The sequence below is a fragment of the Danio aesculapii genome, chromosome 3 (genome assembly GCF_903798145.1).
Source record: "Danio aesculapii chromosome 3, fDanAes4.1, whole genome shotgun sequence".
NCBI classification, from domain to species: domain Eukaryota; kingdom Metazoa; phylum Chordata; class Actinopteri; order Cypriniformes; family Danionidae; genus Danio; species Danio aesculapii.
Genome location: NC_079437.1, coordinates 6,596,527 through 6,846,526, shown reverse-complemented (window position 1 = coordinate 6,846,526; position 250,000 = coordinate 6,596,527). Strand labels below are relative to the sequence as shown.

The 250,000-nt window shown below is 38.5% G+C and overlaps 6 protein-coding genes across 6 annotated transcripts; all 6 read right to left on the bottom strand.

Annotated features, from left to right (window-relative positions):
• Positions 1–3,970: 3,970 nt before the first annotated feature.
• On the bottom strand, positions 3,971–14,750 carry LOC130216935 (GTPase IMAP family member 8-like). The gene is made up of 5 exons (XM_056448875.1): positions 14,747–14,750; positions 10,894–11,625; positions 9,897–9,938; positions 9,130–9,801; positions 3,971–5,939 (listed from the first exon to the last, which is right to left on the bottom strand). The coding sequence occupies exons 1-5, from the start codon at positions 14,748–14,750 to the stop codon at positions 3,994–3,996; spliced, it is 3,396 nt and encodes a 1,131-aa protein (XP_056304850.1). The 3' UTR covers positions 3,971–3,993.
• A 9,437-nt stretch (positions 14,751–24,187) lies between these two features.
• LOC130216927 (uncharacterized) lies at positions 24,188–104,472 on the bottom strand. Its single transcript, XM_056448866.1, has 6 exons — positions 104,124–104,472; positions 84,554–84,925; positions 47,839–48,387; positions 38,342–39,013; positions 36,472–37,140; positions 24,188–26,385 (listed from the first exon to the last, which is right to left on the bottom strand). Exons 1-6 carry the CDS (start codon positions 104,470–104,472, stop codon positions 24,188–24,190), a joined length of 4,809 nt encoding a protein of 1,602 aa, XP_056304841.1.
• Positions 104,473–107,781: 3,309 nt separating this feature from the next.
• LOC130216920 (calponin homology domain-containing protein DDB_G0272472-like) lies at positions 107,782–136,085 on the bottom strand. The gene is made up of 6 exons (XM_056448855.1): positions 136,046–136,085; positions 133,627–133,686; positions 129,567–130,235; positions 111,917–112,585; positions 108,720–110,919; positions 107,782–108,568 (listed from the first exon to the last, which is right to left on the bottom strand). The coding sequence occupies exons 1-5, from the start codon at positions 136,083–136,085 to the stop codon at positions 108,734–108,736; spliced, it is 3,624 nt and encodes a 1,207-aa protein (XP_056304830.1). The 3' UTR covers positions 107,782–108,568; positions 108,720–108,733.
• A 6,866-nt stretch (positions 136,086–142,951) lies between these two features.
• On the bottom strand, positions 142,952–153,626 carry LOC130216913 (GTPase IMAP family member 8-like). Its single transcript, XM_056448841.1, has 5 exons — positions 153,623–153,626; positions 149,795–150,489; positions 148,848–148,857; positions 147,979–148,650; positions 142,952–144,897 (listed from the first exon to the last, which is right to left on the bottom strand). The coding sequence occupies exons 1-5, from the start codon at positions 153,624–153,626 to the stop codon at positions 142,952–142,954; spliced, it is 3,327 nt and encodes a 1,108-aa protein (XP_056304816.1).
• A 16,696-nt stretch (positions 153,627–170,322) lies between these two features.
• On the bottom strand, positions 170,323–180,264 carry LOC130220815 (GTPase IMAP family member 8-like). Its single transcript, XM_056453060.1, has 4 exons — positions 180,222–180,264; positions 179,177–179,872; positions 177,668–178,339; positions 170,323–172,849 (listed from the first exon to the last, which is right to left on the bottom strand). Coding segments are annotated over exons 1-4 (3,306 nt in total). The 5' UTR covers positions 180,223–180,264; the 3' UTR covers positions 170,323–170,912.
• A 48,683-nt stretch (positions 180,265–228,947) lies between these two features.
• Positions 228,948–239,184, bottom strand: LOC130216908 (GTPase IMAP family member 8). Its single transcript, XM_056448828.1, has 4 exons — positions 238,479–239,184; positions 237,251–237,292; positions 236,476–237,138; positions 228,948–231,325 (listed from the first exon to the last, which is right to left on the bottom strand). Exons 1-4 carry the CDS (start codon positions 239,155–239,157, stop codon positions 229,383–229,385), a joined length of 3,327 nt encoding a protein of 1,108 aa, XP_056304803.1. The 5' UTR covers positions 239,158–239,184; the 3' UTR covers positions 228,948–229,382.
• Between the last annotated feature and the right edge of the window lie 10,816 nt (positions 239,185–250,000).

Genomic DNA, 250,000 nt, shown 5'->3' with positions numbered 1-250,000 from the left:
TTGTGTATGATCAAAGCACTTCACAATCATAAAGGGGATCTCTGCACACCACCACCAGTGTGCAGCACCCCCTTGGATGACGTGACGGCAGCCACCGGACAACGCCGCCAGTGCACTCACCACACACCAGCTATAGGTGGAGTGGAGAGACAGTGGTAGAGCCAATTCAGTGGATGAGTATGATTGGGAGGCCATGATGGGTAAAGACAGAGAGAGAATTTAACCAGGACATTGAGGTTACACCCCAACTCTTTATGAGAAGTGCCATAGGATTTTTAATAACTATGGAGAGTCAGGACCTCGGTTTAACATCTCACCAAAAGATGGTGCCCACTGATAGTATAGTTTTGTCTTCACTTTTTTCTGGGGCAATACGTCCCACACAGACTGCAGGTTGAGCGCCCCCTGCTGGCCTCACTAACACCACTTTCAACAGCAACCTAGTTTTCCCATGTGGTCTCCCATCTAGGTACTGACCAAGCTCAGTCCTGCTTAGCTTCAGTGAGTAACTGGTCTTGAGCTGCAGGGTGATATGGCTGTGTTTTTTCCCTCCTCTTTCATGATCAACAGATATATGGTGATAATTTATAATGCATATATCACAATCAGGTAACTACAGGGGTTGGACAATTAAACTGAAAAACCTGGTTTTAGACCACAAAAATTATCAGTATGGTGTAGGGCCTCCTTTTGAGGCCAATACAGCATCAGTTCGTCTTGGGAATGGCAAATACAAGTCCTGCAAAGTGACTAGAGGGATTGCGATCCATTCCTTTGTCAAAATACAGTTCAGGTCACTATGTGATGCTGCTGAAGGAAAACATTTCCTGACTTACTCCTCCAAAACACCGTAAAGTGTCTCAATATTTAGATCTGGCAACTGTGACATGGGAAATGTTCAATGTCACTTTCATGTTCATCAAATCACTCTGTCACCAGTTTTGCTGTGTGTGTTGGTGCACTATCCTGATACATGGGACTGCTTATAGGATACAATATTTGACCCAGTGGGTGCACATGGTCCTCCAGAATGGTTCAGTCACCCTTAGCAGTGACGCACAAATCTAACACAAGTATTGGGCCTAGGAAATGCCATGTTATAACAGCACAAACCATCACTGATTTATTCCCACGCTTCACTCTGGGCATGCAGTAGTCTGGGTGGTATGCTTCTTTGGTGCTTCTCTACACCATAACTCTCCTGGATGTGGGAAAGACGGTGAAGGTGGACTCATCAGAGAACAATACATGTTTTAGATTGTCCACAGCCCGAAATCTTTCACTGCTGGCACCACTAAAAGCGTTTGGCATTGACATCAGTGACCAAAGGTTTGGCTATATCAGAAGGCCATATATATTGAACCTCTAGAGCTGCAAATTAAGAGTTTTAGTGGAAACAGGAGAGTTAAGGAGCACATTTAATTCGGCAGTGAGTTGAGCATCCGAAAGACGGCGCCCACTGACAGTATAGTGTCCCATTCACTATACTGGGGCATTAGGACTCACACAGACCACAGGTTGAGCACCCCCTGCTGGCCTCACTAACACCACTTCCAACAGCAAATTAGTTTTCCCATGTGGTCTCCCATCCATGTACTGACCAGGCTCAGCCCTGCTTAGCTACACTGAGTAACTGGTCTTGAGCTGCAGGGTGATATGGCTTTGGCAGTTTAGCATGACCATTTCTCTTCTGGCCAAACTTCTTGAGCAGAGCTGCAGTCTAAGCAACAGAAGCTGAAGAACCCTGGACATCCATCGTGGAGAAGCTGCAGGTGTGAGTAGGTCACCGGGGTGTACAGTCTGGACCACGAGATCAATGCGGACTTGTCTTTCACTGGGGTCTTTCAGGAATCAGTCCCATTCTCTACACTCCAAGGTTCAATTCATCTCTTCACAGATCTTGGATTACATTAATGGTGCTGCACAATCTATAGAAGTCTTGGGATGAGGATCCCCAGGTGGAAATAGAGAAGAGAAGATTAACAGAAGTCTATAAGAAGTCTGAGTGAGTAGTCTAACAAGATGTCTAAAAGAAGTCTGAGCAAGTAGACTAACAAGTCTAAAACCTGGCACACACTGTGATTTTCAATAATGCTAAATGATTGTAGAATGTCAAACTGCATGAACATGTCTCCCATGTCACACAAGATCTCAGCTGTCATAATGTCAGACTGAATGACAATAAAAACACATCAAGGGAGGAAGAAAACTCTCCAGGAGATTGATGTTGTTCATCCATGACACTTTCACTATTCTGCATTCTGAAATGATACCTCACAGCAAACATAAATAATGTGTAGCTGCACACAGTGTACCTCAGTAATCAAACCAGGAAGAAAAAAAAAACAGTTTGAACAGTTGAACAAGTTTAAAGTTCTCATGCAGATTCAGTGATCCTATAGGTCCTTGTTAGATGCTGTTGTTACATTGCAAGGCAGTGTCTGAAATTTTCAGACACTTCCAGAACTTAATTTAAGGAAAAATCTAACTGCAACAACCATTAAATGGCTTTATATGAACATGTCAAACCAATGATCACAGATTTGAGCCTAAGATTTCAGGAAATGTTTAGGGTTTCCCAAATTTGTCTCAGATAACCAAATCGAGGCTGAAATCCCACAGTGTGAGAAGGGCTTTAGAAAAGTCTATGAAAAGTCTAAGTGAAGTCTTAGAAAAGTTTATCAAGTGCGGTGTTACCCTGTATATTATGAGAAGTTTATTCATAAACTAATGTTGAGAGGTCCCGCATTAACTAACACACGACTCTCCAATCAGATGATTCTTAACCATAAATATGAATTTCTTATCTCAGAGGGTGGTCTTGAAAACCACCACCCCACCCTTACTCCTGCCGTTTCTAGATAGGACATCATGGTGGCCCAGTCGTTAGCACTGTTCACAGCAAGAACGTCACTGGTTCAGGACCTTACTAGGCCAGTTTACATTTCTGTGCAGACTTCACATGTTCGCCCCCTGCTCGTGTGGGTTTCCCCCGGGTTCCCCAGTTTCCTCCCACAGTTCAAAGACATGCAACATAAGTGGATTGACCAAACGAAATTGGCATCATAGATGAGCTCTTAGTCAGCAGTATATCTCTCTATTGCAATCTCTAATTTTCCATTAGCCATAATAAGCCAGGGAAGTTCTCAAGATCTACTTAAGCTCAAACTCCCCTCTCACCTGCAAACAGGAGGGAGCCCCAGGATTGAGGATCTTGTGAGCTCAGGGCTTTCTCTCAGGACAGTATGTCAAACATGATTTGTAATCAATCACCAGCTAAGTGTGAACTTCTGAAATTTATTTTAAGGGCTTGTGATACATAGAGGTGGAGACAAATCTTAAAGCATGCAAACAAAGTATAGGACTGAGTCATGATCTCAGCAGCATAACAGAACCAATTCAAATGCATGGGTGCTGCTAAACCAATCAGCCTGGCATTATTGTCCTGAACTTCATAGAGACAACGGCAGTCAGTGGGACCTTGCCAATGGTCCGGAAGTTCATGAAGTCAAAATTTTAATGTCTCAGACAGTTGGCCTGTTAGACTCAAACTTTGCTTAGAATGTCATCATATTTACCTCAAAAAGTAAAATACCATTTACATAACTTTTCAGTTAAACACTTACATTGAAACTTTTGATTCCACAACATACACAGGTTACAAAAAAACACTGAGGCAAATCCCAAATTAATCTACCAAAGCATTTTATTCAAAAGCAACTTTTGTTAGTTTTTGGAAGTAAACTCATTTGAAGCAGGGGTGTTAAGGGTTATTAATTATTTTATTAAAATCTATAAATCACTGTGTAGTATATGTGTTACGGTATTGTGTAGTATATCAGATGTGATTATTGTTATTTGTAAAAATACAACAGCATGTCTCAGGACTAATATCCTATTTAAAAAGGAAGGACAATCAGATGGGGAGATATTTTAAGCAGCACACAACAGAAATCTGATTTGTCATTACTAATAGAAAGGTGGTGGTGACCATCACAGAATGTTACAGCTGGATTTATTCTTCATTCTCTCAACTTCTCGTAGTAGGTCTTTGATTTCTTCTTCTTTCTGTTCTTGCAGATGTTGATAAATTTTCTCCAGTATTTGATGTTGATGTTGACGTTCTTCCAGCATCTGCTGAAGCTCCTGAATGAGCTGCTCTTTTTTCTCTCTGAAATCATTCAGTTCTTCTGCTTGTTTTCTGGCTTCATCTTCATGTTTCTTCTTTATCTGTTTTATTTCCTCTTCATGTTTCTGTTTCATTTCATCTCTCTCTTTCTCTTCTCTCTTTTGTCTGTCTTTCTCTTCGGCTTCTCTCCTACCTTTCTCATCTTCTTGCTCTCTTTTGAGATCTTCAATCATTTTCCTCCATCTCTTTCTCTCTTCTTCTCGTCTCTCTTCATCTTCTTGTTTTCTTCTCTCCCACTCCTCTTTTCTTTCTCGTTCCAGTCGTTCATAATGTCTCTTTGTCTCCTGTCTCTTTTCCTCATATTCACTCTCTTTTTCTTCTCTTTCTCTTCTCTGTTTCTGTTTCTCCTCCTCCATCTTCTGTCGCTCTTCTTCTCTTTCTCTTTCAAATCTCTTCCTCAATTTCTCCAGCTCTTCTTGTTTTTCTCTCAGTTGTTCCTCGTGTTTCTCTTTTCTTTTTCTTTCTTCTTCCTCTCGTTCTCTCAACCTTCGTTTCTTCTCATCCTCCCATTCTCTCTGCTGTCGTTTAATATCTTCTTGAATCTCTTTTCTGTCATTTTCAGCTTCTTTTATTCTTCTTTCCCATCTCTGTCTCTCCTCCTCTTCTTCCTTGTTCCTCTTTTGATTATCATATTCTTTCTTCTTTATTTCCTCCTTTTGTTTCTTCTGTACCTCTGCTATAATTCGCTCTTGTTCACTTTTCATCTTGTCTTGGTCTTGTCTGTATTTCTCTTCTCTCTTTCTGTCTTCTTCTTCTCTTTCTTTCTGCTGTTGTTCATACTGTGATCTCTGGCTTTCTATCTCTCTCATCATTTCTTCTATTCTCTGATGATATTCAGCTCTCTGCTGTTTTTCCTCTTCTAATCGTTTCTGGTGTTGAATCTCTTGCTTGATCTGATCTGTTTTCTCCTTCTCTTCAAACTCTTTTCTGAGGTTTTGCTCTTTTTCTCTGAATTTATTCTCCATTTTCATCTTCTCCTCTTCTGCTCTTTGTTTCTCTTCCTCGAGTCTCTTCATAACATTTTTCATTTCAATTTCATATTTGGCCTTTAATGCCTCATTTTGAGCCTGCATCTCTCTTTCTCTCTCTTTCAGTATTTCTTCCATCTTCTTCTTAATGGACATCTCTGCCTCCTCAAACATGCTGTTTGTGAAGTATCCACTCTGATTATTAGTTTTCACCTCTTCTATCATCTTTAACAGCTCAATCACTTGACTTTTGTCTTGTTTTTCTCTGTTATTGAATGCCAGGAATCTGTTTCCACAATCTCTGATCAGTTTTTGGAGCTCTGCACAATTATATTTGCTTACATAATCCTTTATAGGCTCATTGAGATCATCTCCTCTAGTGAACAGAACGATGCTGAACTGAGCAGATTTTGTACCAAATATCTTCTTGATCAGGTCTACAGTGTCTGTTTCCTCTTTGGTGAATCTTCCCAAACTCAACACAATGACAAACACATGAGGTCCAGGAGCTGACAGTGAAACACACTTCACTATTTCTTCCACCACTTGATCATTTGTTAGTGTCGTGTCAAAGAGCCCTGGAGTATCAACAACAGCTACGGATCGACCATCAACTTCTCCGACTCCTTTCTCACAGACATTCGTCACTGAATCTGGCCTTAATTGGCTGCAAAACTCCTCTCTTCCAAGAATAGTGTTTCCTGTTGCACTCTTTCCACTTCCAGTTCTCCCAATTAGCACAATCCTCAGACATTCATGATTGTCTGTTTCATCTGCGGAACCTGATAAAAATCATGCATTAACATTTGGTTAGATTTTTTTATTAAACATTTTGAAATGGCAAAACAAAAAAATTCTAAAGAGTGTTATTTACATCTACAAATACAGCAGAGATCAAAAATAGAGAACCTACAATATACCTAATCTACTCACGTCTATTTTGAGGCACGGTATAAAAAAACTCAAATCAGATTTAAAAAAGCACATGGCATAGTCAAAAGATAAAAATTAGATCTCACTTTCATATTTATCCAATTTATTAGTGTTAATCTGACACATGGTGGTAATTTATATCTGACAAACATTAATTTACTGACAAAAGTTGGTCATTGCAAATATGTGATTTCTAAATTATTGCATCTTTAGAATGTCCCTAAATCATTCAAGTCCTGCAGTAGTTTGAACTTTTTACAGCTATATAGAAGAGTGAATGCAAATGAACATCAGAAGCTCCTTTGGCAACATGTTCCTTCACTGTGCTTATTATCCAACGAACCTGCAGCATTTTTGCAGTACAATACCTCCTATCACACAACAACATGGGTAAAGCATTTTCTTGCAGCTAAAAATATTGAAATAGCGTATGTAAGGGAAACACCTAGAAATGTCTGCTTTGAACTAAACAAAACTCAGCCATGTGCTTGCATTTGTTTGTAGCTTAAATTGTGACTTTAGAATACTCTGGAGTAGAATCAAAGACTGGAATGAGCTTTGGAACAAAGTCAGAAACTGGAGCAGGCCCTGGTATAGAGGTAAGGACTGAAGCAGACTCTGGAGCAGAATCGGTAACCTAGGATTACTCTGGAGAACAGTCAGGGACTGGAACAGTGTTGGGAAATGGGACAGACTCTGGAGCAGACTCTGGAAGATGACATGCAGATGATCTGTTTGCCCTCCAAAATCTGACAATTCTGAATGAATGAATTCGTGGACTGTAGCAAGCTCTGAAACAAAGTCAAAGACTACAGTGGGCTCTGGAGCAAAATCTAGAAAGGAAGTGAGCTCTAGAACAGAGCAGAGTGACAGACTGGTCTATTTTTGGACAAAACTAGTCAAAGAATAGAGCACACTCCAAAAAATTGTCAGGGACTAGAGCAGACTTTAGAGAAAAGTCAGGGACTGGAACAAAGTCAGGGACTAGGGCAGACTTTGATGAAGAGTCGGGACTGGGGCAGACTCTGAAGAAGAGTCAGGGACTGGATCACATTCTGGAAAAGAGTCAGAAACTGGGTCAGACTCTGTAGAAGATTAATGGACTAGAGCAAACTCTGTTGGTGTCACTGACTATTCTCCAGAACCTGTTCAAATTCTTGTCCCTTAATCTTCTAGAGTCTGACCCAGTACGTTCCAGAGTCTGCTCGACTCCCTAAATCTTCTCCAGAGTCTGTCCCATTCCCTGACTGTTTCAGTGCTTGAATCTTCTCCAGAATCTGGTCCAATTTGCAACTATGCTCTGGGTTCAGGGACTGGGGCAGACTCTGCAAAAGATTTGGGGACTGAAGCAGAGCAGAGTCCGGGACTGGAAAAGACTGTGGAGTAGAGTCAGGAAATACAGTAGGCTCTGGAATATCACCTGCCGAGGATCTGTTTGCACCCCAGAATCTGAGAATTCATTGACTGTATCAAGCTCTGAAACAAAGTCAGAGACTGCAGTCAGCTCTGGAGCTAAATCCAGAACGGAAGAGAGCTCCGGAACAGAGCAGAGTCACAGACTAAAATGGGCTTCAGAACAAAGTCGGAAACTGGAACATGCTCTGGAGCAGATTCAAGGACTGGAGAAGACTCCAGAGAAATGTCAGGGACTGGAGCAGACTACGTAGAAAAGTCAAGGACTGGAGCAAACTCTGGAGCCAAGTCGTTGACTGGAGCAGACTTTAAATAATAGTCAGGGACTGGATCAGACTCTGAAGAAGAGTCAGGGACTGAAGACTCTGGAACAGAATCAGGCACTAGGGTGACTCTGTAGAAGATTAAGGGACTAGAGCAAACTCTGTTCCAGTCCCTGAGTCTTCTCCAGAATCTGCTCAAATTCGCAAATCTGCTCTAGAGTTTGCTTTAGTCCCTCAGTCTTCTACAGCAGGGGTCACCAATCTCATTCCTGGAGGTCCGGTGCCCTGCAGGGTTTAGACCAACTTGCCTCAACACACCTGCCTGTGTGTTTCAAGTATACCTAGTAAGACCTTGATAAGCTTGTTCAGGTGTGTTTTATGATTAGGGTTGGAGCTAAAATCTGCAGGACATTGGACCTCTAAGAACAAATCTGGTGACCCCTGTTCTACAAAGTCTGTCTCAGTACCTTATTCTCTTCCATAGTCTGCTCTAGTCCCTAAATCTTCTCAAGAGTCTATCCCATTCCATGACTCTGTTTCAGTCCCTGACTCTTCTCCAGAATTCTGCACCTCAGAAACCGCACGGTTCAAGGACTGTAGCAAGCAGTAGCTCTGGAGAAAAGTCAGAGACCAGAGCAGACTTTAGAGCAGAATTAGAGAGTGGAGCAGGAGAATGAACCACTTTTCTGGAGAAAATTGGTACAAGGTCAGTGATTAAAGCAATATCTGGAGGAGAGTCAGGGAGTGGAATGGAGTAAGGGACTAGAGAGTGAGCTCAGGAATGGTATCAGGAAATACTGAAGGCTTTATGATGGGAGTAGGCTTTGAAATGTCTCACTATCTCTAAAAATACTGCCTTTTTACTTTTACTCAATACTTTCTTTGTGTATAAAAATTATATATAGGGTCTTTATTTGGTCCTCTGCTTGGTTTTCTCTAGATTCTGCCTTCATCTGCCTACATATTGTTTTACAAAGGAGACAAACAGGCAAACTACTGAGATTGTATTGTACACAGATGTTCACTTAAACAGTAATGTCTAAAGTTAATGTAAACAGTTGGGGAAATATACGAGTATGATGTGTATCAGTGTATTGTATTTGTGTATTGGTATTAAAGTGACAGCTGATTGATAATTGTCGCTATTTCAGAAAAAAAAAGGATAAAATAGAGCCCAATCCTGTCATGGATTATCACGCAATGATAGGATGGCCAAGCATATTCCCATATTATGCCCATATAGATAATGCCTTTTAATTATAACGATAATGCCTTTACAACATTTTGTTGACTAAAACCAAAACAGAATTTAGTGTTTGCAATAAAAAAACAATAATGAATGCAAATGAGCTGTTCACCCTACCTTCAGTCTGAATCCTCTGTTGCAAGTCTTTGATTTTCTTTTCCATTTCACTCATTTTTTCCTCCAGTTCACCTCTGACTCTGTTCTGATGAGCTGTCATGTACATCTGAAGTGAATATGGTTTAGTTTTCAAGTTCTCTATGTAATTCAACAGCTCTAGGATCTTTTTTGCATTTTCAAGTTCCTTTAACCCCATCACTTTGTATCTGCCACCATACTGACTGCACAATCGTTTAGAATCTTCGTGGACTTTAACAAAATCTCCCACAGGTCCTTCAGCAGTCTGTTTTGTCATGAACATTAGTATGAATTGCTCACAAGAGTCAAATGTTCTTTTAATTGTCTCTATTTCTGCTTTATCTTCATCAGTCAGAGGACCAACAGGAATAATGAGGAGGAAAGCATGAACTTCAGAATCACAGAGAGAGACACAGTGGAGAGTCTGACGCATCACTTCATCTTCTGAGAGACGATTGAGAGCTGGAAGCTCCAGCAGACTGATCTGACGACCATGAATCTTCTCTTTCTTCACGCGTATTTCACTACTTGCCTCCCGACTTGTTGTTTTTGACTTTTTTCCACGTAAAAGTTTTGACACAGAGACTTTAAGTGATCCATTACTTCCACAGAGCACCACATTCAGCTTCTGTCTCCCAGTGAGGGTTGCAGACACTTAAAGGCAAAGAAATATATGAGCATAATGTTCAGTCACACTATCCCAGAACACATTCATAACTCCAATAACTGTGTGTTTAATAACTACTTACAATTGGCAATTGTAATCGCTGTTGGACTATGTCCGGTATAATCTGTAAAAATATATACACATATTTAAGTTAATTGACTTAGCGGATGCTTTTACCCAAAGTGACTGTTACATGCCTAGGGTCAGGGAAAACACACAACCACAACAAAACAAAACGGACAACAAAAGAAAACATCACCCCCACCCCCGCCGCTTTTCAATTATAATTATAACTTCATATGGCCCCCTATAACTGCCCCCCTTTGTCAACAATGTCACTTCCTCCCTTACCTTGCCCCCCCCTCCACATCGTTTTTCAACTACATCACGCACACTCCCTATTGAACAATGTCATGGCCGCCCTACACCACCCCCTCCACCACTTTTCAACTACATGGCATGACCTCCTTCCACCCCCCCCCCCCCTTTCAACTGTCACATCCCCCTACCGCTTTTCAACGTGGTGGCACTTTTTAAACTATGTTGAGCAAAACTAATGCTTCTTAAAACTGGGCAAAGACACTGCTCCATGTGTAGAGTTATTTGTGCTAATAATAGTTGTACACTTCCACATTTACATCATGGATATCTACTAGAATCTGTAACCGTTTCTGCTTTTGCTTTCTGTTCTCCTTTCCATCCAATGTGTTCCTCTGCTACTACTTGAATAACCTTAATATTACCGTAGTGACTAGTGGTTTCTTTGAACTCTGAGATTGACGTTAAATATTAAAGACTGCATTTAAAATGTCTGTAACTTTTTTTATTCCAAAGTTTGATGATAACAAAGTGTCGTTTAGACTATAAGACACACAATTATTCTGTTTCATCAAACTTCATTAGATTAGACACGCTGTAAGCATAGTATATCAGTTTAGTGTATACTATTATATATCATATGTATACTATTTTTGGCATTGAGAGCTCATTTGAAAGCCTCATTGCTTAAAGACTTGCTGAATTGCATTTAGTTGAAACTGTCGTTCATAAATCTTAAAATATTAATTCTGAAAACTTACCAGAGAGTCTCCCTTCTTCACTTCTCAGTTTCTGTGCCTCTTTGGGTTTTCCATCATCACTGTGGCGAGGGCTCTTCTCATTTTTATCCTCTAAACTGGCTGGCTCTTCATCCACAGAAGTTCCCATAACCTCACTATATGTGTCACATGTGAGATACACTTCCTGATTTTCCTGCAGAATCTTATCGATCAGTTGAAATATATCTGCTTTATTTCCCTCATCCAGCTGCAGATGTCCTCTTCCACACTCCTTCATTAACTGATGAATAGTTTGCACCGCAGCAGAGCCTCCAGTCTGTTGTGCTGTAAGGCTGAATAAAGCACTTAACATTGATCTGGGTGTCTCTTTATCAGTGGTGAGAGCAATGGTGTGTTTAAGTGCATCTTCACTGAATGTGTTGAGCACATATTTGACTCTTCTCATGTCGTCCTCTGTGAAGTCTTTGTACTGTAGTACAAGTATGAACACATGAGGTCCTGGGTCAGACATTTCTACACACTCTTTGACTGTCTGTGTGATCTGATGATCTGTAGTGTCTGGATTCAGCAGATGAAGAGTGTTAATGACCCTCACATGTCTGCCTTTCACTCTTCCAGCCATCTGCGTCACATTGTGCCTCAAAATGGCTGCCGGATCTTCATTATCACATGGATCTTTTCCCAGGATTAAATTTCTGATTCGAATGTTTTCTGATACACTTTTTCCAAGAAGAACGATTCTTAGATCACACACTGAAAACACAACAACATAATGTAAAGAAAACCCTAGGAATATGCAGCAATTCCACAGTAACCATAACACACAATTATGTTAATGGCAACAGTTTCCCATAGTTTGGGATTGTTTACATTTGTTTAATATTTCTTTATTCTTCCAAACTGCATGATCAATATCTGCTCCTGGTTTAACTTCAAATTTAAACTGACTTTGCATATTTTTAGAGTATTAAAACAAATTCAAGAGTTCACCCTTAGCTGATGATTGATTATAAAGCTTGCTTGGCATGCTGTCTCGGGAGAGAGCCCTGAGCTCATAAGATCCTCAAGCCCAGGGCTCCCTCCCGTTGCAGGGCGAGAGGGGAGTTTGAGCTCAAGTCGATCTGGAGAACTCCCCTGCTGTATTAGCTAGATAGAACATATAGTGATTGCTCTTAAGAGATGACTACTTACTAGGAGCATGTCTATGGTGCCGATTTGGATTAGTCAATTAACTTAAGTTGCATGTTTTTGGACAGCGGGAGGAAACCAGGAAGAACCCACATGAGCGTGTAAGGGAGAACGTGTAAACTCTGCATTGAAATGTGGGTAAGGGCTAGAACCAGTGACGTTCTTGCTGTGAGGCAACAGTGCTAAGCACTGGGCCACCGTGCCACCTATTTAGGAAAGGAGGAGTAGGGGTGGAAGGGGGGATTCTTCAAAATGAAGATGGCTGTGATGTGGAATTTAGGGTATTTAAAGTGGCTTAGGAATCATCTGATTGGTTAATCATGAATTGGCGCAGGACCAGCTGTGATCAATCATAAGCAAGTGATCCTCCTGAAATTAGTTTATGAATAAACTTCACTTGTTTGTGTTGATCATATAAAGCGCAGTACAACAAATGATTGATGAGCTGTCAGAAGTTTTACAGCTTTATGCCTTTACATTATAACCTAGACCAGTGGTTCTCAAAGTGGGGGTCGGAACCCCCTGGGGGGTCGTGGGACAATGACAAGGGGTCGTTTGGTGATTTCCAAAGCTCAAATAAATTTCATTAAACTATTAGAATTACCATATTTTATTCATAACCCACAAAACATAGTTAATAGTTGTGTTAAAGAAAGAACAACAAACAAACAAATAAAAATCAGTCATCAGACTTTAATTTCTATATTAAAATGTGATTAAATTAATAAATGACTATAAAAAATGATATGGTTAATAGACTGTTGCAGTTTTGTGTTGTCAATATACTCATGTTTATATTTGCCTATAGTTGTGTGTGCAGCATTTGCATATTTACAATATAACCACCTTGAAAAGTGGGGGTCGCGAGTCACTGACATTGTTATTTGGGGGGTTGCAGGCTGAAAAGTTTGGGAACCCCTGACCTAAACCACACATTCATCAGAACTACTAAATGTGTCAAATCACAGCAAAAGGTAAAGAGAGAAATCAAGTTCATATAATGGCCTTGGCTGGATCAGTGTGGAGTTTGCATGTTCTCCCCGTGTTGGCGTGGGTTTCCTCTGGGTGCTCTGGAGTCCAAATACATGCTGTACAGGTGAATTGGGTAAGCTAAATTGTCATTGAACTGTGGTGACCCCTGATTAGTAAAGGGACTAATCCGAAAAGAAAATGAATGAATGAAAGTTCCTATGATGCAAAATATCAACAAATGTAAAACAGCCTTGAATGACAAACTACAGGAAGCTGTTAATTAAGCGTGTGCTTCATTAAAATCAATTGTTACTTTTGAGTTTACATATGAAGATGTTTTGTTATGATGACATGTATCTGTGTTTGAAGAGTTGTTGTTAAGACTGGATTATACTGTTCAAAATTAATTCATCAATCAAAATAAATTAGTTCAACACATACATTTAGTATAAATATTGGACAAGGATGTTGTGTAAAATGCAATACATTGATTGTGGACGTTTGAATTAGACATTACACCCCACGTGTAGTAGGAAATTGTTATTATTTTAACTATTTTACACATGAATCTCAAAGATGTTCTAATAATATACAGTGGTATTTACAATATAACTGGCTTACTTTTAGGACGATCACCACTTGTACTCCACCGCCTTTCACTCTCTGAGAATAAAATCAACCATTCAGTATGATAAGTGATGAATTTAATAAATCAAACCTTTAATCAAGCATTGGCGCATCAGGTATATGACGCTTGTATTACAATAACTGAAATGACCTTCACAATTACTTTAGCAACTGAACAAATAGGTAATACTACTGATTAAACTAATTATATAATGTTAAAAAAAAGGGTTTGAAGCTTACGTTTGTCGAACTCTCCGTCTACAAACGATGCGAGTGAATCTAGACAAAACCAAAGTATAGGAGTAAATAAAGACCCAATATGTATTTTTCTTAGAAAAGGAACGCTTCATTTCCAAACAACAAACCCCACTGTAAAGATAATCCACAACTGTACAACTGCACTGTATTTACCCCATTTATTTCTGCTGTTAAACTGCATTATAACATCTTGATTTTTTTCCTCCAACAACTTTTAGCCTTGAAAAGTTGTAAAAAGAGACTTTTATGACAGTTTTAACAGTCTGCAGTGCTATATTGTCTGTGTTGGTGTTGTATATTATGCTACAGAAACCTTGTAATAAACTGCCAGTACATTTTCTGTCATTTTACAGGCTTATTTCTCTAGATATTATTTATTATACATCATATTATTATTTAAAATGACTAAAATGTCAATAAAAGTCAGTTAAAGTTAAAGTGGACAGAGCAGATAATGCAATTCACCACCGCAAATAAACGGGAAACACTCGTGTATCACATAATAAGGAAATAAGGAAAATGTGAATAAGGAAATTAACAGATTTTTTACAGTGTATATTTTCCCCTCCATATATTTAATACTTTATTGATTAATTACATTGACTTCATTAACTTTTCAACATTCATTTAATTTACTTTCATTTAACAGATGGATGTATTCAAAGCGGCTGAAGAGTGATATAATAAGGGATTCTTTAAATAACACAACTTTTCCGTCAACACAGCCACATTCAAAAATACAACGAGCAGTGTCCTACTCCACATACATGAACATTACAGTAATATTTCAGCCTGTATCATCTACTTTATGAACTGATTTATTGCCTACCCATTGTGCCCGTTATTTCTCCATCGCCAGTTGCTCGCGCTCCTCTCAGATTCTTCCTCCTGTCGCGTGCACGAGCTTTGGTTAACGCACAGCAGATTATTTTGTTTATTTATTTATTTGACTCATTGTTTTCACGAGTATAACCACTTAAGGTAGCGTAGAGGGGTGACGAATGAGTAAATAAACAAATGTGATTTAATTCTGATGAAGGTGAAGTAACGGAAGCAAAAACCTCGTGATCTGTTCAAAGTGAAACCGAAACCAAGAAGTGGCTTCAACATTTATTATGAATATTGGGCAATCCGACACTGCTCTTTGTTGAAGCTGTTGAAAAGGTAAATTCGTCACCTGTATTTATTCACCTCAAGGCAATGGGCAATGGTTTAAATCTGTATACATTAGTGTAATCATGCACATATATAAATCCTTGTCACAATAATAGCTCGAAGTACAAACAATTACTAGTAAGACCTAAATTGGAAATTTAGGAGGCATTGTAACTAGTTAGAATTTTAATCTTAGTAATAAACCCGCATTTAGGACATCAAACACTGGGAACGAGTTAAGGTGAAACGACCTGCCATAAAAGCGCTCAAATGACGAAACGTGCACGCGCAGAATAAACTCACCTGCGCGCCCTTGTGAAGGGAGGAAGACGAGCACAGATTCCGCATTTTGCATTAGAGCAACAGCTGTTTATTCTGTTTTACTGCAATATATTATAAAATGTTCGTATTAAATCATATATACATTACTACAATTACAATACAAACATATGACAAATATCTTACAGGAAAAGTAACTGTAAAATGTTAAAAGAAGAAAAAAATGCAAGTGTTTATGTAAGTCTATTTGTATTTTTCTCTTTCTTGTAATTTATTGATTGTATTATTTTATTAATGCATTACCCCTGGAATTTAAGCATATATGTACCCTTGATTGTATAGTATGTAAATAAAACTAAATATAATAAATTAAGAAGTAATTAAATTTATTGAACATAAAATAAATGAAAAATAACACCAATGAAGTCAATTATGCAAACTGGACTCAGACAGCTGTATTCAAACATCTGTGGTTTAATCTCACTCATCTACACATGTTTCATTTACTCCAAGAAACACTGAATTAAATAGATCTATCAGAACAGCAAGAAAATAAAAACACAAACCAAACTGCTAGATTCAGTATATTTACCATGGTGAAATTTCAGTCATAAACTAGATGCTCCTGTTTTAGTAACGTAAAGAAATCTCTGTTACCTTTCTGTCAGCATCCCAGATATAAGTCACAGGAGCTAAGACTGTCAACGTCTTCAGCACAGCATGACTACAATAAAATAAGAGCAAACAACCCAAGAATAGAAAATAAGAGGGAAAAAGGTCACACATATATTCAGCCACATATAACCCTGGTGTACATTTTTAATAACCAACAAATACATATACGGGTATGGGTATGTATTGCTACATTTATTGCTGTCTAAAACTTAATGATACAGGGCGACACCGCTGACCACTTACTAGAGATGTATAAAGTACTAGAGGCTCAGACTTAAGTAAAAGTACAAGTGCTCTATCAAAAAGTGACCTGAGTAGAAGTAAAAGTGCTCTTTAAGCACCATAGTTAAGTGGAAGTACTAAAGTATTCAACATTTTTTGTACTTAAGTATTGCAAGTAGTTTATTTCTAAATTTATTACTCCAGTACTGAAAGTAAAAGTACAAGTATTGTGTAATGTAGTTATTAAAGAATGCAGTCAAAAGACATCATATTGTTTTGTTTATTTTAAATATCTTTTTTTGGGGCACGTCATTAAGCAGATTGAAAAGAAACATGACTTACAATACTGTTTTTCTCTCACGCTTGAACCACAGATCTGACAGATTATAACAGCTTTAACACCTTTCAAAGTTGTGTGTCACAAAAACACTCCATAATCCACTCAAAACGCTATTGAAACCCATTTTCGGAGCGCAAGTTACCGTTGTAAATGCTGTAAACGGAAGTTCTAAACATTCTACCAGAAGACGCTGGTCACTATGGCACCCTCCATGCAGCAGCCAAGAAAAAGGTCTATAATTGTGACAAATAGGAGTGTGAATCTACACTGGTCTCACGGTTTGGTTACGATTATCATGCCATTGATTCAGTTCAATTCGATATCTCTGTGCATCTCGGTGCATTAGCGATGCTATCCATACATAATTACATTTTTTCTTCACAACACAAGAATTTTTTTAATTAAAATCTATAAATATATTAATATATGTATATATTATTGTAATACAATGTAGTTCTTTAATACAGCAGTCATATATATGAACTGTACCCCTAACTTGACCCACTCAAAGAAAACACTCTTTCTGAATGTATCAAACAAAACTCCAGTACATGCACAGAACAGCATGAGCATTTATAGCAAATAAACTAATGTAAATATTATCTCGCTTGCTGTTTAAACGCTGACAGGCGAGGTCTTACACCCCTTTGATTGGTTATTGTCTTCACCTGCTCAACAGAAAGGGCTGCTATCGGCTTTAGAAATGAAAGCGTTGTTCACCGATGGCAGGAAGAACAGCCGCGGTTACAGTATATGCACATAATACGCGGTTATCACGGGTAACCCATAATAGACACAGTGGAGAAAACTATCACCACACTCATGTCTGGATCCACAAGTATTGCTTTAACAGCCAAGAGGAGACTAAATGTTACCTCACAAACACGCCAGCGGGTCACATGTCCAAACTGAGAGAGAGAGAAGCAGAGATGGAGTTTTACAGCATTTCTCCATAGTAGTAAAAATAGCGGCTCGTGTGCTGTGCCGCCTTCATTGTAGTAAGAGCGTTATTTACTCGCCCTCGTCTCCGCCATAGTATCGTGCGTACATGCGTAACCGGTTATGATCAATTACTGAACTGATATTAATAATTTTGACACGCCTAGTAACAAGTAACGATGCAGCACATGAAAAATCTATCGGAGTAAAAGTATTAAACTCATTGAAAATATGTACTTAAGTAAAAGTGGAAGTAGGAGAAAAAAACAATACTCCAGTAAAGGACAGATACTGCCTTTTAGTACTTAAGTACAGTAGTGAAGTAGTTCTACTGCGTTACTATACATCTCTGCCACTTACCTCCGGCTTGTCTGACGTGACCGGTTTGCTCAGTAGCTCGCTACATATAGCACCAGACTTGGGAGCAGTAGACAGGGGTTCGAGCAAAATGAATGATGGTTCCTCAATCTCAGTAAAATGAAACATCCTAAAAAAAGCATATGAGGTCACGGTAGAAGCATGCGGCCACCATAGCTTTTCTCTTCTGGTTCACTTTTGAAAATACTGTCAGTTGGGTTTAGGGAAGGTGTGTTGGTCAGTCAATATCAAGCTGATACATTATGCACAGGCTGATCACTTTCTCTCACAGACGCACACAAGAAAGACGTTAATATTTGCAGTATTGTATATGGCACTCTCTGGTGAACCTACGAGAAATGACACTTATGAGAAAATGTACCACAGTAAAATATTTGAGATTGTCAAAAATGCACGTGGTGTGCCCTCTAGTGGATTCATGAAAACAAAAACTGCAGAAAAGCGTTTTCCAACAGTAGGTGAGAATTCAACGTGACCATTACCACCGCAAGATGTACCGTCGCTGCTCTAAAGAAAAAAATATGTTTTTAGGTATGGCCGCAGTTTGCGACTGTGCCGCCAGGTGGCACAAAAGGACGGGATGCAAACAGATAGAAATTACCTATACATTTGCAGGGGCAGTGTCATAAACTCAACAAATAGGCAACTGGTGATTTAATGTAGGCTGCAACCAACAAACCAACCTTTTTCCATTTGGAAAATTACAGTTATTAATATTTCTTATATAATACACATTTTTAAATAGTCTACATAGCCTAATATACGAATCAAACTAATCCAAAAGTTTTTCTTGATGTTTGCATAATGATAACTTTGCTCCAAACTAAGGCTTTCATTATACAGCTTATAAAACATGTGTGCAAATTAATGCAATCTCATATGTAAATAACAAAATTATTATATGCTATGTAGTAGCCTATACTTTACAAAAAGTCAACATATTTCTGTTTTTCTATGCTGCTGGAAACACTGCAGGTGCGTGAAGATGCTCTGTTATGTTCTGTATGCTGTTCGCATGTTAAAATAAATCAGTATTTTAAAATGCAATATTTAATGTGTCACACAATATAGGCACGTCAACTAGTATTTTTTAAATTAAATAATATTTTAATATTGATCTGTTAAAGGGTAACTGTTAATATCCGGTTAATGAGCGGCGATTGGCCATTGGCAAAATTAACCGAAATGAGAATCCCTAATTCTGATCCAACTGCGCAGCCTCCTCGCATAGAACCGCTATATCATTCAAGGTGTTCTAAACTATTTTTTGTGAATAATTCACTTTATTTAGACTAATTATTATTTTATTTAACAAACCAGTTCATGTTTTGGCATTGAAGCATATAGCGGACTGGTATACTATAGTATATAAGTTTAGTTTTTACATATAGTATGGCATCAGCTTGCATAGACGTTAAATAGTTTTTATAGGCCTAAAATGAACGCATTGATTGAGTTATTATTTAAAACATAAACCTGCATTTTAATGACGGATGTGACTTTTTAAATCAATGTTTTTGTATTATTATTATTTAATGTGAAAAACACTTAATACAAATTTTAATGTATTTATTTCACCACCTTATTAGAAAAACTGTGTCAATTACAGTGTTTCCCGCAGGTTTGAAACATACTTGGGGTGGTAGCCGGATTGAAACACACCATTTACCCATATCACATAAATAGTTTATATGCGATAAACAAAACATAATTTCATTTTTAATAACAATTGTATTTATAATGACAGTTTTCTTTTTAATAGGTTAAAGTAAAGACTGAAATAAAAAGAAATGCTATTCAGGAGCAATGTTCCAACACTGACAGGTCAAATCTGCTTCTCTCTCTCTCTTTTTTAAGGTCAAAGCAAATTTGAATGCCAAAGGATTTTAGATATCTATATACAATAGCCTATGTAATATATTAACATCATCAAATTAATAAAATATTAAGCAAATGAGAAATAAATGAAAGAAAAGTTTATAAAAACAGACATTCTATCTGAAAATTATCATAATTGTAAGAATAAAACTAGTAGATTTTTTAAATAAGGCAAATGCGTTGATTAACTATTAATGGTGTTTATATTTTGCAGCCAGTTTAGATGTCATTTCGTTCTCTCTGAGTAGGCTATATAGCCAAAGTCTAGATTAACTGACTTGAGTTGCTCACTCACTGGTAACACATGCGCTGATTCACTGGATAATCTTGTTGTTCAGTTTGCCAGTGAAGGACTGACAGCATCAGAATGATCAAATTTCTCAAGCGCAATGCATGGATAGAGATCTGCAACTTTGGCATTTCTTCTAAATAACGGCACATCTCTATTGGTTTGTTTACTTCACGTCAAGTGATCTTTACATTGTTTTGTATACGCTGCTAAGCAACGCAAGGCACCGAATGGCGATGTATAGCACATTGTGCGAGCCTCATAGAAATCGTTTACAATTCGGCCATCATGGCATATCGTGGTACATCCAGTGTGATACCAAATTCAACACCAGCGCTTCCCACACATAAGACTTTACCTCAGCGGCCTGGTTCTGTGTGAGTGAGGAACTGAGAGTGCTCCTCCACAGACTCGCATGCTCTGCTGCTGCAGACCCACAGAGACGCGCTGGACATCTGTTCTGACTTTAGTAGTAGCATTGAGAAGTAGAAAATTATAGAAAATGAAAGCAGAATCCGGGACATGTTAGGGAATTTAGAAATCCTGACTGAATGCATTTTTAAGTCCCATAGAGGACATGTTTGGGAAAAAGAGGATGTATTGTCACCCTAAATAATGAGCTGGATCAGTCTATTTAGTAAAAGGCTTTTCTTCTCCGCGTGTCCTCGGGCTCTTCTCAAAGCTACTACCAAAGTCAGAACAGATGTCCAGCGCGTCTATGTGGATCTGCTGCAGCAGAGCATGTGAGACTGTGGCTGACTATTCTGAGGAGTATTATTTTGGACTGATATCGGACCTACTTCCGATATCAATATCGGATCGGGACATCCCTATCGGGACATCCCTACCATGCACCTCTACCCCGAGGAGCACCCATGTAACACGTTAAGTCTAAATATAAGGGTTATAAATATAAGGGTTGTGTTTTTCAGCCATCTCACCGTCAAAATTGCAGTCAGAAAAAAAAACTGACCACAAATAAACAATTACAGTAACAGTATTAAATATGGCACTATTTGCAAAGACATTTGAATATAACTGTAGTCAAGCTAATGTTTAAAAAAGTTTCATATGTCCATGCGTTGTGTTACATTCGCTTGCAGATGTATTATGGATATGTGTGTGCGTTTGTTTGTATGTTGGTGTGTAGTTTTATGTGTGTGTTACAGGTAAGAATGGCATTGGAGGATCCGCCTTTCGTGCTGATGACGTTGGCCGCTGACGCTTTGTTTGCGCCACCAATTGCTGGTTGGCGTAGCGTTTAAAAGCCGAGCCCAAACTGCAATGGCGATCTTACTCTCTTTCTATCTCCATCCATCTCTCGCTCCTTCTCGCTCTCACTCTTTCTGTGGGTCTCTGTGAGGACAGTCTCTTTTGCGAGGGCTAGTCAGAGAATGTGTTTTGCGTGTGTTTAATGCTCTTGTCTAAAGTTTTGAGATCTGAATGTGTTTGCTTGTGAACTTGTCCAGTTAACTGATGTATTTGAGTGATACCTCGGAGAGGTTGTAGGAGTGAGTAAATCGTGCGATATACATATACAACACCGAGATTTATCTTTTGTATTAGTTCTTTAGGTTCAGGAGAGTGTGCAGCTTTGTGTATGTTTTGTTTTTAGTTAGAGTAGTTTAGTTAAGACGTTTGGTACGTTGAAGATGTTTCTTTTCATGCTTTCTTTTCATATTTAGTTTAGTTTGTTGAAAACAGTTACTGAGTATTGTTATATTTATTTCTTTGATTTAAGCACATCTAACTACTTCCTCTCCCCTTAGGTAATTCATCATTTATTTATTGTAAATATTTTTCTTTCACTGTATAATATATTTTCACTGGTTTCACTGGAAGTATGGGCAATAAACAATTGCAGTGATATTTGGTTCTTCAATCGTTTCTTTCTCCATCCATTTGTTACACACAAACTCAACTATTATATGTTATGTCAAATACCCTTGTTGAAACACGTGTTGAACTGATCGGGGAATCCAAAAGAGTCACGCTATATTCCATATTTTAATTAAGACTAGTTTTATTTAATTTTAAGTTAGAATAGTTTGTATAAATAAATACAATATTGAATTAAATTACACTTAAATTAAAACAAATATATTTTAGTCAACTAAATATAGAGTCGATTTATAGTTGACTAAAATCTTTTGAAATTTAGCCGACTAAAACTAAAATGATTCAAAAGATTAAAATATGACTAAAACTAAAATGATTCAAAAGATTAAAATATGACTAAAACTAAAATGGAAATTTAGTCTATGACTACGACTAAAACTAAATCAAAATTTGCTTTCAAAATGAACACTATATATATATATAATCTGTTTCATCAGACTGGAGGGCTGCTAGATGCTGTTTTCCTTAATGTACCTATAAATACAAATATTATTGACAAACATTGTGACTTGTGAGGAATGTTTTTTAACCACAGCAGTTCGAACTGTAGTTTTGCTGAATAACTAAAAAGGTTATCAGTATGATGGTGAAAACTGTACATTTCTAGTCAAACCATTCTTCTGCAATCTTATACCAAAAGCAGAAATAAGGGCAGTATTAATAGCTATAAATGTGGGAGAGCGTTGATATTATGTGATTGTATTGTATTGCAATATGGAACAATTAAATGTTGATGTTAAATCAGAAGTAATTCACAAACACTTGATAATGAGATGATTTAATGACAATAATAATGACAATACGAAATAACTGTATAGAAGGATCAAACATGAAATGATTAAAACATGATGCTGATTGTACCCAGCTTAAATGTAAAATAAAATTACCTGAAAGAGAAAGACCAGAGTGTAGACCTCAGAGAGCCTGAAAGCAGTAGAGTCAGAGAAGATAGAGTCCAGAGCAGGAGAGGAGCAGAGCAAAGTTTACTTTATTCTGTCTTTTTCTTGACCATGTGACCAAAGCCCAAATAATGAGACATACAAACTAACCAATCAACATGTGACCACATCGTAAAACCCCCAAAGTCCACACACATATAAAGCTGGATTTATACTTTCGCCTGGCTGTGCGCACACCTCACGAAAAGGACGAGGCTTTTATACTTGACGTGTTCACCGTTGTGATATTCTTTAAAACGACAGCGGGCGGTCAAAAGAAACCCACCGTAATAAACAGAGAAAGTTTCCGGAACTACGTCATATCATTAATATGATTCAGTATTTTTAAACAAATTATTTGTATTGTTTTTATCAATGATTCTAATGATTATAAGGATTTTTAGAACCATTCAAGATTTTTTTTTTATCAAACTTTGATGCTTCACTTGCTTTTGTTCATATCTCAGACAGTTTTACCTATTAAAGTTTATTCAAATATTAATGACCACAGAACATGAGTTGCTCTACAAATATATTTTATTATGGCAAGAATAAAAGCAAAAAAAGCACACTTACTAAAAAATACTGTGTTTTTTAGATTTAGTTCACTCCACAATTCACACATTACCGTCTGGCTAGTTTCTGTCCTCTACTTATTTTTTTCCAAACCCTTAAGCAAAAACTTTCCTTCATTCCCACGGCTTTTGTAATTTCTAGCCAAGAATTATTGATCATCAGGTTATCTCTATGATCAGGGATCATAAAGATGTGTGTACAGTCGTTCTGTTTCACACAAAATCTCTTCAAAGCGTTTCATATTTAACTCAAATCAAACGTGGTGCTGCGTGTACTGTTCGCTTGAGTCTAAAAAAAACATGCGGTCCGCCCTGCGTGCACCGAAAGCGGACTTCTGCAGACACTGCCACGACGTCAAATTTGCTGCGTGCACTCAAGCGAACTAGCGGACTCGGCGAGTATAAACCAGGCTTAAACCAGGCCCTGATCTAATTAGTATCTGCTTTTGGAGTCAGTATGGACCTTCTTGGTGAAAAGACATGTTTTGCCATATAAACAAATGCATATGATCATTTACATTCCTACAATATTGTTATATTATAAAATAAAATATTATATTTTATATTAATAAAAGTTTATTAAATCTATTTGGTGCTCATTCTTAGCAAAGGGGGTGCAACACTAGAAGCCAAAAGACACATTCCAACTGAATAGAAATGATGATTATAATGTTTCTTATTTAGTTTTTACATACAGTATGAATCACATAATGACACATCTTGAGCCAAATTTGTTTTTCTTGTCAGCTTCTTCTTGGAGCTTCTTAAGATGCTCTTCTTTCTTGTCTTTCAGGCTTTGGCAGAGTTTATCTGCTTCATCTTGTATTTGCTTTATTTTGTCTCCTTTTTGATCTTGCAGGCTTTGGCAGAATCTTTTGACTTCTGTTTGCAGAGCTTCTATTTTCTCTCCTTTCTGGTTTTTCAGGAGGTCATTGACCGCTTCAGCTTGTTTTTTAAACTCATTTATTTCTTTTTCTTTCTGGAGCTGTAGACTTTTAACAAGTTGATCCATTTCTTTCTCCAACTCTTTTATTTCCTTTTCTTTCTGTTTTCTGAGCTGTTGATGGAGAGTTTTCAGCAGTTCATGTTCTTTCTGATCTTCTTTCAGTTTCTGTTGGAGCTGCTCTTTTCCCTCTTTGGTATCATTCAACTCTTCTGCTTGTTTTCTGGCTTCATCTTCATGTTTCTGCTTTATCTCTTTCATCTCCTCTTCATGTTTCTGTTTCATTTCATTTAGTTCTCTCTCTTTGTCTTTTCTCTGCATTTGCTCTTTTTGTCTTCTCTTGATCTCCTCTTCTTGCTCTCGTTTCAGATCTTCAATCTTTTTATTCCATTTAGTTTTTTCTTCTTCTCGTCTCTCTTCATCTTCGTGTTTTCTTCTCTCCCACTCCTCTTTTCTTTCTCGTTCCAGTCGTTCATAATGTCTCTTTGTCTCCTGTCTCTTTTCCTCATATTCTCTCTCCTTTTCTTCTCTTTCTCTCTTCTGTTTCTGTCTCTCCTCCTCCATCTTCTGTCGTTCTTCTTCTCTTTCTCTTTTAAATCTCTTGCTCAGTTTCTCCAGCTCTTCTTGTTTTTCTCTCAGTTGTTCCTCGTGTTTCTCTTTTCTTTTTCTTTCTTCTTCCTCTCTTTGTTTCATCTGTTGTTTCTTTTTATCCTCCCATTCTTTCTGCTGTCGTTTAACTTCCTCTTGAATCTCTTTTCTGTCATTTTCAGCCTCTTTTATTTTTATCCTCCATCTCTCTCTCTCCTCCTCCTCTTCTTGATTTCTTCTTTTCTCTTTCATAAATCTCTCTTTAGTTTCTTCTTCTTGTTTCGTCTTTAATTCTTCTATAATTCGCTCTTGTTCACTTTTCATCTTGTCTTGGTCTTGTCTGTATTTCTCTTCTCTCTTTCTGTCTTCTTCTTCTCTTTCTTTCTGCTGTTGTTCATACTGTGTTCTCTGGTTGTCTATCTCTCTCTTCATCTCCTCAATTTCTCGATCATATGCTGCTTTTTTCTGTTTTTCCTCTTCTAATAGTTTCTGTTTCTCCATCTCTTGTTTCTGTTGTTCTGCTTTGTGTTTCTCTTCAAACTCTTTGATGAGTTTTTCCTCTTTTTGTCTAAACTCATTCTCTCTCTGTTGTTTTTCCTCATCTGCTTTTCTTTTCTCTTCTTCCAGTCTTTCCTTTAGTGTCTTCATCTCCATCTCATATTTGGCCTGTAACTCTTCTTTCTGTTTCTGAATCTCTCTTTCTCTCTCTTTCAGTATTTCTTCCATCTTCTTCTTAATGGACATCTCTGCCTCCTCAAACATGTCATTTGTAAAGTATCGACCCTGATTGTTAGTTTTCACCTCTTCTATCATCTTTAACAGCTTCATCACTTGAGTTTTGTCTTGTTTTTCTTTGTTATTGAACACCAGAAATCTGTTTCCACAATCTCTGATCAGTTTCTGCAGTTCTGCAGATTTGCTTCTCTTCACATAATCCTCTATAGATTGATTCTCAAGATCATCTCCTCTGGTGAAGAGAACGATGCTGAACTGAGCAGATTTTGGACCAAATATCTTCTTGATCAGGTCTACAGTGTCCGTCTCCTCTTTAGTTATTCTTCCCAAACTCACCACAATGACAAACACATGAGGTCCAGGAGCTGACAGTGAAACACACTTCACTATTTCTTCCACCACTTGATCATTTGTTAGTGTCGTGTCGAAGAGTCCTGGAGTATCAACGACAGCTACTGATCGACCAGCAACTTCTCCAACTCTCTTCTCACACACCGTCGTCACTGAATCTGTGTTTAATTGGCTGAGAAACTCATTTCTTCCTAGAATAGTGTTTCCTGTTGCGCTCTTTCCATTTCCTGTCCTTCCAATCAACACAATCCTCAGACACTCGAGATCTTCTGGATTTTCAGCAGCTGAAAAGTCATATTTCAAAAATAATGAATATTTGTGCATTTTTTAATTCAGCAATTTATAGAACTTTCAAACATAAGCATAAAGCATAAACAGCACAGCTTTTTACATTGAACTGGTTGGTTAAATGATGACTATATAAAAAAAAAACTAAATATTGAAGGGCACATAGGTTACCCCTTTTTTCATATTTAATATGAATCTTTAATATAAGTCTTTTGTGTCCCCAGAATGTGTCTGTAAAGTTTCAGCTCAAAACACCCATTAGATTATTTATTAGAGCTGTCTGAAGTGTCTATATTATAGCTGGAAAAAAGGTTTTGCTGTTTTTTTTGTACTGGCCCTTTAAGGCTAGTCCTCCCCGCCCACCGTTCCCACGTGCCTGTCAGCAATCGCCGCCCTCGGCTGCCTCAGGAAGCAGATCTCACATAACATGTGTGAGAAATACTACAGTAAGAACTTTAACAATCAGTATTTGATGCATTTTTGTGAGTTGCAACAATGAGTCACACACAATATCATTACAAAGTTCACGCACAGACACATAGCGAGGACACACACACATAGCGCAGACACATACACACACACACACATAGCGCAGACATACACACACACACACACACATAGCGCAGCAGACACACACACACACACATAGCGCAGCAGACACACATACACACACATAGCGCAGCAGACACACACACACACACATAGCGCAGCAGACACACACAGAGAGAGAGAGAGAGAGAGAGAGAGAGAGAGAGAGAGAGAGTGCGTTAAGCTTTGCACTCTTTTTGCACGCAAATGTGACAGGATACAGGTTAATCTCCACTGCTGTATGAATATCTGTTATGTTAATGTATAAAATAAACCTGATTTAACGTCCACAAACCGCAATTGAAGCATCTTACTTTATAATTGTTTTGACACGTGGCTGTGCTGATGAAGTAAAGCTAAGCTAAATCGCTGTAATTCATTACACACGTGCTCTGTTTTAAAACATTTTAAACATGTGAAACTCACTCTTGATCACGTTTGATGATGATTGATGATCTTAGCGAACTGAACACACCTTTTATTTCCGGCTGCTATGCGCTCGTCCTGTCTTGTTGATATGATCATACACGTAACTACTGGACATGTTAATGCGCGCCTGTCAATCAATATTGGTGGGCGGGGGGACCGCAGGTGTGTTTATTTCACCTCAATATGACAGTTTATACACTATACTTACACACATTTCTGTCCAAACAGCTTGAAAAAGGTCAACTGAACCTTTTAAAGGTCAACTGAAGTGGCTTAAAATGTGCAGCTTAGCATAATGCCACTTTCAACTGAAACATGAAGTTGCAACATCCAGAAAGGATAACATATTGAGAAGTAGAGGATGGGTGTAAATAAATGTTTTGTCCAGAGGAGAAATGGTTGTGTTCAGCTGAGCCGGGTATTTCTTCCTTCACTTATGTCAATTAGTGGCTTCAAATTTGTTCCTCGCCACTGTCGCCGCTGGCTTGCTTGGTTTGGGACTTGAGAAACTGTGCATTGATGGATTTGCTCAGTGTTTCAGATTTCAACGGTGACAATTACATAACACTGAACTGAACTAAGCTGAACTCCAACTCTGAAAACTGGACAGTTTCAATTTACTAGAACTTCTGTGTTAAGCTGCTTTGACACAATCTACATTGTAAAAAGCTAAAGAAATAAAGATGTATTTATTTAACAACCACACACTAGCTTGCATCCTTGTCTTCTCAAAGACAGAAGTGCCAAAACTTGTCCAATACAGTTACCTTACTACCTGTCAACTAGACCCTATGCCGTCTAATCTTCAAGCTGTCTCATCTTCCGTTGTTCCCTCACTTACTTACTCTAACTCTTGGAAATAGTTAAAAGATTGAAAATTCAGCCGTCAGTGGACCACTCCAAGCAAGAGGGACAAATATGTTTTCAAGGCTTCTTGGCCTAAATTTATGGCTACAGGAATTTCAGACTACTTCAATCTCTTTTGTTTATAAAAATGGTAGCACTAAAGATCACTTTGTCAGTAACCTACCTGATCTTACAAATTTTTCATAGCATTCCAGGCAGCCCAGAAGTGCATGACACTGCAACTGAAACTTTTGAGTCTGTCCTTTCTAGCACGTTAGACATTGTTCCTTGTTACACTTTAAAAAGATTAGGAAAAAAATCACAATGAGCACACTACCGACCGGTATCCCTGCTTCCATTCATGGCCAAGATTTTGGAGAAAGTAGTGTTCAATCAAGTCCTAGACTTTCTTACTCAAAACAACCTCATGGACAACAAGCAATCTGGCTTTAGGAAAGGCCACTCAACTGAGACTGCCCTGCTCTCGGTCGTGGAGGACCTCAGACTGGCTAAAGCAGACTCTAAATCATCTGTCCTCATCTTGCTGGATTTATCAGCTGCTTTTGACACTGTAAACCACCAGATCCTGCTATCTACGCTTGAGTCACTGGGCGTCACAGGCACTGTTATTCAATGGTTCAGTTCCTACCTCTCGGACAGGTCATTCAGGGTGTCGTGGAGGGGAGAGGTGTCCAACCTACAGCATCTATACACTGGGGTACCTCAGGGCTCTGTGCTTGGACCACTTCTCTTCTCTATCTACACGGCATCTTTAGGAACAGTCATCCAGAAACATGGTTTTTCCTACCACTGCTATGCTGATGACACCCAGCTATACCTCTCTTTCCACCCTGATGATCCCTCGGTTCCAGCTCGCATTTCAGCCTGCCTGTCAGACATTTCACTCTGGATGAAAGATCATCATCTCCAGCTTAACCTCATGAAAACGGAAATGCTTGAAGTTTCTGCCAACCCGACTCTTCACCATAACTTTTCAATCCAGATGGATGGAGCAACCATCACTGCATCCAAAATGGTAAAAAGCCTTGGAGTTACGATTGATGACCAACTGAACTTCTCTGACCACATTTCTAGAACTGCTCGATCTTGCAGATTCGCACTCTATAACATCAGAAAGGTCCGACCCTTCCTATCTGAACATACAGCTCAACTCATTGTTCAAGCTCTTGTCCTCTCCAAACTGGACTATTGCAACTCTCTGCTAGCCGGGCTACCAGGTAGTTCTATCAAACCTCTTCAGCTGCTTCAGAACGCAGCTGCACGAGTGGTCTTTGATGAACCCAAAAGAGCACATGTCACTCCGCTACTCACCCGTTTGCACTGGCTTCCAGTTGCTGCCCGCATCAAATTCAAAGCTCTGATGTTTGCTTACAAAGTGACCTCTAGCTGTGCTCCTTCGTATCTGCTCTCACTTCTGCAGATATATGTGCCCTCCAGAAACTTGCGTTCTGTGAATGAACGTCGCCTCGTTGTTCCATCCCAAAGAGGGAAGAAATCACTTTCCCGAACTCTCACATTCAATCTGCCCAGTTGGTGGAATGAACTCCCTAACTACATCAGAACAGCAGAGTCACTTGCTGTCTTCAAGAAACGACTAAAAACGCAACTGTTTAGTCTCCACTTTTCCTCCTAATCTGCAATTGCCTCTCTGGCTATACCACTAACTGAGCCCTCTTTCTCTCTCTCTCTCTCTCTAAAAAAAAAAAAAAAAAAAAAAAAATTTCTACTAATGTTTTGCTTCTTAGACTTTTACACGCCTGAAACTTGTCTATAGCGCTTGTTCACTGCTGCTCTTATAGTTGTGTAAATTGCTTCCTTGTCCTCATTTGTAAGTCGCTTTGGATAAAAGCGTCTGCTAAATGACTAAATGTAAATGTAAATGTAAACATGCCTTAAAGAAAGCAGCCCGGAAAATGGAAACGAGGTTTTTTGTCTGGCCTGGAAAGAAAGTACACCAGATCTGCTTATTTTTCAACTTTAATAGAAGAAAATAAACACAACCCTAGGGTACACAGTAGCAAATCTAACTAATGATAAAGCATCAACAAGCATCAATCTGCCTCCAACAGCATCGTCCAAATTAGAGAACTGTAGACTGATAATGGATAAACTTCAAATTTTGTAGGTGAGGAAGAACTGTCTAAACTAATAAATTCGTCCAAATCAACAACGTCTATGCTAGATCCTATACTGACTAAATAATTAAAACAATTGTTTTCAGAAGTTTCTGAAGCTGTTCTTAATGTTTTGAATTCATCCCTAATTTTAAGATATGCTCCTAAAACTTTTAAACTAGCTGCCATTTATCCTCTTATTAAAAAAACACAGCTTAATCCCAAAAAAACTAGTAAATTATCGACCCATTTCGAACCTGCCTTTTCTATCAAAGATACTAGAAAACTGTGTTCCTTCCTACAAAGAAATTTTTGTTTATGAAAAATTTATGGATTTTTGGACTTGCATTTCATAGCACAGAGACAGCACTCCTAAAAGTTACAAATGACATCCTTCTGTCATCCGATCGTGGTTGCATTTCTCTTTTAGTGTTATAGGACCTCAGTGCTGCATTTGATACAATCCATCATAATATTCTCCTTGATAGGCTTGAAAATGATGTTTGTATTACAGGAACTGCATTTGCCTGGTTCAGTTACCTATCTGAATGTTATCAATTTGTATCAGTTAATGAAGAGGCATCATACAGATCAACAGTACACTGTGGGGTACAACAAGGCTCAGTTCTTGGTCTCTTACTGATCACACTATATACGCTAGCGCTAGGTGATATAATTAAAAAAAACGCAGAGTTAGCTTCCACTGTTATGCTGATGATACACAACTTTATATCTCCTCTCAACCTGATAACTTGTATGAATTTATGAAAATAACACATTGTATAGCTGATTAAAAATTGAATGACAAATAACTTCTTATTACTAAATTCAGATAAAACTGAGGTCTTGCTTATTGGACCCAAAAACCTCACACGCAAAAACCTAGAACACACTTTTTAACCCTTGATGGATTCTTAGTTCAGTCCTCATCTTCAGTTAAATATTTGGGGGTGATTTTTGATGGCAGCCTGTCATTTGAAGGCCAGTTTTCAAGCATCTGCAAAACTGAGTTTTTTCATCTTAAAAATGTTGCCAAACTTCAACATCTGCCATCAATGTCTGATGCGGAAAAGCTTATTCATGCTTTCATGACCTCTCCATTAGATTACTGTAATGTGTTACTAGGCGGATGTCCTGCTAGCCTTATTAACAAACTTCAGCTGGTTCAAAATGCAGCTGCTAGAGTGATTTCTAGAACAAAGAAATATGATCATATTTTTTCATCATTGCATTGGCTCCCCATTAAATCCCGTATAGATTTTAACATTTTATTTACTACCTACAAAGCCCTGAACAGCTTAGCTCCCCAGTATTTGAGGGAGCTCCTGGTGTATTATAGTCCCTCATGTCCACTATGCTCAATTAATTCTGGACAACTGCTTATTCCCAGAATATCAGCATCAACTGTGGGTGGGTAGATCTTTCCCATATCTGGCACCTAAACTCTAGAACAGCCTTTCTAGCACAGTTCAGGAAGCAGACACACTCTCAGTTTAAAACTAGATTAATGACACATCTCTTTGCATTAGCATACACATAACACGCAAAAGCTGTTGAAATTCAAATCATCTAAAGGATTGTTAGTCTGCATAACAGCCGACGCACTTTGCTAAAGACATTATAATTTGAACAGCATCTGCGCTTATGTTAGTCTTTTTTTTATTATTCCAGAGGTTTTCATAATCCTGGACCAGACCATATCCTGAGCAGCTGCTGTGGAGAGCAAGAGACTGATCCTTGTAAGACCCCAGTGACAGACGAGTCCTCACATTGAAGGGCCAGTCTGTACACCAGCCGGTGACCTCTCCCACCTGCAGCTTCTCCATGATGGGCATCCAGTGCTCTCCAGCCTCCAGCGCCTAGACTGCAGCTCTGCTCAAGAGGTTTGGCCAGAGGAGAAATGGTCGTGCACAGCTGAGCCTGGTTTCTCTCCAGGTTTTTTATCCTTCACTTTCACCAATTGGTGACGTTTTTTCCTCGCCGATGCCGCCCCTGGCTTGCATGGTTTAGCACCCGTGGAGCTGCGCATCGATGGATTTGCTCTTCAGTGTTAAAATTAAACCACACTGAACTGAGCTAAACTGAACTGAACTTAAACTCTGAAAACTAAACTGATACTGATTTAATTTACTATGATCTTCTATGTGAAGCTGCTTTGACACAATCTACATTGTAAAAGCGCTTACAAATAAAGGTGAATTGACTTGAATTCTGGAATCAAAGACAGCTGTTTACATCAGACGGCCTTCATCCAAACAAACTTGGTACAAGTGATAAAGGACAACATATACAGCTGATGGATGATAGAGGGAGAAGTATGTGCCACTGAACTCAACTCAAATGGCACACACACCCCTGATAAGTGTCTGAATGACCACAGCACTTGAGTGGACTTGTGGCTGATGCATCTCACAAGGACAGTGACAACGCCATGCAGCCAAAACAACCACTGCTCATGGACACAGTCACCTGCACACTTAGCTCTGCACAGATAGACTGTGATGAATCAGAACACCAATAAGCCTCAGCACTGGTGATCTCCAAGAGAACAGCGAGGACAAACATATTTTAATAGCCAGTGATCCCACAGCTTCTGTCACCAGACACACTCTCCATCTCACCTGACTCGCCTCTTTTGAGCTTCTTAAAGATGGAGGAACTAGTGTTTGCTGGAACTAACTGGTGCTTGCTGGTACTCTCACACTCCATTGCTGCAAGCCCCCAATTAGCAACCAAAAAGTGGTGAGCTCCACACCCGCCTTGTCCTCCACCTATGAGAGTCCTCCGGCCTCTGCCACAGCACCAAGGCCTTAACAATTCACCGTTGTGGGAATATAAATTTATATATTCTAGTCCAAATTAACAAAAATCTATATATAACTGAAAAGTTATATTCTTTGGTTTTTAATTAGCTCATTTCATTCAAAACTCTAGCTAGGGTGTGAGAAACATTAAAAACCTTTTGCTTTCCTGAGCACTGGCTGTGCCAAAGTGATGCAAAGTCTATGGGCAGGGTCTCAACAACTCTTCTTTTGTCTTCAGGTGATACTTTTAGGGCAAAAAACCCTTTTGTTGATTTACTTGTGTGGTCATTAGCTGGGCAGGTTTCTAACACCCATATGAGATCAGGGCTGGGCAAGTTTTAACCTTGGTGACCCCAGTACTTCATTTGATTACTGCATGCTACTATTTTGTTGATAAGGGCTGGGGAAATGTCGTTTACCTTGCTGACCCCAGTACTTCATGCTTTGTTTAGCCATCTCCACCTAGCCACTACTAAAAACACTTTATAGACAAGATTTATTTTAGACATACTACAGACTTGTGATAAACTTGCAGACTGCAGACTTCTCAACCAACACATCTCAATAAATCAATTCTGCTTGTTCGAGTCTCCTGGACAGAGTTCTTTCTTCTCATTTTTTTTTTACAACACCGTCTTCAGTTGGTGAACATAACAGCTCTCAGTTATGTCTGTATGGTGCGTGCTTAGATAACAGTATCTTTATTAAATGTTTACAGGGCAAGCTGGAACCCAGTGTGCCTAAAGCTATGTTTTATTATGTGACAGAAAGTCTAAGACCTTAAGTGGTATAGCAAATCATTCAGATCTGGTGTCAATTAAATCTGAGAGTACTGAATGAAAAGTAAGTAAAACTGTTAGGTTAGCACTTTTAATCATCCGATTACTTAACAATAAGTCACTTCTAGTCAACAATTTTATCAACACAAATTGTCTGGATTTTTTTTTTTTTTAAATAAACCTTGGTTAGATGACAGAAGATCTAAATTAAGCAGCCCCTCCTAGAGTTGGAGGCATTGCTGCTCTGTTTAAAGATGTCTACTAGTATAAGCAAGTGTCATTTGGTGACTATTGGCCTATTGAATACTTGAGCACTAAAGCACAATACTCCACAAAAATATATCTGGTAGATTAAGTGGAGTCTGTGCTACCATTATGTTGTGACATGATTGAGTCATAAATCGCTTAAATTCTACAGGTGTCCAGAGACAGGCTCTACAATGGTTTAAGTCATACTTTGCTGACCGTTACCAGTTTGTGAATATTAATGGACAGCCTTCACAAATCAGCCCAGTGAAGTATGGGGTGCCTCAAGGATCAGTTTTAGGCCCTTTGCTGTTTACAATATACATGCTACCCCTGGGAGACATTATTAGAAGACATGGGATCAGCTTTCACTGCTATGCAGATGATACTCAATTATATATTTCAACTAAACCTGACGAGACGCCTAAACTGTCCAGGCTAACTGAGTGTATTAAAGATGTTAAAGACTGGATGACCAACAATTATCTTCTCTTAAACTCAGACAAAACAGAATTATTACTTATTGGGCCAAAATCCTGTACACAGCAGATCTCACAACTCCACCTACAACTAGAGGGATACAAAGTTAGCGTTAGCTCTACTATAAAAGATCTGGGTGTCAAATTAGACAGCAATTTAACTTTTAAAAATCATATATCCCATGTCACAAAACTAATGTTACGAATCTATGATCTATGTGGTGCTACCCATCTCAGATGCAGAAAAGCTAGTCCATGCTTTTATGACTTCTAGGCTGGACCACTGTAATGCTCTGTTTGCTGGCTGCCCAGCATCCTCTATTAACAAACTTCAATTAGTACAAAATGCAGCTGCCAGAGTTCTTACCAGGTCTAGAAAATTTGATCACATCACCCCAATTTTATCCTCCTTACGCTGGCTGCCTGTTAAGTTTCGTATTGAATTTAAAATATTGCTTCTTACATATAAAGCTTTAAATAATCTAGCTCCTGTCTATCTAACCAATCTTCTGTCTTGCTACAATCCAACTCGCTCTTTAAGATCTCAAAACTCAGGGCTTCTGGTAGTACCTAGAATAGCAAAGTCGAGTAAAGGAGGTCGAGCCTTCTCATTTATAGCTCCTAAACTCTGGAATAGCCTTCCTGATAATGTCCAAGGCTCAGACACACTCTCGCAGTTCAAAACTCGATTAAAGACCTATCTTTTTAGTAAAGCATACACTCAGGGCATCACTTAGCGGTATGATAGATGAATGTACTCCACAAAGGTTTCTGCATCTCGTTTATGTACACTATGAACTGCAGCTACGCTAATTATTTTCTTTATTCTCTATTTCCACCTGGGGATACTCTTCCCGAGGCCCTCAGACTTTGCAGCGCTACTGATTCGATCCAAGACCAGCGACGAGATGATCCCAAGGTTTCCATAATCCTGGACCAGGCCGTATCCTGAGCAGCTACTGTGGTGGTCTTGAAGGAGTGGAGAGCATGAGACTGATTCCTGTGACACTCCAGAGACAGACGAGTCTTCACTAAGATTCAGCTTCCAGCCTCCGGCGCCTTGACTGCAGCTCTGCACAAGAGGTTTGGCCAGCGGAGAAATGGTCGTGTCCATCTGAGCCTGCTCGGGGTCGGGATCTGTAGAGCTGCGCATCGTTGGATTTGCTCTTCAGTGTTTGGACTCTCAGTAGTGATTATTAAACCACACTGAACTGAACTAAACTGAACTGAACTTAAACACTACAAACTGAACTACACTGTTCCAATTTACTATGATCTTCTATGTGAAGCTGTTTTGACACAATCTACATTGTAAAAACGCTATACAAATAAAGGTGAATTGAATTGAATCAAATGATGAGTGAGATCTGTTCTTACAATTATACAGTCTAAATTTGACGGTCACTCAAAATTGGAGTCAGATTAAATTCAAAGCTATAAAACCAATATAAATAAATTCTAACAAATAACAAAATTCTTTTCAGAATCACACGCATTTAACCTTCGACCATGCTTTTAGTTTTATCATTGGGCTAATTGATGGACTTCTACAGTGCAAACAAAGCCGGTGACTCTTTTCTAGCTTAATAGATGAGATGCTTCTAATACTAAAGAAATTTTGATTTGTTTGTGCTTGTAAGTGTACTTATTCCAAATGTTTTACATACATCTGATGAGAAGCTGAAGTGTACAAAACAATTATATTTAACTTTTTTTGACCCATATTAAAATAAAGTGTTACTAAAAAATGAAAGCACAGCACAAAATAAAACTCACCATCTGACTGAATCTTGTCCTCCAGCTCTTTGATTTTACTTTTCATTTCACTCAATTCTTTCTTATGTTGTTCATCCAGTTCACATCTGGCTCTGCTCTCTTGCACTTTCACAAACACTTGGGGTGAATATAGTTCAGTCTTTAACTTCTCTAAATACTCCAGCAGTTCTGGGATCTGTCTGGATTCTTCAGGTTCCTTTAACCCAATCACTCTGTACTGACCTCCACAATGGCTGATCAACCTCTGACATTCTGGATAGGTGTTGACAAAATCTGCTGCAAATCCATCATCAGTGAGCTCTGTTGTGAAGAGCAGAATGAAGTGATCTCTAGAGTCAAATATCTTCAGGATCTTCTCTATTTCAGCTTTATCTTCATCAGTCAGTGGTCCAACAGGAACAATGAGGAGGAAAGCATGAACTCCAGGATCACAGAGAGACACACAGCGGAGAGTCTGACGCATCACTTCCTCCTCTGAGAGCTGACCGAGAGCTGGAAGATTCACAAGACTGATCTGACGACCATGAATCTTCTGTTTCTTCACACTCACTCCACTGCTTTCTGTCTGACTGAAATGACTGAGAAGCTTTGACACCGAGACCGTACGTGTTTCATCACTTCCACACAGAATCAGATTTAGCTTCTGTTGTCCATATGCATCTGCTGACTCTGAAAAACACATCAAGCGACATAAGAGAACAATGTTGACACTCATGCTGTATCCTAGTTATTTAAAATTTTTAATTTTCATTGTTTAATTATCTTTACTTGCAGTTCATTCTAGAAATATAAATACATACATACATACATATATATAAATACATATATATATATATATATATATATATATATATATATATATATATATATATATATACATATATATATATATAAAAAAATACATATATATATATATATATATATATATATATATATATATATATATATATATAAATACATACATACATATATATACATATATAAATACATACATACATATATATACATATATATATATATATATATATATATATATATATATATATATATATATATATATATATATATTAGAGCTGTACGATTCTGGCTAAAATGAGAATCACGATTTTTTTGCCTAAAATAAAGATCACAATTTTCTCACAATTTTGTAGATATGACATTTTCATTTGCCATTCACTAACAGTCGGACAGGTTCATGCAGTACATCGAACTCCGTCTTTTAAAAGTACGTGCCTAAAGTATTCATTCAATGTCATTAGCTCATTTCTTGGTGGAAGTGGTGTTTAGCGGTATTTGCATCAGAACTCATTCATATGTATATATATAAGTTTTTAAGTAAGTTTTTACATTAGATCATTAGATCTTATGGTTCTGTAATAGGTGTATGTATAACTTAGCTTATTAATGCAATATAAGATAAATGCAAATATATATTGGGAAAGTCAAACTGAATATAAAAACCTCCCATTCAAGTTTTTGTGAGATCGCAGTTTTCAATGCATAGAAAGTATTGGAAGTGGTTGTGTATTGTGAAAAAGTGTGTTTATTACAGCCTGATCTCACGAGAAAACGTAAGTATTTTACGATTTGTCAGTTTAGTGGTTAATTCGTACGAATTCGTACGAGTTCAATCATACGAAATTGTACGATTTTAAAAAGGAGGCGTGGCCCCTAACCCCACCCCTAAACCCAACCGTCATTGGGGGATGAGCAAATCGTACAAAATTGTACGGATTAGATCGTACGAATTCATACAAATTAGCCACTAAAGCAAAAAGTTACGAATTGCCGTGAGATTGTGTTGGTTTATTATCATAGTCTTAGATGCTCAATTATAAAAACAATAATAATAAAAATGAAAAATAAAAACCTTCATTGCATCTCTCTTTAAGATCTCCATAATCGTTGTGACTCTTGTCATGTTCTTCCTCAGATCTGGTCTCCTCTTCATCGACTGATGTCCCTTTAACATCTTTATATCTCTCACAAGAGAGATATTGTTCCGCGTTTCCCTTCAGAATCTCCTCAAACCTCTTCAATGCGTCAGATTGCCATTCTTGTTTTCCTTCATACAGCTGCAGATGTCGTCCTCCACACTCCTTTATTAACAGATTTACTGCATCATTCTTGACTATAGAAGACAATATTGATCCATATGATTTTTCATCAGTCGTGAGCACTATGGTGCGTCTGATGGCTTCTTGACTGAACTCCTTCAGGACACTTTTCACTCTGTATCTGTCTTCTTCAGTGAAGTCTCCATACTGCAGTACGATCATGAAGACATGAGGTCCTGGATCAGATAGACGCACACACTCTCTGACAGTCTGTGTGATTTGATGAAGTGAAACATGAGGCTGGAGCAGCTGAGGACTGTTGATGAGCGTCACGTGTCTGTCCTTCAATTTTCCTCCAACTCTCTCCACATCTTGATAAACTTTACTATAAAGCCCCACATCTCCTAAGATGATATTTTCCACTCGACTGTTCACTGACTTGCATTTACCCAAAAGAACAATCCTTAAAGTTGTCACATCACTCACTGAAACACACAAAACAGAGACTCTGATCAGTTGACCCAATAATATCTGGATGCAGCCTTTATGATGCAAGCAGAGATTGCATCTCTCAGAGAAGCAATGTCAGACACAATGCACTCTGTAAGACTGGGTTTTAACCCCAGCGGTTTGAACTGTAGTTAGTATTATTAGCTATAAATGTGGGAGAGCGTTGATATTATGTGATTGTATTGTATTGCAATATGGAACAGTTAAGTGTTGATGTTAAATCAAAAGTAGTTCACAAATACTTGAAAATGAGATGATTTAATCACAATAATTCTCCATGGTTACAACTGAATTAATTACAAAATAACTATAAAATGATCAAATATGAAATTACAAAAACATGTGATAATAATTGTATCCAGCTTAAATGTAAAAATAACCTTACCTGAAAAAGAGAGACAGGGGGAGGGAGAGAGAGACAAAAGAGAGTAAGCAGGCCTCAAAGACAGCCTGTGAGCGGTAGAGCCAGAGAAGATAGACTCCAGATCAGGAGAGGAGTAGAGCAGGAAAGCACAGGCCAGGAAAAGAGCCAGAGCAGCGTTTTACCACCTATTTTGTATCTTTCTTGACCATGTGACCAAAGTCCGAATACTGAGACATTCAAACTGACCAATCAACATGTGACCACATCGTAAAACCCCCAAAGTCCACACACCAGGCCCTGATCTTATCAGTATCTGCCTTTGGAGTCAGTATGGACCTTCTTTGGTGAAAAAAGACATGTTTTGTCATATAAACAAATGCATATGATCATTTAGACTCTTGTAACTCAATGGAGCAAGTGATGTCACTGTGACGGGTAGGGTATGGCTTGGGGTTAGGTAAGCCCATTAAAAAGCATTGCATGCAGCTCAGATTGCATCTGCACCGAGTCTGTAGCCAGACCCCTTTTAGTTGACCAGCTGCTTTGAAAAACTCTTTCACATAATGCATAATGTTGTCTGTTCATCTCCCTGTAAGACTGGGTTGTTCTAAAACAAAGGACCTCTCAAAAACAGATAACATGCAATAAAACTCTCTAAACTGAAGAGAAGATGCCAGAAGTTTGTTTTTAGTGACAAAACTCATCAAGTTCATATGTTTTTAGAAATAAATGGATGGTACAAGATTGGAAATAAATTTGGTACAAGCCCCACCCAATTTTTTTGGATGTTGACTCAAATTTATAAGAATTTAAATTGAGATTCATCCAATTCAAGCTGATCACTTTATAGGTTGTGATTAGGTCTAATTTAATCCTTATTTTCAGTTAATGGTTCATCGTTTAACCGAAGTTGCTTAGAGTCAGTATGCTGGCCAGTTTCATCTGCTCACGGACACATCCTCGCCAGTTCTGGTACTTAGATAGAGGATATAACTGTAAACTAATTTCCTTTAAGTAATAATAGGCCTCCCCATGCTTGCTCATACTTAAAGAAAGTTTGATTTAGCCCCTAGATTATATCATACTAAGTCAGTAATTGTCAGAAATCAACAGGTCCATCAAAGTAAGGACCATCAAAGTGTGGCCAGCTTGGGTAGACTCCTCACTCCAGGACAGGTTTGAACACACAGACTTGAGTATGTTTGCTTCCCAGGCCACATGTGGCTCTCACACAGACATTGATAGTTACACTTCCTCTGTTCTGGAATATATCAACACCACCATAGACAGTGTTACAACCCAGAAACAGATCACCACATACCCAAATCAAAAGCCATGGATGAACAAGGAGGTGCGCCTCCTGCTGAAGGCACGCAACACTGCATTCAGATCAGGGGATACACAGGCCTACAGCACTTCCAGGGCTAATCTGAAGAGGGGCATCAAAAAGGCCAAGCACTGTTACAAGCTAAAGCTAGAGGAGCACTTTTCCAACTCTGATCCTCGGCGCATGTGGCAGGGCATCCAGGCCATCAGCAACTACAAACCCAGCCAGTCCACCCCCACAGCCACAAATGTCTCCTTCCTGAACGAGCTAAATGACTTTTATGCCCGCTTTGAAAGAGACAATACAGAACCCTACACCAGGAACACTACCTTAACCGACCACTCACCTATCACACTCACCTCCTCAGAAGTCTACACCGCACTGAGTCGGATCAATGTGCGTAAGGCTGCTGGACCAGACGGTATCCCTGGGCGCGTTCTCAAAGCATGTGCAGAACAGCTCGCTGGGGTATTCACAGACATTTTCAACCTGTCACTTAACCTAGCAACTGTGCCAACATGCTTCAAAACCACCTCTATTGTGCCAGTGCTTAAACACTCCAGCCCAACATGCCTGAATGACTACCGCCCTGTAGCACTCACACCCATCATCATGAAGTGCTTCGAGCGGTTGGTCCTGGCACATCTGAAAGACTCTCTGCCATCCACACTGGACCCACATCAGTTTGCCTACCGTGGCAACAGGAGCACACATGCCGTCTCCATAGCACTGCACTCTGTACTCACACACCTGGACAATAAAAACACTTATGCACGAATGCTGTTTGTTGACTTCAGCTCAGCATTCAACACTGTCATACCCTCTAAGTTACTGATCAAACTCAGAGACCTGGATATCAACGCGTCTCTCTGCAACTGGGTTATGGACTTTCTGACTAACAGACCTCAGAATGTTAGATCAGGCCACATCTGCTCCACCACCGTCACACTTAACACTGGTGTACCACAGGGCTGCGTGCTGAGCCCCTTCCTCTACTCCCTTTTTACCATCGACTGTAGGCCTGTGAACAGATCCAACACCATCATCAAATTTGCAGATGACACCACAGTGATTGGTCTAATCAGCTATAATGATGAGACTGCCTACAGGGAGGAGATACAGCATCTGGCCACCTGGTGCACCGACAATAATCTGCTCCTTAACACCAGCAAGACCAAGGAGCTCATTGTGGACTTCAGGAAGGGACGAACAGGCTCGCATGATCCCATCCACATTAATGGGATGGCCATTGAGCCTGTCTCATCCTTCAAGTTCCTGGGGACCCACATCTCTAGGGACCTTTCCTGGACCACCAACACCTCCAGCCTGGTCAAGAAGGCTCACCAGCGCCTATTCTTCTTTAGGCAACTAAAGAAAAACCAGCTTTCATCAGCCGTCTTGGTGAACTTCTACCGCTGCACAATAGAAAGCATCCTGACCAACTGCGTCACAGTCTGGTATGGAAGCTGCTCTGTTGCTGAGCGTAAGGCACTGCAGCGGGTGGTGAAAACTGCCCAACGCATCACAGGGGCCACACTGCCAGCCATAGAGGACATCCAGAAGAAACACTGTCTGCGCCGAGCACGCAGTATTCTTAAGGACACCTCTCACCCTGCTCACAGACTGTTTTCTCTCCTGCCTTCCGGCAGGCGCTTCAGGCTCCCCCGGACAAAAACCAGCAGACTGAGGAACAGCTTTTTCCCCAGAGCTGTCTCCCCTTTTGAACTCTGCCCCTCACTGACTCTTTTGCCCCCCCAATACACCCCCCACACTCCTCTAACTTATACTCCTCACAATCACTGCACTATTTAACATTTGCACATTTACAGTTTGCACATATTCATTGCACTGATTCATTTACTTGAACTGGACATACCCACTGCACATGGACATTTGTAATTATGTTTATCTGTCTGCACACTTCTGCTTTTAATAGTATCCTGTACATATATTCATTTATTGTAAATCTGTTCATAGCTAATACAACCTGTATATAATGTTGATAGTACATCCATCTGTAAATATCACCATAGTTTTTCTATAACTGCACTTTATAACTTATACCTGTATCCTGCACTTGCTGCTATTGCACTGCTGGTTACACCTAAACTGCATTTCGTTGCCTTGTACTTGTACATGTGTAATGACAATAAAGTTGAATCTAATCTAATCTAATCTAATCAGAAGAAATGGACAGCACCTAAGTTAAATATATGAGTGTAACAGTAAAGGGTCTAAATACTGAGGACCATGTGATATTTCAGGTTTTTTTGCAATCTGGAAAAATGTCAACAATTCTGTGTTTTTTTTTTTTTCTGTCAGTATGGGGTGCTGTGTGCACATTAATTAACATACATACAGGGGTTGGACAATGAAACTAAAACAGCTAAGTTTAGAGGTAGTATAACCCCAAATCAGAAATAGTTGGTTTGAATGGCTAAATTTCTCCATAATATCAGACCCTGAGAACTGTTATGAAATTCCATGAGGCAAGACATGAGAATTGTCAGGCACTAAAACAATAAACTTTCTAATCTGAGAAGAAGATCAGCTATGAAAACAGTTGTTCAACTGTCTGTCACCCGCCCCGAGCCCCCCTCTCTGCCCTTGAATTCACCTTCTCCACCAGTGCAGCTCACTAATATTATGTCCAAGCTCTCAATATGGTGTATCTTGTGGATCTATACTTTTTCCCTTTTTTAAGTATCATTTTTAGGTATCATTTTAAATGCCTCTGTGTGATGGGTAAAGTGGTCTCAATATCACAGTAATATTTCACAATTTAACTTCTTGTGAATCTGTTTATCTGCGTTTTGACTTTGATAAGATCTTCGACAGATGCTCCACTCCAGGGAAAATGCTCTTCACACCAACTCATAACACAACAAGCGTCCTTGTGAAGCTTTTATTGTCTTGAATTTATGGTTCTTTGTCTTAGTTGAGTATTTAAGGGAAAGGTGCAAAAATGTTATTGGGATCTTGTAGCGAAGATGCACCGTTTCAGCGAGTCTCTGAGCTTTTGCATAATAGACTTATTTACTGCAACATACTTCATCCATCTATGGATCTATCTTTGAGTAATTGAAGAGTTCAGATGCAAAAACCTCTAAATGCTGTCTGAAATTTTCCTCTAAAAGGAGTATTTTTATCAGGCTCCTGTGTGTATGTTTAGTAAAATCACTTTTATGGCAAAGAATAAGTCCTTTTCTTGGTCTATAAAGTAAAACATCTCAACATAAACAAAGGAGGTTGAGGAAAATGTTCATTTTCGATGGAAATTTCAGACGGCATTTAGAGGTTTTTGCATCTGAACACTTCAATTGATGTAGTACATTTCTGAATTGGCTTTTTATTCTTTGATTCTGTAATTGGCATGATGCACTTCAATCTGGAAAATAAAGTGTTAAGTTTTGATTCATTCTGAATTCTCCTGAAATCTTTTATATCTAGTAGATTAAGTGGAGTCTGGTGCAAACTTGATCTGTGTACATTTATTCATTTATTTTCCTTCGGCTTAGTCCGTTTGTTAATATGGGGTTGCCACAGCGAAATGAACCGCCAACTTATCCAGCATATGTTTAACACAGCGGATGACCTTCCAGCTGCAAGCCAGTACTGGGAAACCCTATACAATCTCAGACACACTCATATACCTGTACAGCATGTCTTTGGACTGTGGGAGAAAGTGGAGCACCAAGAAGAAAACCATGCAAACACGGAGAGAACATAATGCCAACTGAGCCAGTCGGGGCTCGAACCAGCAACCTTATTGCCGTGAGGTGACTGTGCTACCCACTCTGCCACCATGTCACCCATCTGTGTACATGATAAACTAATTCAAGGCTTATTTGACTGTACAGAGCAGTATGGCACAGCAGCATGAAGACCTTTTAATTTATTTTTAATCACTGAAATTACTCAAACTTCACTTTTAGTATGAGTGAGCAGGAGGCAACCAGCCTATTTGTGTATTAGTTAACCCTACATCCTCTGACTAATTTCAGAATGTTGAGAGCTCGGGGCTTGAAAACTGTGCATCATTGTGTCCCTATTAAGCATATAACTGAAAAATATGGAATCAGATATAGATTAAAACTCTAGATTGAATCGTAACCGATGAATGTGATCTGTTTTTACAATTAGAAACATAGTCTAAATTTGACAGTCACTGAAAATTAGAGTCAGATTAAACTCAAAGCTGAAAACAAATATAAATATAAATAACAGAATTCTTAGAAAAGGCTTACACGCATTTCACCTTCACCCATGCTGTTAGTTTCATCATTGGGCTAATAGATGAAATTATTTTAAAAAAGTAGTGATTTCTAATTTTACTTTGACTTGTATTTTATTGCAGACAAAACAAACAAACATGATTCAATGTTTTCCTCATGATTTTTTCTAAATAAACTAAATACGTATATAAAGTTTGGTTCTTACAACAGATTTAAAAAAAAGTTGTATCAGTAAAGCATTTACCACTTTGTAGCCTTGCCATTCCTTTTCACAACACTTAAAATATATTTAGGGACTGAAGACACCAAGTGTTTCAAGGGTAATTTTGTCCCATTCTTCCTGCAAAAAAGTCCTAAGGTGGCCAACAGTACCAAGTCTTCGTTGTCACATTTTGTGCTTCAAAATGTGAATGATGATGCCATGGCTGGCACCACATCAGCTCCGTATTTTGCAACAATCAGATGAATACTGATGCACTAAAAATATCAGTTTTCTGCTCCAGTTTTCTTCGTCTTGAAGAAGCTGCATCTGCCTTCGCTTTTACAAAGCTGCAGACTAAGCAATCTACCAACTTACCAGCCTACTTTAACATGGAAAACAACAACAGCAATAACATCAGCCACAACAACTATCCGCAACACAACCCACAAGACCACCCCACTCTGCTTGAGACATTTGCGGCTTCTCACCCTCACACAGCCACGCAAGGCTTCATACTCGAGCCCGAGGCCTCTACTAAAGGCCGAAGAATGACCTGCTCCACTTTCGCTAGTCTCCACCAAACTGGATCCCCATCTCCCTCCGCACCAAGACAACTAATAACTTCACCTACCTCATCATACGCATCAGCCACCTCCTTCATCCACCCGACAAAAAGGATCACAGTCGCAGAACTCCAGAAATGTCTCAGACCTCTGAGCATCCTTGCTCCATAACTCCTTAATAAACCAGAACTCCTAAAACTATATTTCAATGCCACATCAGACTCCCACCCCTGCCTCACATCACCAGCAAGAGCAACCACCAGTAAATCCAGCTTCCATCACACTCCATATCCTTCATAGGGGAAAATAAAAGACAAAACAAAACACGTCCCCTGCCGTACTCCAGCTAGACCATGCCCCCATGAACCCCAGGCTCCACAAACTACGTCACCCAACACCAACCTACTCCAACCAAATGGACTACAGTTCCCGCCCTTGTATTCCTCAACCTTTCTCTACCTCTCTTTCCTGGGCACCAGCCCCCTTTCTTGCTCTCCAAACAGCCCTAACCTTCCCTCCACTTCCTTCCTTCTAAAGGGCATCACACACCAGATGCGCCGCTCAGCGCCATGCCACAGTGTGCGCATGACAGTTGAAAGTATCACACACCAGATGCGCACATTCGCATGGTATTTAAAATAAAACTAATCAGATGGCGCTCTGTGGCGTGGCAGAAATATGAACAGTGTCCTGAGTCGTCGCTGGGTGCCGCCAACAACCGCCGACTTGCGGCACCGGTGTGTGTACCCTGATAGAAACCTATGTTTAGAATTCTGAAATGCATGGCGCTGCATGGCCCGACGCTGCACGTCGCCGAGCGGTGCTTCTGGTGTGCGACCTGCTTAACTCTATTGCTCCAGCCTTTTCCCAAACTCAAGCTCTTACTCTTCCTCCTCAACACTACGTTCCATTCCTTATTAATCTTTAACTTACCCAACCTAATCATCCTTCCTTCTTTCCCTCTTCTTTAGTACGCCCTGCACTCACCATCCATGCACAAGGTCCTATCAGAAATTTCAATTATTGGCTTCAGAAGCTGACCCTCATTCAACACCTGTCAATCCTTATTCAAAAATGATATTGCCATAAATCACCCTTTACATAAGCTCTGCCAAATTTCTATATCTCATATCTTACAAGCATTAGCCCCCAGAAACCTCCAGTCATATCTCACAGCATGGAATGCATTTAAACACTTCCACACACTATACAAAGCACCTTTCCCGATTTTTCCCTTTTCACCATCACTTCATTCATATCTTATCTACATGTTTTCAAAAACATACAAGCCAGCACCATTAGAAGCTACTTCCTGGGATCCAATTTTTCCATAAACTAATTCATGGATCCCTCTTAAATGCCATATCTAATTCTTAAACCACACTCCTCATTAAAGCCATTCAGAAATCCCTCCCACCCCCGGATTCCAGAAACCCATTACACTTTACATCCTCTCCAAATGTGCACACACACTACACAAAGGCTACCAGTCCATCCACACAGCTTGAACCCTCGACACCATGTTCATCCTAGCCTTTTTTGGCTTCCTCAGATCCTCAGAAATCACATCCAAATTCAACCCCACCACCCACCACACTATCTCTGATCTAACTTTGCAGGATATAGAAACCATTTCTTTTTCTTTTAGGAACATTGTCTTCAAACATTTCAATCATTCTCTCATGTATCTGTTGTCAAACTGGCGATCCTCAGCCCATCTTTGCTCCTAAAGGACTAGATCTTTCTTGGATGCTGCTTTTGTACCAAATTATAATTACAATCACCTGTTGACATCACATCATTATTTCACAAATTTAGCTAATTACTGCCATAAACTGCTCCTCTCACAACTTTTTTGAAATGTGTTGCAAAAACTAAAATTGGAATACACGTTTATTTTGAGAAAAAAATAAAACAATATAAATTGTCTGGAATGAAATACAAGTCAAAGTACATTACGAAATCACTACTTCATACACACACACACACACACACACACACACACACACACACACACACACACACACACACACACACACACACACACACACACACACACACAAATTTTCCCTCTCTCAGTAGCAATAGGTAAAGTAGCAGTAGACTTACTGTCCTCTTGATCCAGGGATGACTGCAGTTGTGTCTCATGACCACTATGAGTGATTATTTCATCCACTTTCTGAAGTATTTGAGAGCGCTGTGTGTTTAGTAGCTGAAGACGTCCTCCTGCACACTCTGCAGATAACTGCTGAATAAGCTTATTTTCTTTCACAGACTGCTGTTTACTGCTTTGTTTCTTGTCGTCAGTGGTCAGAATTATTGTGTGCTTCATCGTCTGCTCACCAAAGTAGATCAGCACTGAAGATATTCGATCTTTATGAAGCTGATTGAATTCATTGTTCTGCAGCACCAGAATGATCACATGAGGATTAAAATGAGACAGCTCCAATGCCTTCTGTGTTGCGTTTTTTAGTTTGAGCTTTGATCTGAGCAGGTCAGTGCTGATGACTGTGATGTTTGTGTCCTCAACTCTTCCACGGTGTTCTTCATCAGATGATGTTCTTTTTTTTCCAAACACACCTTTACCCAAGATTAGGTTTCCTACTCTGCTGTTTTCTGACATACTTGTCCCCAGCAGGGCAATCCTCAGATCACTCACTGAAACACACAAAAAAAAAAAACACAAACACCACCTTGGAGTCCATTTAAACCTGGCTGGACGGTTGTTCAGAGAGTATCCGATCACCCAGCTTGTTGTATTTTATCAGAGACATTGTTGAATTTGATGCTGAGTGGTGACTTTTAAACTATCAGACCAATGTACGTAGATGCATGTGGGGAGGAGGGTGCCTTTTTGATTTATTAAAGGAGTGGTCCACTACGATATCATATTTTAAACTTTAATTGATGTGTAATGTAGCTGTATGAACATAAACAACATCTCGGAATGTATGATACTCAATGTTCAATGCAATGGGAGACAAGGCTTCCGGTTACACGCATTAACCACACGTATACACAATGCAACGGGGCATGGCCAGAAACCCTGAAATGTTATAGGAGAGAAAGCTAAAATGCTGTCCGAACGCAGCTATTTTCACAGAGCCTGCTCTGTTTCTGTATTTGGGCTTCCAAAGGACTATACACAAAGAGAGAAGAGCTTACAGTTTATTTAATTATGTTTCAGAGAATTATAAAACATTTGACAAAGAAGAACTTCCAGAATCTGCTAGTTCAGGGCTGGCTTCAGCTAAAGCTCCTCCAACAAACGAAGCTGTGGACTGTGAGCCACAACCTGTAAGTGTTTTTATTGGTTAAAATTGATCAACTACATGCACAGTTTCTAGCGTTAATGGTATGTTGTAGCGAGGACGTAAACAAGGATGTAAACAATGTCAATTGCTGTAAACACCCACAATCTTCAGCAGCGCTGCAGTGTCTCTCTATGTGGACGATTTCCCTGCATAATGAACTCGCAAAAAATATGTGAACGTTGCATATTACTTACAAATGCTTATTCTGAATTAATGTGAAAGACACTTGTCAGATGTTATTTTAGAGAACAGGCGTGAGGTTCAGCTGTGTCCTCTTCATTTTCTGTCAGATTCCAGCACAAACTTCTGCGGCTAACAGCTGCTCAGACTAACAGTGTTTACACAGTGCCAAAGTGTGTGCATAAGGGCATGTGACCTTCCTAGTGGCGTGGTGCTGATCCGCGAATCACAGCACATTATGTTAGCTGACCAATCAGAGCCTCTTTAAGGCAGGCCTTTCAGAGCGGCTAGAAAATATGACAGTAGTTTTCATGTAAGCTGAATAGCTGTATATAATCAAAGTAGGATTTATGAAAAAATGTGATTTTCTGCAGGTGAAGCATAAGCACACGTTGCTTTGCATCTTATAAACACAACCAAGCTTTGAAATTACACTGTGGACCACCCCTTTAGATTTCCTCATGTTTTGTGGTTTGTAGGGTGGTAAATGAATGTTATTTAACTTGTTTACATTTTTGTGCAGGGCTTAAAAATGTGTTACTTGTTGAGCTATGTCTAGATATGTCAAATAAATGTGACTATATTATTATTCCAATGTTTTGGCAGGCTATTAGAAATGAGTTGTGAGTTATTTAGCATAAATAAAAGTTTATATTTTCAGTATTAGCTACAGTATAATGACTTGGTGGTGGAAGTAGATCACCCTCAGCAGAATCTGTCAAAATGATGGATGGGCTTCTGATTTTTCCGATACAAAAAAAAAATCTCAGAATAATCTATATTGGCCTAGACTATTTTAATCTCTAAAAAACAAAGAATCACAAACAACCAGCACAAACAAATGAGAATATTTTAGAATACCATACATGTGGGGTGTCTGGTGATGTCATTGTAAGGATGGCTATATCTCTCCATAATATTAAACCCTGAAAACTGTTATGGAATTTCACGAGACAAGACCACGAGAATGGTCAAGCACTAAAACAATAAACTTTCTAATCTGAGGAGAAGATCAGCTAGGAAACCAGTTGTTCGGGTTGTCTCGATCATGCATCCTGATCTCCCCTCTTTGCCCTGGACTTTACCTTCTCCACCAGAGCAGCTCCACACAGAATGTTTAAGTTTTTAATATGGTGTATCTTGTGGCTTTATATTCATGTTGGTGTCATTTTAAATGTCTCTGTGTGATTGGTAAAGTGGTCCTAATTTCACTGTAATATTTTTCAATCTCCCTTATATCAGTTAATTTGGGTATTGACTTTGATAAGAACTTTGCCAGATGCTCCACTCCAGGAAAAATGTCCAGGCAAGTGTCTCAGTGAAGCTTTTATTGTCTTGAATTTATGATGATTTGAGTATTTAGGCAAAGGGTGCAGAAGTGTCTGTGGGATCCTATAGCCAGGATACCCCATTGCAGTTTGTGAGTCTCTGAGCTCTGCATCGGGACTTATATGCTGCAATGTATTTCTACATGGTCTGGTATTAAGTATCCAACTCTTAAATGCATCTTTGAATAATTGATGTTGTACAATCTTGATTGGCTTATTTTGTTTAATTATGTGAACTGGAATGGAAAATCTTTGCCTGACAAATAAATGTACAATTCTTGTTTAACTCTAATATCTCCTGAAATCATTTAAATCTAGTTGATTGTTTAGGCTGATGTTTCCACAGCCTATGACCAGGATTGCTCATACATTCAGGCTCAATAAATGGAGCATAGGCACAGCATTAGAGACCTGATGATTTGTGACAATCACTGACTTAGTATGATATAATCTAGGGACCAAATCAAACTCTATGTATGAGCATGGGGCGGCCTAATATTACTTAAAAGAAATAGCTTACAGTAAATGATGAACCATTAACTGAAAAGAATTTATTAGGTTAATCGATCTAAATTAGACCAAATCACAACCTATAAAGTGATCAGATTGAATTGGATGAATTTCAATTTAGATTATTATAAATTGGAGTCAGATTAAAATTCGGAGTTGGAAACAATTAAAAATAAATTAACAAATAAAAATATTTCTTTTCACATGTGCTGAAAACACACATTTAACCTTTACCCATGCTGTTAGTTCAGCCATAGGACTAATAAATGAACCCTTAAAACATTGTCTTTAATTTAGTGTGTGATATTTTAATAATAGAAGCAGAACTAATGAAACTTTCATACAATCGAGCACAATTGAAACACACACAAGCAAGAATATTTTGGTAAATATGGAGCAACTGGGGCTGACAGACCGCTCTTAATGACCTAATATAATTTTATTAGGCTTACTAATAATAAAATAGCACCACAACCTTTTTTTTTTTTGCACAAATTGTACTCATTATCATCAGATATATTTTTGTGCATACATCTGATGTTTATTTCAATGGCACAAACCATCCCAAATCAAGCAAAAATGACAGCAATTTAGAGGAACTGGGCAGATCACGAGATTTTTTAGGTTATATCTAAACAAGGAAAACAGATGTTTTCCGTGCACTGATGAACTGTGCTGATTTGGAGTGATTTGAGCAACATGGGGTCAAAAGTGACATCTCAGACCTCAAACCAGCTCAAACGTTTGTTTTTGCCACACAAATCAGCAACTTCACGAAGGATTACCAAAACTGGCCTGGTTTACATTTTTCCTTTTTTTTGGATCACATTTTCCAGCTATGGGTACCACAAATTACACCCATCATGGTATAAATGAGTAGTGCCATAATAATTATGAATAGAGAAGTTAAACCAATCATTTTTGACTTACTGTTTGGATGATCACCAGTTGGACTTTGACTTCGATCACCAATTGGACTTCGACTTGTTTTTCTTCCTACACAGACAAACACACACAAATTTAAAATAAAAAGGGAGCAGTTATTAAGTACAGGCGTTGGACAATGAAACTAAAACGCCTGGTTTAAGACCAGTTAATTAGTATGACGTAGGGCCTCCTTTTATGGCCAATAAGGCATCAATTGGTCTTGTGTGCTTCAATAACAGACATAAACATGCTTAATGAATGTCAGTTTAAGAGTTAAATCTTTGAATTCTGATGTTGAGTTTTATATTGTTGCTCTAAATCTCATATTGCCTGCATACTGACTCAGATAATATAGGCGAATACTGAATCTGAATACCTGCTCAAGACAATTGTAAATACGTTACTACTGACTGAATTAACTGGCCATTAATAAACTTTGCTTATTTGAAGATTGTTGTGAGCTTGAAGGCTGAATCATCCATCCATACATTTATAGATTGCAAAAGTACACAGCTCACATTGTAGTGATACATTAATACAAAAGAGCTGACATTTCCAATTCTGTTAGCCAATGTAATCTATGTATAAAGCATGGGTGTACTGGGACATAAATATAAACTGAGCCCACTCCTATAAGTACCATTCTAGTTTTGTTAATAAAAGTTTGTGAAATGGCTTTGAACCAATGCATGGTTTATTAAACCTATTGTTTCAAAGCCGTTACACAGACCATGCACTTGTAATATGCTTTGTACAAATAAATGTGAATTAAACTGAATAAGCCTTTGCAATGTTGGTTACTTGTTGTCTCTATTTTTTCACAACAGGCTTATGGTATATCAACATACGTGTCTCTGTATCTGTATAAATATGTATAACTCTATAACATTTAGAAGACAGACCAATAAAAACAGTAATTGTGAAAATACAGTTGACTGGACCATTGTAGTGAATGCCCAGTTAAAGGTGAAATATCCCTATATTAATTATTTATTTATTGCAAGCTTGCCTTTTAGCAGTAGCATGGCTATTAAACACTGCTTGATTAAACATTTACAAAATAATCAGTTTAGAAAATAAATAGATTTTAGGTAATTGTGTAATCTAACAAAAAACACTGTTTACATTAAAGGTTAACTACATAAAATTCAATTGTCATGTGGAGTAATTTGATTCTTTCAAGTTTCAAAACAAAACAGAAACAATGTAAAACAATGTAAACCACCAAAAACCTGAGGAGAGACATCAGGGGTTGTTTAGTGCATTTAACACTAAATTAGACATCTTCAAAATGTCAAATAGTCATGAGGTAAACTCCAGCCATGCTAGTCAGCCAAAAACAATAGCTTAAAAATTCTTTAAAATGTATGCAAATGTATTCAAGAAAGTATTTAATGATTTATAACTTCTTACAAACTTAAGAAACATGTTAAGGTATAAAATATTAATTAGATTAATGACATTTTTAGACAGTAGCCTACACTTAGTTTGTCAAAACATGAAATCTTACCTAATCTGTGCGCCATTTTATGACCAACGCCTTGAAGAAAAAACTAAACTGAATTTAACAGACAGACACAGGCAGGAAGTCTTTATTCAAAACTGCATCATTGTGCTGTTGACTAAAACCACAGCACATTTGCAATCTTCAAGGCGTAGCTTTGCGTATACAAACCAACAGAGCCGGCCCAAGGCATAAGCGAACTAAGCGGCTGCTTAGGGCCCCGTGGCCACCAGGGGGCCCCCAAGAGTGCACGAAATGAATGAGTGACTTTCATTTTATGTTTGTTTGTTGGGTTATGGATAAGGGGTGGGACAAAACATATGCCCATTTATCATGTCATTTCCGGCCGCGATACATATTCTGGCGCCACGTATCGATACTTATCTAAATTTACAAAAGATATGAATTAATTAATTAGTCTTTCACAATGACTGCAACAGATTACCGCTTTAGATACAGTACACCCAGCCACCAGCCGCCCAGCCATGGGCGCTTCCCATAACAGCAGATCATCAGAGATACACCAGCGTCATGTAAACCGCTGACAGGTGAGCCATTGCAATGGTGGAAATCTCAGGCATATGGACATTCTTCTGTCCAAGCTGGACCAAGGTATTTGTGTTTCAGACATCCAGCTCCCCCGAATTTTCCGCTAGTTTCTTCCTCACAGACGCGCTTTCACTTCGCTATATCGCTCGCGCGTGCCCGCGGGCAGTGCTGTGACTTAAATGTGCTCAAACATTTTAATTCCGCCAAAATATGTATTAGATAAAGATATCAATAGGGGTGAACATATCATTTAAAAGGCCTTGCGTTTATTTAACCCTTACAGATTTTGGCAAAGTCTTGTAGATGGTATTTTGGCTAAAAATATTAGGGTAATTAAAAAATCTTTTTAAATAGATGAGTAAAAAACTGATGTTCTCCACTGCTGAAAACTTCATACGCGATCAGAGGAGGCTGTTCTCACCTCTCAGAGCATTCTGATCAGTTAAAGAAAAAATATTAATGCATTAAAAATATTACAAATATTTAATGCATGATTGTTTATTCAAAATAAACCAGAGCTAAGCATAAAAACTTTCCATGTTTTCATAAAATAAGTTGATCAAGTTGTAATAAGTGTTTTAAATTTACAGAAAACTAGAAAGCAATAATTGACTATTTTGACAGTGTTTTCTTAAATGCATATTCCACTAAATTGAGATTCTGCTGCTATGATAGAGATGATTGTGATTTTCAATCACAAACTGCTCTTTGCACATCAGCATTGTTAATTGTTTGACAGCTGTGCGCTTGTTTTTCATTGTTGCAATTTTAGAAACATGCTGTCATTAAAAGAAATGAATCAACCTTTTGATGCATTTTTTGCTTTTTGCATTTTTTTATAATTTTTTTTTCATTTTTGCTGCATTTTTTTCATGATATATTTGTGATTGCTTTTCTGTTGATTTATCGCAGAATCACTGATATCGTGATTGAAGCAACAGTGCACGGCACAGCAGCAAAACGCTTCATAAACTTGGTGATAAAAAATAAGCTTCTGATTTATACATTTGTTTCAAATTTCTTATTACACAGCCATTAACTATGGATGGTAAATACACTACAAAAATGATTTTCTTTCTTCTTTTTTTGTCCAGTCCAAATATCTAAAAAAGTTTAACCAATAAACATTTTCTAGACAGATTTTTAGTCAAAATTATGTGCATGTTTTTTTTCATAAAAAAAGCTCAATAATCTGCCAATTAGGGTAAATAAAAGAATATTGTTTTTGGTTTTAAGTAAGATTATTTTACTTATCTCATTGGCAGATTAATTTGTTCACTTTACAGAAAAAAAATTCACTTCATTTATAATTATTTATGAAAACTGAATTTTTTTTCTAGATATTTAGAAATATATTATATGCGAATACGTCTACAAAATGCTTCCTGATTTAATTTGAATTTGATGTAAATAGTTTTAAGCTGTTTGAACTACAAAATGCATTTTTTTTCAGTGTTAACATTTATCCATTTTTAAAAAATTATTTTTATTGTCACTATTTTTGACTGTTTGGCAGCGTTTTGTGACTGAATAATAATAATAATAATAATAATAATAATAATAATAATAATAATAATAATAATAATAATAATAAGTATGCTATTGGCTACTTCCAGCTGTATTTGTTTCTGTCAACATTAATTGCAGCTTAGATTAATGTTTAGTGTCTAATTGTTTAGTTTTGTGGCAAGTAGTCATATAAAAAGTGGGATCAATAGGCAGTTGATCAATAGGCAGTTGTTTCTGCAGTATAATATTTAGAATTGTCTTTAAACATATTTTATGATTTAAGTAACACAACTACAGCAAATAACATCGATAATGCATGTTTTAAATTTACAGTGTGCGAATAATCAAGGATCAACCATAATTTGTCACATTGTTTGCACCAAGGGGGCCCCAAATAAAATCCTGCTTAGGGCCCCCTGAAGGCTTGGGCCGGCCCTGCAAACCAAGAAGATTAAAATATTTGTAAGTCACAAAAAAAGATTAAAAAAGAAAATTAACGCAAACATAGGCTGTAATCCAGTCAGTTTCATATAATCTGAATAAAAGATTGATTGTCATGTTCACATTTTGTTGCTGACTGGATATTTTCTCCCTCAAAATTTGACAAAAACTTGAAGCCAAGTGCTTAAAATCTGCTTAAAATTAAATCACAAAATGTTTTAAAGGTTCCTCTCCAACACTTTCTTTTAAATGTCTCCCTTTTGTGATAGAGCTTCTGGTTTGTCTAAATTCAATAATTTTGACAAACAAGATTATCAGTATTTAGACAAACCCAATAAAAGCTCTTTCACAAGAGTGAGACATTTAAAAGAGACAAAGGTGTTGAAAAGGTGTTGAAAAGAGAAACCTTTAAATATTGATGCTGTCCGTTCCACCTTAAAAACTGCAATGCTTCCGCTTCTCAGCTTCACCATGCTTAATGTAGGGACCGTATTTATTTGTGCCAATTTTTGTAAAATGAAAAATTACAAAAAAATTATCTAAAATGACCCAGAAATGACCGAAAACAGGCTGCCAGCATGAAATTTAATTACATCATTCGATTAATTATTAATCGTGTCATTGAGTAGTATCTCTGTCTTTTCCAGAAATGTCATGACAGAGCTTTTGTTGGGTTCATCTTAAATAGAGTACCCTTTGAAATAAACAAAATAAAAATAAAGAAACAAAATTTTGAAGTTACATAATACATAACTTTTATTCCAGACTTTATTTATACTTAAGTTCTTAGTTCACCCCGAAATTTAAATTCTTTCATCATTTGCTCACCCTTCACAAATGTATTGATTTTTTTCCTTCAATTGATACTCAAAAGATATTTTGAATAATTTTGAAAACCTACAGCCATTGCCTACCATAACACTGTTTTTGTGGTTTAGTTCTTCTATGGATGTCAATGTTTACAGGTTCCCAACATTCTTCAAAATATCTACTTTTGTTCAACAGAAAAAAGAAACTCAAAGGCTTGGAACAATCAGTACAATACAAAACCTTTCTAGCAACAAGATATGAAAACACGCCACATCTACCTTTTCCAAGACCCTCAAATCCCACTAATGAATTATTTTTTTTAACTGTACATTATGTCTTCAATCCTCCTGGCAGGCTCTGTGAAGGAAGATTCAGGTGAAGAATTAGAAACCACGTAAATCACAAGAAACAGAATTATAAAACAGCTTCTGCCCACACCAATGTACATTATAGCAGTCCTGAAACCATCCTGTGCTACCAAGCAATTAAAGTGAAGCAAAGAAAGCCTAAGATGTTGCAATGTTATAGTCAAGTTTACTGTAAATGTACTGTGGCTAAAACAATTCAGTGGGCATTCTTAGTTATTCATGAACCAGTAAGTATGGTGAAAATTATGTTAGAATGGGGTGATACATTTTTGCAAACATCACCTGTTTGACAATTGTCACACTCACCCCGTGACAACAGCATTTTCACCATTTAATCAACCACCATTCAACCTGGTGGTATGGATCAGAAAGTCTCAGAAATGCTGTTTACCAAGTCAAGCCACCTTTATTTTTTATACAGTGTAGATAGTCGGAGCTGCTTTACATTAATAAACAGAAAAAGCATAAAAGGTCAGCTATATTTCATTTTTGCAGAACATATTCAGAATTTCAGGCAGGCAGGCAGTTTAGTTTACAATTGTCACTGTTAAAGGCTGACCTCCACCAGCCCCTAAAACAAGATAGAGGTGACTGTGACCAGCTCCCTTTTGGTCAAACATCCTGGATAGGTGGAGGGTACAGAAAATAGAACCCAGCATTTTTTTACAAAATATATTATCAGTCAGTTAAACTCAGTCCAATATTTACATAAAATCTGAGATGTGCCTGCAACTTGTCTCCTTTAAGGTGTGGTATAATGAAAAACCAACACAATCTCACGGCAATTCATAACTTTTTGATTTAGTTGCTAATTCGTATGAATTTGTACGATCTAATTCGTATGATTAAGTACGATTTGCTCATCCCCCAATGATGGTTGGGTTTAAGGGTGGGGTTAGGTGCCACGCCTCCTTTTTAAAATCGTACAATTTCGTACGACTGAACTGGACGTCACTGTCGCTGTCACTGGACGGTAGCTTCACTGCGTTTGTTTGGAGTTTAGATTCGCAATTTACATTTTTATCATAAAATAAAATACCTCCTTTATCATAAAACTCTTCACCTTGTACAATGTCGCTTGCGTGTCTGTCCTTGAGTGCAAGAGAAGCATCGATGGAGGCGCTGGAGCTGGAGCTGGAAGCAGTGGAGTCCCAGATTCGCTGCCTTGAGACGAAGTGAGCAGGGCTCAGGGCTAAGCTCTTAACCCGTACTCGCTCGTCTGAGGTAAGTGTTCGATACAACGACAATTCTCCTTCTTCCTCAACCCCGCGTGCTTCTCTGTCCAGGCCCAGCGCACCGAGGATGCAGTTCACCCGCGTAAGGGGCTTACCGGGTCCCGGGGCAGAACGTCTCCTTCTCCGGTGTACGAGATCCCCACGGAGAACCGCTTCGCCCCTCTCCGCGAGACGGGTCGCGATGTGGCCATTATTGGCGACTCAATCGTGCGTCACATCCGCTCCACTTCCTCCAAAGGTAACAAAGTACGCACTTTCTGCTTCCCTGGTGCCCGAGTTAAGAATATTTCTGCACAGATACCTACTATCCTGAGCGCTGCCGAGAGCCTCGGTGCCGTTGTCCTCCACGTGGGGACGAATGACACCGGGCTCCGGCAGACGGAGATCCTGAAGAAGGACTTCAGGAGCCTGATCGAGATGGTTCGACGCACCTCGCCCGCCACGCAGTTCATCGTTTCTGGACCGCTTCCTACCTACTGCCGAGGAAATGAAAGGTTCAGTAGACTTTTTGCTCTGAATGAATGGCTATTAACATGGTGTGAAGAACAGAAATTGCTCTTTGCCAATAACTGGAATCTTTTCTGGGAGCGTCCTAGGCTTTTCCGCGCTGACGGGCTGCACCTCAGTCGAGCTGGAGCTGAACTCCTGTCGGACAACATCACCAGAATACTTCGCTCTATCTGACTAGTAAGTAAAAACTCACAAAATTCACATTTTAGCCACACAGACTCCTATTCGTCCCACATAAATAACAGTAATGCATACCTAACTAACCACATAGAGACTGTGTCTGTTCCTCGTATTATTAGATCAAGAAACAAACGTACTGTGTGCTCCAGAAATAATCTATTAAGAATTAAACCAGAAAAAACACTAAAAAGTGAAAATACAAATTTCATGAAGCTTGGTCTCCTAAACATCAGGTCACTAGCACCTAAAGCACTTATCATAAATGAAATAATAACAGATAACAATCTTAATGCACTCTGTCTCACTGAAACCTGGCTGAAACTAAATGACTATATTAGTTTAAATGAGGCAACTCCTTCAGGATTCTTATATAAGCATGAGGCTCGTCAAACTGGTCGTGGTGGTGGAGTCGCGTCAATCTTTAGTGATATTCTTAATGTTAATCAGAGAAACTGACTTATGTTTAGCTCCTTTGAAGTATTAGCGCTTAATGTTGTCCTTCCAAACACTATGCAAAAACCTATGTTATCTCTCGCTCTAATCACCATATACAGACCTCCAGGACCCTATGTCAATTTTCTAAAAGAGTTTTCTGATTTTATCTCTGACTTACTAGTTAAAACTGATAAAATACTAATTGTAGGAGACTTTAACATCCACATAGATGACGCTAACGACACATTAGGGCTCGCGTTTACGGACTTGCTGGTCTCACTAGGAATAAAGCAAAATGTTATTGGTCCAACCCATCACCTAAAGCATACACTAGATCTAATTCTGTCTTATGGAATTGAGGTCATTGATGTAGACATTATACCACAAAGTGATGATATTACAGACCACTACCTCTTACTATATAAGCTGTGTTTACCTGAAATTAGCAGATCCGCTCCGATATATCGCCCTAGTAGAACTATTGTTCCGTCCACTAAAGATGAATTTATAAATAACTTACCTGATCTTTCTCTACTTCGAAATGCACCCGCAAACGCAAATGACCTTGATGTAGTAACCAGCAGTATGGATGCCATCTTTACTAGCACTCTAAATACTGTGGCACCCATCAAACTAAAAAAGACTAGAGAGAATAAAACTACACCGTGGTATAATAGTCATACCCGCGCTCTCAAAACAGCAACCCGTGCCCTGGAACGTAAATGGAAAAAAACTAATTTAGAAGTCTTTAGAATTGCATACAAAGACAGTATGTCCAGCTATAGGAGGGCTTTAAAATCTGCCAGGGCTGAGCACCTCCGCCAACTGATAGAAAATAATCATAACAATCCTAGATTCTTATTTAACACCATTGCTAAATTAACAAATAATCGGTCATCTTTGGAACAAAGCGTTCCACCGCAAATTAGTAGTGATGACTTCTAAAATAGAAGGCTTTAGACAGAAAATAGGAGATATTAAACTTTCTGCACCGCCTTATACTTCAGATCCAGTAAACACGCCTCTGAATCTAAATAACCTACAGTGCTTTAAAATCATAGAACAGGAAGAGCTAGACAAAATTATAAATAGCTCTAAATCAGCTACGTGTATATTGGACCCAATTCCAACAAAGTTACTGAAAGAATTGCTACCTGTTATAGGAGAACCTCTTCTTAACATTATCAACTCTTCTTTATCTTTAGGCCATGTTCCAAATCCTTACAAGTTAGCTGTTATTAAACCTATTATTAAGAAACCACAACTGGACCCCAGCAACTTAGCTAATTATAGGCCTATTTCAAATCTTCCATTTACAGATCTGGCTTGAACTAATGCGCGTTTTTTCCTGCACTGCCATGCAAATCGTCATGCATGGCCACGCAAGCTCCTGCAGTGGCTTTTTCCAGATTTTTTTAAACATTGCTGCGCTGCATACAATGACCACCAGGTGGCGCATGGAACAACATTCTGGGGTGCATTTCCCAAGCTCTTTGACCAACCATGGTTGCAGTTCCGTTGTTAGTTGTGTCACAGATATGGCAATATTTGATTACAAAGTTTATTTTAGTTTATTCTAGTTAATGTGTTAGTCGATGGAATATATAGTTTAATTTGTCCACTCGCGCTTGCTTTCTTTTTCTCGACACCAGTCACTTCAGGACAGGTTGCAAAAAGTTCATACAGAGGACCAGGATGAGAGAGAAAGCTTTATTATGAAAAGTTTTGTGTAGGCTATGCTAAACAAGCATAGAAAAAATACTCATTGGTTGTAGGCATGCACGATGGATGGACTAATGTTATAGGCTGTTTTAGGCTATAGTTTATAACCGATTGTGTAAAATATTGAATGAAATATTTACAGCTGCAGGTCCGATTTTCTAACAAATATTATACTCTTTTAGTTAAAGCTTAGATCAATATCAAGATTTTATTCTTGTTTTGCCGTCTGTAAAATAGTTTTAATAAGCATACAAGGGCAAGTGCCGGGTGCTGGAAATCTTTGAAAATGTTTTAATTTTAATGTTGGCTATAGTCTATTTTCAAGGTTTGAAAAGTGCTTAGATTTTGGATAAAGGGCTTGGAAATGAATTGTGTCGCTTTGATAGTTTATCTTTATAAATAGTTATTTAATGAATAAAATAAAAAAAACATATTTATGCTCTGAATGAAATGAAAACTCTGCTGTAGCCTTTGCATTTTGAGCAGTGGGAAAGACCAAATGCATGGAGGTTTTTCTGTAAAGCAATCTATTTGAGGTAGCCATTTAAGTGAAAAAGATCTAGAGCAGGATTTATTTTATTATTTTTGTTAGTTTATTATGTTTTTCTATGCTGCTAAAAAAAAAAACACTGCAGGTGCGTGAAGATGCTCGTTCTGTATGCTGTTCGCATGTTAAATAACCTAAATCAGTATTTTAAAATGCAATATTTAATGTGCACATCAATGTTTTTTTATTAAATAATATTTTTATATTAACCTGTTAACGGTTAATATTCGCTTAACCAGCGGTTGTTGGTTGGCAAAATGAGTCGAAACCAGCATTCCTAGTTTGGTATAAATTGTATCTTAACTATTTGATCTATTATTTGACGGTCAGTTAGCCTATCTATAAAATAAACAAGAAGTGCTTCAACACAAGGTGCTGCATCACCAAAACACCAACATTATGATTATGACAATATATTTTATGTTCTCTTTATTAAACATTTATTTCTGAAATGTTACTAAAGTGGTTTATAGTTAACTGAAATGTTCAGTTCTTGATATAACATATGGATGTTATGTAATGTAAGTTAATTTTAATGCAGCATCATAATGAACAAATATGCGCTAGTCATTGGCATATACTAAAGGGAGTTCAAAAATGATCACATCCGTAACGCAAAATCGTGGTTGTTTAGAGCAAAGACCTAAGATGAGTTTGCGATCATAATTAGCATGGACATATTTAACCCCTTTTTTGAAAGCACGAAATGTGGTTAGATGATAATGAAATTTACCATTGGCAATTCTCATATTTCATGCATAAACAAACCAATTTCCTTAAAAATTCAACACATCATAACAATAAAATATAGACCTTAATGAGTAAATTTAAATTTAGGTTTTGTTGTTTTGGTCAAAAGTTTATTTTTTCATGATTTGGTTGACATTTTCATGGAATTGCTTTAAAAAATGTTCTGATGCATATTTTTGATTGTAACAATAACATAGATTGATTGGTGCCAATGGTTAGGGGAACGAAGAGGGCATTAAACCCAACCCCCACCCTGCTATTCACAAACATTTCGCTTCCTCTGAACATTGACAAACCATTAGCCCACACCCCTGACTGATTCCTTAGCGAATAAAAACGGTCCGGCCACACGAAATGCCAGTCAAAATGACTAAGATCAACAAGCTGCATTCCAGGACCGATTGCAATATTCGAGGGAATAATGGACCGGACTTTTTTCGAAAATGAAATTATAAAAGAAACTGCTGCTCCATACATTAAGAAAAACTTCGGGGTACATCACCGTTTTTTTCAGGACAATGATCCAAAACACACTGCTGCAAGCAAGGTAATTTTTTCTGAGGGTATAAACTGGATTAAAACTCCCGCTGAGTCCCCGGACATGAATCCGATTGAGATGGTGTGGCATGCTCTCAAAGATTATATTCGGAAAGTAGCAAAACCAACAACAAAGTCTGACTTAGTTGCTGCCATAAGTAAATTCTGGTTTAAGGAACTTACAGCAACGGCATGCAACAATTATATAAACATTATATAAACAGACTTTGTAAAGTTCTTTCGACTGTGGTGGAGCGTCAGGGTGGTCACACTGGAATGTAGCATAGTCATTGTTTTTGTATAAATGAAAATATGCAATACATTTATTATTACTTATAAATAAATCATTTTGAGTAGAGTTTTGCTTCATTTGTTTCAGCAGAGTCACTCGGAACATGACGGTCATTGGCCGCAAAAGGACATTAATGGCTTTAACGAATCTTAAAAAAAATGTTTTGCGCTAAACTACATTCCACCTCAAGCGACTTAACAGATCAGCTTTACCACTTTTTTTTTTAGGTAAACAACAATATTGAACTATTGAACTATATCTATTAATTATTGCCAGTCATCTAAGCTAATATATGCTTTATTGTTCTGAAAAGCAGGAAGCCGTTCGTTTAGTTGAGTAAATTATAATTGCTATTACAGGGCCGTTTGCCAGATTTAGAACTACACATAACCAGTATGTTGTAAGCGCCCTTAAAAGTACGCTAAGCGTCCTTTCAAGTGGGACCCAGAAGTCGCAAGGTTATAATTAATTTTTAATTTCTCTAATAGTTTACCAAAAGAACTGAATAATCAAAAAAAAAAAAAAAAAAACGATTAGCTATTTTTAAAAATCGGTGTATATACAGTGTATTACTAAAATCGGTGTATGACAGGGAAAGCTGTCCTCATATTGAACACACACTCACATACACATAGGCCTATATTATTATTTTAAAAAAGTAATAGAAAAAGGGCACTTTCTCTCCAGAAGGAAAAAGGGCTCTTAATACAATTTGTGCCCCCTTCTCTCCGCACACCTCGTTGAGAACCACCGAACTACATTAAAGAGAATCGCTTTACTTACAGTGAATAAAATACCCCTTGAGACCGAGGTTAACTAGGCAGCCGCACACTTGACCCGTGTGAGATATTCTATAGTCTTTGGGTGAGATGAAGGGGAGACTTTTCACGTCTCCCTTACTTTTTACGCATGTGAAGTGCAAGGGGGACAGCGTCTTCAGTCGTTTCAGTGTGGATGGCAAGCTTTAGGAAAACTTTAGGAAAACGACTAAAACGATAGTGTGGAAGCGGTGCGTTTTAAACTGAAAACTCAGTTTTCAAATTTATCCGGACCAGTGTAAACGTAGCCTCAGTGGTTTTTAACAACGGGGAGATCGGAGGGTGTGCGACTGTTGTTTTCAAGAGCCAAATGGCCAATAAAGATTCACAAACTATCAGTAATAATAAAACTAAACTTTGTTTGATGGTTGTATACCAAGCCAGTTTCGAACCGGTGACCTATTGGTTGAGAGGCAGATGCTCTACCAAGGACGCCATTGAGCTGCGCTAGTCACCGCGCATTTGGCATAATTTGATTAACGATATGAAAACATATTAAAAGGCTTGAACTGTCATGGCTGAGAACCAGATGGAAAGGAGTCCCACACCGGCCCTGATTTTTACTGGAATATATGTATACCATATATATATATATATATGAAGTAGTGTTCTAGGTTATAACGATGCGTAAAGAATGCTCCGGCTTCAATACAGTGCGTTACAGTACACAACTGCCCCCTACTGTTCATGTCTTTGTTTGCTAGACCGTCTTTCCGTGCTACTGCACCATATGTCGTGGCCATGCAAGATCACTTTGTTTCATTCGCGCGTTAGTTCATGCCAGATCTGTACAATTAGGTTTGGCTGAGATGAACTTTTATACAACATTTAGTTCTTTTTGGTTTCCAAGCTTCTTTATTTTTTTGGTCAATAGTCTTGATGGGGCAACCATTACTGCATCCAAAATGGTAAAAAGCCTTGGAGTAACCATTGATGACCAACTAAACTTCTCTGAGCACATTTCTAGAACTGCTCGATCTTGCAGATTCGCACTCTATAACATTAGAAAGGTCCGACCCTTCCTATCTGAACATACAGCTCAACTCATTGTTCAAGCTCTTGTTCTCTCCAAACTGGACTATTGCAACTCTCTGCTAGCCGGGCTACCAGCTAATTCTATCAAACCTCTTCAGCTGCTTCAGAACGCAGCAGCACGAGTGGTCTATGATGAACCCAAAAGAGCACATGTCACTCCGCTACTCACCCGTTTGCACTGGCTGCCAGTTGCTGCTCGCATCAAATTCAAAGCTCTGATGTTTGCTTACAAAGCGACCTCTGGCTTTGCTCCTTCGTATCTGCTCTCACTTCTGCAGATATATGTACCCTCCAGAAACTTGCGTTCTGTGAATGAACGTCGCCTCGTGGTACCATCCCTAAGAGGGAAGAAATCACTTTCCCGAACTCTCACATTCAATCTGCCCAGTGGAATGGTGGAATGAACTCCCTAACTGCATCAGAACAGCAGAGTCACTTGCTGTCTTCAAGAAACGACTAAAAACTCAACTGTTTAGTCTCCACTTTCCTTCCTAATCTGTAACTGCCTCTCTGGCTATACCACTAACTGTAATTAAAAAATAATAATAATAATAAATAAATAAAATAAAAAACAACATTACTAATGCTTTGCTTCTTAGACTTTACACACCTGAAACTTGTCTATAGCACTTGTTCACTGCTGCTCTTATAGTTGTGTAAATTGCTTCCTTGTCCTCATTTGTAAGTCGCTTTGGATAAAAGCATCTGCTAAATGACTAAATGTAAATGCAGTCCAACTCTACACCTACCCCAACCATCGGTTATTAACTCTACACCTACCCCAACCATCGGTTATTAACTCTACACCTACCCCAACCATCAGAGTTATTAACTCTACACCTACCCCAACCATCAGAGTTATTAACTCTACAACTACCCCAACCATCAGAGTTATTAACTCTACACCTACCCCAACCATCAGAGTTATTAACTCTACACCTACCCCAACCATCAGAGTTATTAACTCTACACCTACCCCAACCATCGGTTATTAACTCTACACCTACCCCAACCATCAGTTATTAACTCTACACCTACCTCAACCATTACAGTTATTAACTCTACACCTACCCCAACCATCACAGTTATTAACGCTACACCTACCTCAACCATCACAGTTATTAACTCTACACCTACCTCAACCATCACAGTTATTAACTCTACACCCAACCCAACCATCAGTTATTAACTCTACACCTACCTCAACCATTACAGTTATTAACTCTACACCTACCTCAACCATTACAGTTATTAACTCTACACCTACCCCAACCATCACAGTTATTAACGCTACACCTACCCCAACCATTACAGTTATTAACGCTACACCTACCCCAACCATCACAGTTATTAACTCTACACCTACCCCAACTATCACAGTTATTAACGCTACACCTACCCCAACCATCACAGTTATTAATGCTACACCTACCCCAACCATTACAGTTATTAACTCTACACCTACCCCAACCATCACAGTTATTAACTCTACACCTACCCCAACCATCACAGTTATTAACGCTACACCTACCCCAACCATCACAGTTATTAATGCTACACCTACCCCAACCATTACAGTTATTAACTCTACACCTACCCCAACCATCACAGTTATTAACGCTACACCTACCCCAACCATCACAGTTATTAATGCTACACCTACCCCAACCATTACAGTTATTAACGCTACACCTACCCCAACCATTACAGTTATTAACGCTACACCTACCCCAACCATTACAGTTATTAACGCTACACCTACCCCAACCATTACAGTTATTAACGCTACACCTACCCCAACCATCACAGTTATTAATGCTACACCTACCCCAACCATTACAGTTATTAACTCTACACCTACCTCAACCATCAGTTATTAACTCTACACCTACCCCAACCATTACAGTTATTAACGCTACACCTACCCCAACCATCACAGTTATTAATGCTACACCTACCCCAACCATTACAGTTATTAACTCTACACCTACCCCAACCATCAGTTATTAACTCTACACCTACCTCAACCATCAGTTATTAACTCTACACCTACCCCAACCATCGGTTATTAACTCTACACCTACCTCAACCATCAGTTATTAACTCTACACCTACCCCAACCATTACAGTTATTAACTCTACACCTACCTCAACCATCAGTTATTAACTCTACACCTACCTCAACCATCAGTTATTAACTCTACACCTACCCCAACCATCAGTTATTAACTCTACACCTACCCCAATCATCAGTTATTAACTCTACACCTACCTCAACCATCAGTTATTAACTCTACACCTACCCCAACCATCAGTTATTAACTCTACACCTACCTCAACCATCAGTTATTAACTCTACACCTACCCCAACCATCGGTTATTAACTCTACAACTACCCCAACCATTACAGTTATTAACTCTACACCTACCCCAACCATTACAGTTATTAACGCTACACCTACCCCAACCATCAGTTATTAACTCTACACCTACCTCAACCATCAGTTATTAACTCTACACCTACCCCAATCATCAGTTATTAACTCTACACCTACCTCAACCATCAGTTATTAACTCTACACCTACCCCAACCATCAGTTATTAACTCTACACCTACCTCAACCATCAGTTATTAACTCTACACCTACCCCAATCATCAGTTATTAACTCTACACCTACCTCAACCATCAGTTATTAACTCTACACCTACCCCAACCATCAGTTATTAACTCTACACCTACCCCAACCATCAGTTATTAACTCTACACCTACCCCAATCATCAGTTATTAACTCTACACCTACCTCAACCATCAGTTATTAACTCTACACCTACCTCAACCATCAGTTATTAACTCTACACCTACCCCAATCATCAGTTATTAACTCTACACCTACCTCAACCATCAGTTATTAACTCTACACCTACCCCAACCATCAGTTATTAACTCTACACCTACCTCAACCATCAGTTATTAACTCTACACCTACCCCAATCATCAGTTATTAACTCTACACCTACCTCAACCATCAGTTATTAACTCTACACCTACCCCAACCATTACAGTTATTAACTCTACACCTACCCCAACCATCAGTTATTAACTCTACACCTACCTCAACCATTACAGTTATTAACTCTACACCTACCCCAACCATCAGTTATTAACTCTACACCTACCTCAACCATCAGTTATTAACTCTACACCTACCCCAACCATCAGTTATTAACTCTACACCTACCCCAACCATCGGTTATTAACTCTACAACTACCCCAATCATCAGTTATTAACTCTACAACCTACCTCAACCATCAGTTATTAACTCTACACCTACCCCAATCATCAGTTATTAACTCTACACCTACCTCAACCATCAGTTATTAACTCTACACCTACCCCAACCATCAGTTATTAACTCTACACCTACCTCAACCATCAGTTATTAACTCTACACCTACCCCAACCATCGGTTATTAACTCTACAACTACCCCAATCATCAGTTATTAACTCTACAACCTACCTCAACCATCAGTTATTAACTCTACACCTACCCCAATCATCAGTTATTAACTCTACACCTACCTCAACCATCAGTTATTAACTCTACACCTACCTCAACCATCACAGTTATTAACTCTACACCTACCTCAACCATCAGAGTTATTAACTCTACACCCACCCCAACCATTACAGTTATTTACGCTACACCTACCCCAACCATCACAGTTATTAATGCTACACCTACCCCAACCATCACAGTTATTAATGCTACACCTACCCCAACCATTACAGTTATTAACGCTACACCTACCCCAACCATTACAGTTATTAACTCTACACCTACCCCAACCATCAGTTATTAACTCTACACCTACCCCAACCATCAGTTATTAACTCTACACCTACCCCAACCATCGGTTATTAACTCTACACCTACCCCAATCATCAGTAATTAACTCTACAACCTACCTCAACCATCAGTTATTAACTCTACACCTACCCCAACCATTACAGTTATTAACTCTACACCTACCCCAACCATTACAGTTATTAACTCTACACCTACCCCAACCATCAGTTATTAACTCTACACCTACCCCAACCATCAGTTATTAACTCTACACCTACCCCAACCATCGGTTATTAACTCTACACCTACCCCAATCATCAGTAATTAACTCTACAACCTACCTCAACCATCAGTTATTAACTCTACACCTACCCCAACCATTACAGTTATTAACGCTACACCTACCCCAACCATCACAGTTATTAATGCTACACCTACCCCAACCATTACAGTTATTAACTCTACACCTACCCCAACCATCACAGTTATTAATGCTACACCTACCCCAACCATTACAGTTATTAACTCTACACCTACCCCAACCATTACAGTTTTTAACTCTACACCTACCCCAACCATCAGTTATTAACTCTACACCTACCCCAACCATTACAGTTATTAACTCTACACCTACCCCAACCATTACAGTTATTAACTCTACACCTACCCCAATCATCACAGTTATTAACGCTACACCTACCCCAACCATTACAGTTATTAACGCTACACCTACCCCAACCATTACAGTTATTAACGCTACACCTACCCCAACCATTACAGTTATTAACTCTACACCTACCCCAACCATTACAGTTTTTAACTCTACACCTACCCCAACCATCAGTTATTAACTCTACACCTACCCCAACCATTACAGTTATTAACTCTACACCTACCCCAACCATTACAGTTATTAACTCTACACCTACCCCAATCATCACAGTTATTAACGCTACACCTACCCCAACCATTACAGTTATTAACTCTACACCTACCCCAACCATCAGTTATTAACTCTACACCTACCCCAACCATTACAGTTATTAACTCTACACCTACCCCAATCATCACAGTTATTAACGCTACACCTACCCCAACCATTACAGTTATTAACTCTACACCTACCCCAACCATCAGTTATTAACTCTACACCTACCCCAACCATTACAGTTATTAACTCTACACCTACCCCAACCATTACAGTTATTAACTCTACACCTACCCCAATCATCACAGTTATTAACGCTACACCTACCCCAACCATTACAGTTATTAACGCTACACCTACCCCAACCATTACAGTTATTAACGCTACACCTACCCCAACCATTACAGTTATTAACTCTACACCTACCCCAACCATTACAGTTTTTAACTCTACACCTACCCCAACCATCAGTTATTAACTCTACACCTACCCCAACCATTACAGTTATTAACTCTACACCTACCCCAACCATTACAGTTATTAACTCTACACCTACCCCAACCATCACAGTTATTAACGCTACACCTACCCCAACCATTACAGTTATTAACTCTACACCTACCCCAACCATCACAGTTATTAACGCTACACCTACCCCAACCATTACAGTTATTAACTCTACACCTACCTCAACCATCACAGTTATTAACTCTACACCTACCTCAACCATCAGAGTTATTAACTCTACACCCACCCCAACCATCAGTTATTAACTCTACACCTACCCCAACCATTACAGTTATTAACGCTACACCTACCCCAACCATCACAGTTATTAACTCTACACCTACCCCAACTATCACAGTTATTAACGCTACACCTACCCCAACTATCACAGTTATTAACGCTACACCTACCCCAACCATCACAGTTATTAATGCTACACCTACCCCAACCATTACAGTTATTAACTCTACACCTACCCCAACCATCACAGTTATTAATGCTACAACTACCCCAACCATTACAGTTATTAACTCTACACCTACCCCAACCATCACAGTTATTAACGCTACACCTACCCCAACCATCACAGTTATTAATGCTACACCTACCCCAACCATTACAGTTATTAACGCTACACCTACCCCAACCATTACAGTTATTAACGCTACACCTACCCCAACCATTACAGTTATTAACGCTACACCTACCCCAACCATTACAGTTATTAACGCTACACCTACCCCAACCATCACAGTTATTAACGCTACACCTACCCCAACCATCACAGTTATTAATGCTACACCTACCCCAACCATTACAGTTATTAACGCTACACCTACCCCAACCATTACAGTTATTAACGCTACACCTACCCCAACCATTACAGTTATTAACGCTACACCTACCCCAACCATTACAGTTATTAACGCTACACCTACCCCAACCATCACAGTTATTAATGCTACACCTACCCCAACCATTACAGTTATTAACGCTACACCTACCCCAACCATCACAGTTATTAATGCTACACCTACCCCAACCATTACAGTTATTAACTCTACACCTACCTCAACCATCAGTTATTAACTCTACACCTACCTCAACCATCAGTTATTAACTCTACACCTACCCCAACCATCGGTTATTAACTCTACACCTACCCCAATCATCGGTTATTAACTCTACACCTACCTCAACCATCAGTTATTAACTCTACACCTACCCCAACCATCGGTTATTAACTCTACACCTACCCCAACCATTACAGTTATTAACTCTACACCTACCCCAACCATCAGTTATTAACTCTACACCTACCTCAACCATCAGTTATTAACTCTACACCTACCCCAACCATCGGTTATTAACTCTACACCTACCCCAACCATTACAGTTATTAACTCTACACCTACCCCAACCATCAGTTATTAACTCTACACCTACCTCAACCATCAGTTATTAACTCTACACCCACCCCAATCATCAGTTATTAACTCTACACCTACCCCAATCATCAGTTAACTCTACACCTACCCCAACCATTACAGTTATTAACTCTACACCTACCCCAACCATTACAGTTATTAACTCTACACCTACCCCAATCATCACAGTTATTAACGCTACACCTACCCCAACCATTACAGTTATTAACGCTACACCTACCCCAACCATTACAGTTATTAACGCTACACCTACCCCAACCATTACAGTTATTAACTCTACACCTACCCCAACCATTACAGTTTTTAACTCTACACCTACCCCAACCATCAGTTATTAACTCTACACCTACCCCAACCATTACAGTTATTAACTCTACACCTACCCCAACCATTACAGTTATTAACTCTACACCTACCCCAATCATCACAGTTATTAACGCTACACCTACCCCAACCATTACAGTTATTAACTCTACACCTACCCCAACCATCACAGTTATTAACGCTACACCTACCCCAACCATTACAGTTATTAACTCTACACCTACCTCAACCATCACAGTTATTAACTCTACACCTACCTCAACCATCAGAGTTATTAACTCTACACCCACCCCAACCATCAGTTATTAACTCTACACCTACCCCAACCATTACAGTTATTAACGCTACACCTACCCCAACCATCACAGTTATTAACTCTACACCTACCCCAACCATCACAGTTATTAACGCTACACCTACCCCAACCATCACAGTTATTAACGCTACACCTACCCCAACCATTACAGTTATTAACTCTACACCTACCCCAACCATCACAGTTATTAACGCTACACCTACCCCAACCATTACAGTTATTAACTCTACACCTACCCCAACCATCACAGTTATTAACGCTACACCTACCCCAACCATCACAGTTATTAATGCTACACCTACCCCAACCATTACAGTTATTAACGCTACACCTACCCCAACCATTACAGTTATTAACGCTACACCTACCCCAACCATTACAGTTATTAACGCTACACCTACCCCAACCATTACAGTTATTAACGCTACACCTACCCCAACCATCACAGTTATTAACGCTACACCTACCCCAACCATCACAGTTATTAATGCTACACCTACCCCAACCATTACAGTTATTAACTCTACACCTACCTCAACCATCAGTTATTAACTCTACACCTACCTCAACCATCAGTTATTAACTCTACACCTACCCCAACCATCGGTTATTAACTCTACACCTACCCCAATCATCGGTTATTAACTCTACACCTACCTCAACCATCAGTTATTAACTCTACACCTACCCCAATCATCAGTTATTAACTCTACAACCTACCTCAACCATCAGTTATTAACTCTACACCTACCCCAATCATCAGTTATTAACTCTACACCTACCTCAACCATCAGTTATTAACTCTACACCTACCCCAACCATCAGTTATTAACTCTACACCTACCCCAACCATTACAGTTATTAACGCTACACCTACCCCAACCATCACAGTTATTAATGCTACACCTACCCCAACCATTACAGTTATTAACTCTACACCTACCCCAACCATTACAGTTATTAACTCTACACCTACCCCAACCATCAGTTATTAACTCTACACCTACCTCAACCATCAGTTATTAACTCTACACCTACCCCAACCATCGGTTATTAACTCTACACCTACCCCAATCATCGGTTATTAACTCTACAACCTACCTCAACCATCGGTTATTAACTCTACACCTACCTCAACCATCAGTTATTAACTCTACACCTACCCCAACCATCACAGTTATTAACGCTACACCTACCCCAACCATCACAGTTATTAATGCTACACCTACCCCAACCATCACAGTTATTAATGCTACACCTACCCCAACCATCACAGTTATTAACGCTACACCTACCCCAACCATTACAGTTATTAACTCTACACCTACCCCAACCATCACAGTTATTAACGCTACACCTACCCCAACCATTACAGTTATTAACGCTACACCTACCCCAACCATCACAGTTATTAACGCTACACCTACCCCAACCATTACAGTTATTAACTCTACACCTACCCCAACCATTACAGTTATTAACTCTACACCTACCCCAACCATCAGTTATTAACTCTACACCTACCTCAACCATCAGTTATTAACTCTACACCTACCCCAACCATCGGTTATTAACGCTACACCTACCCCAACTATCACAGTTATTAACGCTGCACCTACCCCAACCATCACAGTTAATAATGCTACACCTACCCCAACCATTACAGTTATTAACTCTACACCTACCCCAACCATCACAGTTATTAACGCTACACCTACCCCAACCATCACAGTTATTAATGCTACACCTACCCCAACCATTACAGTTATTAACGCTACACCTACCCCAACCATTACAGTTATTAACGCTACACCTACCCCAACCATTACAGTTATTAACGCTACACCTACCCCAACCATTACAGTTATTAACGCTACACCTACCCCAACCATCACAGTTATTAATGCTACACCTACCCCAACCATTACAGTTATTAACGCTACACCTACCCCAACCATCACAGTTATTAATGCTACACCTACCCCAACCATTACAGTTATTAACTCTACACCTACCCCAACCATCAGTTATTAACTCTACACCTACCTCAACCATCAGTTATTAACTCTACACCTACCCCAACCATCGGTTATTAACTCTACACCTACCCCAATCATCAGTTATTAACTCTACAACCTACCTCAACCATCAGTTATTAACTCTACACCTACCTCAACCATCAGAGTTATTAACTCTACACCCACCCCAACCATCAGTTATTAACTCTACACCTACCCCAACCATTACAGTTATTAACGCTACACCTACCCCAACCATCACAATTATTAATGCTACACCTACCCCAACCATTACAGTTATTAACGGTACACCTACCCCAACCATTACAGTTATTAACGCTACACCTACCCCAACCATCACAGTTATTAATGCTACACCTACCCCAACCATTACAGTTATTAACGCTACACCTACCCCAACCATCACAGTTATTAATGCTACACCTACCCCAACCATTACAGTTATTAACTCTACACCTACCCCAACCATTACAGTTATTAACTCTACACCTACCCCAACCATCAGTTATTAACTCTACACCTACCTCAACCATCAGTTATTAACTCTACACCTACCCCCAACCATCGGTTATTAACTCTACACCTACCCCAATCATCAGTTATTAACTCTACAACCTACCTCAACCATCAGTTATTAACTCTACACCTACCTCAACCATCAGTTATTAACTCTACACCTACCCCAACCATTACAGTTATTAACGCTACACCTACCCCAACCATCACAGTTATTAATGCTACACCTACCCCAACCATTACAGTTATTAACTCTACACCTACCCCAACCATCACAGTTATTAATGCTACACCTACCCCAACCATTACAGTTATTAACTCTACACCTACCCCAACCATTACAGTTTTTAACTCTACACCTACCCCAACCATCAGTTATTAACTCTACACCTACCCCAACCATTACAGTTATTAACTCTACACCTACCCCAACCATTACAGTTATTAACTCTACACCTACCCCAATCATCACAGTTATTAACGCTACACCTACCCCAACCATTACAGTTATTAACGCTACACCTACCCCAACCATTACAGTTATTAACGCTACACCTACCCCAACCATTACAGTTATTAACGCTACACCTACCCCAACCATTAGTTATTAACTCTACACCTACCCCAACCATTACAGTTTTTAACTCTACACCTACCCCAACCATCAGTTATTAACTCTACACCTACCCCAACCATTACAGTTATTAACTCTACACCTACCCCAACCATTACAGTTATTAACTCTACACCTACCCCAATCATCACAGTTATTAACGCTACACCTACCCCAACCATTACAGTTATTAACTCTACACCTACCCCAACCATCACAGTTATTAACGCTACACCTACCCCAACCATTACAGTTATTAACTCTACACCTACCTCAACCATCACAGTTATTAACTCTACACCCACCCCAACCATCAGTTATTAACTCTACACCTACCCCAACCATTACAGTTATTAACGCTACACCTACCCCAACCATCACAGTTATTAACTCTACACCTACCCCAACTATCACAGTTATTAACGCTACACCTACCCCAACTATCACAGTTATTAACGCTACACCTACCCCCAACCATCACAGTTATTAATGCTACACCTACCCCAACCATTACAGTTATTAACTCTACACCTACCCCAACCATCACAGTTATTAATGCTACACCTACCCCAACCATTACAGTTATTAACTCTACACCTACCCCAACCATCACAGTTATTAACGCTACACCTACCCCAACCATCACAGTTATTAATGCTACACCTACCCCAACCATTACAGTTATTAATGCTACACCTACCCCAACCATTACAGTTATTAACTCTACACCTACCCCAACCATCAGTTATTAACTCTACACCTACCTCAACCATCAGTTATTAACTCTACACCTACCCCAACCATCGGTTATTAACTCTACACCTACCCCAATCATCAGTTATTAACTCTACAACCTACCTCAACCATCAGTTATTAACTCTACACCTACCTCAACCATCAGAGTTATTAACTCTACACCCACCCCAACCATCAGTTATTAACTCTACACCTACCCCAACCATTACAGTTATTAACGCTACACCTACCCCAACCATCACAATTATTAATGCTACACCTACCCCAACCATTACAGTTATTAACGGTACACCTACCCCAACCATTACAGTTATTAACGCTACACCTACCCCAACCATCACAGTTATTAATGCTACACCTACCCCAACCATTACAGTTATTAACGCTACACCTACCCCAACCATCACAGTTATTAATGCTACACCTACCCCAACCATTACAGTTATTAACTCTACACCTACCCCAACCATTACAGTTATTAACTCTACACCTACCCCAACCATCAGTTATTAACTCTACACCTACCTCAACCATCAGTTATTAACTCTACACCTACCCCAACCATCGGTTATTAACTCTACACCTACCCCAATCATCAGTTATTAACTCTACAACCTACCTCAACCATCAGTTATTAACTCTACACCTACCTCAACCATCAGTTATTAACTCTACACCTACCCCAACCATTACAGTTATTAACGCTACACCTACCCCAACCATCACAGTTATTAATGCTACACCTACCCCAACCATTACAGTTATTAACTCTACACCTACCCCAACCATCACAGTTATTAATGCTACACCTACCCCAACCATTACAGTTATTAACTCTACACCTACCCCAACCATTACAGTTTTTAACTCTACACCTACCCCAACCATCAGTTATTAACTCTACACCTACCCCAACCATTACAGTTATTAACTCTACACCTACCCCAACCATTACAGTTATTAACTCTACACCTACCCCAATCATCACAGTTATTAACGCTACACCTACCCCAACCATTACAGTTATTAACGCTACACCTACCCCAACCATTACAGTTATTAACACTACACCTACCCCAACCATTACAGTTATTAACGCTACACCTACCCCAACCATTAGTTATTAACTCTACACCTACCCCAACCATTACAGTTTTTAACTCTACACCTACCCCAACCATCAGTTATTAACTCTACACCTACCCCAACCATTACAGTTATTAACTCTACACCTACCCCAACCATTACAGTTATTAACTCTACACCTACCCCAATCATCACAGTTATTAACGCTACACCTACCCCAACCATTACAGTTATTAACTCTACACCTACCCCAACCATCACAGTTATTAACGCTACACCTACCCCAACCATTACAGTTATTAACTCTACACCTACCTCAACCATCACAGTTATTAACTCTACACCCACCCCAACCATCAGTTATTAACTCTACACCTACCCCAACCATTACAGTTATTAACGCTACACCTACCCCAACCATCACAGTTATTAACTCTACACCTACCCCAACTATCACAGTTATTAACGCTACACCTACCCCAACTATCACAGTTATTAACGCTACACCTACCCCAACCATCACAGTTATTAATGCTACACCTACCCCAACCATTACAGTTATTAACTCTACACCTACCCCAACCATCACAGTTATTAATGCTACACCTACCCCAACCATTACAGTTATTAACTCTACACCTACCCCAACCATCACAGTTATTAACGCTACACCTACCCCAACCATCACAGTTATTAATGCTACACCTACCCCCAACCATTACAGTTATTAACGCTACACCTACCCCAACCATTACAGTTATTAACGCTACACCTACCCCAACCATTACAGTTATTAACGCTACACCTACCCCAACCATCACAGTTATTAACGCTACACCTACCCCAACCATTACAGTTATTAACGCTACACCTACCCCAACCATCACAGTTATTAATGCTACACCTACCCCAACCATTACAGTTATTAACTCTACACCTACCCCAACCATCAGTTATTAACTCTACACCTACCTCAACCATCAGTTATTAACTCTACACCTACCCCAACCATCGGTTATTAACTCTACACTTACCCCAATCATCAGTTATTAACTCTACACCTACCTCAACCATCAGTTATTAACTCTACACCTACCCCAACCATCGGTTATTAACTCTACACCTACCCCAACCATTACAGTTATTAACTCTACACCTACCCCAACCATCAGTTATTAACTCTACACCTACCTCAACCATCAGTTATTAACTCTACACCTACCCCAACCATCGGTTATTAACTCTACACCTACCCCAATCATCAGTTATTAACTCTACAACCTACCTCAACCATCAGTTATTAACTCTACACCTACCCCAATCATCAGTTATTAACTCTACACCTACCTCAACCATCGGTTATTAACTCTACACCTACCCCAATCATCAGTTATTAACTCTACACCTACCTCAACCATCAGAGTTATTAACTCTACACCCACCCCAACCATCAGTTATTAACTCTACACCTACCTCAACCATCAGAGTTATTAACTCTACACCCACCCCAACCATCAGTTATTAACTCTACACCTACCCCAACCATTACAGTTATTAACGCTACACCTACCCCAACCATCACAATTATTAATGCTACACCTACCCCAACCATTACAGTTATTAACGCTACACCTACCCCAACCATTACAGTTATTAACGCTACACCTACCCCAACCATTACAGTTATTAACGCTACACCTACCCCAACCATCACAGTTATTATTGCTACACCTACCCCAACCATTACAGTTATTAACGCTACACCTACCCCAACCATCACAGTTATTAATGCTACACCTACCCCAACCATTACAGTTATTAACTCTACACCTACCCCAACCATTACAGTTATTAACTCTACACCTACCCCAACCATCAGTTATTAACTCTACACCTACCTCAACCATCAGTTATTAACTCTACACCTACCCCAACCATCGGTTATTAACTCTACACCTACCCCAATCATCAGTTATTAACTCTACAACCTACCTCAACCATCAGTTATTAACTCTACACCTACCCCAACCATCACAGTTATTAATGCTACACCTACCCCAACCAATACAGTTATTAACTCTACACCTACCCCAACCATCACAGTTATTAATGCTACACCTACCCCAACCATTACAGTTATTAACTCTACACCTACCCCAACCATTACAGTTTTTAACTCTACACCTACCCCAACCATCAGTTATTAACTCTACACCTACCCCAACCATTACAGTTATTAACTCTACACCTACCCCAACCATTACAGTTATTAACTCTACACCTACCCCAATCATCGCAGTTATTAACGCTACACCTACCCCAACCATTACAGTTATTAACGCTACACCTACCCCAACCATTACAGTTATTAACGCTACACCTACCCCAACCATTACAGTTATTAACTCTACACCTACCCCAACCATTACAGTTTTTAACTCTACACCTACCCCAACCATCAGTTATTAACTCTACACCTACCCCAATCATCACAGTTATTAACGCTACACCTACCCCAACCATTACAGTTATTAACTCTACACCTACCCCAACCATCACAGTTATTAACGCTACACCTACCCCAACCATTACAGTTATTAACTCTACACCTACCTCAACCATCACAGTTATTAACTCTACACCTACCCCAACCATTACAGTTATTAACTCTACACCTACCCCAACCATTACAGTTATTAACGCTACACCTACCCCAACCATTACAGTTATTAACTCTACACCTACCCCAACTATCACAGTTATTAACGCTACACCTACCCCAACTATCACAGTTATTAACGCTACACCTACCCCAACCATCACAGTTATTAATGCTACACCTACCCCAACCATCAGTTATTAACTCTACACCTACCCCAACCATCACAGTTATTAATGCTACACCTACCCCAACCATTACAGTTATTAACTCTACACCTACCCCAACCATCACAGTTATTAACGCTACACCTACCCCAACCATCACAGTTATTAATGCTACACCTACCCCAACCATTACAGTTATTAACGCTACACCTACCCCAACCATTACAGTTATTAACGCTACACCTACCCCAACCATTACAGTTATTAACGCTACACCTACCCCAACCATTACAGTTATTAACGCTACACCTACCCCAACCATCACAGTTATTAACGCTACACCTACCCCAACCATTACAGTTATTAACGCTACACCTACCCCAACTATCACAGTTATTAATGCTACACCTACCCCAACCATTACAGTTATTAACTCTACACCTACCCCAACCATCAGTTATTAACTCTACACCTACCTCAACCATCAGTTATTAAACTCTACACCTACCCCAACCATCGGTTATTAACTCTACACCTACCCCAATCATCAGTTATTAACTCTACACCTACCTCAACCATCAGTTATTAACTCTACACCTACCCCAACCATCGGTTATTAACTCTACAACCTACCCCAACCATTACAGTTATTAACTCTACACCTACCCCAACCATCAGTTATTAACTCTACACCTACCTCAACCATCAGTTATTAACTCTACACCTACCCCAACCATCGGTTATTAACTCTACACCTACCCCAATCATCAGTTATTAACTCTACACCTACCTCAACCATCAGTTATTAACTCTACACCTACCCCAACCATTACAGTTATTAACACTACACCTACCCCAACCATTACAGTTATTAACGCTACACCTACCCCAACCATCACAGTTATTAATGCTACACCTACCCCAACCATTACAGTTATTAACTCTACACCTACCCCAACCATTACAGTTATTAACTCTACACCTACCCCAACCATTACAGTTATTAATGCTACACCTACCCCAACCATTACAGTTATTAACTCTACACCTACCCCAACCATCGGTTATTAACTCTACACCTACCCCAATCATCGGTTATTAACTCTACAACCTACCTCAACCATCAGTTATTAACTCTACACCTACCTCAACCATCAGTTATTAACTCTACACCTACCCCAACCATTACAGTTATTAACGCTACACCTACCCCAACCATCACAGTTATTAATGCTACACCTACCCCAACCATCACAGTTATTAATGCTACACCTACCCCAACCATTACAGTTATTAACTCTACACCTACCCCAACCATCACAGTTATTAATGCTACACCTACCCCAACCATTACAGTTATTAACGCTACACCTACCCCAACCATCACAGTTATTAATGCTACACCTACCCCAACCATTACAGTTATTAACTCTACACCTACCCCAACCATTACAGTTATTAACTCTACACCTACCCCAACCATTACAGTTATTAACTCTACACCCACCCCAACCATCACAGTTATTAACGCTACACCTACCCCAACCATTACAGTTATTAACGCTACACCTACCCCAACCATCACAGTTATTAACGCTACACCTACCCCAACCATTACAGTTATTAACGCTACACCTACCCCAACTATCACAGTTATTAATGCTACACCTACCCCAACCATTACAGTTATTAACTCTACACCTACCCCAACCATCAGTTATTAACTCTACACCTACCTCAACCATCAGTTATTAACTCTACACCTACCCCAACCATCGGTTATTAACTCTACAACCTACCCCAATCATCAGTTATTAACTCTACACCTACCTCAACCATCAGTTATTAACTCTACACCTACCCCCAACCATCGGTTATTAACTCTACACCTACCCCAACCATTACAGTTATTAACTCTACACCTACCCCAACCATCAGTTATTAACTCTACACCTACCTCAACCATCAGTTATTAACTCTACACCTACCCCAACCATCGGTTATTAACTCTACACCTACCCCAATCATCAGTTATTAACTCTACACCTACCTCAACCATCAGTTATTAACTCTACACCTACCCCAACCATTACAGTTATTAACACTACACCTACCCCAACCATTACAGTTATTAACGCTACACCTACCCCAACCATCACAGTTATTAATGCTACACCTACCCCAACCATTACAGTTATTAACTCTACACCTACCCCAACCATTACAGTTATTAACTCTACACCTACCCCAACCATTACAGTTATTAATGCTACACCTACCCCAACCATTACAGTTATTAACTCTACACCTACCCCAACCATCGGTTATTAACTCTACACCTACCCCAATCATCGGTTATTAACTCTACAACCTACCTCAACCATCAGTTATTAACTCTACACCTACCTCAACCATCAGTTATTAACTCTACACCTACCCCAACCATTACAGTTATTAACGCTACACCTACCCCAACCATCACAGTTATTAATGCTACACCTACCCCAACCATCACAGTTATTAATGCTACACCTACCCCAACCATTACAGTTATTAACTCTACACCTACCCCAACCATCACAGTTATTAATGCTACACCTACCCCAACCATTACAGTTATTAACGCTACACCTACCCCAACCATCACAGTTATTAATGCTACACCTACCCCAACCATTACAGTTATTAACTCTACACCTACCCCAACCATTACAGTTATTAACTCTACACCTACCCCAACCATTACAGTTATTAACTCTACACCTACCCCAACCATCAGTTATTAACTCTACACCTACCTCAACCATCAGTTATTAACTCTACACCTACCCCAACCATCGGTTATTAACTCTACACCTACCCCAATCATCGGTTATTAACTCTACAACCTACCTCAACCATCAGTTATTAACTCTACACCTACCTCAACCATCAGTTATTAACTCTACACCTACCCCAACCATTACAGTTATTAACGCTACACCTACCCCAACCATCACAGTTATTAATGCTACACCTACCCCAACCATCACAGTTATTAATGCTACACCTACCCCAACCATCACAGTTATTAATGCTACACCTACCCCAACCATTACAGTTATTAACTCTACACCTACCCCAACCATCACAGTTATTAATGCTACACCTACCCCAACCATTACAGTTATTAACTCTACACCTACCCCAACCATTAGTTTTTAACTCTACACCTACCCCAACCATCAGTTATTAACTCTACACCTACCCCAACCATTACAGTTATTAACTCTACACCTACCCCAACCATTACAGTTTCTAACTCTACACCTACCCCAATCATCACAGTTATTAACGCTACACCTACCCCAACCATTACAATTATTAATGCTACACCTACCCCAACCATCACAGTTATTAATGCTACACCTACCCCAACCATTACAGTTATTAACGCTACACCTACCCCAACCATTACAGTTATTAACGCTACACCTACCCCAACCATTACAGTTATTAACGCTACACCTACCCCAACCATGCACAGTTATTAACTTTAAATGGTGGTACCAATTCTAAGTACTATATCTTGCATTCCAGACACAAAGATGCATTGTTTGTGAATAGCTGCTAGTTGCTGCACTGCTGTGGTCTTTTCTGCATAACTCCAGTGATTGGTACATATGGATTGACATCATGGGGGTGCATGAACCTAACTGTGACCCCTGTACCATGACAGCTCATACAGATATATGTACAGTTAAACCCCTATTGACTAATATGTTAATTAATAGCATTTAATTTCTGTGTAAAATAACATGTCCATGTTAATTAACCTAAAACAAGTCTCCTTATGAAGCTAGTTTGTAATTGTACAGTAGAAGACTTACGCTCAGATTTCCAAGGATGTTTTTCTTCTTTCAACTCTTTTGGTCTGACTGAATCCACAAAATTGTCATCTGCATCCACAGATGAAACCTGTTGGGTCTCTTTAAAACTGCAAATGATTATTTCATCAATTTTTTGTAGAAGTTGAGATTGTGTGTTCTGAAGCTGCAGACATCCTCCTCCACATTCTGTGGATATTTCCTGAATAAACTCATTTTCTTGAGCAGATCTCAGTCCAGCATCACCTGGCTCATCATCAGTAGTCAGGATCATTGTGCGCTTCATTGCCTGCTCACCAAAGCAGTTCAACACTGAAGGTAATCGATCTCTCTGCTCCTTACTGAAATCCCTGTGCTGCAGCACCAGTATGATCACATGAGGTTCTGGAGAAGACAGTGCTAATGTTTTCTGTGATATTGTGAGTAGTTTGAGTTCTGGGTTGAGCAGGTGAGATGTGCTGATGACTGTGATGTTTCTGCCCTCTACTCTTTCACTGAACTCTTCTTCACCAGATGAGGGTGCTTGCCTTCCAAATGCTTCTTTATTTAAGATTAAGTTTCCAACTCTGTTGTTTTCTGCAATACTCGTCCCCAGCAGGACAATCCGCAGATCACTCACTGAAACACAGATAACATACGACAGTTTTTGAGAACACATGCTGTAATGTTTAGTGTTGAAGTTTTTTTTTCACATACATTGCAACTTGTATATACATTAAACTACAAACTGTTTATAAATGTACTTACTGTTGGGACGTTTACCAGGGGGACTTTGTGCCCTCTTGTTTGCTATAATGTATTAAACAAATAGTCAGTTGATAAAGAAACATGGACAAATTCACAAATAAATGCACAGCTAAGCATGTAGGATCTTTTAATGTATAAGACTTATTTTTCAGTATTAGGGGTGTAACAGTGCATGTATTTATCCAAGTTGGTATGGTACGTAATTTCTGTTTTACCGAACCCATACCAAAACATGACCCCAAAACTGAGGTAAGTACAGAACCATGACTCCAGTGTACCATTATACCCCTAGTATTTATAAAAGTTACCGTATAACATGTACAAGGGGAAAGGCTGGTTACACTAAAAAAGTAATTGAATTCCATTACTGGCATACTTGGGGTTTAGAGAGAACTTCAGCCACAAAGCAGAAACTAACCATCACTTTCATCAATGAACACTAGGGGTGTCAAAAATATTATTTCTTCGGTGCACCGCAATGCAGATGGGGACAATTTGATATCGGTTCAGTAATAATCATAACCCGCGCTTATTAGGTACTGATGTCATTTATCTCCTATGCGCAATGTCGCAGTAGAATACTATGGCGAAGGAGGCGAGGGCGAGTAAATAAACGCTCCTACTACCTAAAAGGTAGATAATTATGCACAGTTCAACTGCTTGTGAGTCTGCTGGAAAGTCTTTCATTGACACTGAAGAAGGCACAGCACATGAGCCGCTATTTCACTACAAGGGAGAAAATCTGCAAAACTCAATCTCTGCCTCTCTCTCTCTCACTTTGGACATTCGTAAGGTAACTTTTCCTCTCCTCATACTTGTGGATCCAGACATGAGCGTGACAGAGGTGCGAGTTTTCTTTACCGCGTCTATTATGGATTACCTGTGATAACTGCGTATTATGTGCATATAGACTGTAAGCTGTTCTTTCCGCGTTACTTATCGGTCAGCATTTTCATTTTTAAAGCCAATCACAGAGCCAGGGGCGTTGCTAGGGTCAAAATGGATAAGGGGCTTAGCCCCAAAGAAATTTTTCTTCAGTTTTCCTCAAAATAGGTTGATGTGGGTATTGTAGCACTTTAAATGCATGTAATGCCTGTTTCATTCATACTTGAGCAGAAATTTCATATATGCCTCAGGAAACTAGTAGATCATTCCAGGAAATCCCTAATATAGATGAAGGCATCCAGCTATTTCTGTGGTTGAATGAAAATAAGATCTGAATAAACATAAAATGGCTATAAAATAATAAGCTAGATACATGAACTCACTGTGATTTAACTATTGCAGAAACAGATGTGATTGGCCATATCATATCTAGACAAATATATCTAGATATCTGTATCATATCTAGAAAGCTAGTACAATTGACATTTTTCTGACTAATTTGCATGTATTTACATTAATACGATGCACATTTTATTGATTACAATTATTTTGTTTCACCAAAACTGCACACATTTTATACTGTGAAAACAAATATCAAGCTTCATCATGCAACATATTCCAAAAGGCAACGCAGTGGCGCAGGAGGTAGTGCTGTCGCCTCACAGCAAGAAGGTCGCTGGTTCGAGCCTCATCTGGGTCAGTTGGCGTTTCTGTGTGGAGTTTGCATGTTCTCCCTGCGTTCGTGTGGGTTTCCTCCGGGTGCTTTGGTTTCCCCCACAGTCCAAACACATGTGGTAAAGGTGAATTAGGTAGGCTAAATTGTCTGTAGTGTATGAGTGTGAATGAGTGTGTGTGGGTGTTTCCCAGAGATAGGTTGTGGCTGGAAGGGCATCCACTGCATGTAAAAAACATGCTGGATAAGTTGGCGGTTCATTCTGCTGTGTTGACCCCTGAATAATAAAGGGACTAAGCCGAAAAAGAAAATGAATGAATGAATATTCCAATAGATCAGGGGTTTTTGACAATACAAAATATGTATTGTACAAAGATGGTATTGTACCCCCCCCTTTATTCGAAACGCCACTGTGTTGAGCGGGTGAAGACAATGACCAATCATAGGAGTATAAGAACTCGGTTGATAGCGCTCAAAAAGCAAGCGGGATAGTTTATTTGCTATTGCTATTTCTGTGCATGTATTTGCACAGTTTTGTCTAAAAAACATTCAGAAAGAGTGTTTTCTTTGAGCAGATCAAATTAAAGGTACAGTTCATATATCTTACTCCTTGTATTAAAGGACAAAATTGTATTACAAATAATATATAAATATTAATATATTTATAGATTTTACTAAAATAAATTATTGTGTTGTGAAGAGAAAATCGAATTATGTATGGAAAGCATCCGTCAATGTACCGAGATATCGAATTGAACTGAATCGATGGCATGATAATCGTAACCAAACCAAACCGTGAGACCAGTGTAGATTCACACCCCTAATGAACATGTCTCTTTCTTTGAGCATGATCAGGAAAGCAGCAACACCTGTCATGAATAAAGTGATGCATCTTTTCAATTGGTAAAAACATGCAGACTCATGGATATTTAGGAGACACTGACATCCCAATTTACAATAATCACAATACTGATATTAAAAAATTAAAACCCAAAAGACCAAACATCACAAACTGATGAATTTTCTTCAACAATTAAGTTTAAACTCTGTCAATGTCATTATCTCCTAATGTAGCTGACGCTGATCGATCAGCTTGTATTTTGGTTGATTGTTAATTTTGTATTTCATTATTTTAATGTGTATTGGTTTATGTTTATTTTATAAATTTCCTTGTTTCCGGATGGATTGAGTCAGAGGTCACATGATCCTCCTTGATTAGTTTAACCTGCAAGAGTAGGTATAGACAGCATGGTGAGATTTCAAAGCAGACACGTGTTAAATGCTCCTGCTTATTCTACTGCTGGTTATCAGGCCAACACGGTAAAAAAAACAATGTTTGTATTGTATTTTGATGTCTTTTTGATTATGTTGTCTTTGCGTGAAACATTTGGGTTGTTTGTTTGTTTATCTTTTTTAGTTTTCACGGTGCTCAATAAATAAAATGGACATCATGGACATCAGTATTTGGGATGTGTGGACTGTTTGATAACCGGCGAGTAGCTATATTTATGATGTGCAACAAACGCATCTGTTAAAAATCTCAAAAATTTTAATAAATAAAAAAGTTAAAACTTCATCACACTTTACACAAATCTGCATTTAAATCCTTTTTGTTTGAAGGAAGTTGAAAGTGAAATAATTTGCTCATTTTGGATTGGCCCCCTTTGAATTAGCCTCTGAAATCAAAGGAGGTTGGTGGCATCATTAGCTATGTTTCCATCCACCTATTTTTGTACACATTTTGGATATGCACATAAAAAAACGGTTGATGGAAACGCCGTGATGCGCATAAATATTGAAAATGCACCTAATAAACACATGCGCATAACTGAGTAGGATAAACTTTTTATTCAATAAGAAAAGATGTGCATAAACTACGATGGAAACACTTTTGCCGCACAAATTCCAGTAGGCGCATTAAAAAAGGTCATGTGATTTAGTGATAAGAGATCATGTGATGATGAAAATGTGTGTGAATGGACAAACCAGCAGGCTGAGCCCACTGTAAAACATCTGAACTGTTGTTTTGGTCATTCTAAAACGCCTTACTGTTTAAGTATTCGTGTTATTATATTATTAATGACCTCCAGAATAAAGAGCGTCTGTGCTCCGCGTCTGACACCTTCAAATGCCACCGCGCGTTCACTGTGTGTCAGGATTGCCTTCTAAGGCACGAGTCATTTATTAAATGAAGAAAAGATTGATGCAGCTTCTCCTACCACAGTAAATTCAGTTTTACTCTTGATATTTGGCGCCAGTTAATCAGGAAGTGACGATTTTGTTCTCTTTGACTCGTTGGATGGAAACGCTGCGTTATTCTCACATCTTTAATGCGATAATCCAGTTTTGCACATAAAGTTCATTCGCATTTTTGGATGGAAACATAGCTACTGTTGGATGAGATTTTAAAGTGTTTTTTCCAAAACACTTTGTAAAGCTGCTTGTTCAGTCACTTAATAATAAATAAATACTGTAATACATTGATAGTTTATCCAATGAGTACATTTGGTTACTTTGTTTATTTGTTTATTATGGTTAATTTTCTAAGCTACATTAGATGATAGCACTGTAAAAATAATTTTAATGACAGCAATTACCAGGTTAAATGTGGTAACTTTCTAAACTGTTTAAAGGACACATTCTGAAATGATACAAAAATGCTATTTGTTTTTACAATGCTATGTTATTAATTATTATTAATAACACGTTGTATTAACTTTAATTATTGTATTAGCTTTAATGAACAGATCGTCCTTACATTGCTTATGTAATTCACATACTGTATATTTTAAATACAAGTGCAAATGCAAGTATGTTATTTGGAAAGTGTACAACCTGAATAAACAGCTTAAAAAGATCAGAATGCTATTAAAGAAACGAAAATAACATCTGATCTTAAACAGAAGATAAAGTTTGCATTAACCATGTGAGTGTTTTTCGTTTGTTAAAAAAAACACACCTTATGGTTTTAGGCCTAGCCTACGTTACATCGCATACTTCCGCATTAACAAACTTCGGTAATAATGGTCGATCCTCCGTAAACCTTCGCTAATAAATCCCGCATGGTTTAATTCACGTTTATTTTCTAGGCAAAGTGTGTACTAGGTCATGAATCAGTAAAGCATCCGCTTATTGTAAACAGTTACTTACTGGGAGGATGCGCCATCTCTGCTTCCACACCTTCAGAATCGTAGAGAAAGCTTAAGAAAGCTTGACTGAGGTTTGCCCAATTAAAGAGAAGAATATGCGTTCAATAAGCAGCGTGTGATTGATTCAGCTCGTCACCTCAAGCCATCAGATAAAAACGTGCCTTGTAACCTATGCGTGAAACACAAAATCATATTAAATAAACAACAATGAAATTGCAGCACAACACATTAAAACGAGGGAAAAGAGTCGAGAAAAATATCCTAAAGTTACTTTCTATTCCAAAAAAAGCATACGAGATCAAACGGAGATAAAACATCATCACTAAAAATGTTAAAGCCATTTTGATTTGCCTCGTACCTACATTTTACGCCATTTTACCGCCACCTCCTTGATGTCTTCAATCCGAAAGTGAAAGAAGTCTGACTCTGAAACAAGTGGCCTGCGTCCTCTATTGGTTAGAGGAAAAATCACTATTTAAATCTTAGATGCTTACTAAGCTCCAACTATTTATTGAAACACAAGTATACTATAACTATACTAACTATACTGCGTACAGTGCTCAGCATATATGAGTACACCCCTCACAAATCTCTCTTTTAAATTCATATTTTTAATAGGAAGCTCTACAATATTATATTTGTGCATATATATTTAATTGGTCATCACTGAACCCAAATCTGGAGCTTATCTAACAAATAGTTTACAATAACAGTCCAAATAATTAGAAGCTCAAATTTATATGTTAGGGAAAAATATCATAAATATATAAATTATATATATATATATATATATATATATATATATATATATATATATATATATATATATATATATATATATATATATATATATATATATATATTATTATTATTATTATTATTATTATTATTAATAAAATTTGTGCAAAAATCAAGACACAATAAAAAAAAACCTGAAAACTTTTGTTGAAATTTTGCAGGTTGTAATGTATTTTTGCAATATTATGGTTGAATTTAAATGTTTTATTTTTCTATTTCTAAATATGTTTGGTGACTAAAATATTATTTTAATAAATATATCTGTTTAATAAATCATTTTTGTTTAAATGCACCAAAATACATTGCCTATATTCACTAAAAACTTGTCAAAATGGGCTGTACTCAATTATGCTGACCCCTGTATATATTAGTATATTTATTGGGTATCTTAAATTTGGAGGTGGCTGTTCAAAATTCAGCTTGTAAAAATATTTTTTGAAAACATTTTGTAAATTTGTATCCCACTGTTGATTCTGAAGCTCAAAGTAAATTGTATAAAATGCTTGGTTTACATTTTGTTCATCTAATTATTCACCGTATTCTGAATACGACAATCTTAATTAAGGTGCTTACATGAGTTGCTTTTATAATATTTCTTTTATGTTCCCATTTTATCAATGTTATGACAAAAACAAAAAATCCTTTTGTCTGCTCGATGCCATCAGACACTTTCTCCAGACATTTCAACACAGTTCATCTTTATGGTACCAGTTATGGGTGTTTTATGTTAATTTCACAATGCTACACGTAACTTATATAAACTTTTATTTTATTACTATAAGACCAAATATATGATGGTGTACAACTTATTGCTCAAAAGTCTTCTCTTGTTTGTGGTCAACATTGCTGTGTGTGCATCCACAGTTGGAAATACAGCAGATACTTTCTGTGACTTATATATAACTCTAGATTCTCTTAATCTGGTATGTTTGTAAATCAGGATGGATTAGGATCATCTAAAAATCTGTGTTTACATACACATTTTTATGTTTTTTTAATTTTTATTTTTTATTATTATGCAAAAAATGAGAATATACAATCACAGTATATTAAAAAGAAAATGGAAAGACAAAAAGAAATCTTTATTGTAAAAGGAAGCAACAACAAAAAACAAAAGAAAAACAAACAGAAGGGGCATATACATTACACATTAAAGAAAAAGACTTACAAATTTCAGTTGTTTTTAAAGCCTTTTTTGTAAAAGAGTTAGAAACTGTATCAAAGTAATATTTCAAAGTAATATTTCACTGTTTCAGCATAATACTGCATTTCAGTAAGCAAAATATAAAAAAAGGTTTTTGGTTTGAACATGTACATTTATGTATAGAAAATTTTGTTAATAAGATAAGAAGATTAAGAAAATATATTTTCTTTTTATTTAAAGTTTCTGTTTTATAATTGACAAAACCAAACAAAACATTTTCCCCTAGTAAGGAAAATTCTTTATCAACATTCTCAATTATAAAAAGAGAAAAATCTTTCCAAAGCAAACTAGAGTAACTGCATTGCCAAAACAAGTGAAGCACCCTGACAACATGAATAATTAATATCAATACCTTTTTTATATCTTACTAAAAGAGTACTGACTGGGTATGTACGGTGAAGAACTCTAAATGAAACTTCTTTTATCTTATTTGTAATTAAGTAGTTATTTGGGATGAGCCATATTTTACTCCAATCAATATCTGAGACAAAAGAATTCCAATAAAAAGGAATTTTATTGAGCTGCCCAGCATCCTCTATTAACAAACTTCAGCTAGTACAAAATGCAGCTGCCAGAGTTCTTACCAGGTCTAGAAAATTTGATCACATCACCCCAATTTTATCCTCCTTACACTGGCTGCCTGTTAAGTTTCGTATTGAATTTAAAATATTGCTTCTTACATATAAAGCTTTAAATAATCTAGCTCCTGTTTATCTAACCAATCTTCTGTCTTCGCTGAGGCCAGCTTCCAGCCTCCGCCACTGAGACTGCAGCTCTGCACAAGACGTTTGGCCAGCGGAGAAATTAAAATGGTCGTGCCCAACTGAGCCTGGTTTCTCTCAAGGTTTTTTTTCTTCACTTCCGCCTTTAGTGAAGTTTTTTTCCCTCTCCGCTGTCTCCACTGGCTTGCATGGTTCAGGATCTGTAGAGCTGTGCATCGTTGGATTTGCTCTTCAGTGTTTGGACTCTCAGTAGTGATTATTAAACCACACTGAACTGAACTCAACTGAACTGAACTTAAACACTACAAACTGAACTACACTGTTCCTATTTACTGTGACCTTCTATGTGAAGCTGCTTTGACACAATCTACATTGTATAAGCGCTATACAAATAAAGGGGAATTGAATTGAATTGAATAAAAAGTCACATTAGGAACTGATATAATTCCATTAAGAAATAAAGATCGCACTGATTTGTTTGAAGAGGTTGCAGAGAAACAACATTTTTCAACCATTGTAGTTAGGTTAGGTTAAGTTACTTTATTTACACCCGAAGTTAGATTTGGTTCGCAGTCAAGAGTCCTCATCTCACAACAGTGCCACACAAAGGAACTCACACATTAACAACAACAAATGAACATTAGGACATAAAACATAAACATAAAAACACTTATAAAGTGTGTACCCCTCTACCCCAAATAAATGTTTAAAACGATCTAAAATATACAGGTCACCGAAATACCTCTGCTTTAGTCTATGCCTTATTTAATTATCTAATGGCTGCTGGTATGAAACTATTTTTGTATCGTTACGTTCTACAGCTTAATACTAGAAACCTGCGACCAGAAGGAAGGAGCTGAAACTCTGAGTGTAGGGGATGAGCAGTGTCACTAAAATTGAATTTGTGATTCTCTTTAGCTGCCTGGTGTACACAGCCTCTAGATTAGCTAGTGACAATAATCTAATAACTCCAGATGGCATGGCATCAAATACAACAGCAAATTCTTTAGGGGGGATGGGAATATTGAATTGGTTAAAAAATTCTTTATAATTTATTGAATTTAATAAATTTGAGTTAAATAATTGACTAACAAGCAGAATATTTGATTCAAACCAGCGTTGAAAGAAAAGAGATTTGTTTTTGTGTACAATATTTTGGTTATTTCAATTTAAATATTTGTGAGGAGAGAGGTTGTGCTTGTATAATAGTGACCAGGCAAGAAGAAATCGCTTATGAAATTGAGATGATTTAGATGGTATTTTCTCAACATTATAGTTACAGAGTAATAAATTAAGCCCCCCAAATTTAGATATGATATTGCTGTTTCGCTGGTGTTTCTGATGACGTCACAGCGCGTCCTCCTACAGGCGAATAGCGGCAGTGTTTGCTCCAAAAGTGAAAGTGAAAGTAAAGTCCTGATACGGGCTGCAGCAGCTGTAGAAGATGTGCCTTTGTTTCTATTGTCTACGTGTGAGTGATAAGAAGTTAAGCCCTCCGAATTTAGAAAATATGTAATTTGAAATAAAATTCCAGATTGAGGTTGGATTTTTGAGAAAAATTTTGCCCCATTTAATTTTGACAGTATTATTAAATGTACAGAAATCCAGCATATTAAGACCACCATTCTCAAAGCTATTCATAACTACTGATTTTTTAATATAATGAATACCATTTTCCAAATAAAATTAAATAACATTTTATCAGTTTGATTCAAAATGGATTTGTCTAACTATTTCATCTAACTATTTCATTTTTACAAATAAAGATGCCCAAGTAAACTATTTTATCTTGAACTGGGCTATTATTAATTGTAGAAAGACTAGATTCCTTAATTGAAAATAATTCACATTTAGACAAATTTTTAAAAAAAGGCCAGAAGCTTTGGAGAAGGATTCAATTGTACTAATAGCAAAGGGGACACAAGTTGCGTCTCTTAAAAAGAGAGCAGTATCGTCTGCTAATTGGCTGATTTTTAATTTTCTTTCCGCAATAATAACCCCTTTCAAGGCACTTGTTTTAATATAATGAGAAAGTACCTGAGTGGCCAGCAGGAAAAGATCCTTGTCTGATACCCCTCTGAAGGCTAAAACAACTTGAAGTACCAAAAAAAAATTCAGTGAGCAATTACTGTTAGCATAAAGTGTCCTGATGGCATTACAAAAAAATCACCAAAACCAAATTTTTTAGTACAACGAAAAATAAAACTGCTCTACTGTGTCAAATGCTTTGTAAAAGTCTAGAAATAATATAAAACGTTCATCAGAAATAAAATCAGAATAATCAATGATGTCTAAAATTAATCTATTATTAATCTGCTTTTTAAGAAACCAGACTGCGATTCATCAATTAAATAACTCATTATTACCTTTTGTAATCTTTGGGCAAAAATTTGAGCTAAAATTTTGTAATCTGTATTAAGTAAACAAATTGGACGCCAGTTTTCAATATGTAGTGGATCCTTTTTGGGCTTCGGAATTAGGTTAATCAAACCTTGTGTTAAAGTAGGTGGGAGAGCACTTCGCAAAAAACTCTCTGCATAAACTTCAGCCAGGAAGGGAGCTAAAGATATAGAGAAAGTCTTGTAAAACTCAGTAGTAATACCGTCACTTCCTGGTGATTTATTAACTTTTAGATGGTTTATAGAATCAATTACTTCTTTTATAGAAATAGGTTCATCGCAGCAAATTTTATCACGTTCCTCCACAATAACAAGGCATATAACAATTCAAAAAATGATAACAATAAGAAGATATAGCCTTGGGGTCATCCACAATGTTACCATCAATCATGAGTTTAGTCATGCTATTATAAAAGGCATTAGATTTCTCTAACCTAAAAAAGTATGCAGAGTTTTGTTCGCCCAGCTCCATCCACCTCCTTCTAGATCGCACAAAAGCACCTTCAGCTTTATTTTTGTAAATGTTGTCAAGCTGATTTTGTAATTGATCAAGTAAAGCAGTTTCATCAACTGAAATATTTTCAGGGGAGCTCTGAGTGAGCAAAGTAATCTCACTGACTACTGCTTCTTCCTCCGCTTTCTTATATTTGGTAAGCATACTTCCATAGCGTCTCATAAATTTTCCAATTTCAAATTTAAGTAGTTCCCAATTATTAATAAATGAATGTTCCCCTAATGCTTTTTTCCAATAATATTTAATTTAAAAAATATTAACCTAACAGTATTATGACATAAATGACAGCTATTTAGTTTCCAATATGAAATTCTGAGGGTATTTAAAGGATTCATTGAAATAATCATTTTTATATAGATAGCTTTATGATCAGTTAGGGGTGTAGGAAGAATATCAACGGTGATATTTTGAGAATTGAAAGAATTAGAAATCAGCCAAAAGTCTAATCGAGAAAATTGAGAAGCAGCTTTATTACTCCAGGTAAAAGCTTTTGTGTTAGGGAATTTGGATCTCCAGACATCAAATACATCTAATCTCTCCATGAATTGTTTCATTTTAGAATTGAGTAAAGAGGGGCGACCTGGAGGCCATTTATCAAGAGCACTATCGATTGGAATATTAAAATCCCCACCTATAACAATTATACAATTTGGACATTTTTTAAGCCAATATTGTAATCTGCTTATTATATATTCAAGAAAACTTACATTTTCAATCTTAACATTAAATCCATATATATTGGCAATGCTAACAATACTTGAGTCAATATCAATGATATTACACAAAAATGTCCATTTGAATCACTGTCCGAATGCAAAATATTCCCTTTAAATGCATTTCTGAGAGTAGTAACTCCTGCAGAGCGTTCAGTTCCGTGAGAAAACCAAAGGTCGTTACCCCACTGAGATCTCCAAAACTTTATATCATTAACAGTAGAGTGGGATCCTTGGAAGAAACAAAAATCAGGCTCATACCCCTGACATTTAGAGAAAATAAAGATAACATTTAAAAGAAAAATCTAAGAGAACTGTGAGAACGGTAGATTTTAATTTATAGCTTAAGATCAGTGTAGGGAACATCCAAACTTTGCAATTAAAACAAACGTCAGTAATAAGTGAGTCGACTTATTATATAACATCTTAAGAACAAGATCAACCGTGATATGTGCATAAATGACTAAACTTGCTCATGATGAGACGAAGCATTAAAACAGACACCGAACAACAATTCAGAAACCATTAAATGGGAAGTGTGATTTCTTTGCCCTCAACAAAAGCACGAGCTCTTACGTAGTAAGCTTTTTTCCCCGCATCTCTCGCACTTTTGATTGAGGGCCACAGCTTTTTCCTTCGCTCTCTGTCTTCTTCACAGAAGTCTTCGGCAAAGCGTAGCTTGCTGTCACGGAGGTATGCGTTGTTTCTAGCTGCCCTCCAAATTGCGTCACGGTGCACTCTGCTGGTAAACTGAAGAATAACAGGCCTGGGTTCATCAGTGTGCAGTTTTCCCAAGCGATGAACAGTATTGATTACATCTGGGAGCTTGGATTTTCCATCGGGTAGCACTTCCTGACAAATTCGAATCACATCATCTCGTACATTTTGTTCTGCTTTCTCCGGAAATCCGTACAACTTAAGATTCCATCTTCTATGGTATCCTTCCAGCTCCCGAATTCGATTCTCCAGCCTGTTGCCATGATGCTTTTCCTCATCGATGCATTTCTCAGCGTTAGTTATCTTTACATTAGCTAAGTCTTTTACCTCTGAACAAACAAAATCCACCGTCTTTTTCAGACCTTCAATTCGCATAGCGTTGTTGTTTATCAGTTTCTCCATACCGTCCGCCCTGGCGTTAATCAGTTCAGAGAGAGTGAATATAATATCTCCACCAGATGTGTCTGATTTACCAGGTTTGCTGGATGGCGGCTTACTTGGGGTCACGGGTAAAGATGGAAAGTCATCCACAGCAGAGGGTAATGGCGGGGACACATGGTTGTCATAATCATGACAAACATCCATCAGTAGATTGCTTCCTTTAGAAGATATCATGCCTTCAGGGTTAGACGTCATAATAGCAGGTGTAGCCGAATTGCTAACAGTGTGATCTAATAGATCTTTCCTTTTCTTTTGAGACTTCGACATATTTCTTTCGTCATTAAACTACAGATAACAGTTTCAAAAGAAGGCTTGATAAGCGTCACTTACGTTCAAAAAATAATTTGTTGCAGAGCTTGGGAAAGACAACCATTCAGGGCGCCATCTTCCCGCCCTCTCACACATTTTTATGTTGCATATTTGGTTGTTACCTCCTATTACCCAAGCATTACAGTTTGTTCCCTTACACACATATGTTCATACTACTTACACTAAACTTACAGAAGAGTACACTGTTATTTCACTGTACCTATGCGGTACTTTGCAGGTTATAATCCAAAGCTCTACCATTAAGACTTGTACTTTGACTTACAGTATTTAAAAATGGTAGAAAAACGTACAAAATTATTTAAAGAAGTTGTCGTGTGATGAGGTGGAGGAGAGAAAAGGGGGTTCTGGTTTTGTTCACAGGGGTTCAGGTGATTCATTTGTGTTAAACAGAAGAAAGAAACTAATAAAAGCTTGAAACCACTTGAGGCTGAGTAAATAGTGAGTGCACTACAAACTGAACTACACTGTTCCTATTTACTGTGACCTTTTATGTGAAGCTGCTTTGACACAATCTACATTGTAAAAGCGCTATACAAATAAAGGGGAATTAAATTGAATTTGAATTTTTTTTTTCAACTCTTCCATTAAGAACAAAAGGGTGTTTAGGGAAAAGCAGCTTCGGAAAGAGCAAGTATCCAGTTAATGATTTACAGATTGAAGTCAGGAGTTGAAGTAGTTTTCACACTGCTGAAGCACATAACATATATAAAACTTGTGCAGTTACACTGAATTCTTAAAGTGAACACATTTTGATTTATGTTTATAATTGCCAGCACAACTATGAGTTGATTCATTCTGTTATATAATATTTGTGAACCTGGAACATGGGTAATTATTTTTAAAACATTAATACATTAATCAATAATTAACTTAATAGTGAAGTCATTTGAAAATCAAGTATTTGGACTCAAGTACATTTGAAAATGTGTTGTTTATACTTCTAATTTAGTTTTATTATCTGCATCATTACTTTCCACAGGTTCCTGATGTGTGCACTGACAGCATGTCGTTATTTACTTATAAGAGCAAAGTTCACATTTATACCCTTCCCCCAGTGACAGAAGGCATATGCAGTAAACTAAACGGAGAGGCTGCAGCCTCAGATTTATTATTATTTTTAAATCAAATTGTTAATACTCATATACTGAGCTTAATTATAAACATTGATTAATATATATTTTATTTTCAGACACATTTAGCCACGTGCAAGAGATCACACTGTGGACATTATCATACATCATACATGATCATGTGTGTAAAAGCGATTACATTGGTTTCAAATGAACAAGTCATTTACATATTTCATGTGATTTAAACATGTTTATTTATTTTAAAAGGTTTTTTCTTATTCTGTCAACACTGGAAATCCATCATGTCTTGACAGAATCTCTCGTATATTATCAGTCTACTCTTTTATTTGAGTCACACAATTCTTTAAACAAGAGCAACACAGTCGTTTTTGAAGAAGTTCGATACACACTTTTCAGAGAGACTGGAAAATGATTTGGTTCTGACGGTAATGTGGGAATGTGTGTGTAAAAGTGTTTTACTGTGTCACTTTCTTTTGTTTCAGATAATTTGAAGTACCAAATCTTCATTTATTTATGTATTTATTATTGTGTAATTACCGATTATATGTCAATGTCACAGCAGTGTCCTTTTATTATCTAATATACAAACCTGTTATCTAGTCATAGCAGTGGGCATTTACAGCACTTCCACATGTGATAAACATATAAAGGAGTTGTTGAAGAAATCAGTGTCACAGCTGTTTGACATTTTGATGATGTCTAATGTGTTAAATCCACTCTTAAAGACCACATGCATTTCTCTCATATCTTCAAATTTCTCTTGATTTTTTATGTAATTTCCATATTTAAACAGTTGTTTTGATTATGAAAGAGTGAAACATTCATTACTGTCTGAAAAAAAGGTTTTCAAAAGAGAAATCTTACCTGTTTGGTGTGTCGTTTTACGTCCTTTGTTTTGATTTCGAGTAAAACTTGAACTTTAATCAGTCCAGTGAGTATGTGTATTTTTACATGCGCACTGTGTGTGTGTGAGACTGCATCATTCAGTCAGGAGCAGCACTGATGCTCACACAAGCCTGCCAACTTAAATGTGACATATTAAAAGAGTGCATTAGAATGCATTGATTAATTAAGATTAATTATTCTCTGATATCTACACAGAAGGTATGTGCCTTATATTCCTATTTATATAAAGAGGAATTAGTGCTAGAATCACAAGCTCCATATTGTCTATATTTGGAACATTTATGAATATTAATGAGCTCAGCAGCTTAAACAGCTTCACTCATCATTCATTCATTCGTTTTCTTTTCGGCTTAGTCCCTTTATTAATCCGAGGTCGCCACAGTGGAATGAACCGCCAACTTATCCAGCAGCGGAACCCACAACCCATCTCTGGGAAGCATCCACATACACTCATTCACTACTGACAATTTAGCCTACCCAATTCACCTGTACCGCATGTCTTTGGACTGTGGGGGAAACCGGAGCGCCCAGAGGAAACCCACGCCAACATGGGGAGAACATGCAAACTCCACACAGAAATGCTAACTGACCCAGCCAAGGCTCGAACCAGTGACCTTCTTGCTGTGAGGCGACAGCACTACCTACTGCGCCACTGCATCGCCCTTCACTCATCATCTATATCTAAAATAGGCCGAACGTTTCCTGGTATTAGATCTTTGTTCAATAGATACCTGTGTGTGCTGAGTGTGCTTTAGTGTATATATTTCAGACTTGTTCTTAACTCTTATCCTGTGTTTATTTCAGCAGCCTTTCCCTATGTTTGATAACAAGTGTATCTTTAACACATTTACTCCCCAAAATCAACAGCAACACCATTAGCTTGCATTACAATATGACATGTTTACTCAGATAACTCACTTTAATACTGATATAAATAAAATACTAATTATTTCTTGAAATGAATCCAGGTGTTAGGGACAGATTGCTGTCATCGGTTGGGCATCTGTAGGTGTTATAGGTTTAGAAATAATTTGCAATGACAATATGTGTCCAGCAGAGGCCTATAGAGATCTATTCATTTTACTGGATGAGAGCCACTTCTCCCATCCGTATATTATAAATTCATTCATGTGTGCACATTTTTTAATACTTAAAAATGAACATTTGAAATAATATTTTGCTTCTGAGATTTTGATTGTTTTAGAAAAGAAAAACAAAAACAGTGCCGACAGTGTGTGTGTATGTGTGTGTAAGAGAGAGAGAGAGAGTAAACATACTTGCATTGGGACTTACTGCACCTGTCGAATTCAAATGCCCAGCTGTGTGTGTATGACTGCATCTATGTCACATAGCATTTGTTTTGTAGTACCAGACCTTAATTTAGGTGTCAGAATTTTCAGATTAATACTGGATATTGATTTTGTTGGGTGGCACGGTGGCTCAGTGGTTGGCACTGTGGCCTCACAGCAAGAAGGTCGCTGGTTTGAGTACCAGCTGGGTCAGTTGTCATTTTTGTGTGGAGTTTGCATGTTTTTACTTTGTTGGCATGGATTTCCTCCAGGTGCTCCGGTTTCCCCCACAGTCCAAACACAAGAGATATAGGGGCATTAATGAACTAAATTGGCCGTAGTGTATGTGTGTGTGTGTGTGTGTGTGTGTGTATGTAAATGTGAGAGTGTATGAGTGTTTCCCATTCCCATAAAACTGGGTTGCGGCTGTAAGGGCATCCACTGCATAAAAAAAAAAGTTCAACAATATGAGGATCCTTACAGTCTTGCAAATGATCTTAACACATGCTTCTCAAAATTTGATCATTCAAATGGGTCCAGTGTTAACAATATAGATATAGTAGGAACTGAGATTCTGTCACAGACCATGATCATACAGGAAAGAGAGGTTATCTCAGTGCTGTGTAACGTTAAATCACACTAGGCATCTGGCTCAGATGGTTTGACGAGGAAAGTTTTAAAAGAGTGTACGGAACTGGGTTATGTGTGCACCAAACTGTTTCAAATATTCCTAGACAACGGTTTTGTACCATTAGCCTGGAGAAAGTAAATAGTTATTCCACTACCTGAAATACCTCATGAAAAATTGTCAAATTTCAAATGATTTCTGTCCAATCATGCTCACGTCTGTTCTTTGTAAATGTATGGAATGCATAGTCTTCTCAACCTGAGAGGACAATGGATCCCCTGCAGTTTGCCTATAGGGCCAACCGCATGCCACACTTACTCTCTTGAATAAAGTTCAACATCATCTAGATAGGCCAAATACGCATGTTAGAATACTTTTTATGGATTTTTTAGCTGTTTTTAACACCATTCAACCTAACCTTCTTTTAGAACGTCTTCATAATTTAGGAGTAAGTAGTTGGTTGATTACATGGATCAGAGAATTACAAAAAACTGACCACAACACATCTGTGTTAAACATGTTATGTCTGACTGCTCTGTTTTAAATATAGGGGTACCTCAGGGACGTGTATTATCCCCTATTTTATTTTCTCTCTCTCTCTCTCTCTCTCTCTCTCTCTCTCTCTCTCTCTCTATATATATATATATATATATATATATATATATATATATATATATATATTCATGAACTGCAGTGCAATAATGATGATTATCTCACTCTTATAAAATACGCTGTTGATCTGGCATTGTTTTCCTGTCAGGAAGAAATGAATAGCTCCTTATATTTTAAATATATTAATAGTATTACAGATTGGTTTGGTAAAAGTTCATTACATCTTAATATTGAAAAAAAAAAAAGCGCTATGTCTGGGGAGTCAGACAAGAGAAGTAGATACTAGATTTTATAATCCAGTCATCATAAATGGGCAAAAAGTAGAGCAGGTCTCAAATTGTAAATATTTAGGCACAATTATTGACAATAAACTGAATTTTAATAGTAACATAGAGGCTGTTTATAAGAAGGCAAGTCAGCTCCTCAGTCTCCTCCTGTCACGGTCACACAATGAAGACAAGGAGGGTTATCTCTTTTTGTCAATTTATTCAAAACAATGTGGATAGTTCAACATGAGAAGTGGGTAAGTGATATTTATGGAATGAGAGCAGTCTTATAACCAGTTCACAATGTAAACAAGGATCTTCATTTAATCATCAGAGTATAAAGTCACTTCCCTTAATCACAGCATGTGCATCCACAGGTTAGGAAAAACATCCACGGGAGAAGGGCAACATCCACGGAAGAAGGTGAGCAGAGGAGAAGGTGAGGTGAACTATCAGACTTCGATTCCAGCCGTTGTATGGAGATGTGACAGTACCCCTTCCCCCTCCCTCCACGGGTGATTCCAGGTACCCTGGACTGGAGGCGGGTACGGCTAAGTCTGCGAGGAGCAGGTCTGTCTGGATGCTGGCGATGGAACTCGTCAAAGAGGGTAGGGTCTAGAATGTCATCTCGGGGTGTCCAAGACCTCTCCTCAGGATCAAATCCTTCCCAGTTGACTAGATATTAAATTCTGTTGCTGGGAGTCGAGGATCTCTTTGACTTGATAGATGTTGTCAGGGATGATTTCAGCTTGGTCGGGAGGAGGAGGGGGGTGGGGAGGTTGTAGTTCCGGGTCTGTGGAGGGAGGAGAGACAGGGTCAACATAGGATTTGAGCAGGGATACATGAAAGGTGGGTGCAATACAGTATTGAGGAGGGAGGTTGAGACGGAAGGTGACTGAATTGATCTGGGAGTGCACGGTGAATGGAAATGTAGGACCGTGCTATGTAGGACCATATTGATGGTGCTATGTCCAGTGGGACATGCTTGCAGCATGGCAGACGGAGGCAGATGTCTCTGGTGGAAAGCCATATCTTGTCACCCTGCTGATAGGTAGGATTGGGGAGACGATGAAGATTGGCAGCGTTAGTATACCTACGTACTGCCTGCTGCAGATGGACGTGAGCTGAGTCCCACAACCTCTAGCTCTCTCAGAACCAGTGATCTACCGTGGGCACTTCTGAGGTCTCACTGGACCATGGGAACAGGGAAGATTTGTATCCTAAAACACACTGAAAAGGTGTTCGACCGGTGGAAGAGTATCGAAAGGAATTCTGTGCATACTCAGCCCTTGGTAGATACTGGCTGCTGGTGTTCTGATGTTGCAAGCAATACATCCGGAGATAGCAGGAAATCACTTGATTTTTACGCTCGGTCTGACCGTTCGTCTGTGGGTGGTAGCCGGAGGATTGACTGATGGTAGTGCCCAGATGTCGAAAGAAAGCCCGCCAGACCCTGGAGATAAATTGTGGATCCCGATCTGCAACAGTGTCTTTGTAATTCCCTGATCTAATACAGTGGACCCCATAATTCCAGAAGACGTGGAGAAAGAGGCTTCAGTAGTTTCTAGAGCTGTAAGGAGACTTTTCAAAGGGATTAATTTTCAGGATTTAGAAAAGCAATCTACAACAACAAGAATGGTGGTATACACTTGTGATGGAGGTAAGTCGGTAGCGAAGTCCACTCCTATGTGGGTCCAACATCAGCGGGGAATGGGCAGTGGCTCTAATTTACCCTGGAGCAGATGACTAGGTGTGGTTGTGATGGCACAGATCGAGCAACCCTGGATGTACTGGATGATGTCCCTGGTCATATTGGGCCACCAAAACCTTTGTTGGAGGAGCAAGAGGGTTTGCCTGCTGCCAGGGTGTCCTGAGCCGAGGGAGGTGTGCACACTATCCAGTAGTGAAATACGGTATCTGGAAGGCATGTACATACGACCAGAAGGAATTTTAGGGGGTGCTGGTTCTTCATCAGCCGCAGCTCGGATTGCTTCGTCCGACTGCCACAGAATGGGAGCGAGGAAGGCAGTGGAAGGTAGGACTGGTTCGGGGGTATCGCAAGTGAGTTCTGGTGAGTACATCCGGGAGAGGGCATCAGCCTTTACATTCTTATGGCCCGGTTGGTAGGTTATGTAGAAATTGAAACAGGCAAAAAATAGGGACCAGCGAGCTTGGCGAGCGTTCAGGCGTTTGGCATCGCGGAGATACTGGAGGTTCTTGTGGTCTATTATGACCGTGAAATTGAACTGTGCTCCTTCAAGCCAGTGATGCCATTCTTCCAATTTGATGGCTAAAAGCTCGCAGTCCCTGATGCCATAATTCTGTTCTGCTGGTGATAACTTTCGTGGATAGTACGCGCACACGGATGGAGGACTTGGGGTTCATCAGACTACTGCGATAGTATGGCACCAACCCCAACATCAGCCACGTCGACCTCAACAATGAAGGATTGTGTGGGATCCGGATGACGGAGGACAGGTTCAGTGGTAAACACTTCCTTGAGGTGTTTAAAGGCTTGGCATGCTTCGAGGTTCCAGGTGAGCGAACACCGTCCGCCTTTCAGAAGAGAGGTTAAGGGCGCTGAGAGAATACTATAGTTCTTAATAAACCTTTGATATAAGTTGGCGAATCCCAGAAACCGCTGCAACTCTTTCAGAGTTTTTGGTTCGTCCCACTGGGAGATTTCGTCCACTTTGCCTCTTTCCATGCTGACCCCCTTAGCAGAGATCAGGTACCCAAGGAAGGAGATCGAGGGTTGATGGAACTGACATTTCTCAGCTTTCAAATAGAGATGATTCTCTCTGTCTTTTGGACATGACATTGATGTTCTGCTAGATTACAGGAACAATTTAGGATGTAATGTATGTAAACTATAGCAAAATAATGGAGGAAGTTTCTGAAGATCTCATTCATAAAACGTTGAAATATGGAAGGACTGTTAGCTAGGCCATAGGGCATCACCCGGTACTCATAGTGAATGGAGGAAGTGATGAAAGCTGTTTTCCACTTTTCTCCTTCCCAGATATAGATAAGGATGTACGTGCTTCGGAGGTCAAGCTTGGTGAAGATGCAGGCTTTGCGGAGCTACTCCAAAGCAGCCTGAACCAGAGGCAAAAGGTAGGCGAACTTGACTGTGGTTGCATTCAAGACCCTTTAATCTATATAAGGCCTCCTCTGGCATTGAAGAATGGAGGCCGCGGCTGAGGAGGTAGATGGCCTGATGAACCCTTGACTGAGAGCCTCATTGATGTAATCCTCCATCGCCTTGTGCTCAGGACAGGATAGGGCATAAATCCCTCCATGCAGTAGCTTGCCGATAGGCAGCAGGTCAATACTACAGTCCCAGGACAGATGTGGGGGTACCTGTGTGGCCAGCCTGATCTCACGAGAAAACGTAAGTATTTTACGTTTTGTCTATTTAGTGGCTAATTCGTACGAATTCATACGAGTTCAGTCATACGAAATTATACAATTTTAAAAAGGAGGCGTGGCACCTAACCCCACCCCTAAACCCAACCGTCATTGGGGGATGAGCAAATCGTACAAAAATGTACGAATTAGATCGTACAAATTCATACGAATTAACCACTGAATCAAAAAGTTACGAATTGCCGTGAGATTGTGTTGGTGTGGCTCATTCCTTGCTGAAAACGTTGAGATAAAGGGGGTGTAGATGGATGAGATAGAGGCATTTGAAGAGGGAGGTGAGTTTTCCATACTAGTGGAGTGAAGAGAAAGGGAGGTCTGATGCGGGGTGTGAACAGCAGCGGGAGCAATGTGACCATTTGTTGTGCATGCTCCATCTTCGGTGCTCCAGTTTATGTCAGGCTGATGTTCGGCGAGCCACAGCCTGCCCAGGATGACATCCACATTAGCTCGGGGGAGAATAAGTAGGATTCATTATGCTCCATGATTATGTGGGGACTGGATGATGACTTTTCTGGTATGCCAGGAGTTTTTATCATCGCCTAATGGTAATTCCGGAATGGTGGTTATTTTATACTGAGTTTTGTTACGTACTGTAGGCATATGATGTTGGGCAATGATGTTTGAAGAGATTAAGTTGCCAGCCCAGACTATGCCATCCCAACTTAATGGAGAATGCACAGGTGCGTTCCCTTTATGAGTGCAGACAAAAACCTGGGAGACAATTAAAAAAAAAAAATGTATTAGGTTCAAGCATCACAGGAATCAGTCTCATGCTCTCCACTCCTCCATGACCACCACAGTAGCTGCTCAGGATACGGCCTGGTCCAGGATATGGAAACCTTGGGGTCATCTCGTCGTTGGTCTTGGATCGAATCAGTGACTGCATATTCTGAGGGCCTCGGGAAGAGTATCCCCAGTTGGAAATGGAGAATAAAGAGAATAATTAGCGTAGCTGATGTTCACAGTGTATATCAACAAGATGCAGAAGCCTGTGTGGAAACCTGCTAAGTGGTGCACTGAATGCTTTACTAAAAAGATAGGTCTTTAATCTACTTTTGAACTGTGAGCGTGTGTCTGAGCCTCGGACGTTATCAGGAAGGCTATTCCAGAGTTTAGGAGCTATAAATGAGAAGGCTCGACCTCCTTTACTCGACTTAGCTAGTCTAGGTACTACCAGAAGCCCTGAGTTTTGAGATCTTAAAGAGCGAGTTGGATTGTAGCAAGATAGAAGGTTGGTTAGATAAACAGGAGCTAGATTATTTAAAGCTTTGTAGGTAAGAAGCAATATTTTAAATTCAATCTAACAGGCAGCCAGTGTAAGGAGGATAAAACTGGGGTGATGTGATCAAATTTTCTAGACCTGGTAAGAACTCTGGCAGCTGCATTTTGTACTAGCTGAAGTTTGTTAATAGAGGATGCTGGGCAGCCAGCAAACAGTGCATTACAGTAGTCCAGCCTAGAAGTCATAAAAGCATGGACTAGCTTTTCTGCATCTGAGATGGATAGCATACTTCATAACTTAGCGATATTTCTCAGATGAAAGAAAGCAGTTTTTGTGAACCCAGAAGCTAGGCTCTCACCAGGAGGAGTGAACACCAAAGAGTAAATCCATAGCACTCTATAGACACGCCACCGTGTACTTTACCCACTCAGCATCACATCACTCAAAGAAGTGTCCCACATCAGTCGCTACTTAAGGGCCCCTTCACCCATGAGGTTCAGACTCCTGAAAACACTAAATGAATGTAAATATGTAGACAAAACCTGTACTCAAATTATCGCTAAATCAAATGTAAGGGTTACTGTTGCTCACAGAAAATGACAACACAACTAAAAATACATTAAACTAATATCACAACTAAGAATACTAGAATTAGACAATACAAACAAGATGAATTACTAAAACAATAACAAAGTGTGGTGTTACAACAGCAGTCAGCACTAGTGACACAGCAGTGGATATTAACCGGTATCCGGTCACATTTGCAGTGCAAAACAGTGCAAAGCTAAACGTGGGCATTTTCTGTGTGTGTGTCCTCTGTGTGTGTGTGCGTGAACTTTGTAATGACATTGTGTGTGACTTATCATTGCAACTCCACAACAAATGCATCAAATAATCACTAGGAAAGTTCTTACTGTAGTATTTCTCAGAGACGTTATGTGAGATCTACTGTTCTGGGGAGAACCAGCATTAAAAACACAGTTTACAAAAACAGCTAACAGATGTTCAAAGCTAACAATGGCAAATTTCAGAATAGTCTTATAAATATCTGATGGGTGTTTTGAGCTGAAACTTTACAGGCACATTCTGGAGACACAAAAGACTTATATTAAATCTGGAAAAAGGGGTAACCTAGGTGCCCTTTAATGTCAAAGAACAACATGCACGAGTTAAATGGATCAATATCTTGTCTAAAAAAATAAATAAATAAAATAAATCAACCACCATACTATATTTTATTTAATCAGAAATAAAATGTTAGCAAAAATCTATTAATAGCGTCTTTAGAATCTGTTTGGTATCTACTGTTAGGGAAAAAAGTGAGTTTTGCTTTTTTTAAGAGTACAACACAATCCTAATCAAACAGTATTTCACTAAATTCATCGTTATTTCTATAGCACTTTTACAGTGTGGTTTAATATTCACTGGAGTAGTCCATCGATGCTCTACAGATCCCGAACCATGCAAGCCAGTGGCGACAGTGGAGGAGCAAACTTCAGCAATTGACGAAAGTGAAGGAAATAAACCTTGAGAGAAACCAAACAGAAATGACAGATTAAAAACATTTCTTAAACTTATGTAGATATATTTACTCAAAGAAAATCATTCCTGTAAAGGCAAACGTCAGTAAGAAAAAGAAAAAAAACATTGACAATTTATTATTTTAAATATACTTACGGTAAACAACCAAATCACATTAAGACACATTTTTTCTTGTCAGCTTCTTCTTGGAGATTCTTTAAATGCTCCTCTTTCTTCTTTATCAGGCTTTGACAGAGTTTATCAGCTTCATCTCGTATTTTTTTAATTTTGTCTCCTTTTTGGTTTTGCAGGTCTTCACTGAACATTTTGACTTCTTTTTGCAGAGCTTCTATTTTCTCTCCTTTCTGGTCTTTCAGGAGGTCATTGAGCGCTTCAGCTTGTTTTTTAAACTCATTTATTTCTTTTTCTTTCTGGAATTGCATGCTTTGAACAAACTTTTTCACTTCTTTCTCCAACTCTTTGATTTCCTTTTCTTTCTGTTCGCTCAGCTGTTGATGGAGAGTTTTCAACAGTTCATTTTCTTTCTGATGATCATTCAGCTTCTGTTGGAGCTGCTCTTTTCCCTCGTTGGAATCATTCAGCTCTTCTGCTTGTTTTCTGGCTTCCTCTTCATGTTTCTTCTTTATTTGTTTTATTTCCTCTTCATGTTTCTGTTTCATTTCATCTCTCTCTTCCTCTTCTCTCTTTTGTCTCTCTTTCTCTTCTGTTTCTCTTCTCCTGATCTCCTCTTCTTGCTCTCGTTTCAGATCTTCTTTCATGTTCTCCCATCTCTTTCTCTCTTCTTCTCGTCTCTCTTCATCTTCTTGTTTTCTTCTTTCCCACTCCTCTTTCCTCTCTCTCTCCAGCTCCTCATAATGTCTCATTGTCTCCTGTCTCTTTTCCTCATATTCTCTCTCCTTGTCTTCTCTTTCTCTTCTGTGTTTCTGCCTCTCCTGTTTCATCTTCTGTCGCTCTTCTTCTCTTTCTCTTTCAAATCTCTTCCTCATTTTCTCCAGCTCTTCTTGTTTTTCTCTCAGTTGTTCCTCGTGTTTCTCTTTTCTTATTTTTTCTTCTTTCTTTCGTTCTCTCAACCTTCGTTTCTTCTCATCCTCCCATTCTCTCTGCCGTTGTTTAATTTGCTCTTGAGTCTCTTTTCTTTCATTGTCAGCCTCTTTTATTCTTCTTTCCCATTCTTTTCTTTCTTTCTCTTCTTGTTTAATCCTCTTTCTTTCCTCTAAATCCCTCATTTTTATTTCTTCATCCTGATTCTTCTTTAATTCTGCCATTGCTATTTCATTATCGTTTCTCATCTTTTCTTGGTCTTGTCTGTATTTCTCTTCTCTCTTTCTGTCTTCTTCTTCTCTTTCTTTCTGCTGTTGTTCATACTGTGATCTCTGATCGTCAATCTCTCTCATCATTTCTTCTATTCTCTGATCATATTCAGCTCTCTGCTGTTTTTCCTCTTCTAATCGTTTCTGGTTTTCAGTCTCTCTTTTCTTCTGATCTGTTTTCTCCTTCTCTTCAAACTCTTTCATGAGTTTTTCCACTTTCAGCTTCAGTTGATTCTCCATTTTCCTTCTCTCTTCTTCTGCTCTTTGTTTCTCTTCCTCCAGTCTCTTCATCATGTTCTCCATCTCCATCTCATATTTGTCTTGTAACTCCTCTTTCTGTTTCTGAATCTCTCTTTCTCTCTCTTTCATGATTTCCTCCATCTTCTTCTTAATGGACATCTCTGCCTCCTCAAACATGCTGTTTGTGAAGTATCCACTCTGATTATTACTCTTCACCTCTTCTATCATCTTTAACAGCTTAATGACTTGAGCTTTGTCTTGCTTTTCTCTGTTATTGAAAGCCAGGAATCTGTTTCCACAATCTCTGATCAGTTTCTGCAGTTCTGCAGAGTTACTTTCCCTCACATAATCCTCTATAGATTGATCTTCAAGATCATCTCCTCTGGTGAACAGTACAATGCTGAACTGAGCAGATTTTAGACCAAATATCCTCTTAATCAGATCTATAGTTTCTGTCTCCTCTTTAGTTATTCTTCCCAAACTCAACACAATGACAAACACATGAGGTCCAGGAGCTGACAGAGAAACACACTTCACTATTTCTTCCACCACTTGATCATTTGTTAGTGCCGTGTCGAAGAGCCCTGGAGTATCAACAACAGCTACGGATCGACCATCAACTTCTCCAACTCCTTTCTCACAGACAGTCGTCACTGAATCTGATTTTGCTTTACTCACAAACTCTTTTCTTCCCAGAATAGTATTTCCGGTTGCGCTCTTTCCACTTCCTGTTCTCCCAATCAGCACAATCCTCAAAGACTGCAGATCTTCTAAACATTCAGCGACTGAAAATCATATTTTAAAAATCGTGGATTAATCATGCATCAAGGTTTAGTTTTTGTTTTTTTTTTAAGTTTTTTTAGTTTTTTTTTTTTTTAAATCTTAATAAAACCTATTGAGCAATGTGACTATTTTCATTGCTTTTAACACATGCATTTTGGCCTCAAAACTGGTATTACCATTTGTTCACACAAAAAGCGACTGGCTTTATCTGTGCTACAGGTGGGAGTGGGTGGCCACAAAATTTAGCTAGAAACCCCCGGGGAATCTTGAGATTTGTCATGTAATAGAAATGTGCATTCAGTGAAAATATGAAACAGAATAATAATAATAAACGTTTTCGGTATATCATAAGTGTGGTTTTTCAGTACCAGATGACATTTTGTACACATTTAGAACAACTTGGTTAAAATGTTATGCATAAACACAAGTTGTTACTTTTGACCCTGTCAGAAATCAAATACACAGGAGGGTCAAAAGTAACAACAGTACAAGATTTTTGTGTTACTCCAAGTTACTCTGGTTTTATTAAGTATACCTGACTGTTATCTTGTAACTACAAACATTTTGGCATTTGTCTCAAAAAATAAGAATAAAATAAGTGTGTGAATTTAAACCAAATGTTTTTAAAATAAATATATGAAATATCAATTAATTTTATAAAATATCCCAATAGATCCACAGTAAATTCAAGGACAGAGTCAAATTAGATAAAGTATGGCTGTATCCTATTTATGAAAATATAAAACAAAAACACAGCTTCAATGATTTACTTATTGCACTTGTAACTGCTATCCAGAACTAAGTGAGGGACAGTGACAAACTCACATGTTATTTGGTATTTCTGTAGAGGGTTGCATGTTGAATGTGCTGCTGTAGCTTGGAAAGCATATGTTGTCAGGGTTCTGAGAAACTCGCTTTGTTACCTTCATCTCCCACATTACTTTCAGCCCTGCTCTCTTGTTATATACCATTTTAAAGCAACAGAATAAGAAAACTCACTCTCTGACTGAATCTTGTCCTCCAACTCTTTGATTTTACTCTTCATTTCACTCATTTCTTTCTTATATTGTTCCTCCAACTCTCGCCTGATTCTGTTCTCTTGGGCTTTCACAAACATCTCAGGTGAATACTGTTCAGTCTTCTTCTTCTCTATATACTCCAGCAGTTCTGGGATCTGTCTAGAGTCTTCAGGTTTCTTTAACCCAATCATTCTGTACTGACTTCCACATCGACTGATCAACTTCTGACAATCTGAATAAATGTTGACAAAATCTGCTGCAAATCCATCATCAGTGAGCTCTGTTGTGAAGAGCAGAATGAAGTGATCTCTAGAGTCAAATATCTTCAGGATCTTCTCTATTTCAGCTTTATCTTCAACCGTCAGTGGTCCAACAGGAATAATGAGGAGGAAAGCATGAACTCCAGGATCACAGAGAGACACAGAGCGGAGAGTCTGACGCATCACTTCCTCCTTTGAGAGCTGACCGAGAGCTGGAAGATTCACAAGACTGATCTGACGACCATGAATCTTCTGTTTCTTCACACTCACTCCACTGCTTTCTGTCTGACTGAAATGACTGAGAAGCTTTGACACTGAGACTTTATGTGTTGCATTACTTCCACACAGAACCAGATTTAGCTTCTGTTGTCCAGATGCATCTGCCGACTCTGAAAAACACATCAAGAGACATTAGCGAACAATGAACAATGTAATTGTAAATATGTACATTTCTTTAATTATTTTTACTTGCAGTTAATTGTAGAAATATAAACAAATTTAAACGTTTACATAAATAATCAAGCATGATATAATATTGGTTTTGAAGTATTTGCAAGTTCATCATTAGAGCTTATGGTTCTGTAATAGGTGTATGTATAACTTGCTTATTAATATTAATGCATTATAAAGATAAATGCAAATATACATGGGGAAAGTCAAACTGAATATGAAAACCTCCCATACAAGATGTGATTTAGCAATTTAGCAATTATTGAAAGTGATTTTGTATAGTGGACATTTTTATTTATTATTATAGTCTGACATGCTACCCCTGGGAGACATTATTAGAAGACATGGGATCAGCTTTCACTGCTATGCAGATGATACTCAACTAGATATTAAAGTTTGAGGACAAACTTTATGGTGGCTTGAAAAGCCGAGTCTGAATTAGCATGTTACTAGCCTGAATTAGCAAGTAACTAGCATGATTCTAACATAAATTAGCATGTAACTAGCATGATTCTAGCATGAATTAGCATGTTACTAGCATGTTTCTAGCATGAATTAGCATGATTCTAGCATGAATTAGCATGTTACTAGCATGTTTCTAGCATGAGTTAGCATGTTACTAGCATGTTTCTAGCATGAATTAGCATGTTACTAGCATGATTCTAGCATGAATTAGCATGTTACTAGCATGTTTATAGCATGAATTAGCATGTTTATAGCATGTTTCTAGCATGATTTAGCATGTTATTAGCATGCTTCTAGCATGAATTAGCATGTTTCTAGCATGAATTAGCATGTTATTAGCATGATTCTAGCATGAATTAGCATGTTACTAGCATGATTCTAGCATGAATTAGCATGTTATTAGCATGATTCTAGCATGTTACTAGCATGATTCTAGCATGAATTAGCATGTTACTAGCATGATTCTAGCATGGATTAGCATGTTACTAGCATGATTCTAGCATGGATTAGCATGTAACTAGCATGATTCTAGCATGAATTAGCATGTTACTAGCATGTTTCTAGCATGAATTAGCATGTTACTAGCATGATTCTAGCATGAATTAGCATATTACTAGCATGATTCTAGCATGAATTAGCATATTACTAGCATGTTTCTAGCATGATCTAGCATGTTACTAGCATGTTTCTAGCATGAATTAGCATGTTACTAGCATGATTCTAGCATGAATTTGCATGTTACTAGCATGATTCTAGCATGGATTAGCATGTTACTAGCATGATTCTAGCATGGATTAGCATGTAACTGGCATGATTCTAGCATGAATTAGCATGTTACTAGCATGTTTCTAGCATGAATTAGCATGTTACTAGCATGATTCTAGCATGAATTAGCATATTACTAGCATGATTCTAGCATGAATTAGCATGTTACTAGCATGTTTCTAGCATGATCTAGCATGTTACTAGCATGTTTCTAGCATGAATTAGCATGTTACTAGCATGATTCTAGCATGAATTAGCATGTTACTAGCATGATTCTAGCATGAATTAGCATGTTATTAGCATGATTCTAGCATGAATTAGCATGTTACTAGCATGATTCTAGCATGAATTAGCATGTTACTAGCATGATTCTAGCATGAATTAGCATGTTACTAGCATGATTCTAGCATGGATTAGCATGTAACTAGCATGATTCTAGCATGAATTAGCATGTTACTAGCATGTTTCTAGCATGAATTAGCATGTTACTAGCATGATTCTAGCATGAATTAGCATGTTACTAGCATGTTTCTAGCATGAATTAGCATGTTACTAGCATGATTCTAGCATGAATTAGCATATTACTAGCATGATTCTAGCATGAATTAGCATGTTACTAGCATGTTTCTAGCATGATCTAGCATGTTACTAGCATGATTCTAGCATGTTACTAGCATGATTCTAGCATGAATTAGCATGTTACTAGCATGTTTCTAGCATGGATTAGCATGTTACTAGCATGATTCTAGCATGTTACTAGCATGTTTCTAGCATGAATTAGCATGTAACTAGCATGATTCTAGCATTAATTAGCATGTAACTAGCATGTTACTAGCATGTTTCTAGCATGATCTAGCATGTTACTAGCATGATTCTAGCATGAATTAGCATGTTACTAGCATGTTTCTAGCATGAATTAGCATGTTACTAGCATGATTCTAGCATGAATTAGCATGTTACTAGCATGTTTCTAGCATGAATTAGCATGTAACTAGCATGATTCTAGCATTAATTAGCATGTAACTAGCATGTTACTAGCATGTTTCTAGCATGATCTAGCATGTTACTAGCATGATTCTAGCATGAATTAGCATGTTACTAGCATGTTTCTAGCATGAATTAGCATGTTACTACCATGATTCTAGCATGAATTAGCATGTTACTAGCATGATTCTAGCATGGATTAGCATGTTACTAGCATGATTCTAGCATGAATTAGCATGTTACTAGCATGTTTCTAGCATGAATTAGCATGTTATTAGCATGATTCTAGCATTAATTAGCATGTTACTAGCATGATTTTAGCATGAACTAGCATGTTACTAGCATGATTCTAGCATGAATTAGCATATTACTAGCATGATTCTAGCATGAATTAGCATGTTACTAGCATGATTCTAGCATGAATTAGCATGTTACTAGCATAAATTAGCATGTTACTAGTATGATTCTAGCATGAATTAGCATGTTACTAGCATAAATTAGCATGTTACTAGCATGATTCTAGCATGAATTAGCATGTTACTAGCATGAATCTAGCATGAATTAGCATGTTACTAGCATGATTCTAGCATGAATTAGCATGTTACTAGCATGATTCTAGCATAAATTAGCATGTTACTAGCATGATTCTAACATGAATTAGCATGTTACTAGCATGATTCTAGCATGAATTAGCATGTTACTAGCATGATTCTAGCATGAATTAGCATGTTACTAGCATGATTCTAGCATGATTTAGCATGTTACTAGCATAAATTAGCATTTTACTAGTATGATTCTAGCATGAATTAGCATGTTACTAGCATAAATTAGCATGTTACTAGCATGATTCTAGCATGAATTAGCATGTTACTAGCATGAATCTAGCATGAATTAGCATGTTACTAGCATGATTCTAGCATGAATTAGCATGCTACTAGCATGATTCTAGCATGAATTAGCATGCTACTAGCATGATTGTAGCATGAATTAGCATGTTATTAGCATCATTCTAGCATGAATTAGCATGTTACTAGCATGATTCTAGCATGAATTAGCATGTTACTAGCATGATTCTAGCATGAACTAGCATGTTACTAGCATGAATTAGCATGTTGTTAGCATGATAGATAGATAGATAGATAGATAGATAGATAGATAGATAGATAGATAGATAGATAGATAGATAGATAGATAGATAGATAGATAAAAACAGTTTATAGATAGATAGATAGATAGATAGATAGATAGATAGATAGATAGATAGATAGATAGATAGATAGATAGATAGATAGATAGATAGATAAAAACAGTTTATAGATAGATAGATAGATAGATAGATAGATAGATAGATAGATAGATAGATAGATAGATAGATAGATAGATAGATAGATAGATAAAAACAGTTTATAGATAGATAGATAGATAGATAGATAGATAGATAGATAGATAGATAGATAGATAGATAGATAGATAGATAGATAAAAACTGTTGATAGATAGATAGATAGATAGATAGATAGATAGATAGATAGATAGATAGATAGATAGATAGATAGATAGATAGATAGATAGATAGATAGATAGATAAAAACAGTTTATAGATAGATAGATAGATAGATAGATAGATAGATAGATAGATAGATAGATAGATAGATAGATAGATAGATAGATAGATAGATAGATAGATAGATAAAAACAGTTTATAGATAGATAGATAGATAGATAGATAGATAGATAGATAGATAGATAGATAGATAGATAGATAGATAGATAGATAGATAGATAGATAGATAGATAGATAGATAGATAAAAACTGTTGATAGATAGATAGATAGATAGATAGATAGATAGATAGATAGATAGATAGATAGATAGATAGATAGATAGATAGATAGATAGATAGATAAAAACAGTTTATAGATAGATAGATAGATAGATAGATAGATAGATAGATAGATAGATAGATAGATAGATAGATAGATAGATAGATAGATAGATAGATAGATAGATAGATAAAAACAGTTTATAGATAGATAGATAGATAGATAGATAGATAGATAGATAGATAGATAGATAGATAGATAGATAGATAGATAGATAGATAGATAGATAGATAGATAAAACAGTTGATAGATAGATAGATAGATAGATAGATAGATAGATAGATAGATAGATAGATAGATAGATAGATAGATAGATAAAAACAGTTTATAGATAGATAGATAGATAGATAGATAGATAGATAGATAGATAGATAGATAGATAGATAGATAGATAGATAGATAGATAGATAGATAGATAGATAGATAGATAAAAACAGTTTATAGATAGATAGATAGATGGATAGATGGATAGATAGATAGATAGATAGATAGATAGATAGATAGATAGATAGATAGATAGATAGATAGATAGATAGATAGATAGATAGATAGATAGAGCTCACCCATAACTATTACAGTCTGATGGAGAGCTATGAAGTCACAAAGTTTGATCTAATGTTAAGTCAATGACAGTCTTTTGCAATGGAAGTCTATGGGACAGTTGTTGCTAGGGTGCAGTATCTGGTAGTTAGGGTGTGGCCAGAAAGTTAAAAGCTCATCAGTGATTGGCAGTTTGGTAGTCTGAGTTAAATGAGCTCAGTCATTAGTCTGTATGACAGTCTGATGCAGAGTTTTGAGCTCTCAGAGTTTGATTCAATGTTAAGTCAATGGCAGTCTTTTGCAATGGAAGTCTATGGGACAGTTTCTAGGGTCCAAAAGTGGTTGCTAGGGTGTGGCTAGAAAGTTTAAAGGTGATCAGTCATTGGCAGATTGATAATCTGAGTTAAATGAGCCCAGTTAGAAGTCTGTGCGACAGTCTGACGCAGAGTTATGAGCTCACAAAGTTTGATCCTATGTTAAGTCTATGGGATTTTTTCGGTGGTCCCGGGACGTTTTTCGGAAAACCGAAAGTCGGATCAGTCGGAAAAGATATAGCAACGCGAGTCAGAATAGTTTGGAGGTCTGGTGCGAGTTTGGTGGTCATAGCTCGAAAGCTCTAGGAGGAGATAGTCTTGCAAATTTAGTCTCAGAAGAATAAAAAAAAAAAAAAAATAATAACTAGATATTAAAGTTTGAGGACAAACTTTATGGTGGCTTGAAAAGCCGAGTCTGAATTAGCATGTTACTAGCATGAATTAGCAAGTAACTAGCATGATTCTAACATAAATTAGCATGTAACTAGCATGATTCTAGCATGAATTAGCATGTTACTAGCATTTTTCTAGCATGAATTAGCATGATTCTAGCATGAATTAGCATGTTACTAGCATGTTTCTAGCATGAGTTAGCATGTTACTAGCATGTTTCTAGCATGAATTAGCATGTTACTAGCATGATTCTAGCATGAATTAGCATGTTACTAGCATGTTTCTAGCATGAATTAGCATGTTACTAGCATGTTTCTAGCATGATTTAGCATGTTATTAGCATGATTCTAGCATGAATTAGCATGTTTCTAGCATGAATTAGCATGTTATTAGCATGATTCTAGCATGAATTAGCATGTTATTAGCATGATTCTAGCATGAATTAGCATGTTACTAGCATGATTCTAGCATGAATTAGCATGTTACTAGCATGTTTCTAGCATGGATTAGCATGTAACTAGCATGATTCTAGCATGAATTAGCATGTTACTAGCATGATTATAGCATGAATTAGCATGTTACTAGCATGTTTCTAGCATGAATTAGCATGTAACTAGCATGTTTCTAGCATGAATTAGCATGTTACTAGCATGTTTCTAGCATGAATTAGCATGATTCTAGCATGAATTAGCATGTTACTAGCATGTTTCTAGCATGAGTTAGCATGTTACTAGCATGTTTCTAGCATGAATTAGCATGTTACTAGCATGATTCTAGCATGAATTAGCATGTTACTAGCATGTTTCTAGCATGAATTAGCATGTTACTAGCATGTTTCTAGCATGATTTAGCATGTTATTAGCATGATTCTAGCATGAATTAGCATGTTTCTAGCATGAATTAGCATGTTATTAGCATGATTCTAGCATGAATTAGCATGTTATTAGCATGATTCTAGCATGAATTAGCATGTTACTAGCATGATTCTAGCATAAATTAGCATGTTACTAGCATGATTCTAGCATGAATTAGCATGTTACTAGCATGATTCTAGCATGAATTAGCATGTTACTAGCATGATTCTAGCATGCATTAGCATGTAACTAGCATGATTCAAGAATGAATTAGCATGTTACTAGCATGTTTCTAGCATGAATTAGCATGTTATTAGCATGATTCTAGCATGAATTAGCATGTTACTAGCATGATTCTAGCATGAATTAGCATGTTACTAGCATGTTTCTAGCATGAATTAGCATGTTACTAGCATGTTTCTAGCATGAATTAGCATGTTACTAGCATGATTCTAGCATGAATTAGCATGTTACTAGCATGTTTCTATCATGAATTAGCATGTTATTAGCATGATTCTAGCATGAATTAGCATGTTTCTAGCATGAATTAGCATGTTATTAGCATGATTCTAGCATGAATTAGCATGTTACTAGCATGATTCTAGCATGAATTAGCATGTTACTAGCATGTTTCTAGCATGAATTAGCATGTTACTAGCATGATTCTAGCATGAATTAGCATGTTACTAGCATGATTCTAGCATGAATTAGCATTTTACTAGCATGATTCTAGCATGAATTAGCATGTTACTAGCATGATTCTAGCATGGATTAGCATGTTACTAGCATGTTTCTAGCATGAATTAGCATGTTACTAGCATGTTTCTAGCATGAATTAGCATGTTACTAGCATGATTCTAGCATGAATTAGCATGTTACTAGCATGTTTCTAGCATGAATTAGCATGTTACTAGCATGATTCTAGCATGAATTAGCATGTTACTAGCATGATTCTAGCATGTTATTAGCATGTTTCTAGCATGAATTAGCATGTTATTAGAATGTTTCTAGCATGAATTAGCATGTTGTTAGCATGATTCTAGCATGAATTAGCATGATTCTAGCATGAATTAGCATGTAACTAGCATGATTCTAGCATTAATTAGCATGTAACTAGCATGATTCTAGCATTAATTAGCATGTAACTAGCATGTTACTAGCATGAGTCAGCTTGTTTCTAGCATGAATTAGCATGTTGTTAGCATGATTCTAGCATGAATTAGCATGTTACTAGCATGACTAGCATGTCACTATCGTGTTGCTAGCACCTTTCTAGCAAGATTAGCATGTCAGTAGGATGTTAAAACTGTTAGCGTGTGTTAGAATAGCTAGTCACAGTCTCTGGGACAGTTGCTAGGGTGCTGAAATTGGTTGCTAGGGAGTGGCTAGTAAGTTTAAAGGTAATCAGTGATTGGCTGCTGGCTAGACTGAGTTGAATGAGGCCAGACTCTAGTCTGTAGGACAGTCTGATGCAGAGTTATGAGCTCACAAAGGTTGATCCAATGTTAAGTAAATGGGAGTCTTTTACAATGGAAGTCTATGGGACAGTTGCTAGGGTGCTGTAAGTGGTTGCTAGGGAGTGGCTAGTAAGTTAAAAAGTCATCAGTTATTGGCTGCTGGCTAGACTGAGTTAAATGAGTCCAGTTAGAAGTCTGTAGGACAGTCTGATGCAGAGTTATGAGCTCACAAAGTTTGACCCAATGTTAAGTCAATGGGACTTTTGGGATTTTTCTGGGTCGTTTTTCGGAAAACCCAAGGTCGGATCAGTTAGAAAAGATATAGCAACCCGAGTCAGACCAGTTTGAAGGTTTGACGAAAGTTTGAAGTATGTAGCTTGAAAGGCCTAGGAGGAGATACACTTAGAAATTAGTCTCAGAAGAAGAAGAAGAAGAACTAGATATTAAAGTTTGAGGACAAACTTTATGGTGGCTTGAAAAGCCGAGTCTGAATTAGCATGTTACTAGCATGAATTAGCAAGTAACTAGCATGATTCTAACATAAATTAGCATGATTCTAGCATGAATTAGCATGTTACTAGCATGTTTCTAGCATGAGTTAGCATGTTACTAGCATGTTTCTAGCATGAATTAGCATGTTACTAGCATGATTCTAGCATGAATTGGCATGTTTCTAGCATGAATTAGCATGTTACTAGCATGTTTCTAGCATGATTTAGCATGTTATTAGCATGATTCTAGCATGAATTAGCATGTTTCTAGCATGAATTAGCATGTTATTAGCATGATTCTAGCAGGAATTAGCATGTTACTAGCATGATTCTAGCATGAATTAGCATGTTACTAGCATGTTTCTAGCATGAGTTAGCATGTTACTAGCATGTTTCTAGCATGAATTAGCATGTTACTAGCATGATTCTAGCATGAATTGGCATGTTTCTAGCATGAATTAGCATGTTACTAGCATGTTTCTAGCATGATTTAGCATGTTATTAGCATGATTCTAGCATGAATTAGCATGTTTCTAGCATGAATTAGCATGTTATTAGCATGATTCTAGCAGGAATTAGCATGTTACTAGCATGATTCTAGCATGAATTAGCATGTTACTAGCATGTTTCTAGCATGAATTAGCATGTTACTAGCATGATTCTAGCATTAATTAGCATGTTACTAGCATGTTTCTAGCATGAATTAGCATGTTATTAGCATGAATTAGCATGTTATTAGCATGATTCTAGCATGAATTAGCATGTTACTAGCATGATTCTAGCATGAATTAGCATGTTACTAGCATGATTCTAGCATGAATTAGCATGTTACTAGCATGATTCTAGCATGAATTAGCATGTTTCTAGCATGAATTAGCATGTTACTAGCATGATTCTAGCATGGATTAGCATGTTACTAGCATGATTCTAGCATGAATTAGCATGTTACTAGCATGTTTCTAGCATGAATTAGCATGTTTCTAGCATGAATTAGCATGTTACTAGCATGATTCTAGCATGTTACTAGCATGTTTCTAGCATGAATTAGCATGTTACTAGCATGTTTCTAGCATGAATTAGCATGTTGTTAGCATGTTTCTAGCATGAATTAGCATGTAACTAGCATGATTCTAGCATGAATTAGCATGTTACTAGCATGATTCTAGCATGAATTAGCATGTTACTAGCATGTTTCTAGCATGAATTAGCATGTTACTAGCATGTTTCTCGCATAAATTAGCATGTTGTTAGCAAGATTCTAGCATGAATTAGCATGTTTCTAGCATGAATTAGCATGTAACTAGCATGATTCTAGCATTAATTAGCATGTAACTAGCATGTTACTAGCATGATTCTAGCATGAATCAGCTTGTTTCTAGCATGAATTAGCATGTTGTTAGCATGATTCTAGCATGAATTAGCATGTTACTAGCATGACTAGCATGTCACTATCGTGTTGCTAGCACCTTTCTAGCAAGATTAGCATGTCAGTAGGATGTTAAAACTGTTAGCGTGTGTTAGAATAGCTAGTCACAGTCTCTGGGACAGTTGCTAGGGTGCTGAAATTGGTTGCTAGGGAGTGGCTAGTAAGTTTAAAGGTAATCAGTGATTGGCTGCTGGCTAGACTGAGTTGAATGAGGCCAGACTCTAGTCTGTAGGACAGTCTGATGCAGAGTTATGAGCTCACAAAGGTTGATCCAATGTTAAGTCAATGGGAGTCTTTTACAATGGAAGTCTATGGGACAGTTGCTAGGGTGCTGTAAGTGGTTGCTAGGGAGTGGCTAGTAAGTTAAAAAGTCATCAGTTATTGGCTGCTGGCTAGACTGAGTTAAATGAGTCCAGTAAGAAGTCTGTAGGACAGTCTGATGCAGAGTTATGAGCTCACAAAGTTTGACCCAATGTTAAGTCAATGGGACTTTTGGGATTTTTCTGGGTCGTTTTTCGGAAAACCCAAGGTCGGATCAGTTAGAAAACATATAGCAACCCGAGTCAGACCAGTTTGAAGGTTTGACGAAAGTTTGACGTATGTAGCTTGAAAGGCCTAGGAGGAGATACACTTAGAAATTAGTCTCAGAAGAATAAGAAGAAGAAGAAGAAGAAGAAGAAGAAGAATAATAATAAGTTTAAGATAGATAACAGTATGCTGGCTTTTCAAGCCACCATAATAACTAGATATTAAAGTTTGAGGACAAACTTTATGGTGGCTTGAAAAGCCAAGTCTGAATTAGCATGTTACTAGCATGAATTAGCAAGTAACTAGCATGATTCTAACATAAATTAGCATGTAACTAGCATGATTCTAGCATGAATTAGCATGTTACTAGCATGTTTCTACCATGAATTAGCATGATTCTAGCATGAATTAGCATGTTACTAGCATGTTTCTAGCATGAGTTAGCATGTTACTAGCATGTTTCTAGCATGAATTAGCATGTTACTAGCATGAATTAGCATGTTACTAGCATGTTTCTAGCATGAATTAGCATGTTACTAGCATGTTTCTAGCATGATTTAGCATGTTATTAGCATGATTCTAGCATGAATTAGCATGTTTCTAGCATGATTCTAGCATGAATTAGCATGTTACTAGCATGTTTCTAGCATGAATTAGCATGTTATTAGCATGATTCTAGCTTGATTTAGCATGTTATTAGCATGATTCTAGCATGAATTAGCATGTTTCTAGCATGAATTAGCATGTTATTAGCATGATTCTAGCATGAATTAGCATGTTACTAGCATGATTCTAGCATGAATTAGCATGTTACTAGCATGTTTCTAGCATGAATTAGCATGTTACTAGCATGTTTCTAGCATGAATTAGCATGTTACTAGCATGATTCTAGCATGAATTAGCATGTTACTAGCATGATTCTAGCATGGATAAGCATGTAACTAGCATGATTCTAGCATGAATTAGCATGTTACTAGCATGTTTCTAGCATGAATTAGCATGTTATTAGCATGATTCTAGCATGAATTAGCATGTTACTAGCATGATTCTAGCATGTTATTAGCATGATTCTAGCATGAATTAGCATGTTATTAGCATGATTCTAGCATGAATTAGCATGTTACTAGCATGATTCTAGCATGAATTAGCATGTTACTAGCATGATTCTAGCATGAATTAGCATGTTACTAGCATGATTCTAGCATGAATTAGCATGTTATTAGCATGATTCTAGCATGAATTAGCATGTTATTAGCATGATTCTAGCATGAATTAGCATGTTACTAGCATGATTCTAGCATGAATTAGCATGTTACTAGCATGATTCTAGCATGAATTAGCATGTTACTAGCATGATTCTAGCATGGATTAGCATGTAACTAGCATGATTCTAGTATGAATTAGCATGTTACTAGCATGTTTCTAGCATGAATTAGCATGTTAATAGCATGATTCTAGCATGAATTAGCATGTTACTAGCATGATTCTAGCATGAATTAGCATGTTACTAGCATGTTTCTAGCATGAATTAGCATGTTACTAGCATGATTCTAGCATGAATTAGCATGTTACTAGCATGATTCTAGCATGAATTAGCATGTTACTAGCATGATTCTAGCATGGATTAGCATGTTACTAGCATGATTCTAATATGAATTAGCATGTTACTAGCATGAATTAGCATGTTACTAGCATGATTCTAGCATGTTACTAGCATGTTTCTAGCATGAATTAGCATGTTACTAGCATGTTTCTAGCATGAATTAGCATGTTGTTAGCATGATTCTAGCATGAATTAGCATGTTACTAGCATGACTAGCATGTCACTATCGTGTTGCTAGCACCTTTCTAGCAAGATTAGCATGTCAGTAGGATGTTAAAACTGTTAGCGTGTGTTAGAATAGCTAGTCACAGTCTATGGGACAGTTGCTAGGGTGCTGAAATTGGTTGCTAGGGAGTGGCTAGTAAGTTTAAAGGTAATCAGTGATTGGCTGCTGGCTAGACTGAGTTGAATGAGGCCAGACTCTAGTCTGTAGGACAATCTGATGCAGAGTTATGAGCTCACAAAGGTTGATCCAATGTTAAGTAAATGGGAGTCTTTTACAATGGAAGTCTATGGGACAGTTGCTAGGGTGCTGTAAGTGGTTGCTAGGGAGTGGCTAGTAAGTTAAAAAGTCATCAGTTATTGGCTGCTGGCTAGACTGAGTTAAATGAGTCCAGTTAGAAGTCTGTAGGACAGTCTGATGCAGAGTTATGAGCTCACAAAGTTTGACCCAATGTTAAGTCAATGGGACTTTTGGGATTTTTCTGGGTCGTTTTTCGGAAAACCCAAGGTCGGATCAGTTAGAAAAGATATAGCAACCCGAGTCAGACCAGTTCGAAGGTTTGACGAAAGTTTGAAGTATGTAGCTTGAAAGGCCTAGGAGGAGATACACTTAGAAATTAGTCTCAGAAGAAGAAGAAGAAGAACTAGATATTAAAGTTTGAGGACAAACTTTATGGTGGCTTGAAAAGCCGAGTCTGAATTAGCATGTTACTAGCATGAATTAGCAAGTAACTAGCATGATTCTAACATAAATTAGCATGATTCTAGCATGAATTAGCATGTTACTAGCATGATTCTAGCATGGATAAGCATGTAACTAGCATGATTCTAGCATGAATTAGCATGTTACTAGCATGTTTCTAGCATGAATTAGCATGTTATTAGCATGATTCTAGCATGAATTAGCATGTTACTAGCATGATTCTAGCATGTTATTAGCATGATTCTAGCATGAATTAGCATGTTATTAGCATGATTCTAGCATGAATTAGCATGTTACTAGCATGATTCTAGCATGAATTAGCATGTTACTAGCATGATTCTAGCATGAATTAGCATGTTACTAGCATGATTCTAGCATGAATTAGCATGTTATTAGCATGATTCTAGCATGAATTAGCATGTTATTAGCATGATTCTAGCATGAATTAGCATGTTACTAGCATGATTCTAGCATGAATTAGCATGTTACTAGCATGATTCTAGCATGAATTAGCATGTTACTAGCATGATTCTAGCATGGATTAGCATGTAACTAGCATGATTCTAGTATGAATTAGCATGTTACTAGCATGTTTCTAGCATGAATTAGCATGTTAATAGCATGATTCTAGCATGAATTAGCATGTTACTAGCATGATTCTAGCATGAATTAGCATGTTACTAGCATGTTTCTAGCATGAATTAGCATGTTACTAGCATGATTCTAGCATGAATTAGCATGTTACTAGCATGATTCTAGCATGAATTAGCATGTTACTAGCATGATTCTAGCATGGATTAGCATGTTACTAGCATGATTCTAGCATGAATTAGCATGTTACTAGCATGAATTAGCATGTTACTAGCATGATTCTAGCATGTTACTAGCATGTTTCTAGCATGAATTAGCATGTTACTAGCATGTTTCTAGCATGAATTAGCATGTTGTTAGCATGATTCTAGCATGAATTAGCATGTTACTAGCATGACTAGCATGTCACTATCGTGTTGCTAGCACCTTTCTAGCAAGATTAGCATGTCAGTAGGATGTTAAAACTGTTAGCGTGTGTTAGAATAGCTAGTCACAGTCTATGGGACAGTTGCTAGGGTGCTGAAATTGGTTGCTAGGGAGTGGCTAGTAAGTTTAAAGGTAATCAGTGATTGGCTGCTGGCTAGACTGAGTTGAATGAGGCCAGACTCTAGTCTGTAGGACAATCTGATGCAGAGTTATGAGCTCACAAAGGTTGATCCAATGTTAAGTAAATGGGAGTCTTTTACAATGGAAGTCTATGGGACAGTTGCTAGGGTGCTGTAAGTGGTTGCTAGGGAGTGGCTAGTAAGTTAAAAAGTCATCAGTTATTGGCTGCTGGCTAGACTGAGTTAAATGAGTCCAGTTAGAAGTCTGTAGGACAGTCTGATGCAGAGTTATGAGCTCACAAAGTTTGACCCAATGTTAAGTCAATGGGACTTTTGGGATTTTTCTGGGTCGTTTTTCGGAAAACCCAAGGTCGGATCAGTTAGAAAAGATATAGCAACCCGAGTCAGACCAGTTCGAAGGTTTGACGAAAGTTTGAAGTATGTAGCTTGAAAGGCCTAGGAGGAGATACACTTAGAAATTAGTCTCAGAAGAAGAAGAAGAAGAATAATAATAAGTTTAAGATAGATAACAATATGCTGGCTTTTCAAGCCACCATAATTATATATTTCAACTAAACCTGACGAGATGTCTGAACTGTGAGGTGTCCAAACTTTTTGGGCCGAGGGCCAGATGCAAAAACAAAAACTTTGTCCCGGGTCAAATTTTACATACATCACACAGACACATGCATATATATATATATATATATATATATATATATATATATATATATATATATATATATATATATATATATATATATATATATATATATGTGTGTGTGTGTGTGTGTGTGTGTGTGTGTGTGTGTATTATGGAATTATTTTAATTCGTCATCCAACTGTTTCTAGAAAGACTTACGATTTTAAAATCTTGAATCTTCTCTTAGCAAATTACAGTTGCAACACTCATCAGACACTCTTTTATAAATTCTCCCTCAGTGAAGGGTTTCCTGTACTGTGCGATTAGCTGAGACACCTCATAACTAGCCGGCGTAGAATTTTCTTGCACTTTATTAGCACGAATAAACTGCTGTTGTTGAGCTGATAGTACAGCTGCTAACTGAAGGCCTAATGTTTTGCTTCATAATGTCTTTTAATATTATATTCCTTCATTACTGCAACTGATTCCTGGCAAATTAATCAGACACATATTTCGCTGACCTCTGTGAAGAAATATTAATTGAAAGTCTCCACTTTCCTTCCTAATCTGCAACTGCCTCTCTGGCTATACCACTAACTGTGCCCTCTCTCTCTCTCACTCTCTCTCTCTCTCTCTCCAAAAAAACAAAACAAAAAAAAAAACATTACTAATGCTTTGTTTCTTAGACTTTTACACACCTGAAACTTGTCTATAGCACTTGTTCACTGCTGCTCTTATAGTTGTGTGAATTGCTTCCTTGTCCTCATTTGTAAGTCTCTTTGGATAAAAGCGTCTGCTAAATGACTAAATGTAAATGTAAATGTAAATTTCCTGCACTCACTGTTGATTTACCTTTTTCTTGGTTGTGCCATGGCTATTCAATTAAGTTTCCTTCAGTTTGTTCGTTTCGTTTTAAGTCATAACAGGAACTGCTGCCTAATTGAAGGCATGTGATAGCGACACCCAGTGGTTATTTATTGAATTACTTTTATTTTTGTTTAGCGGGCGAGATTGTACTAATATTTATAAAAAGCCTCGCGGGCCGCCACAAAACTAATTGCAGGCCGTAGTTTGGACACCCCTGGTCTAAGCTAACTGAGTGTATTAAAGATGTTAAAGACTGGATGACCAACAATTATCTTTTCTTAAACTCAGACAAAACAGAATTATTACTTATTGGGCCTAAATCCTGTACACAGCAGATCTCACAACTCGACCTACAATTAGAGGGATACAAAGTTAGCGTTAGCTCTACTATAAAAGATCTGGGTGTCATATTAGACAGCAATTTAACTTTTAAAAATCATATATCCCATGTCACAAAAACTGCTTTCTTTCATCTGAGAAATATCGCTAAGCTACGAAGTATGCTATCCATCTCAGATGCAGAAAAGCTAGTCCATGCTTTTATGACTTCTAGGCTGGACTACTGTAATGCTCTGTTTGCTGGCTGCCCAGCATCCTCTATTAACAAACTTCAATTAGTACAAAATGCAGCTGCCAGAGTTCTTATCTAGCTCCAGTTTATCTAACCAACCTTCTGTCTCACTACAATCCAACTCGCTCTTTAAGATCTCAAAACTCAGGGCTTCTGGTAGTACCTAGAATAGCAAAGTCAAGTAAAGGAGGTCGAGCCTTCTCATTTATAGCTCCTAAACTCTGGAATAGCCTTCCTGATAACGTCCGAGGCTCAGACACACTCTCCCAATTCAAAACTAGATTAAAGACCTATCTGTTCAGTAAAGCATACACTTAGTGCACCACTTAGGGGTATGATAGATGAATGTGCTCCACGCAGGTTTTTGCATCTCGCTTATATACACTATGAACAGCAGCTACGCAAATTATTCTCTTTATTCTCCATTTCCACCTGAGGATACTCTTCTCGAGGCCCTCAGAGATTATGCAGTGCCACTGATACGATCCAAGACCTGTGAAGAGATGATCCCAAGGTTTCTGCAATCCCGGACCAGGTCGTATCCTCAGCAGCTGCTGTGCTGTCACGGAGGAATAGAGAGCATGAGTCTGATTCCTGTGAGACTCCAGGGACAGCTGAGTCTTCACTGACATCCAGCGTTCTCTAGCCTCCAGCGCCTAGACTGCAGCTTTGCACAAGACGTTTGGCCAGAGGAGAAATGGTCGTGCTCAACTGAGTCTGGTTTCTCTCAAGGTTTTTTATCCTTCACTTTCACCAATTTGTGAAGTTTTTTCATCGCAGCTGTTGGCACTAGCTTGCATGGTTCGGCATCTGTAGAGCTGCGCATCGATGGATTTGCTCCTCAGTGTTTGGACTCTCAGCAGTGAATATTAAACAACACTGACCTGAACTGAGCTAAACTGAACTTTAACTCTAAAAACTGGACTGACACTGATTCAATTTACTATAATCTTTAATGTGAAGCTTCTTTGACACAATCTACATTGTAAAATCACTACAAAAATAAAGATGAATTGAAATTGAATCTTAGATGCTCAATTGTAGAAACAATAATAATAAAAATGTAAAAGAAAAACCTTCATTGAATTTCTCTTTAAGATCTCCATAATTGTTGTCACTCTGGTCCTTTTCTTCCTCAGATCTGGTCTCCTCTTCATCAAATGATGTTCCTTTAACATCTTTATACCTCTTACAAGTGAGATAGTGTTGCTTATTTCCCTTCAGAATCTTCTCAAACCTCTTCGGTAGGTCAGAATGCCATTCTGGTTTTCTTTCATCCAGCTGCAGATGTCCTCCTCCACACTCCTTTATCAACAAATTCACTGCATTATTCTTGACCAAAGTAGTAATCATTGATCCATATGATTTTTCATCAGTCGTGAGCACTATGGTGTGTTTGATGGCCTCTTCACTGAACTCCTTCAGGACACTTTTCACTCTGTATCTGTCCTCACTGGTGAAGTCTTTGAACTGCAGTATAATCAAGAAGACATGAGGTCCTGGATCAGACAGACTCACACACTCTCTGACCGGCTGTGTGATCTGATCATCTGAGAGGTGTGTGTGGAGCAGCTGAGGACTGTTGATGAGCGTCACGTGTCTGTCTATCAGTCTTCCTCCGACTCTCTCCACAACATCTGGAGGAGCTTCACTGTCAAACGCTGATCGACCCAAGATCAAGTTTCCCACACGGCTGTTTTCTGACACGCTTTTACCCAGAAGAAGAATCCTCAGAGATAGCGCATCTGAAACACACAGATCATGTGCTATTTTAAAGTGTCCTGATATTGTATTGGACAGGTTTATACTCATTAGAAATGTCAGAGAACATAAAAAAACAGAAGGTTTATGTAAAATGGTAATACTTTTGCAATGATTTTGATATGGTTGGTTTGAATCAATTTAGTGCTTAAGGTCTATAACCCACAACCCCCCCCCCCCTTCCCCCCTTGCAAAAGCCGACTCTACTCTGATTGGTCAGCTGGTTTGATTGGTCATTTGCTGTGAGAAACAGAGTGTGTATGGTGGAGATTATGCAAATGAGAGAATTTTCCTTCCTGGTGTCAAGATTTCAGACACTTTTCTGCAGTGTTACTCTCAAACCAATAACCAATAGGATCGCTGAACCTGATGATGCAATCAGTGCAACAACAGTGCGGAAATATCAAAATTAATTATAAAGGCATGTCTTGAGAAAAGTTAACAGTTAAGTTCTTGTGAGGTATTATTTCAAAGCAAGAGTTGCTGAATGTGTCATGGATGGATAATGTCAAACTTAAGATTAGCCTTGTGTGCAGGCCCATCAGGAGATGTATTGGGCCCGCTTAAACATTAAAGCATTTTTTTTCACGGAAAGAGCAAATATTAAGTCATCTGTTAATGACGCTTGTGTCAAAAAATATCAATATTTCAATACATATCCTTTCGCTTTGCTCTCTCGTGCTCTCCTCTCTTGATGCGTGCTGCTGCATGTCCATGAGCTGCATTAATTATATCGAGATGTTAGTAACTGATCTCATTTCAATATCACTGATTCCATTAATTTAATAAGACAGCAGTGTAAAGTGCTGTCGATTGCCGATTTTTCCCTTTAAATCTCTCAAATTTTCATATGTGATCTCCTCGGCTATTGGACTTTTAGCTGACAATGGAAAAACATCAAAAACACACTAGATCTTAAACTGTTACTGTTCACTGTTGTGCTTAACAGTAGTGCAATACAATATTAAAAATTCGGGATTCAATGATGAATACTGAATAATTATTGATAATTCAAGATGTTTCAGCGAGCAGGTCGACGCACACACAGAGCGCTACAGTAAAACACGCTAAACATCATCTGTGTGTCCATTAAAACATGTTATAGGTGAAATAAATGCTGTTTTTTTTAAACAAAAATGTTTTTGATAGGCTATTAATGATAATCCATTAGCTATCTAATGCTAACAGGCTAATATGCAAAGACCTGCTATTCAAAAACTTGTTATTAAAATACTAATGTCCATATTGGCTTTGGTGCATTAAATAATAATTAATCATAACATTAAGATTTTTTGAAAAAAAATCACACAATATAGAAAATGGTACTAAATGTTAATATTTTTCAAGGTATCATCTCAAAGTTGGACATTCCAGCATTGTGAAAACACTATTACACTTATTGTAAACATTATTATGTGCATTAAAAGCAATATGGGTGATTCTATTGCATGTATAGCTGACATTTCAAAAAGTTAAGGAATAAAACTCTTTAAAAACAGCAATTATTTCCAGAATCTTATTGAAAGCATATTTAGTTTTTATAATTCAGCTTTTGCCAATCATAAATGATTAAATGTTTTACTTTTAGAGAAATCAACTTTTTATTTTGTTTGTAAACTCTGTTATGGATGAATTTAGTAATGTGTAGAAATAGCAAGGGTAGTTACTAAATTGTAACCGAATTGACCGTAACAATATCTATATATATTCTTTTTTTGTCACTTGGCCCACCCTAAAGTTCCAAGCTGGAGTGGGGCCTGCTTGTGTGTCCGTGTTTGGCGCATCTTGATTGTTATTCTGTCTGATATTGTGTTAACTGAGATCTTACAGTGTGACATCAATGTTTGTACAGTCTGACAATCATAAAGGATTAAAAAATATTATAACATAAATAATAAAAAAAAAATATATATATATATTAGATTAAATTAGATTCAACTTTATTGTCATTACACATGTACAAGTATAAGGTAACGAAATGCAGTTTAGGTCTAACCAGCAGTGCAATAGCAGCAAGTGCAGGATACAGGTATAAGTTATAAAGTGCAGTTATAGAAAAACTATGGTGATATTTACAGATGGATGTACTATCAACATTATATACAGGTTGTATTAGCTATCAACAGATTTACAATAATGAATATATGTACAGGATGCTATTAATAATCAGAAGTGTGCAGATAGTTAAACATAATTACAATTGTATATGTACAGTGGGTATGTACATAATTACAAACGTCCATGTGCAGTGGGTATGTACAGTTCAAATAAATTAATCTCTGCAATAAATCTGTGCAATTTTAAATGTGTAAATGTTAAACAGTTACATTTGCATTGTATATTAGAATCATTTTGTATTAATTTGATACTTGGGCTTGACAATCCACCTGTAGGAAACTCACTCTTTCCTCTTTATGTGCATCAGACACTGTCCTGCCAACTCTTCATTACAAGGACTCATTAATAATCCCAATAAAAAGCTGCTTGATGTTAAGCCCTCTTTTCAAAGATTATATAAAGACAATGACTATCTTGAAAACAATTGGTTATATTAGGATAAATAAAGATTAAAAAATATGCCATATAAGTTATCCTGGCGCGTGCCAAAAGTATCCAGTATAGTTTCAGCATCTTTGTGTTTCCTCCTTTGAAAATACTGGGGAAAGTAATTAGTGATGTGTTTAATCCACTGCACTTTGAGTGGTATCGCTATACACTCTTGATTAGATCAATTTATGCCACATTCCAGACATGGTCAGAGCTGAGAATGTCTGCAGAGAAATGTACCACCTTTGACTTGCATCAGTCAAGTTGAATTCTAGACATTGATTGCAAGTAGAAGTAAAATCCTATTTGCAAGCTACATCTCTCTGAGAAATAATTACTCTCTGAATAATGCTTTGGAGCAAAGATTTCTATACCAGCATCAGTCTTGATCATAAACATCAAAACTTTACTAAACTAAGAATTTCACCCATTTAATTTACTTTTCTTTATATTTGCCACTTCTTTAAATAGACTTTGCATTGTTGCAGTTTTGTATAAGTCAATGATTAAAAACAATCGTTGAGATGAAATCATGCTGTTTTTAATCATTATCAATTGAGACATCTTTATCCTGAAGGCCCTGAGAACTTTTTTGTACCTATAATGTAAAACAGATTTATGAAAGTAAATGTGGGTGAATTATAAAAAAAGCTGTGTCTATAGCCAATTGCTAAAATAAAATCCTTAAAGCACAATTGGCTTTATATAAAATCCCAGTTGATGAAAAATTAAGGCGATCCACTTGTCATTTTGCAGTTTGAAGTCATAAACTGTCCATAATTTCCACACATTTGCATTTTCTTTCTTTTAAGTCATATAAACACTTACAAAAAGGAGGTACATCAATGCTCCATCTCCTTCTGGGAGTGCCGGAGTGTTCAGCAATCACTGAAACAAAAGTCATAGATTACATTATATTACACTACATAGAGAGAGAGAGAGAGAGAGAGAGAGAGATAGAGAGAGAAAGAGATGGCTACATACACAATCAGATTATAATACACAGAGCATGTTTTCTGTGTTGTTCATATTGCCTTTTTCAAGAGTTCACTCTTAGCTCAAGATTTATAAATAGCTTGTACAGCATGCTGTCCTGGGAGAGAGCCCTGAGCTCAAGGAACAGTTTAGAAAATATTTTGCGTAGCTACCCAGTACATATTAAAGATCACCGGGAACAAAAAAACAAACAAACAAACACAGAAACATGTTACACGGCCCCATAAATGTCCAACTTATATTTAACTGAATCATATAGATGGTGAAAATTGCTCATTTTATTTTTATAAAACATTTTTTTTAGTAAAAACAATATCGACATTTAAGAATCCATATTTATTTTATTCATTCATTCCTTTGACTTGTTTATTGGTGCATATATAGGCTATAATTTACAGTACCTTTGACAGCAACAGTGCAACTAATTTTTTAGACTGTTATTTGAAAACTTTAAAGAAAGATTAGACTTTCTCCGGTGACGGCCGACTCCACAACACGCCGTGACCATCCTTAAGGTGCTATAGCCGGCATTAAATGACAAAACAAGCCGTCTGGGCACTGAATTCAAAAGTGCAGTTATTTCCTCGTTGTTCAAAGAGTCTGCAAGTTCGTGTTTCATGGATATAAGATGTTGTGGACTGTGGACATTAATGATGTTAAGCGTGTCGTTATTCGATGCGCACCAGAAAAAAGTCTTTCAGCAGTGCATGCAGCTGTTGGTAAAGTTCTGTCCCAGATCAGAGCGAGTTTTTGTGCCACCAAAACACAACGTTTCAATACACTCACACTCAGTCAGGGGAAGTAAAGGTCTCATTAATGTCAATCAAATGAATCAAGCTCTAGCCACGAATAGAATAATAGGCTATTTTATTATTATAAGATTTTAGACAACGGGTTAGTAATTATATTATAGATGGTTAATTATATTCAAGTCAATGAAATAATAACTTTAATAAATAAAATGTGTTCGTGAGAATGTGGTCTGCCAGTGAAAAGCAGCTGTAGTGTATACTGTTTAATAATCAGTTTTAATGATGTCTTAAATAAATAAATAAATAAAAAAGCAGCATTAATTCCCGCCCTCTCATGGTAGGTACGCAAGTAACTCGACTGGTTCGAGCCTCGGCTGGGCCACTTGGCATTTCAGTGTGGAGTTTGCATGTTCTCTCCGTGTTGGTGTGGGTTTCCTCCGGGTGCTCCGGTTTCCCCACAGTCCAAACACATGTGCTATAGAGGGTTTGATTAACTAAATTGGCCATAATGAATGAGTGTGTGTGCATAATTGAGAATGTATGGGTGTTTCCCAGTGATAGGTTGCAGCTGGATGGGCATCTGCTGCATAAAACATTCATTCATCCATACATTTTATTTTCGGCTTAGTCCCTTAATTATCTGGGGTCGCCACAGCAGAATGAACCCATACACTATCGTTCACACACACTACGGACAATTTACCAAACCGAACCAAATTCTCCTATAGCGCATGTGTTTGGACTTGTGGGGGAAACTGTAGCACCCAGAGGAAACCCACGCCAACACGGGGAGAACATACAAACTCCACACAGAAATGCCAACTGACCCAGCCGATGCTCGAAGCAGTGACCTTCTTGCTGTGAGGCGATCGTGCTACCCACTGCACCACCATGACACCTGCGTAAAACAAATGCTGGATAAGTTGGCGGTTCATTCCGCTCTGGCAACCCTGGATTAATAAAGGGACTAAGCTGAAAAGAAAATGAATGAATAAATAAAACACAATGCGTCTTTCTTATGCTTTCATTGTTTTTATATATGGCACTGAATCTATATTCACTGTAAGAACATACATTTATTAAAATCTGACACAATATGAGATAAAATTATCAGATCAACTGCTAAATATTTAGAATATTATTCCCCAAAATGCACAACCCCTGCTATTTTATGACTGTGCCTTCATTGTCTTTATTTACAGTACTGAATCCATATTTCTGGCATTGTTTGGCAGACTAATGCATGCTATTTGAAATGTTTTTATTTTTAAGTAAGTTTTAGTAGTCATTTAAACCATCAAACGTTTATACAAAAAATCAATCCAGGACTAAAAGGCTAAATAAATAATAAAAATATTAGAACATAAAAGGAATTAAAGATAATATAGAAAAACAGACCAGTAGTCAAAGCTAAATGTATTATAAATGCCAAAACACCGTCATATAATGAATACTGAAGGTATAATCAGTGAATATGAGGTAATTATGTGCGGTTTTACTTTCAAACATGCGGTATATTCCGTCGACTACGTTTACCATTTTGGCGTTTTGAATAATTTTAAACACATTTAAGTGTTGCCTGGTCATCAGATCACGTTTCTATGCTCGTTATTGCTGTCAATTGTGGAAAAATGATCGATAAAACGTTTCCGATAAACTCCTTTGAGTTTAACAGAAGCGCGTGACGCGCGTGCACGCGGAGGGAGTCAAATTTCAGTCCAGCACAGACAGCAAAACAACACAATAAACTGACTAAAACAGCTTTATAGTTGAAGATTATTCCGTGTTCAGTAATAAGTGACTCTTATGGTGACATTAACCGTGTTAGTACACATATTGATCGGTTAGTTGAATACAAAACTTACTCGAACTCTCTGCCATTATAACTCCGTTACGATCCTGAAATAAACGAAAGTTTATGGCAAGCTGATTTAGCTTAACATGATCACATTCGTCATCAGTGCTAAACATCAAACAGATGTTTTCACTACAAATTCCACTGCATTTTAATAAATATAAATATATGACACATGCAACATATACAAAACAATTCACTATTGGAATTGCCATATCTCAGATTACATATATACAACATACAAAATATTACGTTAAGCATTCTTGGTTTTAACATGCCACCAATATACACAGAGGACCAATACTGCTGTCATTAAAAACAATAATCAGATCATAAAAATGCATTTAGGACATCAAACACTGGGAACATGTTACGGTAAAACGGCCTGCCATAAAGACGCTCAAATGACGAAACGTGCACGCGCGGCCATGTTGTTCCCTATGCGTCCAGTAGATAGAGGCAGCACAGTGTTATTATGAGCCTCCAGAGCTTTATCATCACACCAAACCAAACGCGACACCATGAAGAGGTATGGTGAATACTTGTTTAAAATGTCGTTTAGCAAAAGTGAAACGTAAACATTTTTAATTAGATTAAGATCGATATGAGTGTATGCCAATATATAAACAAGTTGGTGTATTACAATTCATATGCAGAGATAAAACAACAGCAATGTACTACATCTCACTTTTTAATAAAAAAATGTCTGTCTTTAGCTTGCATGAGAGTGCTTTTCCTGGAAAGATATTTTTCTAACCTGCTCTAATATTTTTATTTTTAATAACTTAATATATTTAAATAATTGACTAATGACTCTCCTTAAGAGAATTTAACTACACACTCACTAAAAAGCTAAATAAATCAATTCAGTTAATATTAAAATAAATATATGTGTAGCCCATGTGTGTTAATATTAAGAAAACAAAACAATCATTAGTAATTGACCACCAACAATCACAAAAACATCTGTAGATGATCTTACGATATAATCCAAGATCTAGTTACATTTTATTTGCACTTAATCATGTCTGATTATTCATTGAAGGTGCTCTTAAAATTAAATAAAAGTAATTGTGTGTTGTCTCGGTACATATTGTAATGTAATGTACTGTATTGTGTATTTATATAGTGCATTTATCGTGTATGGTCATACACCCAAAGCGCTTCACAGTCATGGGGAGGGGGCGTCTCTCCACACCACCACCAGTGTGCAGCTCCACTTGGATGATGCCACGGCAGCCACAGGACAACAGCGCCAGTGCATCACCACACACCAGCTATAGGGAGAGTGGAGAGACAGTGATAGAGCATATTTAGTGGATGGCCATGATTGTGAGGGCCGATTGAGAGACTTTAGCCAGGACACCTAGGTTATACCCTTACTCTTTACGTGAAGTGCCATGGGATTATTATTGACCACAGAGAGTCAGGACCTCGGTTTAACATCTCATCACATAGTGTCCCCTTCACTTTTACTGGGGCATTGGGACTCACACAGACTGCAGGTTGAGCGCCCCCTGCTGGCCTCACTAACACCACTCCAACAGCAGTCTAGTTTTTCCATGTGGTCCCCCATCCAGGTACTGACCAGGCTCAGTCCAGCTTAGCTTCAGTGAGTAACCGGTCTTGGACTGCAGGGTGATATGGCTGTGTTTTTTCCCTCCTCTTCCATAGGGAACAGATATGTGGTGATAATTTATAATGTATATATCACAATCAGGTAACTACAGGGGTTGGACAATGAAACTAAAACACCTGGTTTTAGACCACAAAACTCATTAGTATGATGTAGGGCCTCCTTTTGAGGCCATATTTGAGACCTTTTGAATAGGGTTCAGTTCAGGTCACTATGTGATGCTGCTGAAGGAAAACATTTCCTGAGTCGCTCCTCCAAAACACCCCAAAGTGGTTCAATATTTAGATCTGGTGACTGTAACATGGGAGATGTTCAACGTCACTTTCATATTCATCAAACCACTCTGTCATAAGTTTTGCTGTGTGTGTTGGTGCTCTATCCTGACACACAGAACTGCCTTCAGGATATAATGTTTGACCCACTGAGTGCACATGGTCCCTCAGAATGGTTCAGTCACCCTTAGCAGTGACGCACAAATCTAACACAAGTACTGGGCCTAGGAAATGCCATGTTATAACAGCACAAACCATCACTGATCCATTCCCATGCTTCACTCTGGGCATGCAGTAGTCTGGGTGGTATGCTTCTTTGGGGCTTCTCTACACCATAACTCTCCTGGATGTGGGAAAGACGGTAAAGGTGGAGTCATCAGAGAACAATACGTTTCAGATTATCCACAGCCCAAAATCTTTCACTGCTGGCACCACTGAAAGCATTTAGCATTGACATCAGTCACCAAAGGTTTGGCTATAGCAGAAGGCCATATATATTGACCCTCTAGAGCTGCAAATGAACAGTTTTAGTGGAAACAGGAGAGTTAAGGAGCACATTTAATTCTGCAGTGAGTTAGGCATCCGAAAGACGGCGCCCACCGACAGTATAGTGTCCCATTCACTATACTGGGGCATTAGGACTCACACAGACCACAGGTTGAGCACCCCCTGCTGGCCTCACTAACACCACTTCCAACAGCAACTTAGTTTTCCCATGTAAACTTCCATCCATGTACTGACCAGGCTCAACCCTGCTTAGCTTCACTGAGTAACCGCTCTTGAGCTGCAGGGTGATATGGCTTTGGCAGTTGAGCATGAACATTTCTCCTCTGGCCAAACTTCTTGTGCAGAGCTGCAGTCTAGGCACCAGAGGCTGAAGAACCCTGGACATCCATCGTGGTGAAGCTGCAGGTGTGAGTAGGTCATGGGGGTGTACAGTCTGGACCACGAGATCAATGCAGACTTGTCTTTCACTGGGGTCTTTCAGGAATCAGTCTCATTCTCTGCACTCCAAGACCACCGCATCATCTGCTCAGGATAAGGCCTGTTCCAGGATTATGGAGACCTCTAGAAGTCCTCTATGGTTGGCATCATCTCTTCACAGAACTTGGATTACATTAATGGTGCTGCACAATCTCTAGAGGTCTTGGGATGAGGATCCCCAGGTGGAAATAGAGAAGAGAAGATTAACAGAAGTCTGAGTGAGAAGTCTAACAAGATGTCTAAAAGATGTGTAAAAGAAGTCTGAGCAAGTAGACTAACAAGTCTAAAACCTGGCTCACACTGTGATTTTCAATAATCCTAAATGATTGTAGAATGTCAAACTGCATGAACATGTCTCCCATGTCACACAAGATCTCAGCTGTCATAATGTCAGACTGAATGACAATAAAAACACACCAAAGGAGGAAGAAAACTCTCCAGGAGATTGATGTTGTTCATCCATGACACTTTCACTATTCTGCGTTCTGAAATGATACCTCACAGCAAACATAAACAATGTGTAGCTGCACACAGTGTACCTCAGTAATCAAACCAGGAAGAAAAAAAAAACTGTTTGAACAGTTGAACAAGATTCAGTGATCCTATAGGTCCTTGTTAGATGCTCATCGCAGCTGTTGTTACATTGCAAGACAGTGTCTGAAATTTTCAGACACTACCAGAACTTAATTTGAGGAAAATCTAAGAAGGGCTTTAGAAAAGTCTATGAAAAGTCTAAGCGAAGTACTAGAAAAGTTTATCAAGTGCAGTGTTACCCTGTATATTTACATTTACATTTAGTCATTTAGCAGACGCTTTTATCCAAAGCGACTTACAAATGAGGACAAGGAAGCAATTTACACAACTATAAGAGCAGCAGTGAACAAGTGCTGTAGACAAGTTTCAGGTGTGTAAAGTCTAAGAAGCAAAGCATTAGTAATGTTTTTTTTTATTTTATTTATTATTATTATTTTTTTTTATTACAGTTAGTTGTATAGCCAGAGAGGCAGATGCAGATTAGGAAGGAAAGTGGAGACTAAACAGTTGAGTTTTTAGTCGTTTCTTGAAGACAGCAAGTGACTCTGCTGTTCTGATGTAGTTAGGGAGTTCATTCCACCAACTGGGCAGATTGAATGCGAGAGCTCGGGAAAGGGATTTCTTCCCTCTTTGGGATGGAACAACGAGGCGACGTTCATTCACAGAACGCAAGTTTCTGGAGGACACATAAATCTGCAGAAGTGAGAGCAGATACGAAGGAGCAAAGCCAGAGGTCGCTTTGTAAGCAAACATCAGAGCTTTGAATTTGATGCGAGCAGCAACTGGCAGCCAGTGCAAATGGGTGAGTAGCGGAGTGACATGTGCTCTTTTGGGTTCATCAAAGACCACTCGTGCTGCTGCGTTCTGAAGCAGCTGAAGAGGTTTGATAGAATTAGCTGGAAGCCCGGCTAGTAGAGAGTTGCAATATTCCAGTTTGGAGAGAACAAGAGCTTGAACAATCAGTTGAGCTGTATGTTCAGATAGGAAGGGTCGGACCTTTCTGATGTTATAGAGTGCGAATCTGCAAGATCGAGCAGTTCTAGAAATGTGGTCAGAGAAGTTCAGTTGGTCATCAATCGTTACTCCAAGGCTTTTTACCATTTTGGATGCAGTAATGGTTGCCCCATCCATCTGGATTGAAAAGTTATGGTGAAGAGTCGAGTTGGCAGAAACTTCAAGCATTTCCGTTTTCGTGAGGTTAAGCTGGAGATGATGATCTTTCATCCAGAGTGAAATGTCTGACAGGCAGGCTGAAATGCGAGCTGGAACCGAGGGATCATAAGGGTGAAAAGAGAGGTATAGCTGGGTGTCATCAGCATAGCAGTGGTAGGAAAATCCATGTTTATGGATGACTGGTCCTAAAGATGTCGTGTAGATGGAGAAGAGAAGTGGCCCAAGAACAGAGCCCTGAGGTACCCCAGTGTTTAGATGCTGTAGGTTGGACACCTCTCCCCTCCACGACACCCTGAATGACCTGTCCGAGAGGTAAGAACTGAACCATTGAATAACAGTGCCTGCGACGCCCAGTGACTCAAGCGTAGATAGCAGGATCTGGTGGTTTACAGTGTCAAAAGCAGCTGATAAATCCAGCAAGATGAGGACAGATGATTTAGAGTCTGCTTTAGCCAGTCTGAGATCCTCCACGACCGAGAGCAGGGCAGTCTCAGTTAAGTGGCCTTTCTTAAAGCCAGATTGCTTGTTGTCCATGAGGTTGTTTTGAGTAAGAAAGTCCAGGACTTGATTGAACACTACTTTCTCCAAAATCTTGGCCATGAATGGAAGCAGGGATACCGGTCGGTAGTTTTCAAGTAGCGTTTCTTTATTTCTTCTCATATTATGAGAAGTTTATTCATAAACTAATGTCGAGAGGTCCCGCATTAACTAACACATGACTCTCTAATCAGATGATTCTTAACCATAAATATGAATTTCTTATCTCAGAGGGTGGTCTTGAAGAACCACCATCCCACCCTTACTCCTTTCTTTTCTAGATAGGACATCATGGTGGCCCAGTCGTTAGTACTGTTCACAGCAAGAACGTCACTGGTTCAGGACCTTACTAGGCCAGTTTACATTTCTGTGCAGACTTCCCCCGAGTTCCCCAGTTTCATCCCATAGTCCAAAGACATGCAACATAAGCGGATTGACCAAACGAAATTGGCATCATAGATGAGCTCTTAGTCAGCAGTATATGTCTCTATTGCAATCTCTAATTTTCCATAAGCCATAATAAGCCAGGGAAGTTCTCAAGATCTACTTAAGCTCAAACTCCCCTCTCACCTGCAAACAGGAGGGAGCCCCAGGATTGAGGATCTTGTGAGCTCAGGGCTTTCTCTCAGGACAGTATGTCAAACATGATTTGTAATCAATCACCAGCTAAGTGTGAACTTCTGAAATATATTTTAAGGGGTTGTGATGCATAGAGGTGGAGACAAAACTTAAAGCACGCAAACAAAGTATAGGACTGAGTCATGATCTCAGCAGCATAACAGAACCAAATCAAATGCATGGGTGCTGCTAAACCAATCAGCCTGGCATTATTGTCCTGAACTTCATAGAGACAACGGCAGTCATTGGGACCTTGCCAATAGTCGGGAAATTCATGAAGACAAAATTTTAATGTCTCAGACAGTTGGCCTGTTAGACTCAAACTTTGCTTAGAAGGTCATCATATTTACCTCAAAAAGTAAAATACCATTTACATAACTTTTCAGTTAAACACTTACATTGAAACTTTTGATTCCACAACATACACAGGTTACAAAAAAAAAAAAAACACTGAGGCAAATCTCAAATTAATCTACCAAAGCATTTTATTCAAAAGCACCTTGTATTAGTTTTTGGAAGTAAACTGATTTGAAGTAGGGGTGTCAACGGTTATTAATTATTTTATTAAAATCTATAAATCACTGTGTAGTATATGTGTTACGGTATTGTGTAGTATATCAGATGTGATTTTTGTTATTTGTAAAAATACAACAGCATGTCTCAGGACTAATATCCTATTTAAAAAGTAAGGACAATCAGATGGGGAGATATTTTAAGCAGCACACAACAGAAATACGATTTGTCATTACTAATAGAAAGCATTAAAAGTTATAAACAGGAAAGGTGGTGGTGACCATCACAGAATGTTACAGCTGGATTTATTCTTCATTCTCTCTACTTCTCGTAGTAGGTCTTTGATTTCCTTTTCTTTCTGTTCTTGCAGATGTTGATAAATTTTCTCCAGTATTTGATGCTGATGTTGACGTTCTTCCAGCATCTGCTGAAGCTCCTGAATGAGCTGCTCCTTTTTCTCTCTGAAATCATTCATTTCTTCTGCTTGTTTTCTGGCTTCAAATTCATGTTTCTTCTTTATCTGTTTTATTTCCTCTTCATGCTTCTTTTTCATTTCATCTCTCTCTTTCTCTTCTCTCTTTTGTCTGTCTTTCTCTTCGGCTTCTCTCCTACCTTTCTCATCTTCTTGCTCTCTTTTGAGATCTTCAATCATTTTCCTCCATCTCTTTCTCTCTTCTTCTCGTCTCTCTTCATCTTCTTGTTTTCTTCTCTCCCACTCCTCTTTTCTTTCTCGTTCCAGTCGTTCATAATGTCTCTTTGTCTCCTGTCTCTTTTCCTCATATTCTCTCTCCTTTTCTTCTCTTTCTCTTCTCTGTTTCAGTTTCTCCTCCTCCATCTTCTGTCGCTCTTCTTCTCTTTCTCTTTCAAATCTCTTCCTCAGTTTCTCCAGCTCTTCTTGTTTTTCTCTCAGTTGTTCCTCGTGTTTCTCTTTTCTTTTTCTTTCTTCTTCCTCTCGTTCTCTCAACCTTCGTTTCTTCTCATCCTCCCATTCTCTCTGCTGTCGTTTAATATCTTCTTGAATCTCTTTTCTGTCATTTTCAGCCTCTTTTATTCTTCTTTCCCATCTCTGTCTCTCCTCCTCTTCTTCCTTGTTCCTCTTTTGATTATCATATTCTTTCTTCTTTATTTCCTCCTCTTGTTTCTTCTGTACCTCTGCTATAATTCGCTCTTGTTCATTTCTCATCTTGTCTTGGTCTTGTCTGTATTTCTCTTCTCTCTTTCTGTCTTCTTCTTCTCTTTCTTTCTGCTGTTGTTCATACTGTGATCTCTGGCTTTCTATCTCTCTCTTCATTTCTTCTATTCTCTGATGATATTCAGCTCTCTGCTGTTTTTCCTCTTCTAATCGTTTCTGGTGTTGAATCTCTTGCTTGATCTGATCTGTTTTCTCCTTCTCTTCAAACTCTTTTCTGAGGTTTTGCTCTTTTTCTCTGAATTTATTCTCCATTTTCATCTTCTCCTCTTCTGCTCTTTGTTTCTCTTCCTCGAGTCTCTTCATAACATTTTTCATTTCAATTTCATATTTGGCCTTTAATGCCTCATTTTGAGCCTGCATCTCTCTTTCTCTCTCTTTCAGTATTTCCTCCATTTTCTTCTTAATGGACATCTCTGCCTCCTCAAACATGCTGTTTGTGAAGTATCCACTCTGATTATTAGTTTTCACCTCTTCTATCATCTTTAACAGCTCAATCACTTGAGTTTTGTCTTGTTTTTCTCTGTTATTGAATGCCAGGAATCTGTTTCCACAATCTCTGATCAGTTTTTGGAGCTCTGCACAATTATATTTGCTTACATAATCTTTTATGGGCTCATTGAGATCATCTCCTCTAGTGAATAGAACGATGCTGAACTGAGCAGATTTTGTACCAAATATCTTCTTGATCAGGTCTACAGTGTCTGTTTCCTCTTTGGTGAATCTTCCCAAACTCAACACAATGACAAACACATGAGGTCCAGGAGCTGACAGTGAAACACATTTCACTATTTCTTCCACCACTTGATCATTTGTCAGTGTCGTGTCAAAGAGCCCTGGAGTATCAACTACAGCTACGGATCGACCATCAACTTCTCCAACTCCTTTCTCACAGACATTCGTCACTGAATCTGGCCTTAATTGGCTGCAAAACTCCTCTCTTCCAAGAATAGTGTTTCCTGTTGCGCTCTTTCCACTTCCAGTTCTCCCAATTAGCACAATCCTCAGACATTCATGATTGTCTGTTTCATCTGCGGAACCTGATAAAAATCATGCATTAACATTTGGTTAGAATTTTTATTTCTATTTTGAGGCACGGTATAAAAAAAACTCAAATCACACGGCATAGTCAAAAGATAAAAATTAGAGCTCACTTTCATATTTATCCTATTTATTAGTGTTAATCTGACACATGGTGGTAATTTATATCTGACAAACATTAATTTACTGACAAAAGTTGGTCATTGCAAATATGTGATTTCTAAAATATTGCATCTTTAGAATGTCCCTAAATCATTCAAGTCCTGCAGTAGTTTGAACTTTTTACAGCTATATAGAAGAGTGAATGCAAATGAACATCAGAAGCTCCTTTGGCAACATGTTCCTTCACTGTGCTTATTATCCAATGAACCTGCAGCATTATTGCAATACAATACCTCCTATAACACAACAACATAGATAAAGCAGTTTCTTGCAGCTAAAAATATTGAAATAGCGTATGTAAGGGAAACACCTAGAAATGTCTGCTTTGAACTAAACAAAACTCAGCCATGTTTTGCATTTGTTTTTAGCTTAAATTGTGACTTTAGAATACTCTGGAGTAGAATCAAAGACTGGAATGAGCTTTGGAACAAAGTCAGAAACTGGAGCAGGCCCTGTTGCAGAGTAAAGGACTGAAGCAGACTCTGGAGCAGAATCGGTAACCTAGGATTACTCTGGAGAACAGTCAGGGACTGGAACAGTGTTGGGAAATGGGACAGACTCTGAAGCAGAGTCAGGAACTAGAGCAAACTCTGGAAGATGACATGCAGAGGATCTGTTTGCCCTCCAAAATCTGACAATTCTGAATGAATGAATTCGTGAACTGTTGCAAGCTCTGAAAAAAAGTCAAAGACTACAGTGGGCTCTGGAGCAAAATCTAGAAAGCAATTGAGCTCTGGAACAGAGCAGAGTGACAGACTGGTCTATTTTTTGACAAAACTAGTCAAAGAATAGAGCACACTCCAAAAAATTGTCAGGGACTAGAGCAGACTTCGAAGAAAAGTCAGGGACTGGAACAAAGTCAGGGACTAGGGCAGACTTTGAAAAAGAGTCGGGACTGGGGCAGACTCTGAAGAAGAGTCAGGGACTGGATCACATTCTGGAAAAGAGTCAGAAACTGGGGCAGACTCTGTAGAAGATTAAGGAACTAGAGCAAACTCTGTGGCTGTCCCTGACTATTCTCCAGAACCTGTTCAAATTCTTGTCCCTTAATCTTCTAGAGTCTAACCCAGTACGTTCCAGAGTCTGCTCGACTCCCTAAATCTTCTCCAGAGTCTGTCCCATTCCCTGACTGTTTCAGTGCCTGACTCTTCTCCAGAATCTGGTCCAATTTGCAACTATGCTCTGGGTTCAGGGACTGGGGCAGACTCTGCAAAAGATTTGGGGACTGAAGCAGAGCAGAGTCCGGGACTGGAAAAGACTGTGGAGTAGAGTCAGAAACTACAGTAGGCTCTGGAATATCATGTGCCGAGGATCTGTTTGCACCCCAGAACCTGAGAATTCATTGACTGTATCAAGCTCTGAAACAAAGTCAGAGACTGCAGTCGGCTCTGGAGCTAAATCCAGAACGGAAAAGATCTCCGGAACAGAGCAGAGTCACAGACTGAAATGGGCTTCAGAACAAAGTCAGAAACTGGAACATGCTTTGGAGCAGATTCAAGGACTGGAGAAGACTCCAGAGAAATGTCAGGGACTGGAGCAGACTACGTAGAAAAGTCAAGGACTGGAGCAAACTCTGGAGCCAAGTCGGTGACTGGGGCAGACTTTAAATAAGAGTCAGGGACTGGAGCAGACTCTGAAAAAGAGTCAGGGACTGAAGACTCTGGAACAGAATCAGACACTAGGGTGACTCTGTAAAAGATTAAGGGACTAGAGCATACTCTGTTCCAGTCCCTGATTCAGTCTCCAGAATCTGCAAATCTGCTCTAGAGTTTGCTCTAGTCCCTCAGTCTTCTACAGCAGGGGTCACCAATCTCGTTCCTGGAGGTCCGGTGCCCTGCAGGGTTTAGACTAACTTGCCTCAACACACCTGCCTGGGTGTTTCAAGTATACCTAGTAAGACCTTGATAAGCTTGTTCAGGTGTGTTTTATGATTAGGGTTGGAGCTAAAATCTGAAGGACATGGGACCTCTAAGAACAAATCTGGTGACCCCTGTTCTACAAAGTCTGTCTCAGTACCTTATTCTCTTCCATAGTCTGCTCTAGTCCCTAAATCTTCTCAAGAGTCTATCCCATTCCATGACTCTGTTTTAGTCCCTGACTCTTCTCCAGAATTCTGCACCTCAGAAACCGCAAAGTTCAAGGACTGTAGCAAGCAGTAGCTCTGGAGAAAAGTCAGAGACCAGAGCAGACTTTAGAGCAGAATTAGAGAGTGGAGCAAGAGAATGGCCCACTTTTCGGGAGAAAATTGGTACAAGGTCAGTGATTGAAGCAATATCTGGAGGAGAGTCAGGGAATGGAACAGAGTGAGGGACTAGAGAGTGAGCTCAGGAATGGTATCAGGAAATATTGAAGGCTTTATAATGGGAGTAGGCTCAGAAATGTCTCACTATCTCTAAAAATACTGCCTTTTTACTTTTACTCAATACTTTCTTTGTGTAGAAAAAAAATATATAGGGTCTTTATTTGGTCCTCTGCTTGGTTTTCTCTAGATTCTGCCTTCATCTGCCTACATATTGTTTTACAAAGAAGACAAACAGGCAAACTACAGAGATTGTATTGTACACAGATGTTCACTTAAACAGTAATGTCTAAAATTAATTTAAACATTTGGGGAAATATACGAGTATGATGTGTATCAGTGTTTTGTATTTGTGTATTGGTATTACAGTGACAGCAGATTGATAATTGTCGCTATTTTAGCGACAAAAAAAGGAGAAAATAGGGCCCAATCCTGTCATAGATTTTTATCACGCAATGATAGGATGGCCCAAGCATATTCCCATATTATGCCCATATAGATAATGCCTTTTAATGATAACGATAATGCCTTTACAACATTTTGTTGACTAAAACCAAAACAGCATTTAGTGTTTGCAATTAAAAAACAATAATGAATGCAAACGAACTGTTCACCCTACCTTCAGTCTGAATCCTCTGTTGCAAGTCTCTGATTTTCTTTTCCATTTCACTCATTTTTTCCTCCAGTTCACCCCTGACTCTGTTCTGTTGAGCTGTCATGTACATCTGAAGTGAATATGGTTTAGTTTTCAAGTTCTCTATGTAATTCAACAGCTCTAGGATCTTTTTTGCATTTTCAAGTTCTTTTAACCCCATCACTTTGTATCTGCCACCATACTGACTGCACAATCGTTTAGAATCTTCATGGACTTTAACAAAATCTGTCACAGGTCCTTCAACAGTGCCATTTGTGACGAACACTAGTATGAATTGCTCACAAGAGTCAAATGTTCTTTTAATTGTCTCTATTTCTGCTTTATCTTCATCAGTCAGAGGACCAACAGGAATAATGAGGAGGAAAGCATGAACTTCAGAATCACAGAGAGAGACACAGTGAAGAGTCTGATGCATCACTTCATCTTCTGAGAGACGATTGAGAGCTGGAAGCTCCAAGAGACTGATCTGACGACCATGAATCTTCTCTTTCTTCACACGTATTTCACTACTTGCCTCCCGACTTGTAGTTTTTGACTTTTTTCCACGTAAAAGTTTTGACACAGAGACTTTAAGTGATCCATTACTTCCACAGAGCACCACATTCAGCTTCTGTCTCCCAGTGAAGTTTGCAGACACTGAAAGGCAAAGAAATATATGAGCATAATGTTCAGTCACACTATCACAGAACACATACATAACTCCAATGACTGTGTGTTCAATATCTACTTACAATTGGGGCGAATCGCTGTTGGACTATGTCCGGTATAATCTGTAAAAATATATACATATATTTAAGTTAATTGACTTAGTGGATGCTTTTACCCAAAGTGACTGTTACATGCCTAGGGTCAGGGAAAACACACAACCACAACAAAACAAAACATACAACAAAAGAAAACATCACCTCCCCCCCCCCCCCCCCCCGCCGCTTTTCAATTATAATTATAACTTCATATGGCCCCCTATAACTGCCCCCTTTATCAACAATGTCACTTCCCCCCTTACCTTGCCCCCCCTCCACATCGTTTTTCAACTACATCACGCACACTCCCTATTGAACAATGTCATGGCCGCCCTACACCACCCCCTCCACCACTTTTCAACTACATGGCATGACCTCCTTCCACCCCCCCCCTTTCAACTGTCACATCCCCCTACACCACCCCCTGCCGCTTTTCAACGTGGTGGCACTTTTTAAACTATGTTGAGCAAAACTAATGCTTCTTAAAACTGGGCAAAGACACTGCTCCATGTGTAGAGTTATTTGTGCTAATAATAGTTGTACACTTCCACATTTACATCATGGATATCTACTAGAATCTGTAACCGTTTCTGCTTTTGCTTTCTGTTCTCCTTTCCATCTAATGTGTTCCTCTGCTACTACTTGAATAACCTTAATATTACCGTAGTGACTAGTGGTTTCTTTGAACTCTGAGATTGACGTTAAATATTAAAGACTGCATTTAAAATGTCTGTAACTTTTTTTTTTTTCCAAAGTTTGATGATAACAAAGTGTTGTTTAGACTATAAGACACACAATTATTCTGTTTCATCAAACTTCATTAGATTAGACACGCTGTAAGCATAGTATATCAGTTTAGTGTATACTATTATATATCATATGTATACTATTTTTGGCATTGAGAGCTCATTTGAAAGCCTCATTGCTTAAAGACTTGCTGAATTGCATTTAGTTGAAACTGTCGTTCATAAATCTTAAAATATTAATTCTGAAAACTTACCAGAGAGTCTCCCTTCTTCACTTCTCAGTTTCTGTGCCTCTTTGGGTTTTCCATCATCACTGTGGCGAGGGCTCTTCTCATTTTTATCCTCTAAACTGGCTGGCTCTTCATCCACAGAAGTTCCCATAACCTCACTATATGTGTCACATGTGAGATACACTTCCTGATTTTCCTGCAGAATCTTATCGATCAGTTGAAATATATCTGCTTGATTTCTCTCATCCACCTGCAGATGTCCTCCTCCACACTCCTTCATTAACTGATGAATAGTTTGCACCGCAGCAGAGCCTCCAGTCGGTTGTGCTGTAAGGCTGAATAAAGCACTTAACATTGATCTGGGTGTCTCTTTATCAGTGGTGAGAGCAATGGTGTGTTTAAGTGCATCTTCACTGAACGTGTTGAGCACATATTTGACTCTTCTCATGTCGTCCTCTGTGAAGTCTTTGTACTGTAGTACAAGTATGAACACATGAGGTCCTGGGTCAGACATTTCTACACACTCTTTGACTGTCTGTGTGATCTGATGATCTGTAGTGTCTGGATTCAGCAGATGAAGAGTGTTAATGACTGTCACATATCTGCCTTTCACTCTTCCAGCCATCTGCGTCACATTGTGCCTCAAAATGGCTGCCGGATCTTCATTATCACATGGATCTTTTCCCAGGATTAAATTTCTGATTCGAATGTTTTCTGATACACTTTTTCCAAGAAGAACGATTCTTAGATCACACACTGAAAACACAACAACATAATGTAAAGAAAACCCTAGGAATATGCAGCAATTCCACAGTAACCATAATGAATAATTATGTTAATGGAAACAGTTTCCCATAGTTTGGGATTGTTTACATTTGTTTAATATTTCTTTATTCTTCCAAACTGCATGATCAATATCTTGCAAATTTAAACTTACCTTGCAAATTTATAGCACATTAAAACAAATTCAAGAGTTGACACTTAGCTGATGATTGATTATAAAGCTTGTTTGGCATGCTGTCTCGGGAGAGAGCCCTGAGCTCTTAAGATCCTCCAGCCCAGGGCTCCCTCCCGTTGCAGGCCGAGAGGGAAGTAGTGATTGCTCTTAAGAGATGACTACTATTAGGACCATGTCTATGGTGCCGATTTGGATTAATCAATTAACTTAAGTTGCATGTTTTTGGACGGCGGGAGGAAACCGGGAAGAACCCACATGAGTACAGGGAGAACGTGTAAACTCTGCATTGAAATGTGGGTAAGGGCTAGAACCAGTGACGTTCTTACTGTGAGGCAACAGTGCTAAGCACTGGGCCACCGTGCCACCTATTTAGGAAAGGAGGAGTAGGGGTGGAAGGGGGGATTCTTCAAAATGAAGATGGCTGTGATGTGGAATTTAGGGTATTTAAAGTGGCTTAGGAATCATCTGATTGATTAATCATGAATTGGCGCAGGACCAGCTGTGATCAATCATAAGTACGTGATCCTCCTGAAATTAGTTATAAATAAACTTCACTTGTTTGTGTTGATCATATAAAGCTCAGTACAACAAATGATTGATGAGCTGTCAGAAGTTTTACAGCTTCATGCCTTTATATTATTACCTAGACCACTGGTTCTCAAAGTGGGGGTCGGAACCCCCTGGGGGGTCGTGGGACAATGACAAGGGGTCGTTTGGTGATTTCCAAAGCTCAAATAAATTTCATTAAACTATTAGAATTACCATATTTTATTCATAACCCACAAAAGATAGTTAATAGTTGTGTTAAAGAAAGAACAACAACAAACAAATAAAAATCAGTCATCAGACTTTAATTTCTATATTAAAATGTGATTAAATTAATAAATGACTATAAAAAATGATATGGTTAATAGACTGTTGCAGTTTTGTGTTGTCAATATACTCATGTTTATATTTGCCTATAGTTGTGTGTGCAACATTTGCATATTTACAATATAACCACCTTGAAAAATGGGGGTCGCGAGTCACTGACATTGTTATTTGGGGAGTTGCGGGCTGAAAACTTTGGGAACCCCTGACCTAAACCACACATTCATCAGAACTACTATATGTGTCAAATCACTTTGTTAAACAGCAAAAGGTAAAGAGAGAAATCAAGTTCATATAATGGCCTTGGCTGGATCAGTGTGGAGTTTGCATGTTCTCCCCGTGTTGGCGTGGGTTTCCTCTGGGTGCTCTGGAGTCCAAACACATGCTGTACAGGTGAATTGGGTAAGCTAAATTGTCCGTAGTGTATAAGTGTGAATGAGTGTGTTTGGGATGCAGCTGGAAGGGCATCCGCTGCATAAAACAGATGCTGGATAAGTTGGCTGTTCATTGCACTGTGGTGACCCCTGATTAGTAAAGGGACTAAGCCGAAAAGAAAATGAATGAATGAAAGTTCCTATGATGCAAAATGTCAACAAATGTAAAACAGCCTTGAATGAAAAACTACAGGAAGCTGTTAATTAAGCGTGTGCTTCATTAAAATCAATTGTTACTTTTGAGTTTACATATGAAGATGTTTTGTTATGATGACATGTATCTGTGTTTGAAGAGTTGTTGTTAAGACTGGATTATACTGTTCAAAATGAATTCATCAATCAAAATAGATTAGTTCAACACACATTTAGTATAAATATTGGACAAGGATGTGGTGTAAAATGCAATACATTGATTGTTGACGTTTGAATTAGACATCATACCCCACGTGTAGTAGGAAATTATTATTTTTTTAACTATTTTACACATGAATCTCAAAGATGTTGTAATAATATACAGTGGTATTTATAATAAAACTGGCTTACTTTCAGGACGATCACCACTTGTACTCCACCGCCTTTCACTCTCTGAGAATAAAATCAACCATTCAGTATGATAAGTGATGAATTTAATAAATCAAACCTTTAATCATGCATTGGCGCATCAGGTATATGACGCTTGTATTACAATAACTTAAATGACCTTCAGAATTACTTTAGCAACTGAACAAAAAGGTAATACTACTAATTAAAATAATTATATCATGTAAAAAAGGGTTTGAAGCTTACGTTTGTCGAACTCTCCGGCTACAAACGATGCGAGTGAATCTAGACAAAACCAAAGTATAGGAGTAAATAAAGACCCAATATGTATTTTTCTTAGAAAATGAACGCTTCATTTCCAAACAACAAACCCCACTGTAAAGAAAATCCATAACTGTACAACTGCACTGTATTTACCCCGTTTATTTCTGCTTTTAAACTGCATTATAACATCTTGATTTTTTTCCACCAACAACTTTTAGCCTTGAAAACTTGTAAAAAGTGACTTTTATGACCAGTTTTAACAGTCTGCAGTGCTATATTGTCTGTGTTGGTGTTGTATATTATGCTACAGAAACCTTGTAATAAACTGCCAGTACATTTTCTGTCATTTTACAGGCTTATTTCTCTAGATATTATTTATTATACATCATATTATTATTTAAAATGACTAAAATGTCAATAAAAGTCAGTTAAAGTTAAAGTTGACAGAGCAGATAATGCAATTCGCCACCGCAAATAAACGCGAAACACTCGTGTATCACAATAAGGAAATAAGGAAAATGTGAATAAGGAAATGAACAGATGTTTTACAGTGTATATTTTCCCCTCCATATATTTAATATTTTATTGATTAATTACATTGACTTCATTAACTTTTCAACATTCATTTAATTTACTTTCATTTAACAGATGGATGTATTCGGCTGAAGAGGGATATAATAAGGGATTCTTTAAATAACACAACTTTTTCCTCCACACAGCCACGTTCAAAAATACAACGAGCAGTTTCCTACTCCATATACATGAACATTACAGTAACATTTCAGGCTATATCATCTACTTTATGAACTGATTTATTGCCTACCCATTGTGCCTGTTATTTCTCCATCGCCAGTTGCTCGCGCTCCTCTCAGATTCTTCCTCCTGTCGCGTGCACGCGCTTCACTTGACGCTCAGCAGATTGTTTATTTATTTATTTATTTAACGTTTTGTTTTCACGGGTATAACCAATAAAGGTAGCATATAGTGGTGAATAAACTGTAATTAAACAAGTCTTGTTTAATTCTGATAATGGTGATGTAACGGAAGCAAATCCCTTGTGTTCTGTTCAAAGTGAAACCGAAACCAAGAAGTGGCTTCGACATTTATTATGAATATTGGGCAATCCGACACTGCACTTTGCATGAGCAGTTGGAAAGGTAAATTCGTCACTTGTATTTCTTCACCTCAAGCTTTTCGTAAGGCAATGGTATAAATCTGTATACATTAGTTTAATTATGCACATAAATCCTTGTCACAATAATAGCTTTAAGAACAAACAACCTCAAAGCTCATTTAAAAAAAATAGATAAATAAATAATTTAAGAAATAAATAAAAGCTTTCCTTGGCATGTGGTGATCAATTTGTGACTGATAAAAGATTGTGTTGTACAAACTTGCGTCTTTATAATACACTGTAAATAATATTCAACTAAATTATTCACAGTTTTATATAACAATGAAAACATTATAAATGTTTATTATTATTATTATTATTATTATTAGTAATTATGTATACTGAATGCTAAAAACAATAATAGAGGCAGAAGAGTGCTATCTGGTGTACATACACTGAACCCAAGTGTACACTGATTGTGCCAAAACCAACACAATCTCACGGCAATTCGTAACTTTTTGATTTAGTGGCTAATTCGTACGAATTCGTACGATATAATTCGTACAATTTAGAACGATTTGCTCATCCGTCAAATGACGGTTGGGTTTAGGGGCGGGGTTAGGTGCCACGCCTCCTTTTTAAAATCGTACAATTTCGTACGACTGAACTCGTACGAATTAGCCACTAAACTGACAAAACGTAAAATACTTACGTTTTCTCTTGAGATCAGGCTGGCCAAAACAGTTGCTATTGTCTAAATGGCCTAAATGAACCCTCAGAGCTAAATGATCAACAGGGTAACCCTCCCTGTTCTAAAAATTAATTTTAGAACCAGAAAACTATCCAAATATGTTAAGAATGGAAATGATAGAAGGAATGGCAGTGATTGGGTTTGAGACATATAATCACAAGTAGTCTTTTAAAAGAAACAGACAAACATAAGGCAATTGACAGTGGCTCAATAGCCAGAGCAAATATCAGAGGGGAGAGTGGGCATCCCTGCCGTGTACCTCTGCCTAATTTAAAGCATTGTGAATGTATCACATTTCGAGAGGGGTCTGGCTGCAGACTCGATGCAGTGCAATCTGAGCTGCATCCAATGCTTTTTAATGGGCTCAGCTAACCCCACCCCTAACCCTACCCCTCACAGTGACGTCACTCGCTCCATTTGAGTGCATTGTGTCTGACATTGCATCGCTGAGTGATGCAGTCTCAGCTTGCATCATAGAGGCTGCATCCAGATACTATTGACCATTTCTGTGTACACTGGCCTGGGGGTGAGCATTTAAGTGATGAATCTATGAAATAAAAGTACCAATTATTTTAAGTACAGCTAAGAGGTATGGCCATTCAACTCTATCAAATGCTGCCAACCTCAGGGACAGCAGAAGTATGATTGGAGTATATTATATTCAAAAGAGTACGAACATTAAAAAACAAACATCTCCCTTTAATAAAAACTGTTTGCTCTTTTCAACATGGATAGGCAACACTTTTGCTAAGATTTTTGCATCAGCATTCAGTAATGAAAGGGCCTATAGGAGCTACAAGAGATAGATAGAGCTTTTCCTTTTTTAGAAGTAATATAATGGAAGCTTGAGTCATCATCTCAGGCAAGGACTCCCGTTCCAATGACTCAACAAAAACAGATAAGAGTATTGGAGCCAATTCCTCTTGAAATGTCTTTAAAAACTCTACGGGGAAGCCATTGGAAGCTGGATGTAGATGTTGGAGTCAATACCTGAGGATTTGATCTATCCAGCACAGGATCAATCACACACAATCTCACGGCAATTCGTAACTTTTGATTTAGTGACTAATTCGAATGAATTCCTATGATCTAATTTGTACAATTTAGTACGATTTGCTCATCCCCCAATGACGGTAGGTTTAGGGGTGGAGTTAGGTGCCACGCCTCCTTTTTAAAAATCGTACAATTTTGTATGACTGAACTCGTATGAATTCATACGAATTAGCCACTAAACTGGCAAAACGTAAAATACTTACGTTTTCTCGTGAGGTCAGGCTGGATCAATCACACAATTAAGATCAGTGGCAAAAATCAATATGTGTATTTAATGAGGGGAGTGTTTCAAATAACTTACTTATGAAAGTTGGGTCATCAAAGTTGGGAGCATAAACATACACTAAGGGAACAGGATTCTAATATAGTGAGCCAACTATAATCAAAAATCTACCATTGCTATCAGCTATTACTTTAGTAAAAAAACTGCACTCTTTTGGGAAATAACCAACGCAATCTCATGGCTATTCGTGACTTTTTGATTTAGTGGCTAATTCGTATGAATTCGTACAATCTAATTTGTACTATTTAGTACGATTTGCTCATCACCCAATGACGGGTGGGGTTAGGTGCCACGCCTCCTTTTTAAAAATCACACATTTTCGTTCGACTGAACTCGTACAAATTCGTACGAATTAGCCACTAAACTGCCAAAACACAAAATACTTACATTTTCTCGTGAGATCAGGCTGGAAATAACACTGCCGCACCTCTGGATCTAGAGTTGAAATTTGAGTGAAGAAAACTCATTTACACTGGCTTCTCCCAGAGAAGTTGCTAAACATTTGTTGTCGGATTTGGCTTCGTTGACACACAGACTCATCTCCTCGTCAGAGACATGTTCTGCTGTGATTTTTATTAATTTTTTTATTTTTTTACAAAATTTCTGTGCAAAAAGGACCCAGTTTCAGGTTAGCATGTTATGGTTAATTACATTGTTTCTCAACTTTAAAAGTGAGTAAATGATTCAGTCGAGTCACATGTTGTATTGGTAATAGAGCCATTTATTTTTTAACACACAAAAAACACATAAAGGGTCATAGTAAATTGGAACAGTGTAGTTCAGTTTTTAGTGTTTAAGTTCAGTTCAGTTTAGCTCACTTCAGTGTGGTTTAATAATCACTACTGAGAGTCCAAATATTGAAGAGCAAATCCAATGATGCGTAGCTCTACAGATCCCGAACCATGCAAGCCAGTGGCGACAGCGGAGAGGGAAAAAAAACTTCACCAATTGGCGAAAGTGAAGAAAAAAAACCTTGGGAGAAACCAGACTCAGTTGGGCACGATCATTTTAATTTCTCCGCTGGCCAAACGTCTTGTGCAGAGCTGCAGTCTCAGTGGCGGAGGCTGGAAGCTGGCCTCAGAGAAGACTCGTCTGTCCCTTGAGCGTCACAGGAATCAGTCTCATGTTATCCACTCCTCCATGACCACCACAGTAGCTGCTCAGGATACGGCCTGGTCCAGGATATGGAAACCTTGGGATCATCTCGTTGTTGGTCTTGGACCGAATCAGTGACTCTGCATAGTCTGAGAGCCTCGGGAAGAGTATCCCCAGGTGGAAATGGAGAATAAAAAAAATAATTAGCGTAGCTGATGTTCATAGTGTATATCAACAAGATGCAGAACCTGTGTGGAAGCCCCCTAAGTGGTGCATTGAGTGTATGCTTTACTGAACAGATAGGTCTTTAATCTAGTTTTGAATTGGGAGAGTGTGTCTGAGCCTTCGACGTTATCAGGAAGGCTATTCCAGAGTTTAGGAGCTATAAATGAGAAGGCTCGACCTCCTTTACTCAACTTTGCTATTCTAGGTACTACCAGAAGCCCTGAGTTTTGAGACCTTAAAGAGCGAGTTTGGTTGTAGCGAGACAGAAGGTTGGTTAGGCAAGGCAAGGCAAGGCAACGCAAGGCAAGGCAAGGCAAGTTTATTTATATAGCACATTTCATACACAGTGGCAATTCAAAGTGCTTTACATAAACAGGAATAAAAGAAACAATTATAAGAGAAATAAAAACAAACATAAAAATGGTAAAATAAAATTTAAATAAAATAAAAGCTGATAAAATGTGTTGTAAAAGAATTAAAAAGAAGAGAAAAACATAGTAGTTCGATCTGTCGGACGTAGCACAGTGCTCATTCAGTAAAGGCACAGCTAAACAGATGTGTTTTCAGTCTTGATTTGAATGTGCCTAATGTTGGAGCACATCTGATCATTTCTGGAAGCTGATTCCAGCAGCAGGGGGCGCTGTTAGTAGCTGAAAGCCGATTCACCCTGCTTTGACTGAACTCTTGGGATTTCTAATCTATTTGATCCTAAAGATCTGAGTGATCTGTTAGGTTTGTATTCAGTGAGCATATCTGTAATGTATTGAGGTCCTAGGCCATTTAGTGATTTATAGACCAGTAATAATACTTTAAAATCTATTCTGAATGTAACTGGGAGCCAGTGTAAAGACCTGAGGACAGGTGTGATGTGCTCTGATTTCCTGGTTCTGGTCAGAATTCTGGCCGCAGCGTTCTGGATGAGCTGCAACTGTCTGACTGTCTTTTTGGGAAGGCCAGTGAGGAGGCCATTACAGTAATCCACCCTGCTGCTGATAAAAGCATGAACAAGTTTCTCTAAGTCTTCACTGGAAACAAAGCATCTAATTCTTGCAATGTTTTTGAGATGATAGTATGCTGATTTACTAACTGCTTTGACATGACTATTGAAAATCAGATCTGACTCCAGAGTCACACCAAGATTCTTGACCTTATTTTTTGTTGTTTGACCCTTAGAGCCAAGGTACGCATTCACCTTGAGAACCTCATCTCTGTTCCCAAACGCAATGACTTCAGTTTTCTCTTTGTTTAACTGAAGAAAGTTTTGGCACATCCAATTGTTAATTTCATCAATGCATTGGCAGAGGGTGTCAATGGGGCTGTAGTCATTAGGCAGTAAGGCTAGGTAGATCTGAGTGTCATCAGCATAGCTGTGGTAGGAGATTTGGTTATATAAAGGTTGAACAGGAGTGGTGCCAGAATCGAGCCTTGTGGGACTCCACATGTCATGGGTGTCCACCCTGACCTATGGTCACCTATACTGACATAGTAACCTCTTCCTTCAAGGTAAGATCTGAACCATTTGAGGACCGTCCCAGACAGCCCAACCCAGTTTTCCAGCCTATCCAGAAGTATGCTGTGATCGACAGTGTCAAATGCAGCACTGAGATCGAGCAGTACCAGCACTGTTAGTTTGCCTGAATCTGTATTTAGGTGGATATCATTGATTATCTTTATAAGGGCGCTCTCTGTACTGTGATGTGGTCTGAAACCAGACTGATAATTGTCCAAACACCCCTTGTAGTTTAGGAACTTGTTAACCTGGTTAAAAACAACTTTTTCAATGATTTTGCCAATGAAAGGGAGATTTGAGATGGGCCTGTAATAGCTCAATAGGGTGTTATCCAGGTTGCTCTTCTTCAAGAGGGGTTTAACAACTGCAGTTTTAAGTGAGTTAGGAAAAATCCCCGAGAGAAGTGAAGCATTTACCACTTTTAGAAGATCCATTTCTAAGCAGGTCAACACCGTTTTAAAGAATGATGTGGGGAGCGTGTCAAGACTGCAGGTTGATGTTTTCATAATTTGCACGATCTCTTCTAAGATTTTGCCATTAATTGCCATGAAATCGGACATAATGTCTGATTTCTTAAGTTGTGGCTGAGCTAGTCTGACGTCGACACAATTTAGCTGATTGGATGAGCTGATTGCCTTTCTGATATTATTGATCTTGTCAGTAAAGAAATGAGCAAACTCATTACATTTGCTTTCAGAGAGTAGCTCACTGGGAATCCGACTGGGGGGGGTTGTGAGTTTCTCTATCGTTGCAAAGAGTTTACGAGCATTGTTTACGTTGCTGTTTATAAGGCTTGAAAAGAAAGTCTGCCTAGCAGTTTTTAGTTCCATATTAAAAGCACGAAGACTGTCTTTATAGATATTATAATGGACTACTAGTTTCGTCTTTCTCCACATACGCTCAGCTTTTCTGCACTGTCTTTTCGTCATTTGTATTCTTGGGGACCTAGTCCAAGATCCCCTTTGGCTGCTAGTTATCTTCTTGGCTTTAACAGGAGCAATGTCATCTATGACATTCTTAACTTTAGAGTTAAACAAATCAAGAAGAGAATCAACAGAGTCTGCAGATATACTTGGTGTTAGCGATATGGCCTTCATAAACTGCTCATTAGTGTTCTCATTTATGCATCTCTTTCTGACAGAGACAGATCTGTCTTTAATAGCTGAAGTGATCAATATATCAAAGAAAATACAGAAATGATCAGATAGTCCAACATCCTTAACAACAGTTGATGAAATGTGTAAACCCTTAGTTATAAGTAAATCAAGAGTGTGTCCACGATTGTGTGTGGGTCCTTGAACATGCTGAGTCAGATCAAAAGTGTTCAAAACAGTCATCAGTTCTTTTACAGCATTGATTTCTGGATTATCAATGTGAATATTAAAGAGCCCATATTGTACATGAAATAGGGTCATATTTAGGTTGTAAGGGTCTCCAACAACAGTCTAATATGCATGCAAGGTCAAAAAACACTGTCATGGTCTTATAATCTGCATTTATTGTTACCTAATTATCCCAGCGACTCCCATATGAATCGTTCAGCGATTCCTTTGTTCCCAACCCCCTCCTCAGCGCGAAGCTAATGTGCGCTGATTGGACCGATGACAGCCTGCTGCGATTGGTCGACAGTGACAGCCTTCAGCGCGAGACAGAGTGAAATGCCCAGCTGCTAATCAACTATATAAAAGTAGTCACAGTGCATACACGCTTCATAGTGTAAGGCTTTTTTCACACACACACACACACACACACACACACACACACACACACACACACACACACACACACACACACACACACACACACACACACAACCCTCCTCAGAAGAACTGGGGAGATCGACGCAAGTCTCCTAGCTGTCACACACTCGACCTGCTTTCTCTCTCTCTCTCTCTCTCTCTCTCTCTCTCTCTCTCACACACACACACACACAACGCTCCTCAGAAGAACTAGGGAGAGCGACGCGAGTCTCCGGTCTCCTAGCTGTCGCTCACTCACTCGACCTGCTCTTTTTCTCTCTCACACACACACACACAAACAAACACACACACACACACAAACACATCACGCTCCTCAGAAGAACTAGGGAGAGCGACGCGAGTCTCCGGTCTCCTAGCTGTCGCTCACTCACTCGACCTGCTCTTTTTCTCTCTCTCACACACACACACACACACACACACGCACACACACACTCAAACAAACACAAACACACAAACACATCACGCTCCTCAGAACAACTAGGGAGAGCGACGCGAGTCTCCGGTCTCCTAGCCGTCGCTCACTCACTCGACCTGCTCTTTTCCTCTCTCACACACAAACACACACACACACACATCACGCTCCTCAGAAGAACTAGGGAGATCGACACGAGTCTCCTGTCTCCTAGCATTTAACTTTAAATCCGTAAACAAAGCGGCACGCGTCGCGTTTTCAACGTGGCTTACATGCGATAAGAGAATATAAAGAGCAACCGCGTGTACTGTACCAGGTTAACAAGTAACAAAACAATAAATACATTAATTTGCAAGCTAGAGTAAACGAGGCAGCAATTTTAATCGCACTTACTTACACTAGTGAATAAACCTTAACCACTGACTCTTCACAGTTTCATCTTTGGGTAGAGACTGTCAATATTATCCATCTGAGCACAGCGTGACTTCATTCGACCTGCGGCGTCTGTGTGTGTGTGTCTTCAGGTTTCAAATCTCCCTGGTTTGCGCGCATAACTACTGGCGAGGCTTGTGTTTCGTGGCTGCGTCATCGCGAAACACCTAATGACTCGTTATCAAGGCGACTCGTTTGAAGCACTATGAGTCGACTCTTTTATAGATGAATCAATAATTTTAAACACTGTACACTTACAGATTTAAGCCTTAGCTGGATATTTCACTTCACTTAGAGCTGTGTTACACACTACATGGAAGGGCATTTTCAAAAACCCATAATATGGGCTCTTTAAAATCCCCAGCAATGGTAAAATAGTCAAATTCAGAGGTTACTAAAGATAACAGCTCTGTAAAATCATCAATAAAAGCTGGAGAATATTTTGGAGGTCTGTAGATAATGATCAGTAAGATACGTGGAGCACCTTTTAGTGCTATACTCAGATATTCAAAAGACAAAAAGTCACCAAATGACACTTGTTTACACTCATAGACATCTTTAAACAGGGCAGCAATGCCTCCACCTCTCCTATTGGCTCTGCAAACACTCAAAAAGTCAAAGTTTAAAGGAGCTGTTTCATTCAGAACTGCTGCACTACAGTTGTCATCTAGCCAAGTTTCATTTAAAAGCATAAAATCAAGGCAATTTGAGCTGATAAAATCATTGACTAAAAGTGACTTATTGTTGAGTGATCGGATGTTTAAAAGTGCTAACTTAACAGTTTTAGCTGTTTCTGCTACAGTAGTCTCAGATTTATATTTAATAGACACAAGATTTGAGTGATTTGCTATACGGCCTGAAAAAGTCTTCGGTTTTCTATCACGTAAAACAACACCTATATGTGTAGAGAAAGCTACAGGCACACTGGGTTCCTGCTTGTTCTGTAAACATCTGATAAAGACACTGTTATCTAAGCAGGCACCCGAGACACATCATGAAGAGCAGTTTTGTTCACCAGCTGAAGATGGTGCGTTGTTGTTTGGGCCCTGGCGGTGGGGCAAATGTCGGAGGGCTCTTCCAGGTGGGCTCAGAGGTGGTTGTGGAGCAGGCCGCTTTTTGGTTGGTAACTGGGGGCTTGCGGCGATGGAGTGTGAAAGTTTAGTTCCAGCATGCACCAGTTCCTCCATCTTTTTTGAGAAACCCAAGAGAGGCGAGCAAGGTGATAATGGGAACGTGTCTGGTGACAGAGGCTGTGGCTCTGGAGATTCTGGGTGCTGAAATATGTTTTCCTGGGTGTTTTCCTGAGGATCATTTTTTAGTGACGAGACATGATGCTGTTCTGATGCGTCACAGTCTGTCTGTGTTGAGCAGAGGGCCAGCGATAGTGTCTCTATCAACAGTGGGTGTTTTGGCTGCGTGGCGTTATCACTGTCCTTGGGTGATGCGTCAGCCCCAAGTCCACTCGGGAGCTGATTTGAGGTCCTGTGGTCATCTGGACATTTGCTAGGTGTGTATGTGCCATTTGGATTGAGGTCAGTGGCACATACAGCTGATGGATGATGGAGGGAGAAGAAGATATTGTCCTTTAGCACCTTTGCACCAAGTTTGTCTGGGTGAAGGCCGTCTGATGTCAACAGTTGTCTTTGGTTCCAGAAGAGATTGAAGTTGTCAATAAAATTCAGTCCTTTCCTGTTACATGCTTTCTGCAGCCATACATTTAGACCAAGCAGCCGTGAAAACATATTTGTCCCTCTTGCAGGGAGTGGTCCACTGATGAACAGCTGAATTTTCACTCTTTCAACTGTTTCCAAGAGCTCACAGAAATCTCTCTTGAGCAGTTCTGACTGTTCCTTCCGAATATCATTCTTCCCCACATGGATGATAATCCGTTTTGCAGTCTTGTGCTTCTTCAGAATTTCCTTAAGTTCTTTGTTTACATCAGAAACGGTTGCATGAGGGAAGCAGTATGTCATTGTAGATTTGCTCCTAAAACTCCTGATTATTGAATCTCCTACAACTAGTGTTCTTATCTCAGGTGCGATCGGAGCAGAATGCCGCTGTCTAGTCGGCTTTGAGCCTCTGTTCCATGCAGAGTTAGCTGCTGAGTCATGCGATCTCTGTCTGACTGCATTTGGGGATTCTTCACCCATATTACTCAATACTTCATATCTGTTCTCAAGCTGTATTTGAGTCCGAGCTGTATTTGGGGTAGAGGACGCTAATGCGGCAGCATATGATCTGACCCTACGAGTACCCTTTGGTCTCGCACCTTGTTTATGCCAATGCTCATTTTCAACAGCTTTAATCTGTTTTTCAGTGCTCGAAATAGTGGTAGGAATAGATTTATGGGACTCACCGGCTATTTGCTGTGAGCGTCCACAATGACGCTGCAGTTCTGGTTGGATCGCAAGTAACTTTGTTTCAAGAACTGCAATCTTTTGTAGAAGTTTGTGGCAGTTTGTACAGCAATGAGAATCTGAATTAATCCGATCCAGAGGCATTTTCACAGCCGTGTTTTCCCGTCTCAGGAATGTGAGCAGCTGATAGCTGGTAGCGGGAGGATTGTTTAGACGATAATTCCCCTCTTGTTAGTAAAGCTATATTCCAGAAAGTTTGTAGAATCGATGCTGATCATCAAGCTGTGTCGTTTGAGCACTGTGCTGATAGGCTCAAGTTAAAATTAGGGTTTAAGATATAAAAGCAAGTGAGCAGAGAGCGGAGCAGTAGGCAAAGACGTCCGAACAGTAGCGAAGCAGGAAGCAGAGCAGCAGATAAACAGCAGATGGTTAGATAAACAGGAGCTAGATTATTTAAAGCTTTATATGTAAGAAGCAATATTTTAAATTCAATACGAAACTTAACAGGCAGCCAGTGTAAGGAGGATAAAATTGGGGTGATGTGATCAAATTTTCTAGACCTGGTAAGAACTCTGGCAGCTGCATTTTGTATTAATTGAAGTTTGTTAATAGAGGATGCTGGGCAGCCAGCAAACAGAGCATTACAGTAGTCCAGCCTAGAAGTCATAAAAGCATGGACTAGCTTTTCTGCATCTGAGATGGATAGCATACTTCGTAACTTAGCTATATTTCTCAGATGAAAGAAAGCAGTTTTTGTGACATGGCATATATGATTTTTAAAAGTTAAATTGCTGTCTAATATGACACCCAGATCTTTTATAGTAGAGCTAACGCTAACTTTGTATCCCTCTAGTTGTAGGTGGAGTTGTGAGATCTGCTGTGTACAGGATTTAGGCCCAATAAGTAATAATTCTGTTTTGTCTGAGTTTAAGAGAAGATAATTGTTGGTCATCCAGTCTTTAACATCTTTAATACACTCAGTTAGCTTGGACAGTTTAGACGTCTTGTCAGGTTTAGTTGAAATATATAATTGAGTATCATCTGCATAGCAGGGAAAGATGATCCCATGTCTTCTAATAATTTCTTCCAGGGGTAGCATGTATATTGTAAACAGCAAAGGGCCTAAAACTGATCTTTGAGGCACCCCGTATTTTACTGGGCTGACTTGTGAAGGCTGTCCATTAATATTCACAAACTGGTAACGGTCAGCTAAGTATGACTTAAACCATTGTAGGGCCTGTCCCTGGACACCTGTAGACTTTAAGCGATTAATAAGGATACCATGGTCAATGGTGTCGAATGCTGCACTAAGATCGAGTAGAGCTAATAGCGAGATGCACCCTTGGTCAGCAGCTAAGAGTAAATCGTTGGTTATTTTCACTAATGCAGTTTCTGTACTGTGATGAGCTCTGAAACCTGACTGAAACACTTCAAAAACATTGTTGGTCTGCAGAAAGGAGCATAATTGAGCAGAAACAACTTTTTCTAGTATTTTAGATATAAATGGAAGGTTTGAAATAGGCCTATAATTAGCTCAGTTGCTGGGGTCCAGTTGTGGTTTCTTAATAATAGGTTTAATAACAGCTAACTTGTAAGGATTTGGAACATGGCCTAAAGATAAAGAAGAGTTGATAATGTTAAGAAGAGGTTCTCCTATAACAGGTAGCAATTCTTTCAATAACTTTGTTGGAATTGGGTCCAATATACACATAGCTGGTTTAGAGCTATTTATAGTTTTGTCTTGTATAGTTTTGTTTGTATAGTTTGTTCTATGATTTTGAAGCACTGTAGGTTATTTAGATTCAGTGGGATGTTTACTGGATCTGATGTATAAGGCATCAGATACTCCTCATTAGATACTCCTCTGCACATTGCTGTTCATTCATGAAACTTGACAATAATCCTTGGTCTATTATAAGTTTTTAGTTGTTAGGATCATACAAAATCATATTCTCCTCCCTCAGATGCTGTAAAGTGATGGAGTCCAGATGCTACAGACACTGAAAAAGATGCAGCAATGGAGGAACACAGCGAACACCTTCCAGGAAGAGCTGGAGGATATTAGAAATAAAGACTCTAATAAACATTTCACATGTGTTGTCCATATTTCTGTTGTTTTGTTGTTTTGTTTTTATTATATGTGTCTGTTTACAGCGATGTAAATCTGTTAATATGTTAAAACAACTAAAATGCACAAATAATTTCCTCAAATAATGTAATAATTATGATGTACACCTGATTACGACGTTATAAAGATGTTTAGGTATAACTGGACTGAAATCAGACCTGGTTGCATTTCACAGCTTTAAATAATAAGTTTGCTTATTTTATATGTATAATTAGGCTATTAAAAACGTATTATAAAGAAGTAACACAGCCAGAATAAGGCACAAACATCCAGAACATGACATATTTCGACGTGCAGGGACCGTGTAGAAAAGACGTGCGATTCACGGCCAGATGACGTAAAAGACGTCGGTTGGATTTTCATTTTGGTACTACTTTTCAAACATGACGGAACGCGACAAAGCGACGTCTTTTCAATGGTAATCGGACGTCCAAATGTTTGCTGGGTACTGACTCCATATTTTTGGTTTTGTTTGGTAGACTGATGCATGTCATGTTTAATGTATTTATTTTTAAATAAGTTTTAATAGTCATTTAAACCATCAAACGTTTGTACAAAAATCAATCCAGGACTAGAGGCTAAAAAGATCAAAAATAAATAAAAACAATAGAACATAAAAGGAATTAAACAACAGAGCCGTAGACGGAGCTAAATGTGTTACAAAACCATCGTCATATAATGAATACAGTGAATAATAGGTAATTATGTGCGGTTTTACTTTCAAACATGCAGTGTAATCCGCCGACTCTGTTTACAGTTTGGCGTTTTGAACACATTTAAGTGTTGCCTGTTAATCAGATCACATTTCTGTGTTCATTCTCGCTGTCAATTGTGGGAAAATTATCAATAAAACGTTTCCAATAAATCCCTTTGAGTTTGAGAGCAGGCGCTGCGTGACACGCGTGCACGCAGAAGGGACCCTGCTAAAAAATCCAGCTTAAACCAACCTAGGCTGGTATTAGCTGGTTGACCAGCCTGGTTTTAGAGGGGATTTGCCATTTCCAGGCTGGTTTCCAGCCTTTTCCAGCCTGGTCTTAGCTGGTCAAGCTGGTTTTAGCTGGTCATTTTCCAGTCTGACCAGCTAAGACCAAGCTGGAAATGGCTGGAAACCAGCCTGGAAATGGCCAAAACCCCTCTAAAACCAGGCTGGTCAACCAGCTAAAACCAGCTAGGCTGGTTTAAGCTGTTTTTTTAGTAGGGGAGTCAGACTTCTAAACAGCAAGGGCAGCAAAACAACACAACAAACTGACTAAAAACAGCTTTACAATTTAAGATTATTCCAACTTAAGCTAGATTTGACTCTTATGGTGACATTAACCGTGTTAGTACACATATATTGATCGGTTAGTTAAATTGAAAACTTACGCGGACTCTCCATTATAACTCCGTTACGATCCTGAAATTAGCGAAAGTCTATGGCAAGCCGATTTAGCTTAACATGATCACATTCGTCATCCGTGCTGAGCATTAAACAGAAGTTTCCACAACAAATGCCACTACATTTTAATAAATATAAATCTGATATACGGCATATTTAAACTACACACGGATGTCACATATATAAAATATATGACACATGCAACATATACAAAACAATTCACTATTGGAATTGCCATATCTCAGATTACATATATACAACATACAAAATATTACGTTAAGCATTCTTGGTTTTAACATGCCACCAATATACACAGAGGACCAATACTGCTGTCATTAAAACAATAATCAGATCATAAAAATGCAGTTAGGACATCAAACACTGGGAACATGTTAAAGTGAAACCGAAACGGCCAGCCATAAAGACGCTCAAATGACGAAACGTGCACGCGCAGAATAAACTTACCTGCGCCCTCTTGAGGAGGGAGGAAGACGAGCACAGATTCAGTAGATTATCAGAGGAGGGAGAGACTGCAGACGCCCCATACAGGACTTGGCAGATCTAGACAGTTTTACGGCCCTATTGTTCCTTATTCGTCCAGTAGAGGGCGGCAGCACACTGTTGTTATGAGCCTTAAGAGCCATCTTTTAAGAGCCATCTTTAGCTTGCATGAGAATGCTTTTCCTGGAAATATATTTTTCTAACCTGCTCTAATATTTTTATTTTTAATAACGTAAGTATATTTAAATAATTGACTAATGACTATCCTTAAGAGAATTTAACTACACACTCGCTAAAAAGCTAAATAAATCAATTGAGTTAATATTAAAATAAATATATGTGTAGCCCATGTGTGTTAATATTAATAAAACAAAACAATCATTAGATATTGACCACCAACAATCACAAAAATATCTGTAGATGATCTAGTTACATTTTAATTTGACTTAATCTTAATCATGTCTGATTAATTATTGAAGGTGTTTGTTTTTTGCTCTAATTATTAAATATTTAATTAAAAAATGTGTGTTTTCAGGGTACATGTTGTAATGTAATCTGTATTTATATAGCGCATTTATCATGTATGGTCATACATTCAAAGCGCTTTACACTCATGGGCCGGGGGGGGGGGGTGGGGGGGAATACACCCCGGGCACACCCCCACCAGTGTGCAGCTCCACTTGACAGCAGCCACAGGACAACAGTGCCAGTGCTTCACCACACACCAGCTATAGGGAGTGTGGAGAGACAGTGATCGAGCCTATTTAGTGGATGGCCATGATCGTGAGGGCCGATTGAGAAACTTTGGCCAGGACACCTAGGTTATACCCCTACTCTTTACGAGAAGTGCCATGGGATTATTAATGACCACAGAGAGTCAGGACCTCGGTTTAACATCTCACCCGAAAGACAGTGCCCCCTTCACTTTTACTGGGGCATTGGGTCTCACACAGACTGCAGGTTGAACGCCCCCTGCTGGCCTCACTAACACCACTTCCAACAGCAGTCTAGTTTTCCCATGTGGTCTCCCATCCAGGTACTGACCAGGCTCAGTCCAGCTTAGCTGTAGTGAGTAACTGGTCTTGAGCTATAGGGTAATATGTCTTTGGCAGTTGAGCATGAACATTTCTCCTCTGGCTAAACTTCTTGTGCAGAGCTGCAGTCTAGGCACCAGAGGCTGAAGAACCCTGGACATCCATCGTGGAGAAGCTGCAGGTGTGAGTAGGTCACGGGGGTTGTACAGTCTGGGCCACGAGATCAATGCGGACTTGTCAGTCACTGGGGTCTTTCAGGAATCAGTCTCATTCTCTGCACTCCAAGACCACCACAGCATCTGCTCAGGATAAGGCCTGTTCCAGGATTACGGAGACCTCTAAAAATCCTCTATGGTTGGCATCATCTCTTCACAGAACTTGGATTACATTAATGGTGCTGCACAATCTCTAGAGGTCTTGGGATGAGTATCCGCAGGTGGAAATAGAGAAGAGAAGATTAACAGAAGTCTGAGTGAGTAGTCTAACAAGATGTCTAAAAGATGTGTAAAAGAAGTCTGAGCAAGTAGACTAACAAGTCTAAAACCCGGCTCACACTGTGATTTTCAATAATCCTAAATGATTGTAGAATGTCAAACTGCATCAACATGTCTCCCATGTCACACAAGATCTCAGCTGTCATAATGTCAGACTGAATGACAATAAAAACACACCAAAGGAGGAAGAAAACTCTCCTGGAGATTGATGTCGTCCATCCATGACACTTTCACTATTCTGCGTTCTGAAATGATACCTCACAGCAAACATAAACAATGTGTAGCTGCACACAGTGTACCTCAGTAATCAAACCAGGAAGAAAAAAAAACTGAACAGTTTTAAAGTTGTCATGCAGATTGCATCATCAGATTCAATGTTCCAATCGGTTCTTGGTTTGATGCACATGAACATATCAAACCAATGATTACAGATTTAGCCTAGGATTTCAGGAATGTTTTAGGATTTTCAAAATTTGTGACAGATGACCAAACTGTGGCTGAAATCCAACAGTGTGAGCGAGGGCTTTAGAGAAGTCTAAGAAAAGTCTGAGCGAAGTCCTTAAAAGTTTGTCAAGAGCAGTGTTACCCTGTATTCTATATTTAAGGGGACTGTGATACATAGAGGTGGAGACAAATCTAAACAAAGCAGGCAAATAAAGTACTGGAATGAGCCTGGCAATGGAACCTTCCTTGTTCTGATCTCAGCAGCATAACAGAACCGATTTGAATGCATAGGTTCTGCTAATCCAACCAACCTGGCATTATTGTCCTGAACTTCATAGAGACAAAGGTACAGACATGGGACCCTACCGATGGTCCGGAAGAACATGAAGACAAGAGTTTGATGTCTCAGACACTTGGCTTGTTAGACTTAAACTTTGCTTAGATGGTCATCGTATTTACCTCAAAAGTAAAATACAATGTACATAACTTTTCAGTTAAACACAACGTACACAGGTTACGAAAAAACACTGGGTAAATCCCAATCCCAATCCCAGTCAAAACCAACTTTTATTAGTTTTTGGAAGCAGCTTCATACATTTTCTCAGATTTGGCTTTGAGGCTATGTTTACACTGCAGCCAAATGTGGCCCGAATCAGATTTCTTTGCCCACATGTGACTCAGGCAATGATAGTGTGAACAGCCCAAACCGCATGGAATCTGATCTTTTCAGGTCAGATCTAGTCACATGGTCAAAAAGTTAAAATGGTAGTCATAGACTAGAGATTTACAGTTTTACAGCATCAAACCATTTTTTCTAGTGATTCAGGAATCCTAAAGCCTGAACCACTGTAGGGAAACCAACCTTACAAATGGACAGCAAACAGTATACAGTTTTTAAGTAGGGGTGTCAAGGATTTTTTTATTATCTTGATAAAATCTATAAATCCCTGAGTAGTATATGTGTTATGGTAGTGTCTAGTATATATCGGATGTGATTTTTGTTGATTTGTAAAAATACAGCAGCATGTCTCAGAACTAGCATCCCATTTAAAAAGTAAGGACAATCAGATGGGGAGATATTTTTAAGCAGCACACAACAGAAATCTGATTTGTCATTACTAATAGAAAGGTGGTGGTGACCATCACAGAATGTTGCAGCTAAATTTATTCTTCATTCTCTCAACTTCTTGTAGTAGATCTTTGATTTCTTCTTCTTTCTGTTCTTGCAGATGTTGATAAATTTTCTCCAGTATTTGATGTTGATGTTGACGTTCTTCCAGCATCTGCTGAAGCTCCTGAATGAGCTGCTCTTTTTTCTCTCTGAAATCATTCAGTTCTTCTGCTTGTTTTCTGGCTTCATCTTCATGTTTCTTCCTTATCTGTTTTATTTCCTCTTCATGTTTCTGTTTCATTTCATCTCTCTCTTTCTCTTTTATCTTTTGTCTGTCTTTCTCTTCTGCTTCTCTCCTACCTTTTTCCTCATTCAGATCTTCAATCATTCTCTTCCATCTCTTTCTTTCTTCTTCTCGTCTCTCTTCATCTTCTTGTTTTCTTCTCTCCCACTCCTCTTTCCTCTCTCTCTCCAGCTCCTCATAATGTCTCTTTGTCTCCTGTCTCTTTTCCTCATATTCACTCTCCTTTTCTTCTCTTTCTCTTCTCTGTTTCAGTTTCTCCTCCTCCATCTTCTGTCGCTCTTCTTCTTTTTCTCTTTCAAATCTCTTCCTCATTTTCTCCAGCTCTTCTTGTTTTTCTCTCAGTTGTTCCTCGTGTTTCTTTCTTCTTTTTCTTTCTTCTTCCTCTCGTTCTCTCAACCTTCGTTTCTTCTCATCCTCCCATTCTCTCTGCTGTCGTTTAATATCTTCTTGAATCTCCTCTCTGTCATTTTCAGCTTCTTTTATTCTTCTTTCCCATCTCTGTCTCTCCTCCTCTTCTTCCTTGTTCCTCTTTTGATTATCATATTCTTTCTTCTTTATTTCCTCCTCTTGTTTCTTCTGTACCTCTGCTATAATTCGCTCTTGTTCATTTCTCATCTTGTCTTGGTCTTGTCTGTATTTCTCTTCTCTCTTTCTGTCTTCTTCTTCTCTTTCTTTCTGCTGTTGTTCATACTGTGATCTCTGGCTTTCTATCTCTCTCATCATTTCTTCTATTCTCTGATGATATTCAGCTCTCTGTTGTTTTTCCTCTTCTAATCGTTTCTGGTGTTGAATCTCTTGCTTGATCTGATCTGTTTTCTCCTTCTCTTCAAACTCTTTTCTGAGGTTTTGCTCTTTTTCTCTAAATTTATTCTCCATTTTCATTTTCTCTTCTTCTGCTCTTTGTTTCTCTTCCTCGAGTCTCTTCATAACATTTTTCATTTCAATTTCATATTTGGCCAGCAATGCATCAATTTGAGCCTGAATCTCTCTTTCTCTCTCTTTCAGTATCTCCACCATTTTCTTCTTAATGGACATTTCTGCCTTCTCAAACATGTCATTAGTGAAGAATTGACCCTGATTATTATTTCTCACCTCTTGGATCATGTTTAACAGCTTCATCACTTGAGTTTTGTCTTGTTTTTCATTGTTATTGAAAGCCAGGAATCTGTTTCCACAATCTCTGATCAGTTTCTGCAGTTCTGCAGATTTGCTTCTCTTCACATAATCCTCTATAGATTGATCTTTGAGATCGTCTCCTCTAGTGAACAGAACGAGGCTGAACTGAGCAGATTTTTGACCAAATATCTTCTTAATCAGATCTATAGTTTGGGTCTCCTCTTTGGTGAATCTTCCCAAACTCAACACAATGACAAACACATGAGGTCCAGGAGCTGACAGTGAAACACACTTCACTATTTCTTCCACCACTTGATCATTTGTCAGTGTTGTGTCAAAGAGCCCTGGAGTATCAACAACAGCTACGGATTGACCATCAACTTCTCCAACTCCTTTCTCACAGACATTTGTCACTGAATCTAGCCTTAATTGGCTGCAAAACTCCTCTCTTCCAAGAATAGTGTTTCCTGTTGCGCTCTTTCCATTTCCAGTTCTCCCAATTAGCACAATCCTCAGACATTCAGGATCGTGTGTTTCATCTTCAGAACCTGATAAAAATCATGCATTAACATTTGGTTAGAATTTTTGATAGATCATTTTGAAATTGCTTTAAAAAATTAAAGTGTGTTATTTCCATCTACAAATACAACGGAGATCAAAAATAGAGAACCTACAATATCTTTAATCTTCTCGCATCTACTTTGAAGCACGCAATAAAAAAATTTTAAAGATAAAAAGAAGACCATTTTCATATTTCTCCTAGTTATTAGTGTTGATGCAGGTCCCTATGCATGATGTTTTTGAGATTGTGAGCAGAGCGGACTACGAACTCTACAAGAGGGTTGAAGCTGGCTTCTGCTGATGAAACTGCAAACTATCTTCAGTAAACTTTATTTTAATCAAATATCTTACTCTGGCTCTTCTTCATCTGACAGTATAATCATTTTGGGTTAAAATTGTTGGCCCCCCTGCAGTGTTAATCTGACATATGGTGGTAATCTTTAAGTATCAGACAAACCTTATTTTACTGACAAAGCTCACAAATACGGGATCTCTAAAATATTGCATCTTTAGAATGTCCCTAAATCATTCAAGTCCAGCAGTAGATTGCACTTATACAGCTACATAGAGTGAATGCAAATGATTATCAGAAGCTTCTTTGGCGACATGTTGTTCCTTCACTGTGTTCATTATGCAACCAGTCAATGGCATTAATGCAGTACAATACCTCCTATCGCACAACAAAATTGGTAGAGCAGTTTCTTGAAGCTGAAAATAATAATGAAATAGCATATGCAAGGGATACACTTAGTAATGTCTGCTTAAAACACAGGCATGTGCTTGTATTTGTGTGTAGTTCAATCTGTGTTTCAGGTTCTGGAATGGAATTGTCGCAAGAATAATCTCAAGGACTGTGGCAAGTTCTGGAACAAACTCAGGAACTATAACAAGTTCTGGAGGATCAAGAGCAGAGCAGCTGTTTGCAAGCCAAAATCTGAGAGTTTAAGGAGTGTAGCAAGCTCTAAAATGAAGTTAGAAATTGCAGTAGGCTTTAGAGAAAAACCAGGAAAGGGAGCAAGCTTTGAAACAGTCTCTGAGACTTAAGCATACTCTGGAGCAAAATCAAAGTCTGGAGTGAGCTTTGGAACAACGTCAGAAACTGGAGCAGAGTAGAACAGTGGAGCAGATTTAGGGACTTAGGCAGACTCTGGAGAAGAGTCAGGGAATAGAAGAGAGTCAGGGACTGAGACAGACTCTGAAGATGATTCAGAGACTGGAGCAAACTGTTGAGTCCAAGACTGGCAATGGCTCTGGAGCAGAGTCAAGAAATAGAGCAGGTTCTGGAATATGACATGCAGAGAATCTGATTGCACACCAAAATCTGAGAATTGAAGGACTGTAGCAAGCTTTGAAATAAAGGCAGAGACTGCAGCTCTAGAGAAAAATCAAGAAAGAAAGCAACTCTGGAACAGAGCAGCATCCCAGACTGAAATTAAAGTTAGAACAAAGCCAGAAACTTGAGCAGGATCTGGAGCAGAGTCAAGGAATGGAGCAGACTCCAGAGAAATGTCAGTGAATTGAGCAGATGCTGAAGGAGAATCAAAGATTGAAATGAACTTTGGAACAATGGTAAAAACTGGAGCAGGCTTTGAAGCAGACTGGAGAAAAATCAGGGACTGGAGCAAACTCTGAAGCAGTGTCAGGGAATGGAGCAGGCTCTGGAGAAGAATCACGGACTGGAGCAAACTCTGAAGCAGTGTCAGGGAATGGAGCAGGCTCTGGAGAAGAATCACGGACTGGAGCAAACTCTGAAGCAGTGTCAGGGAATGGAGCAGGCTCTGGAGAAGAATCACGGACTGGAGCAAACTCTGAAGCAGTGTCAGGGAATGGAGCAGGCTCTGGAGAAGAATCACGGACTGGAGCAAACTCTGAAGCAGTGTCAGGGAATGGAGCAGGCTCTGGGGAAGATTCAGGGACTGGGGAAAACTCTGGAAAAGAGTCAGGTACTGGAGCATATTCTAGAGCAAAGTGAATTAACCTTTAGAATAAACTGGACCAGGTCCGGAGCAGAGTCAGGGACTGGAGCAGACTCTTCCAACTGGGCCAGGGCCGGACAAGTGAACCGCGCCTGAGACTGATTCAGAGCGCTCACACTTTTCAAATGATCCGGGAAACTGGCCTGGGCACAGTTCGTATAGCATAGTGTGAGTGCGCCCTAAGGGACTAGAGAGTGAGCTCTGAATGGAACGGTATCAGGGAATGCAGAAGGCTTTGTAATGACAGTAGGCTCTAAAATATCTTGCTATCTCAAAAAAAAATGCCTTTTTACAGTGGGGTGTTTGTTTGGTCCTCTGGTTTTGTCTAGATGCTACCTTCATCTGACAGCCAGCATGTTGTTTTACAAAGGAGACAAACAGGCAAACTACAGAGATTGTAATGTACACAGGAAGCTGTCTCTTAGTGTCGAAGTAATGAATTATGTTGTTTTCACATCGACAATTATTAGACAATTAACCCTTCCCTAAACCACACCCAAAAACCGCCACACACCAATCGTGGCTTAGCAACCGTAGCTTTGCGCAGGAGGTCTGTCAAGCTTTCCAGCAAAGGAAACAAGCCAAAGCAGTGTGCATATGGATTGTGCAAATCTGACACCCGGTATTCTAAAAGTTTGGTCGGGGTGGTGGAATTGTTTTTCCTTTCCCAAACCTAAAGCCCAAGGGGAGAAATGCCAGTGTGGATCAAGCGCTGTGAGGGGCCGTAAAAGCAGCATAATCCAGTCATATTTGCATTTGGAGGTATCCATCTACTGTACAATGTTATGGGTCAATGATGCTAATATTCGGCACAAATCCATCAATTTCCCCTTTCTGGCCTTTTCGTTTTATGAATGAATAATGTAGAAGCACTGTTTATGCGTGTTTCCTCATCGGTTAGTAACGCTATATTTCATTGCACAACATTAATCTATCAGGCTTTTTGGCTAAAAAAAGATAAATCACGGTTTAATTAGGTATTATTAGATTATTTGTAAATTTCACCTCTCCTGCTGTGCATGAACTAAGCTGCTGAATGGTCAGCGAATGAGGTGGCTAGACTTCAAGGCTTGGCTTTAATTTTGGTGAAATTATTCTCTAATCGGTTGCCTGTTATGTGGTGAATATACCCCTGTAATTTATACTGCTGTCCTTTTTTGTCTGGCTTTCTCAGATATCTCACCTGTTCGCCAAAAATGATTAATTATATCCCTGGCAATGTCTGACACTGGCAAATACATATTGTAATAGACGTGCCAGGCAAGAAAGCTTGACAGGCGTAGCAACAGTAACTAAGGAGGGCGGGGCTTAGCAAAGGGTCAATTACAGCATACAAACAATAATGACGAATGTACACTTATAGGTTCAAGAAATGCTTGAGTACTTTTTTTGAGATTAACAGATTTGTGTGTTGAGCATCACTTAAAACGTTAGCACCTATTAGCTTTAATTGTGGGGTAAACTGAATAATTTAGAGCTTTTGTCAGCTAATTTCATCTTCCAGGTTTAAAAGGATTTTTGGGACGGGATCAAAATCGGTGACAAAGCGCAAAACTGCAAGTGCAAAGATGACGCGTCGGTTTCTCATTATTTATAGCAGAGTTTTCTTATCCTATGAGAATAGCCGGCTTCTTAATTATTCATGACTGCGCAAGCTTTCCGAAGGCAAGGACCTGCCAGTGCCAAGCTGTGAGAGTGAGACCCTATGTTGATGACCGGGTGAGATCACGTCTATGGACCCACCGCACACAGTATTTAGCCGTTCATGAAGGGTCGTATGTGTTTGTTTCCATGATCCATGGGGTTTGTTGTATGTTTTTCCCCGCGATCCTGTCAGGGCCGATACAGCAAAGCTGTCTGTGTGCAGCAAGCATTTTTGTCAGGAGAGCTGTTCAAGAATTGGAGAATGGAGGTCGTTGTCTTTTATCAGTGGAGTTTGTTCACATTTAGACACATCGCCGTGCTGCTGTGTTCGCCTAAATCCTCCAGATTACCAGCAGGGCTAATGATTGAAATAGGCAGGGCAAGAGACCTGATGAGACCTGCCGCGAGTCTGCAATCAGACCCGGGGATTGAGGGAAAAGTCCTCATTTAGTGTTTATATGAACACGATTATCTTTATAATGATATAAATTGTGGTTGTGTGTATATGAAAATGATGAATAACAAATGTAGCAGGACATTAAATTACTGTTTATTTCTTTGCATTTTAACTTTGTAAACTATAAAATCATGCGTCTCCTCATGGTTTGTGTCTCATTTTGTGAGCTAACTGACAACAGTTGTTCGCTCCCCTCCTTCTCCCATGCACTGCTGGCCACACCCACTCCTGCCTCTCCTCGCAGAGCTCCATGCCCATCATGATGCGTTTTTGGAAAATTCTAAGGTAGACTTGAACCGAAAGTGAGGGGTGTCATGGCCCTTTAAACAGTAATGTTTAAGTGAATGTAAACAGTTGGGGAAATATATGTATATCATTATACAGTATTTAAGTATTGGTATTACAGTGACACCAGACTAATACAAATGTGTCTGTCTATCAATGTTAATTCGGCAACAAAAAAGAAAAAACAGGGTCCAATCCTGTCTTAGGATATTACACACTGACAAGATGGCCCAAGCGTATTCCCATATTATACCCATACCTGTATAGATAATGCCCATAAAATAATTTAAATCAAGAGTTAAATGAAATATTCTTCAAAACAACAAGATTTTTTTACATTTACTGTAGATTTAGTGAACTAAACTTTAATATTTGGTTGATTAATACCAAAACAGCCTTTAGTAAAAATATAACAATGAATGCAAATGAACTGTTCACCCTACCTTCAGTCTGAATCCTCTGTTGCAAGTCTTTGATTTTCTCTTCCATTTCACTCATTTTTTCCTCCAGTTCACCCCTGACTCTGTTCTGTTGAGCTGTCATGTACATCTGAAGTGAATATGGCTTAGTTTTCAAGTTCTCTATGTAATTCAACAGCTCTAGGATCCTTTTTGAATTTTTATGTTCCTTTAACCCCATCACTTTGTATCTGCCACCATACTGACTGCACAATCGTTTAGAATCTTCGTGGACTTTAACAAAATCTGTCACAGGTCCTTCAGCAGTCTGTTTTGTCATGAACATTAGTATGAATTGCTCACAAGAGTCAAATGTTCTTTTAATTGTCTCTATTTCAGCTTTATCTTCATCAGTCAGAGGACCAACAGGAATAATGAGGAGGAAAGCATGAACTTCAGAATCACAGAGAGAGACACAGTGGAGAGTCTGACGCATCACTTCATCTTCTGAGAGACGATTGAGAGCTGGAAGCTCCAAGAGACTGATCTGACGACCATGAATCTTCTCTTTCTTCACACATATTTCACTACTTGCCTGCCTACTTGTTGATTTTAACTTTTTTCCACGTAAAAGTTTTGACACAGAGACTTTAAGTGATCCATTACTGCCACAGAGCACCACATTCAGCTTCTGTCTCCCAGTGAGGGTTGCAGACACTGAAAGGCAAAGAAATATATGAGCTTAATGTTCAGTCACACTATCACAGAACTCATTCATCACCCAGACTACTTTGCGTTCAATAATTACTTACTATTTGGGCAGATCAGTATTGGACTATGTCTTGTATAAGTAATAAATTTAGCCCCCCAAAAAGAGGCCAAGAAAAAAACAATTAACTAAATAGCAGCCAGTGTTTCCTATTTTTCTCCTGCCCCAGCACTCCACAGAAAAAACTCACAGGGTTTTCTTAATGCAATGTCAAATAGTTTTACATTTATTTGGTTATTAACAAAAAAGAAAGCAAAAATAAAGACAGATTACCTCGCTCCCTCTCTGACCAAAAACAGGAGAAAAAACAGATTAAACCAAAAGCGGCGTCCAGGGAGGTGGACGCCGCTTTTGGTTTAATCTGTTTTTTCTCCTGCTCACATTAGGTTAAATGGTACCACCTCAATATCAGTAAATAAATAATGAATGTTATTGTATTACTTTGTCATGACTTTACTTGGAGGGGTGCATTATCATCATTAACTCATTGTTCATTAATAACTCATAACTGTTCATTATGATGTAGACTTAACACTTTTGTATTGTTTTCAATGTCAACACAAACACACAGGAGTTCATGAGTTGTTAAGGATGAGTAATGATAACGTGCCCCTTTAAGTTACACAAAGGCACATTAACAGGTTGTGAGTTCATTTCATTTTTCTTTGAGTTCTGAGATTGACCTTGAATATTAAAGACTGTTTAAAAGTATTTAGTTGAAACTGTCGTTCATAAATCTTAAAATGTTAATTCTAAAAACACACCAGAGAGTCTCCCTTCTTCACTTCTCAGTTTCTGTGCCTCTTTGGGTTTTCCATCATCACTGTGGCGAGGGCTCTTCTCATTTCTATCCTCTAAACTGGCTGGCTCTTCATCCACAGAAGTTCCCATAACTTCACCTAATGTGTCACATGTGAGATACGCTTCCTGATTTTCCTGGAGAATCTTATCAGTCAGCTGAACTACATCTGCTTTATTTCCCTCATCTAGCTGCACATGTCCTCCTCCACACTCCTTCATTAACTGATGAATAGTTTGCACCGCAGCAGAGCCTCCAGTCAGTTTAAAAGCACTTAACATTGATCTGGGTGTCTCTTTATCAGTGGTGAGAGCAATGGTGTGTTTAAGTGCATCTTCACTGAATGTGTTGAGCACATATTTGACTCTTCTCATGTCGTCCCCTGTGAAGTCTTTGTACTGTAGTACAAGTATGAACACATGAGGTCCTGGGTCAGACATTTCTACGCACTCTTTGACTGTCTGTGTGATCTGATGATCTGTAGTGTCTGGATTCAGCAGATGAAGAGTGTTAATGACCCTCACATGTCTGTCTTTCACTCTTCCAGCCATCTGCGTCACATTGTGCCTCAAAAGGGCTGCCGGATCTTCATTATCACATGGATCTTTTCCCAGGATTAAATTTCTGATTCGAATGTTTTCTGATACACTTTTTCCAAGAAGAATGATTTTTAGATCACACACTGAAAACACAACAACATAATGTAAAAAAACCCTAGGAATATGCAGCAATTCCACATTGACTATACTGGCATTCAAACACTTGCTAGTTCAGGTTCACAAAAAAATTGTGTTTATGGCAACAGTTTCCTATAGTTGGTGATGTTTTATATTTGTTCATTTTTCCAATCTGCATGATCAATACCTGCTTTAGTAGTTTTTGGTTGAATTTGAAATTTAATTTGCATATTTTTAGCACATTGAAACAAATAATTTGTGTTGATCATATAATTGTACTAGGAACTATTTTACACACAAATCTCAAAGATGTTCTCATAATGTGCAGTGATATTTATAATATAATCGGCTTACTGTTAGGACGATCACCACTTGTACTTGTACTCCTCCTCTTTTGTCTCTCTTAAAATATAAAATCAAGCATTCAGTATCAAACGTTATGAATTAAAAACATCAAACTTTTAATCATACATTGGCGTATAGATATATGAAGCTTATATTACAATAACTTGAGTTAAAATACCTTCACAATTACTTAAGGAAATTAAAAAACCTTAATAACAATACTACTAAAAAAATAATAATACTATTTAAAAAAAAGGTTTAAACTTTTGATGTCGAACTCTCTGGCTACATGTAATGTGACTGAATCTAGATAAAGCTAAAGCATAGAACTAGATAAAGAACCAATATATACAACCCCAAATCCGAAAAAAAGATGGGACAGTATTGAAAATGCAAATAATGTAGTGATTTCCAAATTTACTTTGACTTGTATTTTATTGCAGACAATAAGAACACAAAATATTTGATGTTTTGTCTGGTCAGCTTCATTTCATTTGTAAATTTACACCCTTTACTGCCATTCAGACCTGCAACACACTCCAGAAACAGTTGGGACTGGAGCAGTTTAGGGTTAGTAATCAGGTAAACTGGTGAAATAATGATGTGATGTGAAAGAGGTGATGTTAACAGGTTATGATTTGGTACAAAAGCAGCATCCAAGAAAGGTCTAGTCCTTTAGGAGCAAAGATGGGCCGAGGATCACCAGTTTGCCAACAAACACATGATAAAATGATTGAAATGTTTAAACCAGGGGTCACCAAACTTGTTCCTGGAGGGCCGGTGTCCTGCAGATTTTAGCTCCAACTCTAATCAGACACACCTGAACAAGCTAATCAAGGTCTTACTAGGTATACTTGAAACACCCAGACAGGTGTTTTGAAGCAAGTTGGAGCTAAACCCTGGAGGGACACCGGCCCTCCAGGACCAAGATTGGTGACCCCTGGTTTAAACAATGTTCCTCAAAGAAAGAAGGGAAGACATTTGGATATTTCACCTTTAACAGTGCAGAACTTTATTAAAAGATTGAAGGAATCTGGAGGAACTTCAGTGCATAAAGGACAAGAGCACAAGCCTAAGCTGAACAATCGTGATCACCGATCCCTCAGGCAGCTCTGCATCAAGAATCCTCATTCATCTGTAAGCCAGATCACCACATGGGCTCAGGACTATAGCAAACCTTTGTCAAGTACCACAATATGTAGTTACATGCACAAATGCTAGTGAAAACTCTACTGTGCCAAAAGGAAGCCCTATGTTAACAGTGTCCAAAAGTGGCTTCAACTTCTGGGATGGACAATTACACAGTGGAAACGTGTACTGTGGTCAGATGAAACAGTATTTCAGGTATTTTTGGGGAGAAATGGAGGCTGTGTACCTGCACTTCTGTGATGCACCTGAAAAGCACAAGATTTTGGAGCACAATATGCTGCCTTCTTTTCCAGGGACACCCATGAATATTTCAACAAGACAATGCAAAACCACATTCTGCACACATTACAGATTCCAGGCTGCGGAGGAAGAGGATACAGATACTTGACTGGCCTGCCTGCAGCCCCGACCTGTCTCCAATTGTAACGGGGAGGCTGACACAGAGGGATCCATCTGCAGTGTATTTATTAAACACAGTTGAATCAGAAACAACCAACAAGTGCTGTTTGAGACACTCACATAAATAACAGGCATAAGTCGAAAGGCAGGCAGTAAACATTCGTTGGTCAGGGAGACAGGCATGGATCAAGGCTGATAACGGAGAGGCAGGCAGAGGGTCGAGACAGGCAGCGAGGAAATCAAGGTCGAGAGCAGTCCGGGTCAGCAACAGGAGATCAAACAGAGTACAGGGGAATAACGCTCGGTAATGTTGACTGGGCAAACAAGACTTCGCAATGAAGTGAGCGTGTGTGCTGCTTATATGGGTGTGTGTGTGATGAGAGTCAGGTGTAGCTCAATCAGTGACAGATACGGGGCTTCTGGGGGATGTAGTGCTAAAAGTCTGGTGAGAGAGACCTCTGCTGGCCAGTGAGGGGAATGACTGGGACCGAGCTGGTGACACCAATAGAGAATGTGTGGCATTTTGAAGTGTTTAATGTGGCAACAAAGACTGTAGCCCACCTAAGACTTGCGTGCAGGAAGAATAGGACAAAGTTACACCAGAAACACTTCAGCACTTGCTGTCTTCAGTCCCTAAACCTCTTGTATGTGTTGTGAAAAGGAACATCAGTGGTAAATACTTCACTGATACAACTTCTTTGGAAATGTGCTGCAAGAGCCAAATTTGGAATGTGTTTAATTTGAGGGAAAAAGCAATAAAAATCACGAGGAACACATTAAATGAGTGTGTGCTTCAGAAAAAAAATCCAAAGAAAGTAAACAAAAAATATATAAATAATTAGATAACCATGCAACATTAATTGGATGTGTGAACTTGGTATACAGAAACAGTTTGGAGATATTTTTTGCCTGACCAATAGTCTGCATTTTAAACATCAAAATAGCGTCACGTAGAAAAACTGTTTATGTCCATCAAGGGGAATTGAGATGCCGTTTGCTGTCATGTCGGCTTTAAACATTAAAACGCAAATGCTTGGCAAAAAAAAGAGCTGACATGAACAATTGGAATGACAATAAGGAAGGCTTTGAGGGATGCTGAGCAATCTTATTTGAATTGGAGAGGAGAACAAAAAGCAGGGAAAAAACCACATATGTGAAGTGATCTCTCTCTCTCTCTCTCTCTGAACGCGCTGATGAGCGCTAAACAGCACAAAAACAGTTAACCTATCAAAATAAACCACAAACCATATATAATAAAGCCGTATCAATGTATATTTCCCACCAGTCCTATGGAAACTACAGCAAGCAATGTTTTTTATTTATATATTTATTTGTATCGTGAAATGGCAGAGCGCAAGAACAGTTTGTAGTAGTATACACGGGTGCGCTGGACCAGCTTTTCTATATAAACAACAATATTTAGCGATGATGTATGTCTGCATTGCATGTATTTATTGTTGTATTTATTTATTTATTATTAATAATTGATTGTTATAGTTTGTACTGTAAGAAAGTCTATGTATTGTACATTGTTCATACAGTATTTTCTGTTTTATAATAATAATAATAGTAATACACTTGAAAGAAATGCTTCATATTAACCTTAAGTTTCTATTACTGTATTAAAACTTAGATAAAGGAATCAGATTTTTAGTGGATTAATGTGATGAATTGGAGTTATACTCTTATTCCACACTAACTAGACATACACCGTTTTTCCACATTACAGAAATATAAATCACAATAACTTTAGATTTTTAATACAGACACTGAAACATGTTATCTCCTTAGAACTGAGAAGCTTATGTCGTCTGTCTTCAAGTAAAATACAAATATATAATATGATGCCTCCAATCCAAATAAAAACTCATGCTTGATTACTCATTTCTAATGTTTGTTGTATTGTCTGCTATGAAGTGAAAGTGAAAGTAAATTTAGAAATCACTACTTAATTTTTTTTATTTGCATTTTCCATTCTGTCTCAATGTTTTTTTGATTTGGGGTTGTATTTTTCGTAAGAAATTCAAGTTTCCTAAGAACAAAGACTCCACTGTAAATTATCCATAAATTTGCCGTTTTCTGTATTTTGAGATTAATTTTTCCTCCCTCATTTATTTATCCTTTAGAGATCTTGATTTTTCTCCTCCAACAACTTTTAACTGTAAAAAGTTGTTAAACGTGACTTTCCTGCACGTGTGATAGTCTGCAGTGCTATAGTGTCTGGGTTGTTGTATATTACACTACAAAACCTTTGTAATAAACTGCAGGATATTTTCTGATATTAACAGATTTATTTCTCTAGATGTTATTTCTTATATTACTTCAAACTACTAAAATGTCAATAAAAGTCATTTTGTTAAACTGTAGAGTTGAATTGTCAACGTCGAAAGTGGACAGAACAGAGATCAACAACATCCTATAACGCAATTCACAACCAGAAATAAACAAAATAAGGCAAATGTTAACTTAACAGATATTTTTACAGTGTATATTTTCCCCTCAAAATATTTAATACATTTTTAATTAATTAAATCCACTTCATGTAAATTGCTTATTCTTAATGTACTTTCATTTAACAGATGGTTTTATTCAAAGCGACTTACAAAAGAGGAATATAAGGGACTCTTTTCCTTCCACACAGCCAAGTTAAAAACTACATCGAGCAGTATCCTACTTGCTATACACTGATATCACAGTAATATTTTAGCCTATATCGTCTACTTTATGCACTGATTTATTGCTTACCCATTGCGGCTTATTTCCCCACCGCCGTTTGCTCGTGCTCCTCTCAGACTCTTCCTCCAGTCGGGTGCACGCGCACGGCGCGCTGTGGAGCCTCATAACTTCGGTTGAGGCGCAGCATTTTATTTATTTATTTATTTGTTTTACTTTTTGTTTTCACGGGTATAAACACTAAACGTAGGATAGAGTGGTGAAGAAAGTGTAATTAAACAAGCATGGTGTAATTCTGATATAGTTGAAGTAACGGAAGCAAACATCTTGTGGATGTTTAAAGTGAAACCGAAACTTAGACGCGGCTTCGACATTTATTCTGACTATTGACCAATCTGACAATATTTTTCCATGAATAGTTAAAAGGTTTTCGTGAGGCAATGGTATGAATCTGTATATGTAACCCACTCAAATAATTGAGTATTAACTATTGTTTTATTTTGATATGTAATTGAGAGTTTCTGATTTCATTATTTGTTAGAATATATGTATTTATATATTATATTTACTTACCTTACTTGATGCACAACATTTGGCCATGTAAAATAAATTATAGATGTATATTTTTATATTTAGAAGTTAATTTCTAAATACCGGAATTGAGGTCAAGGGTGACTGACGTCACTTGCACGCCATCTTGTGGTGAAGACAGGAAAGACACGTTTTGGCTGTCTTTTAACTTAATCCATCCTGCCAATTCTTCATAAAATTCATGTCCCAAATTGTTTTGCTGCATTAGGTTACTGATACTGGACTGTTCCATCGCACCGCGGCCGCATTGGACCCGTGCAGGCAAGGGGAGAGACTCGTTGCATTCACTCTGAGGATTCCTGCCATTTTAGATGGACGCATGTCATCATTCAATCGTCGAGGATTTTCGTAGGAACACATACACTGATTCACATGCATTGAACTACGTTTTACATTACATTCAAGACTTTGAAGTTTTTCCATATTGAAATTGGGACATTTAGACTGTTAAAACTGTATTTCCTCCTCCTGTATAGTTTGATTTGTTTAGTTTTTTTCTCAAAAAGAGCTTAATTGCTGTGAACACCATATCATATTTTATTTATTTTTGTTTGTTTTGAATACCTGAGTACATTTTCATCAGGGCTGAAAAGCAGTTCAGATACGGAACAGAACATTGCAATACAGCAAACTCAAAAGTATTTTGTGTATGGGTATTTATTTTTATTTGAGCAGGTGGAGATTATAATATGAGTAATATGCAAATTTAGCCACACCATTTATAAATATCTTGTTTTGTGGGTGTAAGATATCCCGAACCCGAGATTCCAAGTAAATTGTGTTGCAATTTCATATATAATTTGGAAAGCTCAGACCCAGTAGATAGTTTTCCCCTTTTTCAGTTAAATCAACTTGATAGGTGGGTTACATATACATTACCTAAGCATGTACATATTCAAAATCCTCGTTACAGTAACCGCTCAAAGTACAAACAACCTGAACACTCGTAAAAACTAAAACTTTCTTTGGCATGTGGTGTCCAATTTGTAAATAATAAAAAGATTTTGTTGTACAGACTTGCATCTTCAAAACGCATGGTGAAAATATTAAACTAATATTCAATATTGAAATAAACACAGTTTTTTATATAATATAAAAACATTTTCAATGGTTTTCTGGATTAATTACTGAATAAGGAGTTACCCATATGTATAAAAAAGACCAGTACAATATTTTAACATTTGCAATGATCTGGTGCTCACATCAGGAGCCCTATTACTGCACATTAAAATTAAAGGCTACAATTAACAGCACAGTTCAAACTGTTACGTTCAGTTGTTATTTAGAAATAGGATAAGTTGAAATTTATATATATATATATATATATATATATATGGTTGAATTCAATTTGCATATGAAATGGTTGTTTATACCATAGCATATTTATCCTCATAGGCGGAGGGTGAACAAACTCCAGGGTACACTGAAAAAAAATGATTCAAAGATGATTTACTAATTTTTTTTTACGTCAAGGGGTTTTAAACAATTTATTTATATATATAATAAATATAGTATATATAACAAACAAATTAAGTTGAACATTATTAAATTTAATTTGTTTAAATTCAACAACTAAATTGTTTGCAACAGTTTTGCAGACATGATTTTTTTTCAGGGTAAGGTTAAGATATGCGCTGCCCTTTAATGCATTTAAAAAGATTTCGACCGACCAAGAAAAGGTTTCCACAAAAGCATTGCCAATCAACAAACGTCTTATATTCAACACGCACATTAAATGATTTTATTAGATTCATTTCATTATTAAAGTCATTTTCGTTATGCAGCCAGGGGCCAGAAGTTTTCAAATGAGTGGACCTAAATAGGGTGGCCTCTTAAACTATAATTGTGTAATAGCGTGTTTCTTATATTTATGATCTTTGTTAATATAGTAATTGATTTAACAAGTGACAAGAATCCAAAATCATTCTCTTTGCCACGAGGCCAATGGAAAACTGAACTTGTAATTCAGCAATAAATATATAAAAATAAGCATTTTTAAACTGTGATTAAGATACTGAATTTATTTTTCTTTATTAAGCTAGACACCAGAATGAAAAGACAATGAAAATATGACAATATAAACTAGCTGTTTATTTGCGTTATCACGGGCTGTGGTAAACGTATAGGCTCTAATAAATTAGAGGCAACCATTGCAGAGTAAAGGTGATCCAGTAGCCATTAGCTAGCGTGAGTAATTGTTTGTTTAAACTAGATTCATATTATTCAAAATACAAATATAAAACATAATTAAAAATCTTGACTTCCCATCACCCCTGTAGAAAACACAGCAGAATTAAAATGCAAAACAAGATTACTACAGTAGGCTAGACTACGTTACAATGAAACAACCAAAATAAGGCATTTAATTTAATACTGAAAACAAGTTAGACCAGAATAATATGTTATTATACCTATTTCTTACATCCTTGACAAGCAAATCAGAAAAGCCCGCAGGTCAGCACTTTCTGTTTTGTTTTCAGAGCTGCTGCGAACTCCAGTAATAAACAGCGCTCATCAGTGCAAAGTTGGACAGTTCCATTTCTGTGCCGAGGGGGACTTTGAATTTGATTGACAAACTTACAATAACTAAAGTATTCTGTTAATCATTATCATTAAATTACATCCATATTCCTCCTTACACCCGTTACATGTTTTCAATGCAGTTTTTTTTCTTTGCTGCTATCTCCGTGGTCTCTGACCAGGGGGAGGCTAAGCCTTCCCCAGCCTTACACACTCCGCCTATGTTTAACCTCCTTTTTATGCTATCCAGGCTGTTTTCTTTGTGGTACAATACAAGTGTGCTTACTGTACCACAGTGTAAACAAGCAAACCTCATGAAAACATTGGCAGACTAGTCTGTGTTATGTCATGCATTTTTAAGTGATGTTTTATAAACAAATTTGGGGGGGAGCACGCGCAGAAGTTTCAGTACCAAATACGTCATTGACAATTATTCTATTATCCAATCAGTTCATGACCAAACCCCTATATATACCACAGCTGTCTTACCTGTAGCATCTTACTACGTTAGCATCCCTCCACCACCCCGTCACCTCACCTCTTAAGCATTACAATCCCAGGGGGAGCGTTCTGGGGCCGGGCTAGATACTTCGCTCGAATTTGGGAAATAACTCGAGTTTGGGTGTCTCCCCGAGGTCAGAGCCCTCTCCCCGGACAGCACGCCAAATACACTTTATTCTGAAACTATTGCAAGTGTGAACTCGTGAATCTGAAGATTTGCAGAGCACAGAATAGCAAAAAGCAACCATTGCTGATGAATTGTTAACTACACGTAGTTTTCTTGCAAATAGTTTAATTAACTTACTGCAGGAACGATAAAGAACAGCTTAAAAGATGTCATTGTGTACAAACATTGTCAGCAGATTGGTGGCAAAAGAAATTTCTTGGCTACTCAACACATAAATAGCTAACTGAAAAATAATTAGTTTGACCCGATGGGACATGTCTAGGCCTCTGATTGACCACCGAGTCCTGACGTGCTTCAAAATATTACCTTCTGCCAATATGAAGCTGAAAAAGTAAAATGACACACAGTTAAATAAAATCGTCTCAATCACATTTTTTTGTCTAAAACTTAATTGGAATAAAGTCATGTCTGAGAGTATCTGTTTATGGGTCCAAGCACTGTAAAAGCAATGTATGTTTAATGTATGACAGAAGTCATGTGTAAGTCACATCGGACAAAAGTGTCCACTAAATGACTGAATGTAAATGTATGTGATAATGTGACAATTTCAGCATTGTAATTGCAATTAAAGTAATGATTGAGCAGTTAAATATATTCTGAATGTGTTGGCGCCAGTGGTGTAGTGGTTAGCGGGTCGACACATACACTCCGGTGCTCACGGCGACCTGAGTTCGATTCCGCCTCGTGGTCCTATGCCGATCCTTCCCCTCCCTCTGCTCCCCATGCTTTCCTGTCAATAATCTCTACTGTCCTTTCATATAAAGGTGAAAAACCCCGAAAAAATAATTATAAATATATTCTGAATGTATTAGAATGATTTCTGAAGAATCACAGACACATTGACGATGAATTTAGGAATCACTGGATTAGATTAAAATGTTAATAACAGCACTTCAGTTGTGGACATTCCACTGAGACTCCGTCACTGAAGCCCAGCGTATGGATATCTATTATGTTGTTTTTATTTGCTTCTTTCTTTACCTAATAAACTGATCTACTCTGTTCTAAAAGTAGGCATGTCCTCGTCTGTTGTAGTAAGATAGCAGTGATGGAACAATAACACTCTCTAAGTTAATTTGGTCAATACCAAGTACAAAAACCAGTCCAAGTTTTATCTCTGAGAACGTTTACTGTAGTGTTTTAAAATGTATACAAATTAAAATAAAACATTTTAAACAAATAAAACCTTCAATTTTATCTAATATGTAAGTTTTAATCCTTAATTTCTTAAAATATATTTATCTAATTTAGACCTGGGTTACAGAGTACTGGTCCAAAAATATAAAATATTGGAATTTCCTGACCAGTTTCTAGGTCTCGCAACCATTAGATCAATGACTTCAATAACTGATTGTATATTATAATAAAATTATTTTATAATATAGTTTATTTTAAATAACGATGGCCAGAAATTTGTATACTATGGAGCCTCAAAGCCACAATAATGTGAGACGTTTCATCTGACATAACCCACTGAGCAGTAACGTTTGAATCTTTAATGCGACATCCTCATTCATACTGGGTAATGCTATGGGTTGAGCAAGAGAGACAGAAGAGAAGGCATGCAGCAGCGTCATTGCTGCAAAATATTGAACATATGTTCAAAAAGACTGCCAAACAACGTAAGGCTAACGTTACTGTAGATGCTATGTTCATATATGGTCTTTCCTGTACCCCTGATGAACACGCAATTTCTCTATCCGGGTTATGTACAAGTTGGTAATGTTATGAGCAGCCGAGCACGTGCAAGCTGAAATAAAGAGAGCATATTGTTGTTCCTGATAACTGTCTCTATTTTCATATCGACAAACTACAGTTACTTACTTCCTAACAGATGAGAATCTGTCCCCTATACTGTTAGGCCACAGCTGTCAAACTTCCTGGAGGGCCGCAGCTCTAGTTCCAACCCTAAGTAAACACACCTGATTAAACTAATTGAGTCTTTCAGGCTTGTTTAAAACCTACAGGTAAATGTGTTGGAGCAGGGTTGGAGCTAAACTGTGCCATCAGCTGGCACTTCACAGCAAAAGGCGCTAATCCCACCACGTTTGTGTTTTTGAGGCCGTTTACAACTGGTCACTTCATTTGTTTTATTCTGATCTGATTTTAATCTGATCACTCAAACGCTTCAGAAGGTGGTCCAGGACGCATTCCAGACAAAACTAGACTGGTCTAATAATTTTTTTTAGACAAGATTAATGTAAATTAAATAAAATTTGATCCGGAGAAAATCTGACCAGTGTTTAGAGCAGTGTTTCCCAACCCTGTTCCTGGAGGCACACCGACAGTTCATGTTTTGGATGTCTCCCTCATCTGACGCATTAACTTCAGGTTTTGGAGTCTCTTCCAATGTTCTGATGAGTTGATTCAGGTGTGTTTGATTAGGGAGAGAATAAAAATGTGTACTGTTGGTGTGCCTTCAGGAACAGGGTTGGGAAACTCTGGTTTAGAGAAACACCTGTAGGTGCATTTTTACAGCCAATCATGGGTAACGTGCAAAATCATATTAAAAACACATTTACTACAGTATAAGCATAAAACATGTGTTAACCAATAAAAAGCTTGAGTAAGAATTCCGCATGCCATATTATATAAAAATGTTTCAATAATAATGTCTGTTTGAACATAAATCACCTATTAAATATTCAAGCATGTGGTGCTGTGATGAACAAACGCTAATACAATCTGAATATATTTAAAATGTAATTACAAAAATAATTGTAAATCGCTATTGTGCATATTGATTATTAAAACATATTGCATTATTGAACTTCATATGTCTACCTCTACAGGAAATCCCCCCCAAAAATGAAGGAAAAAATAAATAAATAACATGTAGTGTGTGTTTGGACTGACAAAATGTGGGAGTTGGAAGTTCTGGAATTTTCCCTTAGAGGTTGCCTGTAGGGTTTGCTGGGAAGTCAAATGGTCTGTTGGGGAAGGTCAGGAGACAGCTAGTAGGAAAGGTCACTGAAAAGGTGGAAACAACATCTCACTGGATCTGGGAACAGCGGGAGGTCACGTGGCAGAGCCGCCCTGTTTAAAGACAAAAAAAACAACACACAGTTGGGTTGTGGAAAAGAGTGGGAGATCCAAGATGTTGGATCTGTTTTCAAGCCCTCCCAAGGCTTACATCGGTAAAACACCAAGGAACGGAGGTACCCATCTGATGATTGGTTGTAACTACGTGAGGTGGGAGTAAGACACACTCGTGCAAGTAAATCGAGTCTTAACCTTCAAGTCGGTTGTCGCTAGATCGGATATGGATGCGGCCGGAAGTGAACGAGAATTATTTAGATTATTTATTACATTTCCCATTTATTGCATTTTATTAACATCTACCTCCACCCCAACCCTAAACCCAACCGTCACAGTACTGTAACAATATTAATTATTTTTATACAGTGTCATAAAAAAATGCTGCTATATTAATGTGCATATCTCACTTCCGGCCGGCCGAGTATCTGATCTAGACTCTACCCTTCAAGTCTCAAGCAAGTCTGGTGTTACCCGCCTCAGGCTGAAAAGACCCAAAATTGAAATGTACAACATCTATTCAGTAAAGTTCTTATATTTCTGTGATCTGATAGCATGTATATGTAAGCTGTTCATTTTATCAGGTATTTTACACAGTGTAAATGTAAATAATCACATTATTATATATACCTTTTTTTTAACTCAACCATTTATATGCAAATTATAACAGAATAAACATGAACAAATAAGCAAAAAGAGGAAATTCACTGCTAAAATCTCTTTAAACAAGTCTGCCCTTTTGATTCACAGGCACAACACCATTTTGCCTCTAAAGCCCCAGTCAGATCACACCATTGTTATTGTTGGTTACTAAAACAACTGGTCAGGTTACAAATCTCAGATTATGCGATTTGTCTTGATAAAATCCTGCCTTATCATGGGTAACAAATGTGCCAGACTACACTTTCCATAACGATCAGTCATCCCATAATATCTATGATGAGCGTTATTTCTCAGAGCAGTCACAAGTGTTGCCAGGGCCGAATGAGGAACACACTGGGCCCTGCAGCTATAGCATATCCAAGGGCCCCCCTTTAATTTTTATCTCACAAAAGTATATATATTATTTTATATTATACAAAATTAAGTACATAATATGAACCTTAAAGTTCAAACAGGCTGCAAAAATCAGCAAAGCAAATAAACATTTGCAACATTTCCTAAATGAGTGCTTTAGAATAAATACTGTAAATAGGGGTTTACCTTATATCCATACGCTGACCATAAATCCCTAATAATATAATATCATTAACCTCCATGCTTCTAATATCCAAAACAGCTTATTATGGTTTCTGAGTTACAGAAGGCTAGCATCCTTATTTGATTTATTTATTTTATGCATCAGATATATTGCAATACAGTGCACTCATACAGTGCGCCTAAGCTGTGGAATGCACTCCCCATCAGCATTGGGAATGCTGCCTCTCTGGACTGTTTTAAGAAACTTTTTAGCATTGCTTTTAACTTGGGAAGATCATTTTGTTAACTTTTTATTCCATCTTATGGCATATTCTTATTGTTTTATTGCATCTTTTACTGTTGGGCTGTTTTGCTTGCCTTGCATTGCTAGTATTTTGCCTTGTAGTGCTTTGAGTTTAAGGAAAGCACATTACAAATAAAATGTATTATTATTATTATTATATTGTCTAATGAAAGACAGCGCCAATATTTCATTGCTCCATATTGTTACTGTCCTTTTCTTAAAGGGGGCATAGTAACCATGCATAAAGTTTGCTTTCTAACTGGTTCAGTTAGACTTACTGTAAAGCATAACCGAGTGCATGTACTTGAGATAGATACTCCACAACGATGGACTACACAACTGTCTGTGTAGGCTATTTGATTTGTTCGCACATTGTCTTGGTTATATTGTGTGAGGGAAGGATTGTGTGGGCGTGCGCCGGTTTGAGCCGCGCGGCCAAGACAGCGCTTCAGTTATGAGTCCATTCAGTATGACTCCGCCTGTCCCAGCTTCTGTTACTACATGTACAAGTGTCTCAATGATGAAGACTGTTTCAATCTTGTTTTTTGTTCTAAGATGAGCTTGGTTAGCCTACCTTTGACTGGACGGTTCTCAAGGTAGTGCCAAATAAGGGACTGTCCTGTGAAAATTAGGACATCTGTCGACCCTTATGGGTGACTAAAACAGGGCTGCTCAACATTCTGTTAGGGCTACAGCCACTCTGAGCCTCAGTTTAGCACCGGCATCACTGTTTTTTAACTGAAAGAAATACTTCACATTATCGATGAGAGAAAGCAGACCATAGAGGCGTTTCCCACGTCAAAGCGCAAATGAATTCTTCAGCTAATCAAGGGCCCCCTTCTTCCGTGGGCCCTGGGGCTTTAGCCCCACCTAGCCCTTATGTTAATCCAGCCCTGAGTGTTGCTATATTTTAATTACATTTTATCTTAACAAATGAAAAAAAAATGTTAATCCTTTTTCAGCCTCAATAAACATGACTGCATGCTAGGCTACATTATTTAAGGGCATTCGTTACATTTATAGGATCAATCTTATGTTTTCTTTTTATTATTATTAAGATATTTTCCCTTTAAATCTAAATGTATATTTTCCTGCCATGGGTTACTTACTAAACACTCCCTCACAAGTGAAACGGAGAAAATGAAAGCCTATCAGCACCAAGGAAAAATCCGATGCTCTAGACAAAATATAAGGACATATTAAAACAACAAGCAAATATATGACAGAGGTTTGGGATACTGCAGATTACAGTGAAGCATTAATTAAATCCTTATTTTCCAGAGCGAAACTAATTATTATAGCAGAGTTGAGTAGTGGACAGGCACAAACAAAAACAGGATTCTTATATTTTTCTTTAATAAACAGTTATTTTGTATCTTACTTTTAAAGTATTTATTTGTTGGTCCGTTATCTACTAGATAAACAAGACGAGCGAATAACATTTGATATGAAAAGCTTCAGTGCCAAAACCCAAACTGCTTTGTTACAATAAAATCTAGCCTAAATAAAATGAGAGAAATATCCAGAGTTTCAAAGAAAGCTATAATAAACTGTTTTCACTGAATAGTGAACCTATATTAAACTGTTAATGACAAAATCATCCATTGCCGGTGAATTTAAATCAAGTTAGACAGGCTTCTATTCCCCAATAATATTTATACACAGCAAAATCCTCTGAGTAAAACTTACTCTGTTTAGATAGTATTTGGTCCCGCTCTAAATTGAGTTAAAGTTACTCAAGTTAATGAGACGATGAAAGGGTTAATTAGGAGATGATTGAGCACCTGATGATAAACACCTACTGTTAATAATCAGAAACACAGAAGAGTAAAGCTGCGGTCACACTGAGCTTTTCCCAACCTAGACTTCCATTCATACGCACGCGAATGCGTCAGACCGGAAACGCAGGGTCATGCGTTAAATTTCGCAATTCGCTGCGTTGCAAAGTTCAAGCTTGGTGAACTCTGACCTGCAAAATCGCATCACTTGACTGCGTGAGACCAATCAAGGATCAAAACAGGACCTCTCTGAACAGAAATTGAAAACTTTTTTTAAAATGTCTAATAATCTTGTGTATTCTCGCCTCTTTTCGCAGCGCAGTACGTCAGAATTTCGCACACAAACTCTGGTGTGACCGCAGCTTAACACAAATCTACAACTGACTTAAGTCAAAGTATAAATGAAATCAGCTGAAATGTAATACATTGAATCTCTCCAAATCTCAGCAGAGGATCATTGAGTCCACAAACAGCAGCTCTACTTATTACCAACCTGTTTGCCCTTATTTAAAGAGGGAGCAAATACTCTCTGAACTGAGTAAATTTTACTCAGAGGATTTTGCTGTGTAGTAAACACTATAGTATTTCTGAGGTAAAGGTTTTTACAATGTATTATTTGCACTGAAGTGTTCTCAGATTATCTCAGAGGAACGAACTTGGTTGAAAGGCTGAGACAACTCAGAAACTCGTGAGAATTAAGATGTCTGCATATTCGTGCAGTCGATCAGATAAAATAGCTTATTGCTCAGTGTCACCCACGTGATGGAACTTTTTGTGAAGAGTGGGGAAAAAATTAAACATGCTAGACTTTCTGTTAGTGTCGTTTCACAACACCTATTTGTTTTTGACAAATTCCCACAACACCCGATGTCAAGGAAATCAGGCCAAAACTGTGACAAATTTGTGTGATCTGACCGGAACTTAACTCACATACTCATCACCATTTTGGCTCAACACAAATACTTATTCAGAGTGTGTCTACTGCTGATCACCATATGATGTTTTAAAGAGATGGTAAAAACATTTATTTATTTTCTTTTTTTAATGCATTTAATATGTATTATTTTTTACTACAAAAAACACACACCAGATGTTTCCACTGTGCACTAGATATTGCTTTAAAAGTAGATTCACCTACAACAAGGGGGAAACAAAACATTGTAATAATCTTCATGATTAAATATGCATTCACAGAGAAAGGAAAACGTTTAAAAATTATATTTGTCTCAACTTGCAAAACAATAACAGCAAAAATTTATATTGATATTTTCCCCAAATCCTTCACTTCCAAAATAATATAAAAGGACAAGAGTAAAATAAGCTGATTTTAGTTCTGACATTTACTCTGACATAGGTTTCATATCCCAGTCAACCAGCAATACATGTCAAATGTAACTGAATTAATTGCAGTATAACACTGACAACGAAAACTGACACTCACTAAAAAGAGAAATACACACACACAAACAAGATTTCACAAGGTCTCCTACAATCTTTCAGGAAGCACAGTATTGCCAAGACAATCAGTTTGCAGAAACGGCACTTTCAGGTCCCAAACGACAACAGAAGAAACCTGAATGTATTCAGGCTGAGCACTATGGTATGAACAGCATGGTCTATCTATCCTTGCTGCCTAGTTTCTCAATGAGGCCCTGCTGGGGTGCCAGCTCTCTGCGGTCAATCAGATTGAATCGACTGCAGAATTGAATCGACATTGCAGTCCATGACACCTTTAAAGATCCCACTTAGGCTTAAATCTCTCTTTGCATCATTTAATTTTATTTTTTTGCATAAATTATTTATTGACATGATTGACAAGTCGGGTGTTGTAAAACACTGCATCATCACACTAGTTTAGCAACAAAACTACTAACAGTCAATCTGCTAATCGTCTAATAGGCTCATGATAGTTTTAAACTGTCTTGTTGTGATGAGTGAGAAATAACTAGTTAGAGTTACTCTCTTAATATTAGTTAAGAAAACTGAAGTTTATTAGTTATAAACTCCATTTATTAAAAGTATTACAAAAAATTCTAGGAAGCATTATTTGAAGTGAAGTTTCACAAACTAATTTCAAGAGGAGCACGTGATCTGACTGATTGCAGCGGTTCTCATCTGTAATCATAGGCCAATCAGATTAATCCAAACTCACTTGTTACGTTTAGAGACGTATTGTTTAAAGTTATTGTGTTTATATTGTGTCAAATGTCTTTCTCCCTGTTCTTTTTTTTGCCTTGACTCCTCCCCTCCTGAGTTTCAAGCAGGTTGCTGATGGCTTCCCACAGCTGTGTTTACTTAACATGGAGGAGTGAGAGGGGATAAAAACACAGGCCAAACACTTGGATGTTGAGAAAGGAGTTAGAGAGGAACCTTTCTCCAGAGCAATAGCTGGGTTTCAGTTAAATTAAAGCTGTTGTGAACTGTTGGAAAGTTGAACTGTGGTGATTTAAAATCTGACTTGTTGACGATTGGTACTTGTTCTCTGTTGTGGTTCTCTTTTTCCCCCAGGAAGCAGTAAGGAGGTGGTCGGCCTTTTCTTTTTGTTGGACTTTTTCTCCTGTTTTGAGGTCAGTCAGGGAGTCAGTGTAGTTTTGTTGTTAATTTTCATCATTGTTTTCTTGTAGTTTATTTGTGGTTTTACTCCCAGACAGAACCCTGTTTTTGTTTGTTATTTTGGCTTTATTCCCCTCCTGAAGCTAGAGCTTCCTTAACACTACATTGTGTGTGACTTTGATTTTTTTTGTGTAGTGCTCTTTAGATTAATATTGGTGTGTTCATTGTATTTCCCCTAGACTTGTGTAGGACGTAACACACTATAAGTAGCCTGTCTAAAACGACTCCCTCATCTTCTTTTTCCAAAGAAACCCCCCATCCACCCCATCTCCCCCTGTCCTCCTTTACCAGGGGGAGTTCTCGAGAACTACCTGATCTCATACTCCCTTACATTTTTACTTGTTTCTTTTATTCCTGTTGATGTAAAGCACTCTGAATTGCCACTGTGTATGAAATGTGCTATAGAAATAAACTTGCCTTGCCTTGCATGCTCATTGACCAGGTGAGAGCTCAGGGTTCTCTCCTGGGACAGCATGCCAAACCTGCTATTATTATCATCAAGCAATATCTAAGCGTGAACTCTTGGAAATATATTTACGCCAATAAGCTACAATCTCAGCTATACAGAATAAAAGGCAATGTGAAAACTTACTCAGAGGTTTACATTGTCTCCTGCTCTGCTTGGATTTTCCATCATCTTTGCTGTAAGAATAATGTTTGTTTTCTTCATCAGATCTGGATGAATCCAAAGATCTGCTCTGCTCTTCTTCCTCAAACAACTCTTTAGCATCTTCATACACCTCACAAGTGACATAGTTTTCAGGGGTATCCTTAAACAGCATATCAACTCTATGAATGATCTCTATGGATGGAACTGGTTTTCTCAGTAGAGGCTGCCAAAATTCTCCACAGCATGCGTTTGCTAACTGAAAAAGAGCTGTGAGAGATCTTTGTCCCACTTCATCAGTCATGATGATGAGCGTGTGTTTAAGTGCATCTTCACTGAATGCTTTGAGCACATATATGCTTCTTCTCATGTCCTCCTCTGTGAGGTTTTCGTGTTGTAGTACGAGTATAAACGCATGAGGTCCCGGATCAGACAGACTCGCACACTCTCTGACGGTCTGTGTGATCTGATGATCTGTAGTGTCTGGATTCAGCAGATGAAGAGTGATCAGAACAGCTATGTGTCTGTTTCGCACTATTCTACTGCTCTTCGTCACATTGTTCCTCAGTGAATATATATATGGGTCACCCTCGTGCACATGTTCTCTCAGGATTGAGTTTGCGGTTCTGCGGGTTTCTGCAACATCCTTTCCCAGGATAACAATCCTCAGATCACACACTGAAACAAAAAGGGCATATCATGCACAGACATCGGGGAAAAAATAAAGAAACTTAAGGGGGCTAATAATATTGACCTTAAAATTGTTTTACGAAAAGATTTTTATAATTTCAGCCAAAGAAAAAAAAAGTCATTGCATTCATTGAGTTTAAAACAATATAAAGGGAGATGTAATAATGTTCATGCATCAATCATTTATTCTACAATGTTGACCGAAGAAAAAAAATAAACCAGTTATTTAACGTGATCCATTCAGTCGATCTCCAGATCTGGTGGGAACACTTTTAGCTTAGCATGGATCATTAGCATTTCTCTTTAAAATTGACCAAAGCATTTAGATCATTTTCCTTTGCAGGATGTTAGCTGCTGGATTAAAAAACAATGAGTGAATTTTGTTATTTTCCTTAAATTCCTTTGGGCAGAACACTAAATGCAGTTGCTGCATTATAAGAAGCACAAAAACAAAGTAACAAAAGAAACATGAGCGTGATCCAATAATCATAGTCCTTGTACAGGCAAAGGTCATAAACACGGCAAAGAAGCTAAACAAACATGGCTAGGAACACTGACAAGGCTAGAAACAAAACAGGAGAATATGGACATACGCAAAACGAAATGTAACAGTTCTTAACAGAAAACCAAGACTAAGTACTGTCTGTGTGTGTGTTTGTGTGTGTGTGGTATGCATAAATAGTCCAGGAATCTGTCCATTATGCGACATCAGTGAGCAATCAGTGTGAGATCAGGAACCGGTGTGTGCGCAGTGCATGCTGGGAATAGTAGTTCATTAATATGGCATGCTTGCAGTTCTCCAGAGTCCTGCAGTCCCAAGATCGCTGGTGATTGTTACAAGCTGCTTATAAGTTTTATTAGTTTTATTGACTTACTAACTAGTTTTACAAACACAACAGACTCCCAAATATAACAAAATTCTACGAAAACCCTCGCTTCAGGAACAATGTAGTAAATAAAATAAGATTTTTTTTTGTTCAAGCAAATCAAGAGCTTTGTGGAAATCTTAAGCAGGTCACACACCAAACACACTGTGTTGCACCCCATCAAGGACATCTTTAATTCTTTTTGCTAAAACTGAGGCTAGAATTTTGCACTCTTTATATATAATCAGGGCGATGACCCCTTGAGTCAGTGCAAGAGTTTCCAATTCAAAAGAAAATGAAAACTTAAATGACCTGGTCAGAGTGAAATCTGATTTCAGTCACAACTGTCTGTGTTTCGATTAGTAAACATTCTGTTTAAATCACTGTATGACATGCTAAAATTAGACAAACATGCTTTGCTTTTGCCCACTGCTGTAGCACACAACAGATGTAAAACTAGTACAGACACAGCATTTACATTAAACTATAAAAGCAGACATTTACAAACTATTCGTGTTCATCAAGTACCACTTATAACAGAAAACCAAGACTAAGTACTGTGTGTGTGTGTGTGTGTGTGTGTGGTATGCATAAATAGTCCAGGAATCAGTCCATGATGCGACATCAGCGGCGTGTGAGCAATCAGTGTGAGATCAGGAACCGGTGTGTGCGCAGTGCATGCTGGGAATAGTAGTTCATTAATATGGCATGCTTGCAGTTCTCCAGAGATCTGCAGTCCTTAGATCGCTGGTGATTGTTACAAGCTGCTTATAAGTTTTCTAGTTTGACTAGCTTACTAACTAGTTTTACAAACACAAAAGACTCCCAAATATAACAATATTCTATGAAAACCCTCGCTTCAGGAACAATGTAAACAGATAAATAAAGATTGATCAAGAAATATATCACATTATGCATTTTGTACAATGTCTGGGAAAGATTAACACACTGTAACCTAAGAAAACACATGCAAATACAAAAAACACCAGTAAATTAAGAAAACATCCTCATTGGTTTCACAGCATACGCACGGCAAAGCCTCACAACACAAACACAGAAAGGAAATCATGCAGCAGATCACAATGGAAAATTGAGGATGAAGTGAAAGAAAAAAGTGGTAGACCCAGCTGGGATTTTCTTATTGTAAAGTGACTATTGCTCACTGAAATTGTGGGTGAGCTGAAGGTAATGAAAACCCCAGTGACACACACACACATACCTGAACACCCACCGGTGACTTGCAGCTCTAGACTGCAGTTCTGCGCAAGAAGTTTGCCCAACTGAGCCTGGTTTTTCGTAACTTTCATGGATTGGTACAGTTTGTTCTTACTTCTTGGTCTTGCTTTGTTAATGAATAGTTTATTTATTTTGTTTAGGCTAACTCATTTAGCCAAAAAAATAAATAAATCAAGATGTTATAAAATTTATGACAGTTATAATGGTCTCATGACAATTATTTCTGACTAGTTATATTGTCTTGGTAATGTCACGCTGTCATGACCATCAGAAAGACAAGTTATGATGTAATTGTTATGACATATCAAAGACAATCCAAACAATGTCATCTTTGCATTTAAAATCACATAATGACATATGAGATATGACAATGGCATGCAGAAAATCTCCTTTATAATTAAGATGTCACATCGTGATTATAAAAGGTTTGATGAATGTCTTTTGAGCACCTCTGCAAGTAAAGTGTTTCCACAAATATAATTTGGGATAATATTCCAACGTGAAGAGGGCTTTTTCAGAAAATTCTTAAGTCATCTCATTTTAAAGGTGTTTTTATGGTAGTAAATAAGATTTTTTTGTTCAAGCAAATCAAGAGCTTTGTGGAAATCTTAAGCAGGTCACACAACAAACACACTGTGTCGCACCCCATTAAGGACATCTTTAAGTCTTTTTTGCTAAATCTGAGGCTAGAATTTAGCAATCTTTATATATAATCAGGGCGATGACCCCTTGAGTCAGTGCAAGAGTTTCCAATTCAAAAGAAAATGAAAACTTAAATGACCTGGTCAGAGTGAAATCTGATTTCAGTCACAACTGTCTGTGTTGATTAGTAAACATTCTGTTTAAATCACTGTATGACATGCTAAAATTAGACAAACATGCTTTGCTTTTGCCCACTGCTGTAGCACACAACAGATGTAAAACTAGTACAGACACAGCATTTACATTAAACTATAAAAGCAGACATTTACAAACTATTCGTGTTCATCAAGTAGCACTTATAATTCAGCAGCCTAGAGTCAATTATTCCACTTATAATATACAGTTATTACGTCTAAGGACACTGTTCAGATGTTGGATTTCAAAACAAATTGTGAAGTGCTACTAGAAACTGACATTAAAAAAAAAGAGAAAACCCTGTGCTTATCATTAGATAGTAAGTGCCAGTGGTGTAGTCGGGGCTATACGCACGTATGCTCAGTATGCCTACTTTTTTCCACAAGCTGTTTGGGTATTACGACTTCTGAGGATCAATTATTGCGTATACCCTCAGTATACTCACTTGTTTTACTGATTAGACTTCCCTAATTTACGTGTATTCACATCCTCTTTTACTGTATACCACATGTTTTTTTAACTCTCATCTTAATTTTTTGCAATTGGTGCGTTTTGGTTTATATTTTGCGCCATTCCCTGCCCCCTGATGACCACAGCAGCTGTGAGAACATTTCGTGAGTTTTTCAAAGTCAACTGAATGATGTCTCGCTGAAACGTTCGGGTAAAATTATAAAACAGCATGGGTAGGTTGGGTGCGTAATAGTATAGGACTACACCACTGGTAAGTGCATCTAATACTGTTCAACATTAAGAACAGATATCCTCAAAAATAAAATTAGAAAATCTTACTCAATCCAGGCAGGTAATCAAAGATGGCAGCCCAAACAAATAACTCACAAAACCCTCCTGTAACTTAATCTGACATGATCTTTTGAGGAGGAAGACGTATTGTTTAATATTTAAATCCATTAAGTCCAAATAAATGTGGTCAGGATATGTAAATGTCTTTTAAGAAATGATCTAGGTTGCTACTGAAATGAAATTGCCATCATTTAAAATAATTCACTAATCAACGTTTTGTTAGTTCTTGTAAAATTCACTCTGTTAACATTCACATTTCTCCTAAAAACATTGACTTAATGTTATTTCATTAATTATAAGTGGACTTTTCACTTACTTGTCCAAAAAGTATTAAACCTATAAGCAAAACTGCAGGAGCGCTGTGTTGCTGGTTGTCCTGAAAGATGTCCAATATTTTCAGACGGGTATTAAATGTTCATGTCTCTCAAACAGAAACTATCACTACAGGTGACACTTTCATAACCAGAATTCTTACCCAGCTGCAGAATCATTGCTGGAAGGAGTTTGTTTGCAAGTTAAGAGTCCACACCCAAACAGAATTGTCAATGTTTGTGATACTGGAAGAAAATGTTCGCCTTTGTGAGGAAAAAGATTCCTTCTATTCATGCTCAAACATTCCTTTTCATTAATAAAATAGTTTGAAACAGCAGAAAAGGGGAGTGGTTTACTCAGAAATTAGATTCGATTCTCTGAAAAAAATAAGAAGATTATAAAAGAAGTGACAAATTCTGAAGTGACCAATTTTTTTGGACAGCCATGGCCTAATGATTAGACTTGTGATTTGAAGGTTGCAGAGTCCCGGCAGCAACAAGAACGTTAAATCAAAAGTAATTCACAGATTAGCTGAAAATGAAATGGTTTAATAACAATATTTTGTTACAGTGTTATGGCACTAGTGATCCTGTTTAATATCCACTAGATGGAGATGCTTCGTTATCTGGCTTTTTCCTAAAGTGTTTTGTTGAGCAGGTATGCTGTTGCTGGGATTGCGTTTGGACCAGGTGCGGAGTATTGCTTGTGATGTGCGTTTGGATAAAGACCCAGAGAACTTGACTGTAGGCATTCATCCATTTCTCTTCGACTTTGGAGTTTTGCTTTATTTATATTTACGTTATTTTAATACAATTTTGATTAATATATTTAAATTGATTAGATTTTCTGGTTTGGATCTTTATTTGGTTTTGTTACTTTATTCTTGAGCCAGGAGGTTGTAACATTCAGTTATAACTTAATTATTTACAAAATATGTATGATAAAACATTAAAATATAAACCATAATTGTATTTTAATTGGCAGAGAGAAAGCAGGACCCCGAGAAAGAACCAGAGAAGTGAAAGCAAAAGTCAGTCTTCTTTTGTCTTTTCCTTGAACGTGACCAAAAGCCAAATCAGAGACTCTCTTTGGCTCTCTGCGAAGGCGGTTGCATTTTTTTCTTCTCCCTTCCCTATTTCTCCTGGCTGGCTCCTTTACTGAGGCTCTCCTTGACTTGCTCTCCAAACAATAAGGAATTATGCGTTTGAAACTAGTGGCTTTGCAACGTCATTATTGACCCAAATTTTTTTCTCTTTCCGCTTACCTGCGACACTCCTGCAAGACGGCCTTGGCCAAGGCTGTTGCCGGAGACAACTTCCCCAGGAGAACAAGATAACGAGATGCCCTGAATTCCTCCCCCCCGTCTCAAGGACACCTGTTGAGGCTCCACAGGCTTACACACACGCATGTATACGGTTACAGATAGACAATCACTGCCTCCCCGCATCCCACGCCTTCGTGTGCTTTCTCCCCTAGTGTAGGTAGGCGGTTCTGCGACCTTTTCTAGCTGCAGGACTGGATGGCTGTTACCTACATTGGACTAACTCCAAATTCCCTGTACCCATCCCCTGTTGCAATGTTATGTCTATTGTGGCAAGAAGAGTAATCCAACAACACAAAAACTGATGATTATTTACAAATATCCAGAAGGTGTGTGTAGTGGAAGGATAAGTAGAGCTCAGGAGACTTCTGGATGGTGAGTAGGGAGTGCAATAGGTGTAGTCTTGGGGTATGTGAAGATGCAGTCTTAGTTGCTGGAATAATGTCTGGGTAAGTTGGGAGGCTCAGGTGGCTTTCACTTATATCCTCTCCCTCTGATTGTTTACAGATGTTGTGGTTGAAGGTGACGAGGTGAGTCCAGGTGACAGGACTCTCTGGCGACTAAGATTAATACCAACAACAGAGAAAATCATCTTCGTCAGCATTCTTTGTTCAAAATATAAATGAAATGTTAATTTGAGAGATAAACATTACATTCGTTACTGAGATTATTCAATAAGGCCTGTTCCTACACAAATAAGACTGGTCTACACAGAGCTTGATCCACGCTGGCATTTCTCCTCTTGGGTTTTTGGTTTTGAAAAGGGAAATAATTCCACCATCCTGTCCAAACCGTTGAGGATACCTGGTGTCAGATTTGCACAATCCTTATGTACAAAACTTTGGTCTGTTTCCCTCGCTCGAAAGCTTGACAGAGCCCCTGCGTGTAACTACGGTTGCTAAGCCACGATTGGTGTATGGCAGTTTTAGGGTGTGGCTTAGCAAAGGGTCAATTGTACGGCTGTAGAAAAAGTAGCTAACAACTTTAACCATGAACCCAGAGTATGAATGTAACTCTCTTTATTAAATGGTTCATGTTGTTGTGAATTTCTCTAGTCTGGCTGCTCACGGCACCAAACTGTCGTGAAATTCTAAGAGCCCAAAAAAACAGGGAGAACTTTCGGTATCTTCAAGGCAGAATCCTTTAATCAGAACTCAGTGTGGCTGTGGCGTCATCGAAAGAAACTCAACTGTACAGCAAGCACCAGGTTTATACATTCTAAAACAAAGCATGCAAATGAAGTGTTGCTGTCGGCAGGGTCATGTAAGTCTGAGAAAACCTGCCCAGCTACTGACCACGTTAATTTTTTCCACCTGAAAGTATCTCCCGAAGACAAAAGCAGAAAACAGTGTGCAAAATGATATTCTGGAGACGCAAACCGTTTGACCAGTTGACCGAAAAGAGAAAACAATAGACACAGCCGTGCTGTGAAACTGACAATTTGCATTACTTTGGAGACAGTCAGGGCTCAGGAAACCAACATATTTTAAGATCCGTCACACCAGTTTATATCTATATATATATATATATATAGATCTATATATCTACACATACATATATATACACATATATTCATACACATCTATCTATCTATCTATCTATATATACACACACACATCTACATATCTATATATCTCTATCTATATCTAATGCTTTGCTTCTTAGACTTTACACACCTGAAACTTGTCTATAGCACTTGTTCACTGCTGCTCTTATAGTTGTGTAAATTGCTTCCTTGTCCTCATTTATAAGTCGCTTTGGATAAAAGCGTCTGCTAAATGTAAGTGTGTGACACAAAATGTTGACCGTCTTCACTGGTTTGCCTTTGGAAAAGTGCAGCTAGTGAACGGAGTTTGCACTTACGTGTAGTACTATTCTCTTAAGTGCATTGTAGAGACACAATACAAGCAAAGCTTTCAATCATCATCCATTTTTCTCTAGTTAAGTCTAAAATGTATTTTACTCAAAGTATTATTCTAAATAACTCAGCAAACGGTACGCTCAACTGAAATGCAATTCAGGTACTTTTAACTAAAGTCCTCAGAGATTTGCATCGTTCATTATTCACACAGACATCTTTTACACTTTTATTCATAGTATATTAGAGATGTGAGGGAGAAGATGTACAATAACATTAAGTTAACACTTTTGGGTGCAAATATAACAATTAAATGTAATTTAATTTGCTGTACTAAAATCCATGAAAAATTAAAACAGATTAATTGTTTAAGCTCGCCCTGGAGGTTAGTTTATTGTAGACATTCTGCACTTACCATAGCACAAAACTATTCAATTTAATTCATCTTTAGGTCTCTAACACTTTTCCAATATAGATCGTGTCTGTCTAAGCAACATAACACTGATGTTCTAGTAAATTTATACCATGTCAGTCCAGTTTCCAGTGTGGAGGAATTTTACACAAAATTATAGACAAGATGTACACCAACATGTGAAAACTGTAGAGAATCAATAAATTGAATTACACAGATGCATGATCTTTATACATTATATATTTTATACAAGCACAAAAGACAATGATATGCAAGATTTAAAAAGAGTTATCTGAATCTTGCTTTAAGATTTAATCTTGTTATAAAGATCAGATCTGCACTTCATAAAATAAAGTTGTTTTTGCTTGTTAAAATGTCATGTCAGTCTTTGTTCTGCATCACGATAGTATTTTCTCTAGAAATGTGCATTAGAGATCTGCACAGACTTGTGGGACACCAGTGTTTCGCAGAGGAGAAATGAGCAGAGCTTGATGCATTTCAGACAATGAGATGATCCAGGAGCAGACTTGAGCAAATCGGCTTATCTGGTATTGAAAGCGGGTGGGGGGAATAATAAATATAAAAATCGAAATGCATGTAAAACGCAAGTCCCTATTTGTTCCAGGTGATTCAATGCTGAATTTAGATCCATGACAAATTTCATCATCTGTGAATATTTATGCTCACCGATGAGGTGTTGAACGCATGCGTCCAGTACATTATAACCCAGGTTTAATTCATGTCACTCAATCTTTGGAGAGGAAAAAAATTGTGAAATGGATGAAAATGTACTTGTCCTTTAAATGTTTACTGCACTTGTTTTCAATACTGCCCAGATAAAAAAAAAAAAAAATAAAAATAAAAAATAAAAAAAACACAGACTTTGTTCTGGTGATGAGCTTCTCAATGGATCACATCACTTTCTCTGGTGTAGTTCAGTTTCCCCCAGCGCTGCACATTTAATCTCACACTCTGCTTCTGTTCTCAGATCAGTCAGAGTAACCGTGTATTGATCATTCAGCACAGCTTCCAGACTTAGTCCAGCAGTGGTTTATACAGTAATCTGAGCTCCACTGTATGAGGATCAGATGATGGAACCTGCAGAACCAGAGTTTTCTCTGAGCTCTTCAATGACTGGACAAAGAGGTTGCGATGGTGAACTGAAGCAAACTGCTTCATCAGAGTCACAGGAAATCACAGGAGCCTGGGTTACTCTCCATTTGTTAAAGAAAGCATGGATCAAGTACTTGCAGATCTCCACAGTTTGAGTATTTTGGAAGTAATGTTTGTACAAACAGATGCATTTCAGATATTGAGACATATTCAGCAGGTCAGGCAGGATTAAAGCTGGTGTTGCTCTATTTAGGTCAACAATTCTTTCACTTCAGTTTAACATAAGCACAGTAAAGCAGACATACACTCCTGCTTCAGTTAAAGGATTCAGTGTTAAGGCATTAAACCTGAGAATTTCATAGAAGTAAATGTGTGAGCAGACTCCAATTATTCAGATCATAGCATCTAGTACCTCAATCCATTTAATCTCATTGTGATCAGCGTATATGCATTTCTCCATTGACCTCTCCAACACAAAACTTCAGGCCATCTTTGACATTAAGCCTTTAAATCAGGTTTGATGTTTTGTCATGAGACCCTTGTATGAATTCTGACAGTAGTTTCACAAACTCCGCAAGTTAACCAACAATCCTTGTTAAATTCACTTTTCTCAGTCTTTCATCCATTGCTGTGACATCCCATCCTCTGGATTGAGAGTCTATGGTAAGGTCGTTTAGCAGCAGAGAGCAGCGTTTCTTCAGGCTCAGCTCAAACCTGCAGCAGTTGTGCTTCATTTGCAGTATTTTAAATCAGAAGTGTCTGTACACTGGGTTTGTTCCTGTGCATATATTAGGATGTCCATGAGTGTTTAGGGTTGAGGTGTCAGGTTGAGCTTTTCCAGCAATGTTTAGCACTGTTGCTCTGTGTAGTTTTTCTGTATCAGAGATTGAGGTGTTTTGAACAGCACAACTGTGCAGACACGTTTCTCCAGTTTTCTGTATTTATCATGAAATGCAGCAAGTGACAAGCTGAAGAGTGCTACTGAAGATGGCTGAAGATTCATTTCAGCATTTAAACTCGAGTGATTCAGTCTGATTAAATCCATGCTGGTGGAAATTAGGAAGCTCATGAGTGAAGTTTGTCCAGAGGATTGAGTCAAACTGAGGAACTGTCAGCTCTGTTTATTTGGAAAAGCAAAACCTTTAATGCAACAGTTGTAGGTTGGATTCGATTGCTGGGAGTGTGGTCATGTGGAGAAACTTGTCAAACAAAAGCAGACATCTCTTCATTGAGGATTAGAAAATCCCTGTGAGAAGATTCTCCAGAAGGTAAATGACTGGCGTTCAGCCGTTCAGACCTACTGAATGAATGTCAGTCTTTGCTGGAAGTTGTTCTAGAATCTGGGACTCTTTGATTCTCCATCAAGTCAGATGAGTGCACCTCAGTTTGAGTCCTGCATTATTTCATCATTCAGGGTAATCTTGAGTCTGAAGTGTTGAATAATGGGTTATTTTAGAGCGATGACTGGTTTAGAACTTGTTCCAGTCTAAGGTCTGTCAGAGAGAGAGAGAAACCAAAAAATAAATTAGTATTTTATGCAATGACATTCAGAACATTTTTCAAATCTGGTCATGAAGTTTGAGAATGTAAAATGTGAATTTGGCTGGAATTACAAATGCATCATTCATCTCTACAAGCATATCTGACCCCGACGCACAGAACCGGTCTTTTGTACAGGTCTATGCCAAGCACACTGTATGGGTCAGAATCAGTTTTATAGACCATCATCAGTATTATTTAGTAGTATTGCATGAATTGAAAAAAATGTCCTACTGTAAATTCTTTGAGTAATGTGCATTAAGTGGATGGATTTATAAAAACTGTAAATGCACAGGGATTTATAAAAGGGTATGCAATTGAAAATAAAATACACGCCATTTAAAATAGCATGCATAAAAAATATATATATATATTAAAAAAAAAAAAAAAAAAAAAAAAAAAAAAAAAAACTGCATACAATTAAATTCATTGTTAGCAGATATTCTGTATCTTTCCAGCAAGTCAGATGAATGGTCTCTGGAGAACGTTCATTCACATCTCCTGAATTCAAAACTGAAAGACTGTTCAGTTTCTGTATGGAAAGTCATTAAGATTAAATTGTTCACCCAAAAAGATGTCATTTATTTTTATAATACTTATCCATTTATATAAGCATGCATTTGAAATTCATGCCTTGTTAAATAGAAATGGAGCATTCATATAAAAGGCAATTCAAATGTGGAGACATGGTAACTTTTTTAAAGTTAAATTGATGCATGCATAACGTTTTTTTTTTTAAAAACGCATACAAAAACAGAAATCCATTCTTATGACTTAAAATAAAATAGCCATGCATTTATAATAAAATGTGCATGACTTTAAAGGCAATTAAAATGCATGCAACTAAAAACAAAAAGCTTGCATAACACATTAACGGAAAACTGCATTCAATTAATGTTACCAGGCATTTTTGCATCTTTTCTGTAGCCGTCCAGCAGGTTAGCTGAAGGGGGTCTTTGGTGAGCTGCTGTTCTCCACATCTCCTGAACCCAAAACGAAGACAAAATCATGAGTTCAGTTTTTCTAAGGAAAGCCATATTTTATGTAACCATTTACCCAAAAATAACTCATGCATGTAATAATTAAAAACAAATGCATACATTAAAGCATACATTTATATAAAATAAATAAATAAAAAAATAAATAAATAAACAGCATGCAATAAGTGCATGCTTTAAAAGGCATTTGTTTAAAGGGTGTGGGTTTGGGGAAGGAGGCATGCATTTATAAAAGGGCATTAAATGCATGCAATTAAATTTATGAAAAATTTACAAAAATTAATGCATGCATAAATATTTTTAAAAAAGCATGCAAAAAAAAAAAAAAGGCAGAAATGCATTCTTATGCATTCATTTAAGGGTATGCACTTATTAAATGTGCATGCATTTATAGAAGGCAAATATAACCATGCATGCAATAAACTAAATTCAGTTTAAAGCAAATAGCTTGCATAAGGCTTTAAGAAAATGGCATATAATTAAATGCATTGTTACCAGGCATTTCTGCATCTTTTCTTGTCGTCCTGCAGGTCAGCCGAAGGGTTTTCTGATGAGCTGCTAATCTCCTGAACCCAAAACTAAAAACAAAATCATGAACTCTATTTCCATATAAATATTTTTAATCACCCCCAATTATTGCATGCATAATAACATAACTAAACGCATACATAATTAAAAAGCATGCATTTTAAAAAACATGCAATGAAAACGTGAATTCATTAACGCATGCATTTTTGGAAAAAAAAAAAAAAAAAAAGGCCATACATTAAGACATTTATAGAGGAATATTAAAAAATAATAATAAATGCATTAAGGGGCATGCATTTATACAAGACATGCAATTAGATTTCTAAAAGTCATGCGTTTAAGTGTATAAAAATAAAGAACATTCATATAGAGGTTAATGCATTTATAATTTTTTTTAAGTTTATGCAATAAATGCATGAAATCAATAAATGGCATTAAAAAAATGCATTCAACTATAAATAAATGCTATTACACAGTAGCCAATATTTGAAGTGGACCAAAATCTTGGTTTTATTGGTCCTAACAATTCAAAACTCATTGTTACAACAATCTAACAACACTTCAAACTGATTTCTGTAAATACAAACATGCAATTAAAAAAAATAAAAATGTATATAAACAACCAATGTTGTTTACACAATTCATTATTAAAAGCTCACAATGCTGAATACAATGAATGTATGCATAAAGATCTAAAATACATAAATGAGTGCAACAAGCAGAGATGCCACTGACTTGATCCATTCATCTGAATGGGTAACGGATCTCATAGCAAAAAGGAAAAACAGGGTAGTAGATGAAGACTCACCAGATGAGGGATCCCACTGCAGAGAGAAATGTATGCTGTTATTTGCAAAAACTAAGAGTGAAAAGGCATAGTCAGTGATCGGATAATATTTACACACCTCGTGTTTACCACCTTCAAACATCATTTCTATTTCCTGATGGGTCTCTGTAGGATCAGTGATCATGACCATCAGCTTCTTTACATTTCTCTGAAGCCTGGTGTTTGATCAAACATTCAGCACAAATGCCAGATTGCCAGACTGCAGGTGTTACATATGCAGACCTTCAGGAAACCAACAGATATTACCTAGACGCCACAACGGAGCATAAAGCATGTCACTTTAAAGTGCTTTGTGAAATGCATAACTGAAGGATTTAAAGATCAATACCTCAGTTCCTTCTTGGGGTGCTTGATCTTGGAAGATCAGGCTCTTGAAAATGCAGATTCCCAAAAATAAACATTCACGCCGCAAAAATTCCCCAAGTCAGTACATTTAGCACAATCACGAGCAACCCGGTATTGAACACCTCTGTGTATCTGTCAGTTTTGCATTTAAACGGATACTACAGCAAGTAGAGATCTGGTCTACAATGAAGAACCCCTGCATTCTCCATGAAGATGGACATCTCAGGCCCACTTATAAGTGGACACGCTCCATGCCTACACTGTAGTTATTGCATTTTAGAGAAACAATCTCACTTCGTACTAAACCTTAAACACGTGTTCCATAGCGAACAATGTACATGTGCATATCTTGCCAGCATCCATTATTACATAATGGTTATGTGAACACAATGAATCAGGAAATGTCATGCAATCAAGGGCAGTCAAAGAGAGATTGTGAACAGTCACAGCGCAGATTTCAACAGCAGGGATCAACACTAAACTGCAACCCAGATTTGACTAATACCAGGTCTGCAGAGTAGTGTGGACAACAGGTGGAACCATAAAAAGGCCCTAACAATGTAAACCGCCATGCACAATGAAAACAGCGTTCATGTGTTAAGCATACTTTGCACAATCTGACTCTGCAGATAAAAACCAACAAACAAAAGCTGTAACAAGTGGAGAACAGAAGGACAAGAGCGACTGCCATGTATGACCAGGTTTGAAAGATGTTATGAGCATGTGCTATTACTGGACATCGTTCCCATCCTTAATATAACATTACAGATTTTGTTATTAAATGTTTTAGACAACCTCGAGAAAAGTGTATTAAATGTCTTCTCAACTGCAACTAGAGCTCTAAATACAGGGTTTAGAAGTATGAATGGGGTTAATGGAGTTATTGTGATGTGTAATGTATTTGTGTTGTCTGTTTTTGTGATGTGAATGCTGATGTAGTTGCGTGGTGAAGCCAAAGATAAGTTTCCACTTGTGGACAATAATGTTAAAAATCTGACCTGTTTAAAGTCCGGTGTTTGGTCCTCTGCTCTCGAAGACATGTCGGATGACTGCGGCGAGGAGCAAAAACAGAGGTACTCACATGCCTTCTCAGGATCCTTACTTCATGGAAATGCACATCCTCACATGACTTCAAAATCCACATTGGTTTCATGGGAATATAATGATCACCTTTAAAAACCAAAACAGAGACATGTTTAAATAATAAACCATGCTGCTATTTAACAAATTATCAGTCCAAGCATCTTCCACCAAGCATCTAGGTTTTCACACTTGATAAATCTCTACAGGTCAGTTATTTTGGTCTCTAGGTTAGAGTTGTCACTGTCTGAATAGCTCAACAGAGCAGATTTGGAAACATTTGCATAACCAGAACTTTACAATCCACCAATTTGGGATGTTCCTCAGGGAGTAATGCAATTGGTAGCAATGATTTAAGCCTGCATTCTTGAAGCTGAAGTTCTCAACTTGCCCAATCAGTCGACCAGAACCCACACTGTAGTGGAGTCAAACATGTTACATTACTGCTCTGCATTATGGACAATCACAATCCTGGATCTTGTTTGTCTCATACCGCCAGCATTAATAATTCACCATTAATAAAAATAAATAAAAAAAACCTGACAAAAGGACATTCAACAATGACTGATACATACTCAAGTTTGCAGGATCTGTAAATCAGGCCCATCTTCACATCTTCGGTGTTGGGCCTGTGGTGTCAAAGGATATTAGATCACTGGGATGTGGTGGAAACATCAGGTAGGGCAGGGTGATTCAAATCAAAATGAAAAATCATTAACGGAGCAAAGCTGTGATTGTCAAAAGCATCATGATAGTCTGATTAGTAGTAAATGCCTGAAGGCTAGATAGCACTCACACATGCATCAAATATCTATTAAGTAACATTTAACGGCTTTCATTGACTCAATGAGACTAATAAACTACAGAATAATCTCTCGAAAGGATTTATGCACTCAACTTAAGAGTAAAAACTTGTGGGATCTCCACATGCAGCGTTTACTACGGAGTAGTAAGTTTATCACAGAATCCCAATGTAATAACTTCGAATAATTGTTTACATGCTGTAGGTTTACAAGAATTAGTTATATACATGGAAACCTTAATCTCCCAGCCCTACAAGTAGGTAGTTAACTGGGTATTAAAGAGAAAAAAAAAACAAAAAAAAAAAAAAAAAAAACTACATACCTTCTCGGGATCTTGAAAAGGTAGATCTGAGCAGGCAAACTTGCATGTCCTTGCATGGCCCAGGCAGTCAGTCACACAGTGGTCTTCAAACCATAGTCAATTCCACACTGATTTAACTGGAGTAGTAAGAACCACCCTTAAATCAAGCAGAATTAGAAAAGACCAACAAACAGCATAAACACCACATGCGGCTCAAACTCCAGGGTTGCCAGGTTCCACAAAAATTTCCCCTAAAAAAGGTAAACTATCGGTACCTAAAACAAAACTGTTAAAAAACAAACTCCAGTATTGCCAAAGTCACTACACTAAAATAGCCCCAAAAAGATACTTAATCTAGACCTAACAAAAAAAATTCTAAATACATTGCACAATGCACTATACAGGATCTTTTTTCCTTCCATGTTGGATAGAGATTAAGCAAGAGGGGGGGAGGCGCACATTAACCATGTAGAGTGGGTTGGGGGTTATTTATGAAAAAAAAAAAAAAAAAAAAAAAAAAGATTTAGACCACAGACGTGACAACACGAACTAACACATCCAATAACAGAACATCTAATGCATAATCTCAGACCGCATAAGCAGTGCTGGGTGCTCCTTACACCTCTGCATGACTAAATTTACTCTTCAGCACTTGCACAATATTCCTCCATGAAGTGCAAACTGTTGTGTCACATACTATAGATTCAAATACATTGATTCTCAAAGCAACCAAGTTGAAGGCCTCTCAGCATCATGAATTTAGAAAAGCATTATAAAGCTGGATGAGAACGGTTGCGCCACTTACACAATTCAGAGTTCTGACTTGTGAGATCCAAAGTACCTTAAAGTCCAATAGCAGCAACTAGTGCATGCCAAAGTTAGGAAGTCTTTTACCTTGGGTCCACTGTTTAAGACTAGTCACTGGGCCTTGTGGAAGGTGCAGAACAAGCCTATATAAAAAAATTTTTTAAAAGCCTGAAGCAAGAAAGATTCTTGCATACCTTACCAGAATTCTTCTTGTAGACTAACAGATTCCTATGTACATATGGCTCAGGCTTTCATCAAGAAGTCCTCAAAACGGTCTAAATTCCATCAAGTGATATACTCACCATCCAATCAGAGATAATGTAGGAAAGAAAAAAGCAGCAAAGAAAATGTGGAGTGACAGCATCAACACTGAAACATTCGGGTCTTTAAAAGACAAGCCAAAAATGTACAAATAAGCATTTAAATCAATGTGCTTTGACCAACCTTCCCTACGCTGATCAAGTGTGCACACTGCTGAAAGAATTTAAACCACCTACGTAGTCACGATGTTGGGGTACCCCTGTCTGAACACAATGGCTTGTGTAATCGGTATTTGACGCACCTCACTGACTCTACCCGGTTCCAACGGTATCGAAATGTTCATTTAGTAAACATAGGTTGGTCAGAGGCTACAATGACATGCCTACATTCTCCAATCATGGAGGTTTAATTTAACATTATAGACCAGAATATACAGGGAAAAGTGTCAACTCCACTTGCTGCTTCATAATCCTGGGTGTAGCCCCTCCGTTACTTACCCGCTTCACACAGGCTTAAATCAATTGTTTTTGCATAAGTAGGTGCTCTAACGAGGACCCTAAAGATCACAGACTCCAGTGGTTGTTACTGTAGCATCTCGAGATCATGGGAGTAATGTTTCAGCATTGCACTTACCAGCTGGGCCCAAATACATGGACACTGTCTATAATCTTCACTTATGCTGCCAGGTTGGTTTTATTTTGTTTTTAAACCAAGCTTGTCTGGCCATGGGAGAACATGCACAAACAGGCCAGGAAGAACAATAGGTGTAAGATACTTACATGACTACACAGGATCCTTGCATGATGGAGATGAGCAAAAAGACTTACAGGTCCACATACAGCTAAACCACAATCAATTAGGATCAGTTTCAATCCTAACACTGCATTCTCCATGAAGCGGTTAAAGGTCTCTCAGCTGGACCTAGTTAATAAACCAGAATGCTAAGTGAAAACATTTAAATAAACCCCCATGTCGTAGGTTGTCAACAAATGACAAACCTGGGCTAGTCAGCCTTTACATTTCATGGTGACATGAATCAAAGGACTGAAAAAATAAAATAAAAAAAATAAAATCCCAACACAAGATAACTACCAGAGTTAGAATCATTTAACCCAGAGGTCATCTGCTGTCTGTGGGCATGGATGTAGAGTAACAAACCCCTAACTGAAGGTTTGGGGGCAGGGAAGCTAACAAGTCATATTTCCATGTCCAACCACAATCTTTTGTGGGCATTGCATTTTATATTCTACATCAGTTTTATCAGGAAGTAGCAACGCAGGTCAAGGGCAAATTTGGACAGTGTACTAAATTAACAAATGCTTTTCTACATGCCTTTGGGAAAGAAAAAAAAAAAAAAAAAACATCTTTCAATCTAGATTATGTAGCTAAATTCTCTACAGTTCAGGTTTTTGCATTTGGGGCACCCTGGTCGGAACAAGCAATATTGGATAGGTCTCTGCATGTGACCACTACAGAGTTCCACATCTAAAGATCACATTTTGCAAGGTTCATTTTGTAAACATGGGTTGGTCAGAAACTACTTGACCAATGACGGCAATATCAATTAAATTAAATGCACTACGCAAGGGGGAATTCAGTGTTTGACTCAAAGTGTGCACATTAAAAACAAAACAAAAAAACTACTGGATTAGCAAACTTGGCAAGAACATTACCACATACAATTGAACATAAATATAAAATGGGTTTAAAAACAATTGTACCTACATTTTTGAATGTTTACCTTCTAACGGGCAAAAACTTATGCTGTACAGTACTCAATGCACAATTTGGGACTCTGATGCCCTTCATATCATGCAGTCAGCACAAGTCAAACTTCAATCAAATGGACCAAAGACATACAGGTACATACTAGAGTTTGTAGGACCCTTCAGAAGTTCAGCCTTCTATTGGGTTCATGATTTATAGATGTCACATCACTGAGCCTTGAAGGATATAGCAGAAGCGGTCCTAGAAAAACAGATGATCGAAAACAAGAGGGGTACTCACGTGCCTTCAAGATCCTTGCTTGGTGGATTCCAGCACAAGACTGACTCAGGCCTTCAGATATCAAGTCCACATCATATTTAACAGGAGAAAAACACCTTTCAAATAAACAGAATAAGGTCAAAAAGTAGTAGCACAAGGGAATTGCTTAACATCAGTGTTAACATTAACATACTAACCTTCAATCTAACAGACAAGTTTATAAGTGCTCCTTTGTTCAACCATCCAAAATTGATCCATGTGGGCACCCTGGTCTGAATGCAGTTTAATAGGCCTCTGAATTTTACAGACTTTACCCTACACGACATCTACACCCTACCCTACATCCTGCAACTTCATTGCAATGTTTTTCAGCTAAGGGTTAACAGGGTGGTTGATCAGAGGCTACAATAATACGTCTGCATTGATGAAACTATATCTTAGCATGAACCAATTATAAAGACTAGAATACACAAACACTTTGAGTTAAAAGGTCCATGTGGTGCATCACTTACAATCACAATCCAGGACTCTGTTGGTCTTGATGTCCCAGTCTGTCAAATACTAAGAGAACTAATACAAAAGGAGAAAACAGCATACATGCCAAGATTACCAGTTTCTGCAGTTTGTTGATGGTTAAGCACATGCAGGCCTGAAAAGTTCACTAAAAAAAAACAGTGTAATAAGTCCATACCTTCACAGTATCCTCGTTTGGTTGACTCGAGCGTAAACTTTTACAGCTCTGGTCTTAGCACAAAAAGGAGTTCAAACAATGCTCCATCCCACACCAGATCTATCAGTAGCAAACTCTCCTATTAAATCAAAAAAAATTAAAGGAAGTGTTGGAAGTACTGGCAGCATTTCAACATTGAAAATCTAGTTATTAACTAATGAAGATTTAATAAGAGGTCAGTGCTCCTCTTACCAACCATCCCTAGATCCCTTGTGTACCAAATATCTGCTCTGCTGAAACTTGGTCTACATTTGGGGCACCCCTGTCTGAATGATAGCTCAAGTACACAGTTTTGGATCTCTGTACATGTCTAATAACTGATTCTACCCTCAGTTCTGAACTTATTTGCATTTCAACATTCCTTAGTGGTTGGTCAGAGGTGACTGATGGATTATATGAAAAGGTATTTATGGGTCTATCAGACAATAGACAAGACTTTTGGGGCCACTTAAAAAGGCACTGCCAGCTCTTACCTCAAGATCCCAACATGAGAAACTCACTTGTCGCAAGAACAAATTAGCAAGATCCTCACCACATCGGTTTTATCTGAACAAACAAAGTAAGAGATGAAACAAAGCAGCACAGAGACAAGCAACTTGAGGCAAATGTGCTGATCTTTAAAAATTATACATTTCCAAGTGTTCAATGAACTTGACCAAACCATCCTTATATGGCCTGTACACTAAATTAACCTCTACGGTGTAGATTTGGTCCCTACATCAAGCAGCCTGTCTAAACAGAATCTCAAGATGTTTAACATGCCTCTACATATGACTGACTCCACCCTCAGTTTTGCACTTAACTGCATTGAAACATTCCTTAACATACACAACAGGTTGGTCAGAGGCTACAAATGATGAATACATTCATGAGGCGGTTACGAGTTAGCTGACCAGAATGGCCAATGAAGACATTGAACAAACTTTGGTCACAATCCTGGGCTCTGTAGATCATGTCCTCTACTCTGAGCAGTAAGACAGACTGATCACAAAATACAGACAGGAGAACAATAGACAAGGAAAAAAAAACAGGAGACTAATACCCACCAAGGTTTGCATTCAAGATGGGCTTGCAATTTTTAGAAGGATATCTGATCAACAGGCATGGCAGGGGAAGTAGGCCTTCAAGAATCTTGTGTAGGGTACTTTGAGCAGACTCCTCTTCGCAAGGTTATGCCTCAAAAAAAAAAAAAAAAAGTTAAATTAGAGATTGTCTAAAATTAAAAAAAGCACAGGTTTAATTTTGGTCCCAGTAAAACATGCTGGTCTTCAATGTTAACAATTTAGAAAAGCGTTATCAATGCACCTTTGACCATCCAAGATTTGTCCCTATGTTTAGGTGCCCTTCTCTAGCATGACGGGTTGCACAATTTAATTTGCCTCTACTTTGACTGACTCTACCCTCTCCCTATACTAACAGCATTATTTCATTCAGCTAATAGTACATCGGTTGGATGGTCAGAGGCTACAGTGACAAATGCCTAGATTCTCAGCAAGAGCCAATAATAAAAGGCCATAACACACACAAAAAAAAAAAAAAAAAAAAAAAAAAAAAAGGCAAAACTTAATTCGTGCCTCAAGTTTCAGTCCTGGGCACTGTCATTTTCAGGTGTAATGCCAGTTTAAGGAAACAACAGACAACAGGAACTGATACATACCTGGATTAGCAAGATCTTTAAATTGGGGCGATCTCTTGACCTGCATTGGGTCGACTGTTTGGGATCATTGGGCCATGAAGAGAACAGCAAAATAACCTTGAGTAGCTTGTTAAATTCAAGTGGTGCACACATGCTGATTCAGGAGCCTCTTTACTTGGCACTTAAACAAAAATGTTCAAAGACAAATTCTACAGCTTTAAAGTGGGGAAAAACACACTTTAAACAAAGCTGAAGTGTCAAAAGCAGTTTAAGCAGCACATGGATTTGGCATTGATGTCAGCATTAAAACATTCTGGTTCTTCAAACTTATTTAAACTATATATATTATAGACAAATTGTCAATGTACCTTCAATCAACCATCCAAGATTTCTCCCTATGTTTGTGCCACTTTCTGAATGCAACAATTTAACCTTTATACACTACCCTACCTATCCTCCCTACATCTGACCTCATTTTGACGTTCATCGACTAATAGTTAACAGGGTGGTTGGTCAGAGGCTACAATGACAATGCCCGCATTATCCATGATAAAACAGTGGTGTACCTCAACCCAGTCTTAAAACCAGAATGTCCAATGTAGTGAAGTCAAAATTACATGGTCACCAACAATCACGATCCCAGAACAAATGAAAAACCGATACATACCAAGATCTTTTAATTGGGCAATCTCTTGGCCTGCCTTCAGTGACAATGAGGGCAAGCCTGAAAGAATAGATGGTTGAAAAAGAGTAATACTCACATGCCAACTCAAGATCATTTGTAAATTTAAGACACCACGTTCATGCCTTTATGATTGTGGAATCAAGAATTTCCCCCTCCATCAGCTTCAGTGACCAAACACCTTTCAGGTAAAGACAGTCAAGTTAGGAAGTTGAAAGTAGTAGTTTAAAAGCACAGTGTAATGGTTTCACATCAGTTTTAACATTAAAACAAGCTCATCTTCAATTTAAACCACAAACAAGCAGTCATCAATGCACCTGACCAACCATCCAAGATTTTGGTTCCTATACTCGGGCAACCCTATCTGAATGCAACAGCTAAAGCAGTATTTAATGCACCTCTACATACGACTGACTTCGCCCTACCTATTCTCCCTACTCTGATCTCTTTGATGTTCTTCAGCTAATAGTCAACAGGATGGTTGGTCAGAGGCTACAACGACAAATGCCTGCTTTCTCCATAAAGTTGTTTAGTCAACTTAAGCCAATTATAAAACCAGAATGACAACTGAAGAGTCATTTAAAGACAACCAAAGACACATACAAAGGTTTTCAAGATCAATACATTGAGATTCTTCCAATCTTACATTAGGTCTGTAGTTTAAAGGATATAGGATGATTGGGGTGTGGTGGAAGCACAAGCAGGCCTGGAAAAGCAAAGAAAACATTAGCAGTGCTCACATGCTTGATGTATTGGAGCACAGAATTGCCCAGCTCTGGCAGTTTTCAAAGATGCTCAAATCCCCATCTATTAGACAGACAGGTTAGCACAACAGCAAGAGTGGAAATGCAGTAAAGAGGATTTTGCATCTGTAAAAAGTAAAGCAAGCTAATCTTTTAAAGTGAACAAAATTAAGATTAACAAATTGTCAGTGTACCTTTGACCAACCATCCCTATACTGACCTAGGTGTTCAAAGTTTTTGGTTCCTACATACGGGGCGCCCCTGTCAGTGTTTTCTATGCCTTTCTATGTGACTGGTTCTACCCTTAGATCTGCACTTAACTTCACAACTGTCCTTAATGAGTACACACACCAGTTGGTTGGTCAGAGGCTACAATGACAAATATCTGTGTATTACAGATAAAACTGTTGAGTTAAAACTGAAGACTTGAGTGAAAGTATATGTGGTTACTTACCATCACAATCCTGGACTTCAATGGTCTCAAAGTGTTATGCTGCAGTCAATCTGTATAACGCAATGGCACACTTGTTTTACTCACCTCATGTCTTGATCACTTCTCTAAAGCTCACCTGCTGGCACTAACAGAAAGAGAGCATTTGTTATGATCCTGTACCCCTTCTGGCCACAGTTTTAAACAATAAATGGTGCTCAATTTAATACATTTTCAATAAAACACTCCTTTAAATGTAAACGTATAATTCTCTAGTATAAACCAGATTGACTCACAGCATCTCTGGTCTGACTCAGTGTAGAGCAACTCGGGCCACAGAGTGCTCTTCTTATCAGCTAATGATCTGAATCAGGTGCGCTAGTTAATGAAATCAATCTTCTGGCTTCTTCTTATTAACTGTTTCAATGGCAGTTGGCAAACCTATTCAAAAGAGCATTTCTGCCACCTGCTGGACTGGAGTGTGAAACCCAACACTAGTTTACTGTAAATAAAGGTCTAGTACTAAAGACTCACTGTTATGAAACACAAGAGACTGCAAACATATATTTCTATGTTTGTGTGTTTACTTCACTGACTCAAATTATACATTTTAAATGTGCTTTTAGGTCCCTTTATTAAAGAGTACACCTTTAAAAACAGAAAACCACAATTTGTTCTATTTTTCAGAAATTAAGTTTTTTTTTGTTTTGTTTTTGCTTTTTTACAGTCATACTCTTATATTATACTCTTTGTTACACAATATAAATCATGATTTCTGAAAATTACAAAAACACCTTCAGTTTCATTCATTTCCATATATCTTGTTTGTTTTTGCTGTTTTACGATTCATGAAAAAACATACAACTTAATAACTATTAAAAAATTTGACTACAGACTAACTGAAGTTGTGTTAGCATTATGTTGTCACCATTCAGTCTAAAAGTACTATTGTGTTACCATACAATAGACGTGTGTCTAAACACTTAGCCTACAGTTTTCAAATTAAAACCTAATAGTTTTCATGAACATTTAAACTGAAATATTATTTGTTTGCAAAAACCAGAAAGCATTTAGAAACAAAGTACAATGATTTTAATTGATTCATACTTCACAACACATTATGAAAGAACACAGCTTGTATGCATGATTGGAAATAATGATAAAATAAAAAAGTATAAAAATGCTTCTGCATCCAAGTCTGACGATACCGTGGTCAAACAACCTAACTGTGTTGAAGAAACAAAAAAGGTTTACGAAATCCTAACAAATCCTGCTGAAGTGATTTCATGAAAATTACTTTTGTTCTGTAAATTATTCAAATAAGAAATCGGCGGAAAGTGTGTGAATGTTTGACAAATGCATTCGCAACCATGCATCTATATGTTGTTGAATATATAAAGTAATACTTTTAGCTTTTAACACCTTTTACATGACATTATAGAGTGTAAACACACTAATTAACTGGCAAATTATTGTCATTTTTAATAGCGGCACATTTGAAATGCCAGATCTCACACAGCTACAGCTATCTGCTTGAATTTAATTTTGAGTTGGTCTTGACAGTTGAATAAACAATAATGATAGTAAACAAGCAACATGTTTTTGTATTCATTTGTAGCTATATTCTATCTATGCTTCATGTAGCACTACAGTTTGTCTTGCTGTTTCTATTTTTGGGTGAACTGTGCCTTTAAGCACACACTCAAAGAGTGTCTGACAGTCTGGAATGGAGGTTTGCATTTAAAGGACGACGTGCATGCCTTAAAAGCAAAAGAACAGAATATGGCCATTCTCACAATCATTTTATAATGGTTTCTTAATTGCTGGAAGCCAAATTATAACACGAAACAAAATTCTCTTGACCTCTTGTCCTTATATCATGTTTGATAGGAAGGGTGGTTCCATGGCCCTATACAATGCACGTACTCTGTGTAAAGGGAGGATTGGCTCTGTTTAGAATTCTTGTCCAGATGCAATTTTTTTGGTCCAAAAAGAGGACATGACTGGAAAAGAATAAATAATAATGGATAATAAATAATATTGGATTTGCATTCATTATTGTTATTTTTATTGCAAACACTAAATTCTGTTTAGGTTTGAGTCAACAAAATGTTGTGAAGGCATTATCGTTATCGTTAAAAGGCATTATCTATATGGGCATAATATGGGAATATGCTTGGCCATCCTATCATTGCGTGATAATCTATGACAGGATTGGGCCCTATTTTATCCTTTTTTTTTTGCTGAAATAGCGACAATTATCAATCTGCTGTCACTGTAATACCAATACACAAATACAATACACTGATACACATCATACTCGTATATTTCCCCAACTGTTTAAATTAATTTTAGACATTACTGTTTAAGTGTACATCTGTGTACAATACAATCTTAGTAGTTTGCCTGTTTGTCTCCTTTGTAAAACAATATGTAGGCAGATGAAGGCAGAATCTAGAGAAAACCAAGCAGAGGACCAGATAAAGACCCAATATATATTTTTTCTACACAAAGAAAGTATTAAGTAAAACTAAAAATGCAGTAAAAGGGCAGTATTTTTAGAGATAGTGAGACATTTCGGAGCCTAGTCCCATTATAAAGCCTTCAGTATTTCCTGATACCATTCCTGAGCTCACTCTCTAGTCCCTTACTCCGTTTCACTCCCTGACTCTCCTCCAGATATTTCTTCAATCACTGACCTTGTACCATATTTCTCCAGAAAAGTGGTTCATTCTCCTGCTCCACTCTCTAATTCGGCTCTAAAGTCTGCTCTGGTCTCTGACTTTTCTCCAGAGCTACTGCTTGCTACAGTCCTTGAACCTTGCGGTTTCTGAGGTGCAGAATTCTGGAGAAGAGTCAGGGACTGAAACAGAGTCATGGATAGGATAGACTCTTGAGAAGATTTAGGGACTAGAGCAGACTATGGAAGAGAATAAGGTACTGAGACAGACTTTGTAGAACAGGGGTCACCAGACTTGTTCTTAGAGGTCCGATGTCCTGCAGATTTTAGCTCCAACCCTAATCACAAAACACACCTGAACAAGCTTATCAAGGTGTTACTAGGTATACTTGAAACACCCAGGCAGGTTTGTTGAGGCAAGTTGGTCTAAACCCTGCAGGGCACCGGACCTCCAGGAACGAGATTGGTGACCCCTGCTGTAGAAGACTGAGGGACTAGAGCAAACTCTAGAGCAGATTTGTGGATTTGAGCAGATTCTGGAGAGGACTCAGGGACTGGAACAGAGTTTGCTCTAGTCCCTTAATCTTCTACAGAGTCACCCTAGTGCCTGATTCTGTTCCAGAGTCTTCAGTCCCTGACTCTTCTTCAGAGTCTGATCCAGTCCCTGACTATTATTTAAAGTCTGCTCCAGTCAACGACTTGGCTCCAGAGTTTGCTCCAGTCCTTGACTTTTCTACGTAGTCTGCTCCAGTCCCTGACATTTCTCTGGAGTCTTCTCCAGTCCTTGAATCTGCTCCAGAGCATGTTCCAGTTTCTGACTTTGTTCTGAAGCCCATTTTAGTCTGTGACTCTGCTCTGTTCCAGAGCTCTCTTCCGTTCTGGATTTAGCTCCAGAGCCGACTGCAGTCTCTGACCTTGTTTCAGAGCTTGATACAGTCAATGAATTCTCAGATTCTGGGGTGCAAACAGATCCTCGGCAGGTGATATTCCAGAGCCTACTGTATTTCCTGACTCTACTCCACAATCTTTTCCAGTCCCGGACTCTGCTCTGCTTCAGTCCCCAAATCTTTTGCAGAGTCTGCCCCAGTCCCTGAACCCAGAGCATAGTTGCAAATTAGACCAGATTCTGGAGAAGAGTCAGGCACTGAAACAGTCAGGGAATGGGACAGACTCTGGAGAAGATTTAGGGAGTCGAGCAGACTCTGGAACGTACTGGGTCAGACTCTGTAGAAGATTAAGGAACAAGAATTTCAACAGGCTCTGGAGAATAGTCAGGGACAGCAACAGAGTTTGCTCTAGTCCCTTAATCTTCTAGAGTCTGCCCCAGTTTCTGACTCTTCTTCAAAGTCTGCCCTTGTCCCTGACTTTGTTCCAGTCCCTGACTTTTCTCTGAAGTCTGCTCTAGTCCCTGACAATTTTTTGGAGTGTGCTCTATTCTTTGACTAGTTTTGTCAAAAAATAGACCAGTCTGTCACTCTACTCTGTTCTAGAGCTCACTTCCTTTCTAGATTTTGCTCCAGAGCCCACTGTAGTCTTTGACTTTTTTTCAGAGCTTGCAACAGTTCACGAATTCATTCATTCAGAATTGTCAGATGTTCTCTTCTTCCCAGTGGCCAGGTTGCCATCTCATTACAGTCACCCACGTGATGGAACCCATCATGGATGATGAGAAAAAATTAAACATGTTTGACCAAAGCCAATAGATGACAAGCTGGACAACATTATCTGAAAAGGCATAACAGGTGCCCTACTCACACCTGCAGTTCTCCACGATGGACGTCCAGGGTTCTTTGTACACTGCAGTTTGGTCACAGGAGAAATGGTCGTGCCCAACTGAGCCTAGTTTCTTTCAAGGATTTTTTTTCCTTCATTTTGGTTAATTGGTGAAGTTTTTTCCTCACCACTGGCTTGCTTGGTTTGGTACTTGTAGAGCTGTGCATCGATGGATTTGCTCTTCAGCGTTTGAACTCTCACCAGTGAAAACTGTACTGAACTGAAATTCGGCTCTGAAAACTGCACTGACACTGTTTCAATTCAATAAGACTTCTATGTGAAGCTGCTTTGACACAATCTACATTGTAAAAGCGCTATACAAATAAAGATGAATTGAATAACAGCTAATGCTAACACCAGCAGGAGACCAAAGGCCATTTTTTAAATGGACGTCAATAGAGAAGAGGCGTCCCTACTCTGACTAAACAGCTTTTGTGAGGAAATAGACATCTTGGCGTGTTTGGGTATATAAATGTCTACAATCAACAGAATGGTAGACTTATGGCTTAATTCAACTCAAGTCATCTTGATTTGTATAGCGCTTTTACAATGTAGATTGTGTCTAAGCAGCTTAAAATAGAAGATTGTGAATTGAAACTGTGTCAGTTCAGTTTTTAAAGTTCAGTGTGGTTTAATTTTCACTGCTGAAAATCCAAACACTGAAGAGCAAATCTATTGATGCACAGCTTCCCAAGTCCCGAACCATGCAAGCCAGTGGTGACAGTAGAGGAACAAACTTCATCAATTGACGAAAGTGAAGGAAAAAACCTGGAGAGAAAGCAGGCTCAGTTGGGCACGACCATTTCTCATATGGCCAAACTCTTTGTGCAGAGCTGCAGGAACTGGAGGTTTAAGCACAGATTGTGAGGCTCACTGATGCCCTCGCAGAGCATCCTTTTAATCTCCACTCAAATTGCAACCTCCTTTACATCTTTACATACCTTCGTTACATTAACTCACATAATCGATGTGCAGTATATGTCAGTTGTTTACAGCAGGCGAATGTGGCCACTCAACAACCACTGAGTTTTAAACATCTATTTACAGTCAAACAAAAAACGCAATGTGTAACACGGTGAGTGACACAGACAACTGAAGTTCGGATCCACTTGTAGGTTTATTCGAAGTCAGGCAAGCAATAGTCAACACAGGTGCAAACAGATGTATAGAGGCAGTCCAGAATCGTAGTATAAACGCATTGAAATGCCACTTTACAGATAACTTACAGATAAGACTCGGCATTGTGAATGAGTGTGTGTGCTGCTTAAATGGTGTTTGTAATCAGTCTTTGACAATCCTCAGGTGGTGTGAGTGTAATCAGTAGAGACTTGGAGCAGGTGTGTGTGTGTTTGTTTGTGTGTGTGTGTGTGTGTGTGTGTCATGACTGAATATGTAGTCCATTTACAAGCAGATTTGTAGTCCTTATGTGCAAACTAGCAATCTAGGGAGTTACGATCGCTGGTGATCGTGACAGAGCCCTCTCTCTAAGGAGTGGCTTCCAGACACTCCTAATACTGTTCAGGCAGGAGGTGGAGCGGAGGCGGAACAGGGGGAGGGATGGAGGGCCAGGACCATGCAGCGGATGTGTACCTGAAGCATGGGCCTGGAGCATGCTGCGGAGGGCCTGGAGAGTGGAGCTCTGGAGGGCCTGGAGCGTGTAGCTGCAGTGGCCCTGGATCATGGAGCTGCGGAAAGTCTGGAGCATGGAGCTGTAGAGGGCCTGAAGCTTGGAGCTGCAGTGGCCCTGGATCATGGAGCTGCTGAAGGCCTGGAGAGTGAAGCTATTGAAGTCCTGGAGCATGGAGCTGCAGTGGCCCTGGATCATGGGATTGCAGTGGGTCTGAAGCATGGAGCTGCGGAAGGCCTGGAGCGTGGAGCTGTAGATGGCCTTAAGTATGGAGCTGAGGATAGCCTGGAGCCTTACTTTCAGCAGACATCGGCGGGTCATATGAGCCTGGTGGATCACACGGCTTTGGCAGCTCTGTGAAGTCCTTCGGCCTTGGCAGCCATTCGTGGACCTCAGACTACGGCTCTGGCCTTTCGTGGGATTCAGGCGGCAGCTCGGGCCTTTCGTGGGACTCAGGCGGCAGCCTGGGCCTTTCGTGGGACTCAGGCGGCAGCTCGGGCCTTTCGTGGGACTCAGGCGGCAGCTCGGGCCTTTCGTGGGACTCAGGCGGTAGCTCTGGCCTTTCGTGGGACTCAGGCGGCAGCTCGGGCCTTTCGTGGGACTCAGGCGGCAGCCTGGGTCTTTCGTGGGACTCAGGCGGCAGCTCGGGCCTTTCGTGGGACTCAGGCGGCAGCTCGGGCCTTTCGTGGGACTCAGGCGGTAGCTCGGGCCTTTTGTGGGACTCAGGCGGCAGCTCGGGCCTTTCGCGGCACTCAGGCGGCAGCTCGGGCCTTTCGTGGCACTCAGGCGGCAGCTCAGGCCTTTCGTGGCACTCAGACGGCAGCTCGGGCCTTTCGTGTCACTCAGGCGGCAGCTTGGGCCTTTCGTGGCACTCAGGCGGCAGCTCGGGCCTTTCGTGGCACTCAGACCTTTCGTGGCACTCAGGTGACTGCCCTGTCCATTCGTGGGACTCAAGGGGATCTGACACCCACCATTCAGGAAGCTCAGGTGGCGGTGGCCATTTAGGAAGCTCAGGCGGCGGCAGCAACTCTGGCAGCATTGGCGGCAGTGGCTCTGGCAGCTCTGGCGGTGACCAAGGATCTGGCAGCTGTGGAAGTGACTGAGGATCTGGCAGCTCAGGAAGTGACTGAGGAACTGGCAGCTCTGGAGGATCTGACAGCTCTGGAAGTGACTAAGGATCTGGCAGCTCTAGAGGTGGTGGTGGTAGCTCCGGCAGTAACGGCTCTGGTGGTGGCGGTGTCGACTCTGGCAGCTCTGGTGGCTTTGGCAGGTAGTAGTGGCTCTGGCAATGGCCTTTCAGGAACAGACTCGGGACAGGAGGTCATCTTGTGAGCTGGACGATGTTCTGGAGACAGGAGTGATGGTAACGCCAGCATTGTTTCAGTGGGGTGTACAGCGAGCTCTGTTGTCATCTGGTCATGCTGTACACTGCCCCCCACCCCCCCACCCTCCAAAAAAAAAAAACATTTAGGAGTTTCCTCTACTTCGCCTACTCATTTGTAGTGCCAGTTCGATTTAGTTCATGATGGTGCAGTGAGGATCGTTTAATGGCATCTCTGAGTATAGTGGCTCAGATAGCCCACCATGAAAAAAATATCATCAGGCATACCTCGTTTAATGTAGTTAGATGAGCCAGATTATTAAAGTCTTTCATATATTCTTCGATTGACCAGGCTCTCTGACGCAGGTACATGATTTTAATCCATGCTGGATCCATTGTGGGGCCGAGTCTTCTGTAACACGGTGAGTGACACAGACAACTGAAGTTCAGAGCCACTTGCAGGTTTATTCAAAGTCAGGCAAGCAATAGTCAACACAGGTGCAAACAGATGTATAAAGGCAGTCCAGAATCGTAGTATAAACACAGGCGAGAAGTCGGAAGGCAGGCAGTGAACAGGGACAAAAGTATAATCGAGACTAGGGTCAAAACACAGGAAAACAAGACTAGGAAAACACATTGAAATGCCACTTTACAGATAACAAGACTCGGCATTGTGAATGAGTGTGTGTGCTGCTTGAATGGTGTTTGTAATGAGTCTTTGACAATCCTCAGGTGGTGTGAGTGTAATCAGTAGATACTTGGAGCAGGTGTGTGTGTGTGTGTGTGTGTGTGTGTGTGTGTGTGTGTGTGTCATGACTGAATATGTAGTCCATTTACAAGCAGATTTGTAGTCCTTATGTGCAAACCAGCGATCTAGGGAGTTACGATCGCTGGGGATCGTGACGCAATGGATTTGAAACTTAGATAAAGTTTGGTAGATTCAGGAGGATTTTTTAAAAATGTGTCTTTTCAGTTTTCCACAAGTTTGTGTCCTTGTGTAACCAAAGCTAAGCTAAAGATAACAACAATAAGCCTAATGTATGTTTGGCTACATAATGGTCATAATTGTTTCACATAAGTCTACATGATTTCTTTTTTAAATCTTCAATCCCTCTCTTTAGTTCTTTCACTTCTTCGCTTTTCTCATCTTTAATGTGTTGGTAAAGCTTCTCCATTAATTCCTGTTGTTTCTGGTGATCTTCCAGCTTTTGCTGAAGCTCCTGAACGTGCTGCTCTTTTTTCTCTCTGAAATCATTCATTTCTTCTGCTTTTTTTCTGGCTTCATCTTCATGTTTCTTCTTTATCTGTTTTATTTCCTCTTCATGTTTCTGTTTCATTTCATCTCTCTCTTCCTCTTCTCTCTTTTCTTTTTCTTTCTCTTCTGTTTCTCTTCTCTTGATCTCATCTTCTTGCTCTCTTTTCAGATCTTCAATTTTTTTATTCCATTTTGTTTTTTCTTCTTCTCGTCTCTCTTCATATTCTTGTGTTCTTCTCTCCCACTCCTCTTTCCTCTCTCTCTCCAGCTCCTCATAATGTCTCTTTGTCTCCTCTCTCTTTTCCTCATATTCTCTCTCCTTTTCTTCTCTTTCTCTCTTCTGTTTCTGTTTCTCCTCCTCCATCTTCTGTCGTTCTTCTTCTCTTTCTCCTTCAAATCTCTTCCTCAGTTTCTCCAGCTCTTCTTGTTTTTCTCTCAGTTGTTCCTCATGTTTTTCTTTTCTGTTTTTTTCTTCTTCCTCTCGTTCTTTCATCTGTCGTTTCTTCTCATCCTCCCATTCTCTCTGCTGTCGTTTAATTTCCTCTTGAATCTCTTCTTTGTCATTTTCAGCTTCTTTTATTCTTCTTTTCCATCTCTCTCTCTCCTTCTCTTCTTCTTCTTTCCTCCTCTTCTCCTCTAAATCCCTCAGTTTTGTTTCTTCTTTATGCTTCATCTTTAATTCTTCTATAATTCGCTCTTGTTCACTTTTCATCTTGTCTTGGTCTTGTCTGTATTTCTCTTCTCTCTTTCTGTCTTCTTCTTCTCTTTCTTTCTGCTGTTGTTCATACTGTGATCTCTGGTTGTCCATCTCTCTCTTCATCTCCTCAATTTCTCGATCATATGCTGCTTTTTTCTGTTTTTCCTCTTCTAATAGTTTCTGTTTCTCCATCTCTTGTTTCTGTTGTTCTGCTTTGTGTTTCTCTTCAAACTCTTTGATGAGTTTTTCCTCTCTTTGTCTAAACTCATTCTCTCTATGTTGTTTTTCCTCATCTGCTTTTCTTTTCTCTTCTTCCAGTCTTTCCTTTAGTGTCTTCATCTCCATCTCATATTTGTCTTGTAACTCTTCTTTCTGTTTCTGCATCTCTCTTTCTCTCTCTTTCATGATTTCCTCCATCTTCTTCTTAATGGACATCTCTGCCTCCTCAAACATGTCATTAGTGAAGTATCCACTCTGATTATTAGTTTTCACCTCTACTATCATGTTTAACAGCGTCATCACTTGAGTTTTGTCATGTTTTTCTCTATTATTGAACGCCAGGAATCTGTTTCCACAATCTCTGATCAGTTTCTGCAGTTCTGCAGATTTGCTTCTCTTCAGATAATCCTCTATAGATTCATCTTCAAGTTCGTCTGCTCTGGTGAAGAGAACGATGCTGAACTGAGCAGATTTTAGACCAAATATCTGCTTGATCAGGTTTACAGTGTCTGATTCTACCTGTATAAATCTTCCCACACTGACCACAATGACAAACACATGAGGTCCTGGAGCTGACATTGAAACACACTTCACTATTTCTTCCACCACTTGATCATTTGTTAGTGTCGTGTCGAAGAGTCCTGGAGTATCAACAACAGCTACTGATCGACCAGCAACTTCTCCAACTCTCTTCTCACACACCGTCGTCACTGAATCTGTGTTTAATTGGCTGAGAAACTCCTTTCTTCCCAGAATTGTGTTCCCTGTTGCGCTCTTTCCACTTCCTGTTCTCCCGATCAGCACAATCCTCAGACACTCGAGATCTTCTGAACAATCAGGAACTGGAAATCATATTTAAAAAATAAAGTTTAGTTTTTTCTTTAAGTCTCATTACAAATATATTTAGCAATGTGACTAGTCTATGTGGATTTAAAGGGGTCATGAAACCCTCAACATTGTTGTTCTGAGATTTATATGTTGAACATTAAATAAGACAAACATTAGCATCTGTTAGTTTTAATTGTAAAAAAATAAGTGGTTAATTTTGAGCTGTTTCCCTTTTAAAATCTATATAAGGGCAGTGTCACTGGTGGTGATGTAGCACAGGAGTACTATGATAAAGCATCAGTGTCTAATTATTATTCATGAGACTGAGTTTTTTAGATCATTTGTATCCACATTTCCTTGCCAAACATAACAGAAGGAATGACCACACAAAGGATCCAGCAGTATTGTTTCAGTTTCTTAGGTTTTTGGAAGGGAAGAATTCCCTTAAATATTTCTTGGGGGGAGGCAGAAGGGGGCAAGACATTTAGTGGAGCTTGCGCAGCAGTATAAAACAACATTGCTGGACCTCACCTGTTAACGACTCACCTTGGGTTTGTCCCCTCAGCCTGGCCAGCTCAGCAGCTGCCCTTGTTTACACACAGGGTGATGCTCATGCTGGTGCTTTCTCACACACAGGCTGGTTGGCTTGGGCTTTGGATATCTCCAGTCCTAATGCTTACAAATGTTGTGATCTGCAGTAAAGTCAGGAACTTAGTTTAGAACTTTAACGGCCAGTTAAAGTATCACTCTAACTCTGTTAAAGCTTATCAGTAGGGCCATACAGAATCTGCGGAAAATTTCTGCCTTTTCTGCACAAACTATTTTTTTAAATCTGCGGAAGTCTGCAGAGTGGTGTTGAGAACATAAGAGTTTTAAAAAATACACTTAATAATTACAATATTAATTTCTTAACATTTATTCATCAAATACACAAGTAGTACAGTGCTGCTAGTGGAGAAAGTGTTGGCATTCAATCTTCCCTGGCAGCCCACTACTCCACCTCACCAACCTCACCGGCATCACTCTTATCCATCCGATGACACTCCTCTGCAGAGACATTGCTCAATGAAGGAACAACTTGAAGGTAATTTTTAATATTAGGTTTAAATCCAGTTACTTTGGCTGGATCAAAGACTGGGAGAACTTTGAAAAGTTCAATACAAGGGTGTTTTTTCATCACAACCTGCAGCTTATTGGAACATTCTGCCATTGCTTCCTTAAACAGTCCTGAACAAGTGTGCCTCTCCTCATTATTTAATGCCTTCAGTTGCTCACTGGTGTTGGGATGCCAATCCTCAACCTCTGCACTGAACCCATATTCAAAAAGCATACTTAGGTCCTCAAGCTGGCTGAAGATAGTGGCTGCCATGGGTCTAGAGGTTTCTTCCAGTTTAGTAAGTGTGGCTAATACATCAGAGCTGTGCTCAACGATGAAGTTATCCTGGACTTTCAGGAGCTTTCCATTCTCTTCTAACATTGCTTTGAGATCTCACACAGCTTTGGAGGTCAGTGGCAGTGTTGGAATGAAGCCTTGCAGTACATCAATATTTTCTGTCAGATATTGCACTGCTTTTATCCAGGATCCCGATCTTGTCTGGACAGCAAACACAGGCATGAGAGGAGAAAGACCCTGCTCTATCATAAAGGCCCTCAATGCAAGATAGCGCTGGGGTGACCGGCAGAAGACACGCTTCACTAAAGCACACTTGGGTCTAGAAGTGGTTTGAAAAGTGAATTATGCATAGGAAAATATTTAAAACTTTTAAACATAAAACAGTTTAAATGTGGACTATGGCTATGCAGATGCCGGTCACATTATAGATGACACCTTCCATTGACCACCTCACAGAATCATTCAATCACAATGCTGGATTGAAAGGTGCCATCTTTTCAAGCCAATCTTCTAGAGAAAGGATCTAACATTACCTCAAAGAAATTGAATGTGGTGGTGATACATAAGGTGGTACACAATTTGTGTGGTTTTCAATGCAAGCGTTACACCAATGTATGTCTTGCAAGATGAAACAAAAGAATTTTCGGCATGTCTCAGGCTATCCGAATTGCTCAAAGACTTCAGAACTTTGCTGCGTGTTCCAGCAAGGGTTTTCATGGTAATTGGATTCACTGTGCTTTTTCCAAGGCGCCTGATACAATCGCTTCAAAACTATCACCTCCAGAACCTCTACCTTCAAGGGCACCACCTCCAGAAATCTCCAGCTCTGTGTGTTCAAAAATATCCAGATGTTTTTAGAGACTCCTCAGATCCACATTCCAGGTCTGACACAGCTCCATGCTCCAGGGTCTCCTCAGATCCATGCTGAAGACCCATATCAGCTTTATGCTCCAGGCCCACCTCTTGTCTATGCTTCTGGCTCTTCTCATTTCTATGCTCTAGGGCCTCTGCACCTCCAAAGTCCAGACCCATCTTAGCTCCACATTTCAGGCCACCTCAGCTTCATGCTCCAGGGCCTTCACAGCTTCACACTTCATGGCCTCAACAGCTCTACATTTCAGGCCAACTCAGCTCCATGCTCCAGGGTCTCCTCAGCTTTACACTTTAAGGCCTTCACAGTTCCACAACCCAGGGCCCCCTCAGCTCTACACTCCAGGCCTGCCTCATTTCTATACTCCAGGCCTACTTCAGTTCTATGTTTCAAGCCTGCCTCATTTTCACACTCCAGGCCTGCCTCAATTCCATGCTTCAGGGTCTCCTCAGCTTCACATTCCAGGCCTGACACAGTTCCATGCTCCAGGGTCTCCTCAGCTCCTTGCTAGAGGCCCACATCAGCTTCACGCTCCAGGCCCACCTCATATCCATGCTTCTGACTGTCTCTTTCCATGCTCCAGGGCCTCTGCACCTCCAAACTCGAGGCCCATCTTAGCTCCACATTTCAGGCCACCTCAGCTTCATGCTCCAGGGCCTTCACAGCTTCACACTTCATGGCCTCCACAGCTCCACATTTCAGGCCAACTCAGATCCATGCTCCAGGGTCTCCTCAGCTTTACACTTCAAGGCCTTCACAGCTCCATGACCCAGGGCCTCCTCAGCTCTACGCTCCAGGCCTGCCTCATTTCTATACTCCAGGCCTACTTCAGTTCTATGTTCCAGGCCTGCCTCGTTTCCGCACTCCAGGTCTTCTTCACTTCCACGCTTCAGGGTCTCCTCAGCTCCAAACTCCAGGCCTGACACAGTTCCATGCTCCAGGGTCTCCTCAGCTCCTTGCTAGAGGCCCACATCAGCTTCACGCTCCAGGCCCACCTCATATCCATGCTTCTGACTGTCTCTTTCCATGCTCCAGGGCCTCTGCACCTCCAAACTCGAGGCCCATCTTAGCTCCACATTTCAGGCCACCTCAGCTTCATGCTCCAGGGCCTTCACAGCTTCACACTTCATGGCCTCCACAGCTCCACATTTCAGGCCAACTCAGATCCATGCTCCAGGGTCTCCTCAGCTTTACACTTCAAGGCCTTCACAGCTCCATGACCCAGGGCCTCCTCAGCTCTACGCTCCAGGCCTGCCTCATTTCTATACTCCAGGCCTACTTCAGTTCTATGTTCCAGGCCTGCCTCGTTTCCGCACTCCAGGCCTGCTTCACTTCCACGCTTCAGGGTCTCCTCAGCTCCACACTCCAGGCCTGACACAGTTCCATGCTCCAGGGTCTCCTCAGCTCCTTGCTAGAGGCCCACATCAGCTTCACGCTCCAGGCCCACCTCATATCCATGCTTCTGACTGTCTCTTTCCATGCTCCAGGGCCTCTGCACCTCCAAACTCGAGGCCCATCTTAGCTCCACATTTCAGGCCACCTCAGCTTCATGCTCCAGGGCCTTCACAGCTTCACACTTCATGGCCTCCACAGCTCCACATTTCAGTCCAACTCAGATCCATGCTCCGGGGTCTCCTCAGCTTTACACTTCAAGGCCTTCACAGCTCCATGATCCAGGGCCTCCTCAGCTCTACGCTCCAGGCCTGCCTCATTTCCATGCTTCTGACTGTCTCTTTCCACGCTCCAGGGCCTCTGCAGCTTCAAACTCCAGGCCCATCTTAGCTCCACATTTCAGGCTACCTCAGCTCCACACTCCAGGGCCTTTACAGCTTCACATGTCATGGCAACCACAGCTCCACGTTTCATTCATTCGTTTCCAAACTCCAGGCCTGCCTCAATTCCACGCTTCAGGGTCTCCTAAGCTCCACACTCCAGGCCTGACACAGTTCCATGCTCTCCTCAGCTCCATGCTAGAGGCCCACATCAGCTCCATGCTCCAGACCCGATTCAGCTCCACGCTACAGGGTCTCCTCAGCTTTAAGCTCCAGGGCCTCCGCAGGTCCACATCCAATGCCCTCTACAGCTCCACATTTCAGGCCACCTCAGCTCCATGCTACATGCCTGTCTCAGCTCCAGGCTCCATGCATGCCTCCATGTACACCTGTACAGCTCCATCCTACAGAGCTTCACAGCTCTATGCCCCAGGCCTCCTTCAGCTAAACGCTCCAGGTCCACCTCGGCTTCACACTCCGGGGCTCCATCAGTTCCATGCTCCAGGGTCCCCCACAGCTTCAGGCCTGCCCCAGCTCAACTCCATGCCCCAGGTCTCCTGCAATTCCAAGCATAAGGGCCTCCTATGCCCTACACCACAGGACTGACTTCCTTGATTGGACCTGGCCCTCTGTTCCTCCCACTTGTCTGCTGCTACTCCACCTCCCTCCTGAACTTTGTGACTATTCATGTTTGGTTTGATAATTATAGTGAGAAGCATTACACAAATACAAAATACAAAACTAACAAATTCAAACTAAAAACAACATGCCCCAACATGCACTGTAGTGATTGTTGTTTTTAGTTTAGATTTGTTTCTAGTTTCACACCCATCTTATCATAAGTATTTTTTCCTTGTTATTATCGTCAAACTGGGTCACCTGTTCCCCCTTGTTTATGTTAATTTAAGCTCTTTTGTTTCATTTCTGTTTGTTGTTCTTTGTTTGTTTATTTCTGTTTAATAAATTCCTTTGTTTGGATCCGCATCTTATATGTTAATATATTCATAATATGTGAAGTTACATATATCAAGAAGTGTTCCTCAAGGTATGGTAAAAAGTATGCAATTGTGTAAAAGCTACTCAGCACTCGACGCAGAAGTGTAAAGTAGCCTTTAGATATTCTCGTACCTGCTGCTGACTGAGTTTTCATCATGAATCTCTTCAGTTCCTCTATTTCAGCCTTGTACTTGTTTCTCTCCAGCTCTATCTGAGCTTGAAGGAGCATGAAGGAGGTGTAGAAACTCCCTCTGTTCTCTTCCACCATGTTCTCCACATCCCGCAGCAGATCAGGAACCTGTGAGCTGTTCTCCAGAACAAACCGTCGAGCTCCAAATGTTTGAATATAGGTATCAATGTGTGTAACGTGACTTCTACTACTGATAAGTTTCCTCAGAATGCTCTTCTCTTGCATTATAAGGATTATGACGAGTTTGTTGATTCTGGAGCTGAAGATCTTCTGGATCTCCTCAATTTCTGCTTTATCTTCATGAGTCAGTGGAGCATCAGGAATAATGAGGAGGAAAGCATGAACTCCAGGATCACAGAGAGACACACAGTGCAGAGTCTGACACATCACTTCCTCCTCTGAGATTTGACTGAGAGCTGGAAGCTCCAGCACATTGATCAGATGACCATGAAGATCCACATCGGTCCTCACACACTCTTCCTGATGTAAGGGAGGAAGAAATGTCTTTTTCCCTCTTATAAGTTTTGATACGGAGGCTTTCAGTCTTCCGTCACTCCCACACAGCACCAAGTTCAGCTTCTGCTTTTTGGTGACTTGTACACTTCCTGAAGAACAACAACAATACAATAGGTTATCACTAGATTTTCACATTTTCAGATGTATTTTTTAATGCACATATGACATTGCTTTGATGTGTTACATAAATGCATACATTACCCTTGGCTTGATCATGCTCTGTTTTTGATTCTGGATTACCAACTGTAAAGTGAATACATGAATTAATTATCCGTCTCAAATATATGATGCAACCTTCACTTTTTTCAGTAAATCTGGTTCTGTGATCAGTGGTGAATCTCTAGCAGGTGCTTTCAGATGAAGTAGGCTAACTGTTACTGCTGTAGTTCACCGACAACCTGCATGATATCATGCTTAAGATAGCAGATGATTTGTTCAGGCAATAATAAATGATAATAGCAGCTGTTTGTGTAGCTTCTTGGTGAACTATGGTTCAGTGTGGTAAAGAATGCAACATCTAAAAGCATGTAAAAATACCACATTGGATGACTTTTCCAAACTCACGTTCCAGTTGAGTGTTTGAAATAAATCCCTCTGTGAGATGATAAAGTAGTTAAATCTTCTGTTTATTCAGTAGCTTTCAGGATTTCATGAGTTTCTTATTCGTGGGTGTTTGGAGTTTCAGTGAGAGTGCCCTCTGGCTTTTGAAGGAGATTTACAGCTGATCACAGGACTGTACTTCCTTAACAAGATGTGCACAACAATCACAGCTTTGTTTATACTGCAATTGAAATATAATTTTATTTATCATATCACGCTAAAAACCCACCGTTGTTTATTATGACTATTCTTGTTTTTGTAAGTTGCATTTGGATAAAATCATCTGCTAAATGAATAAATCTAAAATACATTTCCCAAAGGCGATAACCTTTATTTTTAAGGGTGATCAGATTTGGAGGTAATGCATTACAAAGTAATATAAGTTATGGAATCTGATTACTTTCAGATTATAGTGTTTACTTTTGAATTTCCCAGGAAATATCAGCGTTCCATTTTCCATTTATTGACTGACATTTTTTTCTGCTGAGGGGTGAGAGATGTGTTGTGTGTGATGTGGAAGCACGAGACTTACTGAGCACCAGAGCTGCAGAGTCCATCGCCAACTAGCTTACATGTTTGCTGTGATTAAAGTTCGAAGCTGAATAGCTCAATATTCTGATCTGTGGATATTCTGCTCATACTTTTCCGTGCATGAACCACATATGCTCACTGGCAAAGTAATGTTCACTCAAATACCATGCCAACAGGACACTACAACGTAGTAACTTTCCAAAAACTTTCCATGATTATACATTGATAACAAGAAGTAGTTATTACATTATCATTCAAACACAGTGCAGTATGTTTGCCTACCCAGCCTATTACTTACAAAATGATATTGTGGGTATATTGTAAAGAAAACCTTTTGCTTCTTTCTTCTCAGAATGAGTTTCAAGAGCTTTTCTGTCATGCTCTCCATCGGGATCTTCCTCTTCTATTCTGAGTGAATAACTCAAGGTGTTCAGATCATCCACAGATGTTCCTTCTGAAACATCAAATGAATCACATGGCAGAAACTCTTCACTGTTTTCTCGGAGGATCTTCTCTATCTGCTGTAATATTGAAGTGCGCCACTCCTCAATGTTTTTATCAAGCTGTAGATGTCTTGCAGAAAACTGCTGGAGGATTTCATTCACCTTCACAGGTGACCCTTCAGAATCATGTGCCTTTTCATCAGTCGTGATCCTGATGACTCGTTCCATCGTCTTTTCGTTGAACTGCCTGAGCACATTTCTGACTCTTCTCATTTCCTCCTCAGTGAAGTCTTCATACTGCAGAATGATGATGAAGACATGAGGTCCTGGATCAGACAGACTCACACACTCTCTGACCGTCTGTGTGATCTGATCATCTGAGATGTTGGTGTGGAGCAGCTGAGGACTGTTGACGAGCGTCACAGGTCTGTCTATCAGTCTTCCTCCGACTCTCTCCACAACATCTGATGGAGCTTCACTGTCAAACGCTGATCGACCCAAGATCAAGTTTCCCACACGGCTGTTTTCTGACATGCTTTTACCCAGGAGAACAATCCTCAGAGGAGCCGCAGCGCTGACTGAAACACACAGATCATGTGCTATTTTAAAGTGTTTTAATGGTGTGTTGGACAGATGATAATGATAATGATATGGTTGGTTTGAATCAATTTAGTGCCTGAGGTCTATAAACCCCTCCCCCTTCCATAAGCAAACTCTGCTCTGATTGGTCAGCTGGTTTGATTGGCCATTTGCTGTCAGAAATGAAGTGGCTATTTTAGAGTGTGTGTATGTTGGAGATTATCCAAATGAGAGATTTGATTATGCTAGTTACTTTCATTGTGTTTGATGTTGATCTGTAGCAGGCAAAAGATTAAAAAGTTTTCCCTCTGATGAAATTCTGGGAGTATCAAAATTTCAGGCACATTAATCTGACTCTCTTACGATCAGCATCAAACCAATAACCAATAGGAGCGCTAAACCTGATGATGCAATCAGTGCAACAGCATTGCTGAAATATTGAACAATTTTTTCTGGTTTTATTGCCTGGGCACATTTTGAGTAAAGGTAAAAGTTTGTTTATGTTTTTTGTGAGGTATCATTTCAGTTACTGAATGTGTCATGGTGGGATAATGTCAATCTTAAGAGTCTTGTGTGTCCGTGTTTGGCGCATCTTGATTGTCATTTAGTCTGATATTGTGATACCGGAGATCTTACAGTGTGATATGGGGATCAATGCAAACTCATTACAAGGACTCAATAATATTACAGCCTGGTTTAAGCTGGACATAGCTGGTTTTGGCTGGGCTCCCAGCCTGGCTAGGCTGGTCAAGCTGGATTTAGCTGGTCATTTTCCAGCCTGACCAGCTAAGACCAGGCTGGGAATGACTGGAAACCAGCCTGGAAATGGCCAAAACCCCTCTAAAACCAGGCTGGTCGACCAGCTAAAACCAGCCAACCAGCCTAGGCTGGTTTAAGCTGTTTTTTTCAGTAGGGCCTTGATGGCAATCCAGCTCACCCTGATAAACTGTTCAAATCCTTTCACTCATTGCCAAGTCTTGTTTTGCCCCACAAACATTACTGAGTGTTTTCTCCTGTTACCTGCCCAAGTTACTCTGTTGCTGATCTGTTTCATTATTTTGAATGCTTGCTGCCTGTCTATGAACTCTGCCTGTTATTTGACTATGCCTGCCTACTTATAAACTTAGCCTGTAATATTATTTACAATTATCTGCTATCTGCCTTGTGCATCATCTGCACTTTGCTGGTAATACTCGTGTTTACTCATCTAGATTGTGTAAACCATCCATTTGCATATATTTCTGTGATATACTATTTACCTCATATTTTCTTTTACAATAAAAAGCTGCAAATGTATCTTGAATTCTCAGACCCATTATTAAAGAAGATTTCGCCAGACACAGATCAAGCAGCTCTGATTCAACTATCCACCGAACTCACTGCCTAAGCCACAGGTGTCAAATCCAGTTCCTGGAGGGCTGCAGCCCTGCACAGTTTAGTTCCAACCCAGCTTGAACACACTTACCTGTAGGTTTCAAACAAAATTAAAAAACCCAATTAGTTTGATCAGGTGTGTTTAATTAGGGTTGGAACTAAACTGTGCAGAGCTGCGGCCCTCCAGGAACTGGATTTGACACTTGTGGCCTAAGCCCTCGTGTTTTGAAGGAGTTTTGAATTTTCATGAACTACATATTCCAAACCCCGTGCCTGGGTCTGATTAGGGTGCACCTGATGGCAATCCCCAATTTAAACTGTCCCCTTCCCTTCATTACTAAAGCTATTTGAGAGCGCTATAGTCACTCTCGTAGGAGAATTTTGCCATCATTCATTCATTTTCTTTTTGGCTTAATCCCTTTATTAATTCGGGGTTGCCACAGCGGAATTAACCGCCAACTTATCCAGCACGTTTTTACGCAGCGGAATCCCTTCCAGCTGCAACCCATCTCTGGGAAACATCCACACACACACTCATTCATACACTATGAACAATTTAGCCTACCCAATTCACCTGTACCACATGTCTTTGGACTGTGGGGGAAACCGGAGCACCCAGAGGAAACCCACGCGAACGCAGGGAGAACATGCAAACTCCACACAGAAACGCCAACTGACCCACCCCTACTGCGCCCCTGCGTCGCCAAGATTTTGATCTCACAATCCAAAATAAATAAAGTAATGCAACACGTGCGCCTGATAGCTCCTCCCCTTCTGCTATGTGAGCAAAGCTGCGACTGTTGAGTACTCGAAGTGTCCAGCATTCCACACTTCATTTTACTTCATCATCCGGGTAATTATAGTGCCCTTATTATTTGCATTTTGAGTTTTCAGTGTAAACGCACTACTTGCACTATTTACACTACAAAATGGCATAGAATAGTGCACAAGTATGCGATTTGGGACGCACCTTAAGTCTTGTTTTGCCTACAAACTCTCTTTTTGACTATGCCTGCCTGCCTATGACCTTAACCTGTATAATAGTTTACGATTGCCTGCCATCTGCCCTGTGCATTATCTGCTACTTCGCTGGTAACATTTGTTTTCACTTATCTGCATTGTTGTGGGAATCATCCATCCGCATATCTTTCTGTGATCTATTGTTTACCTCATAATATTGTCTTTTACAGAATTCTGAATTCTCAGATCCATCATTAAAAATACCAATAAAAAGTTGACTGATGTTAAACACTCTTTTCACAGATTATATAAATATAATGACTATCTTGAACTATTGGTTATACCATGAAAAATCAAGATAAAAAATACACAGAGGTTATCCTAGTAAATTAAATTATAAAAAAGTGCCTCAGGTATCCAGTGTAGTTTCAGTATCTTTAAGTTTTCTTCTTTGAAAATGCTGAGGAAAGTAATTAGGGATGTTTTTATTCCACTGTACTGACTGCAATCGCTACGCTTACGCCTGTTTCACACCGCAAGCGAAAGCAGTGCGTGAGCAGCGCATGCGCAGCGCGTATGGAGAGCAGAAGTAGCTGCTGCAGAGATCAATCTATCTCTGTCTATTCTATCTAGCTACATATTTCTCTCTCTATATAAATACATTATACTACTATATTACTATATTACTAAGTTATACATCTTTATTTCACAAATGATATAGATCATACAGTACTGTGTGCTTCTTAAGCTCTATTAGGAGTGTCATTCATGTCTGGTGGGCTCAGAAGACAATCGCCTGTGATATCATGTCATTGGGTTTGTGATTGTCAGGTTGTTGTAGGCATAGTTATAATAATATTTATACAATATAGTGATAATGATATTTATACAATATAGTTATAATGATATTTATACATGATCAAACTAGTGTTACTTTCTCCGCTTCAGTAATGTCCAACAGCGGAATAACAGCTCGTCTAAAGGATGGACAAAAGTAATCAATGCATGCCCTTCTTTTACTATTTTCGTGTTGTCAGGTTCACAGTGCAAACAGCTCCTGTGTGGAATAACTTGAGTGAACATAAAACAAAGCCGAATAAAGCTTTCTTCCTCTGCTTCAGCTGCACGGCGAGCTCACATCATCCAGCATGCGTGTGGAACTACACTACCCACAATACACTTCGCTATGGACTACAACTCCAGTAAATAGCAGTCTTAAAGCAGCCACTTTTGTTTTCCCCTCTCCTGCAACACTAGTGAGCAACTTAAGCAAAACTGATACTAAACTAGTTTTACATTTGGTTTTGTAGTTCAGGCCTAAATAAATGTTTGTTGCTGTTTTTAATCGTTTAAGTTCATTTGATTGACTATATATAAATCAGTGGATATTATAACCGCATTTATTGGGTAAAATTGCTACTTTTTACTGTCATTCAATGTGTTTTGGTGATTATCTATGCACTGTCACTGTAATTGAGCGTGAGCAGCGCAGCAAAAATAAACCCAGCACCGAAACTATCGCTGCACTGCTGCTTCAGCGACGCTCACGCCTTGCTCTGACGTGCTGCTGCTGCGTGCGGTGTGAAAGCTCTAATCTGTTAACATGGACGCTGAAAAAACACGTGCTGCTCACGCGCTGCTGACGCTTGCAGTGTGAAACAGGCTTTACTCATTGATTAGATCGATTTATGCAACATTCCAGACATGGTCAGAGCTGGAAATTTCTGCAGAGAAATGCCCCACCTCAGACTTCAACACACTGCACTTCAATGTTCAAGTGCCATTATAGACATTATTTCCTCGTACAAAAGAAGAAAAATCTTATTTCTAAGCTGTCCGGTACATAGCATGTATTACACGAGCTGGATGAACTGGTCAGGTGAGCTAGAAACATAGCACACCTGCTGGTAACAAGGAGCTTATGCAAAAAGACATGGCATTGTATAGACTGCAGCACACAAACAAAACTGCAACTGTACCGGGAATTTAGGGACCAAATATAAATAAATTTAATTATAAATTAAATCCCCTCTAAACTACCCCTGTAAATGGTGAAAATCACTTAAATCTCTCTGAGAAACAACAGACTGATTTCATGCAGCCGCCAATAATAAAGCAAAATCGAGGCTGCGGTGGGAAGAAACCCAGAAATATCGCTTGAGTCCCACAGGAATGTTGTGTACCTGCTGTATATCTTATCAGCAAAGAGAAATCGGCACAAATTTATACTTTCATTCTTCTGAGTGAACCAAAGGTGCATTCTATATGGAAAGTGAAAATATAAAGGGATATCAGAGCTCATTTTCAGCTAAGTTAAGGGAAATGGCACTAGTTAGCTAATGTTTTCTTTCCCAAACACACAATTTAGATGCCATTCATCAAACTCAAGTTAATGAACTGATTCTTTCACTATATTAGACCTGTCACCATACTGAATTTCCGTACTGAAATTTATAAAAAAAGGTCAATTTCTCACCAACATTTAACCACTATTGAACGCAACACCGCTAATTTGCCATAGTGTTCACCAGTGCTCAACAGAAACGACTGTGATTGGCGGTTAAGGTCATCAGTTCACCGCACTTCACCGCTGTTCACAGAGTGCACAGACGAGCAATCCGCTGATGACTTGACTGATCTTCACGGTTTTAAAACGCTGCAGTGTTCGTGTATCTGTGATTGCACTTAGTGAAGAGCGGTGAACTGATGACCTTCACAGCCAATCACAGTCATTTCTGTTGAGCACTGGTGACGGCAAATCAGCAGTGTATAAGAATGTGCTCAGCGGCGCTTAAATATCAGCGGGAAATGGCCGTTTTTAAAATGTCAGTACCGGGACAACACTATTACAGAGAACACAAGGGTGTGCTACAAAGTACTGCATCTCTTTATCACTTACCAGGTTACGTAGGCTGAAGCAAGCAGGGAATCCCCCACTGTGTTTACCTGCTGCCATGAACTGAAGCCAAGGAGGACACTGAAGTGTATTACTCTTAAAGAGATTGTGGTGCTGTTTGATGCCTAATCTGCTGTTAATAGTTTAAATTAAACTGAACTGAATGATATTAAAGTGATGTTTACACCATTTCTGCACTTTGATATCGCAGCAACAGCTGGAGGTGTGTAGTCCACAGCATGTTACTGCAATGTTTACAGTGCTGGTCCTATACTTCCAGGTTTCTTCCCACCGCAGCCTCACTTTCATGTTTAAAAATGGCGGCCGCGTGTAATAAAGTACTATACCAGCATCATTCTTGATCATAAATATCAAAACTTCACTCTATTTAAGATTTTTAACTCTTTACTTTTCGTTTATATATGACTCTATTTTTTTAAGTAGACTTTGCATTGTTGTCATCTTGTATAAGTCAATGATTAAAAACAATTGTTTTATATGCACTAAGTTAAAATATTGCTGCTTTTAATAGGTTTCAACTGAGACGTTTTATCCTGAAGGCCCTGATGGGAACTATTTTTGTACCTATAATGTAAAAATTGATTTATCAAAGTAAAACATGGGGGATACATTAAAAATTCAGAAAAGCTGTTTGCATTATCTATAGCCATAAGGCACAATTGGCTTCATGCAAAATCCCAGTTGATGAAAAATAAAGGGTATTCACTGGTTGTTTTGGAATTTGAGGTCATAATTTGTCCATAATTTCCACACATTTGCATTTTCTTTCTTTTTTAGACTTATAAAGACTTACAAGTAGGAGGTATATCAATGCTCCATCTACTTCTGTGAGTCCCCTGGTATTCAGCAATCACTGAAACAAAAAAATATATACTTTCTGTACCCACTGTATATATATATATATATATATATATATATATATATATATATATATATATATATATAGAGAGAGAGAGAGAGAGAGAGAGAGAGAGAGAGAGAGAGAGAGAGAGAGAGAGAGAGAGAGAGAGAGAGAGAGAGAGAGAGAGAGAGAGGGCTACACACACAAAATCAATCATAATATATAGAGCATGTTTTCTGTGTTGTTTGATATTGCCAATATTATTTAATATCTTGATATGAAAAATACTATACATTTTTATAGTAGATACTGTAGTGTTTTTGAACCATATAATTTATCTGTTGTGGTGATTCTATGATAACACAACAACTAAAGTAATATACACAACTGATCTAATTCTCGTCTTTTATAATATAGGATTAGAGTATAGTTTATACAGTTTACTGTAGTAAAAACTAAAGTATACTACAATACTTATTACAGTTGATCAGTTAATACAGCTGAAGTCAGAATTATTAGCCCCTCTTTAAATTTTTTTCCTTTTAAATATTTCCCAAATGATGTTGAACAGATTCAGGAAATTTTCACAGTATGTCTGATAATATTTTTTCTTCTGGAGAAAGAAAATTTCGGCTAGAATAAAAGCAGTTTTTAATTATTTAGGATCCATTTTAAGGTCAATATTATTAGCCCCTTTAAGCTATATTCTGTAGACTATTGTTTTTCAATAGTCTACAGAACAAACCATCGTTATACAACAATTGCCTAATTACTCTAACCTGCCTAGTTAACCTAATTAACCTAGTGAAGCCTTTAAATGTCACTTTAAGCTGTATAGAAGTGTCTTGAAGAATATCTAGTCTAATATTATTTACTGTCATCATGACAAAGAGAAAATAAATCAGTTATTAGAGATGAGTTATTAAAACTATTATGTGCAGAAATGTGTTGAAGAAATCTGCTCTCCATTAAACAGGGGGCCAATAATTCTGACTTCAACGATCGTCCATTTACAAAGAGGAAACGGAAATAATATAATATATACACTTACTATAAAGTAAATCTGAAGTTTAATATTCATAGAAATTCAGTTTCAAACCAATTAAACTGCCTGCAGAATAATATTCTATATAATGCACAAGGCTTCTTATGATTTTATTGTTTTTATATATGGCACTAAATCTATATTCACTGTAAGAACGTAAATTAATTTAAATCTGTTACAATATGAGATAAAATTATTAGATCAACTGCTAAATATTTGGAATATTATTCATCATAATGCACAAGCTCTGCTATTTTATGACTGTGCTTATATACAGTACTGACTCCATATTTTTGCTGTATCCACATAATGAAAAATATTGAGTCAATATATATAAAACAATAAGAAATAAGATTTCTGCATTTGAAAATAATATTTTGAATATTGTAAAGGTGATTCGATACCTTTATCTCAAACTTCATCAAATTATTTTGACCCATACACAAAATATGAAGATGATTATTATTATTATTATTACTATCATCATAATTATTATGTTGTCACTTTTGAAATAGGATGAAGGCAAAAGGATGTTACTTGTTTAAAGAGAAGCAGGGTGATAATAAAATAAAGAAATACATGTTTTGGTAGGTATGTTTTATTTATTTAAAAAATAAGTTTTAATAACCCTCAACCGTTTGTACAGAAAACAAATTAAATAAAATTATTAGAATATATTTAAAAAATCATATATATATATATATATATATATATATATATATATATATATATATACACAACAACGACAGTTATAAATGCCAAAACACCGTCGTATAATGAATACTGAAGGTATAATCAGTGAATATTATTGAATCAGTCAAATTTCAGTCCAGCAGACAGCAAAACAACACGATAAACTGACTAAAAACAGCTTTATAGTTGAAGATTATTCCGTGTTCAGTAATAAGTGACTCTTATGGTGACATTAACCGTGTTAGTACACATATATTGATCGGTTAGTTGAAGTCAAAACTTACGCGAACTCTCTGCCATTATAACTCCGTTATGATTCTGAAATAAGTGAAAGTCTATGGCAAGCCGATTTAGCTTAAACTGATCCTATTTATCATCCGTGCTGAACAAAACAAACAAGTTTCTGCTACAACTACTGTTACAATCCGCTATATTTTAACCATCAAAACCTATTCTAATACACGGAGATTTGATTTGGCATTAGTCTATATCTAATTGACATCATGTTTGGATTTCACATACATAAAATATGTATGCAACTCAAAATATCTAAAAACAAATGCACATTTACATGTTTTGTTTAGCTGACTTACAAACATGTAGAAATATATTCGCTATAATTTTATATGCATGTTCAAATATGCATCAGATTTTTCTATGGGTTTCTGGTATGTTTTGAGACATAATCCATTAAGATGTCTTGGTTTTAACAGGCGTTCAATGTGTGATGCAAAAAGTTACAGTAGAGACACAGAGGACCAATAGAGTTGCAATTGAAAACAATACAATTTCTATAACGAGTTATAATCCCGTTATATCATGGATTCCGTTGATGTTTTTAGCATGAATAATTTTACTAGTAAAACTTTAGCTAAGTAATTGTTAGTACAATTAGATAGTTATATGCAAATATTCTTGTACTAGTTATCTTCATTTGTATTAGTAATAACTATATGGCCAACTGAATTAAGACTCTCTAATCAGAAATACTACTGGTAATTTAATAATAATTTGAAGAGCTCTCTTATAATTCATTACAGTAAGATTTCATTGTGACAGAGCTCTATTTCTGTTTGTTATTGTTACTAGTAAGAACTGAATTTGAGATCTCTCTGAGAGGCATTGTAACTAGTTAGAATTTTAATTCTTAATAATAAAAATGCATTTAGGACAACAAGCACTGAGCTCTTAAGGTAAAGCGGCCTGCCATAAACGCGCTCAAATGACGAAACGTGCACGCGCAGAATAAACTCACCTGCGCGCTCTTGTGGAGGGAGGAAGACGAGCACAGATTCCGCACATTATCAAGGTATTACTCCATGCTTAAAATTAAAAACAGCGGAAGCAGTTTACACTTTTAAACAAACATATTAATAAATCAAAATAATTGCAATAAAATCAAATGTAAATACACAACAGAACACTATGCTAATTTATTCTATGGTAAACTCTGAATGTAAGTCTATAATCTCAGTAACTGGACTCAGACAGCTGTTTTCAAACATCTGCAGTTTAATCTCACTCATCTACACATCTGATTGAGGAGGAAATCATCTCATTTAGAAACACAGAATCAAACAATCTGACAGAACAGCAAGAAAACCAAACCACAAACTACTGTATTGAGTATTTTTACCACGGTAAAGTGAACCGCGTGAGAATAGCAGATGTTTAAGGCATTTCAGTCATGAACCAGACGCTCCTGTAGTTATTTATGCAGCAGTTTCAGTAATGCGAGTACAGTAAATCTTCATCTTACCCTGAAATACACATGTAGAAAGTGCCGAGAAGAGGGCGTTTGGGGTATACGCTATATATGGCACACTATTACCATTCATAAATCCTCCTCATAATCAATGCTTTAGTGTTTTATGAGTGATTGGAGATGCAGATCCTTCAGTTTCAGACACACCAGTGATTCTCAAACTCTTGAACTGATCGTGACACTGAGCCAGTTTCTCCTTAAAGTCTGTGATGAGCTCAAGCTCCTGCATTTCAGATGATTTATTTACTCTTTTTTTGGTCAGGAATGCTTCGTTTTGAACAATTAAATCAAATAAAAAACAATTTAAAAGCAATTAAATCATTTAGACAGAGCAATTTAAGATCATCCATTCTAGGCCTGCATGATATGAACTGACAGAAACAAACTGACATTGCAATATTTAGTTTTTGTGCAATTAAATTTAGCGATATGAGTAGAATTTTTAGAAGATAACTCTAGTTGGAAAGAATTCACAACTTTACATTGCTTGGGGTTATTTTTTAGAGTACATCTGCATAAAATGTACAATAATATACAATATATATATATATATATATATACATACACAGTTGAAGTCAGAATTATTAGCCCCCCCTTGAATTTATTTTCCTTTTTAAATATTTCCCAAATGATGTTGAACAGATTCAGGAAATGTTCACAGTATGTCTGATAATATTTGTTCTTCTGGAGAAAGTCTTATTTGTTTTATTTCAGCTAGAATAAAAGCAGTTTTTCATTTTTTAAACACCATTTTAAGGTCAATATTATTAGCCCCTTTAAGCTTTATTTTTTCAATAGTCTCCAGAACAAACCATCATTATACAATAACTTGCCTAATTACCCTAACCTGCCTAGTTAACCTAATTAACCTAGTTAAGCCTTTAAATGTCACTTTAAGCTGTATAGAAGTGTCTTGAAGAATATCTAGTCTAATATTATTTACTGTCATCATGACAAAGATTAAATTAATCAGTTATTAGAGATGAGTTATTAAAACTATTATGATTAGAAATGTGTTGGAGAAATCTGCTCTCCGTTAAACAGAAATTGGGGAGAAAAATAAACAGGAGGATAATAATTCTGACTTCAACTGTATATAAATATATATACATACACACACAAAAATGAATTAAAACACAAGTGAACAGATGAGCTGCTGTACAAATAAACTTGACTTTAATTAAATAAATGAAATTAAAAAGC

Bases quoted from the DNA above. Each gene is read 5' to 3' on its own strand.
- LOC130216935 (XM_056448875.1), bottom strand. The intron at 9,939-10,893 runs GTAAGTTTTCAG...ATATTTTTACAG, and splicing joins TGAAGAAGGGAGACTCTCTG to ATTATACCGGACATAGTCCA. The intron at 9,802-9,896 runs GTAAGTAGTTAT...TTTGCCTTTAAG, and splicing joins AGCGATTACAATTGCCAATT to TGTCTGCAACCCTCACTGGG.
- LOC130216927 (XM_056448866.1), bottom strand. From the start codon at position 104,472: ATGTACTCACCAGAACTCACTTGCGATACCCCCGAACCAGTCCTACCT. The intron at 48,388-84,553 runs GTGATGCTGGAC...TGTGTGTTTCAG, and splicing joins GACTACTGATGATGAGCCAG to TGAGTGATCTGAGGATTGCC. The intron at 39,014-47,838 runs GTAAGTCTACTG...TGTGTGTTTCAG, and splicing joins ATCCCTGGATCAAGAGGACA to TGAGTGATGTGACAACTTTA.
- LOC130216920 (XM_056448855.1), bottom strand. From the start codon at position 136,085: ATGGTAAACGTAGTCGACGGAATATACCGCATGTTTGAAA. The intron at 130,236-133,626 runs GTAAGTGTTTAT...TGTGTGTTTCAG, and splicing joins CATTGATGTACCTCCTTTTT to ATGCGCTATCTCTGAGGATT. The intron at 110,920-111,916 runs GTGAGTTTTCTT...TATGATTTTCAG, and splicing joins GGACAAGATTCAGTCAGAGA to TCGCTGAATGTTTAGAAGAT.
- LOC130216913 (XM_056448841.1), bottom strand. The intron at 144,898-147,978 runs GTAGGGTGAACA...GATTTTTATCAG, and splicing joins ACAGAGGATTCAGACTGAAG to GTTCCGCAGATGAAACAGAC.
- LOC130220815 (XM_056453060.1), bottom strand. The intron at 178,340-179,176 runs GTGAAGAAGGGA...TTTGCCTTTCAG, and splicing joins AGAGGCACAGAAACTGAGAA to TGTCTGCAACCCTCACTGGG. The intron at 172,850-177,667 runs GTAGGGTGAACA...GATTTTTATCAG, and splicing joins ACAGAGGATTCAGACTGAAG to GTTCTGAAGATGAAACACAC.
- LOC130216908 (XM_056448828.1), bottom strand. From the start codon at position 239,157: ATGTCAGAAAACAGCCGTGTGGGAAACTTGATCTTGGGTCGATCAGCG. The intron at 237,293-238,478 runs GTAAGTAATAGG...TTCACTTTACAG, and splicing joins TATACCCACAATATCATTTT to TTGGTAATCCAGAATCAAAA. The intron at 231,326-236,475 runs GTACGAGAATAT...TATGATTTCCAG, and splicing joins GAAAACTCAGTCAGCAGCAG to TTCCTGATTGTTCAGAAGAT.